Below are 288,358 nucleotides of genomic sequence, written 5' to 3'. Positions count from 1 at the left end.
AGACAGCACCACTCAAAAAGATAGCCTAGCCTTCTGGAGAATAGTCAAAACCCCATTTTTATCTGGGAAAAATGAGGGTCCCTCCCTGGACATTGCAATAAACGCGAAGGATTGGGTGCACCATTTTTCAGGGGTCTTTGGAGAAAAAAAAACTGGAGACTTAGCCCCTCTACCTGTCCTTCCATTGGTGAAATACCCGCTAGAAATACATTTCACCATCAACGAGGTACAGAAAGCCATCAAGTCAGCAAAAAACGGCAAAGCGCCAGGTCCAGACTCCGTTCCAATAGATCTTTATAAACTTCTTCCCGATCTCTGGTCCCCCCTTCTAACAAAGGTATTGAACGCAGCCAACGAAATCAACCTACCTAACTCCTGGTCAACATCAATCCTAGTCCCTATTTTCAAAAAAGGAAATAGGGACAGTCCCTCCTGCTATCGACCCATCTCACTTTTGGACTCAGTGGGAAAGATGGCAGGGAGGATACTCCTTGATCGTCTCCAGGAGTGGTCCAAAGAACACGGGCTCCTGTCAGATCTTCAATACGGGTTCAGGGCGGGCCTGAGCACCGAGGATCAAGTTCTGAACTTAACCTTATTGGCCGCAAAATACACAACCGTAAAAAAAGCTAGTCTACACATGGTCTACGTTGACCTCACGGCAGCGTTTGACTGTGTAGATCACTCAAAACTTTGGCTAATAATGTTGGACATGGGGATCGATCCCGCAATAGTGGATTTTTTGCGCGAGCTGTACTCCGGCGCCACGGGCAAGGTAAGATACGGTCTGGAAGGACAACTCACAGACAGCTTTCCAATACAGAAGGGGGTCAGGCAGGGGTGTGTGCTGGCCCCCTTCCTATTCACGCTCTACACGAACGGACTTGAGGCAGCATTGCTACAGGGAACAAAAGATTTTCCAACAGCAGGTCGGCGACCAATTCCAGCATTGTTATACGCCGATGATGCGGTGATTCTCGCCCGAACTCCGATTCAGTTACAGAGAGCCTTAAACAACTACTGTACCTTTATGACTAACCTTAACCTGAAAGTCAACATAAAGAAAACCTTTGTGATGCACACCGGCTTCAAGGGGAAAAAGGCGAAGACAATCCTTGTGGACAATCTACCCCTTGAAAGGACAAAAACTTATCCATATCTTGGCATCAACATTGATGAGGAGTTCAAATGGAAAGAAGTAATAACCTCCCGTAAGCTATCACTCATAAGAACAGTAGGCGCCCTAAAAGCTTTCTCTCTTCGCCTAGGAAAAAAGCCCTTGGTAGAGATGATAAAGATCTACAATGCAAAATGCATCAGCACGGCCTTCTTCGGAGCAGGAGTTTGGGGAATAGCAAATGTAGAAAAAATTCAAAGAATTGAAAACTCTTTCCTCAAATTCTTATTAGCTGTCCCAAAGAGCACGACCACCTTCGGATGCCACTTAGAACTTGGAGTGGACCACATCTCAGATCTCATTAAGATCCAACCCATAATGTTATGGCGTAGAATATGGGCCACGGACGAATGCAAACTTACCAGAGCAATTATTGAGGACTCCATGAATCTAGAGCATATGGAAAAGATAAAGTGGCTAAACTACGTAAAATCCTTCCTTGCAGATATAGGCCTCTCGAGGTTTTTTGAAGACCCGCAGTCAGTAACGGACATGGCAAAAAAAGAACTAAAAAAGACATGCCTGTCGCATCTAAACCAATTACGGATGATGACAGAAATAAGCAAACCATCAGTACAACACTGTCTCATGATACAATCTGTTCCATCTATACAATCATATCTGCAGCAAGACCTGACTCATTTTGAAAAACTACTTCTTACCCGCTTCAGGTTTAATCTTTTCCATATCATGGTTTCATTTCCTACTCAGAATAACTGGACACATAATACTACAGCGTGTCCCTGCGATTCTAAATCCCACCAGTCCACAATTCATGTCCTCTTTTTTTGCACCTTTTATACCCCATTCCGTAAGAGGTGGATTTTACCAATTCTAAAAACAATGAAGGTTAGAAGATGCCGTCCAGCATACTTGGCATTACAGTTCCTGGAGAACACCTTAGTGTCAAAATCCGTGGCACACTACCTTAGAATGTGCCTCAAACATCGCATGAACTTATAAGAAATACAGAATCTGCCTTATTATGAACTCGAGTAAACGTTTAGTTTAGCATTAAGAGACTTTAATTTTAATATATCATGAATTTTTTAACGTTTTTAAATGGTCTTTTCATTGTATAAATTTGTACTTTTGTGGCTTTCATACTGAAAACCGAATAGATTTGATTGATTGAGATAGGCACATGAAAAGGGATTATTGTTTCTAAATTGGTCATTTCTCTGGAAATGTGTTTCTTGTGTACTGAGTTATGTGTCATTAGCTCGTGAGAGTAGATTATCCCCTAAGCGCAGTGTGAGTTTTCTGGATTCTCCAGTAAGGGTGGGATCTATTGGAGGCAGCGAAAATGTGTCCAGTGCATGTGTTCCCCGTCCCATTCCCAGAGTGTGGTACCTGGTGCTCAGTAAGAGGGGTGCAGGTTAAGATTCAGGGACAGTAGATGCTGTCTCACCGGTCTGAGGGGTGGATGTGTGTGGATGAATGGTGTGTTGCACTGGACGATTTGGTGTGAGTTTTCTGAAATAAGGAGCTTGCTGAATACTTTGGGGTGAGTTCTCTGAAATAGGGAGCCTGCTGAATACTTTGGTGTAAGTTCTATGAAATAAGGAGCTCGCTTAATACTTTGGTGTGAGTTCTCTGAAATGAGGAGCTTGCTGGTTGATTGGGTGTGTGTTCTCTGAAATAAGGAGCTTGCATGGGGGAGTGACCCTAGGGGAATGGTGCAGGAGTCTTCCAACCCAGGGTGGTGGAAAATGTTCAGAGTTAGGTGCCGATATAGTACGGAGGTTGCAAGGCCTCACATCATGTCCTGCGAGGAAGGTGTGAGACTGGGCCGTATTCAGAGCCCCAATCTGTCTCCAGTACTGCATGGTTCTTAGAGGGAACATCAGGAAAGGAACCTAGTCTGTCCTGTTTGACTGTTCTGTGTGGGGGATCTCCCCGTGTTAGAACATCTGAAGGAGCATTGAGGAGTAATTACAAAAGGAGTGGCTGAGGTGTCTTCCAGCCCAGAGTGGTGGAAGAGGTTCAGAGTAGCCCAGCTAGGTCCCGGTATAGGGGCCCACGTCCTGTCTCTGAGGAGAAGGAGTGGGTGGGACTTTGTATCTCCATGTGCCTGAAACCCTGTCTCAGGACCTGGATGGTTTCTTTAGGGAACACCAAGTTGGGTTCCTAGGCTGTACTTATAGACTATTTGAGGAGGATCTCCCAGTGTTTAGAGAACGTGGAACATCTGTAAGCAGTGTCCTTGACATTAGTTTTATGTCACACCTGTGAAGTCCTGTTGTGCCAGGCATCTAACCAAAGGGTAGCGTCTCTAGGTTGGGGAGCCAGATTCAGGCGTTTGCCTGTCCTGGACGTCTGGGCGACTGTAACCAGCGTCCTGCCTTCTAGGGGTACCCCTGTGAACACAGGTGGGGCTCATCTTAAGTGAAGAGATCCTGTGTTTCCCAGAAGGGGTGGTACAGGCCTAGCATGGATCTTTAGGGTTCTTGGCTGATTGTTGTGGCACTACCCTGACAGCAGGTGGGGCCTACTGTTGAAAATGGCAATGTATATGTACATAAGCGGCGTTCATTTGTGTTCACTGTACCCCTTGTTGTAAGCAGAATGGATATCACTAAACACTGACTATGTTATCCCGCCAGCATAGACCCATGCACACACGTACACGACTGCCATTTTAGGCACCATGGCCTCTCTGCCCGTTTGTTAAACCCCCGGCACCCCTCCCCGCGCGCACTGCTCATGCATGGGCCATAAGAACCTCTCCCTCTGCATGACCCTGCGCTAGAAGTAGCACTCCTGCTTGACCCACACCCCCCCATTTCCTCCCAAGAACACACTTCCCCTCAGCTGACAACCCCCCCCCCCGGCTGCACTTGGCCTCTCGACCCGGTCCCAGGTCCTAAGACCAAGCCTCGTGGATGTACATCCCCCTTTTCCCTGCCCAGCATAACAAAACCGTGATACACCAACCAACGTGCCCGATCGTATCGCCTGCCCAACCTTTGATCTGATCATCCCCTCCTGCCCTCGTGTCCGATAGGAATGTCCGGCTGAGAGATCACAATCTCTTGTTACATTCAGGAGGGGAGGATGACATTTGAGCGACTGGAATGGGAATAGGCCTGAAGCTGGGATTCCAAGCATGCCTTTTCCTACTTCAAAGCGTCTTTATTGTAATAAGGAATGTTTGTGCATCATAAACATGTGTATAAAAGACGAAGCCTCAGAGAAACTGGTGTGTGTGTGGTGGGTAGGGAGGAGAGAGCACACACTGTAGACACCATGCGGGTGTCAGAAATGACAGGCTCTCCTCGTGAGAAATAAAACTCTATTCTTGTTTTCCTGCTTCCAGCGCCCATCTCTTTTTGTTTTGTAATTGTTCGAAGATGGGAACTAAGAGGCGTCCTGCGCCAGCAGCCTGGGCATCAGGTGCATTATGGGCTGACTTTTCCACAATTGGCGTCCCAACGCGGGGTCCATCAGCGACATAAGGTCCGGTAAGAGAGGTCCAGACGATGGGGTGAACATCTAAACGATTGGAGTATACCTGCCTTGAGAGGGCCCTCGTCCGGCTGCCGATTGAATGAACTTCACCGATTCCGAACGGACCTCTCTCAAGTGACCTACTGTCCTGACTGGAATCCCACAGGAATGCTGCGGTAAAAACATGGAAGAAAGAGAACGATTGGGCGCTGGAAAAAGGAAGGCGAAGAATTGCCCACACGGTCCGGTCCGGGTAAGATTAAGTAGGACGTCTTTACGTCCGATTGGTAGGATGGCTTTATCCATCTGATTGATTGATTGATTGTACTTGAAGTATTGGTTCTCTTTGAGACATTTTCTATTTGCAAACAGCGATGAATAGGAACGTTTCTCTCTCTTTGCAAATAGTAAAGGATAGGTAATGCAGACGTTTGTCCCCTATTGTAATCCGTCATGCCTATTTTTCTCCCCACTGATTGTTTGTTATCGATTTTTATCGATTATTGCTCCTTGAGATATTCTCTGTCTACAAACAGGGAAGAATAGAAATATTCTGCCCCCCTTTGCAGATAGTGAAGGATAGGTAATGCAGATTTTTGTCTCCGTTGTAATCCGTCATGCCTGTTTTTCTCCCCATTGATTGATTGATTGTCTGGACATTTATTGTTCAAGGAATAGTTCTTTTAAGGTATCCTCTGTTTGCAAATAACGTAGAAAAGAAATATTCTGTCTAAATCTTTACAAGTAGTGAAGGGTAGGTAATGCGGACCTTTGTCCCCCGTTGTAATCTCTCGGGTCTATCTACTCCCCACTGATTGGTAAACTAGTTCCACCCGGACCATTTATTAGAGGTAGGTCATCTGGCTTGATCAGAGGGCACCCCTAATAAAAAGGACATATGTAATAATAATGAAGTAATCATCGTATCCTGTTAACAGAAACTTTAGCATGAAACACGCTAGGAAGAAAAAGGGAAGAAAGAAATAAGAAAGCAAAATCAGTAGGCCACTGACGAGTTTTTTGATTTCGCTACAAATAAGAAAACGTTAGAAATAGCTCACGACGAAACACATGATTTCGCTACAAATAAGAAACGTTAAGAAATAAGTCCGTAATAAGAAACATGAAAATGGTGAGAGAAGCCAAGCTTGACATCACGGCAGCCACGAGGCAACCAGGCTTCGCCACCCCTCACTGCTCCAAACATGTCTGTCCCACCGCCTGCCACGCCCCAATAACGGTAACATGAGACAGATACAAGTCAACAGATACCTACCCCCATTCTGGAAACTCCCGAAGTGCAACAGGTTCGCGGCTACGCCCATCCGGAAGACGAGATCTTCGGCACGTGTAGGGCGGGTCCTGCTGCCAGCCATCGGCCGGAGGTCGTCGAGTAAGGTGGGCCAAAAGAGGAGCCGAGGCCGACGGGATCCAGGCGTCCCCTCTTCTTTCTTCAATAATGGCTGCGACAACACGGGGGGGATGTCTTGCTCATGCCACCGACCCCCCCCCCTCGCATCTCCTGGTCCAGCCACGGCCTGGTAGAAGCTCCCCGTCCGGCCCTGAAGCGGCGCCTTGCAGGCCACCGGGGGGGGATGTCTTGCCTATGCCTCCGACCACCCCCCCCTCTCATCGCCTGGTCCGGCCATCATGAATATTAGCGCCGAGAAAAACGGCGTGGGGTGCGCTGGGAGGGAGAGGCGGCGCGAACGAGCCTCTCCCACCTCCCCAGGTGGAGGCCCCCAGTGGCACCCCCAACGCTCCACTCACTCGACGAGGGTTCGCCCACTCGTAAAATGGCGGTCGATCCTGCTGGAGCGGGCCCGGCGTGAAGAGATGGCCCGGTTGCCTGTTGATTAAGAAATGAGTCCCACCATCATAAGTGTTCTCCTCAACTTTGAAGATTCTATAAGAGCCACCGGGGCCCCCGACCCCCGCGGACACCCCCGATGGGGAATGACTGCCATGATTTTCCGTGGAACGATGAAAATGTGGCCGCGAGACGTCGGCGCTCCCATGCTGACGCCAGCCTTAGTTTGAATGACTAAAATCCTGCAGATTACAGTTCGGATCAGTTCCGGTGAAAACCCAGTATGACCCGGTAGAAAAAATTGTTGCCTCCCTCCCCCTTTGACTGATGGTTCATACTGCCGATCCTTTCTGTTACCCTTTAACGGAACTTTTGGACTGCCGATAGGGGCTCTGGGCCAACCACGAGTTGGTGGAGATTTTGACTATGCCTGGATCTGCCTGGCTGCTCCCAAAATGGCGCTGGTACAAATGAAACTTTCAACTCCTTGTTGTACCCCGATTGCTCAGCCTTGGTGTCATGAAATATGTATGCAGTTTTTAACCACAATGAATTGATATGGGAGGGGTACTGATTATGTGTTCGGACAATGAATGAAGTGAGATGGGTACTGATTGAACATTCGGACAATGAATTGTTGTTAAGTTTTGGCACATCATGATTATTGAAGGGTCGAATTTCAACACTTATGATACTCGCTCACACTGAAGTTTCGATATGATTTTATGTACAATTCCAGCCTGCTCCGTGGCCGGCCCACGGGGTTGTAGGCCCGTATTTATGCACTGACATTTGTATTAAAGATTTTTGGAAAAAGCAAACGTAGTTGTCACGCATAAATTGGTAAGTTTCGAATAAATGACCACTATTTCCGATATAACTAAATTACTGGTGAAATGGCTCAGCTCGATTGGTTAAGGGTTGAAAAGCATGGTACGCAGAAATATTGCAAGTTTGAACGGTCCAGGTTTTTGTTGTATGTATTTTGCATATTTTTGTACGGCCTAAAGCAACCGCTAAAGATCCTGGTATTTAGCCAATACTTTATATGCTACCTGTGTCAGGAGAGTTGTTTTAGGAATGCCCCTAAGTCGCCCCGAAGGAGTGCCACCTGACCCCCCCGTACGAACGACAACGACACCGTACGGCTGTACGTTATCACTTTTCCTCAAAGGAGAGCACAAGCTCGCCCCCCACGTTGCACCGACTGCCCTTTTGTTCTGACCCACCCCCCTGCGCACGATCCGTAATACCACGCTTGGGCGACCTATGCTATCCACAGGCTTCCGATAATCATCTCTCCCACACCCACACTAAACGGTCCACCTGGGCTCAAACGCCAAGTTGGCGGGGATCGCGTCCAGTGGAGATAGCCCGAGTAAGTAGTAAGTAAAAGCCTTTTCGAATTTATGCGCGCTGAAGTGTTTTTAAAATGCTGCCCCCGCCCCCCTTCTTTTTCCCTCTTTCTGCAGGTCACATCGGAACGTCGACTAAAGTACGAAAAGGAAAATGGTGATCTAGCGGACAAAGATGGGAAAAAGGGGTTCGATTATGGTGCTTACACACGACGAGCGAACAATGGCTATTTCTCTCCCTGAACTTAGCGCTTGGGAGGACAGCCTGAAGCGGAAACTACAAAATATGACTTCGCTTGGCACCCCGAATAATACAACCAAAAATGATGTCCACTAATGAATAAGCATCCTACAATTAACTAAATAGGGAAAGTTTAAAGAATATTCTGAGGTGAGGTTTACCCAAGTACCCTCCGCTTGGAGGACTAGGAATGTTGCCAGTGTTTAAAATTTACTACCTCCTTTCGCACCCTCATAGACATAAAAGTCAAAGCTGCCCCATTGTTCTCACAACTGACACCCACTGTTGCCTCAGCCTGGAAACACATTAGCCTGACCAGGTTAGTTCTTGACCAATTGCCAAAGGCATAAGTGTGTACAACCAAAACCACCAGTAAAGGCAGCCGACGATAAATGAGAAGAAAAAGGTAAAAAGAGCTTAGGATGCGCAGCATACAGGAAGAGATCATTATGGCCAATAACTGTTATATGTCTTGTCTTGGATTTTTGTACATAATACATGTACTGTCTCCCCCGCCTGAGTTTGTGTGTACGTAATGTCTGGATCTACGTCATCCCTCTGCCTGTGTTTCCATATTACACGACCCCTGCTGTCCTGTGTGCGCACTGAATGACCCATTATTGTACCCGTTTTTCTCTCTCTCTCTCTCTCTCTCTCTCTCTCTCTCTCTCTCTCTCTTTTTTTTTGAGGATCCCACTGTTCCCTCCTCCTTTGATGGTAACGTTGTGCCCCCCCGGCACATACCTAATTGGGTCTCTTCGAACACAAAGGTGTTCGGCAAAATTGACAGAAACTAAAACGATTGTAACTTGCCATATTACTACCTCTCCTTTCTGCAAAACGATTGAACCCGAGTTGGTAATGAAGGAAAGGACAGGTAAGACGACTGATGTCCCCTAATCTGGCCCTTTTATAGGGGGACTATAACGTCAATGGTCTTCTGTTTGTCAGTTCGTCAGAAATGCAATTCCCAATGCCCAGACTACCTCACCCCTCTGCACTTAAGTGCGGATGTCCAAAGCGTCCTCGCTTCTCCCGATTGACCCCAGCTCCCTGTCCAAAGCGTCCTCGCTTCTCCCGATTAACACCAGCTCCATATCAGCTACCCCCGAAGCGTAATTGATGACATTGATTAACGGTCGCTCCCCAAGAAAAGCATGTGTAACCTCTGCCCCCCTCTCATGATGATAACCCCCTGCTTGCAAGAGTTAGCCGACCCCGAAGGGAAATGTAAGATTGTCAGTACTTGGGTTATAAAGAAAAAGGGCGAGTCTCTACCTAAGGGCTCGATTCCGAGTTTGATATAATACACTGTCGATAGGAGTCCGATTTCTCTCCACGTACGTCACGAATGAACGCCAAATAGGCTTACGAATTCAATGGAAATGCCCTCCTACATACTCCGTAAGTGATGACTTCTGACTGTGACCGATGAACCTATCCCCCACCTACTTAGGATTGGGGACGGAAGTGAGATGTATAAATGTCTTCTCCTGCCAGTTTTTCTAAAACTTGTTTTGTACCCATTCAAAGATACAATCACCGGAGGAGAGGAGCTGGATGTGACGCACAGCCTGGCCACAGATCATGAAGCACGTGTGACCTCAGCCAAAGGTGGAGCCACAGAGCAACGAGACGCGGGACGAGGCACCACTCTCAAACTCGGCAGATGAAGGAATGAGGGGCTGCCTTGAAGCCCTCGATTTGCTGACCCACTCGTGCCTGAAGTCCCCGTCCCTTTTGAGCCCGACTGATGGGCCTGCCTGCTCGTCGTCCTTTGCTCCTTTGGTCCCTTGGTGTGTTCAAAGATCTGATCCCACTCCGCCCTCTCTTCCCTTGATTATTCAACAACATCACCCTTTTCGCATAACTTTTGACTATAGAATAAGGTTTTGCCACGGAAGAAGAAAGACACACAGGTGCCCAGCATGAGGCACCCCTAAGAAGATCAGTTAGGAAACAGGACTGTGATCTAACAGCAGAGGACTGATCGCACCCTGCAACGCGTAAGGATGAATCCGAGCTGGACCTATAGCTCCACCGCCGGTGCTCAACAGCGCCAACGAAAGAAGATGGACTCTGTTAAAAAGACATTGTGACGAAGACCCCCCCTTCCTGAACTTTCTACTCACCCCTTTGACTAATTGCTTGTATCGAACTGAATTCCTCCCTCAACCATTTTGTATCGCTTTCAAAAATGTTTCATCGGTCACTCATGTATTTAGTTTTCCAAAAGTCTCTTATAGCACTGACAAGACCCGAAGGTATCAGAGCACTTTTTACTGTATGTTGATGTCACCGGAGAGAAAGTCAGAACCTGATTCTATAATGTGTCGGAACCTTTTTCTTGATTGACCCCAACTAAGTATTATGCCGATCTCTAGACTTGTATGAATAACCCAACAAATGTAAATTCATATGTACCGCATTCCGCCTATCGTATCGACTGTATAGAACTGAACTAGCTTATGTAAAAAAGCGGCGACTGTTGAAAATGGCAATGTATATGTACATAAGCGGCGTTCATTTGTGTTCACTGTACCCCTTGTTGTAAGCAGAATGGATATCACTAAACACTGACTATGTTATCCCGCCAGCATAGACCCATGCACACACGTACACGACTGCCATTTTAGGCACCATGGCCTCTCTGCCCGTTTGTTAAACCCCCGGCACCCCTCCCCGCGCGCACAGCTCATGCATCGGCCATAAGACCCTCTCCCTCTGCGTGACCCTGCGCTAGAAGTAGCACTCCTGCTTGACCCACACCCCCCCCCCATTTCCTCCCAGGAACACCCTTCCCCTCAGCTGACAACCCCCCCCCCCGGCTGCACTTGGCCTCTCGACCCGGTCCCAGGTCCTAAGACCAAGCCTCGTGGATGTACATCCCCCTTTTCCCTGCCCAGCATAACAAAACCGTGATACACCAACCAACGTGCCCAATCTTATCGCCTGCCCAACCTTTGATCTGATCATCCCCTCCTGCCCTCGTGTCCGGTAGGAATGTCCGGCTGAGAGATCACAATCTCTTGTTACATTCAGGAGGGGAGGATGACATTTGAGCGACTGGTATGGGAATAGGCCTGAAGCTGGGATTCCAAGCATGCCTTTTCCTACTTCAAAGCGTCTTTATTGTAATAAGGAATGTTTGTGCATCATAAACATGTGTATAAAAGACGAAGCCTCAGAGAAACTGGTGTGTGTGTGGTGGGTAGGGAGGAGAGAGCACACCCTGTAGACACCATGCGGGTGTCAGAAATGACAGGCTCTCCTCGTGAGAAATAAAACTCTATTCTTGTTTTCCTGCTTCCAGCGCCCGTCTCTTTTTGTTTTGTAATTGTTCAAAGATGGGAACTAAGAGGCGTCCTGCGCCAGCAGCCTGGGCATCAGGTGCGTTATGGGCTGACTTTTCCACACTACCTTAAGTGGAGGGACCCTGTTCTATAGTGGGAGGCAATGTTCCCTCTAATTTTTTTCCTCTGTGTGCGGCAGTATAAGGTCTCTGTGCGCTGCAACCAAGGCTATGTGCGCCGGGAACCAGACCGCGTATATGGTGCAGCGCCAAATATCACTCCAAACCTTTGCTTAAAAAAGTGAAAAGAGAGTGCATTTCCACACATGTAGCGCCACATGAAGTGTCTTAAGGCAGCCAGAAAACACACTTGTCAAACCATAATGGAAACTGCATTTGTACTGCACTACTTTTGAAATGTTATGCCGCCAATTTATATCTCTATTTTATTTCATCATTTGTATTATTGTGTGGCAAAGAAGTGAAGTCCATCTGCTCAGAAAGCATTTATCAGAATGCCCGGTCACAGTTGTGTTCATTAAGTTTCATATGCGGAACTTGACTGTGTGCGAGCTCCATACGTGTCTATGAGCGGCATCTAGAGACAAGGTAGGTGGCCGCGCACGTGGGCAAGCGAGAGGGAGCTGTGGTCGTCGGGAGACACCATCACTGAATGTTGTCTAGTGGCTGTGTTTTAGCCATGACACCAGGAGACTTCACATCTAAAACTGGGTTTACCATGTTAATGCTGGTTCTAAATATTGTATTAGAAATATCTCGCCATGCACTGGTGTTTCCATATGATGGATATTTTCTTGGCATTGCCATCAAAATTCTCCCACCCCAGGGCTGGCCTAGATGGAAATTGTGGCTTCAGGAGATAGTTTTTATTTTTGACTTCTTCATTTGGCTAAATACTGTGTACTTAGGCATTCTTATTATGTTTACCTTATTTTTCTTCTCCCATTTTTTGCCAAATTTAGGAGCACTTCGAATCAGACTTAAAAGTTCTAGTAAGTGATAGATTAAAAAACTGGACTGGAACCAAACACACTCTAGCCATACTCACAGGGAAACAGTCCTGTCTCACAGTCTCCAACAAAATGTCCTACAGTGGAAGTTGTAAAGCCTTTGGGGCAAACAGCACATCATTTCAGTCTCGGATCTCCTACTTTACAAAATGTTTTGACCTTGGTCAAATTATACTCGTCCTAATTATACTCGTCCTGCGCTTCCGGCCCCTTGTCTGTCAATATGCAAGATCTTCAGAGCAAGCCTAGTAACAAGATCTATTCTTAACACTTACATTACAATAAAGATGTGAAGATTTGAAATTTTTAACACTTCCCAGTGTTAGAAATGTATCCCAATGACTACTGAAGTCACGAAGTTGTTGCACACTGTAGAATCCACCACATACCTTAGCACTGTCTTGTCTGGCTAGTGTCTACAGAGGCTGGTTAGTAAGTCATTCAGGTTAATTCACGGTCTTCTTGACTGCATTTAAACCTCGCAGGAGGCGCCCCCACCCCAGTCAGAAGTTTAGGGCTACTTAATTATAGTAACTCGCATTCCTCTTCATGCAGACATATTATTGCTGGCTGCTGAGAGGCAATTATTCACAGCCAACAGCAAATGGGGCTGAAAGACAACACAGGGACACGCAGCGATGTGACCCGTTGGGACCAGCCTGGTCGCACATGACTCCATATCCTCCTGCTCGCTACCTCTTCTTTGCTGTGCCATTCGTGACTGACACGCAGCAGCTGGCGTAGCTAGAGCTTCTGGCGCTTGGGGCTATCCCCCAGATTGCCGCCCATGGCAGGTAGCGGTAAGGGGGGGGATCTGGGGAAAAATGACAGCGAGCAGCAGGGGTGGATTGGCAGGGTTTAAGTTACGACGCCACTCTCTACTCCACTGCATAAGAAAGGGTGTGAAACTGTGGCGTAAGCATAGAGCAAACCTCGAAGGACAAGTCTCAGTTGATGAAGGCCCACCGGCACTAAAATGGTAGCTAATTGCATTAAGTAAATGTATCCCTTCCTCCTCGTTACACCACTCCATACTTAACTGCTGCTACAAGACCACAGCTGTAAAACCACCCGCTAGACATCAAGCACAACACCAAAACAACTCCCCCATAGGTCACACTCTACACCCACACTCTACCAAACAACAACCGTATTTAGAAACATAAGCAAAGCTATAGCTATCTCCTTTTTGATCCACTCCATACATGTCATTTAAGAAACACCCCTCAGGTCCTTATGCATGCAACCAATGTCACATAGGCCACACTATACACATTCATTCTCGAGAACGCCACTGAAGTTGCACTGCGAGATAGTGCTCAGGAGAAGGCCGCTGAAGTTGCACCGCTAGATAGCAGTGCTTGAAGTGCAGGGCTCCCAGGCCGCCATGATCCGTGGGTAGTTTCAATTTGGAAAGTTCTATTCTACACCAGTGATTATTTAAAATTAGGTTCCTAGCATGCCATCCTGCATGTGGAAGAGGCTCTTGGATCTGGAAATGTGTAGTTTGAGAAACAGTACAGTGATCTTGACAGCATCACCATTTTAGTCAGGTATGCAACAGACCTATTATGTTTGCTAGGGGTTTTCACCCTGAAAATTGTTTTAAAAAGGGGGTTAAATAGTCCATTTTAATGCAACAAAAAAACATAGGTTCTATAGGGGAGATGATGAAATATTCCAGTACTTTCAGGGGCTGCCTCAGCCCCCTCAGTCACCCTTCTGTCAGCTTCAGTGGAAGATGGTGATCTGAAGCAGACACTGGTGGCCTGATATGTGCACTGCAGTGTTTCTTCAAAAAATCATAGTATCACGAACACTGATAATGAAAATGTAGAGAAAATATGAGCAGTGGCCAGGGACAAAATGTGGCGACTTATATGTGGCAGGCATTGACATTCATTGGTCCTAACAATTGCTTCTGCAGAAAATTAAAGTAGCTTCTACTTTGAATTAAAGTGCTGATGCCTCCAAGCAAGCAAAGCAAGTGAGCCGAACCCTCAATAGAACAGCTTCCTTGTCTCTTCCATCCATGCATCTATCTATTCATTCTTTCACCCTTCCATCCACCTACTGGCATCCACTATTTCACCTTTAGATTCTGTCAGCCTTTCATTCTTTCATCCATTAATCAATATTTCCCCATTCTATCCATTTGTCCATCCATCCAATTTGCCATCCATCTATTATGCCATCCATCTGCCCATCCACGCAGTCTAAAAACCAACCATCCACTTTGCCACCCATCGATCCATTCACTCTGCCATCCATGCTCTTTGCCATCCATCCTCCACTCTGTTATCTTACCATCATGTCTGCCATTCATCGATCAATTGTTATCCTTTCATCAATTCATTAACTCTTCCATTCATCCTCTCGGCCATCCATCAGCCTACTCTGCCATCCATCCATCCTTCTATCCTCTCTTCCATCCATCCCTCCATCCCCTCTGTCATTCACCCTCTCTGCCATCCACTCTGCCACCCATTCACCATCCATCCACTCTGCCACCCATCCATTCATCAACTATTCTATCTATCCATTCAACCACCCATACACTCTGGCATTCATTCATCCATCAATCCATCCACTCTGCTATCCAACCACCCATTCATCCCCTCTGCCATGTATCAATCCCCTCTGCCATCCATCCGCTCATCCATCCATCCATTCATCCACTCTGACATCCATCCTGCCATTCATTCATCAATCCATCCACTCTGCTATCCAATCATGCATTCAGTCACTTTGCCTTTAATCCATTCACGCTGCCACGCATCCATCCATTTACTTTGCCATCCATCCAATCTGCCATCCACCCATACATTCATTCACTTTGCCACCCATCTATTCACCCTGCCATCTATTCATCATCCATCCACTATGACTTCCATTCACAGATCTTTTCGCCCATTCATCCATCCCTTTACTCTATCCTCCTTTCAGCTGTCCCTCCACCTATTCATTCACTGAACGATTTGCTCTGCCATCCTTTCACTTGTCCATCCACCTATCCATTCACTTACTCGCCCATCCCTTTACTTTACTATACTTTCATGTGTCCATCCATCATCATTCACTTCTTCTTCCACCCACATATCCATTCATCCTCCTACTCATTCATCCCTAATTCCTTTTTTTCACCCTTTTCTTCCAACATTCCTTCTTTCTTTCCCTTTCCATTTACTCAGCTGTCGGTTTTCGTCACCCCTGCTTGCTCTTCTATTCAGGTGGTATCCTGCATTAAGGATGAGCTTTTGACTGCCGAGTGATAGACAGAAGTTGGCCATAAAGAACGCCCCTCCCCCACCCAACGCTGTAGCTGCTAAAGAGGGAGTTCACGACGTCCCTGGCAGCAAGCAGTTATAACAAAAATGTTCTACTGCATGGAAAACCAACTGATTCGCCTCTCCAACAAATAAAGCAGTACGTGCTGACTATTGAAAAGAGAAGTAGCACTCACTTTAAATTAAAAAGAAAATCTGGGTACTTTTGCCGTGATACATTCTGCCCTTAGTGCAAAGCGCCACAAAGGTTTCGTCCCAGAATATCGTTGCAAATATATAGTTTGATACATAGATTGTATCCTATATACTGTCTATAAAATATTGCAAAATGTGAAATTAATATTAGAAAATGTATAACCAGTGGCACAATAGTGTTGGAAACAATATTTAGGACACTATATTTATGCCAGGCAATTTTTTTGTATATGATATTATTGCATACAAACACCACAGTCTCTTCAGTTCTCTTACGATGCACAGGTTTAAAATACTAACCGGATCTGTTTTGGGATTACAATCCAACCCTAGGATGTACTTCTTACTTTATTTCAAGATTTGATGGTATGTTACATATTGTATATAGCGCACCTGTGCCATTGGTATGGCTTTGCAGCACTTTGCTGGTGTGTACTTTCCTATATGCACTTCCCGCCGATATTTTGCCTCTCGACATTAGAATGCCACAATAGTGTTAGTCTCCATATTCAGAAGTACAATCTCGAATCACGTGCTTAGAAGCAGCCGTTTCTAACTTAAGGAGCATGTTACAAATGGGCCACAGAGAGCTATATCCTAAACATTTCAACTCAGACCCTGGCATGACACACATAACATTTCTCCGGCCTGCACTCACCCATCGGAGATACAACCATGTCACGCTTGAGCCGTCTCCATACTCGAGGCGCTAGATTCTGAGCCTGCAGTGGGCAGTTTCTCGCTTTATGACGCATGTTACTTGTTAGTATCCCTGCTGGGGTTCACATACATCTTCACTTCTCACAGCTGAGGCAGAAGGCACATTTTCTGCCTCGTCTGCGCCTAATATCTTCCGAGCCACGACGTGCAACCTTTGCCCGTTCTCCACCCTGAACAAAGTAATGCACCACTACACGGGCAGAGTGCAGGGAACGTGTGATGCAGCTAGCGCTGCCTAATGGGAGCAGTCTTGCCAGACAGGCCAGCAGCGCTATTGATGGAGTCCAGCCTAGTGTGCTTGCACTAACATACACGTCACGACGTGTGCAGTGCTGCTCGACTATGTGCCCAAATAAATCATGGGCTGGCCACCAGAGCCACACAGCTGCCGCCGACCGCCTCCAAAATAGTGCCGCCTGGGGGGGACCGCCCCCCCTCGCCCCCGGCCCCCCTCGCCCCCGCCCCCTAGCTACGCAGTCACAGATAGGATGGCTGAAAGACCGAGTAGTTACTCTGCCTCTCAAGACCAACCTACAACACATAATAGCTTTTCACTGCAAAAAAAAACCACAATTAGGCAGCAGATGTGCCCTCGGAGAGACCCGTACTGTAGGGGGCAGCATTTGTGCCCCATACCCAGTCGCACAGCTTTAAGGCGAACGTTTCCACATTACTCCATGTAATCCATTTAACTCATTTTTAATCCATGTACTCCATCGTATTATCCAACTCTTAACTTTAATTCCAATGACTCCACACGTTGGGGTGTCATGCTATTTTTCCAGTTTCTCATGCTCGAGATGTGCCCATCCGGACCTCTTGTCAAGAACACGAACAGACGCATGATTCATCCAAAACCAGTGTTTATTTAAAAACCCAATGCATTTCGGGCTTTGACAAGCCCTTCTTCGGGGGTCACTACAAATGACAAAAAGCATTCACCATTACACCATTATTCACTAATAATCATATAGAGATCAATACAGTCAATCACTGTTTGTATGAAACAAAATCAAGAAAGGTATTATATTTATCCATTTGCACGTCAATAAAAAAGACACACGAAAAAACACATATCATTGTGCTATCCCACATAATCACCTCAATAACCTGATTTCAATCCACATCCTTCCTTTGGTTTACTGTGACGGATCATCTCATCTATCACACGACATCAATCACCTCCATTTACCTAACCAAAAGACGCTATTAACTAGCTGTCCACACTGTCATCACTCATGACATCCATTGACATCAATTCATTCATTCATACTTTAATCACTCATTCTATTTCACTCCTGTCACCCTCTAAAACTACCCCCTGTTCTTCTTTCACTTCACCTATCCACATCTCGCCACTCATCTTCGTAAACATAATCCCAGTCTCACACAGTCCTGTAACTACCCTGTTGTTCATGCGCCCTCCCAATCGCTCTGCAAACGTGCGCTGCAAAACATCCCCTTTCATTCCAAACATGAATCACATAACCGGCATTCATTCCCCGCATTTACACCACTTTCATACTTAATCACTCTCGTCATTCCCAACTGCTAACACCACAACATTTACATGTACCTGCCAAAGAATTTCTTACAACCTCCATCTCAGTGCTTCATTTCAAAAAGAGATTGCCTCTATAATGCAAATCACCCGGTTTTTAAACCAATCTTTCCCACAAAAATCCCTCCCTTGCTCGTGTTGCCTAATTAGTCACATGATCTCTCCTGTCAGTTAAAACCAACCTCTATTACAACATGGCATTTGTAATTGGCACCCAGAGTTCATAGGATTACAGAAGTTGTCTGCATTACTCGAGCAAACAGAACCTGCCAGTCGCTTGAGGGTGTTTCATTTCTTTCAGCAGTAGGAAGTGTGAAGATGCAGGGGCGAAAGAACACAAAGCTCATTAACATTCAAATGGTCTTTTAAAGACCCGTGAAGTACTCGGCGCGGCTATTGTGTGCCTGGGAAGCTGTCTCGGCTGTGCTGACACTCTGACAGGGGTGTGGGGGGTGAAGCACTTTAAGCACAATGGACTTCGCGCGCCTGCAAGTCTCTGCGTCTTGCCTGGATTTCGCGCCACTCGCGTTTAAAAAGCGGCGGCGCGAACGGTCTTGTAGGGATGTCTTTGTCACAGTGTGCGCGCTAAATCAAGGACACTGCGCGCTCCAGGTGACAATCGTGAGCGCGCGCCCACCCGCGCACGTTCGTGGGAACAGTGGTGGGAGGGTGCAGAACTCTGGAAGGGGGTGCAGAGGGAGGGAGACCTTGCCTCTGACCCCTGTGCACCCGGTGAATGTGGATCCCAGATGGTAGAACAGTTTATGGAGAGAGGTTCTAAACTGGTAGGAGAGTTGTGTTCTGGAGGATGCTTCTCCTGGGAGAGTGCGCAACCCCAGAAGTAGAAGTAGGGTGGGGCATTCCTGCCCATGACCTCTGGTCAGCCTGAGGGTGCGGTCCCTAGGTTGAAGGATCAGTGGTAGTTTGGAACTACACTGAGAAAGGGAGTGGAAAATGGCTATTGTATGCCAGGGGTTACTACCCCCCACTTTGTGGATTGGCAAGGACCAGTGGTATCTGGGTGGCCTAGGGCCTGGTCCTAGCCGTGGACAACTGAGGAGTACTGGTGGGGTAGCCTATTTGGGCCTGAGTTTTTTTTAGGTGTTTGTTTTGTGGAACAACGTGGCTTAGAACCAGAGGGTGTCCCTGCAGTGCGGGCCCACGTCCATGTTCTATCACCCTAAGCAGGGAAGCCCATCACAGTGGTGATTGGTCTGCCCTGCATTTTGGCTGGAAGGGGGTTGTGTTGGACTTGGCACTTTTGGTAGGTTCACCCCTGAACTTTTTGCCTTTTAATATTACATAATTATAGTGATTTCACGTCTCTGCGCACTTTAACACTGTGTCCCAGTGTAAAGTGCGTGCGCTCTCTGAGTGCGTGTGGTGAGATTGGCCTGCCCTCCTATAGGAATGCATGGGGAATGTGTGTGTCCTTGGTAGTTCCTGATGTGTGGGGAGTGCAGGGTCGAGTTTGGTATGTGCGAACTCGTGAGATTAAATGCTGCGCGATGATGTGTGCGGATTTATTCTATCTAGTGTAGAAGTGCCACTTCTAGAAGTTGGCATATCTGTGCAGTAGATGTGAATTGACTGTCTGGCTTGTGATTGGCTGGAGCTGGCTGGTGTGCCTGGCTCCAGGAGTCAGGATCGGTCTGCCCCGGTGGTGAATGGAGAGATCTGCATGTTGATGGCAGGGAAGAGTGCACCTGGGACCTGAATAGGGCTGGGCCTTCCCTCCACAATGCTGGTTCCACCCCCTGTGGTGTGTCTGATGTCCCTGACCCATCCTGTGAATAGGGAGAGGGGCTGGGCAAAACAAAGTGCTCAAGAACCAGTTGCATCTTGTTCACCCCTTGCCTGCACCTTTGACAACAAAGGAAATGTGTGTATAAAAAGAGGCTGTGACCTCGTGTAAAATGTTCTTGTTTCCAACTCGAATCTACCAGGGGCGTGCTGCTGCTGGGGCCCAGGGGAAGGCTTGCCTCCCTGGGCCCTGCCCAGCCCCTGGATTGCTGGAGGATTTCTTTCTGGGGCCCTTCTGCCTGGCCTGAGGATGGCTGGGAGACTTTTTCCTTGCCCTGGAAACCTTTCCCTGTGTTGACCTGCTTGTTGCTGGGACCCTTTGCTTTAGGGGTCCTTCCTTGGGGGCTTGGCAGTTGCTGTGCCCCCAGCGCCTCGTGAGCGCTTTATTCTGCTTTAATTTGCCTTCCCTTGAAAAGGGAGAGCCTGGGGGCTGAGCAGCGCGGCGCTACAGCCCTCACCGAGGGAATCCCCCTCGTAGGGATTTCCCTTCCTTGTGGGCCTTGCGGGTGCCCACCCCGCTCATTCGATTCCATATGGTGAGCAGGTGCCCACCCTGCGTTATGCCCCTTTTATGTAAAGCTGCAGGTGCCCACCCTGCATTGACGCCAATTGCCTTGTTTTAAAGTACGGGTGCCAACCCATTTCTAACACCATCGAGATCGCCGCAGCCGCGGCAAAGCCGGAAGTCAGGCACCGTGGTGCCCGACGGCGGGTGGGACTTCCGGTTTTCAAGAGGAAGTCCCGTGCCCGCTGCCGCGAGAAGACGAGAAGCCAGCCGAGAGATGGCCTCCCGCGGCCCAGGGCTCCCGTGAGTTGTGGAGAGCCCCCGGGCCACCAGCCGGGAGAGAAAAGCGCTGACGCCGGTCGGCGGGGCTCCCGAGTGGAAGGGAGAGCCCTGCGCATGCCGCGCTGACCGGGATCAGAGTCCTGCCGACCACCCCCCCTCCCCCGGTGAGTTTCACGAGGGAATCCGGGGGGAGAGGCAGTATCCGAGCGGCCCCGTTTGGCAGCGGGCCGCTCCACTGTGGGCCCCTTATTGTTAAGAAGGGCCCAGGCTTTTTTTGAACCGAGCTAGAGGGGCCGTGGTCCCATGTTCCATGCCCCAGTGTAGGGGAAAAGTTATTTCTAGAGCCCGAGTGGCTCCTAGGGGCCCATTCCTTAAACGCTCCAGCATTTTGGGGGCCATCTGCATCTTTGTTGGGCGCACACGCATTTCGGGAGCCAGAGTGCTCCAAGGCCCATATTTATCTTCAGAGCCTAGATGGCTCCCACGTGTGGTGCAGTTTGTCCTGAGGACCATTGAGAGCCCATGTCACATTTTTTATTTACAGCTGCCCAGCAAGTAGTGGGCAGCTGCACCGTTTAGGCTTTTCTTTTCAGGGGACTTGTTCTTTGTGAACCCAGGAGTGAGTCGCACTCCCTTTGCCCTACCTTGGCCTCCACAGCTGCGCAGCACTTGGTGCCAGCTGCAGCGTTTAGGCCCCATGTTGTTGTTCTCAGCTGCCCAGCAAATAGTGGGCAGCTGCAACGTTTAGGCTTTTGCGCAGTGGCACAACCTTGACCTTCGCTGCTTAGGCAGCAGTCCTGACTTTATGGACAGAGGGCGTTTGAGCCCCCCTATTTGAGATGGCCAGTTGGCCGGGGGGGATTGTTACATTTATAGGGCGCAGGCCCTATGTGCTAATGCTTTTTGGGTGCTAGGAAAAGTATTGTGTATTTTATGTTTTGCGCACCCTGTTTGATACCTCTAGATATGGTTTATGCATAGGAGGCTGTTTTACCTGCTTAGGTTGTGTTAGGGAGATTATACTTCCCTGTGTGATTTACGCCCCTAGTGTAATGTTTACTTAGGTGGTGAGGGTCTAATGTAGTTAGACTTGTGGGATACTGTGCATGATGGATTTCATGTCACAGACTGTTGCAAAGTACAGTGATTACCAGTGTTTACTGGTTGTACGTTTCATGGCCTATTTTACTTTTACCAAGTTATCTATTTTACTATTTCTTTACCAAGTGCTAAGTCTGACAGTGGCCCACGTGGCCCTGTCATGTGTAAATAATCCCTTATGAATATTGCCCGTGCCAGATGGCACAATGTATATTGTGTGATTACTATCTGATGTGTTTTGAGAATACAGAGGCTATTTTTGATATAACCTTGTGTGGAGTTCCTTTTGTGGGGGGCCTGGGTTGTTGTTGCTGGTGGGTGTGATAGAGCGCGCAGGTCACCCGGCCAATACTTTCACCACACGTGTACCGGGCCCATCTACTTCTCAATTTATCATATACATTAATCGGGTGACCTTACACTCTACTACCAGTAACCCTGGTTCCTTCCTATTTATTTCTGCCTGTACCCGACTTACCAATCCACCGTTATGGGTACCTATGACCACTAACGGATCAGGGAGCTAGCTGTGAAAGAAAGGCAGACAACCAAAAACCAACATTTATCTTTCGTTGTATTTGTAAATGACCACAAACTCAGGAAGTTTTAAAGGTTTTATCTAGAATTCAGATTCAGAAAGCATACAGTTTATTACTAATAAGCAATCAATAATCAAGATAACAAAGAGCACATATCCATATAGAAAATATATCAGGGCAACAATTTATGAGTCTAATGAAAGATATGAACAAGAAACATGCTAATCAACCTTGCAGAGATGAAATGTAAGATTAAGTAACTCTAGATGGGGCAATCTTAGACACAACTAGAATTTCACTACTGAAAGATACTTCAAAGTTGAATACGAGTTTGGGGAAAAATCCTATACATCTATAGGAAGAGTAGAGAAAAGGAACACGCTATAGTTCTAGGAACCTTACTTCAATCCACTCAAAAAAAGGGAGATTATAAACCACATCTATATTTCATAAACAGTATGAAGAGTTGTACTTAAAGGAAGGGTAACATAGGAACATGCTAGAAAACAGCAATAACGTACGAGTTTTCATTCAGTAGCTTTGCGAAAGCATGGAAAATCAACATATGCAAAGGTATGTCTTTATTAAAGCAAAAGACAGAAAAATAGAAGGTGCAGTATAGAGTTTCAGCACTATATATTTACCTAGAATGGTGTGAAGACCAACCCTGGCCACGGATCAGTCAAGGACAGGAAAAACCCCAAGGAAGGACAGTCATCAATGGGACAGCAGGTGCAGAATGGACACCCCAGGACAGGACAGGAAACCCAGATTAGGATCAGGACAGGACCACCAAGGCACGACCAGCACCCGCAGTTTGGAAGCAACGCCTGCGCTCCACCCTCTCTGCAGCTATCGGCCAGAACCCCGATTGGGTTATCGAACTCCCCAGAAAAGTGCTCCGCCAGCACTTAAGGTTTAGTAAAACCTCTTGAGTCTATGGATATTTCGGACAGAGTGCTCCGCAGCCCTCTGTATCAGTCACCTATTGAGTGCGTTGGGTCAGTGACAGGTCAGCTATTCGGACAAGTCGGACAAATTCTCTAGCTAAACCTAGGCTAGTTATACCGTTTTCGGGTCAGTGTACCACCCCCAAATGTTGCAAGTGTCAGAATCCCCAATTTCGATTGGTCCCCAAGTAGGATAGGTCAACACACCAATCACATTAACTCTCTACAAGCCTGCATTTGCATTTTCTGGTACCGTATAGCAAATTTGGGGTTCCCATGAGATACTCTACAGAATACAATGGATAAATTACATTTGTAACAATTGCAGTACAGTTCAGCTCCATCCTGCTAGGTCGCAAGTCACGTTCTCAGGAGCATCTTGACTGTGGCTGCCAGCTGGCTGTGTTCCACTGTTCAAGGTTGTCTTCCCTCTGCCAGGGTGACATGCGCAGTAGGGATTTTCAAGATGGGGGTTTCTTCCCTCCCAGGCCCATAAGTTGCGACACATCGAAAGTAAGCGAAAACAAATTAAAATATAAAAATAAATGAATTCACTGTATACCATGAATAGCTACTCTATACCCCTTTACTTATAATATACTAATGCGTGAGTGTTTTAGTGCAGACAGACAACAACATAAAACATTTGCGCAAGCTTTACCATGTGAGAACACAGACAGCCATCTTAAAAGCAAGTGCGCAAGCGCAAAGTTTCCCACCAGAACTGCAAGTGCGTCACATCACGTGAGTGTGACTAATGCATGCGCAGAAAGAAACCCGCCAAGCAGCGGCCATTTTTAGGAACGAGAGTTATTGAATTAGTAAACACATACGCAAGCGTCACTAGGACACCCCAAATGTCAGAATAAAGGGAAATTAGTAAGACAAACAGGTTGAATTATATTGTTATAAGTTATTTGAGGTTCATGAGTACGAGCAAGCCGCGTAACGTGCGAATTCTTGCTCCATTAGGTGCGTGCGCAAATGCTTTACACATTGCCTCCGGGATCAGCCTTACTGCTCGTGTCACGTTGCCAAGGGGGTGAGCAGGGTTTATCTTTGGAGTGTAACTCCCTTGCCCTAACTAGAGTCCATGGCTTTGGCGCAAGCCTCCGCCAACCAGAAATCCCATTTCTAACATCACCATACAACCTTTTATAGTCCCCATTATCTGGACCCATGAAAGGGCCATGCTACCTTGAGCCAGGGTGCTCTTTACCACGCAGAATTGAGCGACCACCAAGGACCTCATGACCATCTCGCACCGCCAGGTGTTCCATTCTTGTTATTTTATTGCCCACCCAAAGGTCGATTAGAACCACTTGTGGCGGTTGGTACTGAATTACCTACACCAGAGGCTGCATTGTTAGGAGTAGGATACTACCTTTGTAAAGGAGTTGGAATCTGTGTTATCTAACAACTCGCATAGATTTCTTTTAAATATTTCCTCCTCTTTTTCCTTAATATTCTCTGTGTAGTCCATGAGGCTGTTATTGTCCATAATGACCTGTTGGTCAACATCCTGGGGGAACTGGACCCCCACAAAATATGTATATTATTGTTTCCAAATGTATTGCTAGAAATGACCCCCTTTAAATGAGGAAACATTGAGGGGTACACATGAATAACTGTAAATTCAAATCAAAAGAGCAACCATTTATCCGTTCATTGTCAAACAAAGAAACATCTGTCGTATTCTTTCAACTTTTTGAAGTTAGTGCCAGTCAACAGCTTCCTTGAGCATGAAGTAAAATTTACAGCGCAGTTGTGAAGTCTGCGTTAAACAAAAACAACCAGAAAGGATACTTTGTATGTAACGCGCTTTAAGCAAAAGGCCTGTGGGACCGCCTTGTTCTTGGCATGCATCCTGCAAACCAGCCACAACCTATCGAATAAAGACGCGCGCTTGGTCGCACCACTCTTTTGTAACAAAATAACTTCTCTAGCAGATCCTTTCTATTTATTGTATTTCAATTCTTTATCACATTTTTAACAATAGTAAGCAAACAATGATAAAAAATCAGCTATCTGCAGGGAAACATAAAATGCCAAAAAGACAATATGAAATATAAACAGGAATAATACAAGAAAAATAAATCAAATATGAAAAAACTGTACAAGTACCGCATTAACGTACAAAGATGATAAATTGATACATCAATATTTAAATATATTACTACAAGAAAAAAAGTGCTTTGCAAATAATATATATCCAATTTATTGAAACCTATCTGCGCGGAAGAATGTTGAAGAGCCAAAATCACCATAAATAAGCCTTAGAGGGCGCCCCATTTACTGTCAAACGATGCAAGTTATCATTTCATTTAGAAATCATTTTCTCAAAGTGAGCCACATCAAACATATCTGCAAGCCAGCAATGAAGTGTTGATATAACATTAGTCAGCAGTGTCGCCCAACAGAAAAAATAAAATGATAATGACACCATGTTGTTATTTCATTTTTCGTTACTGGCTCTGTTTAAGTGCCAGGCGGGGCTAGGCTGCCCACAGAGCAGGGGAGAAGTGGTTGGCACTTTCTAAGTGTGCATGATGGTTTGGCCAGCCAAACAGTCATACGCACTTAGCATTTCTCCATCCGGCTATATTACACAGCCTGGTGGAGAATATGCAGAGCCTCCCACTCCCTGTCTGAACGCCGAACCAGGTAGACCAATCACGACACTGCTGTCAGGCTGGTGGAGGGGAGTCTGGGAGCCTATGTGCTTCTAGTTTCCTGCATCGACCGAAGAGGACACAGTAGAGACAGCAGCTGACAGGTAAGTGGATTTTTCCCTTACTTTCATTTTTCTCTTTTTTTACCCCCCATCCTCACCACTACTGCCTCGTAGCAGCCACTCTTTAGTGAGGGCAGTATCTCTCATTATTAGACCCCCTCAAAACTACTTTCCTGGCATCCCATAGTGTATCTGCGTTAGAGACTGAATGTTCTTTTAAAAATTGTTCCACTTACGAACAAACTACTTGTGTTTTTTTTTCAGGGGAATTATATGACGAGAGATGAAGTCTCCATGGATGCTTCGGAGACCGTGAAAGCCACAAGTCTTTGCTGATATCAATGAGATCATGCGCATATATCCTGCAGGGAACTATATTTCGGTGGATCACTAATTGTAGAACAGGGGACAATGCAGAAAATAATCAATTCTAGTGTGTATAGAATAAATGTAAATGTCGGAATTTGTAAAGCGCACAGCTACCTCCACCGGAGGTGTCCCGGCGCTGTCCGTATACCGCTTAGGAACCCTTCCTGGCTTTCCTGGGAAATGTCCACTCCTGGTCACCCCCCAGGTGCAGCCAGGCATCCCAGCACTTTTGGGGCCGTTGTGGAGACTAAGCAAGCTATTGCCCAGAGTTGCAGCGTGGGACCCATGATCAGAACAGGTACTGAGGTGAGAATATCCAGTCAGGGGAATTAATGAGTCGGAGACCCGCCGACGCGGGAATTGAACCCTGGTCCCTGGCCAGAGCTCTGCATCAAGGTCTGCCTGCTCTAACCATTGAGCCACACTTCTACAGGAGGTGAAAGTGTAGTCTCTCTCATTAGGATGTAACAGTCGACAAAGTTTCTGTAATGAAAAGTCCTTAATGAGATCTTTAAGCATATTCCTATCTTTGGTAAGATGAATGTCAGGTTTGGCAGATCCATCTATGAATGGATCAATAGTGACGTTCCAATCTCCCTGAATTAACACAGTTGTGGACCAAAATGCTGCTATTAATCTATTAAGGTGAGATCTGACAGTGAGTTTGGAGTCTGTGGGGGCATAATCTGACCCCACTATTAGAAAAGTATTGCGGATTTGAAGTTTGACATATCGTCTCTCAACATCATCCCATATCTGCAATATTTTTTAGGGGAGATATTTATTAACCCCTTCCATGCTGATGACGGCCCCCGACCGTCATGCAACATGGTGGGCATGTGCTGATGACGGCTGGGGGCCGTCATTAACCCGCCCACTCTTCAGAAGTGCCGCACAGGTGCAGAATCGCGGCTGTGCCCAACGGGTTAAAGAGAATGGTTACACCACATTTCGTGGATGGCACTGAGGTGGTATCCGGTGTCTTAGTGGGGGCAATAGCATTTATGACTTGGCTTACCCTATCTCGTTTTAATGTATCACTTTCTTGTGGAGTAAGGTGGGTTTCTTGCAATTATGCAATATTGAGTTTATTATGACCAAAATAGGTAAGTATCTTTTTCCTTTTGATTAAATGTGTCAAACCATATACATTAACAGAGACAATAATGAAATAATTACCAAAGACATAGGGTTGCAAATGAAAATACACAGAATACAAATGCAATACAAAACATGCTATTGATGTAAAACAACAAAATCAAAAGTCAGGCTAGTTCGTTAGAAGGTACTTGTGAACAATATAATATGACACTAAAAAAAAGAAAGAAGAAAAAAGAGAAGAAACAAAAGGAAAAAATAAATTTGCAAAAAGGGATTATACATATGTAAACCTTATAAACTTTCAGACTTCAACTTGTAACTTTTAACTGGGGTGGAGTGTATGTAGAGGTATGGAATGGAGGGTGCAAAACCATTGGCCTTGTATAGATTAAAGACAAGTACCCCGTATACAAAAAAACAGGTGCATTGATCAGGTATGGTGAAGAGAGGTGTCTGGCAAGTGATTCATAGTATAACAGAAAGGGGGGGATTGCATTTAGGAAATTAATTACAAAGTTTATCGCAGTATCGTTCAAAGGAAGGAAAATAAGAAGCAGAAAGAGAAAGAAAAAGAGAGAGAAGGCAACCTAAATTACATTACAACAAAAAATTTATAATACTCTAAGAGAAAGATAAAAGGACATCGGACAGGATCATTATCAGTGTTTCAGCTGTGACCTTGATTTGTCTCTTGGCTGTGAGTTCTTCCAAGATTTGAATCTACCACCATGGGACCATTTACATGCTGCAAGTTCCCATTTGCCATGATCATACGAGTCTGGAGAAGTATGACTGATTGGGTCCTGTGTAGCTGAAGAGGCAGATTTGTGTTCCATCCCAGAATCAAATTCTTCCAGCTCATTCAGAAAAGATTCCAAGTCACAGGTGTAAAAAAACTCCATATTTTGTCCTTAACACGTGATGATCATGGTCTCCAGTTCCAAAAGGCCATATTTGATATCTTTCTTCTTTAACCTAGGACAAAGAGCTAGAAATTGTTTCCTTTTAAGGTTAGCATGAGTGGAAAAGTTGGCGGCAATAATAATCTGTGCGGCGTTGCAGGTTATGGACCAGGTTTCTTTTCCTTCAGTTATGATTTGATGAGCATGTTGATGATGAAGGCAGCAAGCTAGGTTATGTCGAGATTGGGAGGTAAGAGTACATATTTTAGAATGTATGTGGTTGGCACACTGAAATTCAAGTAAGGGGGAAGGTGAGCTTCATCAGATCAGGGATCATAGTAGTAAGACATTGCATGACATCATCGGTCTCCAATTATTCTGGTAGACCAATGGTTCTAATATTATCACTTCTGCTACGATCTTCCAAGTCAATTGTCTTTTGTTGGAGATACCAAATATCGTGACCATGTTTAGGAATTTTATCCAGTCATGATTCAGCCCCAGTGAGGTGACAGTCTACCAATTGCATACGTGAATGAAACTGGGCTACCTCTCCCCCTAGTGACTGTACTTCTTGAGTATTTCCAATCAACTAATTATTTACTGAAGCAATTGAGGTTTTAATGTCCAAATGCTCTTTAAGTAAAGCAGCCATAGCTGGGATGTCTTGTGAGGGTGCCATATTGAAAGATGGGGCACTATTGGGTGGAACAGACAATAAAGCTTCAATGTATGATAGATGCTTAATATTCTTAAATACGGACAAAGGAATGTAGCTGGCTATGAATGAAGAGAAAACCTACTCCTTATGCAGCATTCAGGTCAAAGGAGATTAGTTTCATAAAAAATAAAGCAGGTATTGAGCAATAATAAGACCTGGGAAAGTAACACTATTGTAGCAGGAATTTCCTAGTTACAAAACGTTTTCCAGTCAATAATTGAAGAACTGCGGAAGTCTTCATTCATCTCATGAACTTATATAGGTGCTCCTTCACCATTTCTCTACGCCATACCAAGAATCATTAATAGAAAAAACAGCGTTGCTGTAAAAAGCAACAAAATGGAGAAAAGAGAAAAAAACAGGGGGGAAGATTCTCAATGAACTGGCAGCTGGACAGTCGTGAATCGAGGTCCGGTGATACAGTATATTTATTACTAGTCTCCTTATGTCAGGACAGCCCACCCCTGAGATCCGACTAATGACCAGAAATGTCAACTGCCTATAGGACAAGATGAAACAAGGAATAGTACTCCAATTTATTAAAAGGCACTCCCCTGACGTTGTCTTATTGCAGGAAACCCATCTTATGGATGTTCGATCAGTAGAGGCCCCCCCCTTCTCTTCCCCAGCGCCTTGAGACTCTCACGGGTGCGTAGCACGCTCTACAAATGGTTGATTGATTGATTGATGGGCAGTGCATGCAAAGTCCTAGATCGGTGGGATTATGAAATGAGAGTGCATACAGGCTACATGTCTGGGTCAAGGCGAATGGGGATTCTCCTCAGGAAACAATACCTCCTTATAATTGATGATTTGGTCTGATAAGTTGGGAAGATATGCAGTACTCACTTTCAGGGACATGGCAGGGGGAACAATCAATATCTTATGTAGCCGCGACTCTGAGGGCTTTGACTGTGTCCAACTTGGGGGCCCTTATGATCAAACTCCCGATGGGACAGCTCTTGCTTGGAGGTGATTTCAATGTGGCAAGATGTGATTGTTTAGACCACCTGCCACCAAGGATGTCACACCCTCCCAAACTCGTCTGGTCGAGTTTCTCTCCACATTGGGATTGACTGGCGTTTGGAGAACCCTAAATCCCACCATAAGGGAATACACCTTTCACTCGGGCGCACATGTGAGTCATTCGAGAATCGACTTCCTAATATTAGCACCACATCTCTCACACTTAAAAGACGTGAGACACTTGGCGAGAGGCATCTCCCGTCATTCCCCATTGTGGATGAGATACTGTGTGGGTAATCCACGCCCACCGGGCCTTCCGCCATTAATCCCTGGTATATCAAAGTGCCGAAAATCAGAAAAGGGCTTGCTAAGGCCACAGAAAACTATTTGTGAGAGAATGAACACTCAGTTACTTTGTTAGTAACACTTTGGGAGGTCTATAAAATGGTGGTTAGGGGACAGGACCTTTCATTAACAGCAGAGCACAAACAAGACAAGAGAGCAAGGGTGACGCAAGCGGTATTAGAGTTTGAAGCCCAACTAGTGGGAAATGGTAATGAGGACACAAGACACACACTAAGCCTCAAACACCAGAAATATAGATATTATGTGATGGAAAGAGCCAGTGCCACAGCTAGGGAGACACAGCATTGGGTATATGAGCTAGGAGACAAAGCATGAAAACTGCTTGCATGGCTCAATTAACGCGAGAGGGCAAAGTGGTGCGTCACAACCGTATGTTTGCATGATGGGGAGTTCCTCAAGCGTTTGACGATGCTTTCACAGACTACTACTCTCAGATTTACTCCTCAGGGTCTACATCTTTGGAGCAAAACTCTCAGACGTTCCTGGCGGACATCCCGCCCCTTGATCCTGAAGATGCACGGATTTTAGATAGTGAACTTATAGAGCATGAAGTGACACAAGCAAATAGGGCCATTAATACGGGCAAGGCAATGGGACCTAACGGTATCCCAATAGAAGGATACAAACTCGCAGCTTCCTCCACTGCGCTGCATTTGTTAAATATGTTTGAAGAGAGTAGGCACCAGGGAAGGCTTCCCACTGATCAGAGACTCACTGCTATAGTTGCTATTCACAAGAAGGGGAAGCCAGCAGAGCAGTGCGCCTCTTAACTACCTATTTCATTGCTCAATGCAGAAGCGAAAATTCAAGCTAAACTTCTGGCCCTATGTCTTCTCCTGCTTCTCTCTGGGTTGGTCCACCTGGTCCAGTCTGGTTTTATGCCAGGACGCAACACCACTCTTAATTTGAGGCGTCTCCACAGAGTTTTAGGATGCACACTCAGAATCCGAGAGGATCCAGTGTTTCTGTCCCTTGATGCGCGCATGACTTTTGACACTATTGAGTGGCCATACCTCTTTGCTGTGCTTAAAGGCGTGGGCTGTGGGCTGCGTTTCTTGTCCTGGCTTCACCTCTTGTATGCTGATCCCCTAGCACAAGTAGTGGTTAATGGTGGGGTTCCCCGATTCTTTCCCACACAGTGAGGGATGAGACAGGGCTGTCCCCTATCACCGCTCATATTTGCTCTAATGCTTGAACCTTTGGTGGCCTGGGTTGAGGAGATCCGCTAATTAGAGTCCTCCGTTGGACAGAGGACGAGGACGACCATCCCAGGCACATTCCCCAATAAACATAGAACTTGCCGAAGGAGGAATTCTACTTCATTATGTAGTTAGATGCGTAGAGGAACGCGTAGAATCAGCTCAGGTCTCGCGTCACTCCACGGAGCCCGAGAGAAGAGTCCCCATGGCTGTCGACGCCAAGCTTCGCAGATACTTTCTGAAAGAAAGGCCTTTCCTCCTCACCCCACTCAACGGGACCCTGCATAAGACAGCAAACCCGTATTTCCCAAACAACACCTCGCCACACTACGGGGTAAAGCTCATCTCAGCACCAAGAAAATGGAGCCCCGTGGGAGTTGGTGCCATTTATACTGTTTGACTGGCTATGTTGTTGCGTCACTTCCGGCTGGGCCTGCAGGATTGCGAGTATTGTTGTGCGTGTAAGTGCTGTCCAAAATAAACAGTAAGAAAAGAGACTGCATATTATGACCCTCCAGTCTAGTAATATAGTTGTGTATACACAGCCATGATAATCTTTTCAACATTTGTTTTCTGTAGGCTTTTACAGACAAACAAGAATCAGAGCAAATTAATATTTTATATCCGAGAATCTCTGCTGGACCTAAATCCATTAGCAGCTGAGCTCCGCAGTGAGACGCAGCCAGGTCCACGCTTTGCATGACCACATTTGCATGTCGCAGTTTGTGTATTCACTGCACGAGCTGCCACGGTTTCGAATGCATTTTCCATTTGTTTTCACCCACATCCAACTCCTAATGACCTCATCAGGCCAGTGAGTGTATTGATGAACAGCTGACGTCACTAGCCTGCGCCACGGATTCTGCAGGAGTTGGAGCGGCAGTGAATAGTGAATGCTGATTTTTCACCCTTTTTCAAGCCCTCTGCGCTGGCTAATGACAGATGACTTTGAAACCAACAACATAAAAGTCTAAAACAGCATATTCGAATATTAACATTACTAAGGAAAATAGGATATTCCTGCAGCGACGAAACCAACTTTTAATGCAATCCGCGGATCCGTTGCCCTCAGTGTCTCTGGACAGTCAGTCTCCACTGCTTGAGTGAAGTCTTTTCCTGCCCCACAGAGTGAGGAAGAAATATAGCAATGACCAGAAATCAGGGTCTTTGCACTCTTGTCACATCAGTGGGTGAACAAACGGTAAATCTGCTGTGAAAACTGAGATGAACAAAGATTTCTCAAAAGAGGATGAAAAGCACGACAATAACTCTGGTCATAGATATCTGGGGAAAGAGCAGCTTTCCCCAAAATAGCCCAGGAGGCTTATTTACTACTCTGACTTCAGCCTAGGAATATTTTGGGGACAGTTAAAAGCCCCAAATATTTTGAACAAGCGATGACGAGCAAAACCAAAGGTCTTGCCTTTCATTGCATTTTGGAAGTGCTGTTCAACTCCAACAAAATTAAAAAAAAACATTTAAAAACCAGGTGCAATCGTGGTTGTCTCGGTTCACATCAGAATGCATGCTAGTCAAATTATGTTGGAGCCATTTGCTTTAATTTATTATTTACTGAACCAAAGATGGCAGACACCACTTCGACTGGTTTATAAAAAAGAAACTTTCTTTGTGCAAAAGTGCCTATTGTGTTTAAAAAAAAAAAGAAAGCATTGCGGCAATTGGGTGGGGTGGAATAGGGAGTAACAAAGGAGTCATTGGGGTAGGAAAGAAGCAGCACATAGAGGGCTTGGTGCACACAAGAGGACGAGAATATCACAGAGGCACATGGTGAGAGCAATACAGAGAGCGGAGTGGTAGGAGAGATGCACACCGATGAAAGAAAGCAAGTGGTACAGTTGGAAAACAAACTTGGGTTGCGCTTAAGCGTAAAGAAAACAAAGAGCAGCATGAGGCAGAAAAGCAGCACTGAGTGGAAAGAGATGCACACAAGGGAACTAGCCGTAAAACACTTGCACGCTCGTTGAATGCTTAAGCACAAAGAAGAAAGTAGTTCTCTAAAAGTAAGCAGTGGAAGGATGTGAGCAGGAAGGGGCGGGACAAACAAGATGGCCAAGCAAGCTATCAAATAAGAACCAAGCAAATGATTGACAATAGAGCCTGCCAATGGTAAGCAATGAGTGGGCTATAAGCCCATTGGTAAGATCTTGGTGAGCTGAAAATAGGCCATTTGAAACCGGTAACACAATGATTGGCGTGGTGTCCTTATAAGAGCGTCTGGTGGAAATTCCTGTTGCTACTCTAGTGATCCAGTTTGAATAATGCTGGTGTGTCCCCTACTAAACCTGGCAATTCCAAGAATTGGACAAAGTGAGCTCACTCAGCTAATGTGACATGCTTAATCATAGGTCACCTCGTCTCGCCCTGGTAAGATTCTTCTACCAGGGTGGACTCCACCTCGGGCTGGGCTATCCCAAGGGACTTCTTGGATATTAATAATTTTTTCTGGATAACTTGGGTTAAGTTATTTTGCTAAAAATACCTCAGGGTATACCGCAAAACTACCCTTTCATTATGGTGGTACCCTGGGTATAATTAAAAAGTAACGTAAGATATTGACAGTGTAAATTGGTGGATGTCATGATCCTTGCATAGCCTTGGTAAATCAAGGTCAGGGCTCCAGACAATAACCCTGATGAATGTCTGGAACCATTTAGGCTTTTAAAAGGGCAGAAACATGTCGGTCTAATCCAAGAGTCTGCAAGGATCATATCATTCATCAATATACCCTGTCAATACCAAACTGTACTTTTTAATTACAGGCATCTCCACCATTTGGAGCTACCTAAATCAGCAGGACACAAGGTGTAAACCTTTGAGACTACTGCCAAGTGCTGCTGTTCCTACAAGGGGGAGGTGTGAAGCACCTACACCCAGAGGAGGCTTTATTTCTCACCACTAAGAGAAGAAAAGCTGTCACCCCATGAAGTCAGACACCGGTCTGGCGCTGGCTGGCAGGGACCAGTCAGCCAATGCACTAGAATGTGGTCGTTTTTTAGGGGGTATCTCTAGGATTCCCTCTGAGTGCATGCTAAAATAAATCTAACACTGGCATCAGTGTGGGTTTATTGTGCTGAGAGGTTTGATACCAAGCTTCTCAGTCTTCAGTAAAGCCATCATGGAGCTGTGGAGGTTGTGTTGACAAGCTCCCAGCCCATGTACTCAAAATGGCTTCACTGCACTTAGTGTCCAAGAATAGCACAGACACCATAGAGGCATATTGCTCATGCAGCTATGCCCTCACATGAGGTATGGTGCACCCTGCCTTATGGCTGTAAGGCCTGCTAGAAGGGTGACTTACCTATGCCACAGGCAGTGGTGGGTAGGCATGGCAACTAGGTAGGCTTGATCACTTTGCCACTGGATTCAAGCTAGCCTGGCTGATTATCACTAAACCGGTCCCAGGATGCTGGTTTCCGGTCCAGGGAAGACATGGCTTGGCAGTTCGGGCTGGACTGTTCCCATGAGGCACAGGGTCAGACTGATTTGCATATAGCCATGTCTGAACTGGGGTGGCGGAGTGAGCTAAAGAATGATGATGGATTAAACCCAGATCAGTTGACTGGGGTGAGGGTTTGCAATGTTCAACACTCCGTCTAGTTTACCTAGGTAGGTGTGCCATGTCGACACCTTTAGTTTAACCACTCCACAACATATAACCTGCAATGGCAGTGTGTATGTGTTTGGTGAGGGGTCCTTTAGAGTGACACAATACATGCTGCAGCACTTAGAGCCCCCTTTGGGCACAAGTCCCTTGGTACCACCGGTTCCTTTTACAAGGGACTTATATGTGAGCCAGAAGTGTGTCAATTGTTGAGACAAATGTACCATTTTGGCAAAGGACACAGGCATTGAGAACCTGATTGGCAGGGACCCGGTGCGCACACAGTCAAAGTGCATCAGAAATCTGGCAAAAAGTAACGGGGGATTACTGCAACAGAAACCCACTTCCCTACACCTGGGCACCCCCAATGACAACCTTTCAGGACGAGGGAGCGCCTGGACCAGGCTCACAGGACCCTCTCCCACCCCCCATCAACCGCAGGGGAGGCCAGGCCCTATAGTGTCCCTTGTTGGTTGCTTTCAATTCTAGGGCCATAGTTTCCTCAAAGCTTATCTTTTCTCATTGGCCTTTTGGGCCGTTGATGCTGTGTGTTGTCCAGGTGGTGGTGCCACCGTGCCCCGCTTGCTGTTCTGGGGTATGTCATTTGTTCGGATCAACAAAGATTAGTTTTTGCCTCAAATGTTGTACCTCTTCTCCTCCTTGGATGGAGTTCAATCTTTATTTTGAGATGACTCGGTCATCGTTGGATCATGGACACTGGGTGACCCTGAAAACCTCGATGACCGCTCAATGTTGTTCTCAGGGTCGATCACTGACCAGCATGGTGCGGCTGGGGTTGCTTATGAGGTAGGGTTTCCTCAAGGGATTCAGGGTGCCGCCCTCCCCTCCCCCTTCAGATGGAGAGGTATACATCGGAGGCCGGTCTTGCAGTTAGAGTCAACCCCTGGTTTAGGAATCAACGCTCCTAAGGAAGCCGATCGTCTTTGAAAGGTACATCTCCTTTCTAGGTCTCCTTGTTGGAGTGTTCGTGTACCAAGGGTCAAGGGGAAGTCTCTGTACTCTGACTTGAGGGCTCAGGTGGAGGCTTTCACATAGTTAGGGTCAAGAGGAAGACTTCTTTCACAAAGTGAGGGTAAAGACAAAGTCTTTGTACTTTGCCTTGAGTGCCCAGGTGGAGGCTTCTTCCACCTATTGAAAATCAAGGCTTGAGTGGTCAGGTGAACACTTCTTTCAAATAGTGAGGGCCATGAGAAAGTCTCTACTTCCACATCAGTGGTCAGGAGAAGGCTTTCACATAGTTAGGGTCAAGACAAAGCCGCAGTACTTCCACTTCATCGCTCAGGTGGATGCAGAATTAAGAAAGCACAACTAAACCAGATGCTGATCAGAAAGTACCAAACTGATGTGGAAATTGGGAGAGAAGTAAAAGGTGCATTTTTAATAACATTCCCCATCAACTCTTTCACATGTGATCAATCTTTAGTGCAGGGATTGTTCAATGCAGCTTTGATCTGTGCTTGTTCCACTACCAGGATCAGCAGCTCCATCATAGCCCAACCGGCACCAACATTCTTTCTTCCCTGGTCATGTTATGATGCAATTTTCACATGATTCAGAAGCAAAGACTTTGAAGAATAAAAATAATGGTATTCTGAACCCATCACCTAATGGTGGTTGTTTGCACAGCATTTGATCTACAACACTTGCTGCAAAGGTTAAACTCCTCAGTTGAGATTACAAATGTTGGACGAGGACTGCCTTTCATCCGACTTGCTATTCTGGAAGGACAATTCTCCTTGGAGTTTAGACCTTTTGTGAAAAAGGTAAGCCCGACAGCACCAGCAACCTTCCCGGGGTAGAACATGTCATGGTAGATGGACAAGTCCTCAATCATCTTTGGCGACCAGCTCTCTGATTTCAAGGGGCATTTGCATCAGAGGTGTCTTCACCCAGGAGAAGCCAGGACATGGAGCTCTAATTACAGAAACACTGTATTGGCCAGTGATGCCTCTGTTCAGAGACAACAGCGTTTGTGTCAAGCACGAGGGTGTTCAAGGTGAGCTATGGAGTCTTTTTTATCCATGACCAGGGTATTGTCCAGTTATTGGTGTTGAGAGGGGGGGGGGGAGGAGAAGGGGAGAGAGAGATATGGTTAGTATGGAACCAAAATATGGGAGGAAGACACTTAAGCACCAGAGATGTGTCTGAACCAGGAGGAACACTAAAGATGGTGTTCCAAATGGGATTCAGGGTTAATCACCGTTAATGGCCTGAAGACAAAAGTGAAGGATGCCTGGTGTGAAGCAGCGAGCCGCAATTCCATCAAAGGAGGGACTGGTACCCAGTTTCATCACACCAGTATAAACCATTCCCAAATTAATAGCTTCATCCGATCCAATAATCCAGTCTGCATCTCTAAAAAAACCACAAAAAAAAAACCACTCCCTACGACATGGCAAGGTCTACGGCAACTTGAAAACATGGTCATATTAAGTACCAATAGATCATGAGAATAGACAATTCAGATAAATCTGTTATTTACAGAGAATAAGTTCCCCTCTCTGAGAAGAAGGCAAGTAAATGGATTTTAGAAGCTGCTAGATTTGATAGTGATTAATTTACTAACATCTTCCATTCTACTTTAATCTTCAAATAAGAACACTGAAATTACTCCAAACTTGCTAATCTATTCCAAGGACTTTGATACGCTCTTGATCTTGCTATGCTCCTTTGTGAATATATCTCCTCTAAATAATTTTTAACTGAAATGTGAGAATTTGTTTCAAAGTAAACACAGTTTGTGTCGGTGTCCCTACGTTCCTGTAGTATTTGCTGGTATTCAGTGCCCTATCCCTTGTGGTTGTCCACTATGACATACCACATTACTTATACCCAACGTGCTTATTTCACTTGTGGTGTGGAAGTTAAATGGGATAAGTTAGTTGTAGTGAATATCTGCCTCATCTACATGCATGACTAAAATGTATGGCTACAAGACCACAGTTGAGTCCTGGCTAGACTGCAGTCTTTAAACCACTGCAGTAACACATGACAAGGAAAAGTGCTTTGCCATGTAGGAAACCCCATATCTATTCATTACATTAGTTATCCCTAAAATGCCCAGCAAGTCCACCTGGCTTGGTGCTTAATCTATGAATGTGGGTGGGTTGCCAAATTGTGAAGGAATGCATGTCTTCAGAGTGACAAGTTGCCAAAAACGATTTGTCACTGCACATGCCAACTTACATTTCCTATGATTAGGCGTACATGTGAAGAAAGCTTTTTCCAATTCAGCCTGGGAAATCTTGCTCAAAAGTTATTTTCCAATTGTGATTGAAAATATAATTCAATGGTGAAAGTTTATTGTTGGTATCTGATGCGAAAAAGGAAGTTACTTACCTGTAACAATACTTTTGCAGCTTGTGGCTTCCTAGGTTCACAAGCTGTGCATTATTTCACCAACTAAAAGAGGAGTCAAGAACATTCCCTATTTTTCCTTTCTTTGGGGTGTCGACCAAAGGCGCCCAGTGCCAGCCCCCTATAATGTTGAACGAATGCCCATAATGCCCCAATATGTGGTCACCATCTAGATTAGCTTTCTTTTTGCAACATGAATCTTTACTAGACTCACATGCAATGCATATACTACATAGTGGTATTTACCGTTTATGGGACAATGATGCGAAGAGTATGTGTGGTTAAAAAAAAAAGGTGTTTAAAACCGTGTGGCCTACTTGTGCCTTCTGGTTTGCACGGATATCCACACAATAGTCTTTTGAAAAAGCGTAAACCAATCACCATTTGGCAGCCATGCAGATGTCATTAATGAACAAGTTACTTACCTTCGGTAACGATATATTTGTAAGAGACATATATTAGTTATGGACTCCTCACCTTAGAATTACCCCCTAGCGTCAGACTGGATCCGGAGAATTTTTTCTTCCGCAGTACCCTGAGCGTTGGTCGACTCCAAGTTTGTCGTTCGCGTCGTGATAGCCAGAATGACATCGCAGTATCTACTTAGACACCGCCCCTGCATGCGGACTTCAATACTTTACACAACATTCCACACCAGAAGGGCAGAGCCATGCAAGATACTGACCATTGGTGCACAAAACTAGGGCCCTAAAAGGGAGTCCCTTACTCTAAATGTCAGTTTGAAGAACGTGGGGTGAGGAATCCATAACTAATATACATCTCTTACAGATATATCGTTACCGAAGGTAATTGTCATTTGTAGAGTGCGTTATCACCTTCTGATCGCTAAGCGCTGTGAGAGAGCCCACCCTATGCATGTGGGGAGGTGTCACTTGCTTTAGCTAGTGCCCCAGGCTTCTGAAAAAAGAACTGTTTCATACTTTGCCTGAACGGGAGGAGGGCATGTTCCTTACGTACACTCTCCGGCAAGTTGTTCCAGATGTGGGGAATGGAGGTTTAGAACGCCCTTCCTCCTTTAGAGGAGAGGTTGAAACGGGGGCAGGCCAGAAGACTGGCCCTTGAGGAACATAGCACCCTGCTAGGGGAGTAGTTGGTAAGCCGATCTTTGATGTAGCTATGGGCTTGGTCGTAGATGGGTTTGTGTGCGATAGAGGCCTTCGAACTCTGTTCTTTGTCTAATCGGAAGCCAATGCAGTTGACGTAGCAGGGGGGTGGAGTGGGTATGCCTCGGCGCTCTATAAATTAGTCTGGTGGCATCATTATGGTGACCTGTAGTCGCATTGTAAGTTTACCCGGAAGGCTGAGAGTTTCCATAGTCCAGCCGCTACAGTATCAAGGCTGAAACTGCAATTCTGAGTGTCGCAAAAGCAAGGAGGGGGGCAAGTTTCCTCAGTTGTCTTAACATGCCGACACATGTACCTACTACTGCCGACACCTACTGGGACATGGAGAGCTTAGCATCAATTTTGATACCCAGACTCTTTACGGCCAGGGCCGGCTTCGGATAATTGCCAACTTCTTGTGGCCAGAAGAGATCTCTCCAGGGGTTGGCATTTGTGGAGATGGCCAGTACCTCGGTCTTGTTGGGATTAATTTATTTTGAGGGAGTTGGCTGTCATCCAGTTGATAGTGAATTTTAGGATGTTTTGGGTTTGTAAGTGGGAGGACAGGGAGCTGTCAATCTGGATGATGATCTCTGAGTATCATCTGCATAGTTATAGATATGGCATTCCATCTGGTTCATCTGAAAGAGACTATTAGTTACGGATTCCTTGACTTAGAATAGATACCCCAGCAATACCAACCCCAGAGGTGGGTCTGAGAACTAAGTTCACACCAGAAAGTCCTGGAGAACTGAATGGCCAAAGAAGCCGCATCTCCGGACTTGGCTATCCAGGCAGTAATGTTTGGTGAACCTGTGCAATGAAGCCCACGTGGCTGCCTCGCAGATGTCATGAAGAGGGACACCATTCCCAAAGCAGTAGTGGCTGCTGTTGCCCTGGTGGAAAGGGCACACAGCCCCTCTGGAGGTTCCTTCTTCGCTAAAGAAAAGGAGGTTTTGATGCAAAGAACGCCCCATGGAGAGATGGTCCACCTTTGCAAGGCCTGGCCTTTCTTGACGCCCACATAGCTAACAAAGAGCTAGTCATCCACCCAGAATTGTTTTGTGCGATCCAGATAGATTGAAAGTGCAGGTTTGGATCCAGATGGTGGAGCCTCTGCTTCTCTTTAGAAGGATGCAGGGGGGAAGAAGGTGGGCACAGTAATGGTCTGTCCCATGGGGATAGAAGTAACCACTTTGGGAAGAACAAAAGGCCTAGTGGGAAGGACAACCTTGTCCGGATGAACAGCCAGGAAAGGTGGTTTGAAAGAAAGAGCTTGAAGCACACTCACCCTGCGAGCAGAGGTGATGGCAACCAGAAAGGCAGTTTTGAGTGTCAAAATTCTGAGAGGACAGTTATGTAGCGGCTCGAAAGGAGCGTGCAAAAAATAGGTCAGAACCAGGTTCAAGTCCCACTGGGCCATTACGAAAGGGATAGGAGGAAAGTAGTGAGTAATGCCCTTAAGGAAACGATTTCCAATAGGGAACTTGAAAAGAGAAGGTTGATCTGGAAGGCAAAGTAAGGCCAAAATGGCCAAGAGATAGCCCTTGAGAGTGCCCAGAGCAGAGCCCTGCTCGACCTCAGAAAGAATGAAGAGGAGAACCTCTGAAAGGGGGAGGGAAAGGGGATCCATAGCCTTTGCTGCACACCATGCCACAAATAAATGTGTTCCATCTACAGGCGTATACCGTTTTGGTGGAGGGATGACTGACTGCCAAGATAACGTTACAGACTTCGGGAGGAAGATCAAAAGCTGTCAACTGCTGCCACTCAATCTCCAAGCAAGTAGGTGGAGGCTGGACAGGTTCGGGTGGAGGGCCGTCCCCTGCTGCTGTGACAGAAGATCCTCTCGAAGAGGTAGTCGGATCAGAGGATCGATGGCATGAGTAGGATACCAGGTGCCCAATCACGAGCCACAAGAATAACTTGGGCCCGGTCGCACTTCTTCAGCACTCTGGTTAGAAGTGGTATAGGCGGAAAGGCGTAGAGAAGACCACAATTCTACTTGCAACGAAAAGCATTGCCAAGCGAGTGCCGCCTTGGAAATTCCAATGCACAGAACTGCTGACATTGCTTGTTCTCTTCAGTGGCAAATAGATCTGACTAAGGCTCTCCCCACTTCTGAAAGAGACCTTTCACCACTTCAGAGTGAAGACGCCATTCGAGATCCATCATGCACCAGTGGCTGAGTTAGTCCGCCCTGGCGGTCAGTGAACCTGCCAGGTGTTGAACCACCAGAGACCAGCCCTGATGCTCCAGCCATGTCCAAAGACGAAGAGCCTCTTGACAAAGTCCATGACCCCGCCCTGTTTGTTGCAGTACCACATGGTAGTGGTGTTGTCCGTGAACACCTGCACTACTCTATTTTGACAGAAGGAAGGAATGCCTTCGCCCGGAGCTCCAGAAGGTTGATATGGAGCACGGACTCTGCCGGAGACCAGAGGCCTCTGATCTCCGCCTCCCCCATGTGGCACCTCCCCCCAGAAGTGATGCATCTGTCACCACTGTGAACTCTGGTTGGGGAAGGGAGAGGCATCGGCCGTTGACCCAATCCTGGTTCGTAAGCCACCACTGCAGTTGGTGTGCAGTGCCTTCTGAGATCTTGACCCAATAGGAAAGATTTCCCTGATGCTGTGCCCACTGGAACTTCAAATCCCACTGCAGAGCCTGCATATGCCACCTGGCATAGTCCACCAGAAGGATGCAGGAGGTCATGAGGCCCAGTAGCCTCAGGGTCATTCTGACTGAAATCCGGGATAGAGACTGAAAGATCAGCATCATAGCCCGAATATCCCGGACTCACTGCTTGGGAGGATAAGCCCGAAACTGTGCTGTGTCCAGAATCACTTCGATTAAAAGGAGCTTCTGAGAGGGAATCAAGTATGACTTTGGCACGTTGATGGTGAACCCCAGCGAATACAGGAGGTCGGCCGTAGTCTGGAGGTGGGAGATGACTGCCTGGGGCAAGCCCACCTTCAACAGCCAGTCGTTGAGATAGTGGAAGACTGGAACCCCTGATCTGCGCAGATAAGCAGCGACCACCGCCATCACTTTCATGAACACCAGAGGGGCACTGGTAAGGGCAGAGGGGAGCACAGTAAACTGAAAGTGCTTGTGTCCTACCATGAACCATAGTTAACACCTGTGGGCCAGCAGGATGGGGACGTGAAAATAAGCGTCCTGCAAGTCTAACGCTACCATCCAGTCTCCAGGGTCAAGGGCAGACAGGACCTTAGCCAATATCAACATTTTGAACTTCTCCTTCCGGATGAAGCAGTTGACATTCCTGAGATCCAAGATAGGACGCAGGCCCTTGTCCTTCTTGGGCACCAGAAAGTAGTGGGAATAACAGCCAGACCTACATCTGGGGCAAGAACTTGCTCAAAGGCTCTCTTGGCCAAGAGAGCAGTCAATTCCTGGCGATGAAGGGCCAAGTGAACATTCGACATGTGATGGAATTGAGGTGGCATGGATGGAGGGGTAGTCTTGAAGAGGAGGGAGTAGCCACTTCGGACTATCTGCAAAAGCCATGTGAGGTTGAGCCAGTGGGGGAGGTGATGGCGGATCCTGCTGCCCACTGGCGAATGGTGAGCCTGTGCGCAGGCCTGTGGCTCCGGGCAGAACATGGCAGGCACCCCTTCCGCAGCCCCGAAAGGGGCAAAAAGAAGACTGCGCGGGCGAGAGGTAAAAGCAAGGCCCAAGGACCTGGCCCTAGCCCTGAAGTCCTTAAAGCACTAGAGCACATTGTCTGCTTTGTTGCCAAACAAGCGACAGCCATCAAAGGGCATGTCCAAAAGTAGCTTGGAGATCACCCAAAAAGCCAGTGCACCTCAGCCAGGCGTATCGTCTCAGAGCTACCAGCATTGAAATTGTCCTGCCCAGCGAGTCAGCGATGTCCAGTTCACATCGTATGGCGAACTTGGCTGAGTCTCTGCCTTCAGCAACTGCGCAAGAGAGCATGGCCTGGGCCTCCTCCTGGCACTATGGCAGCACTTGCACAACTGTGCCCCACACAGAGTGGGAGTAAGGGCCCAAGAGACATGCGGTGTTCACCGACCGCAGTCCTAAGCTGGAGGAAGAAAACATTTTCTTTCCAAGAAGGTCCAACTTTTTGGATTCTGTATCAGGTAGAGTGGAGGGGAATGCACCCTTGGAAGTTGAGGCTTGATCACCAAGCTCTCGGGGGTAGGGTGTTAGGAGAGGAAAATGGGGTCAGCCGGGGCCAGGCGGTGGTGTTGGGCAATCATCCTATCCACCGGGGCGCCTGTGTTGGGCTTGGACCTAGTGCCCAAGAGGATGTCCGTGAGGGACTCATTGAACGGCAGCAGGGGCTCCAAAGAGGGCGCCGCCGGTTGAAGCACCTCGGTCAGGAGGTTAGGCCTGACCACCACTGTCAAGTGGGAGGCTGGGGTGAATGTTTGGGACACAACCTGCATCGGAAAGGGTGGAGATGTTGCCAATGGATTCAGCACCAGAGGAGGTGTCGTAAGGCCCAGATCCCGGGGGGTCCTGCGGCACCGAAGCCGCCACCATCGAAGGCCAAGAACCCCCCAGTCGAGTCCGCGGGGGCCCGAAGGCGCGCCGGCGAAGTCAGGCTTCCCAAAGATGGAGTACACGCCTTGTAAAAGCTACAAAGTTGAGCATGGGTCGCTCCGGCTCCTGTGAAGGGAGGGAAGGCTGGAATTGACCCAACAGGCTCCGTGGGCAGAGACGGACGACTACCTTCCTCATCCTGCATCGTGTCAGATGATGAACGGGGAGAAGGCGAAGAGCGATAATGCTTCTTCGCCTTCTTTTTGAGCTTTGACTTACACAAAGACTTTGACGAGGAGTGGTGGTGATGGCTCTGTGACCGGTCCTGCGACCTCACTCTCGACGAGACGTCGAGCTGCGCGGAGCAGACTGCCAGGCCTTCAGAAGCTTTCGGGACTGCTCCCGCGAAAACCTTGGGGCCATGGCCTGGCAATCTGAGCAAGACTTCGGGTCGTGGTCGCGCTCTAGACACCAGAGGCACACAAGATGGGGGTCCATCACCGACATCCGCTTGTGGCAGGAGTGACAAGGCTTGAAGCCAGTCTGTTGAGAGGACATCCCTGTGCATCAGGAGTCGGACGACTTGTAAAGAGGTCGCCAAAAATTTGATAAGAGTCAAAAAGTGACTTGAGGTACCACTCTCTCTGGATCTGCGCAGACTTGCGCGGAAGAAAGAACTGACATCAGCGTGCAGGGGTGGTGTCTAAGTAGATACCACAACGTCATTCCAGCGATCATGACGCCAACCACGAAAGTGGAGTCGACCGACACTACCTACCAACACGCAGGGGTACTGCTGAAGAAGAAATACTCCGGTTCCAGTCTGATGTCTGGGGTAATTCTAAGGTGAGGAATCCATAACCAATAGTCTCTTTCAGATGGAAACATTTACAAGAAAAGCTAGAGGGGCCCCTACCTTCCTAGTTTAATGCACCCTGGGTTTATCAAGGGTTTACACATAGGAGTCTAACAAGCTTGAATAGTTTGCACTGTCCATCTTGCAATAGCTTTTTTGACACAGGGAAATCCCTATTCCGCTGTTGTGGGAACCACAAAAAAAATAACTGGATTTTAGATGTATCCTTGTGGAATCTATAGATGGATCTTTTGGATAGTTATTTCTAAGTGTCAGGGACTTGAACCCTAGTTTGTGCATCGGTTTGAAAAGATGTTACATGAAGTGTGCAAGTACCTGTGTGAAATAGAAATTAGTGCCTATCTTGGTGGTGAAATTCTCTTCACTCCCCCTGAGAACCATTTAATTACTGTTGTGGAGAAAAGGTTCCTTTCCAAGGAACCTTGGGTATATGCAATTATCGCAGCCAGGTGCACTCACATAGCAGCATGACTGTTTTGAGTCAAGTATTTGGATGTGTTCCCCTGTCAGGTTGTGTAGCAGGATACCTTTTGTGCATCAGAGCACCAATCTGGTCCATTTAACTGCACAGTATTGTTATTGTTATCCAAATTTGTAAAGCACACTGTAACCCTATGGGCATCCTGCAGCTAAGATACATGTACACTGCCACCAAAGTGCCACATTGACCATGTTACTACAGAAACATGCTCTGGGAAATAGATGCAGGCAGGATCTGTTGAAGTTCCGTAGTTGTCTCAGATCAGTTGGAAAGCCGCTCCAGAGCCGCGCTGCTGCAACACTAAAGGCTCTTCCCCCTCCCCCTGATTTTACTCTTTTAAACCAGGGCATTTTCACCAGGTTAGCCGGGGAGGAACGAAGGCTACGTGTGGGAATATAACAGTCAAACTTGTTCTGTAACGGTATAGGCCCAGTCCCATGCGGTGCCCTGAAGACGATGTAGAGTGATTTAAATTGTATCCTCTGTAAAACTGGGAGCCAGTGCAGCTCCGCCAACACCAGAGACGTAGATGATCGTCGTGGTCTCATGAGGGTGAGCTTTGCCACCACAGTCTGGATTCTCTGAAGTCTCTCAATCAGATACTTTGGGGACTCCAGCATCAACGCATTGCATTAGTCCAAACGGCTCAGGAGAACGCTTCTTACTACTTATGCCTGGATTGGTAGCATCGGTAGATCGTCCAGTGTGTTCTAATCAGAGCGAAACTGCGCCTCACAGTCTTATTGACTTGGGTTTCTACATTCAGCTACTCATTGAAGCTAATTCCTAGGTTACGTACTGTTTCAGCGGGTACCAAAGATAAATCCGTGGGGATTGGCCAAAAGCCCATCGGAAGAAGAAATGGTACTTTGACTGCAGCACAACACAAAATTTCCATTTTATCGCCATTGAATTGCAGTGAGTTGTTTCTCAACCAATGCACTGTGTCTTGTATGTAGGCGTGAAAGTGGTCTACGGAGACCATATGGTCTCCCTCCAGTGACAAAATAAGCTGTGTATCGTCAGCATAGTTCACAGGGTTGACATTATGTGACTTGATAACAGCAATCAAGGGACTCATATAGGCGTTAAATAATCATGGGCGGATCGCAGAGCCCTGGGGTACCCAGTGCCTATGTAGTGTATTTTGTAAAGCGCACAGCTGCCCCAACGGGGCGTCCCGGCGCTGTATAACGCTGTGGAACCCTTCCTGGCACTCCCTGTGAGATGCCTCTCCTGGGCACCCCCAAGGTGAAGCCAGGCATCTTAGTGTTGTAGGGGCCGTTGTGGAGATTAAGCAAGCTATTGCCCAGAGTTGCAGCGTGGGACCAATGATTAGAGTAGGCGCTGATGCAAGAATTATCGAGTCCGCGGACATTGAGCCCAAGACCCTGCCGCGTCGGGACTTGAACCCTGGTCCCGGGCCTGATCTCTGCTTCAGAGTCTGCCGCTCTAACCAGTGAGCCACACTTCTCCACTCTTCTGTGTGACAATCACTAGGCCTTCCCAATCGCCCGTCGACTGCGGCCACTGACTTCGCAATCATTCTTGGATGACCTGGCAAACGTAATTAAGGGAACGCACAAAGCCATCATGGCTAGCATTTCCATCACAGTTCTCACCATCCAAGATCATGGCTTCTATTAAAAGGGCACTTGCTCTATCTGTGCCACAATACCTTTTTGATTGGAAAGGCGATGGCCTTGTTTGAGTCTAGCTCTGCTCCCAAGGTCTTTCTCTTGATTGGGCAGGGCACAGATTTCTCCATGTTCACTGAGAACCTGAACATGTACATCGTCTTCATTACCTGTTCTATGCTGCTCCGGCGTTATTGGTGCGAGCTTGCCTCTACCAGCTAGTCTATGCAGGGGTACACATGTATCCTTTGCATTCACAAGGATGCAACTACCACCACACGACATTTCAGGAACATTGTGTGCTGACTTTATCCCAAATGGTAAAACTTTAAACTAGTGATTAGAAGCTCCCACCAAAGAGCCGAGATACTTCTTGTGTTTGCTGTCCACTGGGATGGGGAAATGGTCTCCATTAAAGTGGCAGGGTGATTTCCTGTAGGGAGGTTATTTTTAATTTTCTGGGTGTTTTGTCTTGAAGTTTGGGGTATTTTCTCTGGTTTGATACTATATCATTTATAATGTTTAAAACCCATTTGCTGGAGGTGATTTTTCCCAGACTTGAAGGAATCCTTCCAGTCTGTCCCACAATGGTGTTAGGTGCAGGGGTGCCCTGGTTACTTAGGGTGCCAGATCCTCTTGTGGACTGGCTCGAACGGAGTGTCGCCCATGTGCAGCAGGTTGCCACTGTCTGCTTGCTCCTTGGGCACCTGCTCCCCGACCGGCTCCTACATTTGTGGGACCCAGGCCTCATCAACAGTCCATGTTTGGTTGGTGTGCCACTTTTGAAAGAGCTTCTGGCTTGTAGTGCGCCCATCACCCCATCATTGTTGTTACCCTTATTCATCTGTTGGAAAGACTTATCAACTGGTGGCCCAAAAAGGGTCTCCCCTATTAGGGAATGTTGATTGATGCCTAGACTTCTGGCTTGAAATACGAGACCCTAAGCCAAGTGTGCCTTCTTAATGAGGTGCCAGTGCGCAGCCGTCTGCTGGCCGTATCTGCAGCACCCAGGAAGGATTTCAGGCAGGTATCTCGGGTGGTTTTATTCTCGTGTATAATAGCGTTTGCCCTCTTTTTATAATTTCTCGCTAATGCTGCAGGAGATCTTCCATCTCATCCCATTGCTAGTGGCCTGATTTTGAGGGTATCTGTGTACATTTTTAAAGAGTAGTCAAAAGTTTTTTTCTCCTGTGTTAAAGCTCCTATTTCCGCTTTGAGTCAGTGTTTCCCTCCTGATGTCAAGCGCTTGTTCAGTGTCGATCTTGAGCCGCTCAGTACACCCTCCTCTTCCGTTTTTCTTTCCTGTGATCTTGATCACCTTTCAGAATTGACAAGGAGAGCAAAAGGTAGCCCCCACTGGTGTCTTTTGGTTTGATATGGGTTCTGCTTTGTTGTCCTGTCGAATGTTGAGTTTTGACGTTGCAGGCTGTATAGGTCTTTCGAATGGCATTGTATTTGCTCTGACCATGTGGCATTGTGAGAATGCGCTTCTTGGGAAAGGTCACAGGCTCTACCTCTGTGCCTTTCCAGTAAATCTCTAGGTTCAAGTCCATGGCATTTTATCCATGTCCTGCTTGGACCTTCTCTGCCTCTTCTATGACATACTCATCTGACAAATCAAGGTCCTTCGGGGACACTTGCCTTACCTTGGACATGGCCTACTGTGCCAACATAGTTATTCCATGAGTTTCAAAGATCTGATCAGAAACGCCTTCTGTGCCTTGCAACCTCCAGACTTATGGTACATAGTGTTTTCCACCACTCCCACAAGTAAGAGGAGTCCTAAGAATAGCTAACACCGCACCGACCACACATGCTCGAAGCCCAGCATCAAAAAAAACTATCCTTGCATTTTTTGGCCTCATTCAACATCTGGTGAATTCACCAATGTCTTGTCTCCATCCTGCACCACAGATCTCAGTACCATGTCTATTATCTTCCTTGATGACCATCAACCTGTAGCTCTCAACACGGATTCTGAACGGCAGCAAAAAAAAATGAATCTGCAGATGACAACTCTGTCCTGGGCCACTGTGTGCTTACGTTGGACGTCACAGGGGTCGACATCCAAACTTAAGAACACAAACAGTGAAAGTTCTGAACCCAAACACTAGATGAAGGAACAATCTTAGCATGTGAATCCAGAAAAGATACACACTGTAAAAGTAACACATATAAAGTGTAATTTGTGTTGTTTAAAAGCCAAAAGAAACTAGACCACTTCTGCCTTTCATGCAATGACAGATTGCCTCCCAGCTAGAGGTAAAATGTTGGGCTTTTAGAGCAGTCACCTCTAAAATAGCAAGGCTATTGTAGTACAAACACCTATCATGCAGATGGGGAGAAACATCTGGGAGGAGCAAGAACATTGCTTCACAACATCCGACCTTCACAGCCTCCTCTTCCACATAAAAATCCCAAATGGAGACCCAAGTGATGAAAACAATTTCAACCAGAGAAGCCTCAGACTTGTCTCCAGCCAGAGGATAAACTCATTTCCACAGGGGATGCCTAGGAGGGGCACAGTATTGGAAACGATAGCCTGGCTACTGCCACCTTGAAGGGACTCTGATGGTCTACAGTGAACTAAGACCGCGCAGCAAAGTTGGGTTGGTTTTGGCGGTAACTTTGCCAGGATTGGGTTCAAGGAATTCTCCAATCACTGGCCAGAGCACAGGATAAACAAGCTGTCTGTCCTCCAGCTCTTCAGAGGATTACTGGACTCCCCCCAAATAATACCAGGTGGAAGAAATCTACCAAACTCACCAGCTTCTGTATGCTGCCTTGGCCTACTGAAGGATTTTGTGCATCAGAAAGTACATTTAGAAGGTGAAAACTTTGAAATTGCACCTAGGTCTCCGTCTACACCAAACAATGACTTTCATTGGAACCTAGACATTGTAAAGCAAAATGCACGAAGACCTGCAACATTCTATATTCTTACTTCCCCCTGATCCATTTTTAAGACTTTTTGTGGCATTTGTATATTATTTTCTTGCATTTTCTAATCTAGTTTTGGAAATTTATTACATTGTGTTCTGAATTTAATTGTTGGCCCTGCTTAAACTTAACATGTATGCACCTAAGGGATTTGCTATTGCAGAGTTTCTCATTTAACTGTATAATGTTCTAACTAGATGGTGTTTATTAAGTTTGAAGAGGTAGTACTTCCAAATTAATAACCCAATTTCAACTAGTTGGGAACACAATTTTACTTGCAGGTCTGGTATCTGAGTGTTTAACAATACACTAGACAGTGAACACTTCAAGAAGAGGACTTTCTAACCTTGCTACTGAAAAGGATAATGTTACTTACCCAGTAAACATCTGTTCTTGGCATGCAGAGCTGTAGATTCACATGCTTTGCATACTCCTGCCATCTAGTGTAGGTCCGGATGTTGGCAAGTTATTTTTCTTCGAAGTCATCTTTCCAGTCATGAGGTAGGTGACTCCTCCTTTCAGTGATAGTGAGCATAGGCATCAACTCCATTAGATTGTTTTCCCGCAGAGGGTGAGAACCTAGTTAGTAAGTAGAGAATCGAGATGTCCATGCATATGTATATAGAGCAAGAGATAGAACTGCAACAGGTTTAGGTACCCAGGGAGGCAGTTGGGCGCATGTGAATCTACAGCTCTACATGCAAAGAATAGATGCTTACTGGGTAAGTAACATTATCCGTTCTAGCCATGTGAACTGTAGATCCCATGCTTTGCATAGACCATACAGCAGTATTCTCCCAAAGGGGTGGCTAGCCTGTAGCTGTTGCAGTTGTCTGAAAAAGTGTTCCAAGTACTGCTTGGCCCACATTAGCTTGTTGTCTCGCCAACACATCTACTCAACAGTGCTTTGTGAATGTGTGTGGTGTAGACCATGTTGCAGCCTTACAAATGTCAAGTATGAGGATGTTTTCTAAGAATGCCATAGTAACCCCTATTTTGCGAGTGGAATGCGCTCTAGGGGGTAGTGTCGAAGCTCTTTGCTTTTGCATAGCATGTCTGAATGCATTTGACAATCCTTCTGGCAGTACCAGACTTGAATATGGGATTGCCCTTTTGAGGTTGAGCAAAATGCAACTAAAAGTTTAGTTTTACGAAATGACTTTGTTCTTTCTATGTAATATAAGAGGGTCTACTCACAACTAAGGTGTGTAGAGCTTCTTCTGTCACTGAATCCGGTTGAGAAAAGAAAACCGGTAACTCAACCGATTGATTAATGTGAAAGGCAGAAACTACCTTAGGTAGAAACTTAGGGTTAGCACGAATAACTACAGTCTCTGTGAAGCTGGAAACAAGGTTTTTCTATGGTTAGTACCTGTAGTTCACCCACTCTCCTCAGTGAAATATTTGCAATGAGGAAAGCAATTTTCCAGGAGAGAAAGGAAAATGCTACTTACCAGTATGCATCTGTTCTTGGCATGTAGAGCTGCAGAGTTGTACACTTTGCATAGATCGCCATCTGGTGTTGGGCTCGGATGATTGCATGTTGTTTTTGTCTTCGAAGAAGTCTTGTAGTCATGAGACCGGTGACTCCTCCTTCGGTGTAGAGTGTGCATGGGCTTCGGCTCCATCGTTGGATTGTTTTGCCAGTAGGGTTAGATTGAGTAGTAAGAAATAGAGAAGTACCCATGCGTGCTGTATCTAATCAAGATAATACTGGATCAGATAGAGGTATCCGGGGAGGAGGGTGGGCGTGTACAACTCTGCAGCTCTACATGCCAAGAACAGATGCATACTGGTAAGTAGCATTTTCCGTTTGAGGCATATGAGCTGCAGATTGTACACTTTGCATAGACTATACAGCAGTATCCACCTCAGCGGTGGCTACCTGTATCTGTTGCAGTAGTTTGAAAAAGTGTTTTTAATACAGCCTGGCCCACACTAGCTTGTTGCTTTGCTTGCACATCTACACAATAGTGTGTTGTGAAGGTGTGTGGCGTGGCCCAAGTTGCTGCTTTGCATATGTCATCTAAAGGAATATTTCCTAAGAATGCCATAGATTCCCCTAGTTTGCATGTGGAATGAGCTCTAGGGGGAATGGTTAATGTGCGTTTAGCTTTAAGATAGGATATTTGTATAAATTTTACAATCCACCTTGCAATTCCTGTTTTAGATATAGGATTGCCTTTATGTGGTGGAGAGAACGCTACGAAGAGTTGTTTAGGTTTCCTAAATGGTTTTGTTCTTTCCATGTAATAGAGCAGTGCTCTTTTGACATCAAGAGTGTGTGGCGCTCTTTCTGCCACGGAGTCTGGTTGAGGAAAGAATACTGGTAGTTCAACTGACTGTTTTAGATGGAAGGCAGAAACTACTTTGGGTAGAAAAGTAGGATTTGTTCTAAGAGCCACTTTGTTGTGATGAATTTGCAAGAATGGTTCTTCTATGGTTAATGACTGGAGTTCGCTCACTCTTCCAAGAGATGTGATGGTGACTACAAATGCCACTTTCCAAGTAAGGTATTGTAATTCACACTTGTGTAGCGGCTCAAATGGAGGGCCCATTAATCTAGTAAGGACTATATTGCGATTCCACACTGGTGAGGGTGAATCTCTTGGAGGAATTATTCTTTTAAGCCCTTCCCTAAAAGCTTTTTTTGGTGGAACTTTAAAAAGCGTCAGATGTTTTCTGTTTTGTAGGTAAGCTGCTATGGCAGCTAGATGTAATCTTATGAATGTATACACTAGATTGCAACGTTGAAGATGCAAAATTTAACAAATTATATTTTGAATGGACTCATCTAATGGATTCATTTTATTGTTAGAGCAATAAATGACAAACCTTTTCCACTTAGCAGCATAGCACGCTCTTGTTGTAGGATGTCTAGCTTCTTTGATAACGTCCATACATTCTTGTGGAAGGTTGAGATATTCAAACTCTAGGATTTTAGGAGCCAGATTGCCGGGTTGAGCTGATTGGGATCTGGATGTCTGATCTCTCCATGGTTCTGAGTGAGAAACCTGGGAGAGAGGTGCAGCTTTTGATGTGGCAATACTGATAGCTGCAACAGAGTTGTGAACCATGGTTGTCTTGCCCATGTTGGAGCAACTAGGATCATTGTAAGGGAATGCTGTTGGGAGTTTTTTCACCATTAATGGAATGAGTGGGAGAGGCAGAAAAGCGTAAGCAAATTTTCCTGACCAGTTCATCCATATCGCATTGCCTTTGGACAATGGGTGTGGATACCTGGATGCGAAGTTTTGGCATTTTGTGTTTTTGTGTGTGGCGAACAGATCTATGTCTGGCTGTCCCCACATGTGAGAGAATGGAAGAAGAACTTGAGGATGAAGTTCCCATTCGTGGATCTGTTGTGTTTGACGACTGAGCAGATCCGCTATTTGATTGTGTACTCCTGGTAGGTGTTCTGCTAGGAGGTAAATGTTTCGTGGAATGGCCCACCTCCAGATGCTTTGTGCTAGACGGGATAACTGGAGAGTGTGTTCCCCCTGCTTTTGTATGTAATACATTGCCGTCATGTTGTCTGTTCGGACTAAGACAACTTTGTTGAGGAGCTGCGGTTGAAATTACTCCAGCGCTAGTGAGATTGCTAACAATTCCAGATAGTTGATGTGGAACTGGTTTTGTTGAGAGGTCCATAACCCCTGAGTGGTATGGTTTTTGAGGTGTGCTCCCCATCCGGAGAGCGACGCATCTGTTAGTACTAACTGTGGAAGTGGCTCGAGGAACGACCGTCCTTTGGCAAGGTTTTTTGTGCTCCACCACTGTAGAGAGCGATGTGTGCGGTCGTCTCCCAACACCAGATCTGTTAGTTGCCTTTGAGCCTGGTTCCACAGTTGTGATAGATATTTTTGTAATGGGCGCATTTGTAGTTTTACATGAGGGACAAGAAAAATGCATGACGCCATCATTCCTATTAGTTGCATAACACTCTTGCTGGTAGTGTGTGTTGTGGTTGAAATTTTTGAACTAGTGTTTGTATAGCATTTATCCTGACTGGATTGGGATAAGCTTTGGCTGTGAGAGTGTTTACTGTTGCCCCCAGATATTGTTGCATTGTAGACGGTTGGAGGTGGGATTTGGTTGGATTTACTGTAAATCCTAGATTGCGAATCAACTGTATTGTCTGAAGCGTGCATTGTACACAGCTGTTGTGGGAGTTTGCTTTTATAAGCCAATCGTCTAGGTAGGGGAAGACATGAATTTGTTGTCTTCTGAGATGGGCTGCAACTACTGCAAGGCATTTTGTAAAGACCCTGGGTGCTGTGGTGACTCCGAATGGAAGCACCTTGAACTGGTAGTGTTGACATCTACCACGAATCTGAGATATTTCCTGTGAGAGGGATGTATTGGAATGTGGAAATCAGCGTCTTTTAGATCTATAGTGGGGAGAAAGTCGCCTTGCTGTAGTAGTGGAAGCACATGTTGCAGAGTGACCATGTGGAAGTGGTCTGAATGAATTTAACAGTTTAACGGGTCTGAGGTCCAGTATTGGTCTTAGAGAGCAGCCCTTTTTTGGTATAAGGAGGGAGTAAACTCCTGTCCCTTGATGAATTAGAGGTACTGGCTCTATTGCATCCTTTTGTAACATTGCCAAGACTTCTTGTTTGAGTAGCGTTAGATGGTCTAATGACATTGGACGCTGTCTTGGAGGAATGTTGGGGAGTGAAGAAGTGAGTTCCTGGCAATAACCATACTGGATAATTTGTCTGTTGTGATCGAATTCCAGACAGGTAGGAACTACGAGATGTGTCCCCCGACAGTAGTGGGATGATCGGGGGGAAGCGTAGTGAAGTCACTGTTCATTGTTAGGGGAGTTGCGGGTGTTATCTCTGCCTCTACCCTTGTTGTTGTTACATCTGTAACCTCCTATTGTACCCCCAAGAAAAGGAGCCTTGGTTTGGACTTTTATAGGAGGATGTAGGGTGTTCTGATTCGGTATTTTTGGAACCTGCTCTGTAAAAAAAGAGCGCCGAAAGGAACCTCTAGCAGATGGTGACTGCAGGGCCCCCATAGATTTTGCTGTTTCTGTATCTTTTTTATTTTTTCTAAAGATGTATCAACAGCTGGTCCAAAAAGGTGCTTTTGATCAAATGGTTGGTTTAGAATTGTATTTTGCACCTCTTGCTTAAAACCAGACACCCTAAGCCATGCGTGTCCACGTAGTAGCACACTAGTATTTATGGCATGTGACACGGTGTCTGCTGCATATAGTGCACATTTTATTGACATATTGGTAATTAGTTTGCCTTCTTGTACAAGGTCATTAGCTTTGTCCTTATACTCTGGTGGAAGGTGTGGAATGAGCTTTTCCAGCTCGTCATAGTGCGCCCTGTCGTATCTTGCTAGCAGGGCTTGTGTGTTTGCAATTTTTCACGAATTAGCAGCCTGAGACGCCACTTGTTTTCCTGATGCGTCTAATAACTTCGATTTCACTGACTTGCTAAACATTCTTGGAGGGGACGCATGTGAAGCCTGGCATGGGGAACAATCATGATGCAAGAAGCCATCATTCCGAGCAGCTGAATGTACACTCGAGCTGGAAGCAAGTGAGAGGGCTAAAACTGGAAAATTAGAGCCTGGATAGTGCGAATTCTGGCTGCATTGAGGAATGCTAGAGCCCTTTGAGTATCTAAAGTGGCTCCTAGATAGTTTTGAGTATTGGAAGGTTGAAGAAGTGATATTACCACCTTAACTGTGAACCCCAGTTGGTGCATTAATTGCAGTGTCCTGTGAGTGTATTGAAGTACTTTTGGGGGCGTACTGGCTTTGATGAGCAAGTCATTCAGGTAGGGGGGAGACATGAATGTGTTGCCTTCTCGGGTGAGCAGCGACTACTGCCAGGCACTTTGTAAAGACTCTGGGAGCAGTGGTGACTCCGAATGGGAGTACCTTGAACAGGTAATGTTGTCCCGCTACCACGAATCCGAGATATTCGTGATGGGAGGATGTATTGGAATAGGGAAGTATGCGTCCTTTAAGTCTAGAGTAGACAGACAGTCGCCTTGTTGTAGGAGTGGGAGCACTTGAAGTGTTATCACGTGAAAATGGTCTGATTGTATGTAAAGATTCAATTCTCTGAGGTCCAAGATAGGTCTGAGATAACTGCCCTTTTTGGGAATTAGAAAATAGAAGGAGTATACGCCCGACATGTGGTATTGTAGTGGTACGGGCTCTATAGCTCCCTTCAAAAGGAGACTGAACCTCTTGCATGAGTCGTTGTAAGTGGTCTGGTGACAGTTTGTGTGAACGTGGAGAAATGTTTGGAGGATTGTTGGTAAACTCTAGGCAATAACCAGTACGGATAATTTCCAGTACCCATTTGTCTGTAGTTATTAACTGCCAGACGGGTAGGAATTGTGAAAGACATCCTGCGACAGTTGTTAAATGGTCAGAGGGGAGTGTAGTGAAGTTACTGGCGCGTGTGTTGGAACCTCTACCTCTACCCTTGACTTTGTTGCCTCTCTAATGCCCTCTGAAGAAACCCTTAGAAGCAGAGGATTGATTGTTGCCTTTGTAGGCTGTAGAGGCAGTGTCTGATGAGGTGTTCTTGAACCCGCCCCGGGAGCGCCGAAAGAAACCACAGCCCAAAGGTGACTGGAGGGCTCCCATGGATTTTGCCACCTCGGTGTCCTTTTTCATCTTCTAATAATGACTCTACTACAGGGCCAAAGAGGTGTTGCTTCTCAAATGGAGTGTGAAGGATAGAAGCCTGAACCTCTGGTTTAAAACCTGAAATGTGTAACCAGGCATGCCTTCTTAAGAGGATGCTGGTGTTGACGGCTTTAGCCGCAGAGTCGGCTGCATCTAAAGCGCACCTGATGCAATTGTTGGAGATGAGCTGTTCCTCCCGCACTAGGTCTTGGGCTTTGGACTTGTGCTCATAAGGTAGAAATTGGAGCAATTGCTCTATTTCATCCCAATGCGCCCTATTGACCTGGCTAAAAGTGCTTGGGTATTGGAAATTCACCAAACGTTTGCTACCTGGAAGCTACCTCTTTTCCCAGAGGCGTCTATCAACTTAGACTCCCTGTCTGGGGGTGGAGCATCCCCTGACATTTGGGAATTGGCCCTTTTCATGCATTAGAAACGACTAACAAATCTAATGGTAACTGCCCCCTGATGTAAACTGGATCTGATGGTGCAGATTTATATTTTTTGTCTACGCTAGGGGTGAGGATACGAGCTCGGACAGGATCATTAAAAAGGTCATCCACATGTCTAAGCATATCCTCGAGCATGGGAAGTGTGTACGAGGATTTCTGTGAACTACGGAGTCTCGAAAAGGAAGGAAAATGCTACTTACCAGTATGCATCTGTTCTTGGCATGTAGAGCTGCAGAGTCGTATACTTTTGCAATAGATCGCCCCCTGGTGATGGGCTCGGATGATTGCAGGTTGTGGTCTTCTTGGAAGAAGTCTTTGTAGTCACGAGATAGGTGACTCCTCCCTTGGACAATACTGCGCATGGTCATCGATTCCATCCTCAGATTGTTTTTCGCCATGATGGGAAATGATGGAGTTAGTAGAAGTAAAGAGAAAGGATGTCCATGCGTGTGCATCTAGGTAAGATGAGTACTGGAACGGATACAAGTCCAGGGGAGGCGGGAGGGAGTGTACGACTCTGCAGCTCTACATGCCAAGAACAGATGCATACTGGTAAGTAGCATTTTCCGTTCGAGGCATATGAGCTGCAGATCGTACACTTTTGCATCGATTGTGCAGCAGTGTCTCCCCTAGCCGTGGTCGCTTGTATCCGTTGCAGTATTTTGAAACTGTTCTAAGGACAGCTTGGCCTACTGCTTGGCTTGCACATCAACACAATAGTGTTTAGTGAAGGTGTGTATTGTAGACCATGTTGCTGCCTTGCATATGTCCTTTAGTGGTATATTTCCTAAGAAAGCCATAGAGGCTCCTAGTTTGTGAGTGGAGTGTACTCTAGGAGGAACCGTTAGTGTACGTTTAGCTTTCTGATAGCATATCTGTATACACTTCACAATCCACCTGGCAATTCCCCCCCTTAGAGATGGGGCTGCCTTTGTATGGGGGAGAGAAAGATACGAATAATTGTTTTGTCTTTCTGAAGGACTTAGTCCTATCTGTATAGTATAACAGGGCTCTTCGAACATCTAAGGTGTGTAAAGCCCTTTCTGCAACAAAGTCTGGGTTTTGGTAAAACACAGGTAGCTCTACTGATTGGTTAAGATGAAAAGGAGTGATAACTTTTGGAAGGAATTTTGGATTAGGCCTAAGAACCACTTTGTTAGGATGTATTTGAAAAAATGGTTCTTGTATTGTGAATGCTTGTATTTCACTAACTCTTCTGAGAGAGGTGATTGCAACCAGTTTTCCATGTTAGGAATTGCAATTCACATCTGTGTAAAGGCTCGAAAGGGGGTCCCATAAGTCTTGTAAGGACAACGTTCAGGTTCCATACCGGAGCAGGTGGTAACCTAGGTGGGATTATTCTTTTTAATCCTTCCATAAATGCTTTGATTGCAGGTACTCTGAAGAGAGATAGATGTTGTCTATTCTGTAAATAGGCTGTAATTGCTGCCAGATGCAGGCGTATGGAAGAATAAGCTAGATTGGACCTTTGTAGGTGTAGAAGGTAACAAATGATATTTTGGATGGAAGCATCCAGTGGATCAATGTGATTATTGTTACAATATATTACAAATCTTTTCCACTTAGCGGCATAACATGCTCTGGTAGTGGGTTTTCTAGCTTCTTTAATTATGTTCATACAGTCTGGTGGCAGGTTTAGTAACCAAACTAAGACTGCAGGAGTGAGATCGCCAAATTCAGTTGGCTTGGATCTGTGTGTCTTATTTCTCCATGGTTCTGTGATAACAGGGAGGGCGTGAGCCGTAATTTTTGGTGTGGAGCCAGTGAGAGATCTAGTAGTGTGGTGAACCACGGCTGACGTGCCCAAGTGGGAGCTACTAGTATTAGTTTGAGAGACTGTGGTCTGAGTTTGTGCACTACTAGTGGAATGAGTGGGAGTACGCAAATCTGCCTGACCAGTTCCTCCATATCGCATTCCCCTCCGACCATGGGTGTGGAAACCTGGCGGCGAAGGTTGGGCATTTTGCATTTTCGTGGGTGGCAAACAGATCTATCTGTGGATGTCCCCACATTTGGAAGATTGGTTGAAGAACTTGTGGATGTATTTCCCATTCGTGAATCTGTTGTGACTGTCGACTTAACAGATCTGCTATCGGATTGCGAATTCCTGGAAGGTGTTCTACAGTCGGGTGTATGTTTTGAGGAATGGCCCATCTCCAAATGTTCTGCGCAAGCTGGGACAGTTGTAGAGAGTGTGTCCCCCCCTGTTTTTGCATATAGTACATGGCTGTCATATTGTCCGTCCGGATTAAGACAGCTTTGTTTTGTACTTGCAATTGAAACGTCTTGAGTGCTAGGAAAATTGCTAGCAGCTCTAGATGGTTGATATGGAACATTTTTTGTTGGTTGTTCCATTGGCCTTGTGTCGTATAGTGTAAGAGATGGGCTCCCCATCCCATGACGGATGCGTCTGTTGTGAGCACCACCTGTGGAACAGGCTCTAGGAACGGCCGTCCTCTTGTCAAGTTTTTGGTGTTCTACCATTGCAGAGAGCGATATGTATAGCTGTCAACCAACACCAGGTCTGTGAGCTGACCTTGAGCCTGATTCTACTGTTGTGCTAGACTTTCTTGTAGTGGGCGCATTTGCAGTCTTGCATGTGGAACTATGAAGATGCAAGACGCCATCATGCCTATTAGTCTCATGAACACTCTGGCTTGGAGAGACTGCTGGTGTTGAAAAACGGAGACTAAGGTCTGAATGCTCTGTATTCTGGCTGGAGTGGGATACGCTAGAGCTGTAGATGTGTTTATGGTAGCTCCTAGATACTGATGAACGTGCAAAGGTTCTAGGTGCGACTTGGTCTAGTTTATGGTAAACCCTAAGTCATGCAGTGTTTGAATTGTTTGCTTTGTGTGTTGGGCACATTGACTGAATGATTTTGCTTTTATGAGCCAGTCGTCGAGATAAGGGAAGACGTGTATCTGTTGTCTTCTGAGATGTGCCGCTGCTACTGCTAAGCACTTTGTGTACACTCGTGGTGCTGTTGTGACCCCGAATGGAAGGACTTTGAACTGATAGTGCTGTCCTTGTATGACAAACCTTAAATACTTCCTGTGAGCAGGATGTATAGGAATGTGAAAGTAGGCGTCCTTTAGGTCTAGTGTTGAAAGAAAATCGCCTTGTTGTAGTAGTGGGAGTACTTGTTGCAGAGTGATCATGTGAAAATGATCTGATTGTATGTAATGGTTGAGGGGCCTGAGGTCGAGAATTGGTCGCAGTGTCCCGTCCTTCTCGGGGATTAGAAAGTACAGGGAGTAATGAATATGCTACTTACCAGTATGCATCTGTTCTTGGCATGTAGGGCTGCTAACATTCATATCTAGTGCATAGATCGCCGCCTAGTGTTGGGTCCGGATGATTGCACATTGTTGTCCTGGAAGAGTCTTCGAAGTATCACGAGATAGGTGGCTCCTCCCCTGGACCTCAGTGCGCATGGGCATCGACTCCATCCCCAGATTGTTTTTAGCCATTGTGGCAGAGATGGAGTGAAACAGTGTACAGGATGTCCATGCTAATGATGAATGCAAGAGAGTGTCTGCAGCCGCTACGGGCACCGGGGAGGAGGCCGGGCGATATGAATGTTAGCAGCCCTACATGCCAAGAACAGATGCATACTGGTAAGTAGCATATTCAGTTCGAGGCATGTGGGCTGCTAAATTCATATCTAGTGCATAGAATACACAGCAGTCCCTCCATTAAGGGCGGTTGCCCGTGCCAGCTGCAGAAGCTTGAAAAAGTGTCTTGAGAACAGCCTGTCCTACAGCTGCTTGCTGTTTGGAATGCACATCTACGCAATAATGCTTGGTAAATGTGTGTGGTGTAGACCATGTGGCTGCTCTACAAATGTCTTCTAAAGGAATGTTCCCCAGGAAAGCCATGGAGGCCCCCAACTTGCGTGTGGAGTGCGCCCTTGGGGGTATTGTTAAATTGCGCTTAGCCTTTTGATAACAGATTTGAATGCATTTAACAATCCATCTGGCTATTCCTGCTTTGGAAATAGGGTTGCCTTTGTGTTGTGCTGAGAAGGCAACAAAAAGTTGTTGTGTCTTCCTAAAGGGTTGTGTCCTGTCAATGTAGTACATTAGCGCCCTCCTAACGTCTAATGTATGAAGCATTCTTTCTGCTACCGTTTGCGGGTTTTGGAAAAATGCAGGCAGGTCAATAGTTTGGTTGATATGAAACTGTGACACCACCTTTGGAAGGAATTTGGGGTTAGTGCGGAGCACTACCCTGTTAGAGTGTATTTGGATGAATGGCTCTTGTATTGTGAGCGCTTGCAGCTCACTAACACGCCTGAGCGACGTGATAGCAATGAGAAAAGCCACTTTCCATGTTAGAAATTGAAGTTCGCATGAGTGCAGTGGCTCGAAAGGTGGGCCCATCAGCCTAGTGAGGACCACATTGAGGTTCCACACAGGAGCTGGTGGAGTTCTAGGAGGAATGACTCGTTTCAGTCCTTCTAGGAAGGCTTTAATGGCAGGCACTCTGAAAACAGAGAGGTGCTGCCGATTTTGGAGGTAAGCCGCTATGGCGGATAAATGTATCCGAATGGAAGCGTACGCCAGATTGCATTTGTAAAGATGTAACAAATAGCAGATGATGTTAGGAATGGATGCATCTAGCGGGTTGATATTGTTGTCTGTACAGTAAATGACAAACCGCTTCCATTTTGCAGCATAGCAAGCTCTGGTCGTGGGCTTCCTTGCCTCACGGATGATGTCCATGCATTCAGGAGGCAGGTTGAGGTAGCCAAATTCTAAGACCTCAGGAGCCAGATCGCCAGATTGAGCTGTTGCGGATCTGGATGCTGAATGTCGCCATGGCTCTGCGTCAAGAGGCTGGGTGTGAGATGCAGCCTTTGATGCGGTACCACGGAAAGTTCTAGAAACGTGGTGTCCCACGGTTGGCGTGCCCATGTTGGAGCAACTAGGATGAGAGTCATCGAGTGTTGCTTTAGCTTTCTTGCCACCAGCGGAATGAGAGGCGCTGGGGGAAAAGCGTACGCAAATTTGCCTGACCAGTTCATCCATATCGCATTCCCCTGCGATTGCGGATGAGGGAACCTGGCGGCAAAGCTTTGGCATTTTGCGTTTTCCCTTGTGGCAAACAGGTCTATCTGTGGATGACCCCACTGCTGGAAGTACGGGTGGAGCACTGATGGATGAATCTCCCACTCGTGCATTTGATGGCTGTACATGCTGAGCAGATCCGCCATCTGATTGTCCTTGCCGGGGAGGTGTTCTGCCATGAGGAAAATGTTCCTCTGAATGGCCCACTTCCACATGCTCTGAGCCAGATGAGACAGCTGTGGTGAGTGAGTACCTCCTTGCTTTTGGATGTAGTACATGGCTGTCATATTGTCCGTCCGGATCAACACGACTTTGTTGCACAAATGTACCTTGAAGGACTTTAGCGCCATGAAGATTGCCATCAATTCCAGGTAGTTGATGTGCAACTTCTGTTGTTGAGTGGACCACAGTCCCTGCACAGTGTAGTGGAGCACATGAGCTCCCCATCCTTGGAGAGATGCGCCAGTCGTCAGGATAATCTGTGGCACCGGCTCTTGGAACGGTCGTCCCTTGCAAAGGTTGTGTGGATTCCACCAATGCAGAGAGTTGTATGCCCAACCGGTCACCAACACTAGGTCCGTCAGTTGTCCCCGAGCCTGTGTCCACTGATTTGCCAAGCATTCTTGGAGGACGCATGTGCAACCTCACGTGCGGGACTATGAAAATGCAGGAGGCCATCATGCCTATCAACTGCATGAACACTCTCACTGGTAGGGAGTGTTGCGGTCTGAACCGTTGGATTAGTGACTGGATACTGTTTATCCTGGCTGGGTTTGGCTGAGCCATAGCAGTCAGGGTGTTTATTGTCGCGCCTAGATACTGCCGCACATGGGCTGGTTGAAGGTGCGACTTTGGGTAGTTGAGCGAGAATCCCAGACTGTGAAGGAGTTGAATAGTGTGGGACATGTCCGCGGCGCATTGTAGTTCCGACTTCGCTTGAACAAGCCAGTCGTCTAGGTACGGGTAGACATGTATGTTCTGCCGTCTGAGGTGCGCCGCTACTGTCGCCAGACACTTTGTAAACACTCTGGGGGCAGTAGTCACCCCGAAGGGTAGGACTTTGAACTGATAGTGTTTGTTTTGAATGGTGAACCTGAGGTATGTGGAAGTAAGCATCCTTGAGGTCTAAGGTTGCCAGGAAGTCCCCTTGGTTTAGCAGGGGAAGAATTTGTTGCAGTGTCAGCATGTGAAAGTGTTCTGACAGTATATACATGTTGAGGGGGCGTAGATCCAGAATAGGTCTGAGGGATCCGTCCTTTTTTGGGATGAGGAAGTACAGGGAATAGACCCCTGTGCCTTCCTCCTCCATTGGTACGAGCTCTATTGCGCCTTTTTGCAGCATTACCAAGACCTCCTGCTGCAATAAGTGCAAGTGCTCTGCCGACATAGGACGGTGTCTTGGGGGAATGTTGGGAGGAGTGGATGTTAACTCCAAACAATAACCGTATTGGATTAGTTTTCTCACCCACCTGTCTGTGGTGATGGATGTCCAGACTGGCAGGAACTGCTGGAGTCTCCCCCCGACAGGTGTTGGATGGTCGGGGGGCAGTGACAGAGAGTCACTGTTTGTTGGCGGCAGAGGTACGGGAGTTGTTGTTCCCTCTGCCCCTGCCCTTGGCACTGTTACCTCTGTAACCCCCTCTACCTTGCTTGGGGTAGGAGGATTGTGCACCACCCTTTGTAAATTGTGATTGTTGACCCAAGTGTCCTCTGGTAACACCACGCGCTCCTGAGCGACGAAAAGTGTTTCCCCTGAATTGTTGGTACTGAAGTGCCCCCATGGACTTAGCAGTCTGTCCTTTTTAATCTTTTCAAGTGTGGTGTCTACATCTGGGCCAAACAGTCTGTCATGATTGACGGGCTGGTTGAGGATTGTAGTTTGGATGTCAGGCTTAAATCCAGATATACGAAGCCAAGCTTGTCGTCTTAGCATGACGCTAGTGTTAATCCCCCTAGCCGCCGTGTCTGCCACATCAAGTGCACACTTTATTGCAGCGTTTGATATAAGCTTCCCCTCTTGTATGAGCATTTCGGCTGCTTCTTTATACTCATCAGGTAGATGTTGAAGGAGCTGTTCTAGGGTGTCGTAATGCGCCCTATCGTAACGCGCCAATAGTGCCTGTGTGTTTGCTATACGCCATACATTGGCAGCCTGCGCAGCCACCCTCTTGCCGGATGCCTCAAGCACTTTCGACTCCTTGTCAGGGGGAGGCGCTTCACCCGTAGTTTGGGAGTTTGCCCTCTTGCGGGCATTGGCGACCACCAACGAGTCCAGAGGCAACTGTCCTCGAATATATGCAGGATCTCCAGGTGCTGGCCTGTATTTTTTCTCGATACGTGGGTTCACCACTCTTGCCCTGGAAGGTTCCTTAAAGATCTCTGGGGCATGTCCAAGGACACCTTTGAGTATAGGAAGTATTTTAACAGTTCTTTCTGAGACAGAGAAAGTGTTAAACAAAAAGTCTTCCTCCACCGGGTCAGCATGCATGTCTACATCATGATTTGCCGCTGCCCGTTCGATTAAAGCATTAAATGCTGCAGAGTCCTCAGTTGGAGATGTACGTGCCCCAAAACCTTGTGGATCTTGTACCACCTGCTGGCCACCTTGGTCCCCAGTGTCGTCATATGTGTCCTGCTGAACATCAGGGTCATTGTCCACTGGGAAATTGTATTGGTCGTCTTCCTCATCATCCTCTCCCTCTGATTGGTTTGGGGAAGGTGATGGACTCCTTCTTGGTGGTGGTAGAACGGGCTCAATAAGGGCAGGCCTGTCCAGTGCTGTCCTCTTTTTCTTCAACGGAATAACATATGATTCCAGTGGTTGGGAAGTGATCTTCCTTTTGTAAATGGTCAGTTTCCCTGTGTGGGCATCGATGTAGTGCTCTGATTGGTCATCTGAGGCTTGAAGCGCCGAAGGAGCCGAAGGAGACGAAGCCTGTGGCACCGATCTAGGTGCAAACGCCTTTGGTGGCACCTTTGGTGGAAGAGTGTAAAGAAGCTTGGCTGATGACTTCGGAGGAGCGTCCACCTCCTTTGGAGCCGACGGCGTGGGAGCCGTCGTCGACAAAGTTTTTTCCCGAATCCGTTTCAGGGAGTCGGTGACTTGCGCGGTGAAGGAGGCGGAGGGTGTGGTAGCCGACGGCCGGTGTCCGGTGGCGTCGGAGTCCCTCGGTGTCGACGGTATTTGCGTCGACGAATCTTCAGCCGCATTGTGGCGTGGGTCCTTTGTAGACTTTGGCGCCGACGCCGATGTTGCAGATTCGACATCTTTGTGCCGATGCGTAGTGCCTGCGGCCTTCGGGTCGTGGCTTGTAGTCGACTTTTGTTCGACTGGGCGTTTAGTTGGCTGTGCCGTAGGAGCGTCTGAAGGCGTGTGAACCGACTTCGACGACCGTGCCGGAGCAACAGAGGCCGACTCTTGACGGACGGCCTTTTTGGAGGACGAGTCTTTGTGCACCTTGTGTGGCGCTGCTGTCTCGACAGCCTTCGACTTCTGTGGGCCGGAGGTGGACGGAGCCGATGAAGGAGTCGGTTTCGATATTGTTTGCTGGACGTCGGCCTTTTTTGGTGTTGTCGCGTCCGCTAGTTTCGTTTTCGATTTTGCCTGGACGTCGGCCATTTTGTCTTTTGTCGAATCCGTGGGTTTCGTTTTCGATTTCGGCTGGACGTCGGCCATCTTAGGTGCCGTAGAGACCGAAGGTTTCGTTTTCGGTTTCGATACGGTTGATGGCGGCTCCGCTTGAGTGTCCGTGGCCGGGCGAGAAGGCGGGGCCGGGGACAGCGGTGCGGGGTCGTGGGTAAGGCCGAGTGGCGATCCCGTGACCCGAGCCTGAATTATATAGACTTCGGGGCATAGCTCTTCCTCCGAGCTATCTTCCGCGGCCCCATAAACTTCTTGGTCGTCCCCTACCTCCTCGACGTATTCAGTGTCCTGGCCGTGCCCTTCGACGTGTTCTTCGGCATCGGACTGGACCTCCGTCGCCGGAGGCGAAATTTGGAGATGATGGCTACTGCCTTCCATCGCGGGGTCGTCGAATATGTTGTCGGGTGCCAGTGCCGCTCGCTGGGCCTCGAGGCGCGCCGATGCTTGATCGTCTTCTTTGACCTGAATTGAGAGCAGGCCATGCAGTTGTCTTCGTTGTGGTCCGGTGCCAGGCATTTGTTACACACCGGATGCACATCGATGTGTGGATATTTGGATCCACAGATGGGGCAGTATTTAAATGGGCTCCGCTCCATGGTAAAGGTTGTCGGGTCTTGCTGCGACGAGAGGGCCTCGATGTTTGAAGAGTAACTTGACTCCGTTGATTTCCGGCTCCGAGAGTCGGACGACGCTCGAGACCGTGCGCAAACAATACAGACGCTGGTAACTAAGGCCTTTTGGCCTTAAGAACAAAGTTTATCGGTTCCGACACGGAGACGTCGAGAACCACATCCGAACCCAATGGCGGAAAAAAACAATCTGGGGATGGAGTCGATGCCCATGCGCACTGTAGTCCAGGGGAGGAGCCACCTATCTCGTGATACTTCGAAGACTCTTCCAGGACAACAATGTGCAATCATCCGGACCCAACACTAGGCGGCGATCTATGCACTAGATATGAATTTAGCAGCCCACATGCCTCGAACACTTCTGTTCCCTGTTCCTCTAAAGGAACTACTTTAATAGCATCCTTTTGTAGAAGTGCTAGAACTTCCTGTTGAAGCAGAGTCATATGGTCGGTGGACATTGGAGGCTGCCTGGGTGGTATGTTTGGGGGGGTTGCTGCGAGTTCTAGGCAGTAGCCATGTTGGATAATCTGTCTCACCCACCTGTCTGTTGTGATGGAATTCCAGACAGGTAGGAACTGTGATAATCTGCCCCACACAGGAGTGGAATGCTGTAGGGGAGGCAGAGGGAAGTCACTGTTTGGGAGTGGAAGAGGAGCAGTTGTTACCTCTACCTCTTCCCTTATTATTATTGCCTCTGTATCCCCTCTAAAGTAGCCTTTGTTAGAGGAGGTCTGTGTGTGCGTCTTGAAAGATGATGTTGTATCTGCACCGGTTTGCTTAGAGCCTCCTCTATAAAAGGAGCGGCGAAAAGAACTTCTAGTCTGAGTGGATTGTAATGCACCCATAGACTTAGCTGTGTCTGTCTTTTTTCATTTTTTCTAGTGTATTATCTACTTCCGGCCCAAATAATTGGTTCTGATTGAAGGGCTGGTTCAAGATGGTAGTCTGTACCTCTGTTTTAAACCCTGAAATACGTAACCACGCATGTCGTATGAGTATAATACTAGTATTGACTGCTCTGGATGCAGTGTCAGCTACATCTAGTGCACATTTAATTGAGGCATTAGATATTAATTTGTCTTCTTGTATGAGCTCTGTTGCCTGATCTTTGTATTGATCTGGGAGGTGCTCCATGAGTTTTTCTAATTGGTCGTAGTGAGCCCTGTCATATCGTGAGAGCAGGGCTTGTGTATTTGCTATGCGTCATATTTGTAGCCTGCGCAGCAATCCGTTTCCCTGACGCATCAATGACTTTGGATTCTTTGTCAGGTGGGGGCGTATCACCAGAAGTATGGGAATTAGCTCTTTTCCGTGCATTAGACACTACTAAAGAGTCTAGTGGCAGATGTCCCTTAATATAGACTGGATCAGATGGTGCTGACCTATATTTCTTTTCTATTCTTGGATTTAACACCCTACAGCGTACCGGGTCTTTAAATATTTCTGGAGCATGTTTAATGACTCCTTTGATCATGGGTAGTATTTGTGTAGACCTTTGTGACTGCTCAAATGTAGCGAGTAAAACATCTTCATCAATGGCATCAGAGTGCATTGAAACCCCGTGGTAAAGGGCAGCTCTATTTAAGAGATGATTAAACCCAATACTGTCTTCTGGAGGGGAAGGTTTTGCTGGGTAAGACTGAGGATCAGGAATGCCGGGCACATTGGGTGGAATGCCGGGCACATTGGGTGGTGGCAAACCATATATATCGTCCTCTCTAGGGTATTCTGGATTGACATCTTCATCTAAAGGGTATGCCTGTGGCTCTGGTATGTCATTTCCACCACCTATATCATACTCCTCATCAGTGTGGTGTGATGATGCAGGAGATTGAACAGGAGAAACTGTAGGTTCAATGTAAGGAAGGATAAGAGAGGAAGAAGGTGAAGGAGAGGAAGGGTGCATTGGAGAAGTTCTTTTTGGCAGGGACCCCAGGTAGAAGTGGTGTGTCTGCTGGTCTCTTCTTGTAAGGAATAGCTTCCACATGTCCAGTTTTTGGATTGATATGGACTTTCCTTTGCTTAGGAACTGGTCTAAACAGTTCCTCTTCTTATACAACATTCTTTGGCGTCGATTTTTTCGGTGCAGATAGGGGTTGTTTCGTGTTTTTTGCTGTAGGAGACGTTATCGAGTCCCGTGGCAAATTTGTCAGTGCCGAAGATGGTTTCGGCTTGGTAGGCTTGTTAGAGGGCTTAGGTGTCTCTGAATCAGGCCTGGAAGTCTTTGGTGCCGAGGTTGGAGATTTTGGAGTGGAGACAAGTCTTGTTGGCCTTGAGGCGTCGGACTCTAGCTTTCCATATTTATTTTTGGAACCGGAAGGTTTTGGAGGCGGAGCTTTTTGCGGATCCGGTACAGTTTTCGGCTTCAGCACAGCTGCATCTTTTGGTTTGGGTGCCCAAGGGTCTTTGTCTTTGGGCACTGAAGTGCGTTTTGGCTTCGGTGTCGAAGAATCCTTCGGTGTCAAAGGATGAGTGTGCTTCGGTGCCAATGGAAGAGGTGGAATTGGCACATGTGGTTTTGTCGGTGCAGAGGCACCGGAAGGCGTAGTTGTTTTCCTCAGAGCCGAGCCCGAAGGCGGGGTGTAGGAGAGTAGGGTCTGCAATCCTATGATCACCCAGATTTTTGCTTTTTGCTGCACTGGTTTACGACTTTCCCTGGCTGTGGGCCTGCTAATCAGACCCACAGCCTAGCTGTTCTCTCTATCCAAATTGTACTCAGGTACTGAATTGGCACTGGGCCCTCTCCAAGTCCCTGTACCCAGGGCTGAGGTGCACCCAGAAGTCTCCCAGGGGCTGAAGCATGTATTGTGCCACCCCTGGACTGACTAACTAAACTGACACAACTGGCTGCACGACAGCTGGGGCACGGTGGTGTACTCACCCTTTGCTTTAGATATAGTATACCTATATCTAACCCTAAAATGGACACACAGATCTCCTATCAGTCACTCCTATGGCAGGCCTTAACAATCCTGAAGGCAGAGTGCTTGGAATCGTGTGAGATGGTGCTCTGGCATGAGCTGAGCCTGTCTGCGGCTTTCGGGATCTATCCCTTAGCCGTTTCCATGATATCGCATACCATATACTCTTAAGTGCATTATAATCCTCGCGGTTATATGCCAACTCTGGTATCGCTTTATCAAAACATGTCGAGTAAGGTGTCATACGAATTGGAATACTAACCCCTCGCCAATTCTGGCGACGGGGTTAGCATTCCACCCTTCTAGAGGGACACGGCATGTATGTAACCCCTAACCCCGGTTAAAGTCAAACAGAGCCTCAGCTCCACAAAATGGATGCTGCCACCGAGACACAAGTCTGCCCTCCTGCTGCTGGGAGTCCTCCCAGAGCAGGAGATAAGGACAAAGGGTTTCCTGCCAGGGGCGGTGCCAGCACCGTCCCAGACAGGATTTTGTGTATCCTAGGTAGGCAGGGCTTCAGAGGAAGGTGACTGCAAGTGGCACACCGGTGCTCACTATGCATAGGCCGGCTTGAACCAGTTCCAGGGACACTCCAGACCCTGAGCTGGGGAAAAGCCCGCCAAGGAAGTGGGTGTAACCACCCCCCTCCTGGTCCCACCCATAGGGCAGGACTTAGTCGCGTGCCAGCCCCCTTTTCCCAGATAAAGGTAGGAGCAGGCCCCCTTCCAAATTAGATCATCTTTGGAATCAAGACACGACTTTCTACGAAAGGACTTCAAGATTTCCTTCTTCAAGATTCTCCCTTGTGGCTAAGGAGTAGTCACCCTGCATCCGCAGGCACCATCGCAAGAACACTGCGGTCTGCTGTAAGTCCTTCCTCCGGAATCCGACTGCCCAGCTCGACAAGACCCGGCTTCCCTGGCACCTCCGACCTCTACTCACCTCTACAGCCAAGCTGAGACCCGTGAGTGCGACGAGACCTCAAGGGACCGACTATTGCCAAGACTGCACGACTTCTGCACAGCAAGCCCGCCGAGTAATTTCCTGGTGAGTGCTTTGGGGTCCGAGAAGCCCCGACCCTGAGCAGCTCCAGCACTGAAGATCAGCCCCCCAGCATCTCCACGATCGGCGTGGGGCCCTTCTGCTTTTTGCTGCTCACCGCGTTGTTTGGCTACTAGCCCGCTGGCTTGTGGCCTTCTGAACGACGCCCGACGACATCACTGCTGCTGGTCTGGTTGCTCCAGACTGGCCCTTGCTCCCTTCCAGAAGAGGAGCACCCCGGACCCTCCTGGTCCACTCAAGACGCCATTTTGAGTCCACCGCGTGGGCTTGAATTAGCCAAGGCTTTGTTGCCCAATCCTGGGTTCTTCGACGCCGACAGCTTCATCCATCGTGGGACAGCTCGCCTCTCCATCCTGGTCGCCGACAACGCCTCCTGGTCCGTGAGATCTGCAGAGCCAGCGTCGCCCACTCACCTAGTCGAGGTGACTACCATCCGGTGCCCTCCTGGTGCCCACTGACTACTGGCTAGTAGTCACGAACTTGGTCCCCTCTGCTTTCAGGTGTCATCCATCTTCCAGATCCAGGCTTGGATCAACCCGAACTATCTTCACTGGTCGCCTGCCAGCATCTTTCTTCCAGGCTCCTGGTCCGGCAACGAGGATTCCCGACGTCTTTTGAGACCTATGCAGCTGCAGCCCCTGGGCTAGGTAACTTCGGCATTTCGGTGCCCCAGCATAGCCTCACTATCCAAGGGTCAGGATCCACTGTCGTTTTCTCCCTACCAGGTCGGGTTCGCCCGTGAACACTAACTTTAGCGTTACTAGTTTCCATAGACTTTGTCCCGCATCCCGCGTGAGAGTGCACACACTGCACCCGAGTCCCCTAGGCCTCCTAGAAGTAATCTAACGATTCCCTAGTCAAGTCCTAGCGATTCCAAAGCCTATTAGTACTGTACTTACCTGCTAGTAATTTCGCATTCCACTTTCAGAGTATATGGTTTTTCGTGCCCCTCGGGCATTTGTGTATACCGTGCTAACTTAAGTATTTTCGTGAGAGTTTTGTTGTGTGCCTAGCACCCTGTCCTCATAAAGAGTACAGGGTTGTTGTGATTCTAATAAATACACTGTTTATTTTCATAACACTTGTGTGGTGTCCTCTCACTGGGTGTTCAAGGGGTAATGTGATGGTAAAACAGCTGGCTTAACACGCCGTCTAGAGTCTTAGCCTTAGACTGCTCGTATCCATGCTACTAGGATAGCTGGTCTATAAGGTTGACTTACAACCAATCATCAATAAGGGTTGTTTGGACTGATATATAGTGATCACTAGAATAGTGAGCACTGCACATCAGGCCAACTTCTCACACGGGGCGTTTGAGGGTATTTTTCGGTCTCGACTGGGCCCCATGGGCGGCGTGCTGACCGTTGCCTTTGGCTTGGGTAGTGTCTGTTGTGCAGGGGCAAGAGTACTCACGGGTTGACGAGATGGAATAGGGTCATCTGAGTCCTCTGCCTCCGATACGATCTGGAGATCGGGCGAGTATTCCTCGGCGACGAGTGGAGCCTCGTCCTCGGAGATGTCTTCGAGTGGATCTTCGCCTTCGGAGATGTCTTCTTCGACGATCTCCTCCTCGAAGATGGCCTCTGGTGCTGGTGCGGATCTCCTCATCTCGTGTCGAAGGGCCCTCCGATCCCGAATGGTCTTTTTCGATCGGAAGGATGCACAAGCTGTGCAGGTCAACTCGTTGTGTTCCGGCGACAGACAGAGGTTGCAGACCTTGTGATGGTCGCTATGAGGGAATTTTGCTTGACATACCGGGCATCTCTTGAATGGAGTTCTGTCCATGAGGCGTAGGCCGTACGGGGCCCAACGGCCCACGTCGACGCACCGGAATGTGGCTGATGGTGTCGGAAGTATTCTATTCGATGTCGATAAAGTTTTACAAAGTTTTTTCGCTTCGAAGTTGCTGGAAAAGTCTTTTCTAGCCGGAGCGGAAAACTTACATCCCAACCCAGTGGCAGAAAAAAAACAATCTGAGGATGGAGTCGATGACCATGCGCAGTATTGTCAAAGGGAGGAGTCACCTATCTTGTGACTACAAAGACTTCTTCCAAGAAGACAACAACCTGCAATCATCCGAGCCCAACAACAGGTGGCGATCTATTGCAAAAGTGTACGATCGGCAGCTCATATGTTATGTTATGTTAAAATGGGACTTTTATAGCGCAACGGCTACTCCAAAGGAGTGTCCCGGCGCTTTGAGCTCCAGACCATGGAAAAGAGCAAGAAACATAACAGTAACAGAACGGGGCCCAAAGAAGGGGAAGAATTATCCAGCAAACAACCAGGTTTTCAAGTCTTTCCTGAAGACAAGCAGATTTGAGGTGTTTCGCAGGGACAACGGTAACGAGTTCCATAGCTGAGGAGCAAGGAAGCTAAAAGACCGGCCGCCTAGCCGAGCCTTTTTAATGCGTGGTACCCGAGCCAAAGCCAAGGCTTCTGACCTGAGGGAACGTGCAGGTCGATAGAAGTCCAGCCTCCTCTGGAGATACTTGGCGCCATTGCCATGCAAGGCCTTATGGGCAAGAGTCATGGCCTTAAACAGTATCCTCTTCCGCACCGGAAGCCAGTGGAGGGATACAAGGAGATTAGAGGCGCTAGTGCGGCGATGAAGGCCAAAAATGGCACGCGCAGCAGCGTTCTGGGTGACCTGCAGACGTTGGAGGAGATATTCAGGCAAGCCCAGATATAGGACATTGGCATAGTCCAATCTGGACCCTATAAGGGCCTGAACAGTGATCCTCCGATGTTGCTCCGAAAGAAGGGGAAAAAACTTGCGCAACATTCTGAGAATCCCAAAGCATGTTCCCGTAAGAGTGGAAACCTGGGATTTGAGCGAAAGCTCGTTGTCAATTTTAACTCCCAGGTTCTTAGCCCACTTAGAGGACTGTGTGGGAGGGAACATGTCGGCAGGCCACCATCCTTGCCTCGAACATAATCTTCAAGGGATTATGTATGTAACTCAACCCCATGGTAATTAGCAGTTCAACCTAATAATTCTGTATATCCTACACTACCGTCTGGTGGAAAAGGCTTAGTAGGATATAGATCAGGATCGTTACCTGTGGGAAAATTAGTGTTTTAATCTCTCCAGGAGTATGTAGGTGTTGGATAATTGTCTCCAGCCCTATCCCCATCATCCTGATCATCAGGTGTATATGGTTGTGGTGAGTCAGGTGAAATAAGCAATGGTTGTAGCTCAGGGGAAGGAGGTTCTGGATGAGGAGGAGAAGGATTAGTACCCACATTTTTCTTTTTTAAAGGAATGTGGTAGGCTTCTTCAGCCTCAGGTTTTCATTTGAGAGTGACTTTGGTGGTAATATGTCCTGTTATTGGATTAATGCTCAGGTCTTTGTTTCGTTTTTGATGGCGGAACATCAAAACGTTGCTCTTTTGCTTAAATCGGGACATCAGTTGGTTTCGGCGGCGATGGATTCGGTGCTGGTGTTTTGGATGCAGATGATTTTGGATCCAACAAAGTTTTCGGCATCGATGGGGTAGGGCTGAGCCGGACTGACTTCAATTCCAAAGATTTTGGCTTGGTGCTCCATTTCATACAACTGTTCGGAGCCAGAAGGTTTTTGGGTGTGTCGGTGCTGTGCCGGAAGGCAGGCATCGGGAACATGTTCTCTGTGCAGACCGCAGACCGGAGGTGGGGGTTGGACATGAGCCTTCTTCTTGGGCGGAGGTTAACCTTGGGGCAAGGGAGGATCAGTACTCACGGTACGCTGCCCTTGGGGGATGTCTTCGTCCCCATCAGAGCCGGATTCGGAGATATGTTCTTGTTCTTCCTCGGCTCCTATAGAATTTGCAGTCGCTGGTTCAGAATCCTCTCCGAAGAGGTTTGGAATGGAACCAGTGTATTGGCTCTGCATGTCGCGAAGTCGTGCCAGACTGTCACAAAGCGTTTTCTTCGATTGGAAATCCTTATACGCATCGCAGTCCTGTTCTTTGTTCTCCGGAGATAAGCTCAGGTTGCACACTTCGATTGAGTCTGTGCGCATGTATTTCAAGTGGCACTGAGGGCAGAATTTAAATGGAGTCATTTCCATCGACAGCGAAGAGGACCGGCGCAGGTAGGCCCAACGGCCTTCCACGAATTACCCGATCGAAAGATTTTCTGAAATACGATACGCGGCGAATGGGAACATGCGATCGAAAACAATACCGTTGTGGGTGAGTGTATTGTGCACCGAGGGGAACCCGAGAAACGGTGTTGAACCGGAGTGCAGCAATTCACGTCTAACCCAGACGGTGGAAAAAACCAATCTGACAAAGAAGTCGATGCCCATGCGCACTATCACCGAAAGGAGGAATCACCTGCCTCATGACTGGAAAGACTTCTTTGAAGAAAAACTACTTGCAAACATCCGGACCAAACACTAGAGTGCAGGAGTATGCTAAGCATGTGATCTACAGCTCACATGACTCGAACATGGGAATTCTGCATAAACCTCTGGCCAAATACTACAGACTCTAGGTATCCGGGCGGCAAGGGCATACAGCTAGCGCACCAATAACTGGCTGAGTCGTAATTGTGTATGGGTGATGGCGGTGAGTCTTACCATACAAATGTGAAGCTTCTTACCACAGACAGCTGACCAGCAACATAAACCACTCTTTCCTTCAGCCTTGCAACATACTATTGCATTGGTTCATTATAAAACATTAATTCCAAGCAGAGATTTCCCATAAGCGCACTGCTGTATCAGTCAGAAAAACGAGCCAGTGATGGTTATCGTCATGTAAGTTTAATTTCAGCGATACATACATACATTGGTAGCCTTCCGACGCAGGCACTGTGACAAAACAAAAAAATTAACATCCTTAAGTTACTCAAGCGTTCCCCTGGAATCTTTGGGCTGGGAGCAGGGACAGACCCTACAAACTCTACTCAGTGCAATGTCAGACCAGGTGGGAGAGACCTGCTTGGGCAGGGTCCTGGGAATTCTTATCCTATCTCAGGCCACCCCCTTCCCCCTGCAGCCCACTCATTGGGGAGACTTGTTACAGGCAAGTGCCTTCACACGAGGTGGTCCCAACTCTACTAACATTAACCCCCCCACCCCCCAACACAAAAACAATGCATCCAGATGGTCTGCTACTCTAACCAGATCTACAGCCCAAGAATCTTTGGAAGCAAAGCAGACAGGAAGCCTGCTGGTTATCCGTTCATTAACAAATGACCCAGGCAAAAAAAACAGCAGAGGAAAAATAGCTACTCTAACCGTAACCATTGGGCAGAACAGCCAACAAATCAACGTAGTCAGGAAAGAGGCTGCCTCAACTCTAGAGGCCTTTAGAAAACCTGTGCCGAGGGGGTATTTGCGAAATGACAGGGTAGAGACAGCGGTGAAGCACACACATTTCTTCTCATTGCCCTTCACAGTCCCACATACCTCTTCCTTGCTACAGAAAGGGACGGTTTGATCTCTTGGGCAAGGTCTACGGCTCTCTCCCAGGATCCTTGCTAGAGGCAACAAGGTGACAAAAAAACGAATTCTGGGTTTTTGCAGAAGCTTTTCACGATGCAGATTACTGGACCACTGAGTGCAAGTTCAGCAGCTCAGCCGGAGTGCACACCACCTCCCCCACATCACTTCCCTCAAGCAGAGTATCTTCAGCATTGGAGAAGTGGTCACTAGAGCTACGGCCCACAGCTTTGATGGGTCAGCTCACCAGAAGGCGTCACTTCCTGTCCATCGCACAAATCTTCTTTACCCCGGCTACTGAGAGGTATCAAAATACTCTCAAGCATCCTCGTGACAATCCCGGAGCGGGGTTCGCCTTAAAGGGAGTCTGGCTGATACTTCCGACTTTGAGCAATGTCAATTCTGAAGGCTTCCAAAAATCCTGGAGCTGCTAATGGCTACCCATGGAAGGCCAGGGCACCACAGCCATCCGTGGACAAGACCAGGCTAAAGGAAGAACCACTAGCAAATGAGAATCCGTTTCAAGGATGGCCACTTAACCCTAAAGCACCCACCAAAATAACTACCTCATGGCAATCTTCTTAGAATGGGTCTGCGGGGGACGGATAAAGGAGGAAGGCACAGGATGCATACTGCAAATGAAAGACGCGTGCCGAAAAGAAGTAAGTCATAGAAAGGCACAAGGTGTGGGATAGGGAAAAGGACGTAAGGCAGATGAGCCTGGAAGGCACACAGCAGGGAGGTTGCAAAGGCACTACAGAGATCTCAGAGTGTGGAATGGTCTGTAGGGAACCGGTGAGCTATCCCTGCCGCAAAGACAGCAAAGCTGTGGAAGGAGTAACTGCATATGGCAACACTCGATATGCGAGAGAGACAGCCAACTGCTTGTTGGTAAACCTCACCAATTCATTACAGGGTAGAACATCTCTGGACTCAGGAAGGCACCGGGGAAACAAACTCAGAATCCACCACAGCCAGCTACAACCTTAATCTGCATTAAGCATCACTGGCGACACAACCATTCATTTATTAGGAAATATATAGTCATAAATTAATCAAGGTTACTTCAGACACATTTTCAGGTATTTCAAGCGCTTCGTCCTCCTCAGCAGTCTACTCCCAGCTGGACTATGAAATCAATGACAGGCCCTGCTTTCAAAAACCCTGGCCCCCAACTCAACCAGTCACAGTCCTCCTTTCAGAAACAATGGACCAATCACAGCGCTTCTTTCAGAAAAGTAGTACCCTTTTAAACCAATCACAGAACAAAAGACCGTACCCTCTTCAGTCCACCAATCAATGACCAACTCTCAGAAACCATGAACTCAACTCAACCATTCTTTGTCGTCCTAAAACAAAATAGGGCTCGATTCTACCAATCACAGCCCTATTTCCAGAGGTTTTGGTCCTTATTGAATTTCTTGGGCTATCCACTGCTTCACAGTACAGGGAGGATGTAGAGATGGTGTGGGAGGGGCGGAGATTTGGAATGTTCTAATTACATAGGTCAGTAGGGTCAATGTCACAAACATCAGAAGATGCCCCAGAACAAACATGAATTAACATGAACCACTACTGAAACCGTAGCAGTTTGTCAAATGTCCAATAGGTGCGGCATCTGTGCACGACTATTTTGAGCTTTCCGCCTTTATAAACTGTACATCTACATCGCACACAGAGGGTTAAACTAAATTAGAACACTCAGCTCAATGCTGCATATGAGCACATTATCTGCAACACTGGCCTTCAGCAAGGGAATCTTTCATAGATTCAACCATGTGAATCTATGAAAGATCCTATGCTAGAGAATTCTTTATTAACACTTGCCCGACAAATTCTGATTTCAAGTGCTGTGCATATCACCACACATGAAGACTTAATCAGATGGGTTACCATCCTCAGATCGGTCTGCAAAGAAAATCTTAACACCTAGGCACAAAAACATCACCCTGCCCCCAAGCAGCAGTCCGGATGCATGAACAGCTGTGACCGGGAGGATCTGATGTGCTGAGTGGAGAGAATCTAACAGATTTATGGATGACCTAGGGAAACAGAGCGGAACTAGAACCTGCTCTTCAAAACTAGGTTAAGAGCCGGTGATGGGCCGTGCAAGGCAGCTAAGAGCCTGGGCCAGGTCGGGCTGCACTGGGATTGGCTCTCTAACATAAGAACCGGTGTTAACGAACAGAAAGGACAGGCGTTGGCACTGCTGGATAGTTGACACACAACAGTCTGAGGCACTTCAGTTGGCTGGTGATGGTCCCAGTAGCGGTCGGTGGCTGGTATGACAGTTTAGACCGAATGTCTCGCACCTGGGTTTTTGCATTTTTAGAATTTTGGGTAAAGGCTGCATCCTTCGTCTTGTATCTGGCGGAGAAATGCCCCAGACTTCAGTTCGCTTTGACTTTTCCATTTTGAGCCACACCGTTTTCATGTACACTGCCGTTCCTGGCTCCTTCACCCTTCTGACGTGGAGCTGCCAGGCTGGATGGTTGTGCCCCCTTGGGTAGCCGCCTGCCCTTGGTGTATGCCTGGTACCAGAAGTTGGAGAACAGAACGAAGAAGAAGGTGCCATAGATCCAGATGAGGTGGATGAAGATTGGGAACTGGTACCCGCAGCTGTCCATGAAGTAATACTGGGTAATATGGATGGAAACCAGAACGAATTGGATCTGGAAACAAAGCAGAAACAATTGTCAGAAGAGCAAAAACAAGAAACACTGCAAGAGGTGACCAGAACTGGATGCACGAGGAAGACAGCACCAGGAATGATTGGAGGAAACGGCCGGGAGGTAAGGGCAACTCACAGCCGGGAGGTAAGGGCAACTCACAGCCGGGAGGTAAGGGCAACTCACAGCCGGGAGGTAAGGGCAACTCACAGCCGGGCAACTCACAGGGGGGAGGTAAGGGCAACTCAGAGGCGGGAGGTAAGGGCAACAGACAGCCGGGAGTAAGGGCAACAGACAGCCGGGAGTAAGGGCAACAGACAGCCGGGAGTAAGGGCAACAGACAGCCGGGAGTAAGGGCAACAGACAGCCGGGAGTAAGGGCAACAGACAGCCGGGAGTAAGGGCAACAGACAGCCGGAAGTAAGGGCAACAGACAGCCAAGAACAGGTGCAAGAAGCTCTAAGGTGGTTTGGAGATTTTCAATTTCATATCCCTTTTTGTGGGAAATGGAGTTCCATTCTTCTATAGACCAGGGGATCTGGGTTGGGAACAGTTTTTTTTTTTTTTTACAATGTCATTTTAAATGCATGGGTTAATGTGTCAGTCACCCGCAACTCCCTCCTCCTACTTCAGCGGTCTTGTGCCTTACTCACATGGGAGATTTTAGTATAAAGTACCAGTTTGCTTTCAAGAAATGTTAATTTCTTAAAGGATACAAAGCTATCAAATTTTAGGTGTAGGTTTTGCTATTCCTCTTGTTTGCTAAATAGATAGTAGAGGATGTATAGATTTGAGTATGTCACCGCAATGAAGATTATAGAAACATAAATGCAAGCCCGACAGCGCTTACAGGGAGGGGTACAATTCAAGCACAACCTTGCCTCGTTTCATTAAAAATGGCATCAACCCTGTGCATCGCAAATTCAGCTCACGGAATCTGTGGGCATGCAACGGTGCAACCTTCCCAAATAAATAAATAAACCTTTATGAAGTGCTTTTGAATCCAATTTGTTCATAGTTTCAATAATTGAGTTAACCATTGAGAGCACAACTCCAAGCTCCTCCAGTGACACAAAATGGCAAGGATTGGACACGCCACTGTGGTTTTGAACCAAGCCATGGGACCGGACGTCTTCTTGTAACTCTGATAGTTTGGAATAGCCTGTGTGTTCCAGATGAAGCAACCTCAGGGGGTGAGGGAGATGAGGGGGGAGGGGAGTGTGAAGGATCACTATTTAAAAGGAACTGTAAAATGTTTTGACCTGTGGAGAACTAATCTTTCAAGTAACCCTGGGCAAAGTACTACGCTACGCTCGCATAATTTGTGAAGTTTGCGCTACTTCGCCCTACGCGAACTGCACGTAGCACAGTGAAAACACACGTAGCATAGCATAGTGCAGCGGTCATTTTTTGCTAACTTGCGGTCCTCAATGTCAAGTTGGCGACTGAGAGCAAGCAAAATGACATCCCGGCGAGACTTTTTCCTCGTTCACGATCAGCAACATTAAGTTGCCGATCGCGAGCGTGGAAAATAAACCTCCCGGCAAGATTCTCAACGCGAGGTCAGGCTTCCCATTGCGAGTGGTGGCGTATGCTCGCGACCGCTTGCGGTGAGAAACTACCAGTCCGCGTTGAGAAAGCTGCCGCTCGAGTAAAAATCTACAACAGCGGCAGAAAACTACAGCTCGCACTGTGCAAGATGCCGTTTTCAATGATTGCACAGTGCCGGATGCTTGTCCGCACTGTGCAATCATTGAAAACGGCATCTTGCACAGTGCGAACAGGGTACTACGCAGTACGGGTACTGCTACGCGTAGCACAAAGTGCACTACTCGTAGTGCTACTTTGCGAACTACGCCCACCTACTTTCAAGAACATATTTCAGAGATACTTCTGAACGATCCAGGTTTTCAGCTTTTTCCTGTATTCAAACTTGTAGGGAGTAATCAGAGATGGAAAGAGATCTCTACTATGTAGATGCTTGGAGCAAATAGACCAGTCCCCACTTTCTCACCAGTACCATGTTTGTGTCCACTGGTTGCAAGACATTCCTTCAGGGGGCAGGGCATATATTTAGGCTGACCAACAGAACACCACGTGTCCCGGGGACCCTTGTGGCCAATAAGAAGTCAGCACCCTGATGGGCAGAGGCACCAATGTCTGGGAGTGAGTTTAAGAACTCTCAGGAAGCCATCGGCTGGCAATTAAATTATGTAGGACTTCTTCTGACTGTTGAGAAAGCGGCATCAGTTACTGCCTAAGTGACCTTTCCAAAGCACAAACTCCTAGAAGCGTGTCGTCTATGTTGGGGTAGATTTGCATGGCAGGCCAACCATCAATAGGAACTTCTTGAAACCATAGGGTAGATACGGATGTCAGAGGGAAGCAGTTTTGTGGTATTTCTGCTCAACAATGGTAAAGTGGAGGTATTTCTTCTGTGTTGTGCTAATTTAAATATTTAAAAAGGCATCTACCAGGAAAATGTTCATCGTAACTATTTTGTGTTTGTAGTTTGGCTAAGAATAAAGAAGTTGTACCAAGAAGGCGGTGAATCCTGTTTCTACGCTGGCATTTTCTAGAGCCACATACCTTTACTAGAGGAGAGGGACATGATTCGAAGAGGGAGCTCTTACTCACCAGCTGGATGGCGGTCATGTGCTTCTTCCACCACAAGAATTTCTGGAAGGAGGGCCCGGCGGCGGACAGACCATAGTAGAAGTACATGATGACGTGGACCAGAGAGTTAATCATGGCGTGGAAGGAGCCCATGCCACCTGCAAGGGAAAAAAAAAAAGAAGAGATCAGAGGAACTTGAACGGTATGAACAATGAAGCCTCAACCAAATTAAAATCCTGTCCACGCCCCAACATCACTCAAGACCTGCCAGAGTGACCCAATACTATTGAAGACCACCATGGTACTGCAATCATGCCGGAACAGAAGGTACAAGTGTGCCCCAGGATAGTGAGGGACTACAATAGGAATACAATGCAGGGAACAGGCTAACAGATACAGTAATAACCTGATAAGGCTACAGGGGTCACCCACTGCTAAAGTCACAGCCGTTTGCAGACACTTCCTCTGAAACTGCACAGTGCCAACAGTACCTTAAGCCCAAACTGTCACTGACATTTCGCGTGAAAATATGGCCACTAAAAACTCCAGGTGTTTACACCGTCTACTTAACATTAAAGGGCAAGATGGCACACCGCACATGGTTTCGCAGTGAGGCAGACTCCTTAAATGGCAGAAGATAAAACCTGGGCGGATTCAAAGATGCTTCAGACTTCAGTGCACAGGAGCACAAGCAAACTGAGAAGGTGAACTGAGTGGGGCAACTGCAGTTAAATACGAGATCTGGTTTGATCACTGAAATGTAATAACTGATCAATGCTGGTTGCACAGTGGGTGAAGAAGAAAAGTATCTTTCTAAAGGCCATGTGGTGTGTGTTCACAATTACAGAAACAACAACGGAAAATCCAGGGTATAGGGCAATAGTGACTGCACTTATCTGTTGTATGGTCTTTCGTACTTTTAAAGTCTGGGTGCCAAGGACCTGAAGCTCAATACACCCAAGATTCTAAGGGTATATACCCACAATTTAAATCGTAGCCACAATGATCCAGCACTCCCCACAAAAGGTAAATGGCAAACAAATATAACGAAATGTGAAATCCGTTAAGCAGGACTTTTAAAAGTTCTTTATTCTTTAGACAAATCTTAGCCAATGCGTTTCGTCCAAGAGGACTTCTTCAGGGCAACAAAGTGGTGATTCTGAATATACCGATTATTCCTCCAATCATTTCTCCCAATAATAAAGTATTCACTGGGGGGCAGTAACTTGTGATTGGTCTTCCTATATTGATTATCAGGTCAGTTTTTAACGGTTTTAGGTCGTTCCTAAGATGTGTTGTCCAATCATCCAATAGTCGCGAGGGGATGGCCACCTCACTATGTGTTAGTGATTCTTCTCCATATATTTCAATGAATTCAGTATATTGATATGTACTTTGCGTCAAGCTTCTGTGGCATTGGAAATCCCCCTTAGTTATAAATGAGCGCAGTCATCTCGCACCGCATAGTCTTCCTCGATACCGTACAATTACAAACGTACCAAAAATTCTAGGTTGTAAAAACCTTTGAAGAAAAGCCTCATACGACACTACTAAGGCTTGCCACTGTCATTCTCCATTGCACTCAAACTTATTCCATGTATTATATATTTTTTTTTAGAACTTCATCATCCCAGGAGTGACCTCCAAACTCAAAAACAGGGGGTTTATCACTTTTGTGACCTTAGATGAAAAGCCTACCTCTTGCCACCACTAGAGGTCCAGGGTTGTCTCCTCTGAGAAGCAGGTAGTGTCAGAGAGATGGCCCTGGTGCTGCACCAAACTGAAAAGGAGGTACCACTGCAGGGTCCACATATGCCATCTGGCACACAGGACGAAGAGGATGCACGGGCTAGGAGCCTAAGCAGTAAAGGCACCATTCTCACTAAATTGCTAGATTGAGCCCGAAACATCAGGATCATATCCTGAATGTCCCAGGCTTACTATGGAGGTAGAAAGGTTTTGACCGCCAGAGTGTCCAGGACAGCACCTATAAAGGGGACCCTCTGCACAGGTGGGGGGGGACTGTGGTTCGCGGATGGAAAACCTCGGGGATAACAAAAGGGCAACCATCTTTCGATGGTTGTTCTTGACTGAGTCAACCCCACCTTGAGATGCCAGTCATTGAGGTACATGAATACCTGTATCCTCAACCTGCGAAGATGGGCCGCAACCCCTACCATCACTTCCGTTAACATCCGAAGGGCCAAGGTGATGCCAAAAGGCCTGTAAATTTTAAGTGTTCCCACCCCACCATGAAGCACAGGTAGAGCGTGTGGATCTGCAGGACAGGTGCATGAATAGAAGCGCCCTACAAGGTCAAGGATACCATCCATCCTTCTGGGTCTGAGCAGAAGGAACATGAGCCAGAGCAAGCATTTGGATTGGTTTCTTCCACAAGAATGGATTAGAGGTCAGAAATCTAGAAAGGGTCTGAGCTCTCAGTCCTTAGGCACTAGAAAGTAGCAGAGGTATCAGACTGAGCTACCCCTTCAATGGCTCCTTTGGCCAAAAGTCAGTTTACCTCCTGCATAAAGAGGACTGATGGATTTGATGAAACTTTTGTGTTGGTCCAGGGGGGATGTGGGTAGGTTATGGCATGGAAAGTAGGGCACAGCCCTTTGGATGATCTTTAATATGTGACAATCTGATGTGATAGAAAAAATATCAGACCCTGCCAGATACTCGCGGAGTGTGATCCTGGAGGGGGAAAATCTGAGCATCCGCTGCAGAAGGGGAGGTGAAGGTAGAGGATGGCTGTCCTTGGTGGTGTGCACGGCTCCTGCTGCCACAACACTGCCTTGAGCCATAAGTGGCTTGAGTCAGCTGACGAGCTAGCTGAGGGGTTGTGTGTCTGCTAGGGTCTGCGAATAGTTCGTGAGCTTCCAATATAGTTGGAGGAATTGGCGGACGGTGAAGGCAACCCTAGTGAGCCGGCTGTAACTCAGCTGTTCTTAAAACTTTCTAGCAGTGAGTTGGCCTTCTTTCAAAAGAGTCTGTCCCAGGGAGCATGCCAGTAACAGCCCAAGAAAAAGACCGTATTCCGCAAAGGGGTAGATGAGTCAATAAGAATACCTTTTTTCCAAGTGTATCAATGCATTTTGATTTCCTCTCGGTTAAGCAGAGGGGAAAGCATTCGCTTCCTGAGTCGGGCATTGGGTTAACAAGGGTTAATCACCAGGCGCTTGCTTTTGCTGCCTAGCCACGGTGGACTAACTGGGGGAAGCGGAGCATGGCTTCGTCTGCGTGTTGGTCAACAGTCACTGTAGGAGCCTCACTGAAGGGAATAGGAATTCTGATGAGGCGGCCCAAGTTGAAGATTTTCAATCAGAAGGCTAGATTTGGTCGCCACAATCTAGGACTTCTGCTGCTCTGTGGACCACCACTGTGGAAGACTCCCTATCCTCGGCAGGTGGGCGTGGCGAGGACTCCAGCTCACTTTCTGAAGAGGTATCCAGCCCACTTGTTGGTCTAGGCACAGTCTAGCATCAGTGCAATGAAAGAGCAATAAACTGTCCACCTCCTTATAGTCATTCTGAGGGATATGTCGAAGCCCCTGAATTGCATTTAAATCCGGGTCAAATATAGTGTCACAGCCCCTACAATATTGGTGGGTTGGGAGAGAATTAAGATCACATTCTAAAAATTGTAGGCTGTGCCTTGGTGATTTCGTAGTGTGATATTGGGTCAGAGCTGGAGATTTGCATCGGAATCAGATATGGCACAGGCACCGCTGGAGTCTGTATCTGCGTCTGCATAGTCAGCACCAGAGTGGGCCGTTGGGTCAAGGAGAAGCTATGGTCCAGCAAAAATGGAGAGCCAGGAGGAGGCCCAGTGGGATCAGTCAGCGCCAGGGAAGGACCCAGCGGCAGAAGTATGACTGACGCACCTGCGGATCCATGGGACTGAGAAGGTGCTCAGGAGGGAGCCGGCATCACCCTAACCATTTGCAGCATGGCCTCCTTATAGGTCTCAATCTGTTGCAAGGCCAAGAAAGCACCTGGAATCTCAGGGCTGCCTCAAGATGGGTTCAAGTCAGAGAACGTAGAGGAAATGGGCACTTGATGGGCAAAGTGCACAGCTTCACCCCTTATTTCAAGCAGTGATAGGGAGAGGATTCCCTAGATTACCTGTGGACTTTGAGCGGGACCATGAATTGGCACAAGAATGACACTGCTGCTTCCAGTGTGACCTCTTCTTGTGTTCTCCGACATATTACTTTGCTTCCCTCTCTCTGATCACTTTCAGATGCTTCAGGTCACATTCATAGCAAGACTGAGTAATGCTTGGAGCTGAGAAACCAGAGACACGCATGGTGTGGATCTGTGACTGACAACCATTTTTGCAGTTGAGGCGCAGCTTAAAACCTGTCATCTTGGAAGGAGACATTCCTTCCATGGTACACTGCTGTTCATTCTGAATTACACTGGTAGACTGATAACCAAAGTTGGTAGCAGAGGTCTGGATCCACGTTGAGGGACACCGAAAGAAAGGAACGGACATCAGCATGCCAGGGTGGTGCCTGTATGTGCCTTCATTCTGTCACTTCCAGGGAAGTGCAAGGTCATCGCAGAGTGAGGTGATGCCACCTGGCAATGTAAACGAGCAATTGCTTTAAAGAATTTCAGACCCGGTCTGGTGCATTTAAAGGGTGAGGAACATGGTTAGAAATATTCTCAGAAGTCTCCAATCTAAACTCTTTCTGCAGGAATCAGACATCACTACCAAAATCTTGCAGATATTTAGATGCGCGAAACGTCACTCACCCAAAAACTCTTATTGCAAGAATCTACCACCACATCCAAAGTCCTGCAGACCTCTTACCTGGGCCAAACTTAACCCCCCACCACCAACTCCACGGCAGGACAGAGTGATGGATGAGGTGAAGGAAGGTGATCTGACTGTTCTTCTTTCGAAGGACGAAGAAGACCTGAGAAGGAAAAGATACAAGCGGGATCAAGACAAGATGAACATAGTAAAAGTTGTCCAAGTCACACACAATGAACTTTCTTCCAAGGAGGGACACTTCTAAACACCCTCTGAAATCTACATGTGTTTGAAACATGCATGTCTCCTAATCCTTCCAGAAGCTCTGCATGCATCCGGTAACTCTGTGCGCACAGCACCACGCAGGCCAACTTGCTCTACTAAACCCAGGTGAACTATTCATGACCATAAGTGTTTGCATAAACTTCACCATGAAGACTACCTGAGCCAACCAACATATGCATGTAACCTCCACATCCAAGAGGTGCACCATCCACATAGCAATAACCTCTAGAAAAAGAGGACACATTCTTACTGTCCTTGCAAGGTCCAAGGCACGTGTGGGTTCCATTAGAAGACAGCAGAGTGCACACGTGAGGACCTGCTGGAGGCTTCTTCGGTGTTCTTTCTCCACTAGGGAGGGCCAAAGGTGCACTTTAACTTCCAGTTGGGCCCTTGAGTACACCTACAATTCTTATAATGCAACACATAGGCATCACCTCTTTAAATGGGGACCACGCGTACATCTTTTCTTCCGCTGTGAGCATCACCTCTTGAAAGAGACTCCACCCACATGTGCCACCCTCTCCTAGAGAGGCTCACCTTCCATAGGGATTACAAACAGACCCCTTACCTCCCCCTCCACCCTCTCCGCGCCCCCCACCAGTCCTGTGAAAAGCAGCCACTACCTCTCCTTAGGCAGAGGCTCTACCCTCTCCACGCCCCCCACCAGTCCTACCAAGGGCAGCATCTACCTCTCGTTGAAGCACAGGCTGGAGGAAAGCGACACTTACCGTGTCCATGAGCTCAATAAACTTGGAGAAGAGGAAGAGCCAGGAGACTCGGACCATCTGCGGAGACACAAGAAGAGAGATACATGAGGCCACCATGCAAAAACAACCAGGATCACGACCAGAGATACAGCCAGGAAGAACTGCTGAAGGACTTCATGGGTCAACAACTCCTCCTCTGAGAAGCAGTCACCTACCTACAGAGCCCTCCAGCATCACAGACAATCCCTCAAGCACCAACTTACCAACCCAGCTGAGCAGGCAGACCACTCTACCATGAGTAGAGGAGGCACCCCACAAGTAAGTGCCTATTCAGGATTTCAGGCAGACCCCTCTGGCTCCAGCACAGCTCTATAAGAGCAGCCAGAGCATTGGCACCACCTCTCCTCTCAGGAGGCTAGAAGCAGCCTCCTGGCACCTGCCCATCCTCCCAGTATAGGAAAAAGAACCTAATGACGCTTTACTAACTCAAGAAAAGAGGCAGAGGCCTACGTCATCTACGCAGTCCCAGAGAAACTACCCTCTTGCAAAGAGAGAAGAGAGCCATTAGCAGCCCACCCAAGATCCCAGCAGACAAGGCTGAGCCCTGAGGTATCACCTGTCTCAGGAGTGGGCAGAGCCCTGTGGTACCGCCCCACCCTCACAGGAGAGCAGGCAGAGCCCCGTGGTACCTCCACATCCTCTCAGGAGGGGGCAGAGCCCCGTGGTACCTCCCCGCCCTCACAGGAGGGGGCAGAGCCCCGTGGTACCTCCCCGCCCTCACAGGAGGGGGCAGAGCCCCGTGGTACCTCCCCGCCCTCACAGGAGGGGGCAGAGCCCCGTGGTACCTCCCCGCCCTCACAGGAGGGGGCAGAGCCCCGTGGTACCTCCCCGCCCTCACAGGAACAGGCAGAGCCCCGTGGTACCTCCCCGCCCTCACAGGAGCCGGCAGAGCCCCGTGGTACCTCCCCGCCCTCTCAGGAGGGTGCAGAGCCCCGTGGTACCTCCCCGCCCTCTCAGGAGGGGGCAGAGCCCCATGGCACCTCCCCGCCCTCACAGGAGGGGGCAGAGCCCCGTGGTACCTCACCGCCCTCACAGGAGGGGGCAGAGCCCCGTGGTACCTCCCCGCCCTCACAGGAGGGGGCAGAGCCCCGTGGTACCTCCCCGCCCTCACAGGAGCCGGCAGAGCCCCGTGGTACCTCCCCGCCCTCTCAGGAGGGTGCAGAGCCCCGTGGTACCTCCCCGCCCTCTCAGGAGGGGGCGAGGCCCCATGGCACCTCCCCGCCCTTTCAGGAGGGGGCAGAGCCCCGTGGTACCTCCCCGCCCCTCAAAGGGGCGGGCGGCGGAGTTCAGTGGTACCTCCCCGCCCTCTCAGGAGTCGGCAGAGCACCGTGGTATCTCCCCTCCCTCTCAGGAGCGGGCAGTGCCCCGTGGTACCTCCCCGCCCTCTCAGGAGGGTGCAGAGCCCTGTGGTACCTCCCCGTTCTCCCAGGAGCCGGCAGAGCCACGTGGTACCGCCCCGCCCTCTCAGGAGCCGGCAGAGCCCCGTGGTACCTCCCCGCCCTCTCAGGAGCCGGCAGAGCCCCGTGGTACCTACCCACCCTCACAGGAACGGGCAGAGCCCTGTGGTACCTCCCCATATCAGCGAGGGGGAGGGTGTGGTGCTAGCACGGAAGTGAAGCGGGCCTCGGGGGTTGGCTGAGGAACGAGATGCCAAGACAGAGGCAAGGTAGAAGGAAAGAGTGAGTGTGACTAAGACCTAACGCATGGTGGCTATGCCAGATGGGAAGAGCTACTGCTGACCTCATCCATAGCAATGGTGGATATATTAATTAAGGACGCACAAATGAAAAGAAACAAACTGATACCCAATATTGTAACAGAGAATGAAATGAGATCTGAATTTACCGGAAGCCACGGATAAAGATGATTATATTCTTAAGGAGGTAATAAATAAACATCAACTCTATATTAGGGACAAAAATATGCAGAAAATCAGAAGGGATGAAAGACTGTATGAATGGTAAAGTTTATTTGCCAGAAAGTTTGGAAACATTAAAACACACAAACCCACAGTGGCACCAGAAGGTATAATACACACGACGCATCAACAATAGAATCCGACATCTCAAGAGTCAGCAGTGTAACAAGTGAGGAGCACACTACATCAGAGGTACCGACAACTTCCACATCTCCTGACCCCCTTTAAATTTGTAGGTCGAGCCTAGAGCTAGCGCGCATGCCCAGCGAGACTTGTTGTGGTAGAGTAGCAAATAGACGCCCCACCTACTCTTCGCCCATATTTGCCATTGGCTTGTGTCATTGTCTGTCTAGATGCTGGCTTCTGATTCGTAAACGAGCTTGTTAGTCCCTGCTTAGTACCATCTCCTCTTCATTTGTCACCTCCCATGGCGACTGGCCCCTTAACTTCGGTTGTCACACGTGTTATTTAGACTGTAAGCACTATTTTCTTTAATGAGGTTCTCCTACTACAGGCACGACAAGCTTTGGTGCCTTCTTTACCCCCCCGCTCTCTCTCCCCTGTTGTCCGTGCCTTTTGCCCCCGCCCGACATCCCTCCCGCTGTCCGTACCTTCTTCCCCCACACTCTCCACCCACCCATTGTCCGTGCCTTTTCCCCGCCCTCCCTCCCGTTGTCTGTGCCTTCTCCCCCTCCACTTGCCCTCCCTCCCTTTCTGTGTGCCTTCTACCCACCCCCGCTCGCCCTTCCTCCCGTTGTCCGTGATGCCAACCATTTCCAATGCAATAGGTCTTGCGTAAATGCGAGACCTATTGCGTTGCAAATGCTTGTTTTTATAACTGCAGAGGTTCTGCAACTGGAAAAAGCAGCAATACAGAAGAGAAACTGCCCCCCCCCCCCCCAAAAAAAAAAAATTGGAGGGGAAAATCAGGAAATAGATACAAGAATAAGGGAAAGGGAGCGTGTCGCTGCTAGGAATGAAAAGTAATGAAAATCGGCTTAACAGTAATAAGAAGGCGGATAATATCAATATTGTAAACCTACCAAAAGTGGATGATGCAGAAATAGTTATTTAGCAAAGACCTGGGTTTCCGTCCAAGTTCTTTACCAAATTTCACTTCATTACACGTAAATGGTTTTAAAATGAAGAAATCTAAAATTGTATTTAAAAAAAATTCAGTGCAAACAACCACACAGAGCAACTTCTGATGGGTCATAACAGCACCACCATTGGGGATATCAGGGGTCTACAACTGTTGCTATCCCTGGAGGACCAAGACGAGTCCCCCTCCTCCCACACAGACACACTTGGCAAATCTCGATATAGACACATACCTCGAAGGTGAAAGTGGACTGAAAATTGGATCTAAATGTACTCCCTGCATACCCGGACACAATTAAATAGATACATTCTCACTGATGGTTAATCAAGAACTATACAAATTGGAGGACAAATACTTACTAAAAACCAAGGTTGTTAGACACAACTTCACGATGGAGGAAAGAGAAGTACTTGATACCCTAAGAAATGACAAGTCTTTAGTCCTCAGAGATGCCGACAAAGGGGGGGGGGACGTGCTGCTCATGTACAAGTATGAATATTTGGGTGAAATTGACCAACAACTTTCTGAGAAGACAGCATACTCCAAAATGGAAGGCAATCCATTGAGGGAAGCCAACAGAAAAGTGGAAGACAAACTTAAATGCTGGAGAGACCTTTGTCTCAATTCAGACTTGGAATTTAGTTATCTGCTTAATAGCAAACCTACATGTCCTTGCATTTACACCTTGCCCACAATTCACAAGGGACAAGGCTTCCTGCCGGGCAGACCAATCATTTCGGGAATAGGATTCCCCCCCACGGAGAGAGACTATCGGCGTGCATTGATCTGTACCAACAACCACTGGTAAAAACTTACCTGCATACTTCAAAGATACTCGTGATTTACGGAGTACGTTTGTTAATGTTGTCGTGTATTTCTATAGGTTCTGAATCAGTCCCCCTATTCCTGACCCTATTCTGGTTAAACTAACTATCAAGTTAACTAACAGTCAGCCCATGAGGCAAGAAAACCCCAATGATGCAGATACCGTTATCTGACGCAGTCACACTACGGCACAGGAACGTGTTATCTGATTAGGTCATAACGCTTGAGATCTAATTAGACAAGCGACATTCCTCCAGCCCCTGATAAGGCATACGACGTTCTCATAACAAATCAAACCTATGACAACCTGGAAAATCCGTGCGGCCGTTGTTTTGATTTCACAGAGAACTTTAGTAAAGAATGTGCTAACGAGCAAGTCGTATGACATCTTTATTGACGTATCTATGTCCATCCTTACGTCAATCTCGGCACCTTTAAGGTATAAATATTGCCGACCTTGCCCTATGCAAACACACGCGTGGTGACAAGACGGAGCAGCCATACTTGCCGAAGCCGAGAGCAGAAGCAGACCCCGCTGGCAGCAGCCCCGCCTTCCTGACGCGCTGCTATCTCAAGCCGAGAGACCCAGCACCGGCGCTTTCGGGCAGCCCTCGCAGGCAGCCTGGAATATCGAGAGCAGAGAAAGAGATACCATTCCTCATTCATCCTAACTTCCAGGTACAGAACTGAATAACCCCTCACAGAGAATTCTTTAGTTATTCACTTGGCAAAAACAAACTTAACTTAAACTGTAACTTTCTATTCCCGCCCACGCATTAGACTTAGGTCAGGTACACGGGGTAGGCGTATTTAGAAACACCAGTTGAGTACGTTTAGTCAAATGTATATGTGTATGTAAATATATTTTAATCATTTTAAACATCATATGGCTCAGAAACCATATCAATGTTTTTACAGTATTATTTTATACTATTGCTTTTAATGTATGCACTTTACTTAACTATAAGTATTGCAATAATATCGATCCATTTCTCATGTATGAGAAAAGAGACTGATCAATAAATAACATCTTTTATTGAACACGCCCGTCTCTTCCTTTTCTCTACATTCTGATGAGACTAAGAATGCACGTACTGACTGAGTAAAATAATTGCCTTGTGCTCACACGACTCTCCAGATTGACTCTTGATTAGGGGAGAGCAAAGTTGTCATGTTCTATGGTTGTCAGAAACTAAATCCCTTCTTGTCTAATCAGGGGAGTTAATTCCTTCCTTGAACATTCGAGAAAGTTTCTAGCGAACTCTGAGCTTAGCTGGCAAACCCAAAAATTAAGTCTAGTATCGACAGTAGTAGACCTAGTTAACGTCTGGCCTAGGCCTTTACTGCTGTAGGTACTATTCCAATGCGCAGAGCCTATTGGGAAAATAGGAGCTACACTACATGGCGCCCAACGTGTTTGGAAAGGGCGATAAAACTAACGTAAGACATTTAGAGTAACTCAGTCGTGCTTTCTCACTCAGACCCCTTTTCCCAAAAACTCCAAAGACGTCTGGAGTGGGTGAAAGGTTATATCCTCCAAAACCTCGCAGGAGGGAACTCCTATGTATGGTTCTTGGTCAAGTCAACGTTGAAGGATAAACAGTTCCAAAATATTGTGCATCTAATCTTTGTTCCATAAAGAAACCTGATCTGCAAATAGACATAATACCATCCTGTCTGTAAAATGGGAGACAGTGATGAAGAAAGAGAGGCAGTTAGATTAGCAACTGAACTCGCAGATGCTGATGCTACCATGCAAGCAGCAAACACTCATTCCGGTCATTAAAAGGAGATCTATAACCTTAAAACTTATAGAAAATGGACTGACACCTAGAGGTGGCACAGTCATATTCGTAATTGAGGCACACGAATATCGGCAGACAGAGGTATACTATTCATGGATACATTTTCCGGCAGCAAATGCTGTAACAAAGTACTTCCACTATTACAAAATAGAGGAACCTCCTGAAACGTACACTCCTTTCGAGGAGGTGGAAGTACCACTCAAATTCCAAGAGCATTTGCTCTTATTTGATGGCGCCCTAACACATAACAATCACATTACAAGGCTCGGTCCTTTAGGAAGACCAGGAGCAACGTGGCCGGTCTTAGCCAGATACACACCACATCCAGACATCGAAAGAATGCCTGCAGCAGAGCTGTTAATACAGCTAAAACAACTACTAAAAATTCATAGACAATTAGTTCAGTATGTAATGCGGACTTCAACAATTCAGCCAGCGATTAAACTTCCACAGCTGACCCCTCACCAGGGGAACACAAATAAAATTACACCACAGAACATCCAATCCTGCCTAGGTAAAGTTCCAGCTAAACGGGAACAGATACCATTCTGGTTGGCACAGAAAATTACCCAAATAGAGGCGGTGTTTCCTGACACCACCCCATTAGAAAAACACAGGATTCTGACTATATGTCTCCCTATGGGAATCGCACCACACATTGAGGACTGTGACACTTGGGGTACAGTCTTTGCTTCCATCTACACAAAAACGCACGGTGTTCCATCCATTTCGGTAATACCAGATGTGCTAAAACAAATTCAAGATGAATACGGTCCAGAACCTGCTTTAACTCTTGGTATGAAATTACTGAAAGACTTCAAGCAGGTCTCGGCTATATTATTAGCCAACATAAAAGGTGAAGCAGCAAATGTGGCGATCCGCCAGAGGTTAAAAGAGACAGATATAGCAGACCAACCAGCTGAAATTGCCAGAATCATAGAAAAATCCTATGAAGAACTAGGCAGAGATAGTCTAGGTGGAATACCAGTAAAACCGCAACTGACAAGTCCAGAAAAAATATTTTTTAATAATAATAATTCACCAAAAAAGAACTGGGATGGAAACAAACAATCCAATCCTAAAGAAAAGAAATTCCAGTCCCGAGGAAGGTCTCCTAGGCGAAGAGAGAAATCTCCAAACCAAAGACGAAGGTCACCGCAGAGTGACCCCTCTGGGAATAGATATAACCTTAGAAATAGGGATAATATTAAAAAACCTGATAGATATCAAGACATTGATACACGTCCCTCTCAATCTTTTCAGACTTCCTCGCAGAAATCGGAAAGAAGAGGACGATCAGAAGAGCACGCCAAGTCCAAAGACAAGGAACCTGCTCAACAAAAAAAGAAATTACAATTTCCAAAAAAGAAGGTAGCCAGTATCAAGGTAGTTAAAAATGCCGAGAATACTGAGGACACAACTGAAAAACGGAGAATGGGCTCAGACAATGCTAGACAGCGCAGCAGAGGTGAGCATAGCTCGCAAAGTCCTTATGAATCATCTGGAGACAGTGGACACGAATGAATACCTTCAAGTGGAAACTGCAGACACCAGAGTTAGAAAGCCCCACAAGATATACGAGATAACATTACGTATAGAGGGAGATAAGACTAGGAAAATTAGGGGACTATTTTGGGATAATCTCTCCAAGGGTTATGACATCCTTCTAGCTGAAAAAGACTGGCCACCAGAGTTTGTCAGGGAGTGCCCTCATGGCGAAGAAGTAATTATGCCTGCCTTCTCGAATCAAATACCGATTCATAAAAAATACACACTTGCTAGAAAGTGGGCAGTGGCCTTAGCACCTGCTTTATATAAAAATCATGTAGGATGGGATGAGGACTCCCCTCCTCACAAAATCCAGTTAAAATCACAACCTACTGCACAAAGGCAGTACCCAATTAAGCAAGAAGCTAAAAAACAGGTAAATGAAATACTAGATCAGCTAGAATACCAGGGGGTGATTGAAACTTGCACCTCACAAATGAACAATCCTTTGTTTCCGGTCTCCAAACCAGACAATTCATATCGTCTAGTTTTGGATTACCGACACCTTAACACATGTTGCAAAACCTTTGCAGTGCAAAACTCACAGTGCTGCACTAATGAATAACAGTGCGCAAAAAATACAAAACAACCTTGGACATCTCCAATGGATTCTTTTGTCAAAACATAGCACCAGAGAGCAGATATTTAACTGCATTCTCAGTAAATGGCACTCAAAAGCAATTCTGTCGGTTAGCCCAGGGGTACAAGAACAGCCCGGGGGTATTCTCAGCGAGAGTAACAGAATTACTACAACTATATGATGATGAAGCATTATCTTATGTCGATGACATTTACTTAACAGATGATGACTTGGAGACTCACTTGAAAAGGGTGAACACCATAATACTTGGGTTCGCTGCAGAGGGTTACAAATTCAACTTCAAAAAATCCAGAATTGCCCATCTGACGGTCCTATTCTTAGGATATGAGTTATCAAGTGAAGGCAAAAGCCTGGCAGACAATTTCCTAGAGAAATGTGCCGTAATCCAAGCTCCTAAAACACTAAAAAACCTACAGTCAATTCTAGGCTTCCTAAATTTCGGAAGAACATACATTGCAAATTACGCAGAAAGGGTCAAACCCCTTTATGATCTAATTAAACCAGACTTTAAAAGATCCAGTTGGACTCAAACACACACAGAAATTTTGAGATCCTTACAAACAGACATGCTAATTAAAACAAAATTAGAAACACGTGATAACACACGCAATCTTGTGATTCGAGTCATCCCAGGGAGATGCGGATTCACATACCTGACTTCTAATGAAGGAGAAAAGGTACCAATTGCATTCAAATCACACTTGTACACTAAGGCTGAAATGAAATTTAGCCCAACGGAAAAAATTCTTACAGCAACACAGACAGCTATAGCAAAAGAACGAGCCCTGGCACAAGGTAAACGAATAATAATCGTGACACCAATACCAGCCTTAGAGGCGGTAACAAAGGCAAGCATTCCAAATGCTAAAGCACTCCATCCAAGATGGATACAATGGGCTAACTCTCTTGCTGCAACAGACGTGGTGTACGAATTTGATCCTTATTTAAAAACACAAGAATTTCTCCAATATGAATTTGAATGTCCTCCGCCAACCGAAATTCTGCCTCTAGATCACTACGGCTGTATAATATATACAGACGGATCAGCACAACCCGCAGTAGGGGGTAAACAAGCTTACAGTGCTGCGTGCGCGATTGTTAAAGGTCGTTGGCACGAAGGGAAATTTAAACCAACCCTCACTAAAACACAATCCCTAGGAGATTGTACAGCTCAGCGAGCTGAACTAATAGCATTCAAGATGGCGCTTGAAAATACCGATCGAGAATTCCCCACACTCATAGTGTGTGATTCGTATTATTGCGTTCAGTCTTACAATGAATACTTGCAGATCTGGCTTCAGAACGGTTTCAAGGATGCGAAAGGTGGCACAATCAAGCATAAAATGCTCTGGGAACAAGTAGCTCTTTTACAAAAAGAACTACCAAAGACTCACGTGATACATACACTGAGTCATCAACGTGATGGCGTTCACGTTGCAGGGAATTCATTGGCTGATGAGGCCGCGAAGGCAGCTGTGCAAACGGCTTCCGTAGCTGCCGTCACCAGGTCAAAAACAAAAATAGACAGCGAAATATTACAAGCTGTCAGCGCTTCAGAAAAGGATTCGATAGAACCACTCCCTAAAGGCTTTCCAGTAAAATACTCATACATAACTGATGCAAACAATGTTCCTTTTGCTCAAATCCCTGGAGTGGGGGATAGGGCAATTCCAAACATGGAACATAGGTTAGGACTAATAATAGCGGCACACGAAGGGCTTGCTTCTATCCATGCTGGCGTCTCAGCCACAGTATCAATATTAAAACAGAGATACTGGTGGCCACAAATGAGAAGACAAACGAGGAACTATGTTCTAGCATGTGAAATATGTCAAAAAATGAAAGTATCAACGGTGAGACGTCCAGCGCAGACGCCCCTTCTAATCTCGGATAAACCATTAGCCTGTGTTTACCTAGACCACTGCGGTCCCTTACAAAGGGATGGTAACTATAAATATATCTTGGTCGCAGTGGACTCATGCACGAGATTCATATGGATGTGGCCCCAGCGAACGGCTGACGCCAGAACTGTTATAAAAGATTTGCGAGTCTTTATCGGCACATATGCAATTGGCATGCTGCATTCGGACAATGGTCCTGCTTTTAGCTCTCGGGCTTATAAGGAGGCCATGGTCAGCATGGGCGTGCAATTGCGGTACTCTTGTCCATTTCACCCTGAGGGGAACGGAATTGTTGAAAGAAAAAACCGTGACATAAAGCAATCTATAACGGCAAAGGTATTAGGTTCGGGAGCTGGGTGGGTCAAACATCTAATAAGTGTCCAACGTAGTCTAAATAACTTGCCAAGAAATTCTCTGAAGGGATTCAGTCCGTACGAATTATTATTCGGAACTAGGATGTTGATCTCTGACCTTGATAGTCAGACTTCAGTGGTAATAGAAAAAACCTTTGATGTCAAAGACCGTTTGGCTATTTTGCAGGACTTAAACAAAACAAGAAAAGACCTGAACAACATACAGTTGAAACAACAGCCAACGACCACTGAAGAATCACCACCTGTCCCAGCAAGACCTGTCTGGATTCCAAAAGTCGGGGATCTAGTCAGGGAAAAGATCGCGGTAAAGAAGGAATTTGGGCCTTCTTACAGAAAAGCAGATCCTGTCTTGTCTGTCAACGGGACAAGATCAGTTGTACTACCGCCACTTGCTGGTAAAAAGGAGAACCGAGTTGTATCCATCGACCTGGTAAAACCACAACATGTGGCCGATAACAAACAGTAGGCCGAGTGGACTCCCAATAAGTAGCAGAACACCAAGGTTTGCTACCAGCACAGAGGTCCTAACAAAAAGGCTCATCACATTCGAAACGCCTAAAGAAGAACAAGAAGGACTATGCAACAATGCAATAGAACTCAGACCTCTTAAAACCCAAATAAAGACATTTAGCAGAGACACACCAATCTACAATGAAGTGCCGAGTGACAATGCAAAAAACAGAAATCCTGAACCAATTGGAACAATTGACAGAACTGCATCCGGTTACTTCATCAACTTCGATGATTCCTCTGACGGCTTCAGTGAATCAAAGACACAGCCATCATCAAAATCCTTTAAAGACAAAGCGAAGGAACTTTTGAAACATCTGAAAGAAACATATCTGGTTTCTCCATGGATTGAATTTTGGGTGGGTTTTGGCGCATTTATCCTCATACTTTGGCTCATCATGGTATTTACTTTAGGACGCTTCATTGAGGGAAATTATGCTAAAATGGACACAGCAAGTCAGAACATCAACTTGATCCTCAAACCACACACATCTTCACACGTCGAGAAAAGAGAACTTTCTTCAGAACTTTCTTCAGCCAACTTCACAGCCAATCCTATACCTGGTGGGGTAGCCTGGGACAACACTGACTATGAAATTTATGGTCCGGTCGAGATCCTGAAATATCCACACCAAATCAAGATCTCCTTGAGTGACTTTGCAAAACCAAACTCATTTGCTGATGATTGGGACTTCGAAAGTATTAACAACATGATGTCTGACTTAGTAATGTCTGCTAAATTTACAAAACATGATTATTTGCAAGGTTCTACAAATTATGATAGTATGTATTGCTATAACCATTATGGTAACCATTTTTTGCATAAATCTGCACAACCTAGAAATGTTTTAAATTATAATCAATGGGAACATTGTGCTACACCTCCAAAAGGGAGCTCTAGAACCGTGTATGACAAATATTCATATTTTTCAGGTTTTAACACAAGTAATGCTGAAACATTTTATTTTAAATTGTCAAACAAGACAGGGATGAAAACCATGATAACCAACACAAAATTGATATATTCAGATTCATTCTTTGAAAAAATGAATACTTTTGGATTTGATTATTGGGACAAAAATGTTGATTTGAAAAGTGTTTGGGGTACAAAAGAATGGCAAGTACAGGGTATAGAAGCTTTGTTTAGAGCCTGCATGATACCAGAACAAATGATATTTTTAAATGACACTGTTCAACAAACCACCTGTCTTGGCTTAGCCAAAATCAAAGATTTAAATAAACCGTCTATTCCAAAGCCAACAATGTTTAGCAATAGCTCTGATACAGATGAAGAGATAGACGTAAACCATATACTAAACCAAAACAGAACACATCCTGATTGGAAACAATGGTTGATCTGGCCCACAGATACAAATTACTGTCAAGATAGATTCCTGAATAAAACACAGGGTTTCAAAATGACCAGGCCAGACCCTAGATATCCCCAAAGACATCACCCAGGGATAATAACAACCTACAGTGTGGGCAAATTATGCCTTCAGTGGCTACAAACTTCCACACTGCCTGAAATTAAGCAACACCTAACTTTACTTACTGATGGTGCTGACTTGCGTGATTTCATAATGGGACCACGCAAACAGCGTCAAAAGCGTTTCATAGCAGCCTCTGTATATGCAGCATACAATGAGGCCTGGAAGGTTACTCAAATTGAAACAGCAGAGAGAATACGGGAAATTGACCGTATTAATTTGGAAAAATCACTATCTGTAGTGGACAATGGGTTAATGACTCTGTCCTCCAGAATTTTTTCATTGGACAGCATTGTGTCTTCAGCAATCGATATATTATCGCAAGACTTACTGTTATTACAACATGGTCAGTCACAATTGCGTTCCATTGTACAGCTTGGCTGGACGTTACAAAATCTGCATTCAGGCTATGTGCCTTGGCGTTTAATCAACACAACGTCACTATTCCAAATCTTTAACCTTACTGATAGACAAATCGGTACGGCGCAAAAGGGTGCTGATTATACAATCTTGAGCATTGAAAAACTAGAAAGATTACCAATGACAATGTCAGAACGACCTGTCAGTGAATGGATAATCCACGGAATCATAAATATTCCAATCTCAACCTTCAGGTTTCAATACTGCCAAAAATATATACAGGCTGGCATGTACGAGAAATTGGGAAAGGGGTACCTTAAAACAACTTGGAACCTGCCCTATTCACATGCATGTGTCAGTAATAAAGGACAGAAAGTGTTTCTTAGTGGCAACAATTGTGCTATGTCACTAAGCGGCACGCTTCTGTGTAACGGAATTAGTTTGCATGGAGCCTGTGAAGGGAATTCATACAACCTTTCATGTCACCAGCAAGGCGCACCTGCAACTGAAATAGAACCATTCTTTCAAAGACTCTATAATGGGAGTTACATTCTTATTGTAGACCGCAGATGTTGCAGTCTTATGCCCGGGACTCCTTATCTAGTAACTACAACGGCGAAGGTCAAGTGCTGTGGACGTTCTTTATTCCCCAGCTCCTTTCCAGACAGGGAGGCAAGGGCATGGCCCAGTTTGAAAATTACTTCTATTCGAATAGATACTTTAAGCAGAATGAAAACAGTGCTTCTTCAGACGCCTACAAGGCTCACGTCATCAAAAGAAACGTATGATCTACAAGTCGCAAGAACGACTGCAGAGATACATACATTATTATCAACTAATTCCCCCGTACATTTCGCGGAAATGCTGAGCGAAATCTTAAATATTTCTGATACCAATGGGATCTCAGGGGTATTTAAGAAAGTATTTTCGATGGCATTAACACCATTCAAAGCCATACTGGGTATTTTTCCAGATTTCGTCCATTCGATTTTTGGCGGACTTCCCCTGATCCTGGGACTAATTGCAGGAATCCTATTCCTAGTCCTTATTTTTCGTTATTGCAACCCATGTCACAGATCAAACTCTCGCGACAATGGAAGATACGATCCTAGCCATTGGATACCGGGACCGGATATCAAAAATCCTGGGACTCTCCCGGCTTAGAGACCTAAACATGACTTGGTTTCTATCATTTCGACCAATGTGGCAAAGGTGTGTTTTACCTGTACTAAGGTGTCTGCTATGCGGAGAAGAATGCGTGTTAGACACCTGTCTGACGCTACAATCGGATGCGCCAGTGGATGCAGATACACTGTTGGTTCCTACCAAGGTTCACGCTTTGTGCTGCCCTCAAAGGCTGCCAATCCTGATGACGGCATTCCTGGAATCTTCACCACTGCGATTGAAGAGTAGTGAAGTTCAAGATGAAAGCAGCATCGAACAGGTACGACCTTCTGTCAGCAATGCGAATCAGAATGTCAATGGAGACAATCATGCGCACGAATGCATGGTTACCCCTATTTCCGACTTAGTGGAACTTTCCCATGAAGCTGTTGACAGTTTTTTCGAAAGCCTGAATGATATGATGTTCTCTCCTGAACAGAAATAGAGACTTTTGAGTAAACTCGCACACGGCGTTCCCTGAATTCGGCCTTCAACTTTAAAAATAAAGTCACATGAACAATTTCACTCCAGCTCACGGACAGCAATATTTTTCAGCAAGCCCCTTAAAATATTTTTCTACATATTTTTCCCCGGGACACTGATCTTCTGCTTAAAGTAAAAAACTATTCCTAGAGAACTAAAATTTCTATTTTTAGATACTTTATAGACTTTAGCTGCTCGCTGGGATGTTCACAAATATTTTATTATGTGATGAAATGGTCTCGAACTTCCTTTCTGTATAGCCATATTAAGAGCCATTTCATGTGTATTTCTTATATACCAATAAGCAATAATGCATACAAATGCGTGTTTACTTTTGCATTTAATTCATAGCTTAAGTGCATACAACATATATGTCTGCAATTTTTCAGTATATTTGAAAATTTCGAAATGCATTTATGTATTTTGGGGTGGTAAGGTATACACTATACTCTATAGTATGTTGTACTATGTTATACTATGCATAGATTAGTAGATATGACCATAGTTAGCGTGGAGTGGGTGTCGTGTATTTCTATAGGTTCTGAATCATTCCCCCTATTCCTGACCCTATTCTGGTTAAACTAACTATCAAGTTAACTAACAGTCAGCCCATGAGGCAAGAAAACCCCAATGATGCAGATACCGTTATCTGACGCAGTCACACTACGGCACAGGAACGTGTTATCTGATTAGGTCATAACGCTTGAGATCTAATTAGACAAGCGACATTCCTCCAGCCCCTGATAAGGCATACGACGTTCTCATAACAAATCAAACCTATGACAACCTGGAAAATCCGTGCGGCCATTGTTTTGATTTCACAGAGAACTTTAGTAAAGAATGTGCTAACGAGCAAGTCGTATGACATCTTTATTGACGTATCTATGTCCATCCTTACGTCAATCTCGGCACCTTTAAGGTATAAATATTGCCGACCTTGCCCTATGCAAACACACGCGTGGTGACAAGACGGAGCAGCCATACTTGCCGAAGCCGAGAGCAGAAGCAGACCCCGCTGGCAGCAGCCCCGCCTTCCTGACGCGCTGAGAGACGCGCTGCTATCTCAAGCCGAGAGACCCAGCACCGGCGCTTTCGGGCAGCCCTCGCAGGCAGCCTGGAATATCGAGAGCAGAGAAAGAGATACCATTCCTCATTCATCCTAACTTCCAGGTACAGAACTGAATAACCCCTCACAGAGAATTCTTTAGTTATTCACTTGGCAAAAACAAACTTAACTTAAACTAACTTTCTATTCCCGCCCACGCATTAGACTTAGGTCAGGTACACGGGGTAGGCGTATTTAGAAACACCAGTTGAGTACGTTTAGTCAAATGTATATGTGTATGTAAATATATTTTAATCATTTTAAACATCATATGGCTCAGAAACCATATCAATGTTTTTACAGTATTATTTTATACTATTGCTTTTAATGTATGCACTTTACTTAACTATAAGTATTGCAATAATATCGATCCATTTCTCATGTATGAGAAAAGAGACTGATCAATAAATAACATCTTTTATTGAACACGCCCGTCTCTTCCTTTTCTCTACATTCTGATGAGACTAAGAATGCACGTACTGACTGAGTAAAATAATTGCCTTGTGCTCACACGACTCTCGAGATTGACTCTTGATTAGGGGAGAGCAAAGTTGTCATGTTCTATGGTTGTCAGAAACTAAATCCCTTCTTGTCTAATCAGGGGAGTTAATTCCTTCCTTGAACATTCGAGAAAGTTTCTAGCGAACTCTGAGCTTAGCTGGCAAACCCAAAAATTAAGTCTAGTATCGACAGTAGTAGACCTAGTTAACGTCTGGCCTAGGCCTTTACTGCTGTAGGTACTATTCCAATGCGCAGAGCCTATTGGGAAAATAGGAGCTACACTACAATGTGGAATGGGTAGAGGGACACCAACTAATCACACCAGATATATGCTCATTATAAACATACCAATGGACCAAGGCATGAAGGCTGTACAGCACTTTCTAGACCCACGACTTGCCGCACTTTAAGAGCACACAAACATGCTACTAGATTTGATCCAGCTAGTCCTTAACAACGTCTTTACCCACAACCGCGAATGGTTTCGCCAAATCTGAGGTGTGGCTATGTGGGCAAATTTTTCGCCCTCATTTGCAAACCTGTATATGGGTCTTTTCGAATCCACACAAATATGGAGAATTGGTCCCTGAGAATTGCTGTAAAATATACTAGATTTACAGAAAGAGGATACACCAATGATACACTGACAGCAGTAGGACACAAAGTTCGTAATGTAAAGCGGGAGAGCTTATAGCAAAAAAAAAAAAAAGGCAAATAAGAGAAAGATCGCATTTATACTTTACTCAGCACGGAGTACAGAAGTATACAGAATTCTTAGAAAACATTGGTATCTACTAAGCCAGGATGAGACACTAAAAGAGGTTATTGAGGCCAAACTGATGAAACACGGAAGAGGGAAGACATTGAGACAACATCGGAGTCCAAGCTATTTACCACCGCAAAAAGGGATACACGGTTACCCTCTCCCACGAATGGTTTTTACAAATGTGGCTCTTCTACTTGTTGCTTCGCTTTTGACAAAACCGTGACATTCATGGATAACACACGCAAAATGTATGCCATTCACAGTTTTATCAACTGTAATACAAAATGTGGTTTACTGCATTAAATGCATTTGTGACCAGATATATATATATGTAGCTTAATAAGGCCACTGAAAGAAAGAATGCAAGAGCATGTGAGAGGACTTAGAAACAACACTGCGCACCATCCAATTGCCACACATTTCAAAACGGTGCATAAAACAAATGAATTGATGAACATTTGTTTCCATGGTATTGATGTGGCGAGTCCTCGGGAGGGAGGGGTGAGGTGGGGGGGCAACAGAACGCTCAGATTGAGAGACAGAAAGCAATTGGATTATCAAACTGCAGGCGGTGGGACAGGGTTTGAATGTTGATATGGAACTGCATGTGCTCACTAGACTTGCAGCTGCTTTGGAGTAGAAGGCTACAGAACATGCTACAATATACATAACTACGTATATACACAAGGTGTAACGGTATATATGTTATATCGACTGCAATGCAACTCCCTACGCATGCAATCCATGCCTTCATGTCAAAAGGTTACGTGGGACTAACATAAACACATCTATGCACAGCACATCGGTGCCCCGGCTCTATACCACTAGATGCATAATTGAATGATATACCTAGCTGCCTACTAACGGTCCTTTGGAACTATAATATAGAGATGGTCGCACACACATTTTGCCATTACTCATACAACTGAGTCAATGACAAATGATCTGTTGGCATTAGTGTATCTAGAGGTAGTACACAAGAACATAGCATGTGTCTGACTCCTGTCGCCCCCGCAATGTCATTGAAACTCCTGGCTGCCCATATAACGGTGCCACAACTCATTTTGGGGATTCTGGAATAATAGCCCCGACGCCTTGGACTGTATTCACCCACTTGACTGACTTAACTGCACAGGACAATATCTTTAACCAACCAAGTCAATATGGCAGCCACAATCCAACGGGGGATTGTGGATTGGTCCGCTGTCTTGCTAGTGTACTTTTAACATTAGGTGCACACATTAGAAAGAGGTCGGGACTTCCTTATTTATTTATTTGAAAGTTTTATATAGCGCGGACAAGATCTTTGCAGATATCAGAGCGCTTTACACAGATGGGTACATGAGGGAGCATAGTCAGACAGATATATCAATAGATCAAACAGTATAAGTAGGTGGCTACAATGCCAATCAAGTGGGTAAAAAGATAACAATACAAATAATCACAGGGATCAAACATGTAGTACAGATCGGTGCATATAGTCTTACCAGAGTTCGAGATAATAGTTCAAGTGTATTTAGCCATGAGGATAGCTTTTACTTCATTTTTAAAGAGTGTAGTGAAAGAGATAAGCCTGGTTTCGGGAGGGAGTGAGTTCCAGATCCTAGGCGCCTTTCCTGAGAAGGAGCGCTTATATGTTTTTTCCTTCCGGAATCTTCGAGGTTTCAGCAGAAGATTGTTTGTGCCTCTAGTGTTTCTAGCTCCGCCAGAGATTGTCAGTTTCTGAGCGAGGTAGCCGGGTGAGTTTAGGTGTACCGCCTTGTGTGTCATGCAGGCGATTTTCAAATGAATTCTGGCTTCAAAAGGCAGCCAATTCAGGGATTTCAAGTCAGGGGTGATATGGGAATGCTTTTTTGATCCAGTGAGGAGTCTCGCTGCAGCGTTTAGAGAAGCTCTTAGGGGTGCAGTTGAAGTTAGGGGGAGTCCGCAGAGGGCGATGCTGCCGTATTCAATTCGGGGGATGACTAGTGCTTGTACTGCGGTTTGGAAGTCTTTGGTTGGGAGGAAAGGTTTGAGTTTCCTCAGAGTATTGATCTGGAAGTTTGCACCCTTTGTTGCCTTGCTGATATGTTGCTGCATGTTGAGATTGGTGTCAAGTGTTATGCCTAGAGATTTTGCTGAGTCCACGATGGTGGGTTGGACATTGAGTGCGGTTAGGTGTTTAAGCCAGATTTGGGTGGTGGAGATCTTCGCTGGAGGTGAGATCAGAAGGAACTCTGTTTTTAGGGCATTGAGTTTAAGATGATTATTGGCAAGCCAGGATTGGGTGCTTCTGATCGTTGAGTTCAAGAGCAAAATATCTTTGGGGGACTGTAGTTTGAGATAAAGTTGGGTGTCATCAGCGTACATGTGAAAGTGTACATTGGATGCTTGTAGCAGGGTAGTGAGAGGTTCCATGACTAGGTTGAACAGAGTTGGGGATAGCGAGGATCCTTGGGGGACGCCTAGCGTTACAGGTATTGGCGAGGACATCAGGTTGTTGCTCTTGAATTTCTGCGACCTGTTGTGAAGAAAGGAAGTGAACCACTTGAGAACAGTTCCAGATAAACCCATTCTTGTGTTTAGTAGTTCTAGTAGATTCTCATGTTTAACGGTGTCGAATGCTGAAGAGAGATCAAGAAGGATGAGGAGGCAGGTGTCGTTTTGGTCTAGCATTTGAAATGCGTCGTCAATTATGTGAGTCATAGCAGTTTCTGTACTGTGCCCTGCTCGGAAGCCTGACTGGTGAGGGTTAAGGAGATCAAATTGTTCAATGTGTTTAGTCAGTTGTAGTTGTGCGCATTTTTCCAGCAGTTTGGCGAGAGTGGGGATATTGGTAATGGGACGGTAATTGTTGAGGTCAGAGGGGTCTATTCCTTGTGTGCACGGTGCTCTTGGTCCCGCTTTACAAAGAACAGGTAAGAGGATCACATTGTTTCTGCATCAATAAGAGTTACTTTTGCCTTAGTTTATCCGCGACAGTGAGGGGGCGGGGGGGAAGGAGAGAGAAGAAATGTACATTTTCTCCCTTTACTCTTCTTTTATTAGCAGGCTTTCCAAGGTCCTGCTAATCCATGTATCAGTGGATTTTAACTACACTAGGGCGGGATTTAGAATAATGAATATGCTACTTACCAGTATGCATCTGTTCTTGGCATGTAGGGCTGCTAACATTCATATCTTTTGCATTAGATCGCCGCCTAGTGTTGGGTCCGGATGATCGCACATTGTTGTCCTGGAAGAGTCTTCGAAGTATCCTGAGATAGGTGGCTCCTCCCCTGGACTACAGTGCGCATGGGCATCGGCTCCATCCCCAGATTGTTTTTAGCCATTGTGGCAGAGATGGAGTGTAAAGTGTAAAGGATGTCCATGCTAATGATTGTATACAAGAGTATGTCTGCAGCTGCGACAGGCACCGGGGAGGAGGGCGGGCGATATGAATGTTAGCAGCCCTACATGCCAAGAACAGATGCATACTGGTAAGTAGCATATTCAGTTCGAGGCATGTGGGCTGCTAAATTCATATCTTTTGCATAGAATGTATAGCAGTCCCTCCATTAGCGGCGGTTGCCCGTGCCAGCTGCAGAAGCCTGAAAAAGTGTTTTGAGAACAGCCTGTCCTACAGCTGCTTGCTGCTTGGAATGTACGTGGTGTAACCCACGTGGCTGCTCTGCAAATGTCCTCTAAAGGAATGTTCCCCAGGAAAGCCATAGATGCCCCCAATTTGCGAGTGGAGTGCGCTCTTGGGGGTATTGTCAAGGTACGTTTCGCCTTTTGATAACATATTTGGATGCATTTAACAATCCACCTGGCTATTCCTGCTTTGGAAATTGGGTTGCCCTTGTGCTGTGGTGAGAAGGCAACAAAAAGCTGTTTTGTTTTCCTAAAGTGTTGTGTCCTGTCAATGTAGTACATCAACGCCCTCCTGACATCTAAAGTATGAAGCATTCTTTCCGCCACCGTTTGTGGGTTTTGGAAGAATGCTGGCAAGTCAATTGTTTGGTTGAGATGAAACTGTGACACCACCTTCGGAAGGAATTTGGGGTTAGTACCTAGTACTACCCTATTTGGATGAATCTGAATGAATGGCTCTTGGATTGTGAGCGCTTGTAGCTCACTAACACGCCTCAGTGACGTAATAGCAATTAGGAAAGCTACTTTCCGAGTTAGGGACTGGAGTTCACACGAGTGCAGTGGCTCAAAAGGTGGTCCCATCAGTCTGGTGAGGACCACATTGAGGTTCCACACCGGAGCTGGCGGTGTTCTTGGGGGAATGACTCGTTTCAGACCTTCAAGGAAAGCCTTAATGGCAGGCACCCTGAAGACAGAGAGATGCTGCCTATTCTGAAGATAAGCTGCGATGGCGGATAGATGTATCCGAATAGAAGTGTACGCTAGATTGCACTTGTAAAGATGTAGCAGATAGCAAATGATGTTAGGGATAGATGCATCTAGCGGGTTGATGTCATTGGCTGTACAGTAAATGACAAAACGCTTCCATTTTGCAGCATAGCATGCTCTGGTAGTCGGCTTCCTTGCCTCCTTGATGATGTCCATGCATTCTGGAGGTAGGTGAAGGTATCCAAACTCTAGGACTTCAGGAGCCAGATCGCCAGGTTGAGCTGTTGCGGATCTGGATGCTGAATGTCTCCATGGTTCTGCGTCAAAAGTCTGGGCGTAAGGCGCAGTCTTTGATGCGGCACCACCGAGAGTTCGAGGAACGTGGTGTACCATGCTTGGCGCGCCCACGTTGGAGCAACCAGGATGAGAGTCATCGAGTGCTGCCTTAGCTTTCTTGCCACCAGCGGTATGAGAGAGCCTGGCGGAAAAGCGTACGCAAATTTGCCTGACCAGTTCATCCATATCGCATTCCCTTGCGACTGTGGGTGAGGGAACCTGGCGGCAAAGTGTTGGCATTTTGCGTTTTCTTTTGTTGCAAACAGGTCCATCTCCGGATGACCCCACTGCTGGAAGTACGGGTGGAGTACAGATGGGTGTAACTCCCACTCGTGCATTTGATGGCTGTATCTGCTGAGCAGATCCGCCATCTGATTGTCCTTGCCCGGGAGGTGTTCTGCCATGAGGAAGATGTTCCTCTGAATGGCCCACGCCACATGCCCTGAGCCAGATGAGACAGCTGTGGCGAGTGGGTGCCCCCCTGCTTTTGAATGTAGTACATCGCGGTCATGTTGTCCGTCCGGACTAACACTACCTTGTTGCACAGATGTACGATGAAGGACTTGAGCGCCATGAAGATTGCCATCAGTTCCAGATAGTTGATGTGCATCTTCTGTTGCTGCGTCGTCCATAGTCCCTGCACTGTGTAAGTGAGCAGATGAGCTCCCCATCCCTGGAGAGATGCGTCCGTTGTCACGATAATCTGGGGCACTGGCTCCTGGAACAGACGGCCCTTGCAAAGGTTTTGTGGAGTCCACCAATGCAGAGAGTCGTATGCCCGACTGGTAACCAACACTAGGTCTGTTAATTGTCCCTGAGCCGGTGTCCACTGATTTGCTAAGCACTCTTGGAGCGGGCGCATATGTAACCGTGCGTGAGGGACTATGAAGATGCAGGAGGCCATCATGCCTATCAACTGCATGAACACTCTCGCTGGAAGTGAGTGTTGTCGCCTGAACTTCTGGATTAGAGACTGCATGCTGTCTATCCTGACTTGGTTTGGCTGAGCCATGGCCGTCAGGGTATTGATCGTCGCACCGAGAAACTGCCGGACATGTGCCGGCTGAAGATGCGACTTTGGGTAGTTCAACGAGAAGCCCAGATCGTGAAGGAGGTGAATGGTAGTCGACATGTCCGCGGCGCACTGTTGTTCCGACTTGGCTTGAACGAGCCAGTCGTCCAGGTAGGGGTAGACATGGATGTTCTGTCTCCTGAGGTGCGCTGCTACTGTCGCCAGACACTTGGTAAACACTCTTGGGGCTGTGGTCACTCCGAAGGGTAGGACCTTGAACTGATAATGCCTGCCTTGGATAGTGAACCTGAGGTATTTCCTGTGGGACGGGTGTAGTGGTATGTGGAAATAAGCATCCTTGAGGTCTAAGGTTGCTAAGAAGTCCCCTTGGTTTAACAAGGGAAGAATCTGTTGCAGTGTAAGCATATGGAAATGTTCTGACAGTATGTACAGGTTGAGGGGACGCAGATCCAGAATGGGTCTGAGAGATTTGTCCTTCTTTGGAATAAGGAAGTACAGGGAATATACCCCGTGCCTTCCTCCTCCACTGGCACGAGCTCGATTGCGCCTTTTTGCAGCATCACCACCACTTCCTGCTGCAATAAGTGCAAGTGCTCTGCGGACATAGGCCGTTGCCTTGGTGGAATGTTGGGAGGAGTGGATTTTAACTCTAGACAATAACCGTACTGGACAAGTTGTCGCACCCACCTGTCTGTGGTGATGTTTCTCCAGACGGGCAGGAACTGCTGTAGTCTCCCCCCCGACAGGTGTTAAGTGGTCGGGGGGCAGTGACAGGGAGTCACTGTTTGCCTGGGGCAGAGGAGCGGGAGTTGTTGTTCCCTCTGCCACGTCCTCTGGTGCTGTTTCCTCGGTAACCCCCCTTGTTCTGTTTGGGGTACGAGGATTGTGCTCCACCTCTAGAGAATTGTGCTTGTTGACCCATCTGTCCTCTGGTGACTCCACGTGCACCTGAGCGACGAAAATTGTTGCCACGAAACTGTTGTGATTGTAGGGCCCCCATAGACTTAGCAGTTTCGGTGTCTTTCTTAATTTTTTCTAGGGTGGTGTCAACATCTGGACCAAACAGTCTATCAGGATTGACTGGCTGATTAAGTATGGTTGTTTGAATGTCAGGTTTAAACCCCGATATGCGGAGCCACGCCTGTCGTCTCAGCATGACGCTAGTGTTAATGGCCCTAGCTGCTGTGTCTGCAGCATCAAGTGCACACTTTATGGCTGCGTTGGAGATCAGTTTTCCCTCTTCTATAAGCAGTTTGGTGCCCTCTTGAAACTGCGAAGGTAGGTGTTCTAGAACCCGCTCTAGGGTGTCGTAATGCGCCCTATCATAACGTGCCAAGAGTGCCTGTGTATTTGCAATATGCCAAAAATTGGCAGCCTGTGCAGCTACTCTTTTGCCTCCTGCCTCAAGCACTTTGGACTCCTTATCCGGGGGAGGAGCTTCACCCGTTGTTTGGGAGTTGGCCCTTTTGCGGGCATTTGCGACCACCAGGGAGTCAAGCGGCAACTGTCCCCGAATGTATGTAGGGTCTGCAGGTGCTGGTCTGTACTTCTTTTCGATACGTGGATTGACCACTCTCGCCCTGGTAGGTTCTTTAAAGATGTCCGCAGCATGCTTGAGGACCCCTTTGAGCATAGGCAGTGTCTTTACTGTCCTTTCAGAGACTGAAAAAGTGTCAAATAGAAAGTCTTCTTCTACTGGGTCAGCATGCATGTCCACATCATGATTAGCAGCTGCCCTCTCAATGAGTGCATGAAAACCTGCAGAATCTTCTGTTGGGGATGCAAGTGCACTGAAACGCTGTGGGTCTTGCCCCACATTTTGGGTGCCTTGGTCCCCCATGTCATCATATGAATCTGGCTGTGCATCGGGTTCATTGATGGGGAAAGTGTATTGGTCATCATCATGATATCCCTCACCCTCAGAGTGTTCTGGGGAAGGAGTTGGGCTCCTTCTTGGAGGAGGCTGGATAGGTTCCATGAGGCCTGAAGCGTCCTGAGGAAGCCTTTTCTTCTTCAGGGGGATGACATAGGAGTCCACTGGCTGTGAAGTGATCCTCCTCTTGTAAAGGGTCAATTTGCCCGTGTCTGCGTCGATAAAACGCTCAGAATCCTCTTCTGAGTCGAGTACCCGACTTGAAAGTGCTCCTGCCGTTGAAGAATCCGACTTCTTTGGCGTCGATTTTGTTGAAAAGGCCTTCGGCGCCTCTTTTGGCGGCAGAAGGAAGAGAAGTTTACTCGCAGGCTTTGCCGGAATGTCCATCGGCTTCTGTGGCGATGGCATCGGAGCCGACGTAGCAGAGGCCTTCTCCCTGATTCTCTGTAGTGAAGAGGCGATGAGGGACGCGTCACTTACAGTGGCCTTTGGCGCCGACGAGGAGGTCTTGACCTTGCCCTCGGATCCGACGTCCTGTTGGCCCTTCTGAGTCTTGGACGATGATGCCGCAGCTGCCGACCCAGAGTCCTTGGACCGATGCGTAGATGTGCCAGCCTTCGATCCGTGTGATTTTGCTGGCTCCGTCTCCACCACGCGTCCGACTAACGAAGTCCCAGTCGGAACCGGAGCCGTGTCGCTGGCTTTGGCGGGCTTTGACGGCGTCGCAGCGGTTGACCCGTGCCGACCACCCTTCTTAGAGGAAACCTCCTCTGGCACCGATTTCGACACTGTGGAATCGACAGATTTCTTCGACTTCTGTGGACCGGGGGCCGACGGAGTCGATGAAGCAGCGGGTTTAGGTGTTTTTGGTGGGACGGCCGCCATCTTAGGGACGCTCGAATCCATAAATTTCGGTTTCGATTTCGGGTCGGCCATTTTAGGTGTAGTCGATACCGTAGGTTTCAGTTTCGATACGGGCTGCGCAGCAAGTATGTCCGTGGCCGGGCCTGCAGGCGGGGCCGTGGCTTGCGGTACGGGGTCTTGGGTAAGGCCGACAGGCGATCCCGTGACCCGATCTTGATCTTCGTAACCTTCGGGGCATAGCTCGTCCCCTGAGCTATCTTCCGCGGCCCCATAAACCTCTTCGACGTCCCCTACCTCGTCGACGTATTCAAGGCCTTGACCCACGACTCCGTTGTAGTCTTCCGGATCCGCCTCGACCTCAGTCTCGGGCGGGGAGATTTGAAGATGATGGCCTTGTTCTTCCTCATCTTGGTCGCCGAAGATGTTTTCTGGATCCGGGGCCGCTTGTCTGGCCTCAAGGCGCACCGCGCGCCGAAGCTTGAGTGTCTTCTTTGACCTGAATCTTGCGCAGGCCATGCAGTTGTCTTCGTTATGGTCTGGTGAAAGGCATTTGTTACAGACCGGGTGCACGTCGATATGTGGGTATTTGGACCCACAGAGCGGACAGTACTTAAACGGACTCCGCTCCATGCTGAAAAGTTGCGGTCGCGTCGCGATGAGAAGGCCTCGATGTCCGAAGAGTGAACGTACTCCGCTGATTCCGACTCCAAGAGACGGAAGAACTCGAGACCGTGCGCAAACAATACCGACGTAAAGAATATAAGGCCTTTTGGCCGTAAAAAAGCTAGTTTTTCTTGGTTCCGACAGAGACGTCGAGACCGCATCCGAACCCAATGGCGGAAAAAAACAATCTGGGGATGGAGCCGATGCCCATGCGCACTGTAGTCCAGGGGAGGAGCCACCTATCTCAGGATACTTCGAAGACTCTTCCAGGACAACAATGTGCGATCATCCGGACCCAACACTAGGCGGCGATCTAATGCAAAAGATATGAATTTAGCAGCCCACATGCCTCGAACCCCTAGTTACCTCATGACTAAATTACAAATCACAATGAGCTTGAAGTGGGGGGGGGGGGGGAAGTGCACAGACTTTTACTTGTTGAACTTGTACATATCTCTAACATGTATTGGAATAATGTATCCCTGAGAATGCAGAGACTTAAAAACGATTGGGTCTTTTTTTCAGGTGTGCTTAGATACTATTCCCAAATGGGGGCATTGCGTTTCGACGATGTTCATTGACTGGCATAACAAAACCAATATATCCATTACTGGGATTTAAATGAGGTTATAACACTTTGACGTCTGTAAATCCACACAGGTACGACATCTCTTTACATTATTTTCTATTGGGTTTCTTGGAACTAACTGGGATAACACCAGATTCGCAGATTACTCTATATCTGTCACAGACTATATACGCATGTAATGACCAAGCCTCATTGAGTGCAGACTTTTAAAGTCATGCCATTCCACATGTGGCTTTAAGCGTGCACATTAGTTATTCACAAGTGGTGACCAGGTGACGGTACACCCACGAGGAGATGGCACTATGTAATAGTGTCAACAAAATAAGTACAAATAACTGTTATACATGATCTTGCAGCCTTGAAAAAGTACAGGCGGACGAAACACGTGTCGGCTGCTGTGTTTCTCAACAATGATGTACTGGGATGTGTTCCTGAATTAAATAAGAACCGTGTACCGTTCATGTTTGGACTGGAATGAATTACTGAGAAGTAAGAACTTAATAAGGAAAAGACTAAGAAATGGAAACTGGACTGTGTGTGGTTCGGTGCCATGTTTGTGTTTTGTAAGAGTGAACGTGCGCGGAATGGTAGGGAGTCCTCTGCACTCCACATGCACCCAAGGGCACAGACCAACAAGTGGAAGGTAACGCCATGAGGCGGACGGATGAGAGAACAGACTGTCTGGGCGCCTGGAGGAGGCTAGGGCCCCATTACACATTAACCACCCACCACTCCAGGTGGGCGAGTAGATATTGATGGAACGGGCTGTACCATCACCGGCTCTGCGGTCAAAGTCCATGAGGCACCAGAGGCGAGGTGGAGGGGAGGGGGCACCTGCCACTGGGAGAGGCTGTGATGGAGCGGACGTCTCAGCCAGTAATGTCTGCCCTTGTGATAAAGGCGCCTGATACAGAGGGTGAAATCAGACTTATCTCCAGGGCTTCTGTAACAGTCATTGGCTTATCAGCAGGAAGCAGATACGGCATTTACCACTGGTGAGATGGCGGCTTCGAGGCGTACAGACATTCAGCAGATGCTGTTCAGGCACGAGGACTATTACAGAGGAGGTGAATGGATACTAGGGTAAATGTCAGGGGAGAAGTACAACTGTACAGGCAAGGGTAGCAGCACCAGGGTAAATATCAGGGGAGGAGTACTACTGTGCAGTTAGGAGTAGCAGTACTAGGATAAATATTTAGGGTACGCGTACTGCTATGCAGGCAAGAGTAGCAGTACTAGGATAAATATTAGGGTAAGCGTACTACTATGCAGGCAAGAGTAGCAGTACTAGGATAAATATTAGGGTAAGCGTACTACTATGCAGGCAAGAGTAGCAGTACTAGGATAAATATTAAGGGTACGCGTACTGCTATGCAGGCAAGAGTAGCAGTACTAGGATAAATATTAGGGTACGCGTACTACTGAGCAGGCAAGAGTAGCACCACTCTGGTAAATATCAGGGGAGGAGTACTACTGTGCAGGCAAGAGTAGCAGTACTAGGATAAATATTAGGGTAAGCGTACTACTGTGCAGGCAAGAGTAGTAGTACTAGGATACATATTAGGGTAAGCGTACTACTGTGCAGGCAAGAGTAGCAGCACTAGGATAAATATTAGGGTACGCGTACTGCTGTGCAGGCAAGAGTAGCATCACTAGGGTAAATATTAGGGTAAGCGTACTGCTGTGCAGGCAAGAGTAGCAGTACTAGGATAAATATTAGAGTAAGCGTACTGCTGTGCAGGCAAGAGTAGCAGTACTAGGATAAATATTAGGGTAAGCGTACTGCTGTGCAGGCAATAGTAGCAGTACTAGGGTAGGAATACTAAAGTATACGTCATTTATGAGGCCGGGTATGGGCAGGGTAGAAGCTAGGATATGGAAGAATAAAGGTTAAGGTTGGTAATGAGTACTAAGGTACAGGCAGCAGAAGAGGCACTAAGGCATAGGAAGTAGCACCAGGAAATAGTCCAGAGTCGAGGCACTAAGGTATATGCAAGAGAAGAGTATTAGAGTAGCAGTACCAAGGTAGAGTTCAATGGTATATGCAGATTAGCGACACTAGGATACAGAAAGGTAAAGGAATTAGGGTAAATATCAAGGGAGAAGTACTCTGGTATAGGTAAGATTAGAGCTACTAAGGGACATGCATTAAAGCTGTAGGCAGGAGCAGAGGTACTAGTATAGAGGTACTGCCAATCGAAGCAGGGAAGATTCACTAGGATACAGGAAGGATAAAGGAATTAGGGTAAATATCAAGGGAGAAGTACTCTGGTATAGGTAAGATTAGAGCTACTAAGGGACATGCATTAAAGCTGTAGGCAGGAGCAGAGGTACTAGTATAGCGGTACTGCCAATCGAAGCAGGGAAGATTCACTAGGATACAGGAAGGATAAAGGTACTAGGGTATATATCAGGGTAGAAGTACTAGGCAAGAACAGTAGTACTAAAGTATATGGTGATGGACTAGGGTAGAGGATAGGATACAGGGGGGGCTAAGGTACTAAACTAAAGATCAGGGTAACAGTACTAAGGTATAGACAGCTATATATGTACTAGGGAAGAGGTACTAACGCATAAGTAGAGGTACTAGGGTACAGAAACAGTAGCAGTACTAGCATAGAGGTACTAAGGTATAGGCTAGGGTACTAGTACAGAAGTACTAAGATATAGGAAAGAGGAGTATTAATATAGTGTTAGTAAGGTATAGGTACTATAGTATATGCAGATCACTGATACAGGAGGAGTAGAGGTACTAGGGTAAATATCTGGAAAGAACTACTGTATAAGAAAGTAGTAGTAGGAAGGTAGAAGAATTAACGTGTAGGGTGACTACAGTAGATGAGAGTGAGAGATACTAGGGGAAGGTACTAAGGCTTAGCTAGACTTAACAGGGTATAGAAAGCAGCAGTTCAAGCACTGAGGTACTAGGGTAAGGCAGGAGAAGACATACTAGCACCGCTTTACTAAAGCTCTTCTCTTTCCTATAGCTTGGTTCGTCTGTACCGAGATATAAGAAAGAAGAATAGTAATATAGCGGTACTAAGGTACAGGTACTGAGCCACCTGCAGATTAGTGATACAGGAGGATTAGAGGTACTAGGGTAAAGATCTAGGCAGACGTTGTAGGGGTAGAGACACAAGCCTACAGAGAGGTAAGTTAACGGGTCAAAAAATGGAAAACAGGGAAGAACAACTATTCCATAGTAAGAGGGATGAGGAGGTGAAAACAGGTAGAGGTAGGCCGCCCCACAAACAGAGTGTAACCACGAGGAGGTAGAGGGCGGCCACGAGGGAGGAAGAGGGCGGCCACGAGGGAGGAAGAGGGCGGCCACGAGGGAGGAAGAGGGCGGCCACGAGGGAGGAAGAGGGCGGCCACGAGGGAGGAAGAGGGCGGCCACGAGGGAGGAAGAGGGCGGCCACGAGGGAGGAAGAGGGCGGCCACGAGGGAGGAAGAGGGCGGCCACGAGGGAGGAAGAGGGCGGCCACGAGGGAGGAAGAGGGCGGCCAAGAGGGAGGAAGAGGGCGGCCAAGAGGGAGGAAGAGGGCGGCCAAGAGGGAGGAAGAGGGCGGCCACGGGGAGGAAGAGGGCGGCCACGGGGAGGAAGAGGGCGGCCAAGAGGAGGAAGATAAGATATGTTTGTAAAGCGCTCAAATGCTGCGGCGTCTGGGCGCTATAAAGTGTGAAGAGGGACTGCACCGTTGAATCCGGTGACTTATTAGGGGGGGTGAACAACCAGGATTTTAGCAATTTCCTAAAATGCTGTCTGTTGGATTGTAGCCTCCTAGCGATAGGCCTCGGATTCCACAGTTTGGCTGCACAGTGTGTTAGACTCCTACCTCCCCATCTTGCTCTGTGAATTTTGGAAATATAAATGAGACCAGCATTTGTGGATCTAAGACTTCTCGTGGGAGTGTACCACGAAAGCATTTCTGAATATCAACCGAAGCGCCTCCATATAGTGCCTTATGAACCAAACAGAGGACCTTAAATTCTACTTGTTGCTGGATAGGAAGCCAATGAAGTGACCTTGTACCAGCAGAGGTGGGATGGCCTTTAGGAATGTTTAATAACAATCGTGCAGCAGCCTTTTGTAACGATTGTAATTTAGCCCTCTGCGCCTCGTCAATGCCCATAAAAAGTGCATTGCAGTAGTCCATTTGAGAGAATTCTACCACGTTTTCCCGAGTTCCTGAGGAGTGAAGGGGAAAATCTTCCGCAAGATCTTCAGTAAAAAGAAGCAGGAAGAAGTTAGTTAATCTGGGTTGCGAAATTAAGCTGATCAAAGATCACTCCTAGATTCTAGGCCTTAGCTGTTGGACGGGGACATTCACCAGCCTCAACCGGCCATCTAATTTTATTCCACAGGGATTGGCCCTTGCCAAACTCCACTACCTATGTTTGATCGGTGTTGATCTTAAAAAAAACAATTACGACTCATCCAGCTCATGATTTCTGTCAGGCAGGATTGAAAGCTAATGGTGGTGGTCTCTGGCTGTTTAGATACGGATATGACAAGCTGCAAATCGTCCACATACGAGTCCAAAGTAAAGCCATGCTCTCTGATGAGTCTGGCCAGTGGAGTGACCGATATTAAATCTGGTCGGTGACCAGGCTGATCCCTGCAGCACTCTGCACAGAAGATTAAATGTGTCGGATTGTAGATTTTTCCAGTGTATATCTTCTCCCTTGAAGCTAGAAAGGAGGAGAGAAGGACCAGAGCCGTATCCCCACAGCCTTCAGCCGCCGCACTAAATTCACGGTGTCAAAAGCTGCTGATGGGTCTAAGAGGATAAGGACAGCTCTGCCCCCAACCCCAGCTACCTGTCTGCGAATCTCCTCAGTCGCCATAATCAGAGCAATCTCTGTAGAATGACATGACCGAAAACCATGCTGACTTGAGTCAAGCAGATTATTGGAGTCTAGCTATTGAGTTAACTCCCTGTCGACTGATTTTTCATGGATTTTGGCTGCTATTGGCAGACATGAAATAGGACGATCATTTTTTACCTTGGTAGGATCCATGGCAGGCTTTTCAGGATCGGCCTGATGCACGCATTTGTCAAGGCACAAGGATAGATCCTTGACTCTACAACTTTGTTTAAAGGGGAGTTTAGATGTAAACTAATCATCCCAGAGACCAGGTGCATAATGGTCAGTGGACAGGGAGCATTAGGTGATCCTGATTTAGTTGATAGGAGGATATTATTCCCTTCCTCGTGAGTAAGAGACAGGAAACGCGTTAGTTGGCACTGAGATGTCTTCTCCTCCAGTGGCGGCCTATTACAATTGTCAGCGATATGAGCTGTGTTAAGGAGGTCGCTGTAGATCAATTGCACCTTAGTCTGAAATAAATTAGCCATCTTATTGCAGTAGGCTTGATCCGGCCTAAACGGATTGACCAGCTGCGGTTTAGATTACACTAGGATGGAATGAAAAGTTCCTTAGAGGAGTTAGCCGCCTCAATTTTGCTGTAAAATAGGCTGTTTTGGCTTTTATAATGGCCTCCTTGTATTGTTCTAAGGCTAAATTATCTGCCAATTTGTGCTCCTTGCTATAGTCAGATTTCCATATTCATTTCGATTCTCCTACATTCGGCCTTCACGCTTTTAAGATCTGGTCCATACCATGGCGATGTCCTCTGGGATCTTCTTGCTCTGATAAGTTTTGTCAGGCGCTACATGGTTGACTGCTGTTCCGATCCATTTCTCAAACTGGTAAGTTGCATCCTTGTCCTCAGTGACCAATGAGGGAGGGAAAATGTTTACGGCCTGTTCTAATTTGTTACCTTTTATTTCATAATCGAATTTTTACAATGGATGGTTTGTTTGCGCTGGAATGATTAGGCTGGATAATCTTAATATTGAAATATACAGCCTTATGGTCGGTCCAGGGTAGTGAGGAGGTTTTGGTCAGAGGGATGTCAGGGTTATTAGTAAATATGCCATCAAGTGTGCGGCCGGCAGAGTGAGTAGCTAGGTTCAGACACTATTTGAGTTAAGCCATAGGCTGCTAGATTATCAAGTAGCCCAATAGTGTCTGAGTTTTTATTTAGTTCCAAGTGGAAGTTAAAATCACACAGGATAGTGAGCGAAGGGGATTCTAGGAAGAGGGCGTAACCATGAGGAGGAAGAGGGGGCGACCACGAGGAGGAAGAGGGGGCGACCACGAGGAGGAAGAGGGGGCGACCACGAGGAGGAAGAGGGGGTAAGCACGAGGAGGAAGAGGGGGCAAGCACGAGGAGGAAGAGGGGGTAAGCACGAGGAGGAAGAGGCGGTAAGCACGAGGAGGAAGAGGGGGTAAGCACGAGGAGGAAGAGGGGGTAAGCACGAGGAGGAAGAGGGGGTAAGCACGAGGAGGAAGAGGGGGTAAGCACGAGGAGGAAGAGGGGGTAAGCACGAGGAGGAAAAGGGTAACCTTTAGGAAGGTGGTGGGTTCCGGGGGCATCTCCCCTACCAAAAGATAATAACTGATCTATAGGATTCTGGAAAACAAATATGGCATGAAGTACACTCACCCCTGGATGGACTCCACACCCGTGGACCGGTCCCGCCCTTTAGGACATGCAACACCTACGGGTCTGGCAGCGGCAGGCTGGTGAATGGTTATTTATCAAGGTTTTGTAACTGCGCATGTGCCTCAGTCCAGTTCTCGTGTATTGCGTCTTCGTTAGGAGCATACATTATGTTTAGATTCCTTTACAATGAATCCTAAAATAATCTCTGGAAAAGGACTTATAGATGGCAACTGATCCTGAAAGGGGTCGAGTGGGTGGAGTCCACCATGGAGCACACCCGCGTGAGGGATACTGAGAGATTTAAATTCTTCTCTCTAGAAGAAAGGCTCTTACAGGATTATAAACACTCGGAAGCTTGTACAAAGAGGGGATTAAGGAAAACACCTCATACTGTCTACCGAGCACGCCTATTAACTTGACCCAGCAGCCTACTGTCAACAGCGCTTACACTGCAGGCGCGACCCGATTTACCGGTGGCTGCTTTGTAAATTAATATCATGTAGGCGTGCCCCTGTTCACGCATTTTAATATGATTTGAATGCATCATTTGATTCAGAGGATAAGTAGCCTGACCAACAGCTATTGAGTGCAGACAGGGACCAGGAGAATGAGGGGGCGGGGGTGAGACTTCACCCGAACGCAGGAGGCTGGGTGGGCAGTCCAGAAGCAGCCAGCCATCAGGGCCACATCAAACAAGCACAAACTCTTGTAAAAAGAACCCTATGGGTACTTGGAGAGGACGCCGGTGTTCTACCAACAGACTGAGGTGAAAAGCCGCCCTCGGAGACCTCGGCTAGGTTCCGAGAGGTCTATTTCACTTCAGCAACTTGGGCATTAATAATGTACACACCTTTCAGCCTCCTGGGTAACTCTGAAGCAGTAAGAGCGCCAACTAGACTCCGATATTAAATCTAATTTGTGCAAAGCCTGAAACTCAAGTAGATATATTTAGCTTCACTCTCAAGCTGCTAAAGTGGGCGTGCACATGGACTGACTTCACTTTCGCTCCTCGAGGAAGGCACAAGTGAGTGGTGCTTTGCACCTCCTGACCCTTCACTGCTTGACTTCCTTGAACACTTCCCGAAGAACAAGACAAATTCACCCCAAGGTCAAGCCAATCTTTCCCTTTTCCAAGGGCCTAATTCGACATCCATTCATTTCCATAACACCTGTTATTTGCAGCGCTTTGGCATGGCATAATCTTCACCAGAAAGCACTATATAAAAAAGTCCTTAAAGCCCCATGTGCAAAACTGAGTGACACTAAAGAGATGCGTGACCCTACAGCGAGATGCGGGACCCTTAAAGCGAGATGCGGGACAGGTAGCCATGAGGATAGCTGTGTACTCTTGATGGAATAAAACGGCATCGGCAATGCTAGATTTCACACCCGGACTCACTTTGAGGTTTAAGAACTGTAAATTGTGTTTATGATTGGGGTAAATGCTATACAGATTATCACATTGTCAAGTTGAGGATTACCCACGAAAGACGGTCGAAAAATGGAAAACGTGTTTCATCACATGGCCCTTCCCACATCAGACACGCTCAAAGGTTCGACACACGTGTGTTACATGTAGGAAGGAGCATGTAAAAGACCCCCTCCCACATGTGATCATAGGGCATGGCGAAGGCGGCCGTCCATCTGAAGGGCCCCCCCTGCGCCCTCGCCGGCCCCCACCGGTGCCAGCCGGACGGCGCGCGCCCTGCCCCCTCCGGCCCACCCTGGCCAGAAGTACAAAGGCCTCTGTGTCCGAGCTGCATTTTTTCCTTTTAATTCTGCTGAGCTCGAAGGAAGAAAAGCAGCCAAGAATGGACCCGGCGACCTGAGCTGCAGCCAGAAATCACGGAAACTCCCCGGGAAGATTAACAGAGTGTGGGGGAGGGGGTGGGGGCGCCGAGCAATATTTAATTTACTAGGGTTTGTCTGTTCCAAGCTCCAGGAGGAATCTACTGGGAGGATATTTAGATTAAACATCACCCAGTGTGGGCAGTGATCAGGTTGGGCAGCGAGAGGGCCGTTACAGCTCCTTCCACAACACGTCACCAGGGGGGGGCCTGTTCACCTGGTAGTCCCCAATAGGTACTTTCTAGTTTGCTCAGCTGTTTCACAGGAAAAGCGTTTTGTGTTGCTAATTACTTTGTCCCCCTTTGAGGAATCTACATGACGCTTTCCAAAAAGTGCTACTTTTTTGACTAGTTTGTGAATGGAAAGTTTCAGGGTGATCCAGTCAAGCAGGAGCCAAGAAAACAAGCATTGGAATAGGCAATAGGTCTCGCCTTTGAGACTATATAAGTGGTTAGCCATGCAGCACACAAGCTGCGAGTTTACAAACATCAGAAAAGACAGAGCTGGCTTTTTTCCCCTACAGAATGTGTAGACCATTCCTATCCATTACTTGAACAAACCACACACTCCGCCTGCAAGTCGTTGAAAGAAGGAACCAAAGGCGGAGATATCTACATGGGATATTTTATCCTTTGTCTGTAAGGTCTGTACCCATAAAGTATAAAATAAGATTAATAGCCATCAGACTTTTAAATCGTGCTTTTTGGACGACAAATATGGTGGTATTTGGTGACAAATATTCAGATTTTCCAGTTCAGAGTACGAATACTTAAACTATATGATATATCATACGCAGCTATGCCAACAATGGTGCAGTGTGCCGCCCAGACCAGTACGGTCAGTTAAAGGTTCCATCCTACCACATGCCCATCGCATCCTAGAATTTTAGATGTGATCTCCTACAGACACCACACGCTATGCTGCTCATTGTACAGTACCTGGCAGTCTACTGTAGCCTGTTATAACTTGCTCGGCGCTATTTAGAATGGCAAACAATAATTGCAATGTTCTGGTATGTCCTGAACACGCTAATCTCTGTAACCCAGCGTCTGCGGGCACAGAACACTAGACACCCACATCACTTCTGCTAAAGAGACCACCGGTTTTAACGCAGTGTAAGAAACGACCTTAAAATGGCATGCAAGGCAGTGCACTTCATAGACACAGTGCACAGAAACCCAGATACAGCAGCGTGCACGGTGCTTACAGAAACAAGGAAGCGGCCATACTGCATCTTTCTGAACATGCAACAGACAGGGGGAAAAAAAAAAGATTTACCCAGGACACGAAGAAACCACAAAAGCACATCATACAGAATCTCAACCCCCACGGCGATCGCTCACTGCCATAAAAGTCTGTACATTTGTGTACACACAGTCCCATAATTTATGGAGTTTGTGCTACAAAATCAATACACCGAGCTGTTCAAATAGTCAAGTCGCGTGTTCGATTCCCGAACATAAACACGCATTTGATCTTGGAGTTTCACAAGGGAGAGGGGGCCGGGGGTGGTTGCCCCTTCGCATCATCGAAGCCTCGACTTATTGGTGTGCAGCAGAATCAAGGGTGATATTGCGCTACCAAAGGCACTTCCAATTCCAGGGACTGTACTGATAACCAGAGGTCCCCGCTTCTCCCTGCAAAAGGTATTATAGCATGTTTTCCAATGAACACATTGGGAGGACTCTAGCCTTCTATATTCCAGCCACCCACTGCTTTACGCCAAATCCGCCGGGGGTTAGAAACAGACGTCGTAACGAACAGCAAGTATTTAACCCCTTCCAGGCTGATGACGAGCTCAGCTCGTCATGAGCGTAACCTGCCGTGCGCTCATGACGAGCTGAGCTCGTCGTCGTAACGAACAGCAAGTATTTAACCCCTTCCAGGCTGATGACTAGCTCAGCTCGTCATGAGCGTAACCTGCCATGCGCTCATGACGAGCTGAGCTCGTCGTCGTAACAAACAGCAAGTATTTAACCCCTTCCAGGCTGATGACTAGCTCAGCTCGTCATGAGCGTAACCTGCCGTGCGCTCATGACGAGCTGAGCTCGTCGTCGTAACGAACAGCAAGTATTTAACCCCTTCCAGGCTGATGACTAGCTCAGCTCGTCATGAGCGTAACCTGCCGTGCGCTCATGAGTCGTCATGAACTGCGGGGTTTTTAAAATCGCCGCGCACAGCTGGAAAAGCCGCTGCATCGATGCGGTTAAAGCATTTTAAGCGTGGGAAGGCTTTGATCTAAATTCACGATGCAACCCCTCAGCACCACGAGGAGCGGCATAGATGAGTGGGGCACATTCTGCCGAATGACTGACAGTCGGAACGGAGTCACTGATACTAACTGCTGTAAAGTCATGACCACCGAGGCGTGGTGGCTGTTCAATAGCCTTACCCCTTCGCAGCACTTGAATGTCTGTTTTCAGGACGGTTGCTCCCTGAATGAAAAGCGAGGTGCATGCCATTACAAGGCCCTGCAAACACACAGTGAATGGCAGGTGTTTAATTATGGTAGTGATGGAACTAAAATTCAAACACAGAACATGGACTTAAAGCAGTAAAAACAAGTGCGCGGCTCGCGTTGCCGAGGAGATGAGGCAGCACCATGGGGAAAGGAGAGGAGGGGGCCTGCGCCTGTTTTCCTTGCAGGTGCGAGCAGGAAAAAGAAATCGCCAAAGTACACGTGTTGCCATTGGAAGCAATGCAATGTGTGCACATTAGTGGGTCCAAAACGGAATCTATTACAAGAGGTCTTTTTCCTATGCACCGCATGCGCTGTGTAGGCAAGACCTAAAAAGGGGGTGTTCCATAACACAAAATCCCCATGCATTTTCTATAGACTGGATTAGATAAGGCTACATCAAAAACTACTGGACAGAATTACACCAATTTTGGCAAGAAGCTAGATCTTTGTCCGCAGATTGTGTTTTTTTGATGTAGTGTAAATCTGTTGTCGTTTTTGATATATTAAGGGTCAAAAATGTGTGTTTTTTGGCAGTTGGGCTTGCGAGAGTCCTGCTGACATACAACAACCACGTAAAATAAAAAACGGAGCCCTGCGATTGGTCAAGAGGCCAATTTTTCCAGTAATCCTTCACACTCTTGCGGGAACAAGAGGCTCCTGCGAGTTCTACAAGTGCTCGGATTGGCTGGCTGTTGGAACGTTAGAAATTAAAAGCCCGCCATTACGGTTTACTGTGAACAACTGGAGGAGTTGTTGAAATGAAAGAAAAAAGTAGCAGAAAGGTATGCTGTCCCCCTAAGTCTAGAAAGGAGGTGTCTAAGGGAATACTACTGTAAAGAAAATAAATGTATATTGCTTTTAACTACAATTTTACTATCGTGTGGGATTGCAAATAGTAAAAAGAAGTAGATGAGTTCTCTATACACTACTAGTAGGAATGCATATTGTGGTGGTTATTTTGTTAAAGAAAGTGTGTAAGAGAGAAGTGCTATGATGAGTAGATGGTGTATTATTATATTAAAAAAAGTTACAATCTCGTGAGATCTTGAAAAGTAAAAAGCAGTAGGTTATCTTCCAATACACTCTGCATGCACATTTGATGCTGTGGTGAGCAGCCTTACTGGAGATGGTGTTTATCAGAATGTACTATTTACGCCCTTCTGCTTTGTAAGAGTTGTGAGTAGAGCATAGTCTTTCAGCACCCTACTATGCACACCCATTATCAGAGAGAGGGGTGTTAGTCGGGAGGACGGTCCCTTGACAGAGCATACAATGCACAATTATAATCCAAGAGAGAGGTCTCAGGGGAGAGGGCAGTCTCTCTTCACACAGCCTAGTACGCACACCTGTCATCTGAAACAGAGGTCGGACAAAAGAGGCCAGTCCATGTACACAACCTAATACGCACAGATGTCATCTGAGAGAGAGCTCAGACAGGAGAGGGTAGTCCCTCGCCACTCACACACCCGTCATCTGAAAGATGTCTCAGCATAGAGGCCAGTATCTCTCCACACACCCTACTAGGCACACCCATCATCTGAGAGAGGGGTGAGGAAGGAAAGGGTAGTCCCTGTACACATCTTACTACGCGCACCTGCCATCTGCAAAACAGGTCTGACCGGAGAGGCCAGCGCATGTACACATTCTAGTACGCACACCCATCATCTCAGGGATGTTTTAGCAGAAGCTTTAAAAAAGAATCTAAGCGATTTATTTTCCCCCACAATTATAGAATGGATTGCATTTTATTAAACTAAATACTGTTAGTATTCCGGTGTACACAATTTTATATTCATCAGGATATACTCAGTGTAAATATAAATTCCATCGTAAAATGTACTAGAGGCTCACAAGAGCAAACCAGAAAGCACAGAGCTACCGGTTATGATGGGCTTCTCTGGCACTCGCAAGAGTCTCGCAAGTGATTTTAAGAACACAAAAAGGGGTAACAGTACAAAATAAAATACACAATACAAGTAGGTGTTCACTTTCAATAGACCTGTTTAGTGAATAGCTTAGAGGCTCTTGTGAGAGTAATAACACCTTAAAAATAAACTGTTGGTATCGTGAGTCCATATGAGTGTTACAAGAACTCAGCAAATACACACACACACTACTGAAATATTAAATATTTATCTTTTTAATACTCAAACATTTTACATTTTGTAAACTATAAACCATATTGTTATATTACAAGAAAAGTATTCTTTTTTCCAAAATGTGTAAGCACTATATATTTTACAATACAATTCTACCATACATACACACAAACTCAATTGAAAGAAAAAAACTACAAATTCACTGAAAAAAACAAAGGTAAAAGTAATGTTATAGTTAAGTGTAATAAAAATAAGAGTTTGATTTAAATTAACTTAGAAATTCACTGGAAAAACCAAAGGTTAAAGTATTGCTCAATGACATTAATGATTTGCAGTAAAAACACAAACATTCACCATAGCAACACTAACTAAAACTTGCACACACGCCATGCACTGCTTATAATCTCACAGATTACATCATTCGACATGTTCTAGGACATCACTGGTTAAATAATGCAAGCTTCATTTTCCCATATATTGCTGCATAAATTATTAGACTTTACATGTAGCATAGTTCACATTAACAATCAACCACAGATATATGGGAAACCCTCACCGACTACGGTGTTTAATCTACATACAGCTGTTCAGAGAAAGCCAAAATAGTGAATGCCAATTCCAAAACAAATACCCCATTACGGATAGCTTTAATCTGCATCAAACCTTTGATACACACTTAACCTACATTAATTAAATTCGTATCAGTAGAGAACTGTGTCCTGTAAACCATGTTTAATCTATGGAGAGAGTTCATTCTATACAACAATGTTTGCAAACACAAACCCTCAAACTCATCAGAAATACACCTCGGTATATTCAAAAGAATCTACTAAGAACAGTGTACACTCTACGCAACACTTGACAAAAGATGCTATTTGCTGAAAATAGCCAAGATCCGAAGGTGCTAAACATACTACCTGCACTCTTCACACTGTGGTGAAAACTTTACCGATAGCCCTTCTTGTGCAGCAAAAGAAGCAAGCAAACATAGGTTAGTACCTGGTGTACACATACTAGCCAGCAACACAAATTATACCGACAATTTGCCCTAATAACTAAAGGCTGCTTACAAAAGTTAGTATCTACTGCGTAGAATCTTTCTCCTGTTGTAAATTTTTCTGCAGAAACTAATTTCTGGGGAGCATAATGAACACAAGCCAATGGTCACCTTCACAGAGAGTTCCTTCTTGAATGCAAACATTTATAAGGTGTTCAATACCTCTACACAGCAATGGTGCATTAGGAGCACAGACGTTTTGAAAACACTTACACCCATTAGCTGCACCGAAGCTGTACAAAATTATGTAGAATATGACTATGTAAACTGTAAAAGAAACTTGAACACTCACTGGATGAGGTCATCAGTGACATCAGCTGACAGGTCACCACTGATGTCATGTGAGATCATAAGCAGTGCATGTCAGAGCCACAAGCTTTAGTTAGTGCTGCTAACTAGAACTAGTGAATGTTTTTTTTTTTACTTCAAACCGTTAACTGTGTCACTGAGAAATAACTATGTTACTTTAACCCTTGTTTTTTTCAGTAAAAAAAAAAAAATCTCTCTCTATGTTATATATATCCCTGTGTAGCTTCCTACATTTCTCCAGACTGCTTCCACCTCACTGGGTCGGTGCCGGGCAAGACTGACAAAGGACCCGTACATAAACAAAAGCACTTGCGCTGCTGCGCAAGAAGATGCTTACACACCTCGATGTTCTTCAGCAATAAAGTTTATTTAGGGTGACTCGTTTCAACCTCCTCGGTTGTGGCTTTGACAAAGACCCAGGAGGTCGAAACGCATCAGCCAAAATAAACTTTATTGCGGAAGAACAGAGAGGAGTGTGGGTGTCTTCTTGCGCGGCATCGCAAATACTTTGGATTGAGATATATATAGATATATATTAAATGCACACATACCTATACATATCTCCGGACAGCAAAAACGAGACTGCCAGCCCATGCAGTCAGTCTAAAGCAGTCCAATGGGACAGGACCGGACCACTGTAAAAGGCTGCTCAAGAAGCACTCCGAAAAACAATGTGTATCCCACGCTGCCTGGTGAGTTTTGCACCTTGTTCAGTCTTGGTTTTAACAGCACAGTTGTCACACAGACCTATTCCTAACAATGTATAGAGACATGGCTTTGGGCCCACTCTGATCCGTTATCGGCTTTCTTCACAAAGCCTCTTTCAGTCATTGGCTTGTGACTTTGTCAATCAGGTCTTGGCTCAGCCCAGTGGAGTATTCATTTCATCTAAAGCTATTATTGGCCGTTTAGGTGGAACCTACCCACTCCAATTGAATGCTTGCACTGAACTGCACAAGGAACTACTTCACAGCTATACCCCCCTCTGCCCCCCCCATCTGCTCCCTTCCTGGTCTATCAATCATATTAATCCTAGATCACTGGAATTTGCCAATGCTTATTTTCTAGCCTACCCACAGATCAGATGTTGGTGTTATTTTTTTTTTTTAAAACAACTCTACTAAGCAGGCAAATATTAATCGCCAATACACTAAGCAAAAACAAGACGTCGCAATCCATCAAAGTGGTTCCAACAGATTAAAAAACATACAGTAAAAAGTTTTTTTCTACATATCAACAAACTAAAGTGTTTATCATTGTTTTGCATCACGAACCCCGGTTGGGTCTCATCCATGAGACAGGGCGAAGAGATTACTCCCCATTCATGTATAAGGGGATCCTATCAGGAGGCAGCAGGGGTCCCCCCTCATCCAGAGAGCAGGAATAACACGTGGCCGTCCATGTACCAGGGATAAGGGAATATGACCAGTCCGCACCAGCTATGAGGCAAACAGGGACTCTACGGAAGGGTTCTATTCAGAGACTACTCTGGCAGCTTCAGCCAAGGTTTTCACGCCCAGGACAGACCAGATCTTAGAGAGGCAGCGGTGGTGGGCACAGAGACTGTTATAGAACTGTAGTGCATTCACTGTCCCACTGTCCCAGCTGCTCACTGTACGTGAACTGAAAAAATAGCTCAAAAGAAGCTAAACTCATCCGGACAATGCGTCGCATGGACTACATGGGCAGTTCTGTTAACTAACCTTTCTGACTCCAGTCACGTAGGGGCGCCAGAGAGCTGCTTGTTTGTTGAGACTATGGTCTTGGGAGAGGGGCAGAGGTGGGCCTCTTCTGCCCTTTAATGATCTCGGGTAGATACAGGCCACGATGGAGCTCTCTTCTGAGCAAACTTCCACTTTGTATCAAGACTTTGTTTTAATTGTCCCAGCATCAAATGTGCACTGCCCAAAGGGTAGGAGCCCACAGCCCATGAATACTGGCTGTGCCCCCTCCGGAAAGAAGTACAGTGACCCAGCTATGAAGGAAGCTCTGTGGCACAGAGAGGCAAAAGTCCCTTATAAAACCATTGCAGACTGAACACAAGACTGACCGCACAATGGTGCTAGTGGCACATATGGCGATAGAGAGCACAAGCGCCCTGTAGCGAATAGAACAGAAACACCCCACCCTGGCCCTTAGGCGAGGCACCCTGAAGACAAGCACAGGAGGTTTCAGCGGCAGATAGGATGTCCTGAACATCTACTCTGGGGACGTGACCCCTTTGATGTCTGAGCCAGCATACTGCTGTCACGGTCAACCACCAATGGAGTAGGGTGGTGATGAGGTGAAAACAGAGACCCTACCATGGTGACAAGACACAGGAGTCCATACCCTCACACCAGGTCCTGCAACAGCAGTCGACCCACGGGCTGGTGACCCAGAGCACTCAGAATCCATGTGTTGAATCAGGGACCTACTGCCAGCTGCCCACATCATGCAACGTCTCCCTCCTCAACTAGTCTCACAAAAAAAAAAAAGATTAAACTATTGCCAATATTTATGTGAGGGTCACTAGAGCCAGACACTACTACTCAGAGGTAGCCCAATGCCCTACACCCTGCAAGATTGGGCCAACACCCCAAAGCAGCTAGAATATATCTAGTGTTTCATGTACTGAGACTGAAGAACTTTGAAGAGTGTACGATGTCTCAGAACGACAAAATGATAGTCCCCCATTCCAGGTCCCAATTTTGTGGGAAGATGAACTTGGGTCAGAAGAGTCTAGGGAAAAGAGCAATGAGATGGAGTGAACGAAGGGCTTCAAGAAAGAGCGGCCCTAAGCCCTGTCCAGATGTCTCGATAGTGAAGACGTTGGTCAGGGTGGCCACACTAGGAACTGACCTACTGGAGTGGAAAAGTTGTAAAAACAATCCTAGTCTTCCGGCACAACTGTGACAAAACCACTTAACCACAAACTACTCTGCTGGAACCGGAATGTCCCCCGCAAGGTTGAGAAGGAGGAAGACAGGACTCCTTTGAAATTCAGTGAGGACTTTTTTAAGCAAAGGACTGTTGATTAGGCCTTCGTGAGGTGGTAGGAGGGAGACTAGACTTTGTTCCTCAAGGTAAGGCAGCTTCTAGGAAGGGCCATTTTGCCTGTCCCTGATTACTGCTTCAGAAACGTTGCGGTCAGGTTCAGAGATCTCACACTTCATTATGACCTTGTTTTGGGTACTCCCGCATGGAACCACCAACATTCCTGCCAAAGGTTGTGTTTGAGGAACAGCCAGAGAATAAAAGGGCGATCCAAACCACCCCACTTTTTTCCAGTTTCAAGTTCTTCGTGACCAAGGAATGGAGTATTCTAGGGAGTTCTGTATGACCAGGGCAGGTTTGCATGACATATTTGGAAAATATTTTGCACCGGGCACAGTGCTGGATAATACTAGCAAGGCAAATAGACCCACAAACCAAGATATGCAACAATACAACTGATCTAGAAAAATATATTTTGTTTTTATTTTTCTTCTTTTTTTCAAATTATTTAAAGATAGAAAAACATTTATAGATACACTTATTACATAATATATTAATCTCATATACAAATATTCATTCTAGGTATTACTGTACACCTTTGAACCACAGATTATTGCATTGTATAACCTGAAAAGCATATGTATCTCCAGTTGGTATAAACAGAGCAACCAAAACCAATCTACAAAGAGCTGCCTGATCTCTGTTAGGCTAGACACAAGATTTATGCCAATTTTTGGAAACACTGGTTATAGTTGTTGACTACCAACGCGTTTCGGCAAAGCCTTCTTCAGGGTTTTCATACCAGTGGTTACTCCTTGCAATTTGTTTGTTGTACTTTGATTGAAACCGGTCCTCATCTTTTGATGACAGGGACTTTGATTAACCGCATAAAAGATCTCTCCATCTACAGGGTGGTAGTTCAGATCATCCTCTTAAAAACTTGCAGATGGATCCGGGGCTTGAATTACCTGAAAACTCATCTATTAGAACAATTTCCTTTGTTCAATATGAATTCAATTGCTGGCTTAATAATTCCAACCGGAGACTTCAAAAGTTAAAGTAGGCTCGTATTACACGCGGATTTTCGGGTGCCCATCTTCACTATGTACTTGTTTAAACAATGGTGTAGAGTCCTCGAGAGCTGCGTTCAAAGCCCATCTGACTCCGACCGATTGCCAGCACGACTTGTGGTCTCTTGGACGCAGCTCTTTAGGTCTGTACACCATTGTTTAAACAAGTACATAGTGAAGATGGGCACCCGAAAATCTGCGTGTAATATGAGCCTACTTTAACTTTTGAGTGATATCACAGATTTATCAAGTCTCCGATTGCATTTTTTGCTGCAAACTGCACCAAGGATTTAAACTGACGAGGATTGTTGTGTTCTGCCGGGTCTCCCAAGTGACTGGTGCACCCACTATCGTAGATCCAGGCTGCCACCAACCAAGAAGCCCATATCACCTACAGGGTGCAACTGCAGAAAACACTCGCCCACCGTCGACCGGCCCAGAGGTTGATCCTGCTCATCCAAGCGCCCCATCTGCACCCCGCCTGGGAAGCTGCTTTAGCTGAAGCAGAGTGCTGCAGTGTGAGACTGCCCTGCTGATCCTGCCCGGCAGTGAAGGTCCACTCCATGGTCCCACACTACAAGAGCCACCGCTGTAGGAGCCGGACCCCTGAACTTGCCGGTCCCCCGCTGCGATAGAAGTCCAACTGTGAGAGGGACGAGAGGATGAGGCACCAGGATAATTCTGCAGCACGAACAGGACATTCTTACCTGGTGAACTTGAAGTGGTGTAAGTGAACAGAACTGTTGCGTGCATCTGGACAACAGTGTAGGTTTGAGGGAACTGCCCTTGTCCCTAATCCTAATTTCGATACTCGCAGTGTACTGCCTAGCGCGCTGCGCTTGGAGGAGCATCATTGCTTTCAGCGGCGCGTTTTAGCGGCGTATTTTAAAAATACCTGTTTATTTTGTCTTATGTTATTTTTGCTCCCTGCTTTACCCCTGATTTTAAAAGCCCCTGACTTGCACTGTAAAACTGTTTGCTCACCGCTTCTTTGGCAGGCCCTGTCCCTTCGCCTCCATTTTCGGCGGACATCTTGGGGGAACCAGTAGGACGCCTGGCGGCGCCATCTTTGTTGTCGGGCTAGTTGCTCAAAGGACGCTTGACCTGCACTTAAGGCGGTCATGTTGACGCGCAGCGAGGTCGCCGGATTTCCGCCGGAGTTACGCCTGAGTTCAGCCCGTCTGCGCCCGTCAGCGTCCCGGAGGAGGACGGAGTGGTGGGAGGGGCTGGCTCACGGATTAGGTACTCGGCGGCAGAGCTACTTTCTTATAAGAAAGGTAAGGGCGCGTGTTGTGTAGTCTTTCCTGGCCGATACAGAGGCAAAAGACGGTGTCAGGGATGTGGTTGGTTACCAGGCAATCGTTCGGTGGGGGGGCTGCCAGCCCTAAGGCTACCATCAAGCATTTGTGCCTTTTACTTAACACTCGCTCTCTGAGTAAACATGCTCAGGACATCTACGAGCTTTTGTGCGCAGAAAAACTTGTTTGTTTAATGCTTACTGAAACCTGGCTGGGGGAGAGCTCTAATACGGATATCGCGACTGCTATCCCACCTGACTATGTGATCTTTAGGCAGGACAGATTGATTGGGAGGGGTGGCGATTGTGGTTAGGAGCTCTGTCTCCTGTGTGGTCATCCCTATGGATGCCATTTCAGGTTGTGAATCCCTGGCTTTTTCAATAGCCTTATCCCCCCATCAATCCTTTACTGGGTTGCTGGTTTATAGACCACCTGGACAATTGGGGTCCTTTCACGATGAGTTGCAGACACTTGCATCGGCACTCTGCATGAAGGCTGAACATTGTATAGTGCTTGGGGATTTTAACATTCATATGGACGTGGGGGTGGATGGAGACACGATTAAAATCAATGATGTCACCTCCCCCCTGGGCCTTATTCCCTACGTGGCAGTGCCGACTCATTAAGGGCCACATTCTCGATCAGGTGTTTTCCACCATCCCACTGGATATGGCCACTCCTGTCCCGGGTCTTTGGGCGGACCACCTCTTGATTAGGTTTCATATTTTTGGTGCTAATAAATCCTCGTGTCTATCGGCTAGTCATCCTAGGCAATCCTATTGAGCATACCATCGGGTGACCCCGGAAAGTCTGGCGCAGGCCCTCTTGGCTCATCCCTGCCCTCTGTCAGGGGATCTTGAGATGGATCTTGATTTGTTGCAAGGGTGGCTAGTGGAGCGACTGGATGAATTAGCTCCTGAGAGTGCTCCCCGGAAAACTTCTAGACGGACCTCGGCCCCTTGGTTTACGGAGGCTCTGGCTTTGTCACGACGCAACTGTAAGGTGGCAGAACGGCTCTGGCGACAGCAGTATGATGTTGAGGCCAAGGCAACCTATAGGTCGGCCATTAAGGCCTATCATGCTGACATTCTATCTGAGAAGAAGAAGTTCTTCTCTGCGAAAATTGAGACTGCCTCGAGTTCTAGCAGGGAGATCTTCACTATTGTTAAGGAGTTTATGACTCCTAAGGCAATTGCATCGCATCATGAGATGTCTGAGTGATGGGTGATTTCATTAGCTGTTTTTTTTTACCACGAAGATCAAGCACATCCAAGACTCTCTCGCCATTGGATCCGAGTGTTATTACCAGCTCGGGGGGTCAGTCAAATGTGTCAGCTGGATCTGGTCCCACTCTTTCGGAGTTTCCATCTCTTTCTTGCTCTACATCGGAGGATCTTCTGATCAAGCTCAAATCGGGTTCACCTTTAGACCCGTGCCCTGCCAAATTTTTGGCTGGGGTGGCGAGGTGATGAATCCGCTGATTAATCCCATTCTTAATCTATCCTTGATCAGGGGGGTGGTGCCCGCAGTTTGGAAGCAGGCGATGGTTGTTCCATTGCTCAAAAAGCCGGGCCTGGATCCAGAGCTGCATGCTAACTACAGGCCGATCTCCCTCCTGCCCGCTCTGGCAAAGGTGGTGGAGAAACACGTGCACAAGGTGCTCTCCACTTTTCTTGAAACTCATAGTTTACTGCATTCCACCCAGTCGGGCTTTAGGACGAACTTAAGCACCGAGACGGCACTCTTGGAGGTCAATGAGGTTATCAAGGAAGTGCTGGATGCAGGAGGAAGGGCCATGTTGGTAATGCTAGACCTGTCAGCGGCCTTCGACACCGTCCCTCATGAGGGTCTCCTTAGTAGACTCTATGAGATCGGTCTGAGGGGGACGGTGTTGAGCTGGTTTCGATCCTATTTAGCTGATCGCCGGCAGGTGGTCTGGGCTCCGCCGTACTCGGTTGAAGTGCCGCCTTTGGAGGTCGGAGTTCTGCAGGGGTCGGTATTGAGTCCGACTCTTTTTAATATCTTTCTGGCCCCTTTAGCGGCGCTGGCTGAGTCTTTTGGGGCTCAGATCCTGTCATACGCCGATGACACTCAGCTCCTTTTCACTTGTGGAAAGGGGGCTGAGTTTGACGGAGAGGGCATTCGGGGCTGTCTTGGGGCCGTCTTTGAATGGTTTCAGCGAAACAGCCTAAAATGCAACCCAGATAAATCTGAGGTGCTATTCTTCGGGTGTCAGTCTGATCCAAGCTGGCAGGAGTGGTGGCCGGTGAATATGTTTCCTCCCGTGTCATCTTCTCTGATTGCCAAGAACCTGGGGGTCAAGATTGACAACGGCTTGACACTTAAGTCCCAGGTCCTTGGATTGGCTGGCACCTGTTATGGCCTCCTCAAGATGCTGCGCAAGTTCCTTCCTCTCCTCCCGCTGGCGCATAGGAAGGTCACGGTCCAGGCCCTTATCGGTTCGAGATTGAACTATTCCAATGTCCTATATCTGGGTTTGCCTGAATATCTTCTTCAAAGGTTACAGGTAGTCCAGAACTCTGCGGCCCGTGCCGTTTTTGGCTAGCATCGTCGAGCGAGAGCTTCGGACCTTTTGATCTCCTTGCACTGGCTGCCTATTCGGAAGCGGATTGCTTTCAAAGCACTCACGTTGGCACATAAGGCACTCCATGGTGTTGGAGCAGAGTATATCCAGAAACGGCTTGCTCTTTATAAACCGGCTAGAGCTCGGAGATCGGAATCTCTTTTCCTTGCCGTTGTCCCTGCCATTAAAAAAGTAAGGGTAGGGGGGGCGTTCCTTTAAACGTTTGGCGACTCAGCTTTGGAACACTCTTCCTTTGTCACTTCGTAGTACTTCTAATCTGTTGACCTTCCGGAAGGATTTGAAGACGTGGCTTTTTAGCCAGTGATCTACTAGCACTTTCTTCTCTGAGCCTGCCCTTTGCAGTTTGTTGTGGGTAAGAAAGCGCCGGGACACTCTTCGGGGTAGCCGAGCGCTATAAAAGACACCCATAACATAATCAGGGCAGGATGGGTGGTCCATTTTAAAGGTTAGTATTGCTCCAGATGAGAGCCATCAAGCGACCTGTATAAAAGGATAGTGTCTGGTGCAGTGCTACTTTGAGACTGACCCAATATGAGGCGTGCGACTGAAGGAGGAACCAATTACAAAGGAAGGCCAACTTGATGAAAGGGGCCGTCCAGTTTCGACACAGTAAAGCTGAAAATCCTCATCCAATTCCAAGTGCACAACAGCGGAAGAAAGCACAGCAGGTCCCACAGGATCAGACGCATCGATCGAGACGGGAACCTGCCCAGTCAGTTCCACCCAGAAAGTCTGCTTGGAGGCAGGAAACTTTGTGACAGCTAAAGATTACTCCTCACTCTGAAAAAATGCCAACAAGGAGGGTGAAGTGTCTTTAGGACTCGCCTAGCAGAGCGCAAGCTGCCTGTGGGAAGAAAGACCTTTTGTCAGCTTACAATGGGCTTAGACCCCGCCCACCGCTTACCATTTGGTGGCTCAATTGTTACTAATTTATTTGCTTTAAATTTGTCAGCTTGTGTGGAAATTACTTTCTCTTCCTGTTTGTCCCTCCCCTGGAGCATGAACGAATTACTATTAGTCCTCCACTGCCCACTTTTGAATAACTACTTTTTATACGTTTTTGTCACGCACTCCACAAGAGTGCATGGATTTTCCAGCAGTTTCTCTGGTCTGCTCTTTCGTCCTGTGCAGCGCTCACTTTTTGCACTCACTCTCTCGCATGCGTGCTTTTCCCCAGTGCCTACATTGCGTGCTTCTCTACGCATTGCTTTCTCTCCTGTGTGCTCCCCCTGAAGAGCTTCGCATTCTTCTCCCCAGACGATGTGCTTCTTTCCCCATGCTCCACATCACTCATGTGCGCTGCTTCCCTCTGACCCCGTATAGCTTCCCCCACCCACGCCCTCCGTGTTCCTTTCACCTCCCAGGCCTCCATGTTGTGCCTCTGCTCGTGTCGCTTTCTTCCCCACCAGCACTGTTGCTTCCCCACACCTGTGCCCTCCGTGTTCTCAACTCCCACCTCAAAAAACAGTGTTGCAGTATTTAAAAAAAAAAAAAGAATTTACTGATCCAACTTCGATCAAAAACACAAATGAAAAAAAGCACCTGCATTATTTTGTAGGAATGTGGAAAAGTAAATTTTGCCATGTTCTGTGTCCCTACGTGTCCTCCATCTTATGTTATGTGTGCATGATTAATATGCATATGTATTCCCCCTGTTCGATTTAAGATGCAATTATAGTTGTGTCCATCTCTAGTATGCCAGTTTCCAGTTCTCGTGAAAGCTACGAGTATTAGGCCTATGTAAAGTTACGTTGCCACGTTTCTCAGTGTGCACGTTATTTCATTGTAAAGTCCCCGTTTCTAGGCCTCAAAAGGGCCCGGACACCAGATTCAGCTTCTGTCTCCTGAACCCTCGCTGAGGAGCGATACAGCCCCCACCTGTATCCTCGACCCTTCACTTACTTCCTGCCTCGCAGTGCCCGGCTCGGCCTGGCTCTGCCTCTGAGTCTGCCAAGAGTATGTTATGATTCTAGTTATCAGTCCAGCCCTCCTCCTCTGCATTCCTAAGCTACTGAATCGCATCAATAGTTTCCGTCATTGTCTAGCCTTTACGTCTCCATGTAAGAGAAATACTGTATTAATGGTCATATAATATTCTTCATCACGCACTACATGTAGAATAATGCATGCTCCAGTCTTAGAGTCTGTTAGCCTCTCCCCTCCTGACTCTTAGTTTATATCAACATGTCCTCTAAACATTAGATACTAGATAGGGTTTAGGTACACGTCGCCCTGACTCTCCAGACTTCAGTCTCTACTCCTAGCACAGAGTTCATAGCCCCCAGCTTCTCCTAGTAACACGTCATTGTCAGTTTGCACGCACCATTAGGTCAGAGGTCCCGGCTCCTTAGGTAGCCCCCTCCATGTTTCCGCCCCATTTATGACATATTCTGTTACGTTTACATCACATGTCTATGTACACGCCTCTTGTTACACCCACTTTCACTCTTATCTTTCGCGACTGCTATTGACCACACCCACTGCTCCGCCTATTGTATTCGCTGTAATGCAACTGTTTTAGTATATATGCTTGTGTACTGTTATTAAAGTTAGCGCGCTCATCCCATATCCAGCCCCGGCAGCTGCCGGGCCCTGTCATCCTATTCCTGTGCAGGTTGTCCTGTTCCTGTCCTTTATGCTGTATTAAACCTGCAAACTCCTACTACCTCGAATCTTGACTCTTATTTATTGAGCTATCTGTTATTCATTTATCCATTCAAAAATAGAGGTATTTATTTATTTATTTACCACATAATGGCGCCCGAACAGGGACTTGCCCTTTCCCCACGCGCCGGCGAAGCCACGCCGGCCCCCTGACCCTCTGCAGCCGTGACGGAACTCTTCTGCGCACCGGCAGATATTTCTGCTTCAAGTATCCCTCAGGCCCACGGAGGAGACGGAGGTGGCGGTCCAGCATCCAGACGAGGCGGTGGAGGAACGCGGCGAGTCCCGACCAGAGCCCAAGCCGAGAGTCCAAGGTCCGAGGTATCCGGAGGCCCACCCGTAACTGAAGTCCGAAGTTCGTCCGTCCGGCGTCGAAGCAGTCCAGTCCAGTCCGAGGCCTTCCGTTCTTGCTGCCCGGTGAGTACCATTGCTGGGGTAGTATCTAGACAGGGTCAATCTAAATTGACTCTGGTCCGTGGGTTGGTGGTACACAGACCCAAAACGAAGTGTCCACTTTGGTGGATGCGGGTCCTAACGTGTCTCTTTATGAGACCGGTGAGTTTCGTACTGTTTTAGCAGTACATCTAGTTTCTGTTCTAGTCAGTTCTGTTTCTCGGGAAAATTCATGTATTCTGTTTCCAGTATTCCAGGTAGTATTCTGTTCGAACTGTTATTTTAAATGTTTTTCATGTATTGTAATGTCGTGGTATGAATGTGGAGTATTTATCGTGTTCATTGTGTATTGTAATTGCGTATTGTGTCTAGGTTACAGTTCAGTCATGCCCTTATTTTCTAAACTACGTCAGTTAAAAACCAGAAAAGGTCTGCTAGAAGCAGCAGTTCCTGTCCCGCCTAGGGACAGTCCAGGTCATTTTATGTATCAAAAGCATGGCATAAGTGCCATATTATATCTAGATTTATGGGTAGAGTATACCAAACAGTTAGAGGAAAAGTATAGATGGCCTGTATCAGGCACATGGGATGCCGAGTGCATCATGCGAGTAGAAGAAGCATTATGGAAAAAGAAAGCCAGACAGTCACAGAAAGATGCCATCGAGTTATGGCGCAAAGAATCTCATAAGAGAACCGAAAAAGAAATCAGAAAGTCAGAATTAAGTAGAGAATCTTTAGAACGAGCCCAAGAAAGGGAATTAATCGAGATAGGTGAACGAGTCAAAACCGAACAGTCAGACAGACAGAGGCATGCCCTTATTAAGGGTATGTATCCTCTTCTTGCCGAGGGCTTGCCAAAAGCGACCCCGGAGGCATCCAGTAATTTTCCGCCACCATTAGTTCCGACTAAGCTACGTCACAAACCGACCGCAGCTGATATTTTCATCTCGTCCTATTTGGACGACACAGTCCCGGAATATGCAAATCCTGTTCCGCCAGTCCCTGTAAATCAGGCAATTCCTGCTCCCCCAGACACCGGGGCACCTTTTGCAGTACCCGCTACGGTACCCCCGGTCCAGCCTACATTACAATTTCCCACCGCACCGGTACGACGAGTATCAGTCGACGATTCCAGTTTAGGGGCCGCAGGAGGAGGTCCTCCTGGTACCCCGCCACCACACCAACGTAGAACGTTGGCCGAGTTACATGAATGTGCGTTACAACGTACGCCCAAATTTAAGTCCGTTGCAGATATCCGACGAGCTCTTACTGAATGCCGCTATGATCCGGTTGCAGGTGATGATAGTACAGTAATATATTCCATCCGTGTAAGACGGGTGACCGGGTATTTAGACACCCTACCAGATATGAAAGGAGATCTAAACAGAATATATCGTTTCATCCGTACAGGGGATGATCCAGAAAGTATTGGCGAAGCCATGTCTCAAAGGAAAGCTGAGATCCAGCTCATGATATTAAAGTTTCTGATTAATTGTCTAATAAGAGAACAAGACTACCCGACTAAAGATCCGGCCGAAATGAGAATCCTGACAAGGTGGAGTGATAATATAGCCGAGGGTAAGCACAAGACTATCAGTAGTATAGAGAGTATGTACAAGAAAATTCGTAAAGAAATACTAAAGTTACACGAACAACGTAAAGCAGCACAAGTAAGCGAGAAAGAAAATGACTCTACCGAAGAGGTAGACGACGAGAATCCCACTAGAATAGCGTATGTAGGAAAATCTAGATTTCCAGATCGCCATTTATGCCTAGAACACAAGACAGTTTTTCATCATCCAGCACCAGAACAAGGTTCTCTAGAACAAGTATTTCAAGCTACCGATCACATTTTGAAGTCACGAAACGGTTATAGTGAGTTAAGTACTATGCATGAACAAGAACTAGTCCGATCAGCAGTCCGATGGATTACTGATTCTACCACTTTCCCAGACGAAATAGTGGCACAAATGTTTCTGAAATTGCCCCCAGCCGAGCAACGACTGGTGGGTATGTATATGATCCAGCACCTCATTACTCTGTATGAGGGTCAACACTCTGATCCAGGTCCGTTACACGATGTCCTGAACGAGTTACTCCAGTATAGATGAAAAAGTCTAGGTACCGATTTAATTAGCGTCATTCTAGAACAGCGCCACAAATATAGAACGTTTTTGAACCCGCATTTTGTTCATGTCTCACCCCCAGAAAGTAAACCCTTTTACATAGATAGACAGAACCCGTTACGAGAAGTACACCCAGTCAGGACAACAGATGGTGAAATGCAACGAGTGTTTGTTTACACCCCGATTACAAAGATGGAACTCTTAGAGATGAAGAAATTAATTCCTTGTCACGACAAAGATCCAGCAGGGTTCCACCGAGAATTAAAAGACATGCTCCGTATGGGAGAATACACGTATCCAGATATAATTAAAATGTTAAAGGTCCTGTTGCCCGCAGGGGTATACGAGAAACTCAAGGAAAAAGAATGGGAGGTGGGAGAGAAAAAGATCGATTGGGCAGTTCTCGAAGCTGAAGATAAGATACGAGTACCAGGTACCGGTCTAGGAGAGAAATGTAAAGAATTACCAGAACTGTTAATACAAGTTTTGCCTAGATTATTAGCCACTAAAAAGGAAGACTGGGATGCAATCTCAGCCTGTAAACAGAAACAAGACGAAGACACTAGTGATTTTTATTCTAGATTTGAAAAGTGTTTTATTATAAACAGTGGATTGAAAACGAGTAGCGAGTCATACCCTCATCTTTTTGTTACTAAATTAGTCGAGAATTCAAGTCTCCAAGTGAAGAATCGAGTTTTGAAAGTCGAAAGTACCTGGCAAGCTAATACTCTGTCCCAGATGTTACAGATGCTCCAGTACCACCAGAATAGAATCAGAGAAGAGCAAGATCATGAAAGAAAACGTATGAAAGACACGAAAATGAAAGTACTAGTTGCACAATCTGTTCCTCAAGACAGTCAGAAGAGGGGTCCGAATCAAGCAAGTCATCCTGCAGTTCCCGTTAAAGGGACATGCAATTATTGTAAACAGCCAGGTCATTATATAAACGAGTGTGCAGTTCTGAAACACAATATAGCTACTGATAAGACTAAAGAAAGACCACGTCCGCCTAGACAAGAACAAGTTTCACAGACTTCTCAGCCACAGAATGCACAACAGACAGTTCCAGCACCGCAGCCTATCGCTGCAACACAGCATGTTACACAGCAGATGTACCAGTATGCACAGTCCGAGTATCCAGAGTATCAGCCATATTCATGAAACAGCCTAGAGAGGGAGGTAGGCTTGCCTCATCGAGATACCTGTAGATCAAGAGGGTCCCTATGTTCATAGTCAAGTATTAGGGAAAGACAGAAAGTTTCTGATTGATACAGGGGCAAGTAGGACCACCATCAGCCACGCCGAAGTTCCAGGGGCTCCGCTCTCAGGCTCTAGAAATGTTTCCCTTGGATTTTCAGGAAAGCCTATTGTAAACGAGATATCTAAGCCAGTTACTCTAGAAGTAGGTCCATTGTCCCGCACTACTGATCTGTTACTTACGAAGTCATGTCCAGAAAATCTGTTAGGTATTAAAACACTGAAAGAATTAGGTGCAGTTATTTGCTGTTCCCCCGAGGGAATACGACTGTTTCTACGTGACTTCAAGGGTCACTATGTGTTACGAGATTTTGATCCGAGATTGTCTAATGTCCCGCAGCATCTATGGGCCCAAGGTCCAACTGATGTAGGTTATATGCAAATCACACCCCATCGTGTGACTCTCAAGCCAGGTGTAGTGTTACCACGAATCAGACAGTACAGATTGCCACCTGAGGCTGTAACAGCCTTATCCAAAATTATTGACGAGCTCATGGCTCAAGGAGTAGTTGTAGAAACTGACTCCAATGTATGTAATTCTCCGATCATTCCAGTCATGAAACGTACTGATCCAAATGCACCCCCAGTATATCGATTAGTGATTGACCTTCGAGAACTTAATAAATGTATTATTCCCCAGTACCCAGTTGTCCCAGATATCTCTTCCCTATTGACAGCCATTGATTCCGAAGCCTCATTTTTCACAGTCATAGACCTCAAGAACGCGTTTTTCAGTGTCCCCATTCATCCAGACAGCCAGTTTCTTTTCGGATTTTGTTTAAATGGAAGGAGCTATATGTTCACACGAGCTCCTCAAGGTTTCACAGAAAGTCCTAGTATTTACAGTCAAGCACTTAAGAGACAACTAGACAACATTCACATGCCAACTGACACTGCCCTGCTCCAGTATGTCGATGATCTACTAATCACAGCCCGTTCTGAACGTGCTTGCGAGCGAGCATCCCTTACAGTCTTGTATTTCCTTGCCGAGATGGGGCACAAGGTGTCCCCTTCGAAGCTTCAATTCTGTGTCCAGCAAGTGGTCTACTTAGGCCACTTGCTGTCCAAGAGGGGTAGGCAGTTGACACCTGGCCGTATCCAGTTAATAGCGAGTCTTCCTCAGCCCAAGACCCAGAAGGAGGTACGTGCTTTTATCGGCCTTACTTCTTACTGCAGACAATGGATTCCTCAGTATGCATTCCTAGCCAAGCCACTGATACAGTTAACGACACAGGAGGCAGCCGTATCGACTGTCCTCCCTTGGACATCTGAACATACACTTAGTTTCAATGAGTTAAAGAAAGCTTTATGCCAAGCTCCTGTTCTAGCTACACCGAACTACAGTAAGCCTTTTACACTTTGTCACTGAACGTGAAGGTACAGCATTATCTGTTCTCACACAAGATCAAGCAGGACAATACAAGCCATGTGCTTATTTTTCGAGCACACTAGATCCTGTAGCCCAGGCTCTGCCTGCGTGCCTCAAGTCAGTTGCAGCCACAGCACTAGCTATCAGACAAAGTGATTCCATAGTGTTAGGACACTCCTTGACAGTACAAGTTCCACACTCTGTGGAAGTTCTTTTGAACCGAACACAGACTCAGCACTTGACAATTGCACGTTTAACAGGTTATGAATTGACACTGTTCCAGCCACACATAGAAATCAGACGCTGCAACGTTCTAAATCCTGCAACACTGTTACCATCAGTTAATTCAAATCCTGCCACACACGACTGTGTGGAAGTAGTCAACATTATGACTAAGCCAAGACAAGATCTGACAGATATTCCATTACCAGATCCCGACCTGACACTTTATGTGGATGGTTCATGTATGAGAACAAGTACAGGAGAACTAGTAGCCGCGTATGCAGTGACTACAGACACTGAAGTTATAGAAACACACCGTATTGACACCCTGTCTGCTCAAGCAGCAGAGCTAGTTGCTCTGACTCAAGCCTGCATATACGCTAAGAACCTGAAAGTTAATGTTTACACAGATTCACGTTACGCATTTGGAGTCGTACACGACTTTGGAGTGCTCTGGCAGGAGAGAGGTTTCATGACTTCTCATGGAACCAAGATTCAGCATGGTCTCCTTATTCAGGCTCTGTTAGATGCCATACATTTACCGACATCTATTGCTATCATGAAGTGCAAAGCACATACGAAAGTTACTGACACTATTTCTCAAGGTAATGATCTAGCAGATCGCACAGCCAAGCTTACAGCACAGACTCCAGACATTTCAGTTAACCCGACACAGACACATACTCCAGATCAGACTACATGTATGACAGTTAAGGACCCCACTCAAGATGTCATAGATATTCAGTTACATGCTACTCCCGATGAAATCAAGAAATGGTCCGAACAAGGAGGGGTCCAGACAGATCAGGGATGGGTAACGAAGGGTAAAGCCACATGGTTTCTCCCCGACTCTATGGTTCAAGTCATTATCAATACCGCACATAGTCCAGCACATTTAGGAGAAAAAGCTATGTTAGACAGTATCCAGAACATTTGGTTCAACAAGCATTTACGGGCTGCAGCCAAACAGAAAGTCCGTACCTGTATGATATGTTGTCAGTTTAATCCAGGTAAAAGTGTCCATGTGGAACAAGGTGGATTCCAGCCCCCTGACCACCCTTTTGAAGTCCTCCAGATGGATTATATTCAGATGGAGCGATGTCGAGGTTTCAAGTATGTCCTTGTAGTTGTATGCGCTTTGTCCAGGTGGACAGAAGCATATCCAGTCCCAGATTACACAGCCGCGACCACTGCCAAGCAGTTGGTTCGTGAATTCTTCCCCCGTTATGGACTCCCTAGAGTCGTATATTCTGATAACGGCCAGCCATTCTCATCCGAGCTTATGAAACACATTTCCCTGTTGTTAGGGTACCAGTGGAAGTTCCATTGTGTACGCCATCCTGAAGCAGCTGGTCTAGTAGAGAGACATAATCAGACCCTGAAAATCCGTATTGCCAAGATTTGTAAAGAGAAAGGTGTGGACTGGCTAGTGGCTCTGCCAGTCGCTTTATTTTATATGCGCATGGTCGCACATTCCAGATCAGGTCTGTCCCCGTATGAGGTCGTATTCGGCCGCCCCCCTAACATGTGGGGTACACCTAGACCTCGAAGTATTACAGATGTTTCAAGTAATATGCTGACAGATTACCTAGCTTCCTTGATGTCTGCCCTACACTCTTGTCGTTCACAGGTTGCTGCCGCATTTCCAGACAATACCGAGGTGGCACCGCATGACATCGTTCCCGGATGCATGGTTCTTGTCCGGAATTTTGATCGTTCAAGTCCGCTGGAGCCTCGCTGGAAGGAACCCCGACAGGTCCTCCTGGCCACCCGTACTGCCGTCAAGCTGGAAGGCAGGAAGGGCTGGGTCCACCTGTCACATGTGAAAAGATTTTTTGGACTAAAGCCTGTTTCAAAGAACATTTCCGAGGATCTTAAAGACTGCCAAAGTACTATTCTTAAGGACTGTCCCGCAAAAGACAATGATACTGAACCCTCCCTGTTAGAGAAAACTCCGCAACAGGAGTATAAGCTCAAATTAAGGTCTAGTAAAATAAGTCAGCCAGTTTGATTGTCTAAGTCCTCCCCTAGGTGAAACGGTTAGACCGGTTTCTGACATGTATAAAATAGACCCCCATAGTGAGAGAGTTAGTCAAAACTCAATCCGATGTATCGTTTTTCTAAGTTTCATATTGTTTTTCAGCCTTATGATTACCTGCACATGTTATGCATTTTATTTGTATTTTCCAGTTTCTCATGTAAATAAGTCTGCTAATGCTACAGTAGAACACACGTTTAGTGATCTGCCTCCTCATGAACTCTCATATCGTCTCGCTATGCGAAATAATTCTTTTATCCGCATGTTACATTATTCACACCAGACCAGCAATGCCACTAATTGTTGGGTGTGTGGTCGACTCCCCCCTTTCCAGACACCGAAGGGAGTTCTGCCACTCTTTCCTTATCCATTTTCACATAATGGTTCGTGTGGAGCATGGTCCACGTTAACGTCATCCTCAACAGATATGTCTTTTCTTAACAGTACATGTTTTCCAGACAAGCAAGGTCTTCCCCACAGAACAGGGTTAGATCTAGAAAATGAAGTTTATAATTTAGGTAATTATTCTTCGAATTTCATGGTCCTGAATGTTCAGTCTGATTCTACTCCAGACCTACCTACTATATCAGTATTACCAGTTAAAGGCGAATTATGTGTCCGAAATAATGGTTCCATACATGTAGGCCATAGTGATTGTACTACTATTGTCAAGTATAGTGACAGTAGGAAATCTATTTTCAAAGCTTCGTCATTCTTATTTTGTTTGTGGTCAGACCGCATATGTTAGTTTGCCCCTCGATTGGGAGGGAACCTGTTACATTGCCTTCCTACTGCCACCAGTTTTTCTAGCCCCACCTGACTACCATAGGAATTCCCACCTAGTACATACTAGACACAAGAGAGACCTCCCGATTGTCGATTATACTGAAACTGCTCTAGAGCAATACATAGATATCAATAAAGGTGTCTTCCCCTATTTAGGTACTGTCGTGAATAGTAAACTGATACGTAGATTAACCAGAACACTTGAAGCAGTAGTGATTGAGACTACTTCTGCTCTAGGTAACTTAACCGAAGAGCAATCCTTTATGAGAATTGTCGTGCTCCAGAATCGTCTCGTCCTTGACGTCATACTGGCCGATAGGGGCGGGGCATGTAGAGTCATCGGATCTAGTTGCTGCATTTTCATTCCTAATAACGCGCCGTCTGTTTATTCAGCCATAACCAGACTCCATAAAATTGCCCATATGTTACACCAAGATCCAGGCACCTGGACATGGTCCGGTTGGTTCTGGAATATAATTTCCGCCTGGGGATGGAAAGTATTGTCATTTCTGGGTATTGCAGTAGCGATCATATTCAGTTGCTGCCTCTGTATACAATGTGGCCCTGCGATTTGCGGCATTTGTGCTACCTCTTGTATTCCTAGTCCCAAGTCCCGTTCTAAATCCCGTTCCAAGAAAATCCGAGACGAGCAAATGATACTGTATGAAATGATAGATGGTATCATGAATATTGATGTTTTCCTGATGGAAACGTAGTGACAAGGAGGGAATGTGGAAAAGTAAATTTTGCCATGTTCTGTGTCCCTACGTGTCCTCCATCTTATGTTATGTGTGCATGATTAATATGCATATGTATTCCCCCTGTTCGATTTAAGATGCAATTATAGTTGTGTCCATCTCTAGTATGCCAGTTTCCAGTTCTCGTGAAAGCTACGAGTATTAGGCCTATGTAAAGTTACGTTGCCACGTTTCTCAGTGTGCACGTTATTTCATTGTAAAGTCCCCGTTTCTAGGCCTCAAAAGGGCCCGGACACCAGATTCAGCTTCTGTCTCCTGAACCCTCGCTGAGGAGCGATACAGCCCCCACCTGTATCCTCGACCCTTCACTTACTTCCTGCCTCGCAGTGCCCGGCTCGGCCTGGCTCTGCCTCTGAGTCTGCCAAGAGTATGTTATGATTCTAGTTATCAGTCCAGCCCTCCTTCTCTGCATTCCTAAGCTACTGAATCGCATCAATAGTTTCCGTCATTGTCTAGCCTTTACGTCTCCATGTAAGAGAAATACTGTATTAATGGTCATATAATATTCTTCATCACGCACTACATGTAGAATAATGCATGCTCCAGTCTTAGAGTCTGTTAGCCTCTCCCCTCCTGACTCTTAGTTTATATCAACATGTCCTCTAAACATTAGATACTAGATAGGGTTTAGGTACACGTCGCCCTGACTCTCCAGACTTCAGTCTCTACTCCTAGCACAGAGTTCATAGCCCCCAGCTTCTCCTAGTAACACGTCATTGTCAGTTTGCACGCACCATTAGGTCAGAGGTCCCGGCTCCTTAGGTAGCCCCCTCCATGTTTCCGCCCCATTTATGACATATTCTGTTACGTTTACATCACATGTCTATGTACACGCCTCTTGTTACACCCACTTTCACTCTTATCTTTCGCGACTGCTATTGACCACACCCACTGCTCCGCCTATTGTATTTGCTGTAATGCAACTGTTTTAGTATATATGCTTGTGTACTGTTATTAAAGTTAGCGCGCTCATCCCATATCCAGCCCCGGCAAACTCCTACTACCTCGAATCTTGACTCTTATTTATTGAGCTATCTGTTATTCATTTATCCATTCAAAAATAGAGGTATTATTTATTTATTTACCACAGGAACGCGCCTACAAAATGTTGGTTGACAAATTCTTTTTTTGTTTACTCTTTAACCATGCTGTGCAGCATCGCTAAAACTCATTGTCAGAGCCAATAGGTCCCAAAGGCGCAATCTATTGACTCTGCCAAAGCGTGTTTTCAACAGACTTTTGCATGAGGCACTAGTGCTACGAAAACTAGAAATCCCCAGAATTAGAAATGCAACAGACGTGTAAGACCCATTGCCCTGTTACAGTATGACAGTTTAACCAGACAACTGACGCAGGAGCCCCATGCAGCGCCAACGGCGAGACATATGTAAAGCGCAGAGTGCCAGAGGCGCTTGTATGGAACACAACTCAGGCAGCGCTTGCATGGCACAAGATGCAGGCAACATTTTGATGGAGCGACACAAATTCAGTGCGCTGAAGTCACAATGAACAGCACTGATCTGACTCAGACAAACAGTACCCTGACAGACACTAGCAGCGCTCTGACTGCAAGACACTAGCAGGTCTCAGAGGGTGAAAAACATGCAGTGCTCTGATGGCGCGCGACACATGCAGCGTGCGCACGACACATGCAGCGTGCGCACACCACACATGCAGCGTGCGCACACCACACATGCAGCGTGCGCACACCACACATGCAGCGTGCGCACACCACACATGCAGCGTGCGCACACCACACATGCAGCGTGCGCACACCACACATGCAGCGTGCGCACACCACACATGCAGCGTGCGCACACCACACATGCAGCGTGCGCACACCACACATGCAGCGTGCGCACACCACACATGCAGCGTGCGCACACCACACATGCAGCGTGCACACCACACATGCAGCGTGCACACCACACATGCAGCGTGCACACCACACATGCAGCGTGCGCACACCACACATGCAGCGTGCGCACACCACACATGCAGCGTGCGCACACCACACATGCAGCGTGCGCACACCACACATGCAGCGTGCACACCACACATGCAGCGTGCGCACACCACACATGCAGCGTGCACACCACACATGCAGCGTGCACACCACACATGCAGCGTGCACACCACACATGCAGCGTGCACACCACACATGCAGCGTGCACACCACACATGCAGCGGTTTAGTGAGAGACTCATGCACAGCTCTGATGCAGAGAGAAACATGCAGGGCTCTGACAGCAAGAGACTCAGGTAGGCCTCTGAAGGCGCAAGACATGCAGCGCTGTGATGGAGAGACGTGCAGTGTTCAGACACGGTTGACATGCAGCGCTCCGATTTCACCAGACATACTGGATTCAGATGTCACAAGACCTATGCAGCAGCCTGGCTGTGAAATAAACATGCAGTGCTTCGATTTTGCAAGATACATTTGTCCGGCACTACCATCTCTACAGAGAGGACCTCTTCGGCCAACACTGAAAAGAGAACAAATAAGCACTTACAGATCCGCCGTAATGAAATGCTCAGGAGGCTCGACAGTACAACTGGCATGCAATGTAATAACGTTTCTGAGCTTAGCGGCAAATGAACTAGAAAAGAGCGACCGACAACTCGAACCGGTTGGGCCCGCACGGTGATGAAGCGCAATGGAACACTCCGCAGTCCACTTGCTTACAGTACCATGCACTTTACCGCGGAGAAATAACAAGAAATCATCAGTGGCATCGGCGCCTTACCTTAGATCACCAAGTTGAACTTAGAAGACTTCATCAAGGAAATATAAACACCAAGACCATGTCTTTTAGAACCATATATTCTTTAACAAAATGAACACCGTCAACTAGATTTGGTAATAGCCCTAGGGCCATTCTGAGCGATCACGGACCTAGCCTGCCCGCCATAGCTTAAGCAGAACCCCTCAAGAAGCACTCTTTTATAGCAAGGCTGGCTACCAACAAGACTGCAGGAATCAATTGTATATTGTTTTAACTCGTTTTTATTATACATTTTAATGAGAGTCAAACCAGCCAACAATTTGGTATATTTGCTTGTGAATTTTATGTGCATTTGCGGTCGAGCCGCTCTTTTATGATTTAAACTAAATCAAATAAAAGTAATTTAATTCATTAAAAAAAATTACGCAAGATACTTGCAACACTCCCATGCAGAGCTCTGACTGGGAGAGACGGACGTACAACAAACACTGCAGCACTCGCTCGCTCGCTCCTTCTGGTGCACACTTACCCGCAGAGCCATGGGGGAGTCGGACGTGTCCACGGGGTCGCACTTCCAGGTGTAGCCGGTGAGCCACCCCGACATCAGAAACTGGGGAGAAAAACCCAGAGTGAGAGAAGGAACAAATTAAGCAATGAACAGCGAAAGCCCTGTGTGATCAGGTGGGTTGGGGTCTGTGGATACGAGGGGGTGGGGTTAGGGGCAGAGACCCCCTGCGGCACTAGCTGGGCACACTGGAGAGGAGAGCCTTGAGTGGTGATGCATAGGTCTGCCCTCTGCCCTGGCTGGGAGTTAACGAGAGGGCGGAGCTTTCTGGATGGAAAAGGGTCCAGTGCAGCACAGGACCCCCCCCCACCCCCCCAACTCTGGGGTAGGCGAGTCCTGGATATTGTATTGTATTGCAATTGAATTTATATAGCACTTACTACCCCTGATGAGGCGTCAAATCGCTTTTTCGGCGAGAAGCACGCTACTCCGAGACCCATAGAGGATTAGTGTTGAATTAGTATAGTGAAACATGCAAGTACATTTTAAGTGGAGAATAGGTTAGGCAGTGATTTGGAGTGATAGCATAATATGCAGAAGCCCCCCCTTGCGGCACATTAAGCCTCTCAGAGACGGGGTGAATTCGTCATCATGGCACCAGAGACGTTGGCGCGCCTCCCTCGCTTTCTTTAAATGCCACTTTTTCAGTTTCAGTGATTTACTTTTAACAATGCGCTCCATGCCTCGGGGACACGCACGAGGGCTGTCAGGCGGACACCGGCTCACTCTGTCTCCACTCGGCCTCAAACAGCTGTGATCTGAGGCAGGTCCGTCCCAGAGAGCAGCGGACAGACCGGAGGAACCGGTCCACCCTTCCTCGGGTGAGGCGCGGCCCCGGGGCAGGGAGAGGGGCGCGCAGACACAGCCAGGGGTTCACCAAGGCTGGCCCAGCAAGGCATCATGGGACTCGGGGGGTGCAACCCCCCCTAAGAAGAACTGGTACAGCAGCTTTATTGGTCCCTGTGAGAACTCTAGCAGGGCCAACCCTAGACCTACCCAGGGGTCAGAGGGTTCACGCACAAGACTGTAAATCTACCCAGGGGTTCACGCACCAGACTGTAAACCTAACGTCAGGGGGTTCACGCACCAGACGGTAAACCTACCCAGGGGGTTCACGCACCAGACTGTAAACCTACCCAGGGGGTTCACGCACCAGACTGTAAACCTAACGTCAGGGGGTTCACGCACCAGACTGTAAACCTACCCAGGGGGTTCACGCACCAGACTGTAAACCTAACGTCAGGGGGTTCACGCACCAGACTGTAAACCTAACCTGGGGTCAGAGGATTCACGCACCAGACTGTAAACCTACCCAGGGGGTTCACGCACCAGACTGTAAACCTAACCTGGGGTCAGGGGGTTCACGCACCAGACTGTAAACCTACCCAGGGGGTTCACGCACCAGACTGTAAACCTAACATGGGGTCAGGGGGTTCACGCACCAGACTGTAAACCTACCCAGGGGGTTCACGCACCAGACTGTAAACCTAACCTGGGGTCAGAGGATTCACGCACCAGACTGTAAACCTAACCTGGGGTCAGAGGATTCACGCACCAGACTGTAAACCTAACCTGGGGTCAGGGGGTTCACGCACCAGACTGTAAACCTAACCTGGGGTCAGAGGATTCACGCACCAGACTGTAAACCTAACCTGGGGTCAGGGGGTTCACGCACCAGACTGTAAACCTAACCTGGGGTCAGGGGGTTCACGCACCAGACTGTAAACCTAACAGAGGGTCAGGGGGTTCACGCACCAGACTGTAAACCTAACAGAGGGTCAGGAGGTTCACGCACCAGACGGTAAACCTAACCTAGGGTCAGGGGGTTCACGCACCAGACGGTAAACCTAACCTAGGGTCAGGGGGTTCACGCACCAGACGGTAAACCTAACCTAGGGTCAGGGGGTTCACGCACCAGACTGTAAACCTACCCAGGGGGTTCACGCACCAGACTCTAAACCTACCCAGGGGGTTCACGCACCAGACTGTAAACCTACCCAGGGGGTTCACGCACCAGACTGTAAACCTACCCAGGGGGTTCACGCACCAGACTGTAAACCTTCCCAGGGGGTTCACACACCAGACTGTAAACCTACCCAGGGGGTTCACGCACCAGACGGTAAACCTACCCAGGGGGTTCACGCACCAGACGGTAAACCTACCCAGGGGTCAAAGGGTTCACGCACCAGACTGTAAACCTAACCTGGGGTCAAAGGGTTCACGCACCAGACTGTAAACCTAACCTGAGGTCAGGGGGTTCACGCACCAGACTGTAGACCTAACCTGGGGTCAGGGGGTTCACGCACCAGACTGTAGACCTAACCTGGGGTCAGGGGGTTCACGCACCAGACTGTAAACCTAACCTGGGGTCAGGGGGTTCAAGCACAAGACTGTAAGCCTAACCTGGGGTCAGGGGGTTCAAGTGCCAGACTGTAAACCTAACCTGGGGTCATGGGGTTCACGCACCAGACTGTAAACCTAACCTGGGGTCAGGGGGTTCACGCACCGGACTGTAAACCTAACCTGGGGTCAGGGGGCGCACTCACCAGAATGTAAATCTAACCTGGGGTCAGGGGGTTCACGCACTAGGGGTCAGGGGCAAGCACCAGACGGTAAACCTAACCTGGGGTCATAGGGTTCACGCACAAGACTGTAAACCTAACCTAGGGTCAGGAGGTTCACGCACCAGACTGTAAACCTAACCTGGGGTCAGGGGGTTCACGCACCAGACTGAATATGCTACTTACCAGTATGCATCTGTTCTTGGCATGTAGGGCTGCTAACATTCATATCTAGTGCATAGATCGCCGCCTAGTGTTGGGTCCGGATGATTGCACATTGTTGTCCTGGAAGAGTCTTCGAAGTATCACGAGATAGGTGGCTCCTCCCCTGGACTACAGTGCGCATGGGCATCGGCTCCATCCCCAGATTGTTTTTAGCCATTGTGGCAGAGATGGAGTGAAACAGTGTACAGGATGTCCATGCTAATGATGAATGCAAGAGAGTGTCTGCAGCCGCTACGGGCACCGGGGAGGAGGGCGGGCGATATGAATGTTAGCAGCCCTACATGCCAAGAACAGATGCATACTGGTAAGTAGCATATTCAGTTCGAGGCATGTGGGCTGCTAAATTCATATCTAGTGCATAGAATACACAGCAGTCCCTCCATTAAGGGCGGTTGCCCGTGCCAGCTGCAGAAGCTTGAAAAAGTGTCTTAACAGCCTGTCCCACAGCTGCTTGCTGTTTGGAATGCACATCTACGCAGTAATGCTTGGTAAATGTGTGTGGTGTAGACCATGTGGCTGCATTGCAAATGTCCTCTAAAGGAATGTTCCCCAGGAAAGCCATGGACGCCCCCAACTTGCGTGTGGAGTGCGCCCTTGGGGGTATTGTTAAATTGCGCTTAGCCTTTTGATAACAGATTTGAATGCATTTAACAATCCATCTGGCTATTCCTGCTTTGGAAATGGGGTTGCCTTTGTGTTGTGCGGAGAAGGCAACAAAAAGTTGTTGTGTCTTCCTAAAGGGTTGTGTTCTGTCAATGTAGTACATTAGCGCCCTCCTAACGTCTAATGTATGAAGCATTCTTTCTGCTACCGTTTGTGGGTTTTGGAAAAATGCAGGCAGGTCAATAGTTTGGTTGATATGAAACTGTGACACCACCTTTGGAAGGAATTTGGGGTTAGTGCGGAGCACCACCCTGTTAGAATGTATTTGGATGAATGGCTCTTGGATAGTGAGCGCTTGCAGCTCACTAACACGTCTGAGCGACGTGATAGCAACGAGAAAAGCCACTTTCCACGTTAGAAACTGAAGTTCGCATGAGTGCAGTGGCTCGAAAGGTGGGCCCATCAGCCTAGTGAGGACCACATTGAGGTTCCACACAGGAGCTGGTTGAGTTCTAGGAGGAATGACTCGTTTCAGCCCCTCTAGGAAGGCTTTAATGGCAGGCACCCTGAAAACAGAGAGGTGCTGTCTATTCTGGAGATAAGCCGCTATGGCGGATAAATGTATCCGAATGGAAGCGTACGCTAGATTGCATTTGTAAAGATGTAACAAATAGCAGATGATGTTAGGAATGGATGCATCTAGCGGGTTGATATTGTTGTCAGTACAGTAAATGGCAAACCGCTTCCACTTTGCTGCATAGCAAGCTCTGGTAGTGGGCTTCCTTGCCTCTCTGATTATGTCCATGCATTCAGGAGGCAGGTTGAGGTAGCCAAACTCTAGGACCTCAGGAGCCAGATCGCCAGATTGAGTTGTTGCGGATCTGGATGCTGAATGTCGCCATGGTTCTGCGTCAAGAGGCTGGGTGTGAGATGCAGCCTTTGATGCGGTACCACGGAAAGTTCTAGAAACGTGGTGTACCATGGTTGGCGTGCCCATGTTGGAGCAACCAGGATGAGAGGCATCGAGTGTTGCTTTAGTTTTCTTGCCACTAGCGGAATGAGAGGCGCTGGGGGAAAAGCGTACTCAAATTTGCCTGACCAGTTCATCCATATCGCATTCCCCTGCGATTCCGGGTGAGGGAACCTGGCGGCAAAGCTTTGGCATTTTGCGTTTTCCCTTGTGGCAAACAGGTCTATCTGTGGATGACCCCACTGCTGGAAGTACGGGTGGAGTACTGATGGATGTATCTCCCACTCGTGCATTTGATGGCTGTACCTGCTGAGCAGATCCGCCATCTGATTGTCCTTGCCCGGGAGGTGTTCTGCCATGAGGAAGATGTTCCTCTGAATGGCCCACTTCCACATGCTCTGAGCCAGATGAGACAGCTGTGGCGAGTGAGTACCTCCCTGCTTCTGGATGTAGTACATGGCTGTCATGTTGTCCGTCCGGATCAACACGACCTTGTTGCACAGATGTACTTTGAAGGACTTGAGCGCCATGAAGATTGCCATCAATTCCAGGTAGTTGATATGCAATCGTTGTTGCTGGGTTGACCACAGTCCCTGCACCGTGTAGTGGAGCACATGCGCTCCCCACCCTTGGAGAGATGCGTCCGTCGTTAGGACAATCTGTGGCACAGGCTCTTGGAACGGTCGTCCCTTGCAAAGGTTGTGTGGATTCCACCAATGGAGAGAGTTGTATGCCCGACCGGTCACCAACACTAGGTCGGTCAGTTGTCCTCGAGCCTGTGTCCATTGATTTGCCAAGCATTCCTGGAGGGGGCGCATGTGCAACCTTGCGTGCGGGACTATGAAGATGCAGGAGGCCATCATGCCTATCAACTGCATGAACACTCTTGCTGGCAGGGAGAGTTGCGGTCTGAATCGTTGGATCAGCGACTGAATGCTGTTGATTCTGACTGTGTTTGGCTGAGCCATAGCAGTCAGGGTGTTTATTGTCGCGCCCAGATACTGCCGTACATGGGCTGGTTGAAGGTGCGACTTTGGGTAGTTTAGCGAGAACCCCAGGCTGTGAAGGAGTTGAATAGTGTGGGACATGTGTGAGGCGCACTGTCTTTCCGACTTTGCTTGAACGAGCCAGTCGTCGAGGTACGGGTAGACATGTATGTTTTGTCTCCTGAGGTGCGCCGCCACTGCTGCCAGACACTTTGTAAACACTCGGGGGGCAGTAGTCACTCCGAAGGGTAGCACTTTGAACTGATAGTGCTTGTTGTGAATGGTGAACCTGAGGTATTTCCTGTGGGACGGGTGGAGTGGGATGTGGAAGTAAGCATCCTTGAGGTCTAAGGTTGCCAGGAAGTCCCCTTGGTTTAGAAGGGGAAGTATCTGTTGCAGTGTCAGCATGTGGAAATGTTCTGACAGTATATACATGTTGAGAGGGCGGAGATCCAGAATGGGTCTGAGGGATCCGTCCTTTTTTGGGATGAGGAAGTACAGGGAATAGACCCCTGTTCCTTCCTCCTCCACTGGCACGAGTTCGATTGCTCCTTTTTGCAGCATTACTAGCACTTCCTGCTGCAATAAGTGCAAGTGCTCTGCCGACATAGGACGGTGTCTTGGGGGAATGTTTGGAGGAGTGGATGTTAACTCCAAACAATAACCGTACTGGATTAGTTTTCTCACCCACCTGTCCGTGGTGATGGACGACCAGACTGGCAGGAACTGCTGGAGTCTTCCCCCGACAGGTGTTGGATGGTCAGGGGGCAGTGACAGGGAGTCACTGTTTGTTTGCGGCAGAGGAACGGGAGTTGGTGTTCCCTCTGCCCCTGCCTTTGGCACTGTTACCTCGGTAACCCCCTCTACCTTGCTTGGGATACGAGGACTGCGCACCACCTTTGGTGAATTGTGATTGTTGTCCTATGTGTCCTCTGGTAACACTACGCGCTCCTGAGCGACGAAAAGTGTTGCCCCTGAACTGCTGTGATTGAAGTGCCCCCATGGACTTAGCAGTTTCGTTGTCCTTTTTAATTTTTTCAAGTGTAGTGTCTACATCTGGGCCACACAGTCTGTCAGGATTGACGGGCTGGTTGAGGATTGTAGTTTGGATGTCAGGCTTAAATCCAGATATACGAAGCCAGGCTTGGCGCCTTAGCATGACGCTAGTGTTAATTCCTCTAGCCGCTGTGTCCGCTACATCAAGTGTGCATTTTATTGCAGCGTTTGATATAAGCTTTCCCTCTTGTATGAGCATTTCGCCAGCTTCTTTATACTCATCAGGCAGATGTTGAAGGAGCTGTTCTAGGGTGTCGTAATGCGCCCTATCGTAACGCGCTAACAATGCCTGTGTGTTTGCGATACGCCATACATTAGGAGCCTGCGCAGCGACCCTCTTGCCAGATGCCTCAAGCACTTTCGACTCCTTGTCTGGGGGAGGAGCTTCACCAGTTGTTTGGGAGTTTGCCCTCTTGCGGGCATTCGCGACCACCAACGAATCCAGAGGCAACTGTCCTCGAATATAGGCAGGGTCCCCAGGTGCAGGTCTGTATTTTTTCTCTATTCGTGGGTTTACCACTCTCGCCCTTGTAGGTTCTTTAAAGATCTCTGGCGCATGTTTAAGGACACCTTTCAACATAGGAAGTGTTTTGACTGTTCTTTCGGAGACAGAGAAAGTGTCAAACAGGAAATCCTCTTCCACTGGGTCAGCATGCATATCTACATTATGATTTGCAGCTGCCCTCTCAATTAAAGCATTGAAAGCTGCTGAATCCTCAGTTGGTGAAGTACGCGCCCCAAAACCTTGTGGGTCCTGCACCACCTGATGACTTCCCTGGTCCCCAGCGTCGTCATATGAGTCCTGATGCACATCAGGGTCATTGCCAGTAGGGAAGTTGTATTGTTCATCTTGGTCTTCATCCTCACCCCCTGATTGGGTGGGGGAAGGGGTTGGACTCCTCCTTGGGGGAGGTTGCAGAGGTTCAACAAGGGCAGGTATGTCCTGTGTTTGCCTTTTCTTTTTCAGTAGAATTACAAAAGACTCCAGTGGCTGGGAACTGATCTTTCTCTTATAAAGCGTCATCTTCCCTGTGTGGGCATCGATGTAATGCTCACAGTCGTCCTCAGATGCTGTGTGTCGAGGCAAAATAGCACTGGACGTGGAATCCGAAGTCCCCGAGGTCTTCGGCACCGTTTGGGGTGCAAACGCCTTTGGTGGCACCTTTGGTGGTAGTGTGTAGATAAGTTTCGTCGACTTCTTGGCAGGTGGCTCCATCGGTTTCGGATCCGATGGCGCAGACTTTGTCGACGGCGAATCCTCTTGAGCGACTCGGTGACCTGTTTTGTAAATGAAGCCGAGGGTTTGACGACCGATGCTTCATGTTCGTCCGCTTTGGAGGCTTTCGGCGTGGCAGAAGAAAGCACCGACGAATCCTCGACTCCAACGGTTCGCTGCCCTGCAGCTGTCTTAGACGCCGACGGCGTCACCGCAGATCCGGTGTCTTTGTGCCGAGGAGTAGCGGCTCCGGCTATCAGATCTGGGCCTTTAGTGGCCTTTGCTTCGACCGTCTTTTTGGAGGTTGACGCCCCAGACGTCGAGACGTGATGGACCACCTTCTTTGTGGACGTGTCCTTGGCCACCGCGTGACGGCCTTCTTCGCCGGCTTCGTAAGTTTGGACGGGACGTCGGCCGTCTTAGATGTCGAAGCCGTTTGTTTCGGTTTCGTTTTCGACGTGTCTTCGGCCATCTGAGATGTTGTCGAGGCCGTAGGTTTCGGTTTAGGCGTGACGTTGGCCATCTTAGATGTCGTCGACTGTACTGGTTGCGGTTTCAGTTTCGATACGCGCAACGGCTCCTCCGGTGTATCCGTGGCCGGGCCCGAAGGCGGGGCTGGGGATATCGGTGCAGGGTCGTGGGTAAGGCCGAGTGGCGATCCCGTGACCTGAGCCTGAGTCGAGTAACTTTCGGGGCATAGCTCTTCCTCTGAGCTATCTTCCGCGGCCCCATAGACTTCTTCGTCGTACCCTACCTCAGACGTATTCAAGGTCTTGGCTCTGTCCTTCGATGTATTCTTCAGGATCGGCCTCGACCTCCGTTGATGGTGGTGAAATCTGAAGATGATGGCTTTGGCAGTCTTCTGCGGGGTCGTCGAATATGTCGTCGGGTGCCGGTGCTGCGTGCAAGGCCTCGAGGCGCGCCGCGCGCCGATGCTGGAGTGTCTTCTTCGACCTGAATTTGGCGCAGGCCATGCAGTTGCCCTCGTCGTGATCCGGCGAGAGACATTTGTTACAAACTGGATGTACGTCGATGTGTGGGTACTTGGACCCACACACGGGGCAGCGCTTGAACGGACTCCGTTCCATGATGATTTCGTCGGTGTCTCGCTGCGAGTACAGGGCCTCGATGTCCGAAGAGTAGCAACTCCCCAAAATTCCGACACGAAGTCGGACGATGCTCGGGACCGTTCGCAACAATACCGACGCGAGTATCGAAGGCCTTTTGGCCTTAAAGAAGTAATTTTTTCGATTCCGACAAGGAGGCGTCGAAATCACATCCGAACCCAATGGCGGAAAAAAACAATCTGGGGATGGAGCCGATGCCCATGCGCACTGTAGTCCAGGGGAGGAGCCACCTATCTCCTGATACTTCGAAGACTCTTCCAGGACAACAATGTGCAATCATCCGGACCCAACACTAGGCGGCGATCTATGCACTTGATATGAATTTAGCAGCCCACATGCCTCGAACTGTAAACCTAACCTAGGGTCAGGGGGTTCACACCAGACTAAACCTAACCTAGGGTCAGGGGGTTCACGCACCAGACTGTAAACCTACCTGGGGTCAGGGGGTTCACGCACCAGACTGTAAACCTAACCTGGGGTCAGGGGGTTCACGCACCAGACTGTAAACCTAACCAGGGGGTTCAAGCACCAGACTGTAAAACTAACCTGGGATCAGGGTGTTCACGCACCAGACTGTAAACCTACCCAGTGGGTTCACGCTCCAGACGGTAAACCTAACCTGGGGTCAGGGGGTTCACAAACCAGACTGTAAACCTAACCTGGGGTCAGGGGGTTCACGCACCAGACTGTAAACCTAACCTGGGGTCAGGGGGTTCACACACTAGACTGTAAACCTAACCAGCAGCTTTATTGGTCCCTGTGAGAACTCTAGCAGGGCCAACCCTAGACCTACCCAGGTGTCAGAGGGTTCACGCACAAGACTGTAAATCTACCCAGGGGTTCACGCACCAGACTAAACCGAACGTCAGGCACCAGGCGGTAAACCAAGGGGTTCACGCACCAGACTGTAAACCTAACCTGGGGTCAGGGGGTTCACGCACCAGACTGTAAACCTAACCTGGGGTCAAAGGGTTCACGCACCAGACTGTAAACCTAACCTGGGGTCAGGGGGTTCACGCACCAGACTGTAAACCTAACAGAGGGTCAGGGGGTTCACGCACCAGACGGTAAACCTACCAAGGGGGTTCACGCACCAGATGGTAAACCTACCCAGGGGGTTCACGCACCAGATGGTAAACCTACCCAGGGGGTTCACGCACCAGATGGTAAACCTACCCAGGGGGTTCACCTACCCATGGGGTTCATGCACGAGACGGTAAACCTACCCAGGGGGTTCACGCACCAGACTGTAAACCTAACAGAGGGTCAGGGGGTTCACGCACCAGACGGTAAACCTAACCTAGGGTCAGGGGGTTCACGCACCAGACGGTAAACCTACCCAGGGGGTTCACGCACCAGACGGTAAACCTACCCAGGGGGTTCACGCACCAGACGGTAAACCTACCCAGGGGGTTCACGCACCAGACGGTAAACCTACCCAGGGGGTTCACGCACCAGACGGTAAACCTACCCAGAGGGTTCACGCACCAGACTGTAAACCTAACCTGGGGTCAGGGGGTTCACGCACCAGACTGTAAACCTAACGTCAGGGGGTTCACGCACCAGACTGTAAACCTAACAGAGGGTCAGGGGGTTCACGCACCAGACTGTAAACCTAACAGAGGGTCAGGGGGTTCACGCACCAGACGGTAAATCTACCCAGGGGGTTCACGCACCAGACTGTAAAACTAACCTGGGATCAGGGGGTTCATGCACCAGACTGTAAACCTACCCAGTGGGTTCACGCTCCAGACGGTAAACCTAACCTGGGGTCAGGGGGGGTTCACGCACCAGACTGTAAACCTAACCTGGGGTCAGGGGGGGTTCACGCACCAGACTGTAAACCTACCCAGGGGGTTCACGCACCAGACTGTAAACCTAACAGAGGGTCAGGGGGTTCACGCACCAGACGGTAAACCCAACCTAGGGTCAGGGGGTTTGTGGAAAAGTAAATTTTGCCATGTTCTGTGTCCCTACGTGTCATCCATCATATGTTATGTGTGCATGATTAAATATGCATATGTATTCCCCATGTTCGATTCAAGACACAATTATAGTTGTGTCCACCTCTAATATGCCAGTTTCCAGTCCTCGTGAATACTACGAATATCAGGCCTATGTAAAGCTACGTTGCCACGTTTCTCAGTGTGCACGTTATTCCATTGTAAAGTCCCCGTTTCTAGGCCTCAAAAGGGCCTGGACACCAGATTCAGCTCCTGTCTCCTAAAGCCTCGCTGAGGAGCGATACAGCCCCCACCTGTATCCTCGACCCTTCACTTACTTCCTGCCTCACAGTGCCCGGTTCAGCCTGGCTCTGCCTCTGAGTCTGCCAAAAGTATGTTATAGTTCCAGTTATCAGTTCAGTCCTCCTTCTCTGCATTCCTAAGCTACTGAATCGCATCAATAGTTTCAGTCATTGTCTAGCCTTCACGTCTCCACGTTAGAGAAATACTGCATTTAATGGTCATTTAATATTCTTCATCACGTACTACATGTAGAATAATGCATGGTCCAGTCTTAGAATCAAGTCAGCCTTTCCCCTCCTAACTTCTAGTTTATATCAACATGTTCTCTAAACATCAGATACTAGATACTGCTTAGGTACATGTCGCCCTGACTCTCCAGACTTCAGTCTCTGCTCCTAGCACAGAGTTCATAGCCCCCAGCTTCTCCTAGTGATACGTCATTGCTAGTTTGCGCGCACCATCAGGTTAGAGGTCCCGGCTCCTTAGGTAGCCCCCTCCATGGTTTCCGCCCCATTCATGACATATTCTGTTACGTTTGCATCACATGTCTATGTATACGCCCTGTTACACCTCTTTTCACCCTTATCTTTCGCGACTGCTACGCGTCACACCTTCTGCTCCACCCACTGCTACGCCTACTGCAATGTAATGCTATGTGTTTGCGTTATGTATATATGCTAATGCACTGTTATTAAAAGAAGTCATCCGTTCCCCTTGTCCCGATCCTGACACCAGCAGCGCTGCTGGGCCCTGCCATCCTATTCCTATGCAGGTTGTCCTGTTCCTGTCCTTTATGCTGTAATAAACCTGCGAAACTCCTACTACCTCGAATCTTGACTCTTATTTATTGAGCTATCTGTTATTCATTTATACATTCAAAAATAGGGTATTATTTATTTATTTACCACATAATGGCGCCCGAATAGGGACTTGCCCTTTCCCCACGCGTCGGTGAAGCCACGCCGACCCCCTGACCCTCTGCAGTCGTGACGGAACTCTTCTGCGCACCGGCAGATATTTCTGCTCCAAGTATCCCTCAGGCCCACGGAGGAGACGGAGGAGGCGGTCCAGCATCCAAACGAGACGGTGGAGGAACGCGGCGAGTCCCGACCAGAGCCCAAGCCGAGAGTCCAAGGTCCGAGGTATCCGGAGGCCCACCCGTAACTGAAGTCCGAAGTTCGTCGTCCGTCGTCGTAGCAGTCCAGTCCAGTCCGAGGCCTTCCGTTCTTGCTGCCCGGTGAGTACCGTTACTGGGGTGGTATCTAGACAGGGTCAATTTAATTGACTCTGGTCCGTGGGTTGGTGGTACACAGACCCACAAACGAAGTATCCACTTCGGTGGATGCGGGTCCTGACGTGTCTCTTTATGAGACCGGTAAGTTTCGTACTGTTTCAGCAGTGCATCTAGTTCCTGTTCTAGTCAGTTCTGTTCTCGAGAAAATTCATGTATTCTGTGTTCCGTATTCCAGGTAGTACTCTGTTCGAACTGTTATTTCTAAATGTTCTTCATGTATTTTAATGTCGTGGTATGAATGGGGAATAAGTATCGTGTTTATTGTGTATTGTATTGTGTCTAGATTATAGTTCAGTCATGCCGCTCTTTTCGAAATTACGTCAGTTAAAAACCAGAAAGGGTCTGCTGGAAGCAGCAGTTCCAGTTCCGCCTAGGGACAGTCCAGGTCATTTTATGTATCAGAAGCATGGCATAAGCGCCATATTGTATCTAGATTTATGGGTAGAGTATACCAAACGGTTAGAAGAAAAGTATAGATGGCCCGTATCGGGTACATGGGATGCCGAATGCATCATGCGAGTAGAAGAAGCATTATGGAAAAAGAAAGCCAGACAGTCACAGAAAGATGCCATCGAGTTATGGCGCAAAGAAGCTCATAAAAGAACTGAAAAGGAAATCAGAAAGTCAGAATTAAGTAGAGAATCCTTAGAACGAGCACAAGAAAAAGAACTAATCGAGATAGGTGAACAAGTCAAAGCCGAACAGTCAGACAGACAGAGGCATGCCCTTAATAGGGGTATGTATCCTCTCTTTGCCGAGGGCTTGCCAAAAGCGACCCCAGAGGCATCCAGTAATTTCCCGCCACCATTAGTTCCGACCAAGCTACGTCACAAACAGACCGCAGCTGATATTTTTATTTCGTCCTATTTGGACGACACAGTCCCAGAATATGCAAATCCTGTTCGCGCTCCGCCAGTCCCTGTAAATCAGGCACTTCCCGCTCCTCCAGACACCGGAGTACCTGTTACGGTACCCCCGGTCCAGCCCGCCATACAAGTCCAGCCTGCATTTCTATTTCCCACTCTGCCAGGACGAAGAGCCTCAGTAGACGACTCTAGTTTAGGGGCCGCAGGGGGAGGTACTCCTCAAACCCCGCCGCCACACAAGCGTTTAACGACAGCCGAATTACATGCACAAGCGTCACAGCGTACGCCCAGACATCAGACTGTAGCAGAAATAAGAAAATCCCTTGCCGAATGCGGCTATGATCCAGTCCCAGGCGAGGATAATATGGTTTTATATTCATTCCGCGTAAGAAAGGTGGCCGAGTATCTAGTCACCTTACCGAATATGAAAGAAGATCTAGACAGAATATATTGTTTCATCCGTACAGGGGATGATCCAGAAAGCATTAGCGAGGCCATGTCTCAAAGGAAAGCCGAGATCCAGCTCATGATATTAACGTTTCTGATCAATTGTCTAATAAGAGAACAAGATTACCCGTCTAAAGATCCGGCCGAAATGAAAATCCTGACAAGGTGGAGTGATAATATAGCCGAGGGTAAGCACAAGACCGTCGGTGCTATGGAGAGTATGTACAAGAAAATGTGTAGAGAAATAATAAAGATACACGAACAACGTAAAGCAGCACAAGTAAGCGAGAAAGAAAGTAATTCTGATACTGAAGAGTTAGACGACGAGAATCCCGCCAGAATAGCGTATGTAGGAAAATCTAGATTTCCAGATCGCCATTTACGCCTAGAACACAAGTCTATTTTTCATTCTCCAGCACCAGAACAAGGTTCACTAGAACAAGTGTTTCAAGCTACCGATCACATTCTGAAATCACGAATCGGTTACAGTGAGTTAAGTACCATGCATGAACAAGAACTAGCCCGATCAGCAGTCCGATGGTTTACTGATTCTATCACTTTTCCAGACGAAATAGTGGCACAAATGTTTCTGAAAATGCCCCCAGCCGAACAACGACTGGTGGGTATGTATATGATTCAGCACCTCATTACTTTGTATGAGGGTCAACACTCTGATCCAGGTCCGTTACATGATGTCCTGAACGAGTTACTCCAGTATAGATGGAAAGGTTTAGGTACCGACTTAATTAGTGTCATTCTAGAACAGCGTCACAAATATAGAACGTTTCTGAACCCGCATTTTGTTCATGTCTCACCCCCAGAAAGTAAACCATTTTACATGGAGAGACAGAATCCGTTACGAGAAGTCCACCCAGTCAGAGGAACGGGTGGCGAACTAGAACGAGTGTTTGTTTACACTCCGATTACAAAGATGGAACTCCTCGAGATGAAGAAATTAATTCCCTGTCATGACAAAGATCCAGCAGGGTTCCATAGAGAATTAAAAGACATGCTCCGTATGGGAGAATACACGTATCCAGATATAATTAAAATGTTAAAAGTTCTGCTGCCCGCAGGGGTGTATGAAAAGCTCAAGGAAAAAGAATGGGAGGTGGGAGAGAAAAAGATCGATTGGGCAGTTCTAGAAGCTGAAGACAAGGCACGAGTACCAGGTACCGGTCTTGGAGATAAATGTAAAGAATTACCGGAATTATTAATACAAGTTTTACCCAGATTATTGACAACTAGAAAAGAAGACTGGGATGCAATCTCAGCCTGTAAACAGAAACAAGACGAAGATATTAGTGATTTTTATTCTAGATTTGAAAAATGTTTTAGCATCAACAGTGGCCTCAAGACAAGTAGTGAGTCATACCCTCACCTTTTTGTTACTAAATTAGTCGAGAATTCAAGCCCACAAATTAAAAATCGAGTTTTGAAAGTCGAAAGTACCTGGCAAGCTAATACCCCGTCCCAGATGTTGCAGATGCTTCAATACCACCAGAATAGAATCAGAGAAGAACAAGAACACGAAAGAAAACGTATGAAAGACACGAAGATGAAAGTACTAGTTGCACAATCTGTTCCTCAAGACAGTCAGAAGAGGGGTCCGAATCAAGCCAGTCATCCTGCAGCTCCCGTTAAAGGGAACTGCAATTATTGTAAACAGCCAGGTCATTTTATAAATGAGTGTGCAGTTCTGAAACACAACATAGCTACTGGTAAGACTAAAGAAAGACCACGTCCGCCTAGACAAGAACAAGTTTCACAGATTCCTCAGCCACAGAATGCACAACAGACAGTTACAACACCGCAGCCTATTGCTGCAACACAGCACGTTACACAGCAGATGTACCAGTATGCACAGTCTGAGTATCCAGAGTACCAGCAGTATTCATGAAACAGCCTAGAGAGGGAGGTAGGCTTGCCTCTCATCGAGATACCTGTAGATCAAGAAGGTCCCTATGTTCACAGTCAAGTATTAGGGAAAGACAGAAAGTTTTTGATTGATACAGGGGCGAGTAGGACCACAATTAGTCACGCCGAAGTTCCAGGGGCTCCGCTCTCAGGCTCAAGAAATGTTTCCCTTGGATTTTCAGGAAAACCTATCGTAAATGAGATTTCAAAACCAGTTTCTCTAGAAGTAGGTCCATTGTCCCGCACTACTGATCTGTTACTTACTAAGTCATGTCCAGAAAATCTATTAGGCATTAAAACACTGAAAGAGTTGGGTGCAGTTATATGCTGTTCCCCAGAGGGAATACGATTGTTCCTACGTGACTTTAAGGGTGACTATGTATTACGAGATTTTGATTCAAGACTGTCTAATGTTCCGCAGCACTTATGGGCGCAAGGTCCAACTGATGTAGGTTACATGCAAATCACACCCTATCGTGTGACTCTCAAGCCAGGTGTAGTGTTACCACGACTCAGACAGTACAGATTGCCACCTGAGGCTGTAGCAGCCTTATCCAAAATTATTGACGAGCTCATGGCTCAAGGAGTGGTTGTAGAAACTGACTCCAATGTATGTAATTCCCCGATCATTCCAGTCATGAAACGTACTGATCCAAATGCACCCCCAGTATATCGATTAGTGATTGACCTACGAGAGCTTAATAAATGTATTATTCCGCAGTACCCAGTTGTCCCAGACATCTCTTCCCTATTAACGGCCATTGATTCCGAAGCCACGTTCTTCACTGTCATAGACCTCAAGAACGCATTTTTCAGTGTTCCTATTCATCCAGACAGCCAGTTCCTTTTCGGATTTTGTTTAAATGGAAGGAGCTATATGTTCACACGAGCTCCTCAAGGTTTCACAGAAAGTCCTAGTATTTACAGTCAAGCACTCAAGAGACAACTAGACAACATTCACATGCCAACTGACACTGCCCTGCTCCAGTATGTCGATGATCTACTGATCACAGCCCGTTCTGAACGTGCTTGCGAGCGAGCATCACTGACAGTTCTGTATTTCCTAGCCGAGATGGGGCACAAGGTGTCCCCTTCTAAGCTTCAATTCTGTGTCCAGCAAGTGGTCTACTTAGGACACTTACTGTCCAAGAGGGGTAGACAGTTGACACCAGACCGTATCCAGTTAATAGCGGGTCTTCCTCAGCCCAAGACCCAGAAGGAGGTACGTGCTTTTATTGGCCTTACTTCTTATTGCAGACAATGGATTCCTCAGTATGCATTTCTAGCCAAGCCACTGATACAGTTAACGACACAGGAGGCAGCCGTATCGACTGTCCTCCCTTGGACATCTGAACATACACTTAGTTTCAATGAGTTAAAGAAAGCCCTATGCCAAGCTCCAGTTCTAGCTACACCGAACTACAGTAAGCCTTTTACACTTTTCGTTACTGAACGCGAAGGTACAGCATTATCTGTTCTCACACAAGATCAGGCAGGACAATACAAGCCCTGTGCTTATTTTTCGAGCACATTAGATCCTGTAGCCCAGGCTCTGCCTGCGTGCCTCAAGTCAGTTGCAGCCACAGCACTAGCTATCAGACAAAGTGATTCCATAGTCTTAGGACACTCCTTGACAGTACAAGTTCCACATTCCGTGGAAGTTCTTTTAAACCGAACACAAACTCAGCACTTGACAATTGCACGTTTAACAGGTTATGAATTGACACTGTTCCAGCCACACATAGAAATCAGACGCTGCAACGTTTTAAATCCTGCTACACTGTTACCATCAGTTACTTCGAATTCTGCCACACATGACTGTGTGGAAGTAGTTAACATTACGACAAAGCCAAGACAAGATCTGACAGATACTCCGTTACCAGATCCCGACCTGACACTTTATGTGGATGGTTCATGCCTGAGAACTAGTACAGGAGAACTAGTCGCCGCGTATGCAGTGACTACTGACACTGAAGTTATTGAAACACACCGTATTGATACCCTGTCCGCTCAAGCAGCAGAGCTAGTTGCTCTGACACAAGCCTGCATACACGCCAAGAACTTGAAAGTTAATGTTTACACAGATTCACGTTACGCATTTGGAGTTGTACACGACTTCGGAGTGCTCTGGCAGGAGAGAGGTTTCATGACTTCTCATGGAACCAAGATTCAGCATGGTCTCCTTATTCAAGCTCTGTTAGATGCCATACATTTACCGACATCTATCGCTATCATGAAGTGCAAAGCACATACGAAAGTTACTGACACCATTTCTCAAGGTAACGATTTAGCAGATCGCACAGCCAAGCTTACAGCACAGACTCCAGACTTTCCAGTTAATCCGACACAGACACACACTCCAGATCCGATTACATGTATGACAGTTAAGGACCCTACACAAGATGTCATAGATATCCAGTTACATGCTACTCCCGATGAAATCAAGAAATGGTCCGAACAAGGAGGGGTCCAGACAGATCAAGGATGGTTAACAAAGGGTAGAGCCACATGGTTTCTCCCCGACTCTATGGTTCAAGTCATTATTAATACCGCACATAGTCCAGCACATTTAGGAGAAAAAGCTATGTTAGACAGTATCCAGAACATTTGGTTCAACAAGCATTTACGAGCTGCAGCCAAGCAGAAAGTCCGTACCTGTATGATATGTTGTCAGTTTAATCCAGGTAAAAGTGTCCCGGTGGAACAAGGTGGATTCCAGCCCCCTGACCACCCTTTTGAAGTCCTCCAGATGGATTATATTCAGATGGAGCGATGTCGAGGTTTCAAGTATGTTCTTGTAGTTGTATGCGCTTTGTCCAGGTGGACAGAAGCATATCCAGTCCCAGATTACACAGCCGCGACCACTGCCAAGCAGTTGGTTCGTGAGTTCTTCCCCCGTTATGGACTCCCTAGAGTCGTATATTCTGATAACGGTCAGCCATTCTCATCTGAGTTGATGAAACATGTTTCCCTGTTGTTAGGGTACCAGTGGAAGTTTCATTGTGTACGCCATCCTGAAGCAGCCGGTCTCGTAGAGAGACATAACCAGACTCTGAAAATCCGAATTGCAAAAGTATGTAAAGAGAAAGGTGTGGACTGGCTGATAGCTCTACCAGTCGCTTTATTTTATATGCGCATGGTCGCACATTCCAGATCAGGTCTGTCCCCGTACGAGGTCGTATTCGGCCGCCCCCCTAACATGTGGGGTACTCCTAGACCCCGAAGTATTACCGATGTTTCAAGTAATATGCTGACAGATTACCTAGCTTCCTTGATGTCTGCCCTCAACTCATGTCGTTCACAGGTTGCCGCCGCATTTCCAGACAATACCGAGGTGGCACCGCATGAAATCGTTCCAGGATCCATGGTATTGGTGAGGAATTTCGACAGATCAAGTCCGCTGGAGCCTCGCTGGAAAGAGCCCCGACAGGTCCTCCTCACCACCCGTACAGCCGTGAAGTTGGAAGGTCGCAAAGGCTGGGTGCACCTTTCTCATGTAAAACAATTTAATGGACTGAAACCCGTCTTAAAGAACATTTCCCAGGATTTGAAGGATTGCCAAAATATTATGCTCAAGGACTGTCCCGCAAAAGACATTGCTACAAACCCTCCCCTGATAGAGAAAACTCCGCAACAGGAGTATAAACTCAAGTTAAGGTCTAGTAAAATAAGTCAGTCAGTTTGATTGTCTAAGTCCTCCCCTAGGTGAAACGGTTAGACTGTTTCTGACATGTATAAAATAGACCCCCATAGTGAGAGAGTTAGTCAAAACTCAATTCGATGTATCGTTTTTCTATGTTTCATATTGTTTCTCAGCATTATGATTTCCTGCACCAGTTATGCATTTTTCTTGTATTTCCCAGTTCTTCATGTAAATAAGTCTGCTAATGCTACAGTAGAGCACACGTTTAGTGATCTGCCTCTTCATGAACTCTCTTACTGCCTCGCTATGCGAAATAACTCATTCATCCGCATGTTACATTACTCACATCAGACCAGCAATGCCACTAATTGTTGGGTGTGTGGTCGACTCCCCCCTTTCCAGACACCGAAGGGAGTTCTGCCACTTTTTCCTTATCCATTCTCACATAATGGTTCGTGTGGAGCATGGTCCACGTTAACGTCATCCTCAACAGATATGTCTTTTCTTAACAGTACATGTTTTCCAGACAAGCAAGGTCTTCCCCACAGAACAGGGTTAGATCTAGAAAATGAAGTGTATAATTTAGGTAATTATTCTTCGAATTTCATGGTCTTGAATGTTCAGTCTGATACTACTCCGGACTTACCTGCTATTTCAGTACTACCAGTCAAAGGCGAATTATGTGTCCGAAATTATGGTTCTGTACATGTAGGACATAGTGATTGTACTACTATTGTCAAGTATAGTGACAGTGGGAAATCTATTTTCAAAGCTTCACGTCATTCTTATTTTATTTGTGGTCAAACTGCATATGTTCGTCTGCCCCTCGGTTGGGAGGGAACCTGTTACATTGCCTTCCTACTGCCACCTGTTTTCCTAGCCCCACCTGATTATCATAGAAACACACATCTAGTACACATTAGACATAGAAGGGAGTCCCCCATTGTCGACTATACTGAAACTGCTCTAGAACAGTATACAGATTTCAATAGAGGTTTCTTCTTCTTTATAGGACCTATCCAGAATAGTAAGCTAATCCGTAGGTTAACCAGAACCCTCGAAGCTGTAGTAAATGAGACTGCCTCTGCTCTAGGTAACTTAACCGAAGAGCAATCTGCTATCAGATTTGTCGTTTTACAGAATCGTCTCGTCCTTGACGTCATACTGGCCGATAGGGGCGGGGCTTGTAGAGTCATCGGATCAAGTTGCTGCATTTTCATTCCAAATAACGCGCCGTCTGTTTATTCAGCTATAACCAGACTCCATAAAATTGCCCATCTGATACACCAAGATCCAGGCACCTGGACATGGTCCGGTTGGTTCTGGAATATAATTTCCGCATGGGGATGGAAAATATTGTCCTTCCTAGGTATTGCAGTAGCGATCATATTCAGCTGCTGCCTCTGTATACAATGTGGCCCTGCGATTTGCGGCATTTGTGCTACCTCTTGTATTCCTAGTCCCAAGCCCCGTTCTAAATCCCGTTCCAAGAAAATTCGAGACGAGCAAATGATACTGTATGAAATGATAGACGGTATCATGAATATTGATGTTTCCTGATGGAAACGTAGTGACAAGGAGGGAATGTGGAAAAGTAAATTTTGCCATGTTCTGTGTCCCTACGTGTCATCCATCATATGTTATGTGTGCATGATTAAATATGCATATGTATTCCCCATGTTCGATTCAAGACACAATTATAGTTGTGTCCACCTCTAATATGCCAGTTTCCAGTCCTCGTGAATACTACGAATATCAGGCCTATGTAAAGCTACGTTGCCACGTTTCTCAGTGTGCACGTTATTCCATTGTAAAGTCCCCGTTTCTAGGCCTCAAAAGGGCCTGGACACCAGATTCAGCTCCTGTCTCCTAAAGCCTCGCTGAGGAGCGATACAGCCCCCACCTGTATCCTCGACCCTTCACTTACTTCCTGCCTCACAGTGCCCGGTTCAGCCTGGCTCTGCCTCTGAGTCTGCCAAAAGTATGTTATAGTTCCAGTTATCAGTTCAGTCCTCCTTCTCTGCATTCCTAAGCTACTGAATCGCATCAATAGTTTCCGTCATTGTCTAGCCTTCACGTCTCCACGTTAGAGAAATACTGCATTTAATGGTCATTTAATATTCTTCATCACGTACTACATGTAGAATAATGCATGGTCCAGTCTTAGAATCAAGTCAGCCTTTCCCCTCCTAACTTCTAGTTTATATCAACATGTTCTCTAAACATCAGATACTAGATACTGCTTAGGTACATGTCGCCCTGACTCTCCAGACTTCAGTCTCTGCTCCTAGCACAGAGTTCATAGCCCCCAGCTTCTCCTAGTGATACGTCATTGCTAGTTTGCGCGCACCATCAGGTTAGAGGTCCCGGCTCCTTAGGTAGCCCCCTCCATGGTTTCCGCCCCATTCATGACATATTCTGTTACGTTTGCATCACATGTCTATGTATACGCCCTGTTACACCTCTTTTCACCCTTATCTTTCGCGACTGCTACGCGTCACACCTTCTGCTCCACCCACTGCTACGCCTACTGCAATGTAATGCTATGTGTTTGCGTTATGTATATATGCTAATGCACTGTTATTAAAAGAAGTCATCCGTTCCCCTTGTCCCGATCCTGACACCAGCAGCGCTGCTGGGCCCTGCCATCCTATTCCTATGCAGGTTGTCCTGTTCCTGTCCTTTATGCTGTAATAAACCTGCGAAACTCCTACTACCTCGAATCTTGACTCTTATTTATTGAGCTATCTGTTATTCATTTATACATTCAAAAATAGGGTATTATTTATTTATTTACCACAGGTTCACGCACCAGACGGTAAACCTAACCTAGGGTCAGGGGGTTCACGCACCAGACGGTAAACCTAGGGTCAGGGGGTTCACGCACCAGACGGTAAACCTAACCTAGGGTCAGGGGGTTCACGCACCAGACGGTAAACCTAACCTAGGGTCAGGGGGTTCACGCACCAGACGGTAAACCTAACCTAGGGTCAGGGGGTTCACGCACCAGACGGTAAACCTAACCTAGGGTCAGGGGGTTCACGCACCAGACGGTAAACCTAACCTAGGGTCAGGGGGTTCACGCACCAGACGGTAAACCTACCCAGGGGTTTCACGCACCAGACTGTAAACCTAACAGAGGGTCAGGGGGTTCACGCACCAGACGGTAAACCTAACCTAGGGTCAGGGGGATCACGCACCAGACTGTAAACCTACCCAGGGGGTTCACGCACCAGATGGTAAACCTACCCAGGGGGTTCACCTACCCAGGGGGTTCATGCACCAGACGGTAAACCTACCCGGGGGTTCACGCACCAGACTGTAAACCTACCCAGGGGGTTCACGCACCAGACGGTAAACCTAACCTAGGGTCAGGGGGTTCACGCACCAGACGGTAAACCTAACCTAGGGTCAGGGGGTTCACGCACCAGACGGTAAACCTAACATAGGGTCAGGGGGTTCACGCACCAGACGGTAAACCTAACATAGGGTCAGGGGGTTCACGCACCAGACTGTAAACCTACCCAGGGGGTTCACGCACCAGACTGTAAACCTAACAGAGGGTCAGGGGGTTCACGCACCAGACGGTAAACCTAACCTAGGGTCAGGGGGTTCACGCACCAGATGGTAAACCTAACCTAGGGTCAGGGGGTTCACGCACCAGACTGTAAACCTACCCAGGGGCTTCACGCACCAGACGGTAAACCTACCCAGGGGGTTCACGCACCAGACGGTAAACCTACCCAGGGGGTTCACGCACCAGACGGTAAACCTACCCAGAGGGTTCACGCACCTGACTGTAAACCTAACCTGGGGTCAGGGGGTTCAAGCACCAGACTGTAAACCTAACGTCAGGGGGTTCACGCACCAGACTGTAAACCTACCCAGGGGGTTCACGCACCAGACTGTAAACCTAATCTGTGGTCAGGGGGTTCACGCACCAGACTGTAAACCTAACAGAGGGTCAGGGGGTTCACGCACCAGACTGTAAACCTAACAGAGGGTCAGGGGGTTCACGCACCAGACGGTAAACCTAACATAGGGTCAGGGGGTTCACGCACCAGACTGTAAAACTAACCTGGGATCAGGGGGTTCACGCACCAGACTGTAAACCTACCCAGTGGGTTCACGCTCCAGACGGTAAACCTAACCTGGGGTCAGGGGGGGGGTTCACGCACCAGACTGTAAACCTACCCAGGGGGTTCACGCACCAGACTGTAAACTTAACAGAGGGTCAGGGCGTTCACGCACCAGACGGTAAACCTAACAGAGGGTCAGGGGGTTCACGCACCAGACGGTAAACCCAACCTAGGGTCAGGGGGTTCACGCACCAGACGGTAAACCTAACCTAGGGTCAGGGGGTTCACGCACCAGACGGTAAACCTAGGGTCAGGGGGTTCACGCACCAGACGGTAAACCTAACCTAGGGTCAGGGGGTTCACGCACCAGACGGTAAACCTAACCTAGGGTCAGGGGGTTCACGCACCAGACGGTAAACCTAACCTAGGGTCAGGGGGTTCACGCACCAGACGGTAAACCTAACCTAGGGTCAGGGGGTTCACGCACCAGACGGTAAACCTACCCAGGGGTTTCACGCACCAGACTGTAAACCTAACAGAGGGTCAGGGGGTTCACGCACCAGACGGTAAACCTACCCAGGGGGTTCACGCACCAGATGGTAAACCTACCCAGGGGGTTCACCTACCCAGGGGGTTCATGCACCAGACGGTAAACCTACCCGGGGGTTCACGCACCAGACTGTAAACCTACCCAGGGGGTTCACGCACCAGACTGTAAACCTAACCTAGGGTCAGGGGGTTCACGCACCAGACGGTAAACCTAACATAGGGTCAGGGGGTTCACGCACCAGACGGTAAACCTAACATAGGGTCAGGGGGTTCACGCACCAGACGGTAAACCTAACATAGGGTCAGGGGGTTCACGCACCAAACTGTAAACCTACCCAGGGGGTTCACGCACCAGACTGTAAACCTAACAGAGGGTCAGGGGGTTCACGCACCAGACGGTAAACCTAACCTAGGGTCAGGGGGTTCACGCACCAGACGGTAAACCTAACCTAGGGTCAGGGGGTTCACGCACCAGACGGTAAACCTAACCTAGGGTCAGGGGGTTCACGCACCAGACTGTAAACCTACCCAGGGGGTTCACGCACCAGACGGTAATCCTACCCAGGGGGTTCACCTACCCAGGGGGTTCATGCACCAGACGGTAAACCTACCCAGGGGGTTCACGCACCAGACGGTAAACCTACCCAGGGGGTTCACGCACCAGACTGTAAACCTACCCAGGGGGTTCACGCACCAGACGGTAAACCTACCCAGGGGGTTCACGCACCAGACGGTAAACCTACCCAGGGGGTTCACCTACCCAGGGGGTTCATGCACCAGACGGTAAACCTACCCAGGGGGTTCACGCACCAGACGGTAAACCTACCCAGGGGGTTCACGCACCAGACGGTAAACCTACCCAGGGGGTTCACGCACCAGACTGTAAACCTAACCTGGGGTCAGGGGGTTCACGCACCAGGCTGTAAACCTAACCTGGGGTCGGGGGGTTCACGCACCAGGCTGTAAACCTAACCTGGGGTCGGGGGGTTCACGCACCAGGCTGTAAACCTAACCTGGGGTCAGGGGGGTTCACGCACCAGGCTGTAAACCTAACCTGGGGTCAGGGGGGTTCACGCACCAGGCTGTAAACCTAACCTGGGGTCAGGGGGGTTCACGCACCAGACTGTAAACCTAACCTGGGATCAGGGGGTTCACAAACCAGACGGTAAACCTAACCTGGGGTCAGGGGGTTCACAAACCAGACGGTAAACCTAACCTGGGGTCAGGGGGTTCACAAACCAGACTGTAAACCTAACCTGGGGTCAGGGGGTTCACAAACCAGACTGTAAACCTGGGGTCAGGGGGTTCACAAACCAGACTGTAAACCTAACCTGGGGTCAGGGGGTTCACAAACCAGACTATAAACCTAACCTGGGGTCAGGGGGTTCACGCACCAGACTGTAAACCTAACCTGGGGTCAGGGGGTTCACGCACCAGACTGTAAACCTAACCTGGGGTCAGGGGGTTCACGCACCAGACTGTAAACCTAACCTGGGGTCAGGGGGTTCACGCACCAGACTGTAAACCTAACCTGGGGTCAGGGGGTTCACGCACCAGACTGTAAACCTAACCTGGGGTCAGGGGGTTCACGCACCAGACTGTAAACCTAACCTGGGGTCAGGGGGTTCACGCACCAGACTGTAAACCTAACCTGGGGTCAGGGGGTTCACGCACCAGACAGTAAACCTAACCTGGGGTCAGGGGGTTCTCGCACTAGGGGTCAGGGGGTTCAAGCACCAGACTGTAAACCTAACCTGGGGTCAGGGGGGTTCACGCACCAGACTGTAAACCTAACCTGGGGTCATGGGGTTCACGCACCAGACTGTAAACCTAACCTGGGGTCAGGGGGTTCACGCACCTGACTGTAAACCTAACCTGGGGTCAGGGGGTTCACGCACCAGACTGTAAACCTAACCTGGGGTCAGGGGGTTCACGCACCAGACTGTAAACCTAACCTGGGGTCAGGGGGTTCACACACCAGACTGTAACCCTAACTTGGGGTCAGGGGGCGCACTCACCAGAATGTAAACCTAACCTGGGGTCAGAGGATTCACGCACCAGACTGTAAACCTACCCAGGGGGTTCACGCACCAGACTGTCAACCTAACCAGGGGTCAGAGGGTTCACGCACCAGACTGTAAACCTAACCTGGGGTCAGAGGGTTCACGCACCAGACTGTAAACCTAACCTGGGGTCTGGGGGTTCACGCACCAGACTGTAAACCTAACCTGGGGGTTCACGCCCCAGACTGTAAACCTACCCAGGGGGTTCACGCCCCAGACTGTAAACCTACCCAGGGGGTTCACGCCCCAGACGGTAAACCTAACCTGGGGTCAGGGGGTTCACGCACCAGACTGTAAACCTAACCTGGGGTCTGGGGGTTCACGCCCCAGACTGTAAACCTACCCAGGGGGTTCACGCCCCAGACTGTACACCTACCCAGGGGGTTCACGCCCTAGACGGTAAACCTTACCTGGGGTCAGGGGGTTCACGCACCAGATTGTAAACCTAAACTGGGATCAGGGGGTTCACGCACAAGGGGTCAGGGGGTTCAGGTACCAGATTGTAAACCTAACCTGGGGTCAGGAGGATAACACCAGATTGTAAACCTTCCCCGGGGTCAGGGGGTTCACGCACCAGACAGTAAACCTAACCTGGGGTCAGGGGGTTCACGCACCAGACAGTAAACCTAACCTGGGGTCAGGGGGTTCATGTACCAGACAGTAAACCTAACCTGGGGTCAGGGGGTTCATGTACCAGACAGTAAACCTAATCTGGGGTCAGGGGGTTCACGCACCAGACAGTAAACCTAACCTGGGGTCAGGGGGTTCATGTACCAGACTGTAAGCCTAATCTGGGGTCAGGGGGTTCACGCACCAGACTGGAAAACTAACCTGGGGTCGGGGGAAGGGGGAGTGGGAGGGGGGCAGGTGAGCCTAAGCCACAAACGTTGGCCCCGCTTTCACAGTCCATGCATCACCAACACGCTGGGCATGTCATTCTCAGCAGGAAAAACTAGCAGTGTAATCCAACTTGACGCATACCCACTGCCCTGGCACCACTCTTCCAGAATGTGATCGGGGCAATTCAGGATTACTGACCCTCAAGAAGGTGGTACTACAACCCCCACATCCCAACACTGCATCGCTCACCTGGCACACTGGCATGGGTGGGGATATAAACACTGAACTGAAGGGGTCTCCCCGCTCCCAGCAGCCAGGATGAGAGGTAAGTGGGGACCCCCTCGGAGCACGCCCGTCCACCCTCACACAGCTCACCTCATACACGATGAAGGCCGACAGCGCCACGAGGCTGAAGTTGTAGATGACCAGCAGAGGCTTCAGGTCGAAGGGTTTCTTGTTGGCCATGAGGCGCGGACCCAACCACAGCACGAAGAAGGTGTACCCCAGGAGGATGCTGAGGGGCAGCAACGCACCCTGCATGAGAGGGTAGTGGTACACGCGGGGGTCTGCAGGGAGAAGAACAACAGTGTGAGAGAGTGGTGGTACACTCGAGACAGAACACAGTATTGGAGAGCAGTGGTACACCCAAGCAGACAGAACAGTGTGAGAGAGCAGTGGTACACTCAAGGAAACCATAGAACACAGCAAGAGCGCGGCGGTACACTCAAGGAGACCATAGAACACAGTATGGGAGAGCGGTGGTACACTCAAGGAGACCATAGAACACAGTAAGAGAGCGGTGGTGCACTGAAGGAGACCAGAGAACACAGTAAGAGAGCGGTGGTGCACTGAAGGAGTCCAGAGAACACAGTATGGGAGAGCGGTGGTACACTCAAGGAGACCATAGAACACAGTATGGGAGAGCGGTGGTACACTCAAGGAGACCATAGAACACAGTATGGGAGAGCAGTGGTACACTCAAGGAGACCATAGAACACAGTATGGGAGAGCGGTGGTGCACTGAAGGAGACCAGAGAACACTGTAAGAGAGCGGTGGTGCACTGAAGGAGACCAGAGAACACAGTAAGAGAGCGGTGGTGCACTGAAGGAGACCAGAGAACACAGCAAGAGCGCGGCGGTACACTCAAGGAGACCATAGAACACAGTATGGGAGAGCGGTGGTACACTCAAGGAGACCAGAGAACACAGTAAGAGAGCGGTGGTGCACTGAAGGAGACCAGAGAACACAGTAAGAGAGCGGTGGTGCACTCAAGGAGACCACAGAACACAGTAAGAGAGCGGCGGTACACTCAAGGAGACCAGAGAACACAGTAAGAGAGCGGTGGTACACTCAAGGAGACCAGAGAACACAGTAAGAGAGCGGTGGTGCACTCAAGGAGACCACAGTAAGAGAGCGGTGGTGCACTCAAGGAGTCCAGAGAACACAGTATGGGAGAGCGGTGGAGCACTCAAGGAGACCAGAGAACACAGCAAGAGCGCGGCGTTACACTCAAGGAGACCATAGAACACAGTATGGGAGAGCGGTGGAGCACTCAAGGAGACCATAGAACACAGTATGGGAGAGCGGTGGTACACTCAAGGAGACCATAGAACACAGTATGGGAGAGCGGTGGTACACTCAAGGAGACCATAGAACAGTATGGGAGAGCGGCGGTACACTCAAGGAGACCATAGAACACAGTATGGGAGAGCGGTGGTACACTCAAGGAGACCATAGAACACAGTATGGGAGAGCGGTGGTACACTCAAGGAGTCCAGAGAACACAGTAAGAGAGCGGTGGTACACTCAAGGAGACCATAGAACACAGTAAGAGAGCGGCAGTACACTCAAGGAGTCCAGAGAACACAGTATGGGAGAGCGGCGGTACACTCAAGGAGACCAGAGAACACAGTAAGAGAGCGGCAGTACACTCAAGGAGACCATAGAACACAGTATGGGAGAGCGGCGGTACACTCAAGGAGACCAGAGAACACAGTAAGAGAGCGGTGGTACACTCAAGGAGACCATAGAACACAGTATGGGAGAGCGGTGGTGCACTCAAGGAGACCACAGAACACAGTAAGAGAGCGGTGGTACACTCAAGGAGACCATAGAACACAGTATGGGAGAGCGGTGGTACACTCAAGGAGACCAGAGAACACAGTAAGAGAGCGGCGGTACACTCAAGGAGACCATAGAACACAGTATGGGAGAGCGGTGGTACACTCAAGGAGTCCAGAGAACACAGTAAGAGAGCGGTGGTACACTCAAGGAGACCATAGAACACAGTAAGAGAGCGGCAGTACACTCAAGGAGTCCAGAGAACACAGTATGGGAGAGCGGCGGTACACTCAAGGAGACCAGAGAACACAGTAAGAGAGCGGCAGTACACTCAAGGAGACCATAGAACACAGTATGGGAGAGCGGCGGTACACTCAAGGAGACCAGAGAACACAGTAAGAGAGCGGTGGTACACTCAAGGAGACCATAGAACACAGTATGGGAGAGCGGTGGTGCACTCAAGGAGACCACAGAACACAGTAAGAGAGCGGTGGTACACTCAAGGAGACCATAGAACACAGTATGGGAGAGCGGTGGTACACTCAAGGAGACCAGAGAACACAGTAAGAGAGCGGCGGTACACTCAAGGAGACCATAGAACACAGTAAGAGAGCGGTGGTGCACTGAAGGAGACCAGAGAACACAGTATGGGAGAGCGGTGGTGCACTCAAGGAGACCACAGAACACAGTAAGAGAGCGGTGGTACACTCAAGGAGACCATAAAACAGTATGGGAGAGCGGCGGTACACTCAAGGAGACCATAGAACACAGTATGGGAGAGCGGTGGTACACTCAAGGAGACCATAGAACACAGTATGGGAGAGCAGTGGTACACTCAAGGAGACCATAGAACACAGTATGGGAGAGCGGTGGTACACTCAAGGAGACCATAGAACACAGTATGGGAGAGCGGTGGTACACTCAAGGAGACCATAGAACACAGTATGGGAGAGCAGTGGTACACTCAAGGAGACCATAGAACACAGTATGGGAGAGCGGTGGTACACTCAAGGAGACCATAGAACACAGTAAGAGAGTGGTGGTACACTCAAGGAGACCATAGAACACAGTATGGGAGAGCGGTGGTGCACTGAAGGAGACCAGAGAACACAGTAAGAGAGCGGCAGTACACTCAAGGAGACCATAGAACACAGTATGGGAGAGCGGCGGTACACTCAAGGAGACCAGAGAACACAGTATGGGAGAGCGGTGGTGCACTCAAGGAGACCACAGAACACAGTAAGAGAGCGGTGGTACACTCAAGGAGACCATAGAACACAGTATGGGAGAGCGGTGGTACACTCAAGGAGACCAGAGAACACAGTAAGAGAGCGGCGGTACACTCAAGGAGACCATAGAACACAGTAAGAGAGCGGTGGTGCACTGAAGGAGACCAGAGAACACAGTATGGGAGAGCGGTGGTGCACTCAAGGAGACCACAGAACACAGTAAGAGAGCGGTGGTACACTCAAGGAGACCATAGAACAGTATGGGAGAGCGGCGGTACACTCAAGGAGACCATAGAACACAGTATGGGAGAGCGGTGGTACACTCAAGGAGACCATAGAACACAGTATGGGAGAGCGGTGGTGCACTCAAGGAGACCATAGAACACAGTATGGGAGACCGGCGGTACACTCAAGGAGACCAGAGAACACAGTAAGAGAGCGGCGGTACACTCAAGGAGACCATAGAACACAGTAAGAGAGTGGTGGTACACTCAAGGAGACCATAGAACACAGTATGGGAGAGCGGTGGTGCACTGAAGGAGACCAGAGAACACAGTAAGAGCGGTAGTACACTCAAGGAGACCAGAGAACACAGTATTGGAGAGCGGTGGTACACTCAAGGAGACCATAGAACACAGTATGGGAGAGCGGTGGTACACTCAAGGAGACCATAGAACAGTATGTGAGAGCTGTGGTAAACTCAAGGAGACAGAACCACAGTAAGGGAGAGCGGTGGTACACTCAAGGAGACCAGAGAACACAGTAAGAGAGCGGTGGTGCACTCAAGGAGACCACAGAACACAGTAAGAGCGGTGGTACACTCAAGGAGACCATAGAACACAGTAAGAGAGCGGTGGTGCACTCAAGGAGACCATAGAACACAGTATGGGAGAGCAGTGGTGCACTCAAGGAGACCACAGAACACAGTATGGGAGAGCGGCGGTACACTCAAGGAGACCATAGAACACAGTAAGAGAGCGGTGGTACACTCAAGGAGACCATAGAACACAGTATGGGAGAGCGGTGGTGCACTCAAGGAGACCACAGAACACAGTATGGGAGAGCAGTGGTACACCCAAGGAGACCATAGAACAGTATGGGAGAGCGGTGGTACACTCAAGGAGACCAGAGAACACAGTAAGAGAGCGGCGGTACACTCAAGGAGACCATAGAACACAGTAAGAGAGCGGTGGTACACTCAAGGAGACCAGAGAACACAGTATGGGAGAGCGGTGGTACACTCAAGGAGACCATAGAACACAGTATGGGAGAGCGGTGGTGCACTGAAGGAGACCAGAGAACACAGTAAGAGAGCGGTGGTACACACAAGGAGAGAACAGTATGTGAGAGCTGTGGTAAACTCAAGGAGACAGAACCACAGTATGGGAGAGCGGTGGTACACTGAAGGAGACCACAGAAAACAGTATGGGAGAGCGCTGGTACACTAAAGGGACAGAACACATTATGGGAGAGCGGTGATACATTCAAGGAGAAAGAACACAGTATGGGAGAACGGTGGTTCACACAAGGAGAGAACACAGTATGGGAGAGATGTGGTAAACTCAAGGAGATCACAGAACACAGTCTGGGAGAGCGGTGGTACACTCAAGGAGACCACAGAACACAGTATGGGAGAGCGGCGGTACACTCAAGGAGACCACAGAACACAGTATGGGAGAGCGGTGGTAGACCCAAGCAGACAGAACACAGTGGTACACTGACCGAGACAGAACTGTGTCAGAGCGGTGGTACAAAAGGAGACAGAACAGAGAGAGAGCGGTGGTACACTGAAGGAGACCACAAAACACAGTATGGGAGAGCGGTGGTAGACCCAAGCAGACAGAGCGCAGTGGTACACTGACCGAGACAGAACTGTGTCAGAGAGCGGTGGTACAAAAGGAGACAGAACAGAGAGAGCGGCGGTACACTCAAGGAGACCATAGAACACGGTATGGGAGAGCGGTGGTACACTCAAGGAGACCATAGAACACTGTAAGAGCGCGGTGGTACACTCAAGGAGACAGAACTGAGAGAGAGAGCGGTGGTACACCCAAGGAGACCACAGAACACAGTATGGGAGAGCTGTGGCATACCCAAGCAGACAGAACACAGTGTGAGAGGTGCTATCAATGTAGGGGTTTTAGTAAGGACAGGAAGATTGGCGCTCAAGCTGGTTCACGGTGTGTCTATAATGCTGAAGTATGTACAGTGCTACCGGGTCAGGGGAAATACCCTGTAACCCCCGTAAATGTGCGAGTCAAAGAACCCACACCAATAATGAGAACACGGTCCCGGGCGCACGTAATGTAGGATAAAAAAATGCAGAGCTATCGTTCCCAGAGCTGACTAATTAAGCACCTCAATCTTAAAGTCCCATATGTATCAAGTCCTGTGCAAAACACCTTCGAGACCCGCTGCGGTTGGGTCCCACTGGATATCCAGAAAGGAGTAGTTTCTGTCCTGTAACTCCAGTTCTGTAGTAGGGGTATCTCTGAGTTTGGCTGCATGGCTCCTGAGATAGTGCAATATGGCCATTTGAATCTGCCCGAAGATTGTATGGACATACTGAAGGAGTCTAAACGACCTTCCACTCGGACTTCCTATGCTTACAAGTGGAAGAGGTTCTGTATCTGGTGCAAGTCCAAGAACTATGACCCGACGACGTGCAAGGAGGATGTCCTTCTTCCTTACCTTCTACATTTGGCGCAGTCTGGCCTTAATGTTCATTCCATTAAGGTTCATCTGGCTGCATTGACTGCCTACAGGAAATGCCCTTCACAGACTTCCTTCTTCCAGATCCCTGTGATCAAAGATTTTCTGGAAGGCTTGAAGAAAGTATTCCCTCCTGTCAGGCTTCCTTCGCCTTCATGGGAATTGAATGTGGTGCTGTCCAGATTGATGAAGGAGCCTTTTGAACCTATTCATAAGGCTTTGTTGCAGCACCTGTCCTGGAAGGTGGCTTTCCTCGCGGCCACTACATCGGCCCGCAGAGTGAGTGAAATTCAGGCGTTGTGTTGCCAAGAACCTTATACTGTATTTCATGCTGCTAAGGTTGTTGTGTACTCACCCTAAATTTCTTCCCAAGGTTATTTCTGATTTTCATGTCAACCAGACGATAACTTTGCCTACGTTTTTTCAGAATCCTTCATCTCCAGCGGAAAGGTCCTTACATTCCCTGGATGTTAGGAGGGTGTTGAAATTTTATCTGGAAAAACCAAGGATATTCGTAGGTCAGACGAATTGTTTATCAATTATGGATCGGTCAGGACGGGTCTTGCGACCTTGAAGCAGTCCATCTCTAGGTGGATTGTGTCCTGCATACAGCTGTTACCAAAAAGCTAATAAGACCTTAGGGGGTAAACCTAAGGCTCATTCCACCAGGGGCAAAGCTGCCACGACTGCTTTGCTCCGTAATGTTCCAATTGCAGAAATCTGCAAGGCAGCCACTTGGGAAGTCGGTTCATACCTTTGCTAAGCATTACTGCCTGGACACTGATGCCAGGGCAGACGCTCAGGTTGGGCAGGCTTCGCTGCGAAATCTGTTCGCACAATAGTGGTGTTATTTCTCTTTTCTCCACCGCCGCTTTGGTGTGGGGATGGGCTTGCCATTCTATTCACTAGATTATGACTATACACAGATCTCCTACTACAGAAGGAGTAGTTACCTGTAACTCCAGTTCTGTAGTAGGGGTATCTCTGTTATAGTCATAAGCGCCCACCCTCCTCCCCGGTGGAGAGAGATATTCATGTAAGGAATGATACAGGTCTGGCGTTTTACGCCTTCAAAAAGAACTGAAAGTAAATGGGACCTGCTATGCATTCTGGGATACTGGGAGAAGTTCTGGAAAGTTCTCTTAAAGGCACAGAATCCTATTTAACCCACATAATGGCAGCCTATGGGGCTTGTCTGTCCATGCTTTCCTCTCTATCATTCCAGAGGCTTTTACTGGTAAAGGTAAGTTTTTCTGTAGAAGAAACTGGGCAGACTGTGCTGTTTGTGTGGTTGTTTTTGGTGGAATTTCTAGTTGAAGTACTGAACAGTGTAGCCTGTGGATATAGGCTGCATTATTTGTCTTTACATTCTCTCTTAAGTGTCTTTGCAGTTCTGCATTTTTTGACAACTTTAGAGATTATTTTTGATTGCCGGGGTCCACACACATGAGCGGGACTATTCACTAGATTATGACTATACACAGAGATCCCCTACTACAGAACAAAACTTCAAAAAGCATGGAGGTAGCACCAGGGAAGAAGTCACAAAACAGCTAAATGTAACCTTTATCAAAATTCTTTATTATTCTTCGTATTATGAAATAGGACAACAGCCAACGCGTTTCGTTCCAGTTAAGGAACTTAATCAGGACAAATAGCATAATGAATGGACCGCATAGGATTTGGTGATTCCAGATGATAATCAGTCAAACCAGATAAGGACAAGTAAAGTTCAATTTCAAAACAGCTTCTTAGCAAAGTTGCAGAAAATCTATTTCATAGGCTGCAAGTAAGTTACTCTATTGATCGACTCAAGATTAATATGTGGATATGGGAAAGATTTACCCACATCAAAAAATCCAAACCAGTTCCAAAAAGTCCATGTAGTGAAACCAATTGAGGGCCAAATTTCAACAACAGCGGCGGACCACTTCGGTTTTATACAGAGCAACTCAATTCAATAGTCCAAACCACGTTTGTCCAAAGATAAGAATAATAACATGGGTGTGTATCCAGAAAATTCAATGCATTTGTAGATATCCGTATGTGTCCAATAAGAGGGTCCAGTAGTATTGGTTATTATATTAGTATAAAAGGCCCATCTTCCAACCAGTGGGGAGTGGTAAAATTGAGGGGGCAATGGTGAGCCACCACTATTCACATCAAGTCAGCCAATGTAGTAAACCTGGAGGAATTGAGCCCGTACCCGTAATAAGGAAAAAAAATGGTCGAAAAGTCTCGTACTATACCAATATCTATGGTTGACCCCAGAGTTATTCAAATTAATTTAATGATGTAAAAACCAAAAACAATCAGCAAACACGTGTTTCGTCACACGAGGGAACTATCCAGTGACTTCTTCAGGGCTGTATGGCGATGCAGTGTGAATGACGTGTCAGAAGGCCGGCGAATGATCCAAAGATCCAGTGTCTTCCCACACGCAGCACAATCACTAGAGATCCGCTCCTTTAGGTCGGCGGACTCACTCCTCCCACTTTCCTCGTGTGAGACACTGGACAGATTCTCAATTTACTCTTCACGGCGACCTACACATCGCCTCTTTTTACTCCGGCGTACCCACACATCAAACTCCAGACATGTCACACTTTACCCAGAGGTCCGCGTCTTTCTGGTTGCCTACACCGCCCGGGTTTAGCCCTGTCCCACAGGGGTCTCTCTACCCTGGGATCCCCTCACAGCTAATCCTGCTATGTCGACCCACTAGTCCTCGCTGACCCCCTGGCCGGGTTGGATTAATTTGCCGGCCTTACGACACCGTCATTCGCGCTGCATCGAGATACAGTCCTGAAGAAGTCCCAGGATAGTTCCCTCATGTGACGAAACACGCGTTGGCTGGTTGTTTTTACAACATAAAATTCATTTGAATAACACTCTGGTGTCGACCATAGATACTGGTACAGTACGAGACTTTTCAACCATTGTTTTATCCTACATTACGTGTGCCCGGGACAGTGTTCTTACAGTGTGAGAGGTATGGTACACTCAAGGAGACAGAACACAGTGTGAGAGTGCAGTGGTACACTCAAGGAGACCACAGTATGAGAGAGTGGTGGTACACTCAAGGAGGCCATAGAACACAGTATGGGAGAATGGTGGTACACTCAAGGAGACCACAGAACACAGTATGGGAGAGTGGTGGTACAATCAAGGAGACCACAGAACACAGTATGAGAGCGGTGGTACACTCAAGGAGACAGGAGACAGTGTGAGAGGGGGGTGGTACACTCAAGGAGACAGAACACAGTATGGGAGAGTGGTGGTACACTTCAGGAAACTACAGAACACAGTCATCGCCTTTTGTGTGCTGTATATGACATCACAAATTGAGACAGAACACCCAGGGGCAGCAGAGACCAAGAAGTCCTACACAACAGACAGGTATGTCCAAGCCGCTGCAGGGAGTCCTGAAGTGCTAGGCCATGGATGGGGCATTAGACCCAGGGCCTGTAGTGATAAGGAAGAGCCACACCATTGATGGGCAGTGAGCGCAGGAGGGTCTGAAGAGACAAGGAAGCTCTACAACACAATAGTCAGTCGCCCCAGAGGTCTAGCCAGACAAGGATGCAGCATTCCTTACATGAGTGGTTCAGTTGGAGTGAGGGCTGTTCCAGAGATAGGGGACTTTGATTTGTATATTTTATCCAAATACATGGGCGGGCCACAAAGGGTTAGGTAACTATCTCCGGCTAAACAGACCCTCATTCTCCTGGACCTCTCTGCAGCTTTGGACACAGTCTCCCACCCTATTCTCATTCAACACCTACACAACATCAGGATCCAAGGATCCGCGCTCCGCTGGATGATCTCCTTCCTGAGCAGAGGTACACAGTCAATTAGTTTGATTCCCTACAACTCTGGCACCCATGACCTTCATCTGCGGAGTTCCACAAGGATCCTCCCAAAGTTGATCCTCTTCAGCATTAACATAATCCCTCTGGCCAGCATCACCCGCTCTCACATCATCAATGTTCTCTACTCTGCAGACAATACACAACTCATTCTCTCCCTCAGGGACAAGCCAGCCAAAATCTGGAAAACGTTCACAGCATGCACGACAAATCACCGACAGAATGAAACTGAAAACGAACAAGACCAAAGTTGTAATCTTCAGGAGGGCACCTCACCATGGGACGCCACCTGGTGGCCCACAGAGCCAGGACCCACGCTATAAACATTGGCATTGCCACAGACCCCAAACTCTGCATAGCTGCCCAAGTAAACGCCGGCAATGTCTCATGCTTTCACACCGAAGATGCTGAGGCAGATGCTCAAATGATTGCCAAACAGCACCCGGAAAACCATCATGTACACCCTCAATAGTAGCAAACTGGACTACGGAAACACCCGCTATGCCGGGACCAACAAGCAACTCATTAGAAGGCTGCAAACCATTCAGAACTCTGCGGCCATAATCACTCTCAACCTAAACCGCAGCACTAACCTCACACCATACCTCAAGAAGCGCCATTGGCTTCCCACACACAAACGAGCAAAAGTCAAAGTCCTCACCCAACTGTCAAGACACTACATAATGGCCCAGCATACCCCAACAACCGCACCCGCTTACACAAACCATCCAGACACCACTGCTTGGCCAGACTCCTACTGGAACACAACCCACACAGGCAGAGATCCGGCAGTCGAGCCACCTGACATCGCTTCTACGGCATGGAATGATCTGCTGGTTCACGTTGAGCGTTACAGCAAACAAATGATGGACGGAATGCTGACAATGCAAACATTCTCCCCCAGTCAAAAGATCTGGGTTAAATCTATTGTTCTTTGCCCACTACGCCACCCCAGTTTGGACCCAGCCATATGCAAATCAGTCTTGACCCTGTGCCCCATGGGTACAGTCCAGACCGAACTGCCAGGCCAGGCCCTCCCTGGACATAAACAAGCATCCTGGAATCAGTTTCAGGGTATGTCACCCTTCTTCAGCCAGGCTAGCTTTAATATATGTCGAGTAACCTTGTAGCTTCCTGAATTCCACAAGAAGCTAAAGAGAACTGTTCGTGTAGTCCCACTAGGCCCCAGGCATGGCTAGATCCACAGCTGCTGAGCGCCTGGATAACCTCTCAGGTGATACTTACAAAATCAACACAAGCACAGCTCTGTCCCTAGCTCAGCTTTGGTGGAAGTCGAGGCAAAATCCTGCTGGCTAATACGAGCCAGAGCTTACAAGAAAGGATAAAAGCACTAAATCCTGTTATTTCACTGCAAGAATATTCCTCAGAAAATGTTCAAAGCTGAGTCATTCGCCTACAGTTTGGGAAGCCCCTACAGCCGGTCACCCATTTTATAGCGTCACACGGTGCTTCCATGATGGGTCATTGACAGTACTGGTGGTCTAACCAACAACCCTACATCAAGCCACCAAGCCTGTGTCCACCCAACCCACCTCCCGTTAGTAACTAGCTAACCCACAATGCACCACAACTTACTTTGTGAACTTGAAAATTGAACCCAACAAGCTCGCTCACCAAAACACAAACAAACCACCAACTATACAAGCAACACAACTGACATGGCAATGGCAAGTGTTCACCTCCCTAAATTGAGATCAACTGTTCGAGTTAATACCTACACAAGCAAACACCTCCAGGACTCCAAATGGAAGAGATGCTCCCTGTGAACCAAGAGCGATCCTCACACAAAAGAGAAAAGGAGACACTACACAAGCCAGACCCAGGGATCCCTTGCCTCAGGGACAACGGTGAAAGAGAAACTGATACTTCATGGGCAAACACCGGGAGCACTTCAAGGCCACACTAAAGGTAGAGAGGTTCAGTACAAGTGACCCTGCATCCTCCCGCAGCCCTTTAAGGAAGTAGCAGACAACAGCTTCCCTACACAACCAACCTCAGGGAACGGGGTCACATACTCCCCGAATCCAAACATTTATTGAGGTAAACTACTTATGCTTGTGGGGGCGGAGTCACCGGTGACCTATGCATTGGAGGACTGACAAATGAAACTGAGCGACAGCAAAGCAGAGGCTCGGCACCCCAACTCGGGCAACCAACAGAGCTCAAACCTCCATGATTGGTGAGCCGCTGGCTTTCCACCGCCAGGCTCTTTCAGCCAGTGGCTTGAAACTTTGTTAATCACATCTTGATCCTGCTCAGTACAGTATTCATCTGTCACCTAATGCTATTGGCTGTTTCGAGTGCACCCATCTGCCTCCACTCAACCATGCAAGTGCTTGCACTGAAGTGAATGAGGAACTACTTCACACCGTATCCCTCTGACAACTCCTGCTGGCCCCCCTTAAAGTGCACTGCTCTAATGTACTAATGCTGCATGTGTTAGCAAATGAACCCAGACCTACTGGCTACACCAATGCTGGTCTTTCTACTGTCCAGGGCAAAACCAAAGGGGATGATGGACGGAGTGTTGAACATTGGAAGCACTCACCCCCAGTCAACTGATCTGGGTTTAATCCATCACCATTTTTTAGCTCACTCTACCACCCAAGTTCAGACCCAGCGATATGCAAATCAGTCTGACCCCGTGCCTCATGGGAACTGCCCAGCCCGAACTGCCAAGCCATGTCTTCCCTGGACCGGACACAAGCATCCTGGGACCGGTTTCTGGCTATCAGCAGTCAGCCAGGCTTGCTTGAATCCAGTGGCAAAGTGAGCAAGGAACCCACGTCTGGGCACACCCTACCAACTTAGGCCGTACATGTCTACATGCCCCAACAAAAGCCCCAATCCCCCTCACTTGGCCACACAGCACTCTCGTCCAAGCTGCCCTCCTTTGGTACTCCTTCCTGAATCCTTTCATACCACTTTGAAAGGTTGTGAACACACTCTTATCCCAGCAGCAAAAGGCCAAGAGGAGACGCAACAAGTCACTCATTCACTTTGCCACATCATTATATACACACTAACAGTGCAGCGACTTTCACAATTAACAGTGCAACAATTTGCCACTCCATGTCAGAGCCTCCTCTTCACTTCTTGAATTCCGCAAGAAACTGAAGGCCTAGCTTTTCGAGTCGTCCCACTGGGCCCTGGGTTTGGCCAAGCTCTCACCTGCTCAGCGCCAGGATACCCTCCCGGGTGGCAGTGTGCGCTAAAAATCCTTATAGCGGGTCATACATTAGATCTACTGCTCTCCAAATGTTGAGATCATCAAATTTATGGAGGGTATTTATTCCCCTTACATGGACTGATCACTACCTGATCACCTTTCGGTTACGTTCCCTAGCGACAACTTACATGTAGCAGACGGTCCCTTAAGGCCAAAGAGATCACGGAGGACTTTAGCAGAGCAAACCTTTGCTTATTTTCTTTTTTCTTTTAAAGATACTGCCTTGCCCTCTCTAATGGGATTGAATCATGTAACACTGCTGTGGTCACTTATTTGGATATTTGTGCCCTGTTGACAATTAATACATCAATAAGAGCTCTCCTTCAGAAAAATGGCATTAGAGGGAGTTGATAGAAATAAAAAGAAAGTGCAAAAACCTTGAACCAAACTGGAGGTTCTCAAAAGATAAAACTAACCACATAAAATTTAAAGTAGAGCAAAAATTGTATTAGAAGGCCTTGAAAAGAGCCAAGAAGGACTACTTCATTCACCGAATCAAGGAGAATAGTAGTTCCTCTAAAGAATTATTTGAAATTGTAAAGGAACTTGCTCAGCACACGTGCCGGTCTCAGTCAATTTCCCACAGAGGCCTACTGTGAGGAAATTGGGATCTTTTTTATAGACAAAAATGCAAAAATATATACCTCGTTTGAGAACCCAGCTCTTCTCTATGATTTGGTACAGGCCCTCTTTGCTCCATTCCCGGATCAGAAATGAGGGTAGGACAGTTGATGAGATAATTTAAATCTGGTTCGCCATTTGACCCTTGCCCTCACTTCATTTGCTCCAAATTAGCTATGACTTAAGGTCGCCATTTTCCTCAAATCTTTGATTAATCCTTGGGAGAAGGGACATGTCCAGAGATCTAAAAGGAAGCTGTACTAGTATCTCCAGTAAACAAAACCTGCATTGATGTGTCAATTCTTTCGAAATACCAATCTCTCTCCTTCCTTTTAGGTCGAAATTTCTTCAAAAATTAGTGACCAGACAGACTAATTTACCGGAAACCAACAATTTGCTGGATCCTTTCCAGACGGGTTTCCGAGCTAATAACAGCACCGATCCACGCTTATAGCAGTGCTGGAGGACATCAGGCCAGTAGGTGTCCAGGGCGGCCGCAGCCATGATCCCAATTGATCTGTCTGCAGCTTTTGACACCGTCTCTCAGACTGCTGATTGGCAGGCTTCACAAGATTGGCTCACATTCTCACGTCCTCGGGTGATGAGCTACTTTTTATCGAGTAGAACACAAAAAAGTGCAGCCGGGTGCGTACAGGTCCCGTTCTTTTATTTCTAATTGTGGAGTCCCCCAAGGCTCCCTGTTGAGTCCCACTCTTTTTAACATTCATGTAGCTCCATTGCAAAACTCTTTAGGAACTGTGGCTTTGTGGTTGCATCCTACGCAGAGGATACCCAGTTAATGATATCACCGGGGAGGATCACGAGAGCCGTTGCAACCTACGGGCTTGCCTCGCCGAAGACGCAGGATGGTTTGACGAAGCACTGCTTAAAACTCAACGCTGAGGAAACAGACCCTACTGCTCGGAGGAACACATCTGGCTTGGGATGCCTCTTGGTGGCCTGAGACATAGGGGAGACGCCCTTGCCCAAGAAATCAGCAAAAAACCTCCGGGTCATTACTGATGACCAACCTTCCATGCAAGAGTGTCAGGGCTACATGTGGTACATGCTTCGGCACTCTTAAGCTGCTGAGAGAAGAACGTTCAAATGGATTCCAACAGCCGGGCGAAAAAACATAGCCTAGGCTCACAACAAGTAGGCTGAACTATGGCAATGCATTATTTGTAGGCATGACGACTATCTTTTTACAAGATTGCAGGTTATGCAAAATGCGGAGAGAAGACTTGTATGCAAGACGGAGAGGTTGGGCTCTGCTCCAGCGTGCTTCGCCTCTTTGCATTGGATGCCTGTGCATACGCGAGTTAATTCCAAATTTTTAAGCTACTCTCCCAAAGCTCTTCACAAAGAAGGCCCTGAGATCCTACAGGCCAGGGTGGAATTTGAAAAACCCTCGCGTGACTTGAGATCTTGCGGTATGGTCCTAGCGAAAACCAAGCGTATAAGGATACTGCAATCGAGTCATCGATCTTCCCCGGGCTTAGCCGCTGCTCAGAAGTATTCCTTACATTTGGAGATTTCTCATTGAGAACCATACCGGATTTAGGAAGGAGTTGAAAACCTGGCATTTTCACGGCTAACGGGCGATCTAGGGGCCTTCTTCAGTGTATTCTTTCAGTAGTTTAGTTGAGGCAACTACCTGGCGCCGAGACATCCTGGCGCCGAGACATCCTGGCGCCGAGACATCCTGGCGCCGAGACATCCCCTTGGGGATAAGAGTTGTGCTTTAGAAATAAATAAATCAACATAAACAAAACATAAAAGATCATAAGCAAACGTAGCAGAAACCTAACAAAGCCAACATAAACACAACGAAGTCTCTTCTCCCACCAGATTCACGAACTATTGAGCAAACAAATTGCGCAAACAACCTGCAAAAAATGGACTGGACAATAAAACTGGTCCTACAAGGGGAGAGCGGGTCAGGTGACGCAGGTGTTGCAGCAATGTGCAGAAGGTACTAGGAACAGAATTCCTAAGAAATATTCCGCGGTATTGATTAAATATGCTATTTATAAAGCCAGCCTCATTTGCCCCTCTCCATTCATAGCTCTACGTGTGTCCCCGAGAGGCCAGGCCGAGAGGAAAGAGGCGCGCGCGCGCGCAGCAGGTAACAGGTGTGGGATCCATCTTACGTCATCCCAAGAGGCCAATCAGAGCGGAGCGCGCGAGCCTGCGCTCCCTCGAGGACCACCAGCAGCGGGAAGAGCAGCATGGCGGGCAAAAGGAGAAGCGGTCCCCGGGCACAGTGTTACCACATCCCACTGGTGACGTGTGAGTGTGTGAAGGGGGGGGGGGGGGCAGATGGCACGGCACAAGACACACGGGCCTGGGGGTGCAGTGTGCAAAGTCAAATGGTTCCTGTGCACCAGAGGATCTGAATGTTACGACACCCCTAATAGTGGCATGTGCTGGGGATGCAATATGGAACAGAAAAAGACAAAGGAGGGGGCACAGTGTGCAAAGTCAAATGGTTCATGTGCACTAGAGGCAATAAATACTACCACACTCCACAAGTGACGTGTGCTGGGAGTGCCAGGTGGCATAGCAAAAGACACTGGGGCCTGGGGATACAGTGCGCAAAGGCAACTGGTTCCTGTGCACCAGTCAAATATTACCGCACCAGAGGCCCTAAATATTACCACACCTCACACGTGACGTGCACTGAGGGTGCAAGACGGCATAGCACAAGACACCGGGGTCTGAGGAGTGGTGTAGAGTGTGCAACGTCAACTGGTTCCTGTGCATGAGGCACTAAATATTACCACACTCCACAAGTGACGTGTGCAAGACAGCATAGCACAAGGTACTGGGCGCTGGGGGAAGCACAGTGTGCAAAGTCAAATTGTTCCTGTGCACCAAAGGTAGTAAATATAAAAAAGCGCCTACTCAGCAACCCAAATCGCCTACTCCTCAGCAACGCAAAGCGCCTATCAGCAATACAAACTCCTATTCCTCAGCAACCAAATTCCTCAGCAACAAAAACACCTATTTCTCAGCAACCGCAATACATATTGATCAGCAATCATAGTAGTTGTTCATAAGGCATCGCAGGATTCGTCCCGTCTCTTTACATGTATGTCCATCAACAAAGGTTGTTTAATAATTCAGTATATTAAGTATTCTTTATATGTAACTATTTTGACAGCCTTGATAAAGTCCAAGTCAAATAGTAACAAGCATTGGCATAGCCAATTGGTCTCGCTTTTGGGACCTTATAAGTGTTTAGTTATCCAGAACAATATCCTTGGTGCAACAACATCAACAGTTGCATGGCTAAACACTTATAAGGTCCAAAGGCGAGACCTATAGGCTATGCCAACGCTGGTTTTCCTTCGATTGTGATCCGTAAAATCTGGAGACGTTACAGTATTTTGCGTCAGAAAATCTTTAAGTACAACACAACATATTGAATCCCCTCTAACTGTTTGCTGACCGACGAGGTAATGGAACAAACTAGGACTGCACTTTAGTTTCTTCCTCTGGGCTATGTGGTTTTATTTGGATCAGATATCAGGAAAAACCTGTTTTTAAACTCTGGATTCTCTAAACTGTGATGCATTGTTTAAAGTTTGAGATGTGTATTTTAGAATTTGAAGTCGAGTTTGAGAGAAAGAAAGGCCATCTTCCCATCAGAGGCACAGGGAGCTTCTCTAAAGTTCTAGGATTACCGATCTCCATAAGATGAAAATAGTTGCCTTTTCTACATCAATAGATGTGCATTTATGCAGGACCAGGAAATCTGCTGTATGTAGGAAGGGTGTGTCTTGATCCTTCAGCCAGTTATTTGGCCTGAACTCTCCTCCACACATATTCAAGGTTTTTGCAGTGATGACAGCCCACCTTCAGGTGATGTGCTTACCTTTCAAACTGGCTCAGTTGGCGGGTGGAACTTTGCGCCTGGCAAATAAATCACGCCATCGACCATTTACCCCAATTATTCATATATACAAAACACAAGCCCGGGCGGGGGTCACATATGGGGGTGAGTTGTGGGGCCACATCCAACATTCAAAGCTACAGTCCACTGAAAACAAATTTTTGAGACAAGTAGCCGCACTCCCCCAGAGCACTCCATTACTACCCCTTAGATTAGATCTAGGAATTAAACCCATAACAGAGGAGCTAGGACTCAAACCCTTAACATTCTGGAGGCGTCTGTGGAGTAGCCCAGATCTCGTACACTATAGAGAGGAATTACAGGAATTCCTGGAACTACGGAACATAAAGAAGATTCCGTGGTTAACATACGTAAAGGGGAGGTTCGAGGAACTGGGCTACCCGGAACTATGGACGGACCCTTCGAACTCATGTACCAGGATTCCAAAAAAGGTAATTGCGAGTGCATACTATGCTTTGATGCTCACAAGAGCCATTAATGACACTCGTGAGGGGTCCTTGACAAACTTATTTCTGAAAGTGAAAGACTCCTATTCCCTCGAAAAAACTCTAGATGAGATCGCTCCTCCACTAACGAGAAAATTGTTCCTACAGTGGCGATATGGATGCCTTCCACTAGCTTCATTTACAGCGTCTTGGAAATCCTGCTCCACCGTATCATCTTGCCCAATGTGTGCGCACCCGAAGGAGGATGACGTGCACGCGGTCTTCTTTTGCAAGGGCTACGAGCGGAGCAGGAAATACTGGTTAGTCCCGCTACTGAGGAACCTGGGATTCAGATCTCACCAATCTGCTTACAGAGTTTTAAAATCAGACCTTTCTCCCACCGTGGTTTTTGCACTTTCAAAATTTTTAACGTCTTTGTGGTTCATCCGCAGCCGAGCTATGAAAAGACTGGTATAAGGGGCCCCACCAAATCGATTTGTATCTATTGTTTTTATGTACTCAAACACAATTATCTTAACTATTGGATCACACTGGTTTAATAAGTTTTTAATTGTATATATTGTTATGTATCTTTTATGATCAGTGATCGAAATAAAGATTTTTGAAAATGGAAATGGCTTACCTTTCTATTTGGATGACTGTCTGATCAAAGTGTGATCTCAAACTGACTCTCGTGAGTGACTGTCTAGTTTGCAACACTTATTTCGATTTTTTTTTTGTTTAGTTGAAACTATTACTTCAGTTTATAGCAGTGATAAATCTTTCATTTCAAACTCCAAGAGGTTTGTTTATATAATTGAGCATTGCTGCAATTGTTTATCCAATAATCCTGTGACTTTGATCTTTCTTTAGGCAACAATGCAAATGAAGCCAACATTTTTTTGGAAGATCGTCTCAATTTCATGGCGTTCGAGCATTTGAACCTACACCGAGGGTGGCATGCTCATTCCGTCAGAGAAAATGCAGCATTGGTGCTGATACCTACCCCAATGGCAGACATCTATAGAGCAGCAACATGTCTGCTCTGAATGCTTTTTGCAAGCGCATAATTTGTAATAAATTAACTCCTTGCAACTTCTTTGCTTATAGCCTCTTAATGCAGATGCTGTCTTCATCCCCCAGGGCCCTTACTTATTTGGTGTGCTACTCCATTGTGTTTCTGAAGAATTGAAGTGAATGTAGAGGTTGGTAATGCAAGGGTAAGGAGTAGTGGCTAAAGAGATGCTCTCACAAGAAGGCATCCAAAATTCTTTAAAGTGACAGTACTTTCTGCAGAACATTTATCAAGCCCTGTCCGCCAGCCAGACAATTCTACACCTATTCTGAAGATAGGGAGAAGAACTGCCAAGTGCACCAGTATCGTCCAGAATGATTGGACTGTTTCTTGGATAAATGTCTTTGTGTAAAAGTTACTAAAATACAGTCTACTTTTCTTATGTGCCTGCCTGCAAAGAGCAGGCATCTTGGAATAAGTTAGAACTAGAAACACATCTCAAACTTTGGTAGATTTGTTAATTAAGAAGACCTGGCAGGGGTGGGGTCTGCAGGGCAAGACCCCTGACCCCTCAAAGCGCACCCACCAGGGCAGGAAGGAGAAATGTGTTAAGAAGCAGAAACTGGTGGGACGAAGAGCCTCAAATTAGATCAATAATGCGCTTTTTATCGATTTACATTAGGAGTAAAGATGAGAATAGGAAAGATGGGGGAGGGACTGAGAGAAAGTGGACTCAGAGAAGGGAGAGGGGGCAATGGGACAGGAGAGGGGCAAGAGGGGAGCAGCCAGGGGATGAGAGATGGGAATAAGGGGAGCAAGGAACGAGTGTGTGGGAGAGAGGGACACACAGTGGAACCGAGGGGAGCAGAAACACAGAGCGGCAGGAAAGACCCAGAAACAAAGAGTAGAAGGAGAGACACGAAGAAACAATTGGAAAACTGGAAAAGAGTGAATGATAGAGAGCAAGAAACTGAAGGAAAGGAAGAGGAAGAAAGAGTGAAGAATGTTAGAGAGGACCACTAGGCCGGGGGTGGGTCTGGGTGGAGGGGGTTGTCGAGAGAGGCAGACAGAATTAAGAAATCGAGTGCCAGGTATATCCCGCCTAAAGCGCCTAGAAATGCCTGCAGGGGGTACATCAAGTACAAGCCCTGATGCTCACACTCTATTTTCAAGGTGCAATTGGTAGCATTCCCTTTGGTTCGGTCACTAAAATGGGAACAAGGAGTCCAACCTAAACATATTATTTCTGAGACGTGTCAACGATTGTGTGCTAAATGTCACAATGTGGTATTTTATTGCAGAGTACTTTGTGTGAAGCGCAAAGTGCAGCACAGCAGAGTGTTCCTGAAAACAAACTTAACAGACTAGTTTGGATTTTACTGACACAGACGCCGTACCGAGGACTACCTATAAAGATGTTTATCAAATTAACAGAGGTGCGTGTTTAAAGTACACTCTGGAGTTTAGCAAAAGGCCAAAGGTTAAACCAGACAACTGAGTAGAATGTGCACATGGAACATTTGTTGTTAGGAGTTATGTTATTGGAGCAATATGGAATGTGTAATAGAATCTAAACTTCTGATTTATGTTGGGAAATCTATAAATAAAGGTTTAAAAAATGAGGGGCTGTGACTGGCACCATCTAAGAGGCGGGTGACTCCCCATTAACAGCGTCTCGAGAGCTGCACTTAACATGGGTGCATAAGAGGAGGCAGCAGGGCTTGATCTGGAGTCTGCATGTATGTGAAGTCATGGAAAGGAATGCCTATCAACCCCCACCATGGCACCGCCCCACATGCATGCTGCCACCACAGGACTATAAGTGTGAGACAAGAGGGGCTGCCAGCTACAGCTGCACCCCGGAAGCACACTTGAGGTCAGGGAAGGAATACTGGGTTCAAAACGTTGCTGTTTTTTAACGACGGCAGAATTAAGCGGCTTGCCCAGAATCATAAGATGGCAAGTCGGGCCGGGATTCAAACCAGAGTCCCCACTTCCAAACTTAGCAATTCAAGCCATAAGGCCACACCAAGGTACCTTTGTATTTAACAAAAAGGGTGAAAAACATGGATGCAGGGCTCTAAAGTGAAATATGAAATACTTTTATATCCCAATGAAACAAAAAAAAGTTGCGCCGCCTTGACACGTTGCGATGGCTGTCCTGGAGGAACCGTGCGGCATTGGCTTTCCAAGGATCTCTATAAAAAACAAGCATTGGCTTGTGTGGAAATGAGATCGCGCGCAGCAGAAGTGAAAGTTATAAACTCCAGATTGCCCCTTGGGCGCTGTAAGGGTGCCGTGAGGAAAGTCAAATGGCTCCTGCGCGCGTGCTCGCAAGCTTGAGGCCACACAGAAAGCGTGTGGTGACATTTTAAAATGCCCACTCAGTAAAAGTCTCGCCACAGCAGCGCATGCACTGACTCAGGCGAGACCTAAAAACGGGCAAAACATGCGTCTTGTCTTTAAAGGTAAAACATTTTTTTTTAGAATAAACAAAAGTTTGAATAAACTACAATGTATTAACAATAAAACCTGGTTAGGGCGCAGGAGTCGCATCTTATATTTATACCTCGAATTCTGCAAGACCTTATATAACTACCACAGTTGTGGATGAAGAGGTATTTTGGTCCTCAAACGATCTATTCAGAATTACATGATCATTTGTGTTAAGGGACATCAGATTAGACCAGGTGTCAACTACCAGTCAATCACCAGCTACCAGCACCTCACAGACACAGTCAGAGTAGCTCACAGCCTGGAGTTCATGTGTTTTAAATAAGGACAGTCACCATTCCTGTTCAAAGTTAAGGGAAGGCTGTGTTTATTTCAGATTCTTATCTTCAGGCTGCAGATAGCAGGGCCTGATAATGAGCAGGGCTGGAGTCAGAGTTATGACCCAGGGCACAGAGTTAAAGCACTTAAATAAAAGTCCTTGTCAACTCAATACTGGAGCATGAGAAAGACGTTTCTGAATGCTTTTAAATGGGAGGAAATTAAAATAAAGAGTTAAGTTAATACTTAAATTAATATGACACTGTCTGCTTGCCACTGGGTGCAAGATGCCTGCTGTTTGTAAATGCGACACTTAGAAATGGGAGAAAATGTACATGATGACGTTTATGGAAACCACATCAACATAAAGTTAACTCCTCGGTTTAATTTCTCCTATTTCAAGTGTCACATTGACGCACACTTCAGGCATCTTGCTCTCAGTGGCTAGTAGACACGTGTCATTTATACCATTTTTTAAGTGGGAGAAATTTAAGGGGCAAAAAAATGTTCCATATTTTGAACAATTTTTGCAGAACATTTTTCTGCACTTTAAATATCTCCCATTAAAAAAAATGGTTGCATATTTGTGTTATACGTGTAACAGTGCCACATGTACATACAACACAGACTTGCATTCACCCATACACATCCCTTTCATAGGCACACATGTTCATACATCCCAAAGACCACGCTCTCACTGACACATGGCAGCCCGTCAGAGTGCCTTAAGTCAAAGTATTTTGTTTAAACCCTTGTCTTTGTCTCTAAGGATATTAAGCTTGGATTCGATTAAACTGGGCGTGGGGGTGTCTGGTGACATTGCACGAGTGGCTTGGCCTTCCGTGGCTCAATGGTTAGAGCGGCAGACCCTGATGCGGACGTGTGGCCCGGGACCAGGGTTCAATTCCCGCATCGGCGGCTCTTGGACTCAATCTCCCCGGACCTGATAATTCTCGTCTCGGTGCCTCTTCTAATCATGGGTCCCACTCTGTGACTCTGGGCAATAGCTTGCTTAATCTCCACAACGGCCCCAACAGCGCTGGGATGCCTGGCTTCACCTTGGGGGTGCCAAGGAGTGGACATTTCACATGGAAAAGCCAGGAAGGGTTCCACAGCGGTATGAGTGCAGCGCCGGGACGCCCTGTCGCGTGGGCAGCCGTGCGCTTTACAAATACAACACATTTACAATGATTTTTACTGATCAGAAGTACTCAATACAGAATAGGTACCCCTGAATAAGACCAATAACGCCCCAGGAACCGACAAGGTGGCACCTTAACAAACCCTTTAAACATGCATACTAAACCACGTAATACCAGCCAGGAGGTCCTTGGCATCAGAAGGCCTCGACATACCACCAGTATGGGGGCTAGTCCCAACAAAAAGTAATGCCTCACAACAAAACATGGAATCCATTCAACTTCCGGGTCCCAGCTGGATTGAAAAGGTGATAAAGAGCTGATTGGTGACACTAAAAGCCCCACAGGACACCATCCAATGGCTGCAGGTGAACCATCTCTGCGCTCTGATACCTACGGGTAAAGCTAGCGCTATATAAAACTTTAAAAAGAAATAAATAAAATCTCTAGACAGCTATAGCAATTTACACACCATCTACAGGTGACCTTTCACTAGTTCAACCTCCTTTTTAAAGGTCTTCGCAATTTTATGTGAGGTCTGCTTTGTTACATTTGTTTACCACTCCCACAATCAAGGTGAGGCTTCAGGGAGCTTTAAAAAAAACACAGCACAAGATCCCGAGTGGAGCACTCACCCGGCCTTCGTGGCTCACTCTTTCATGTGTCACAGGGGCGGGCAATTCAAGCCCGTTTATCACGGATATCAATGTGATAAGACCGTGAAATCCCGGCCAGAGGTGAACGTATCACTACTGCCCTCTCTGGATAACTTACTGTCCGTTTTATTACATGGCAGGTGCGATCAAAGAGCTGTAGTGCATGCACTGCTAGCTGGATTAACAAGCACTGGCGTTGCCAATAGGTCTCGCAGTAGGAAAGTTGGAGCTATTACAATTGCAAATAACAATGCCTTTTATTTTTGTTTTCATTTTAAAAACATAAAGGGCTTTGTCATTGACAAAAACAAATGGCTCCAACTTTCCTACTGCGAGACCAATTGTGCACTGCACAGTGTGGGTGAATGGCGTTGCGCGGGTGAATGGCGTTGCGCGGGTGAATGGCGTTGCGCGGGTGAATGGCGTTGCGCGGGTGAATGGCGTTGCGCGGGTGAATGGCGTTGCGCGGGTGAATGGCGTTGCGCGGGTGAATGGCGTTGCGCGGGTGAATGGCGTTGCGCGGGTGAATGGCGTTGCGCGGGTGAATGGCGTTGCGCGGGTGAATGGCGTTGCGCGGGTGAGTGGCGTGGCGCGGGTGAGTGGCGTGGGTGTGTGGTGTTGCCTGTGTGTGGTGTTGCGTGTGTGTGGTGTTGCGTGTGTGTGGTGTTGCGTGTGTGTGGTGTTGCGTGTGTGCGCATCAGCTAAGCCAACCAAACGTAAATATTCTGCGTGCAGTGGAGCGCGAAGGGCAGCACGAGTCTCTAATGTAAAATAAATACGCTGTGAGTAGTGAAGCGTGAAGGAGACCTCGAGCCTTCAAACTGAAAGGGAAAAGGCGCGAGGATCAAAAAGCGACGAATATCTCATGCTGGAAACACATTATATGAAATGCTACTGCTGCTAATTAAATATAAATAACAAGGAACTGCAGATGGCTGGGCTTTTCCAACTGTATAAAAGGAATGGATCTCACGGCCGTGAAGTGTGAAGCAGTGGGCGGGGAAGCTTTGAAGCTCTCGGAGCGCGGGAAGCAAGGAATGGATCTCACGGCCTGCCGGCCGTGAAGTATGAAGCAGTGGGCGGGGAAGCTTTGAAGCTATCGGAGGCCGGAGCGCGGGAGAGCCTGGCGGGGAGGCGGGAATACGAGCGACGGGAGGAGAAGTTCATGCAGGCGGAATAGGGAGATGCGCGTGCTTGTGTGGTCATGTGACCCGCTTTTGTGGCCACGTGACCTCACATGCACTGTGAAGAAACCGCAGTGGTTTCACTAGTCGATCGAGCACTTGAATTCCCGATCCCAAATGCGCTTGCGCGCATTGTAGGTCACGAGACCTAAAAAGGTACACAACGTTAAATAGAATGTATGCAGATGTGCAGGACAGAATACACTTTTTTTTACCAGTGTTCCGTGTGAGGAGGAACCATGACTCACAAGAGAGGCCCCTCCCCTGCCCCAGCAATGCTAATAAGACAACATATTACACTCTGCACTTTTTCATATACCGGGTACACTATGGCGTGGTTTTGTGTTTACCGAGTAAATCTATTTATTTAATAGCAGGACGCAAGGGGTTAAACTTGCGCCGCGAGGTAAAAACACACTGAGGCCTCGTGACTATGAGCAGAGTCGTTCCTGTGTGTAAAGTCTTTGCGACAGCCAATCCCTGAAGCAGTGGGCAGTGTATCCTTTTTTCACTGTACCATGGTGACGTGGGCAAGCGGGTCTTATGGTAAAGCTGCTCTAAGTAACAGGTTATTGGCAGTGCTTTAAATGGGCCGAAACTGTCTGGTACGGAGTACCGGCACTTCTTTATTTTGAGCGGGAGAGTACCAGCACTTCTCAGAAACCAGGACTCCTAATTTTCCATTTAAAGCACTGGTTATTGGGGCATTTTTATTTCCACCTCCATGGCATAAGCAGACTATACACACACGCAGGTGTGCTGTAATCTAGCAAAGTTTGTAACTCTGCTGATGCAACAGACCCTTCAAGCGACTGGAGTGACGTCAGTGTGACAAAGCGGGTTCACTACACGTCGTGTTTCATGGCAGTCCACCAACTTTTAGGGGGCTTGGTCCCCTCTAGCTGAGGTAAAGGGGGGCTGGAGAGGTGCACATGGGTCCCAAATGCGGATTGGTGCGAATACTGCAGAAAAGTAGAGTTCCAGAGGAGAATTGTCATTTTGTGACCTTTTCCACCCACAAGTGCTGGAAGTAGGGGTGAGGCCGTGAGGGGTTGTTGCAGCGCCCCCAAAACAGCCCTGCCGGAGCCCAGAAGCTGAATGAGCAATAGATGCCATGAAATTGGGTTTGTGTCGGATGTATGACGATTGAACGCAAACCAGCACAACGCACACCATTACATCGCATTCCTAACATCGCACACCATTACATCGCACGCATTCACCGCGCAAACCATTACATCGGACTGCGCATTCACACGCATGCAAAAGACTTTGATCGCACACTACGACCACGCATTCAATCACACCGCAAAAATCTCCCTTACGGCCCGCCAAACAGTACAATGCCCTGACACTTCCCCTCAACCCCAAGGTGTAAACAGTAAACGCAAAACAGTACCATACATTAACAATCCTAAAGTGTAAATGGTAAAGGCAAAACAGTCCATATACTAACATTAATCCTAAGCCCTACCCCTAAAGCCTAAAACAGCACCATATACTACTCCTAACCCTAAAACACCCCCATATTCGACTTTTAACCCGAAGGCCTAAAACCCTCCCCTCCACTACAGTTCACCGTACCGGTCACTCGCCGTGTTCCGCCGCCTCTGCATTGTAAAAGCCCCCACGAAGTGATGGTGCCCGCGATGTAACGTCGTGCGCAGTGAATGCATGCGTCATAACGTCGCGGGCATAGTGACAGCACGCGACGTATACGCATGCGCGTGTTCCCCGTTTGTGTCTTGTCACGTGTGGTGCGTACAAAGGAGAAAAGTAAAATGTCAGCCTTGTCTTCTGACAAATTGCTACTTTTTCTTTTGAAAGGGAGTTCGGTGCTTACTTTTTTTTCTGACTGCAAATTTAGATGATTTAGTGAAGTGCAGTCTGCTACAATCGTGCTGGGATAGAAGGGCGTGTGAAAGGATAGGCTGGAAGAAATTTTTCCTTAACAAAATGTAAATACCTGTAAATGAACTGTACAAATATTTTAGAACACGCCAGGAGCTAGGAAAGCACAAATGCAGTACTTTCTTAAAAATCCCAACATGTGATTAAAACAAAGATTTTTTAAGAACAAAACAGATCAATACCCTTGGTGATACACAAAGGAAATATTTGATTATAGCAGATGGAGACATGGTTTGTGCAAGGTACAATTTTTATCTGTGGAACTGTTTGTCTGTGCAAAGTTCGTGGTCGTTTCAACGGGAAAAGCGTTGTCGGTAAATGAGGGCCTACCATGCCGCGCTTTAGTAATATGCTTGCAGCAGCGTGCTCTACATTGCACCACCAGCGGTATACTACACCCGTACCACTCTCCTGCTGAACACATTTGCGGTGATGCTTTTTTACAATCTCAGGGACTTTAGTGATGCAAGTGATGCTCACCCACGCTCACAAGGCCCTCCACGACACCGGACCAGCATACCTGAACAGCGACTCGAATTCCACGCACCCCAAAGGATCCTACGATCATCCCAGCTCTCCTACGCCGTGGCCCCACACACCAGAAAGACCAGATCGGAGGCCGCTCCTTCTCCTTCCTTGCGGCCAGAGCCCGGATCTCTTCAAGTGCCCCCACACCTGTCAAAACACCCACCCACACGCCCCCTATCACCCCCAGAGGCCTCCACTCACCTGCGCCTTTCATGAACTCCTCGTAGGCGTGCACCGTCCGCTCCACAAACGCCTCCATCCTGACAGCCTGGAAGAAGAGAGAGGAAAGGGTTAAAGATGGGGCAGAGAGAGCAACAGGTTTCATCAGTGAGCTTAGCGCCTCTCAGTGACCACCCAGAGCACTGCTGAGTGAGAACAGACGTGACACACCGCCCCATGAGCCCAGCACATCACGAGAACCCCTCAGCCAGCTCCGAGCAGCCTCAAAGGCGCCTAGCAGCCCCCCTCGAGGAGCTCCGTCACACAGCATCCCTCAGTGACGTCCCACAGCACCACTGAGTGAGCCCAGAACTGCCGCATGACCAGTCCCCAGCACATCACGAGAACCACTCAGCCAGCTCAGAGCAGCCTCAACACTTTGTGGCCTCAGCAGCGCCTAGCAGCCTCCCTCAGTGAGCTCGGCAGTCACACCTCCCTCCCACGGTCAGGAGCACACCCTCAGCCAGAGCAGCTCCACGCCTTGGGATGTGCTGTATTATACTGCAACCTTTCTATAGTGCTTCCTACCCCCAGGCGAGGCGCTGAGGCGCTGGGCAGCGCCGCGAAGGGTGTGGGTGGGAGGGCGTGTGCGTGTTGTGATCCGCCGGGTCAAGGGTTTCCATGTCGTAAGTAATGACAACGGAGGTGCGGTCCTCGTGCTCCGCAGTGTGAGAGGCAGGCGCACTGCTCGCGGGCCTCAGTGAGCTGCGGGTCCCTGTGCCCTATCCCTTCTCATGACGCCCTCCGTGAGCCCCATTAATATAAATGGAGTGACCCAGAAAAAGTCAGAGGACCTGGGTATCAATTGGTACAGAAAACAAGGCGGTCCTAGACACTGATACTTAATGCTACAATAAATGACACAAGTACATCCATTTTCCTTATGCGAAAAATCAATGCAATAAAGAAACAAATAAATAGCCCAATACTTTTTATAATTACAGAAAAAAGGGAAATAATTATTTGTAGGAAAACAGTACCCACTGATATGGTATTTGTCAAAGATGCATTTAATAACTTTTCATAAACTATCCACATTATCATAGGAACATGTATTAAGGGGGTTACTACCAAGTGGTGTGGAGAGAAGTGAATAGATTGCTGCTCATGTGAGAAAAGACCAAGAAGGTTTGAGAAGAAATGAAAAAAATATGCAATAATTCATCCGTAAATTGTCAATCTAAAGTCTAGGGGGCACATGCATCATTTCAAATTGCATTTGCAAATGGTGCGATACGCAAAAATCGGCCGTTTGCGAATGCAATTTGAATATTTGGGATGCATTATAATTTTTGTTCTCGCAATTTAAGAAATCGCAAAATTGAGATTTCTTAAATTGCAATTGCATTTAAGGAATCTCAAATTGAGATTCCTTAAATGCAATGCATGAAACTTTAAAAAATAGCGATTTCGCACTTAGGGGGAGCAAATTACCATGAGGTTGAACCTCATGGTAATTTGCGAAAACTTTGAAAAATGCACTTTTGTGCATTTTTCAAAGTTTCATGTTGCGCACACACATGCCCTAAGGGCATGTGTGTGCACAACATATGTGCACAGATTGATTTCAGGGGTTCAACAGGGTGTCCTTTGGACACCCTGCACCCTTGAAATCACATTCTCAATTTGCGATTGGCTAATTGCGAATCGCAAATTTAGAATGCCTTCCCATTCATTAGGAATGAATGGGGAGCTATTCCTTAATTGCGATTCGCAATTTGCGAGTCACAATTAAGGAATTTTAAGAAATCGCAATTTATTTAGCAATTTCTTCATGCATTGCCATTTGCTATTCCTTATTAGCGATTCCTTATTTTTCGCAAATAAGGAATCGCAGATGGAAATGTTGATGCATGTAGGCCGAAGTCCTTAGTTCATAAAGAACCTGCCCCAGGCTGTCATTCCGAACATAAACACTTATTCGTTTTTCGTGGTACAACCAAATTTCATCTGTGACCACAGTAAGGGGGGGGGGGGCGAGGGGAGGAGGACATAGGGTACAGGTCCCAAGATGTGGGGTTTTGTAGACGTTTCGACCGAGGCACGAAAAGGGTGGGTAAACTCAGCCCCACAGCCCCACGGCTCCCCTCAGTGCTATGAGCACAGCCCCACGGCTCCCCTCAGTGAGGTGAGCACAGCCCCACGGATCCCCTCAGTGAGGTGAGCACAGCCCCACGGCTCCCCTCAGTGAGGTGAGCACAGCCCCACGGCTCCCCTCAGTGAGGTGAGCACAGCCCCACGGATCCCCTCAGTGAGGTGAGCACAGCCCCACGGCTCCCCTCAGTGAGGTGAGCACAGCCCCACGGCTCCCCTCAGTGAGGTGAGCACAGCCCCACGGCTCCCCTCAGTGAGGTGAGCACAGCCCCACAGCTCCATTCAGTGAGGTGAGCACAGCCCCACAGCTCCATTCAGTGAGGTGAGCACAGCCCCACAGCTCCATTCAGTGAGGTGAGCACAGCCCCACGGCTCCCCTCAGTGAGGTGAGCACAGCCCCACGGCTCCCCTCAGTGAGGTGAGCACAGCCCCACGGCTCCCCTCAGAGCCGTGAGCACAGCCCCACGGCTCCCCTCAGAGCCGTGAGCACAGCCCCACGGCTCCCCTCAGAGCCGTGAGCACAGCCCCACGGCTCCCCTCAGAGCCGTGAGCACAGCCCCACGGCTCCCCTCAGAGCCGTGAGCACAGCCCCACGGCTCCCCTCAGAGCCGTGAGCACAGCCCCACAGCTCCCCTCAGAGCCGTGAGCACAGCCCCACAGCTCCCCTCAGAGCCGTGAGCACAGCCCCCCTCAGAGCAGTGAGCACAGCCCCACAGCTCCCCTCAGAGCCGTGAGCACAGCCCCACAGCTCCCCTCAGAGCCGTGAGCACAGCCCCACAGCTCCCCTCAGCCGTGAGCACAGCCCCACAGCTCCCCTCAGCCGTGAGCACAGCCCCACAGCTCCCCTCAGAGCCGTGAGCACAGCCCCACAGCTCCCCTCAGAGCCGTGAGCACAGCCCCACAGCTCCCCTCAGAGCCGTGAGCACAGCCCCACAGCTCCCCTCAGAGCCGTGAGCACAGCCCCACAGCTCCCCTCAGAGCCGTGAGCACAGCCCCACAGCTCCCCTCAGAGCCGTGAGCACAGCCCCACAGCTCCCCTCAGAGCCGTGAGCACAGCCCCACAGCTCCCCTCAGAGCCGTGAGCACAGCCCCACAGCTCCCCTCAGAGCCGTGAGCACAGCCCCACAGCTCCCCTCAGAGCCGTGAGCACAGCCCCACAGCTCCCTTCAATGAGGTGAGCACAGCCCCACAGCTCCCTTCAGTGAGGTGAGCACAGCCCCACAGCTCTCAGAGCCGTGAGCACAGCCCCACAGCTCTCAGAGCCGTGGGCACAGCCCCACAGCTCCCCTCAGTGAGGTGAGCACAGCCCCACAGCTCCCCTCAGTGAGGTGAGCACAGCCCCACAGCTCCCCTCAGTGAGGTGAGCACAGCCCCACAGCTCCCCTCAGTGAGGTGAGCACAGCCCCACGGCTCCCCTCAGTGAGGTGAGCACAGCCCCACGGCTCTCCTCAGTGAGGTGAGCACAGCCCCACGGCTCCCCTCAGTGAGGTGAGCACAGCCCCACGGCTCCCCTCAGTGAGGTGAGCACAGCCCCACGGCTCCCCTCAGTGAGGTGAGCACAGCCCCACGGCTCCCCTCAGTGAGGTGAGCACAGCCCCACGGCTCCCCTCAGTGAGGTGAGCACAGCCCCACGGCTCCCCTCAGTGAGGTGAGCACAGCCCCACGGCTCCCCTCAGTGAGGTGAGCACAGCCCCACGGCTCCCCTCAGTGAGGTGAGCACAGCCCCACGGCTCCCCTCAGTGAGGTGAGCACAGCCCCACGGCTCCCCTCAGTGAGGTGAGCACAGCCCCACGGCTCCCCTCAGTGAGGTGAGCACAGCCCCACGGCTCCCCTCAGTGAGGTGAGCACAGCCCCACGGCTCCCCTCAGTGAGGTGAGCACAGCCCCACGGCTCCCCTCTGTGAGGTGAGCACAGCCCCACGGCTCCCCTCTGTGAGGTGAGCACAGCCCCACGGCTCCCCTCAGTGAGGTGAGCACAGCCCCACAGCTCCCCTCAGAGCCGTGAGCACAGCCCCACAGCTCCCCTCAGAGCCGTGAGCACAGCCCCACAGCTCCCCTCAGAGCCGTGAGCACAGCCCCACGGCTCCCTTCAGTGAGGTGAGCACAGCCCCACGGCTCCCTTCAGTGAGGTGAGCACAGCCCCACGGCTCCCTTCAGTGAGGTGAGCACAGCCCCACGGCTCCCCTCAGTGAGGTGAGCACAGCCCCACGGCTCCCCTCAGTGAGGTGAGCACAGCCCCACGGCTCCCCTCAGTGAGGTGAGCACAGCCCCACGGCTCCCCTCAGTGAGGTGAGCACAGCCCCACGGCTCCCCTCAGTGAGGTGAGCACAGCCCCACGGCTCCCCTCAGTGAGGTGAGCACAGCCCCACGGCTCCCCTCAGTGAGGTGAGCACAGCCCCACGGCTCCCCTCAGTGAGGTGAGCACAGCCCCACGGCTCCCCTCAGTGAGGTGAGCACAGCCCCACGGCTCCCCTCAGTGAGGTGAGCACAGCCCCACGGCTCCCCTCAGTGAGGTGAGCACAGCCCCACGGCTCCCCTCAGTGAGGTGAGCACAGCCCCACGGCTCCCCTCAGTGAGGTGAGCACAGCCCCACAGCTCCCCTCAGTGAGGTGAGCACAGCCCCACAGCTCCCCTCAGAGCCGTGGGCACAGCCCCACAGCTCCCCTCAGAGCCGTGAGCACAGCCCCACAGCTCCCCTCAGTGAGGTGAGCACAGCCAGCTCCCCTCAGTGAGGTGAGCACAGCCAGCTCCCCTCAGTGAGGTGAGCACAGCCCCACGGCTCCCCTCAGTGAGGTGAGCACAGCCCCACGGCTCCCCTCAGTGAGGTGAGCACAGCCCCACGGCTCTCCTCAGAGCCGTGGGCACAGCCCCACGGCTCCCCTCTGTGAGGTGAGCACAGCCCCACGGCTCCCCTCAGTGAGGTGAGCACAGCCCCACGGCTCCCCTCAGTGAGGTGAGCACAGCCCCACGGCTCCCCTCAGTGAGGTGAGCACAGCCCCACGGCTCCCCTCAGTGAGGTGAGCACAGCCCAACGGCTCCCCTCAGTGAGGTGAGCACAGCCCAACGGCTCCCCTCAGTGAGGTGAGCACAGCCCCACGGCTCCCCTCAGTGAGGTGAGCACAGCCCCACGGCTCCCCTCAGTGAGGTGAGCACAGCCCCACGGCTCCCCTCAGTGAGGTGAGCACAGCCCCACGGCTCCCCTCAGTGAGGTGAGCACAGCCCCACGGCTCCCCTCAGTGAGGTGAGCACAGCCCCACGGCTCCCCTCAGTGAGGTGAGCACAGCCCCACGGCTCCCCTCAGTGAGGTGAGCACAGCCCCACGGCTCCCCTCAGTGAGGTGAGCACAGCCCCACGGCTCCCCTCAGTGAGGTGAGCACAGCCCCACAGCTCCCTTCAGTGAGGTGAGCACAGCCCCACAGCTCCCCTCAGAGCCGTGAGCACAGCCCCACAGCTCCCCTCAGAGCCGTGAGCACAGCCCCACAGCTCCCCTCAGAGCCGTGAGCACAGCCCCACAGCTCCCTTCAGTGAGGTGAGCACAGCCCCACAGCTCCCTTCAGTGAGGTGAGCACAGCCCCACGGCTCCCCTCAGTGAGGTGAGCACAGCCCCACGGCTCCCCTCAGTGAGGTGAGCACAGCCCCCCTCAGTGAGGTGAGCACAGCCCCACGGCTCCCCACAGTGAGGTGAGCACAGCCCCACGGCTCCCCTCAGTGAGGTGAGCACAGCCCCACGGCTCCCCTCAGTGAGGTGAGCACAGCCCCACGGCTCCCCTCAGTGAGGTGAGCACAGCCCCACGGCTCCCCTCAGTGAGGTGAGCACAGCCCCACGGCTCCCCTCAGAGCCGTGGGCACAGCCCCACGGCTCCCCTCAGTGAGGTGAGCACAGCCCCACGGCTCCCCTCAGTGAGGTGAGCACAGCCCCACGGCTCCCCTCAGTGAGGTGAGCACAGCCCCACGGCTCCCCTCAGTGAGGTGAGCACAGCCCCACGGCTCCCCTCAGTGAGGTGAGCACAGCCCCACGGCTCCCCTCAGTGAGGTGAGCACAGCCCCACGGCTCCCCTCAGTGAGGTGAGCACAGCCCCACGGCTCCCCTCTGTGAGGTGAGCACAGCCCCACGGCTCCCCTCAGTGCGGAGAGCACAGCCCCACAGCTCCCCCACTCCCCTCAGTGCAGTGAACAGAGCTCCACAGCTCCACCTCCCCTCTCAGGCACACGGCTCCCTCGCCGGCTCACCACCGCTCCCCAGTGCCGCGCCCGCCCTTCACCTCTCACCTACTTGGCACAGCTCCCGCAGCACCGCAGGCGGCGGGGCCGAGGGTGGGGCCTGGAGAGGAAACCGAGTCCGAGCGGCGGGGAGGGCGGCCTACAGGGCACAGCATTGGTGAAAGACCCAGAAGTGGCCACCGTGCTCCTGATACAGGGCACAGCACTGGTGAAACCCCCAAAAGCGGGCACCGTGCTCCTGATACGGGGCAGGGCACTGGTGACACTCCCAGAAGCGGGCACCGTGCTCCTGATACAGGGCAGGGCACTGGTGACACTCCCAGAAGCGGGCACCGTGCTCTTGATACAGGGCACGGCACTGGTGACACCCCCAGAAGTGGCCACCGTGCTCCTTATACAGGGCACAGCACTGGTGAAACCCCCAAAAGCGGGCACCGTGCTGATACAGGGCACGGCACTGGTGACACCCCCAGAAGTGGCCACCGTGCTCCTGATACAGGGCACAGCACTGGTGAAACCCTCAGAAGCAGGCACCGTGCTCCTGATACAGGGCACAGCATTGGTGAAAGACCCAGAAGTGGCCACCGTGCTCCTGATACAGGGCACAGCACTGGTGAAACCCCCAAAAGCGGGCACCGTGCTCCTGATACGGGGCAGGGCACTGGTGACACTCCCAGAAGCGGGCACCGTGCTCCTGATACAGGGCAGGGCACTGGTGACACTCCCAGAAGCGGGCACCGTGCTCCTGATACAGGGCAGGGCACTGGTGACACTCCCAGAAGCGGGCACCGTGCTGATACAGGGCACGGCACTGGTGACACTCCCAGAAGCGGGCACCGTGCTCCTGATACGGGGCAGGGCACTGGTGACACTCCCAGAAGCGGGCACCGTGCTCCTGATACAGGGCAGGGCACTGGTGACACTCCCAGAAGCGGGCACCGTGCTCCTGATACAGGGCAGGGCACTGGTGACACTCCCAGAAGCGGGCACCGTGCTTCTGATACAGGGCAGGGCACTGGTGACACCCCCAGAAGCAGGCACCGTGCTCCTGATACAGGGCACGGCACTGGTGAAAGACCCAGAAGTGGCCACCGTGCTCCTGATACAGGGCACAGCACTGGTGAAACCCCCAAAAGCGGGCACCGTGCTGATACAGGGCACGGCACTGGTGACACCCCCAGAAGTGGCCACCGTGCTCCTGATACAGGGCACAGCACTGGTGAAACCCTCAGAAGCAGGCACCGTGCTCCTGATACAGGGCACGGCACTGGTGAAAGACCCAGAAGTGGCCACCGTGCTCCTGATACAGGGCACGGCATTGGTGAAACCCTCAGAAGCAGGCACCGTGCTCCTGATACAGGGCACGGCACTGGTGAAAGACCCAGAAGTGGCTACCGTGCTCCTGATTCAGGGCACGGCACTGGTGAAAGACCCAGAAGTGGCCACCGTGCTCCTGATACAGGGCTCAGCACTGGTGACACTCCCAGAAGCGGGCACCGTGCTCCAGATACAGGGCACAGCATTGGTGAAACCCCCAAAAGCAGGCACCGTGCTCCTGATTCAGGGCACGGCACTGGTGACACCCCCAGAAGCGGGCACCGTGCTGATACAGGGCACGGCACTGGTGAAAGACCCATGAGTGGCCACCGTGCTCCTGATACAGGGCACGGCACTGGTGACACTCCCAGAAGCGGGCACCGTGCTCCTGATACAGGGCACGGCACTGGTGACACCCCCAGAAGCGGGCACTGTGCTCCTGATACAGGGCACAGCACTGGTGACACTCCCAGAAGCAGGCACCGTGCTCTTGATACAGGGCACGGCACTGGTGACACCCCCAGAAGTGGCCACCGTGCTCCTGATAAAGGGCACAGCATTGGTGAAACCCCCAGAAGCAGGTACCGTGCTCCTGATACAGGGCACGGCACTGGTGACAGAAGTGGACACCGTGCTTCTGATACAGCGCACCATGCTCCTGATACAGGGCACGGCACTGGTGAAACCCCCAGAAGCGGACACTGCTACTGACAGGAGGTCAGAATTTATTCATTTCTTTTATTTAATGAAGGTGTCAGAGCACTCTACAATAGAACCAGTTACGTTACATGAGAGAACGGTTACAAAAATGGAACAAACGAAAATAGCAGGCCGTAGAATCAAAGTGACGCAGACATAAGGCACACAATATCAAACGCAGCAAGCAAAGGATGGACAAACAAAATAGAAATATATGTGACAAATTTACAATGACTAAAGAACTTCCTGGCGGGGTCTGAGGAGGAGGGAATTAGTTCTGAAAGTGTCTTTGGAATAAAAGATTTGATGTCCGCTTTGAAGATCTGGATGGAGGGGATGGCACGGAGAGAAGGAGGAAGAGAGTTCCAGATTCTCACCGCATTACCTGAGAACGATTGTGCCATCAATTTTTCCCTTTTGAAGGAGGGGGGCTCAAGAAGGAACTTCTCCGCATTCCGAGAAGGTCTTGAGCCTCCAGACAATTTCAGTTTATTCGCCAGATAGCGAGGGGAGGAAGAGTGCAAAGCTTTGTGGATAATGCACGCCGTTTAGTAGATAGCTCTAGCCTCGATGGGAAGCCATCGGAGAAAAGACAGGATAGGAGTGATGTGGTCACTTTGTTTGGACCCTGAAATGAAGCGAGCTGCTGAATGGAGGACGGATTTGAGGGGGGGGGGGAAGAGGTGAGATTTGGGAAGGCCAGTCAGAAGAGAATTACAATAACCCAGTCTAGAGAGAACTAGCGATTGGACCAAGGTTTTTAGGTCATTCTCCGGGAAGAACCGACGAATCCCCCATAAAACACGCAACTGATAACGTGCGCTCTTGGCCATGGAGTTGATGTGTGAGATGAGGTGGAGTCTTTTGTCAAGTATGACACCTAAGGATTTAGCGCAGTCCACAATGATGGGTTTACTGAGGAGTAGATTCAACTGATCCATCCAGGATTGAACAGGAGGCGGGGAGAGGAATTCTGTTTGAGGGCTTGAGAATGAGTTGGTGAACTAACATCCAGTTGTGAATAGCGTTGAGAGTAGAACCGAGTAGTGAGAGATCATGAGGGGAAGACACCTTGAGGTATATTTGGGTGTCATCCGCATAGAGATGGTAGAGGGTTCCCTAATGGTTCCAGATAAAGATTAAACAGAGTGGGAGCAAGGATAGACCTTAAAGGACGCCTTTACCAACCACCAGTGGAGACGAGAGACTGTTCGCAATCTTAATCATTTGGGATCTGTCCGAGAGGAAAGAGGCAAACCATTTGAGTACTGTGCCTTCCACGCCCATTCTCTGTTGAAGAATGTTAAGGAGAGTGTTGTGATTAACAGTGTCAAAAGCTGCAGAGAGTTCAGGAATAATCAGAAGGCACAATTCCCCTGAATCGAGAATATGCAGCGCATAAATCGATCACTTGCAGCAGGGATGTTTAAGTGCTGCAATTTTGAATAAAGCCAGACTGGAACATGTCGAGGAGATTATTGTCCATAATGTGTTGGGACAGTTTTGCAACACATTTTTCTGGAATCTTTGAAAGAAAAGTGAGATTGGTGATGGGGCGGAAGTTATCGAGGTTATTTGCATCTGCAGAGGGTTTTTTTTTTAGTTTTTTTTTTTAGAAGGGGGGTAACCTGTCCTGTTTTCAGGACAACTGGGAGGGATCCTTGACTGAGGAAGAGATTGGCTAGCCTGGTCCAGTAGGAGAGAGTGTTAGTATAGAAATCAATGGCGATGCCACTGGGTATGGGGTCAGAAGAATGGTTGGAGGGTTTGGTTTCGCGGAGATCATCCTCCGAGATGGGGCAAAGTTCTGCCAGGTGACTACGGATTTTCGCTCCTCGATGGGGGTGGGGTGGGTGACCTGTTCCTCCAGAGATTTTACCTTTTGATCGAAGAATATAGCGAACTCAGTTGCTTTCTTTGAAGCATCCTCAGGCTTGATGGTTTGGGGAGAGTAATTTAGGTTTTTGATGAAGTCGAAAAGTTTTTTGGGTCTGTTTTTAGCTGAATCGAGGAGGGATCTGAAATTAGATGTTTTTTCCTGGAAGATGTGCTTGTGGCATTTGGATCTTGCTGAACGTAAAAGAGAGGTTGAGGGTGGATGGAGATTGTCTCCAGTGCTTCACCAAGATTCTAAGGTTTTTCCTTTCGTCATAGAGAGCTTTGTTGAACCAAGGAGCTGATGGGGTCGGTCTTTTCCTTTGGAGTGGAGCAACCATGTCGATTTCGACTGCAAGGATTAAGAGGCAAAGGGGAGTGAGATCGTTGACATCCGTATTGGGGTCTAGACTAGGAAGTGAACGGATCGCACCAGCGGAATCGGAGGAGGAATAGCCATCGTCCACAAGTCCACACTCAAGGTCGCCACCCACGCAGACGAGACCCTTAAAAGCGCCGAACACCTGCACTTCCGGATCCACACCGAACCCCAACACCACCCTCAGAGGAACACTCGTCTGCAGACCCCCCCGGACCCCGGGCTCAGTTCAGCGACTCCATTGCCGTCCTCGCCAGCACCCACGCACTCGCCTCCAAGGACTACATCCTCCTCGGGGACCTGAACTTCCACCTCGAGAACAATGACGACGCCAACTCCGCCACGCTGACCGCCAACCTCGGACTCAAAAAACTCGTCACCGCACCCACCCACGCCGCAGACCACACGCTGGACCCCATCTTCTCCACAAGCACCCACGTCGCCTTCGACCACACCACTGAACTCCACTGGACCGACCACCACTGCATCCATTTCACCTTCAAGAACCAAACCACGCACCACCGCACCCAACAGCTGCCTCGCCACTGCTTGAGCAAAGTCACCGAAGACCAGCTGATCACCACCCTCGCCCAGAACCCACCCACTGATCCCACCAACCCAGATGCCGCAGCCCGCACCCTCACAGTGGATCGACGACTGTGCCAACACCCTCGCCCCACTCAAGAAACCCTCCAACAGCCCCGCCAGCAAGAGAGCCACCTGGTTCACCGACGAGCTCCAGACTACCAAACACGCATGCTGGAAACTGGAGAAGAATTGGCTCCACGAACGCACACCGGACAACCACGCCACCCGCAGACATCACCACCTCATCAGATTAGCCAAGAGATCCTCCTTCAAAGACCGCCTGGATAACAACGCACACGACAGCAAAGAGCTCTTCAGCATCGTAAAAGAACTCTCCAACCCCAACCCCAGCGCCAACGCCAACAACATCCTGCCCTCACAAGAACTGTGCGACTCGCTGGCCATCTTCTTCTACCGCAAGATCGCTGACATCCACGACAGCTTCAACACCACGACCGCCCTGACTATGCCAGACTCCACCTCCCCTGCGAACACCACCAGCACCAACCACCTGACCTCCTGGTCCAACGTAAACGACGACCAGACACGCAAGGTCATGAACTCCATCCACTCAGGATCTCCATCAGACCCGTGCCCACACCAAGTATTCAACAAAGCAGACGCAGCCATCGCACCCCAACTACGGAAGGTCATCAACATCTCCTTCGAAACAACGACATTCCCGGAAAGCTGGAAGCACGCCGAAATCAACACCCTCCTTAAGAAGCCCAAGGCGGACCGCAAGGACCTCAAGAACTTCCGGCCAGTCTCCCTGCTCCCGTTCCCGGCGAAGGTCATCGAGAAAATAGTCAACATGCAATTGGCCCGCTACCTCGAAGACAACAACATCTTGGACCCGTCCCAGTGCGGATTCAGACAAAACCACAGCACGGAGACAGCCCTCATTGCCGCCACAGACGACATTAGGCGCCAATTAGACAACGGCGAAACTTCAGCCCTCATCCTCCTGGACCCGTCAGCCGCCTTAGACACGGTCTTCCATCGCACTCTAAAGACACGCCTCCAAGAAGCCGGAATCCAAGAGAAGGCCCTTGACTGGACCACGTCCTTCCTCTCCGGCAGAACCCAGAGCGTCCGCCTCCCACCCTTCCAATCCAAAGACACCGACATCATCTGCGGCGTCCCCCAGGGCTCATCCCTCAGCCAGACGCTGTTCAACGTCTACATGGCCCCTCTCGCACAAGTGGCCCGCCATCACAACCTCAACATCATCTTCTATGCAGACGACACCCAGCTCATCCTCTCCCTCACCAAGGACCCACACACCGCCAAAACAAACCTCCACGAAGGAACGAAGGCCGTCACCGATTGGATGAGGAGCAGCCGTCTGAAACTGAAATCTGACAAGACGGAGGTCCTCATCCTCGGACCCACCCCCTCAGCCTAGGACAACTCCTGGTGGCCGACCACACTGGGAACAGCACCGACTCTCACAGACCATGTACGCAACCTAGGATTCATCCTCGACACCTCCCTCTCCATGTCTAAGCAGGTCAACGCCATCTCCTCCTCCTGCTACAACACCCTCCGCATGCTCCACAGGATCTACAAGTGGATCCCGACCGAAACAAGAAGAACGGGGACACAGGCCCTCGTCAGCAGCAGAGTGGACTACGGCAACGCACTCTACGCAGGAATCCCAGCCAAACACCTACGATGACTGTGAGAAGTTGGCCTGATATGCAGTGCTCACTATTCTAGTGATCACTATGTATCAGTCCAAACAACCCTTATTGATGATTGGTTGTAAGTCAACCTTATAGACCAGCTATCCTAGTAGCATGGATACGAGCAGTCTAAGGCTAAGACTCTAGAGGGCGTGTTAAGCCAGCTGTTTTACCATCACATTACCCCTTGAACACCAAGTGAAAGGACACCACACAAGTTATGAAAATAAACGTATATTTATAACAAGTCTACCCTGAACTCTTTATGAGTCAGGGAGCTAAGCACACAACAAAACTCTTACGAAAATACTTTAAGTCGCACAATTTACACAAATGCCCAAGGGGCACGAAAAACCATATATTACAAAAGTGGAATGCGAACTTGCTAGCAGGTAAGTAATACTTTTCTAGACTCAGGAATCGCTAGGCCTACAATTCTAAACACTGGGATTAGATGCAGGAGGCCTGTGGACGTCGTGTGCAGAGTGGGAACTCTCACGCGTAAGGAGGGAAAAAGTCTATGGAGGCTAGCAGTTGCAAAGTTACTGTTCTCGGGCGAACCCGACTAGGTGGGTCGAAAACGGGGGTGGATCCGAACACTTAGGGTGTTGGACTATGCTGAAGCACCGGAGTACTTGGTTTACCTAGCCCAGGGGCTGCGGCTGCATAGGGTTGAAGTTGCGTGGGAAACCCACGTTGAAGAACCAGGAGCCTGAAGAAAGAGTTGCTGGCAGGCGGCCAGTGAAGAGAGTTCGTGGAGATCCAAGCCTGGATCAGGGAAGAAGAAACCTGTAAGCAGAGGGGGCCAAGTTCTGAATCACTAGCCAGTGATTTGAGTGGGCACCAGGATGGCACCGGACGAAGTCACCTCAGCCAGGTGAGTGGGCGCTGCTGGGCTCTGCAGTCTCTCGGACCAGGAAGCGTTGTCGGCGACCAGGGTGGAGGTGCGAGCTGTCCCACGAAGGTTCTTGCTGTCGACGTCGCTGGACCCAGGATTGGGCAACAAGTCTTGGCAAATGCAAGGCCCAAGCGGTGGACCTAAAATGGCGTCTTGAGTGGACCAGGAGGGTCCAGGGTGCTCCTCTTTTGGAGGGGAGCAAGGGCTAGTCTGGAGCAACCAGACCAGCAGTAGTTGTCGTCGTGGAGCGTCGTGAGAGGGCCACTAGCCAACGGGCAAGTTACCTGGACGACGCGGTGAGCAGCAAAAAGCAGAAGGGCCCCACGCAGATCTCGTGGATGCAGGGGGGCTGAACTTCGGTGCTGGAGCTGCTCAGGGTCGGGGCTTCTCTTACCCCAAAGCACTCAGTCGAGGGTCACTCGGGAGTCGTGCTGGACAAGCGTCGTGCAGTTCTGAAGATGGCCGGTCCCTCAAGGTCTCGTCACACCCACGGATCACAGCTGGGCTGATGATGTAGGTTGAGGTCAGAGGTGCCAGGGAAGCCGGTTCTCGTCGTGCTGGAGCAGTCTTGATCCGAAGGAGAGACTGGCAACAAACCGCGATGCTTGGTTGGTGCCTGCTGCTGCAGGGTGACTACTCCTTAGTCACAAGGGAGAAATCTTGAGAAGAGTCTTGAGTTCCTTCTTGCAGAAAGTAGTTTCAGGATTCAAAGATGATCTGATTTGGAAGGGGGCCAGTTCCTACCTTTATCCTGCAAAAGGGGGCTGGCACGCGACTAAGTCCTGCCCTATGGGTGGGACTAGGAGGGGGGTGGTTACACCCCTCTCCTTTGGCGGGCTTTCCCCAGGCCAGGGGCTGGAGTGCCCCTGGAACTGGTTTCAGCCGGCCTATGCACAGTGAGCACCGGGGGGCCACTTGCAGTCACCTTCCTCTAAAGCCCTGCCTACCTAGGATACACAAAATCCTGTCTGGGACGGTGCTGGCACCGCCCCTGGCAGGAAACCCTTTGTCCTTGCCTCCTGGGCTGGGAGGACTCCCAGCAGCAGGAGGGCAGACTTGTGTCTCAGTGGCAGCATCCATTTTGTGGAGCTAAGGCTCTGTCTGACTTTAACCGGGGTTACAGGTTACATACATGTCGTGTCCCTCTAGAAGGGTGGAATGCTAACCCCGTCGCCAGAATTGGCGAGGGGTTAGTATTCCAATTCGTATGACACCTTACTCGACATGTTTTGATAAAGCGATACCAGAGTTGGCACATAACCGCGAGGATTATAATGCACTTAAGAGTATATGGTATGCGATATCATGGAAACGGCTAAGGGATGGTTCCCGAAAGCCGCAGACAGGCTCAGCTCATGCCAGAGCGCCATCTCACACGATTCCAAGCACTCTGCCTTCAGGATTGTTAAGGCCTGCCATAGGAGTGACTGATAGGAGATCTGTGTGTCCATATAGGTTTAGATATAGGGATACTATATCTATAGCAGAGGGTGAGTACACCACTCTGCCCCAGCTGTCAAGCAGCCAGTTGTGTCTGATTTAGTTAGTCAGTCCAGGGGTGGCATAATACATGCTGCAGCCCCTGGGAGACTTCTGGGTGCACCTCAGCCCTGGGTACAGGGACTTGAGAGGGCCCAGTGCCAATTCAGTACCTGAGTACAATTTGGAGTAGAGAGAACAGCTAGGCTGTGGGTCTGATTAGCAGGCCCACAGCCAGGGAAAGTCGTAAACCAGTGAAGCAAAAAGCAAAAATCTGGGTGATCATAGGATTGCAGACCCTACTCTCCTACAATGACTACATCCAAAACACCTCCGCCCGACACGTCACCCCCTACCTGAGACACCTACACTGGCTCCCCATCGACAAGAGGATCACCTTCAGGCTCCTTACCCACGCACACAAAGCACTCCACAACGCCGGACCAGCCTACCTGAACAACAGACTCAGCTTCTACACCCCCACCCGCCAGCTCCACTCCACCAGCCTCGCCCTCGCTGCTGTCTCCCGCATCCAACGAACGACCTACGGGGGCAGATCCTTCTCCTACCTCACCGCCAAGACCTGGAACACCCTCCCTACCCACCTACGGCAGACCCAAGACCTACTCGCCTTCAGTAGACTCCTCAAGACCTGGCTCTTCGAGCAGTAGCGGCACCCCCCTCCCCTCAGCGCCTTGAGACCCTCACGGGTGAGTAGCGCGCTTTACAAGTACTCTGACTGATTGATTGATAGCAGAATCACATAGAGTCTCAAGATCAATGTTTTTTGTGTTGCGGAACCACATAGCAGCTCTTTTAGGTTGGCCGAGAGTTAAAATGTGAGAGAGGTGAAAACAGAAGGGAATGAGGAAATGGTCAGACCAGTCAACACGGATGGGTGAAGCAGTGGTAATCTGGTCTGATTTGGATATCACAAGGTCCAGAATTGAGCCCTTGGCGTATGTAATTTCAGAGCAGTGTTGGGGAAGATCGTTAGCTGAGAGAAAGGTTGCAAGCTTGTTGGCAGCCGAGTCTTCCACTGACCTCCAGTGGAGATTGAAATCACCTAGGAAGATCTGCTTGTCGCTTTGTGAATATTGGTCACTAATGAAGTTGATAAACTCCTCCATGAAGGAAGAGCAATTACCAGGCGGGTGGTAGATGGTATGGAACCTGAAGGATGAGCCATGATGAACTTGGAGTTCTAGGGAAAGGCATTCAAAGGTACGAAAGAGGGTAGTGGGAGAGGCTTTAATTTGGAGGGGGTTTCTGAAGATAATCGCAAAACCTCCCCCGATCTGGCCTGTTCTGTCATTACTGAGGATAGAGTAGTCAGTAGGTAACAAAAGATCAAGTGAAGTGTGAGAGGAGTCATTAAACCAGGTCTCAGTGAGAAAGAGCACTTTGAGATTGTGGTGAGTGATGGTGTCTGAGATTTCCAGTTTCTGTTTGGTTGCAGATCTGCAGTTATGGAGCATACAGTGTAGCTCTGACGCAACTGTTTTGGAGAGGCGAGTGGAGGGGAATTGACATTGATGGTCTTGTAGGTAGCCAATACGTTGGTGATGTCTGTGGAGGATAGATTGTGGTTGGTTCTATTGGGGCGGGAGAGCAAGGAACTCCTCGGGAGGTTATTCTGGGGGGGGGTATATCTTAGCACATAAGAGTGGAATGGACGCTTCAAGCTGGGAAATGGACGAGATGAGAGAATCAAGTTTCGTTTCCAGAGAGGTGTGCTGAGCACGGAGTGAAGGGTGGCTCAATGGTTAAGGGAGAGAGTGGCCTAGGCGAAGGAGGACAGGAGGAAGTGGGGTACCGGGGAGAGTGTTGGGGTGCGAGGGTCGAAGGTGTCGGAGGAAGTGAAGTATGCGAAGAAAGGCAGTGGGCTGTGGGGGACTGGGGAGAGAGATGTGATGTACGGGTCTGGGGGGGGGGAAGAAGGTGGTAGAAAGGGGTGAATGGAGTTACTGTGATATTTTTACTGGTGTTGAGCAGAGGTGAAGAATAGAGATCATACCTAGGAGGAGAAAGTTGGGAAGTAGAAATGGATAGCTGGAGGGGGTGGGTGGGGGGGGGGGGGGGGCTGGGAAGGAGTGGGGTTATGGGAAGGCCATGAATACGGTGAGATGAGAGGAGAAGGGCTGAACAGGTAGAGGAGGGAGGGAGGTCAAAGGGAGGCCACACGAGTGGGGAGAAGAGAGAGGGTGCAGGCCAGGTGCCATGGGTAACGAAAGGGGAATGTAGGGGTAAAGGCACCAGGCAGAGTGGGGGGGGGGGGGGGGGGGTCGAGCAAGATGAATGTTGTGGGAGGAGTGAAGGACTGAGCAGTCAAAGGGAGGGAAGAGGGAGGAATTAGCAAGAGGGGACACAGGGTTGTGAAGCATAGGGGGGAATGTAAGATGTGGAGAGATCAGTGGGAGGGAAGATGATGGGATTACCAAAAGGGAAGGAAGGGATGGGATGGAGGAGAGAAGGTTAAAGAGAGATGGGCGAAGGAAGAACAGAATTGAGGGTACGAGGAAAGGGGGAGAGGGGTGAGGAGAAGAGGGGAGGGAGTGGGGAGGGTAAGGCGAGTTGATCAGTAGTTCAGATTGTAAGAAAGGTGGATTAAATAGGGGGGAAATGGGAAGGTATTGGGTAGTTAGGGGGTGGGAGAAGGCAGTGGAATAATGAGGAGATGTAGAGGTGAAGTGGGGTGTAAAGCTGATGAAAGGGGGAGGTCCCGTTGGGAAGGTGGCGGGAGGGGAGGGAACGAGAGAAGGAGGGGATAAAGGGTTGACCTGTTCCAGCTCTGCCAGTACCTGCCTGGAATCAGTGCAAACAAAGTAAGAAGCAGGGCCTAGAAACTGCAGTGCCCGGACGACCGAGGCCACCGTCTGTATTCACTTCTAGCTCGTGTGCACCACACCCCAGCTTATTATTTATCGGAAACAAGTAATGTGCTTTGGGGTTGGGCCTCCAGAGGAGGTGGTTTTAGGACTGGGCCCTCATCAGCTCCGGACACTACTACTAGTGAACCACTAGTGAACACGGGCGCGGACGCCTGTCCGGCCAGGCGATGGAGGTGAAATGCAGTCTTTACAGGGCGGCTCGTGCATATTGTGCCCACTCACCCTAGGACACTACCCCCGCGTCAGCCCCATCCACCGCCGGCCTTAGTTGGGATGGCGACCTGGGTGGTGAGAAATGTTGCCCCTCCCTGTTGCCGGTGACTAAAAAGACTGCAAAAAGGCACTTGTGTGTTCACAAGCCAGTCATTGGTATCTGAGCACCCCCTCCATGCCCCCCACACCCCCAACTCACCCGAATCTCACAGTGTAGACCCCCTTCCCTGGTGCCAACCTGGTGAGGGAGGGGGTAGTGGGTGCGTGAAACAGAAGGTAATTAGAAGGCAGGGAAGGAAAGTGCCTGGTGGGGTGTAGGAAAAATGAGCAGCCCAGCATGTTTAAAATAAAAAAGAGTGATTCAAAACCGTTTAATGGAACCACTGCGGTATCTGCATGACCTTAACGCAGACCGCTGTGTGCGCCCCTCCGAAGGCTGGCACCCTGGGCGAAGGCCCGCCTCGCCCATGCTAGAGGCGGCTTTGACCCCATCCCACCCAACACCGCGGTCCAATGTATAAAGTTTGCTTGGGTACGATACACATTACATTCCAGAGCTGCACGTGTCGCACCAACGTGGTGCCGCGGGGAAGAGGGCATGGGCACACAGCGCATGCACCTGCTGCCTCGTGCAACAAACCTTCACAATTTTTTTTTTTATTTGAATTTAATCTTTATTGTTTAGTTAATTAAAACCATAACAATTTGATTTACATCACACAACCGTTATTAAAATATTTAAGATTCTCTTTAAAAAGGAGAAAGAACATTTAGTAAGAACAAGAGTTAAAACTAGATTATTTTCCTTCAGATCAAGATAAAAACAGTCAGGCAAAGAGTGATTCATTAACAGTTAAAATCTTCCTATTATTTTAGACGTTTCTCGAATGCCTGCAAGAACTTAACCAGCTTGCAATGTATTTGAGGGGCAGTCGCATTCAAGCCTCCAATAATGGTGGATCTGCATGTTCGTAGCCTCTCAATCCTAAAGATATGCTTTAAAAAATATGTCCGTTCTTTGGTCATCATCTTACAGTGACAAATTATATGTATTAGATCTTCTTTGGGGCTACCACATAGTCGACATGTGACGGCAGAGTGCTGTTTCCAAGTTGGTTCCTCAGCCAGGGTTGGAAATTTACCAAATCTCAATACCATCAGCTTTTTCTTAATAAAAATGGAATATGTTGTTTCCAAATAAAATGCTGGCGTTAGTGATTTATAACAATTGATCACAGCCCAAGAATGAGAACGATGGGAAAAAGTTTCTTTGTCCGTAACTAATGAGTGAAATTTGGCCATTTTATTTAAAGCCTGTTTAAATGCTGGGAATGGCAGATGTTTATCCCAAAGATTTGTTAAACATGTGACCTCCAAAGCATATGTAAGGAATTGATTTGCTTTTGATTTTTTGTGTGAATTCAACTCTTGCCATAGGTAGGTATTAAGATTATTGTCGGTTGCTTTTTGCTTAATCTGGTACCACACCTTAATGTATGAATATAGTCTGCCCAGTCTTTCATTTTAAGCCAAATTCAAGTCGCATTTGCGCTGGTGAGGACATGATGGGTAATCGAAGAAATTTTTTATACATTTTAGTTAGCAAACTATTTAATAGGTCGGCGTCCTTTCCATGCATTGCCACACTTGCAAATGTCAGGGTGGGAAGAACCTTGTTCGCCATCACGATTAAAAGAGGTTTTAATGATGGACCTTCCAATTTCTTCGCCAGAGTACTTAGACCAAATATCAATGCTCCTGCTCTTTGCATCAGATATTTCTTCTAGTCTATTAAATCAAGCTTGTCATCTATAAAAAAGCCCAGATATTTATAGTTTGAGACTTTCTCTAACGGTTTTCCGTCTAACCAAATTTCATGTTTTGAAACACAGCGATTGGTAATCAACATGGTTTTACTTTTTGTAAAACTTAAGGCCAACTTGTTTGCCGACAGGAAGACAGAGTTCTTTTACTTATCTGGTTAGGCCCACCTTCGTTTGGCTCATGAGGACAATGTCATCAGCATAAGCCAGGTGTGTGAGCTGTAGATCACCTAGTTTCGGAGGATGTGCATTACAAGCAATTAAATTGCCAGAAAGATCTGAAATAAAAATATTAAATAAATGAGGCGCAAGGACACACCCTTGTTTAAGGCCAATCGATGTAAAGACTTTTCTCGACAGCTGTGAACCATCCCCTATTTTGACTTGGGACCAGGTATCTGAATAAAATAACAACAAACCCCTCAAAATACTCTCCGGTATGTCCCATGGTCTCAGTTTCGACCATAATAGGTTACAATCTACACTGTCGAAGGCGGCTTGAAGATCAATAAAACACAAGTTCAAGTCCTGTTTGCTACTCATGCACTTTTCCGCTATCATATTTATGGATAGGATATTTGATGTTGAGCCAATCCCCTTTCTGAACCCTGTTTGGTTAATGGGGATCAGCTCTCTTTCACCTGTCCAAGTAACCAGGTTGTTTAAGAGAAGCGATGCAAAATATTTTGCCTCAACGTCCTGCAACGCTATTAAACGATAGTTAGTCTGGTTTGATCTTTCACCACCTTTATAGATTGGCATGAAAATGGATCCTTGCCAGCTTTCAGGTACTCTGTTGCAGGTTTGCACATCAGCAAACAGTTCGGCCAGACGTGGATCTCAGAATTCTGGTGCATATTTGTACGCCGCTTGAGGGATGCCGTTCGGGCCTGGCGCCCCATTAGATTTTGCTTTTTTTATTATTTTAATTCTCTTCTGCCGCATATGGATTATTCTGGAGCACAGAACTTGATGCATTGCGAAGATTACTAGTTGATGGCTGACTCCCTTGTTCTTTAACAGTGCATATTTTATTGTAATATTTTGGAAAAGGATCACTGCCTGGAGTTTGTCGAGATATCAGTAAACTTTGTCGTGAGAAACGCAGCCCACTCGGATTCCTGCACGTTAGATGTAAGTGCGTTACAGGGTCGTTAGATGATTTATTGTTTGCCAAAATGTATTTGTGTTCTGAAGTTTTGAGCTGAAGATTAGTTTGGACCAAAAGCTCTCATTGGTTATTCTTTTTTGTTCCCAGACCGTATTTTTATATATTTTTCTTTGCGCACGAAAGGTGACCCACTGACATGCACCGTGGGCAACAGACTGCAACTTCTTGCGAGATAGTCTAACCGTCACAATTTAGGGCTCACAATCAGATCCACCCAGATGCACGCGTGATACGCATAGACTGATCTCCTCCTGGTTCTGGACTCATGGCGTGGAGAGGGATCACTATACACTACTAACCTCATCTCCTTGTATTACAAGATCTCGTGTAACAAACCTTCACAAAGTAGGGCTCAGTGAGATCCAGCTTGTGCCCGCGAGTGCAGGGGTGACCCATAGACTGATGTCCTCCTGGCTCTGGACTCATGGCGTGGAGAGGAATCACTATACACTACTAACCATCTCCTTGTATTACAAGATCGAGTGTAACAAACCTTCACAACGCATGCAGGCCACACAATGAGATCTACCCATGTATGTGCCCGTGCAGGGGTGACGCATAGACTTGTCTCCCGCATGGCATAAAGGATCGCACAACAAACTACTGACCTCACCTTCGTGCATTACAAGATCTCGTGTAAGAAACCTTCACAACACATGTAGGCCAACACGATGAGAACAACCTTCAGTGGCGACCCACAATCGGATTTCCCTCTGGCTCTATGTTTGTTGTGACAGAGGGAGGGACCACGGACCTCCCCTCCTTGCACCCATGACATGCATCAAGAAGGGTTCTGCAGGTACCAGGCCGCTGCAGCTACCAACAGAGAAGAGATGCACAGCTCCCCCAGATCTGCTCTGTCCCCGGCTTGCTTTCACCATCGAGGCACTGGCAAGGGTTGGCATCGCCCACATCAAGAGCGGGCAAGGGCTCAAAGGTGGCCGAGCGTCAAACACCCACCATGGTGGTCTCTTGGAGGGAACAGGTTCTTCAGAGGCCCTGGGCTGAGCTGAACCTCGAGCTCCTCTCAGGGGTGTCTGAGCAGAACACACCCTCTTCTGCAGTACCCCAGAAGACACTCACCCCATCACAGCTGCTGGATGCTTTCACTACTCTGACCCTCCTCACAACATCCAGGAGTTGCTCGTTGCCACAATCACACACGCAGCCAGCGCTACACAACTATCTAGAAACCCTGGCCAGGCTGTGACCCCTCCTAGTCTGACACAGGACTGAACGCTAGAGAGGAAGAACGCGGACACCTCCGAGACCTTCATTGAAATGCCAAGACTGCACACACTGCTAAGAAGAACCCAAACCTACAAGCCCAGAACCCAAACCTACAAGCCCAGATCCCAAGCCTACAAGCCCAGATCCCAAGCCTACAAGCCCAGATCCCAAGCCTACAAGCCCAGATCCCAAGCCTACAAGCCCAGATCAATGCACTCAGTAGCCCAGATCTCAAACCTACAAGCCCAGAACCCAAACCTGCATCTGCTAGCCCAGATCCCAAACCTGCAAGCAAAGCCCCCACTCCCTCGATAGAACAAAGTCTCCTGGACAAGACACCCAATCAGTGCCAAGTGCCAGACCAATGGTCCCATGCATGCCAACACTCCGCCACCTGGAGTACACCCAGGTTACTTTACTTCTTTAACCCCCTGTGGTGAGGCGACGAGGCAGAGCATAGAATCAACATGTTTCCGAGCAATCTGCTCTAACCGGATGTAGCAGAATTAGTAATATTTGGCAGAAGGTGTTGCCTCGCCCACAAGGCAGGCTGCAGCACGCGTTTTTAATCAGAACAGTTTTGCGAGACACCAGCCAGTACTACCCCAGTACCACACCGGCAAGAAAATAGATACTGAGAAGAAGAGACATGCCCAGAAGAAAAGTCACAGGCCCAACCCAGCCTCTTACTGCATACCAACCAGTGCTAGCTGGGTTCCCTAATCATGGGCAGTTAAGGTATATCCATGCTCCCCCCCCCATATAAAAACAATACCCCAGTTCTTGGGGCTGGGGAGTTCTACCTGAAGAGGCGGCCACAGCAACCTCAGGTGACAACATTAAAGGCAAGTCCTACTTTCAGCAGCGTTCAATGAGGACAGGCATCCTGCCCCAGGCAACAAACCTACACTGAACACCTCAGAACACACTTTTATTTTTGCAATTTTTTATAGCACGTATGTGGCCCAAAGGCTTCAAAGCGCTTTACAGCGGTTGCAGGATACCAGGGTTATGGCGAGTTATAGTTACAGTAATTAAAATCAGAAATTTGTTTCATTAGATGCGACCAGGGCAATAGCAGCAATTGGGCAAAGGTCGTACGCAGTTCAAGTATCGATTATGATGGTGGCGTCACATAGCGAAGGTAGTTTCGATCCCGGTGGAGAGTACTTAAGTATGCTTGAGGGTGATTAACCAAGCTGCTCGTCAGATAGGAGCAGCGTGGTGACCTTTAGAATGTGCCTAGGCAGGTGGTTAATGCAAATAGAACAGTTGATGGTCAGAATGCAGAACAATGTCATACATTAACCCCGGTGCAGAGATCTGGGCCTAAATCCATCGTTTTTTTGCTCACCATGCCTATCCAGTTTTGGACCCAGCCATATGCAAATCAGTCTTGACCCTGCGCCCCATGGGAACAATCCGTCCCGAACTGCCAGGCCACGTCCTCTCTGGACAGGAAACAAGCATCCTAGGACCGGTTTCAGGCTTTTAGCCCTCATCAGCCAGGATAGCTTGACCCCGCGTGTGGATTGAAGAAAATGTTGAATATTCAGAAGGATACACCGAGAATGGTTTACGTTGATAAACAGTGGTTGAAATGAGAAGGAAATGAACTGTTTGCCAGAGTGGCACCATACAGCTGTGCGGCCGGTCTGGAGCAAAATACTGCCCCTTTTATTCAGGTTGTTGGTTAAATTGGTGCCATTTGGGTATGGCACAGCACCGACGAGCACGCAAACCAGGAGTATGATGGATAAAGAATGAAATGGGAAGAAACAGGTGTGCACCGCACAACCACTATTTGAAGAGAGTAGTTCACCATGTTGTCCATATGGGGAGTAGGTATGTGGCTGGAGATTTACTAATAGAACCTGGAATAGCGTCCTGAATTTGGTTCGAGGGTTTTACTTTGGAGATTGTTCGCTGTAGGTCCTGTTCGGAAATCTGGGCGAAAGATGAAAATGAATGCAGCGCCTTGCATGGTAGAATCTCCGTTTCTGTAGAGTCGTTGGTGGGTAGCAAAATATTGATGTTGCTAACCTTTTTACCAAAGAAATACACAAAGAAGTTGTAGCGGGCCACTGATAACTTAGCAGCTGATGTGGTGGAGGGGTTTGTAGTCTGCACGACAACCTCGAACTGGAGCTCGACAACCTCGAACTTCGTCAGCCCGCACGCCCTCACCTCCGAGAACTACATTCTTCTAGGAGACCTCAACTACCACCTTGACAACATTCACGACAACAACACCACCACCCTTCTGGACAACCTGTCCAATCTCGGACTCAAACAACTTGTTGACACCCCCACTCACATAGCCGGACACACGCTCGACCCTATCTTCACCTCCAGCAAGCACATCTCCTTCGATCATACTACAGCCCTCCACTGGACGGATCATAGCTGTGTTCACTTCAGCTACAAAACAACCCTGACCCACAACCATCTACAACCCATTCCCCGAAGAAAATGGAACAAAATCTCCACCGAACAACTCCTCACATCACTCAGCCAAAACATTCCCACCCTATCAACGGACCCAGACCTAGCGGCCACCAACCTCAGGCAATGGATTACCCACAGTGCGGACAAACTAGCACCCCTGAAAAAACACCAGTCGAAATCATCCAGCAAAAAAGCTCCCTGGTTCAATGATGACCTTAAAAAATCCAAGAAGACATGCCGCACCCTGGAGAAGAATTGGAGAAAAGAACCAACTTCAGACAACATGGACTCCCTCAAGACAGCCACCCGCAAACACCACCAACTGATCCGATCCGCCAAGAAATCAGAACTTAAGAACCGTCTCGACAACAATTCTCATAACAGCAAGGAACTCTTCAATATCGTCAAAGAATTCACCAACCCTCCCGCAGCATCCAACGACATCACTAACTCCCAAGACCTTTGCGATGCGCTATCCTCCTTTTTCTACAACAATATTGCCGACATCCACAACAGCTTCAAGAATACTCCCAATGACCAACTCACCCCACCCACTTCAGATCCCACCCCTCCAACTAACTACCTCAACTCCTGGAACCCAATCACCATTGAAGACACCATTCGCCTCATGAACTCAATCCACTCTGGCTCACCTTCTGACCCCTGCCCCCACTTCATCTTCAACAAAGCTGACTCCATCATCGCTCCCCAACTCCGCGATGTCATCAACTGTTCCTTCGACTCCGCCACCTTTCCAGAAATATGGAAACACGCCGAACTCCGCGCCCTTCTGAAAAAACCAACAGCAGACCCCTCAGATCTGAAAAACTACTGACCCATTTCCCTACTCCCTTTCCCGGCCAAAGTCATCGAGAAAGCCGTCAATAGCCAACTAGCAGCCTTCCTTGAATCCAACAACTCCCTGGATCCCTCACAGAACGGCTTTCGAGCCAAACACAGCACCGAAACCGCCCTCATTGCGGCGACCGACGACATCCGAGCACTCCTGGACAACGGTGAAACAGTGGCCCTCATTCTACTCGACCTCTCCGCCGCCTTCGACACTGTCTGTCACAACACCCTCATACAACGCCTCAACAACATCGGCATACAAGGAAAAGCCTTGGACTGGATCATCTCATTCCTAGCCGGGAGAACACAGAGAGTCCGACTCCCCCCATTCTACTCAGAGCCCACCGAAGTCATCTGCGGCGTACCTCAAGGCTCCTCACTCAGTCCCACCCTCTTCAACGTCTACATGAGTCCCCTCGCCTCCATCGCACGTAAACACAACCTCAACATCATCTCCTACGCCGACGACACCCAGCTAATCCTTTCCCTCACCAAAGACCCCAACACCGCCAAAAACAACCTTCACGAAGGTATGAAAGAAGTAGCCGAATGGATGAAACAGAGCCGCTTAAAACTCAACTCAGACAAGACGGAGGTGCTCATCCTAGGATCCTCCCCCTCAGCTTGGGACGACTCCTGGTGGCCTTCCGCTTTGGGATCTGCGCCCACACCCACAGACCATGCACGTAACCTTGGCTTCATTCTAGACTCCTCCCTCTCAATGTCCAGACAAGTCAACGCCGTATCGTCCTCCTGCTTCAACGTCCTTCGCATTCTCAAAAAGATCTTCCGCTGGATCCCCCTAGACTGTCACCCATGCACTGGTCACGAGTTGACTGGACTATGGCAACACACTCTACGCCGGAATTACAACAAAATTGCAGAAAAAACTCCAGCGCATCCAAAACGCATCAGCGAGACTCATATTAGACATCCCGCGCCAAGAGCACATCACCGGTCACTTAAAAAACCTCCACTGGCTTCCCGTCAACAAAAGAATTACTTTCCGCCTTCTTACCCACGCACACAAGTCCCTTTATAATCTAGGACCCGAATGCCTCAACACCCGACTGTCCTTCTACTATCCCACCCGCCAACTAAGATCATCCAATCAAGCCCTCGCCGCAGTCCCGCGCATCCGAAAAACCACCATGGGTGGCAGATCCTTCTCCTTCCTGGCTGCCAAGACCTGGAACTCACTCCCCACCCACCTCCGCCTTACTCAGAATCACATCTCCTTCAGAAAAGAACTGAAAACATGGCTATTCGATAAAAAGTAAACCCCTCCCCCCAGCGCCTTGAGACCCTCTGGGTGAGTAGTGCGCTTTATAAATACCGGAACTTGAACTTGAACTTGAGCTACGATCTGTTCTTTGCAGAATTCACAAGGGCTTTGCTATGGGAGAATTTGGCTCTGAGGATTCTCTCTTTTTATTGCTTACACGCTTTGCGAAGCTTATGCGTACTTCGGTGAAAGGACGATAAGTCTCCATTCTCTCACATATTTGTGATAAGCTTTTTCTTCGTAAAGTTCTTTTGGGAACCAAGGACTAGAGGGTATTGGTCTGGATAATTTGTCCTTCAGGGGTGAACATTTGTCAATAAGGGATTCTATGCAGGAGTTGTACTTGCCGGGGGCCTCGTTGATATCAAGATGAGGTGTAATAAATATTAGGGTGGGAAGAGTCATGCTGGCCATGGCGTCTGTGTCAAGGTTGGTTGTGTCCCTGAACCATATTTTCCTTTTCTTGGGTTGCCCGGTGTCAAAAAGGTTTATATTGAATCCCTGGAACCGGATTTCCCACAAGAGAGGCATTGGGGCAATCACACATGGTGCAAAGCACAGTTTGGATCACATGAAGCAACAATCCACAGGTGTTCACCTGCAAACACTGGCTTCCGGTAGCCACAGCCCGCCTTAACTCACAGTCCTCACACCTTTCTGAGGTGAACAGTCTGTGTTTGGGAGTGCCCAGAACAAGAGTGAGTGTTTTCAGCTTTTACACATCATTAGCAGGGAGGGCAGTGGATGATCTCTGGGTGGCAGGGTGATTGCCGGGCTCTAATATTGAATGTGGGGGCGGGCTGTGGTGCAGCCCTTGCTCTGACGTCAATAATCCCGATTCACCCATTAAAGGGGCGGGGCTGGAGGGGAGCTGTGGTGAGCCGGCTGAGGGAGCCTGTGTGTCTGGGAGGGGGAACTGTGCATTACAACCCATTTGCATTACATGTCAGGAATTAAGGTTTTTTTTTGGGGGGGGGGGGGGGGGGGGTACATGTAACAACATAACCTGTATTTGTAAAGCGCACAGTCACCCAAGGATATCTTGGCACAGAACTGATATTTATTGTTACCCAAATCAACGGTACTCATTTTATCGAACTCAGAAGGATGAAAGGCTGAGTGGACCTGATGGGATTTGAACCTGCGACCATGAGGTCGAACAAAAGCCTCTACACCCCACTAAGCCACCCCGGCTTATGCAGCGTCATTTTACACCCCAACCAACTCGGCTGGGGGCTCTTCAACAAAAGTGGACACAACATTGTGGTGTAGTCCAGAGGTGGCTCCAGGCTATTCACACTATGATTGATTGCCCTACAGATGGTTTGGGCCCCAAAAGAACCACCTTCCTGCCCCGCCAGCAGCCTTCACCCCTTAAAAAACCCCTACCTGCCCCGCCAGCGGCGTTCACCGCTTAACGAACCACCTTCCTGCCCCACCAGCAGCGTTCACCCCTTGAACCACACCAGCAGCGTTCACCCCTTAAACCACCTTCCTGTCCCGCCAGCTGCGTTCACCCCTTAAAGAACCCCCTTCCTGCCCCACCAGCAGCATTCACCCCTTAAAGAACTCCCTTCCTGCCCCACCAGCAGCGTTCACCCCTTAAACCACCTTCCTGCCCCGCCAGCAGCGTTCACCCCTTAAAAAACCACCTTCCTGCCCCACCAGCAGAGTTCACCCCTTAAAGAACCCCCTTCCTGCCCCACCAGCAGCGTTCACCCCTAAAAGAACCACCTTCCTGCCCCACCAGCAGAGTTCACCCCTTAAAGAACCCACTTCCTGCCCCGCCAGCAGCATTCACCCCTTAAACTCCCTTCCTGCCCCGCCAGCAGAGTTCACCCCTTAATGATAACCCACTTCCTGCCCCACCAGCAGCGTTCACCCCTTAAAGAACCCACTTCCTGCCCCGCCAGCAGCGTTCACCCCTTAAAGAACTCCCTTCCTGCCCCACCAACAGCATTCACCCCATAAAGAACCACCTTCCTGTCCCACCAGTAGCGTTCTCCCCTTAAAGAACACCCTTCCTGCCCCACCAACAGCATTCACCCCTTAAAGAAATCCCTTCCTGCCCCGCCAGCAGCGTTCACCCCTTAAAGAACCCCCTTTCTTCCCTGCAGAGGGGTTTTTCTGCACATGACAGCGGTGACTGTGGGGTGTAAAAGCCTTACACCCGTTGGGTCACCTCAGCAGGGATGGCTCACACTACACCTGCGCTGCTGTGAATGTGCAAAATACATTCTTTGAGCGAACACTGGAAGGGACATTTTCCTTTTTTTTTCTTTTCTTTTATTATGTGGTGGGTGGGGGGAGTGGAGGGGTATGTCACATTTGCTCATCCCAATGACCAACGGGCACCAAACCTGCTTACCGACATTTTCCCAACTAAATCTTTTTGCCAAACGGAGGGCAGATAAGCAGGCAAGGAAGAGGGCGGTTATGCCGCGGAGTATTGTATTTGGGATTTATATAGCGCGCAACTCACCCTGAGGCATCATGGCGCTGGCTAGAGACTGGACAAACTGCTGTTGGAAGATTATTTAAAACAGAATTTTTAAAACAGGGATGTCTTCAGGTGTTTCTTGAAAGTGCCATAATGCGGGATGGATCGAAGAACCAGGGGTAGCCCGTTCCAATACCTGGGAGACAGATAGGAGACGGCTCTCACTCCAGTCAGAGTCCTCTGGATTCGGGGAACTTGTAACAAGTTCAGAGAAGTCAATCTAAGTGTCCTACTGAGACTATATTTAACCAGTTTATGTTGTAGATAGCGAGGACCTTTGTCATTGAGGGCATTATGGGTTAGGCAACAGACCTTAAAGAAGTAACTCTTTAACACTAAGCCAGTGCCACTCTCGGAGCAGCGGAACTGATGGCGAGCCAGCCGGGCGGTTTAAAATCATTCTAGCGGCTGTATTCTGGACAATTTGCAGTATCGCCAGAAGAGTCTCCCCCACTTCTGCTAGCAGGGCGTTTCCGTAGTACAGCTGGCTAGTTATCATACCTTGTACTAGCGTCTTGCAATGGGAGATGGGTATAAACTGAAGTATTTTCCGACGAAGGCGGAGACCATAAAAGCATGTGCTGGTCGTTGTCGCGATGTGATCTTTCATTGACAAGGAGCGGTCAATTTGTATTCCTAAATTCTTTATGGAGAGTTTAGGAGGGGGGGGGGGGCCGAGCCCAGTTGGTCAGGTCCAGATGTCTGGGGCTTTCCCCATCAGCATAATTTCAGTCTTCCCAGGGTTCAGTTGCAGATGATTCGTCGTGAACCAGTTTGAAATCAACCTCATGCTATTGGCAAAGCGTCGTTTTTCTTGCTCTGGGCATTTCCCGATCGTGAACAACAGCTGATTGTCATCGGCGTATGAAACGATTTCAAAACCCAACTGTTCCACAACCTGGGCCAGAGGGGCCATATATATGTTAAAACGGGTGGGGCTCAGACAAGAGCCCTGAGGAACCCCCCTTTCTAAAGGCATTTTTGCCGTAGAGTAAGGTCCTAACGTAACCGTTTGTGTTCTTTGACAGGAAGTGTAGCAACCATTTTAATGCAGTTCCTGTGATTCCGCAATTTGCTAGTCTATCCGCTAGCTTAATGTGAGAGATCATATTGAAAGTTGCGGCGAGATCTAAGAGAATCAGTATAGCGGAACTGCCCGAATCCATGGTTAATCGTAGTGAATCGGTGACTGCCAGAACGGCAGTCTCCGTACTAAACCCGGGGCGAAAGCCCGATTGGGAAGGGTTCAGGATTTCATTTTGTTCTAGATAGGCACTCAGTTGTTGATTTTTGATTTTTTCCAGCAGCTTCCCCAGCAGAGGGAGAAGGGAGATAGGCCGGTAGTTACTAAGGATAGCAGGATCTGCAGTATGTTATTTGAGAATAGGACGTACCACTGCTTCCTTCCAAGAGGGGGGAATTATGCATGTGGAGATGGAACAATTAAAAATATCACAGACAGCTGGTGTACAGCTTTCTGCTAAGAGAGCCATAATTTTAGGGGGGCATGGATGATATGGAGATCCTGATTTAGCCAAGGCTAAGTAAGCCTTTTTGTACCTTCTCGTTGGTGACTAGCTTCAAACTCTCAAGGGAACAGGTATTTTTCCCCGCTTCTCTTCCAGTTCTACTAGAGATACCATAGCGGCTGGAGCTATCTGAAGGAAGTTGCCGTAGATGGTGGCAATTTAATCTTTAAAACAAGCATTGGAAATGCAATAGGGCTCGCATTAGGAAAGTTTGAGCTATTGGTCTTATAAATTAATTTTTTTTTTATTTATGTGTTATTTTTTAAAATAGCAAAATTAATAGCTTTGTCATTTACAATGCCAATAGTTATAACTTTAACAAATGTGACACATATAGCATTTGTAATGCAACATGGTTTGTATTTACGTGACTTAGATGTATTGATATTACAAATAACAATGGCTTTTAATTTTTTTAAATAATTAATACTTAAATAATGTATTTAATTTGTAATGGGAATAGCTTAAACTTTTGTAAATAACTTTTGTGAAGATTATGTTCAGTGTTTTTATTGTGATGAAAATCCAAGAACAGAAGTGAAATATTAACATCTTTTTGTGATTTGTAATAAAGCGTGAAAGCTTGAAAACAGCTTGAAACATTGAAAGAACATATTTGAACGAGTGATGCGGGGGTGGCGCCGAGTGATGCGGGGGTGGCGCCGAGTGATGCGGGGGTGGCGCCGAGTGATGCGGGGGTGGCGCCGAGTGATGCGGGGGTGGCGCCGAGTGATGCGGGGGTGGCGCCGAGTGATGCGGGGGTGGCGCCGAGTGATGCGGGGGTGGCGCCGAGTGATGCGGGGGTGGCGCCGAGTGATGCGGGGGTGGCGCCGAGTGATGCGGGGGTGGCGCCGAGTGATGCGGGGGTGGCGCCGAGTGATGCGGGGGTGGCGCCGAGTGATGCGGGGGTGGCGCCGAGTGATGCGGGGGTGGCGCCGAGTGATGCGGGGGTGGCGCCGAGTGATGCGGGGGTGGCGCCGAGTGATGCGGGGGTGGCGCCGAGTGATGCGGGGGTGGCGCCGAGTGATGCGGGGGTGGCGCCGAGTGATGCGGGGGTGGCGCCGAGTGATGCGGGGGTGGCGCCGAGTGATGCGGGGGTGGCGCCGAGTGATGCGGGGGTGGCGCCGAGTGATGCGGGGGTGGCGCCGAGTGATGCGGGGGTGGCGCCGAGTGATGCGGGGGTGGCGCCGAGTGATGCGGGGGTGGCGCCGAGTGATGCGGGGGTGGCGCCGAGTGATGCGGGGGTGGCGCCGAGTGATGCGGGGGTGGCGCCGAGTGATGCGGGGGTGGCGCCGAGTGATGCGGGGGTGGCGCCGAGTGATGCGGGGGTGGCGCCGAGTGATGCGGGGGTGGCGCCGAGTGATGCGGGGGTGGCGCCGAGTGATGCGGGGGTGGCGCCGAGTGATGCGGGGGTGGCGCCGAGTGATGCGGGGGTGGCGCCGAGTGATGCGGGGGTGGCGCCGAGTGATGCGGGGGTGGCGCCGAGTGATGCGGGGGTGGCGCCGAGTGATGCGGGGGTGGCGCCGAGTGATGCGGGGGTGGCGCCGAGTGATGCGGGGGTGGCGCCGAGTGATGCGGGGGTGGCGCCGAGTGATGCGGGGGTGGCGCCGAGTGATGCGGGGGTGGCGCCGAGTGATGCGGGGGTGGCGCCGAGTGATGCGGGGGTGGCGCCGAGTGATGCGGGGGTGGCGCCGAGTGATGCGGGGGTGGCGCCGAGTGATGCGGGGGTGGCGCCGAGTGATGCGGGGGTGGCGCCGAGTGATGCGGGGGTGGCGCCGAGTGATGCGGGGGTGGCGCCGAGTGATGCGGGGGTGGCGCCGAGTGATGCGGGGGTGGCGCCGAGTGATGCGGGGGTGGCGCCGAGTGATGCGGGGGTGGCGCCGAGTGATGCGGGGGTGGCGCCGAGTGATGCGGGGGTGGCGCCGAGTGATGCGGGGGTGGCGCCGAGTGAGGATGTGGTGATGATGAGTGGTGCTGTGGTGGTGCTGAGTGATGCTGGGGTGATGCTGAGTGATGATGTGGTGATGGTGAGTAGTGCTGAGTGATGCTGGGGTGGCGATGAGTAATGCTGTGGCGTTCAGTGATGCTGTAGTGGCGCATAGTGATGTTGTGGTGCCCCTGAGTGATGCTGTGGTGGTGCTGAGGGGAGCGGGACGAGAGGAGGGAGGTAAGAGGGTAGAGAGTAGATAGGAGAAGAGAGGTGAGAGAGAATAAGAGAGGGGAGAGAGGAGAGTAAGGAGAGGGGAGAGTGATACTTTGTAACTCTGCAAGAGTTTGAGGTGGGGTAAAGAAACGGCAGCTGAATAGAAGTGAGCACACTGACTAAACTCGCAATTGATTGCGTATATTGTATAAGTCACCAAAAAAATCAAAAAAAAAAATCACTGGAATGATTTCTTCTTGGAAGAACTCGGACTCACACGCAGTACAGTCTAAAACTGAAACACGCTGGTAAAATGAACTCTGTGAGAGGAAACACAGCTAATACCAAAATGAACACATGCACAGAGCCACTGCCAGGAAACTTGAACATGGTCAATCATTTCTAAAGTCACGATTTCTGACTAAGTGCGATATCATCGCAACAAAATGCAGTTTAAAATAAACACAGAAAGCATAGACCTGCCCATACAAAGATCTGAACATGACACGGAGACTCCAATAAAATAAACACTTGGACAAAGCAACTGGCATAAAGTACATTAGAAATCAAATTTTAAAAAATAAAAACTTGCAGAGGCAGTGGCGCAGAATGCATTAGTAAACTTAAAGCCCGAAACTAAAGCGACGACAAAACTCGAACATGGTTCACTATTTCCTAAATCAGAATTTCTGACCGTAATGAGATGATATCCTTGCAACAAAAGTCCAAACAACAAATAGAAAATGGAAACAAGCCCTCTGCATTGCTGTGGTGGGGAGGGGGGCAGGGAGAGGCAAGAAGGGAACAATAGGGGAGAGTAAGGGTGACGAGACGCACGGGGAGCTGCAGCCTTTGATGTGCTGGCCGGCCGTGGGCAGTGAACAATTAGGGGAGGAGAAATGCCAGAGCGCACGCTGGGGGAAGCTAGTGGGAGGGAGGCTGGTGGCTTTGATGCGTGCACACGCTTTTTTCACGGGCACAGCATCAAATCGCCCGTTTGGTTAAGCTCTGGATAAGCCCCAATATGTCGCGACATCTGCAATGCGCAGGTGCATTGGCAGAGGTCGAGCCCTAAAAAGTGGCAATGGTGTTGCATAGCTCCTGCGACTCACTTGGGGATTGGCTGCAGGACTTTGGAGAGTTTAAGTCCTTAACTATCTTGAACAGAGCCTTCACAGAGTTGCTGGACTGCTCAATTTGTTTGATGATGAAATTTTGTTTTGCTATTTTTAAATTTAGATGATACCCGGCCAGAGCAAGTCTGTAAGCCAGTTTATTGTGGGGAGCCTTATTGTTCCGCCAGGGTCTTTTAGGAGTCTGAAACCAGCGCCATCCCACGTGAGTAAGTTCAGTCTGCAGAAAACTTTAAAAAATAATTAACCAAAGTCCACCAAGTTTGTGGGGGGAGGGGGATCACATGCCAGCCCGTGCCTTTCGCAGAAGATATTTTGAATAAAACTGACAAAATAGTACAGGCTAGAGTGCAGGCTGAACAAAGCTATTGAATATAAAGATTGCAGCAGATTAAATTGTGACTTTCGAAAACGGTTTTTGAAGGTTGTTTTTCAAAGTCGAAGCTCCATTCTCAATCCTCGCATAAGTATGAGAGCACATGTGACGTCAGGAAGCCCCGCCCCGCCCCCTCCCAGGGAGACACGAGGCTGTGCAAGGCCCACACCACGGGTGCACGAGCGCCCGGGGGGCTTCCACCCAAGGCCCCTGGGGAGCCCCACGGGTGCGCTTTTACGCATAGGTAAGGCCACCCTCCCTACAGGAGATGTGTGTGCGCAAGCTGCCCCCACCGGACACTGGCACGGGGCTGGCGTCATCATCAATGGATGCGGGTGGGGAGGGGGGGGGGGTCGAGCGGCCTCTTGGGGGAGGGAGGGGGGGTCCTCTTATCCGAGGTTGAGCCGTCAACCTTCACTTCAACTAAAGCGTTTTTTAAAGGCTAGACCCACAGGTAAAGACCCCTTTGGAGACCCTGACAAACCAGAAAAGTGTGTGTAATGGGGGGGGGGGGGGACTCCAAGGCTGAATAGTGTGACATAACGAGAGATTAATACCCAGGCCTCGGAGGGAGGTCACGTGACACCGCCCTATAAATATTTAAGGGGTGAAATATTATATAACAGCAGACACCTTCCCAAGGAACACCGTGCTCTGGGGGATAATGACCAGGGCTCCTGTTACCCCAGGGGACTCGTTTTACCGACCTGAATGAAAGGCTGACTCAGCCCTGCTGGGATTTCAACCCATCACGAGTAGGGTAAAGAGAGATAGAAGTCTGCAGCAAACCTTTACTAAAAGCGTCATCCTAACCCGGTGTGATCAAGCAATAGGCTGGCAATCACTACAAACAGCCTCTGTCGGATGCCAACACACTGCATGGGCAGACCGTGCCTGGCAGGCTGGGGCGAGTAGCAACTACAGGGCCATTACTGCTAGGAGGGAGGAGAGAAGAGAAGGCCCCCGACACCGTGGAGTCTGCATTAAAGAGCTGTGTGACACTGGGACAACAGTGAAGCCCCCCCCCCCCCCACCCATCCCCCTTGCAGGACAGGGCTCACGTGGAGCCCGCTCAAATACTGGCAGCAGATAGGGGGGATGAGAGGCGCGACCCCCTTCCAAGAAGCAGGCCTTTGGTCGCCACTGGCCTCAATTTAATCTGTTTTTTACCCCCTCACAGGTGACGGAACAACCCGGGCTTTGAGGGGGCCCAGAAACGGAGGGCGGGGCACGAGGCATCCCACATGCAGGGCTCTGGACCGGTCCAGCCCGGGCAGCCTCCCCCTCCGAGGTGGATGTGGCAGAGTGTACAGAGCACCGGTGGTCGGACCCGAGGGATCTTTCTGCAAAGCAGGCACGGGGGTCCTGGGTAAGAGGGTGGGGCGGGGAGCAGCTCTCTCCCGCCGCAGGGCACCCCGAGGGCGCTGCTATTGTAGGTTGACAACACTTGCAATGACGTCACATTCGATCCTTCCAGAAGGGCCGCTGGGATCAACTGGGCAAACAAGAGCAGTGCCCAGAGAGGGGCATCGGCTGCGGCGACCGAGTCCGCAAGATGGAACGAATAGAGGGGACAGGAGGCGCCCGGGGCCCCGTCCCACCTCTGACCTTCCTCCAGGGGCCACTGGAGCGGCCTCTCTGCAGAGGTCCGAGCACCTCACTGTGGTAAACAAACCTGGCCGAGGCCGGCAGGGGGAGCTTCGGACCCCCCAGGGTGGGCGCCACTGTGTGTGCATGACATGTGCTGGTGAACCCAGGTGCATGCCAGGAGAGCACCGGGCAGCCCTGCTGGGGGCGCCTCTCTGAGGGCACTCCAGATGCGCGCAGTGTCCGTCTGGGATCAGGGTTTCTGGTGCCTCAGAGCTCGACAGACCCAGTGAGTTACCTCCGTTTAGAGGCCGAGCCCTCACCGGAACTGACTGCAACAGAGGAGCCCTCGAGGTCTGCTCAAAGAGGGTTATGAGAAGGACACAGGAGATCAAGTTTGTGCTGCACCTCAATGCCATGCAGATCAAAGCCTTGCGTCCCAGATGATGCTGTCAACGCCCAGCATTGTTCAAGCTTCAGGAAAGACTTTCAGGAAAAACCCTGTGGATTAAAACAGCCGAGTAGAGCGAATTAACACGCACGCCCAAGCAGTGAACAGCACTGCGCCTCTCTGGCAGGGGACACTTGCCAAACAAAGCCACAAACCAGAATCAAAATTGTAATTCTGGCAGAAATTCAACAAAGAGCGCACAGCGAGACTCAAATACAAGCCCAACCTCATGTTTCTTCTACTTTCTAACAAAATACCAATCTGATGCCCCAACACCAGGCCTCTACCGAAGAAGTCTGGGGCGGACCCCAAGGACCTTAAGAACTATCGCCCTGTATCCCTGGTGCCATGCCCGGTTCAGATTCTGGAGCGGCATGCCACCAAGACCCTTACAAAATTTGTGGAGGGCCAGCCACTGCTCCACCCTCCACAATCTGGGTTTCGGGCCCATCACAGCACAGAGTTAGTAATGTTTTCTGTGCAGGATGTACTCTGGAGCAGACAAGAATAGATCTTCGGCGCTGATCTTGTTCGATCTCTCGCAGCGTTCGAGACAATCGATCGACAGCTCGCGTATCAGTTGCTGGCTTGTGGGGACTTTCGTCTCTTTTGAATGACCGCTCCCAGAGGTAGGAACAGATGGGTGGTCACGTCTCCGGGCCAAGGGCTTTATCCCGTGGGGTCCCTCAAGAATATGCGATATCACCCCTGCTGTTTAACATCTATATATAGCATTTGTTTGCAGCTCTGGCACAGCTGGATATCCAACTGTTAAATTATGCGGATGACTCCGCTGCTCGTGCGGATCAAGGGCACGACGCAGTCACAGTAGAGCGTGCAGAAAATCATGCAATTCACTATGAACTGGATGACAGCGAACTCTCTGAAGATCAATCCAGAAAAGACCGAAGTGCTGACCATTGCCACGAAGGGGAATCCCTGGTTGGGCAGTTTTTGGCCACTAGAGTTTGCCCCGTTCCGTACCAGTAGTAAGAAATATTGGCATTAAGCTGGACAGTAGCCTGTCAATGTCCAAACATGTGGCCCCAGTATGTGGGAGTTGCACAACTCTTCTCGGATAACCACAGACACTGATCTCAGTTCTTTCATTTTCAACTCAGTGGACAGTGGTCGCAGTAATGATATTGTCACGTCTGGACTATGGAAATGCCTTGTATATCGACCTCCCTAATAATCTGGTGGACAAGCTCCACGTGAGAATGAATGATGCAGCAAGAAGGCTGCTTAAACGGCAGAGACGGGCGCTTGCCACCGCGCTGTTACTACTACTTCATTGGTTGCGGATTACACAGAGGACCATGTTTAAAGACTTGTGCATCGCACATAAGACACTGTATGGTACTAGACCGGCCTACATCAAGAAACGCATGAGAAACTACCTGCCCGGTCGCCATCTACAATCCTCTGAAGCAAATTGTTTGACCTGTCCGCGATTTACTAAAGCTACCTTGGGTGGTCGGGCAATCTCGATTGCGGCTCATCGTGAGAGCACTCTCTGCGACCTAGATATTGGATAACTCTTTGGTGATCATCCATGTCCGTATTATGGGACATTTTGAGACAGAGGTTTGATTATTGACCTTTATGATATTTGACAAATATGAAGAATTTTGAAATTTGGATTGAGAATTAACTGTCGGCCCTGATGAAGTCAGAGATTCTTTGGAATCAAGACTGACGAAACACGTGTTGGCTACGGCAATTTGTGATTTGAAGAAGATTCTGTAAATCAAGAATAAAGATTACCAGGAATTGGACTATTGAGTGGATTTGGAACTTGTTTTACACGAAAATTTGTGCTCAGAACATTCTTTTCCTGCACTGAGTGCAGATGGGTGTAGACGGGCAGGCATTTGACGCGCCCACTGCGCCTGGCCATGCTGCAGCCGCCATTAAGTAGTGGTGGAGTAAAGTTAAGATCATTAAATGCCTTTTACAATTGAAATGAAAACATTTGTCCCCAAAAGCATTGCTCCGCCTCCCCCCTCCCCAAAATCTCAGGGGCGTCCGTACCTTTTCAAATGAACAATTTGCATTCTAAATGCAAAAAGCTCCCAATTCATGGTGCATGCCTCATTGCAGAGGCGTGGTGAGGGGTAAATAACTGGGCACGGGGAGGGGTGGCAGAGATATGCCATCTCTGCTGCCCTGCCAAGGAGCTGGGCCCTGGCTGCAGGCCACACATCACAGCAGGCAGGCTTTGTACACTCATCTTTGCAATCAACACAATCAGTCGTTTCAGATTTGTACAATATTCGCAGTGCTGCTGCACGTGCCCTCGGGCGCTGGTGCTCCCTGGGCCTCTGGAGCCAGGAGGGACGGGTATGGACCGAGAGAGGGGCCCCACACTGGGGACCAGAGCAGCAAACCTCAGCGCCAACTGAGGGCCACACCAGAGTGATGTCTCCGGGGGAGGAGTGCTCTGCATTGGTGAAGGGGACCTTTACCCCCTCTGCTCCCCCGGGACCCCGACCTCCGCCAAGGGGCTGCCAGCGGTACCCACGCCCCAAAGAGCCAACCCGGGGTGGTGCTCGCATTCGGAGGTGTCAGAGGAAGGAGGCGGAGAGGCCAGGCCTCAGACTAGCCAAGCAGGTCCTTCCGGCTGAACCTCACGGGGCGCACCCCGGCTCCTGCCTCCGGGGGGCCTCTCACACAGGGATCACCGGCCCCACCCGGAGTGAAACCGGACCCTCCTCCTGGGCACACCCCGTGCCCCACTTTCACTCAACACCCGCGCCTCCTGTGGCAGGGCTGGTCCGGGAGTTTAATCCGATCCATTCCTCCTCATGTACGAGCGACACCCGGCGCATCCTGTCCTCAGTTGACCCCAGCGCCCTTCACTGCCCGACCTACAGCACAGCTTTAAGTGGAATACAAAACTGGGGGTCTCTCAAAGGGGCGTGGCCAGTGTAATTAAGGGCGTGGCTTAAAACACACGCTAAAAATCTGTGCTTAGCAGAGTGTGCCCCCCGACTTGTATTTGGCTGCTTCCGTCATTGCATCCAGATATATGATACAAGTAACCTCATACCTAAAAGTCGGGTCTATTGGCTTTGTCAATGGTTGTTAGTTGCATAAGATAAATAAGCAGCAACTATGGCTTGTATACAATATTGAAAACGTTTCCACTTAAAGCCCTAGTGACACCACAACAATGCTGCTGCTCCGGAGTTTCAAAAAGAGAAGGGAAAGAGAAGGGAAATCCAGAGAGGAAATGACTCTTTCCCTTCCTCCACAACGCTCACATGGCATGACGCGCACATCGCGCACATCCATGCGCCTGCTGTCACTGCAGTGCGGGAAAAATGGACCGTCTGTGCCAATCAATCATAGCATTTGTAAAGCGCACTACTTACCCGTGAGGGTCTCAAGCGCTGGGAGGGGGGGGGGGGGGGCTGCTACTGTTCGCGAAGCCAGGTCTTGAGGAGTCTTCTGAAGGACAGTAGGACTTGGGTCTGCCGTAGGTGGATGGGGAGGGTGTTCCAGGTCTTAGCGGCAAGGTGGGACACCGATCTGCCGCCAGAGGTCGCTCTGCGGGTGCGGGGGACTGTGGCCAGGGTGAGGTCTGCGGAGCTGGCGGGTGGAGGTGTAGAAGCCGAGTCGTCTGTTGAGGTACGTTGGTCCGGTGTTGTGGAGTGCCTTGTGAACGTGGGTGAGGAGCTTGAAGGTTATACTCTTGTTGACGGGGAGCCAGTGCAGGTCTCTCAGGTGAAGTGTGATGTGGCTGCAGCGAGGGATGTCAAGGATCAGGCGTGCAGAGGCGTTCTGGATGCGTTGAAGCAGTTTTAGGGTTTGGCCGAGGCTCCTGCATAGAGGGCTTTCATTAGTCCAACCTGCTGCTGACGAGGGCCTGGGTTACCGTTCTTGTTTCAGTGGGGATCCACCTGTAGATCTAGTGGAGGATGCGTAGGGTGTTGAAGCAGGAGGAAGACACGGCGTTGACTTGCTTGGTCATGGAGAGTATTGAGTCTAGGATGACCCCCAGGTTGCGTGCGTGGTCGGTGGGTGTTGGGAGCTGTTCCCAGTGCAGTCGGCCACCAGGAGTCGTTCCAGGCCGAAGGGGTGGATCTGAGGATGAGGACCTCCGTCTTGTCAGAGTTCAGCTTCAGTCAGCTGTTCCTCAACCATTTGGCGATGGCCTTCATTCCTTCGGGGAGGTTGGTTTTGGCGGTGAGGGAGAGAATCAGCTGGGTGTAGTCGGCGTAGGAGATGTTGAACAGCGTAGGGATGAGCCCTAGGGTACGTCGCAGATGATCTCGGTGGCTTCGGAGTGGAAGGGGTGGGTGGGGAGGGGGGGGAAGTGGGGAGGCAGACGCTCTGTGTTCTGCCGGTGAGGAAGGAGGTGGTCCAGTCCAGGGCCTTTTCTTGTATCCCGGCGTCGTAGAGGCGTGTTTGTAGTGTTTGGTGGCAGACCATGTCGAAAGCGGCTGACAGGTCCAGGGGGATGTGGGCCACGCTTTCTCCGTTGTCTAGCAGGGTCCCGATAGCATCGGTGGCGGCGATGAGGGCAGTTTTGGTGCTGTGATTGCTGCGGAACCCGACTGTGATAGGTCCAGGATGCTGTTTTCCTCGAGGTAGCGGGTCAGTTGTTTGTTGACTGTCTTCTCGATGACCTTCGCCGGGAATGGGAGCCGGGCCGGAAGTTCTTGAGGTCCTTGCCGCCTGCCTTGGGTTTCTTGAGTAAGGCGTTCATCTCGGCGTGCTTCCAGCTCTCCAGTAAGGTTGCTGTCTCGAAGGAGATGTTGATGACTTTCCGGAGATGGGGTGTGATGGCGGTGCTGGCTTTGTTGAAGATGTAGTGTGGGCAGGGGTCTGACAGAGATCCGGAGTGGATGGTGTTCATAACCTTGATGGTGTCGTCATCGTTTATGTTGGTCCAGGAGAGTAGGTGGTTGGTGCGGATGGTGGTCGTGGGGGCTGAGGGTTTCAGTGGATGTCATGGCAGCCGTGTTGTTGAAGGTGTCGTGGATGTCTGCGATCTTGCGATGGAAGAGGGCACAAAACAGAGCCCAATGGAGATACTTTGAGGTCCCCTTTAAAAGACTTCCAGTGCTCAGCTACGCTAAGACCCGACCCACTTAAAGCCCTGAGCACGACACTACGGTGGCTGCAGAGACGGGCCTTGTCAACAGAGATGAGCGCAGGGGTCGGGCTGGGCCCCTGGTGCCAAATTCAAATTGAATTACGATGGTGAAAAGTGCCACAAGTTAACAAATTGGGGCAGTTTGAAACTTGTAAAGATGCTGCATTAGTGTTTTGCAAAGTAAGGAAGACTGCAGGGAGTTGTCCTTGCTGCAGTCAAAGTTTGTTTTAATTCCAGGTAAATCAACAGTAAAACCCGGCCCAGCAGATCGTAAAACAGGCCCATAAACATGGCCAAAACTGAGCTAACCAACTAGCCCTTCGGGCACTGCCCGATTGCCCTATTGGCAGGGCCACTGCAATTATGCAGCAGGGGAGGGTAAAACCATAGGGCAGGGTTGAGTAAATTATTTAACAAGAAAAGGCAAATTATGCGGAATTTAGCTGTACATTAGATAATATTACTTGATTATTTTGATACTCTTCATTATTTTGTAATTTTTACACTTGTTAACACTGCCTAGGCATTGGTTGCCCCTCATTACCATATAATAATAATAACACTATTCAATTTTATACACAAACCATAAAAGCATATCAATAGCAGTCAATATATACATTTGACTTAGATGGCAGAAATACAATATCATTACTAAGAAACCATGATCTACTATGTGTCACCAGGGAATTAAAACTCATTAATGGACTTAATCCCCCCTTGTTGTAGTAACTTCAAAGCAGCTCTTAACTTCTTCCGTGCGGGGCATATTCCCCTGCTGTGCTGGGGGGCGCGCACAGCGCTCATGACGAGCTAGTCATGAGGCACAGTGCTCGTGTGCTCATGACGAGCTGAGCTCGTCATGACCACACCCGTTCAACAGTCAGCACAGCAGGGGAATTATCCCCACGTGTGAGCGATCCACGGCTCACGACGAGCTCAGCTCGTCATGAGCACCGTGCCTCATGACGAGCTGAGCTCATCATGAGCACGGAAAGTGTTAAAAAAATGTGCCACACAATAAAGAGTAAAAACATCAGTGGGCGGTTTTAAAAATAACAAGGATACCCGTGCCTGCCTAAATCTAGCTTTTCTTAGCAGACCTTTTAAAAACAAATTTCCTGGGGAAGGCATAGTACGGGCAGAGTAAAATGAAGTGAAAGGTGCCCTGCGGAGACTTACTGTCGCAGCCGCAGGACCCCCTCTCTTCGGGATTTATAATAAAACCTGCAGGTACTGCCAATAAGTGATGGATATAATTTAATCTAAAGCGGGAGACCAAAAAGCGATCATGGGCACTTGTCATTAATGTCAAGTAAGGTTCTATGCCCTGTGATGTTGTAACTAAGATATGGTCTCTCACTGAGTGTTTCCCCAGTTCAATGATTTCACGCTGCGCCATAGCAAACGCTCTACACTGTGTTTTTTTTAACAGATGTCACAGCATAGCTCCGCAACCCGGAGGCTGCTGCACACAATGGATCAACAATAATGCGGTTTACTTTTTATAGCAAAACAAATACCCTCCCGCCCTCCCCCCGATTGCGTTTATGCCACTACACACAAAGGATTGTATTTCCGAAACAGCACACTGAGTCCACCCAACACCCTGCAAATCCCGGATTCCATCCCCCTATAAGACTGGCACGAGAGCGACCCCCTCCGTCGGCGGGTCAAGCTCCAGCAATCCACCCATCTTTTCCAAATCTTAAAATGTTTACGGGGCATCCCCTGGCAATAAAGAGCTGCAGCTCGAGCCCCATACAAAAGTCCATCCCATTCCTCCATGCAGCCAATGGCGGAGCCCGGTGCGCCCTCCATGCCCTAGCTATGTCCCTCTTTGCCAGCATGAGACCTAGCAACAACAGATGACGTTTATATCTATTGCGCCCAATACCCCCCATCACATGCAGCAAGGCCAATCGCGGCATGCATGGAAGCTCCCATGCCAACACCTCTGACAGACAGGAGAACACCCCCCTGCAAAGTCTATGCAGCGCAAGGCAACCCCACACTGTATGTATAAGCTCCACAGTGTTTTAATGTCACTTATGTCTTTTGACTTTGTCTCTGGTTTGTCAAATAGGTCTGTTCGACCTAAGTTAACAAAAGAATCCCTGACATATGGAATTATACAATTTTAAAATCAAACCTGGGGTCCAGCACCCCAGCCTCTGGGCATAGTTTGCAATTGAACCCGTGTATCTAATGAAGGTCAGACACTTTTCCTCTATTAGGTGTTTGAAATTAAAATGGTTATCAAAAAAAGACACCCAGATTACCAGTTTAACACACAAATATAGCAATAAGTTACAGAAAGGTGACCAGTCAACTATTGCAAAGGAACTTCCACTGCGCAGCAACGTGTCGCTGCGTTTTTACTAACTTTTGAACCGTTTGAGCTAGAAATATATTTTTTTAAATTAAAATCTGCAAATGATGCAGTAGATGATAGATTATGTGTCACATACGTTAAATCTTCAATTCTGCCAAGATCACAACTGCACAATCACATAATTCCAGTGCTTATGTCTATAGGAGAGTCTGACCAGGAGCACATTCTTGTAGCAGCAAATGGTGTGTGGAGTGATTGGCACCAAAAGACAAATCACATTTTTGGACACAATTGGCACACGGGCATCAGCCCCTGCCGCTTAAAGTTCTCTCCCAACACCCTCATCCTTTCACACTCCTTCCTACCAACTTGTAAAAAAATCAGTTCCCAACAACACTATTTACAGGACCATCCCACGACGCACATGCATCTTAACATGTAGGTGTCACACGACATGCATCACTCAGACGCCAGAAGACGCATGTTTACACATCACTGACATCACAAGACGCACAACCACATCACATGGATGTCACAAGCGGCATGCCTACACATCACCCATGAGCCCCTTGTTTCTGTTCTTTTTTTAGCAGTCAATGTATCACATTCTCTTGTTTTGTTGTATGTAAGCAGGGCGGGTGAGTCCAAGATTAGGAAGGACACTTCGGGCCCTTTACGGCATTCTTTTTTATACCAAACTTAACATCTACGTCCCTGGACCCTGTAAGGGGTGCTGCCACCAGTTCAGAAGGAGGTGGCAGGTGCGCGCGGGATCTGAACGGTCGCTGACACGTGGTCTCTACCTTTCATCCACCCATTGAATGAATGAATTTATTAATTGTTCAATTAATTAAAATCATTACAGTAAGAAAGAATAAAACTGGTGAGTAAAAAAAGGATCACATTAAAACTATAAAGACTGCTGGTTAAAAAGTTTCTTGCTCAAGTATTATATCCCCCCTCCGCTGCACCCACTCGGACCGCCAGCACAGAGTCTTTATCAATCCAGACAAGGGAAAACATCTGCTCCCTGGTTTACTAGTGGATTAAAAGACACATTACAAAAAGTGCGAAGACTAGAACGGAGATGGCGTAGATACTATAATAATGACGATCAGGAGGTCTTTAAGACGGCTAGGAGAAAATATCACGCATCAATAAAACGCACTAAAGCGACCTACTTTACAAATTTGATTGAAGCAGCACAAAATAACCAAAAGGAAATTTTCCAAATTGTAAATAGTTTTAGAAACCCAAAATTTCTGTCCCAGGAAATCCCGCCTTCTCAGACCTTTTGTAACTAAATAGCAACATATTTCGAACAAAAAGTAATAAATCTCACTAAGGATTTTCCTCAAATCTCTCAAGAAGATGAAGAGAATACTCAAGACAATGGGTCCGGGCCAGCCAACTGGGACACCTTTGCTATGATTAGTCTTGAAGAATCCTCCCAAGCCATTTCCAAAATCAAGTCCGGCTCACCGTTTGATCCATGTCCCCCTTTACTGCTTCAATCAAAGAGGAGGTAAACCCTGTAATCAATGGTATTCTTAACTCATCACTCCAAACTGGAGAGATTGCAGCTTCTTGGAAAATTGCAGCGGTGAAACCACTACAAAAAAAGGCCTTACACGACCCCTCAGTTCTATCTAACTTGCGGCCCCATTTCCCAACTCCCTGCCCTATGTAAATGTGCTGAAGCTTCTGTCAATAAGCAGCTCTCAACATTTCTGGATGAAAATAACATCCTCCACCCAAACCAAGCAGGTTTTAGAGCGAGTCACTCTACAGAATCTGCACTTCTGTCAACCACGGAAACCATAAGAGCTGCAACCACAGAAACCATAAGAGCTGCATTGGCTCTAGGGAGGAGGGCAGTTCTATCTGCAGCGTTTGACACGGTGTCCCATGCTATTCTACTACATCACCTGGTTAAGGCAGGCATAGGGGGCACCGTGTTAAAATGGTTTAAAAACTTCCTGATACACAGAAGACAGATCACCATGCTTGGACATTTCTGCTCTGAAGAGAAGATGGGAGAAGATGGAGAAGATGCCCCAGGACTCAAGTTTGCAGCACTATAGCTTACGCAGACGACACTCAATTAGTTCTTGTTTTGGATGAAGACTCAGACAAAGCCAAACTGGTTCTGAAAGAGTGTCTGACGGCGACTTTTAACTGGATGAATAACAACCATCTCAAATGTAACTCTGCTAAAACAGAAATTCTACCATTTGGCAAAAACAACCTCTTCACCCCACATACCTGTTGGCCAACAGAAGCAGAAGCCCCACCAAACACCATCATAGCAGCACGTAATCTGGGAATAAAATTCGACGAGACGCTCTTTTAAACAACAGGCTAGAGAAGTTGCTGGCCTTTGTTTTAATATCATAAAAGGCCTCAGGAAATTCTTTGATTTCCTACCTCTATCAGCCCGTCGTACGGTGGCAATCGCATTGATCACATCTAGGATAGACTACTGCAACAGCCCTTATGCAGGAGTGGCGAAATCTACCCTGCATAAACTACAGATGGTACAGAACTCTGCAGCGAGGCTGGTTCTCAGATGGCCTAGAAAATCTTCGGCCTCGGCCGCATAGGATATGCTGCACTGGCTCCCCATCCAAAAATTCATCTTGTTTAAAGTCCTTGTGATCACGGGGCCTTCCACAGGCGCGGCCCACGATCCCTGTATAACATTTTCAATAGATACCATCCCACAAGAGAACTTAGGTCAGCTACTGCCAATCTGATGATTGTCCCTAAATTCATACTGGCCACAAAAGGAGGAAAATCCCTGGCAGTCATAGGTGCCAAGGCATGGAACAAACTGCCTCACTATCTTCGAGCAATCACCTCCGAACAGACTTTTAAAAAATCCCTTAAAACCTGGATTTATGTTCTAGCTGACTCAGTCTGCAAAACACTTGTTTAACTCCCCCTCGATTAAAACACCGACAAACAGTAAAATCCTACCATCATATCGAATGGAGCCTAAGCGCCATGATGCTCCCTGGAGTGACCGCGCGCTATACAAGTACCGCTTCATATCATATCATATCATAAGTCCTTGCACAAAGCGCAGGTGCTTTTGGGCACAACCTAGCCCTGGCCCTTGGGAGACGAGGAACCTGGGTGCAGGGGGACCCAGAGTAGGTATCCTAAGGGCAGCCGGGCCCCACCACACAGGAACTTACAAGCTGGGAGACCTCATTATGGAAGAGAGAGGGAAGGTGGGCCACCCCCCCCCCCCCCCCACATATGAGGAGGGCCCCCATCCTTTGGGACAGGTAAAAAGGAGGGGCACAGAGCCAGCCTTGATGTCACTCGGACTGGTTATAGAATATTTTGTCGGTTGCACAGGAACAGCCTAGTTATGGTTAGGTGACTCCCATGTACTAGTCTCCGTTAAGGCTAGGTCTCACTTGTAAACAAGAAGTAAATAATGTTGGTACTGTGCAAAAATGATATGGAAAAGGTTTTTGTGTGGGAAAAAAATACAGCCAGGGGTCTTACCACCCCTAACCCTAAGAAATGGGCTCACTGCAATGTTGCAAAGTTGGGGTGTGTGGGTAATGGTAAGTAATCATGGGACATCGGCGACCGCCTGGCCATATTGTGTGGAGCACACATGTAGACTATTCTGTTGTAAATGAGTTATACGGCCCTACGCATCACATGCCATCAGGACGGCTAAGGAACGATCCAGCTACAGAAACCCTGGGGTGTATATCAATGGTTCGGCAAGTGCAGGTGCACCAGGGCTCAAAGTCAGTAAGTGTGTGCGCTTGGGAGAACCTGCGAGTACTGAATTAAAAGGGAATTTGTATAGTGCTCATTACCCTTTATGAGTAGCGCGCTACTCGGGAGCCCAAAGTTAGTAGTCAATCCACTGGTCATTGGAATTGAACGGTGCTCTCAAAGAAAATATTTCATGCATGGACTCCAGCTACTTTCTTGTACATTTATGGGGGACAGCTTGATGGAATGAAGAGATGCTGTTTGGTTGCAGAGATATGGTTTCAAGAAAAAGATTAAGATAGACCTACGATTTAGAGATTCAAGATGCAGGCCCCGGCATACTAGAAGCAATACTTCAAGATACAGGCCCTGGCATACTAGAAGCAATACTGCAAGATGCAGGCGCCGGTATACTAGAAGCAATACTGCAAGATGTACTGTTTGTAGTATCTGTAGTCGGGAGTTGTGAAATCCCCATTGCTGAAGGCTTCTAGCAGAGAAACAGGGCCGGCCTTGAGCACGGAGGGGCTGGGACCCTTGATGAGTAAGTTATGTTTCCCTTGCAGGTTGCAGCGACTGAAAACGCAGTTACCAGAAATGTTTATCAAAGATGTTGTTATATCCTTACCTTTTCTTATTCTTAACCACCATAGGGTTTGACTAGAAGGCATACCCCTGGACCTTCAGCCCTCATAAGCTTCCAGAAACCAGCTGAGTTGATGTGAAATGTGTATTTAGCTTTTTTTTTTTTTTTTTTTTAAGACCTTTATTGTACCATTCAAACTTACACTGCTTCTGGCCTACAACCCCTGGGGCCGGCCGCAACGTTTTCACATGTACGCAATAGTATCCGGGCTACACAGCCTATGAGCCGACATCCCGGGGGCACGGCGGCATTATAAATCAATTTGTGCATATGGTTCGCGTTCATAATACTGATCGATGTAGGTCTAATTTTATATTTTTATAACAATAGAACAATACTAACAAAGAAGTTACCACATTCGGTGATGAGTCATACAAGTAACAAGTGTCTATCCCCTATTCCAGTTACAGTTGTCGAGCGTCTGTTATATATGTGCGTAGAACCGAGACCACTTAGTCTGCCGTTACCTTATTCCCTCACCGTTAGTCGATTTTGGTTAGTGATCAGGTGTTTAGCTTAACCTCCCGTCCTCTCCACCTCCCCCTACTCCTGCATCTGGGTACGTCCTGGTTCCTTGCCCCTCCTCCCACTATCACTCCCCCTAATTTTCTTCCCCTTCCGATGTCAACGAGTCGTCCTCCTCCAAAGGTTCACAGATTTCCCCCCTGAAAACATTCCACCGGGTCCATATCTTATTCCATTTACGTGGACACGCCCTATTAGTATATACTGTCCCCTCTATTATAATGACCCTGTCCATATTTGTGCACCATTGTGTCAATGTGGGGGTGTCTACTGCTCCCCATTTCTGTGCTATGTCGCGTTTTGCTATTATCATACCTATCATGGACCACTGCTGTCCGTGTCTAGAAAGGTCGTTAGGGTCCCATATGTTTAATAAGCATTTCCGTGGTTCAGGACCAAGGACACTCAATGTTTGTGATATAGTACGCATTGTTTGTCTCCAAAATTCCTGAATGCGAGGACATTCCAAGATAGATTTAGCTCAAGTTTGCTTGTGTGCTTGTCAATGAGGTTTATGGCAGTAGATTAACTTGGGCACAAATAATCATAAAAGTGATATTGCATCACATGTCGTTTTGTACGATTTTGCATCCTGAACTCAGGAGGGCAAGCGGATGGATGCACACATTGCCGAGGCCCGCAATTGCATGTGTATACAACATGCCCACTGAGCAAACAGTCACGCGCATGGGAACAGCGCATGCCACAATTTGAGCAGCCACACACTGGCATATTATATTATAATGATACTTGAGGTACCATAGAAAATAAGAGATCCAAAACTTGAACCTGCACAAAATATTTTTTTGATTTTACCGTTCAGACCAGAAGTGGCAAGTATTTTTATTGCCCATGCATATGGTTGATTGCACTCCTTACACAACTTGACCAGCGCACACGGCTGCATATGGGGTAGGAGATACATGTTTAACACTTTCGCTGCGGGGTGTTTCTCCCCCCCCCCCCCCGCTGTGCGGGGGCAGGGGGACCGCGCGCAGTGCAGCTGCTGTGCTTAACAGTGGAGCTGCACTCGTGACGAGCTGAGCTTGTCACGACCACACCCGTTTTGGAACATTCAGTACAGCGGGGAAATTATCCCTGCGTGCGAACGTACCAGCGGCCGAGACGAGTTCAGCTCGTCATGAGTGGAGCTCAACCGTGACTCATGACAAGCTGAGCTCGTCATAAGCACACAACGGGTTAATATAATCACCCTGATGAAAGCCCCGGACCTATTCAGGCCTGTGAGAGGAGGGATGAAGCATGTTGGTTAAGGAAGAATCACAGGACCATTGAATCCTATATACCCCAAATTGTTATTTAGTTTTATTGTCCCCAACCATTCTGTGAATAAAGGAATACCATGGAGCGGATTGAGGAACTTTTAATCTTTAGTTATTACATCCCCTAGGTCCTTTCTTACGAGAGGTCCAGGGAACATGGTTGAGCCCACGGTGAGCTTTAGGAGTCGGGATGAACCCAGTGATGAAGCATGACACTACTAGAGTGTGACAAGGTTATTTAAAGAAGAGGAGTTTTTTTCCTTCCCCGCGCCGGGTGACGTGGAGTCTAGTTGGGGCAAGCACTCCCTTGTTGCGTCACGTGTCTTGACACTATGTGGGATACCCGTGAGTATTGCAGAGCTGGGCCCAGGCTGCCTAGATTTAGAGATCTGATGAGCTGGCAAAGTTAACTTTTATTTCATTATTTTTTTTATTTCAGGCCACCCCTGCCTGCTCATTTGCTCTATAGATCTTAATTCTCGGTCATTGTCCCTACATTTGCCTTTCTACCCCTCCCCGCCCACGCCCTCTCACTTCCAATTTAACACTCGAATAGATGATCCAGGGGAAGGGAGGGGGTAAATCTGTTCAAAGGTCAGTCACTGCTGAGGTAAATCAGCCAGGATCTGACCAGTAACACAAATGCCCCTAAGATCGGCCACCACCTAGAGAGCAAGAGTGCCCTTTTCTCGCCCTGACTCCCTCCACGACAACCTTGGCTTGGATTCTGTCCCAACCAGAGCAGTAGCTTTGAGTATTACACTAGCGTATAAACAATATTTATAAAGCACACAGTTACCCCCAGGAGGGTGTCCTGGCGCTAGGCTAACAATGTGTACACACACACAACAGAGCCAGCTTCTCTCATTCGGACAGACCCCATAGAACAGAAGCAGCGCTACGAGTTGCGTTTTAGTGGTGGCCATTATATATTGTACTTAGAAAAACATCACAAAACGCGCAAATACACAACACTCAGGAGGTGATGTCATTAGACGCACGCACGAGCACTGTTGTCGGGTGGAGCACACGGAAGTAGGCGGTAACATCACACGTGTCACAAGACAGGTCAGGCATGCATCAGAAACATTTGGAAGGCGCGCATACATACTCAGACTAGACAGAAGTCACAATACATGCACAAACACAAGGGCACATCAAAAATTGCAGAGATGCTAAACTGCACATACACTCAGGGTGCGTTGTGAATGCCGCACCTTCCTTTAGCAGCGACAGGGGGTTTGTGTTCTTGGTGGACCTTCATAATTATCGTGGGAGGGTGTGTGAGTGAAAGGGTGTATGGATAGATGCATTGACGAATATGTGAAAAGATGGATGAGTGAAAGGAAGGCAGGACGGATGAGTGAAATAATGGAAAAATGAGTGAAAAGGTGAGTGAGTGAGAGAAAGGATGGATGAGAGAGAGAGAAAGGATGGACGAGAGAGAGAGAAAGGATGGGCGAGAGAGGGTAAAAGGCTGGATGGGTGTACGGATGAATGAGTCAAGGAAAGAATGGATGAGTTAAAGGTGAAAGGTTGGATGAATGAAAGGGTGGATGGAAGAGTGAAAAGATAAATGGATGATGGCTCAAAGGGTGAATGGATGATGGCTCAACGGGTGGATGGATGAGTGAAAGGAAGAATGGCTGAGGAAAAGGGTGGATGGATGAGTGAAAGGAAGAATGGCTGAGTAAAAGGGTGGATGAGTGAAAGATCGAGAATGGATGTGTGAAACAGCGAATGGATGGAGAAGTGAAAGAATGGTTGATGGATTTATGGGTGGGCAGACGACTGAATTGTGACAATGATGGATGAAAGATTGAATGCTAAGAGCGTGCAATGGTGGATATCAATAGGTGGGTGGAACAATGAAAGAATGAATGGATAGATGCTTGGATGGAAGAGGCAAGCAAGTTTTTCTGGGGTGGGTTGTGATGACTTGGTGCCATAAGAGCTTTGGTTCAAAGAAAGAGGCATTTTACATTTCTAGCTAATCCGCTGCACACATATCCCAGCGGCCTACACACAACGAGCAGCACACATTAAAAGACACACAGACGGCTGGCACACACACCGGCAATAAAAGAAGAGTACATGTACACACATTTCCCCAAGCGGCACAAACATCACAAGACACACCCACACCACAGATGTCACAAGCAGAAGGCAGGGTCAGTCAGGGGGGCCCGGCCAGTGACGTCACCCGGCCCGCCTTGGCCTTGAGTGACATTGCTCAGACGCCCAGCCTAGAGGTCACGGGCGGGTCAGAGCCGGGTCACGCAAGGTCGGGCAGGGAGAAGATACTGCAAGTGACAGCGTGGGAGAGACGGCAGCACTACATGCATTGACACGTCTCCGAGTGGACACGTCACGCACATCCACGCCAATGACGTACCCTGCATGGGGGGGCTGGGGCACGGGTGCCAGCCGCTCGGAGGCCTTGGGTCAAGGGGTGGGCGCGCGCGCATACGTCGCCTAATGGCGGAGTCACCCGCATGGATGTCTGTGGGCGAAGTCTCCGATGGCTGCTGACGTCACAATGCCAAGGACGCCCTGCAAAATACGTCAGTCTCGCCAGCCTACCCGCTAACGTCACTATCATGGCGACCACTTGTGACGTCACTATCGTGGATGTCACCGCTGACGTCAACAGGCAGAGGACGCCTGACGATGACGTCACTGTCACGCACTACGGGTGCCAGAGAAGGATTCTCTATGCAGTATTTGCGGAAGCGGCAGAGGTAGATGTACCCCCAGAATCGCCCGGGCACACACCGGCGCCAGCAGGGCCCAGGGGGGGGGAGGGCCGAGGCCCCGCCCCCCTCCCCCCCCCCGTGAGGTCTCTGGGTGCCTCCGGGAGGCACGTGGGGGGCAGCTACCTCCCTCCCAGGAGAGCTGCCGCACCCCTCCCTCCATCCTCCCCTCCGAGTAGGCGGGCGCGGCGCCCTCCCTGGGCCTGTCTGATAGCTCTCCCCGCCCGGGCTCGGCCGCCTCTCCGGGCCCAGCTCCCCCCTCGGCTCTCTGGGTTCAAAGCTCGGCTCACTCTCCGTGGCCTGCCGGGAGGTCAGAGGCCTCACCCGGGCGGGACTGGACACCCCCACCCTAGAGTGTACTGAGGAGACTTTCACCCTCCGAGGCCGGGTGGCACATCCTACCCCCTCCTAGGCTGCCACCACCTTCCACCCCTCCCAGGCTGCCACCACCTTCCTTCCACCCCTCCTAGGCTGCCACCACCTTCCTTCCACCCCTCCTAGGCTGCCACCACCTTCCTTCCACCCCTCCTAGGCTGCCACCACCTTCCTTCCACCCCTCCTAGGCTGGCACCACCTTCCACCCCTCCTAGGCTGGCACCACCTTCCACCCCTCCTAGGCTGGCACCACCTTCCACCCCTCCTAGGCTGGCACCACCTTCCACCCCTCCTAGGCTGGCACCACCTTCCACCCCTCCTAGGCTGGCACCACCTTCCACCCCTCCTAGGCTGGCACCACCTTCCACCCCTCCTAGGCTGGCACCACCTTCCACCGCTCCTAGGCTGGCACCACCTTCCACCGCTCCTAGGCTGGCACCACCCTCCTTCCACCGCTCCTAGGCTGGCACCACCCTCCTTCCACCGCTCCTAGGCTGGCACCACCCTCCTTCCACCGCTCCTAGGCTGGCACCACCCTCCTTCCACCGCTCCTAGGCTGGCACCACCCTCCTTCCACCGCTCCTAGGCTGGCAGCATCTTCCACCCTCGAGGCCGGGTGGCACAACCCACTTCCTCCCTTTAGGCCCAGCTGTCAGCGCCCTCCCACCCATTTGAATGTCAAATTAACATTGTTGGCAAAAGCTCTACAAATGTTACGAAAGCTTCATCCCACCATGAAACAACCGAACGGGAAGCGGTACAAGGTGCCCGGACACACACAGAGCACAAACACACCCCCAGTGGCCTCAGCCACCCTCACAAGTGCTGCTGGGTGCAAGTGCGAAATAGGAAGTAGCGGCAGGGCCCTGCGGCAGCAGGTAGGCGTGGAGAGTGCAACCCATGGCGCGCAACACACTGAGTGCACACAGGCCCCTCACATGCTACACCTCAATAGATTGCACCACAGGTTGTGCAACGATTTCCAAATAAGACGCTGAACACAGATATTGAAATGCCTTATAGTGCCCTGTCCCCACACGGTGCAGAACCAGGCCTGGTGTGCAAACCACAAACAACCACCACACGTTGTGCACGAGAGACACCAGCAGACTGCACACACGCACAGTCTCCCCACGAACAGTGAACACCATGAGGTCTTTAAACGCAGAAATGGTGATATACGCAACGCCCCTTGACTCGCACACTAGGCTGGGGACACAACGTCCTGCTCTCATGCAAACAGCTTCCAAGCACACACATCAGACTGAGGGGCAAACGAGGACAGCCGAGGCCCACCCACACGCACACGTCTCAACCCCTGTCAGCCGGCAACGGGGGGCGCGTCCTCGCCGGAACATCCACTTTTACAATCTCACCCAACACACAAGTTAGAGACGGGTTTCACGTGGTGCCGATGGAGGAGCACGAACACACACAATTGTGAAAAACACCAATACTTTGTGCAAGCATTACAGCCACACGCGCACACACCAGAGCCTCCAAGCATTACAGCCACACGCGCACACACCAGAGCCTCCAAGCATTACAGCCACACGCGCACACACCAGAGCCTCCCCTCCAAGCATTACGCCACACCACACCCTCCAAGCATTACAGCCACACATACACCGTGCCTTGCAAACACAATCCGGCCACACTCGGCAAACACTTCCCACTGTTGAAGAGCAACAAGTCCTAGATACTGTACACAACTCTCTTACCTCGTGAAACATCCCTGGCTTGTGTGCACAAGTAGTCACACGCTGGGTAAGGACACCCTGCCAACGCTCGCCGCACAAACACGCCCAAAAGACATATTTGCAACTGCACAAACCCGCCAGAGTTTCCACCCGGGCCTGTAGAGTTGCACACACACAAGTCGTGGAACGGCAAACAAAAATGGAAACGTCACACACTACAAACCCAATGTGAAAAGAACATACCCCACCCATCACTACTACTACCAACACCACCTTAAAATCACCCGACACGGAAGAGCACAGTGACGGAGGCCGGCAGGCCCCCACGTCACACCCACCCGGAGTTCCAATCCCTAGCCCACCCAGGCACCCTCCCACGGCGGCCGGAAGTGAAGCCCCCCAGGGAGGCGCCGACAGGGGGCCAGAGGCCAGGCTCACCTGAGGGTCCCGGGGAGCAGCGTCTGGAGGCAGGAGGCACCGGCCGGAGGGAGAGCCCGAGAGAGGCAGGGAGGGAGGGCTGAGAGCAGGGGGAGGAGAGAGGGAAGTGAGGTCTGCGAGGGAAGTGAGCCCAGCCCCACCCGCCTGACTCACAGCCAACGCCGAGCTGACCCCACCCTGAAAAGTACAGCACCACACCCAGGAGGAGGAGGGGCGGGGAGGGCAGAGAGGGGGCGGAGGCAGGGGGCACCGACAGCGCGGAGAGGAAGAGGAGGGGAAAGAAGTGAAGAGAAGGGAGATGCATGAAAGGAAAAGTAGAGCAAGAAGACAGGGACAGGGCGGCGGAGGGGGCAGTAGAGGCGGGCAGAAGGAGGGTAAGAGTAAGGAAAGGAGCGTTGAGAGGGATGGGTGAAAGGAGAAGAGGAAGAAGAAGGGGGAAGGGGGAGAAAGGAAAAGGAGGGGATAGTGAACGGGGAGGGGATATTAAAGGGGAGAGGCGAGATAGGACGGTAAAGGGGAGATGAGGAGGTGGAAAGAAGCAGGGAGAAAGGGAAATAAAGGGGGAAGAGAAAGCAGAGGGGGAAGGTAAAGGAGGGGAGACAGAAAAGGAAGGGGATAGAGGGGAGGTAGGAAGGTGAAAGGAGGGGAGGGGCACAGGAGGGGAGGGGCAAAAGGAAGGTGGGGAGGAAAGAAAGGGGAGTAGAGAAGGAGGGAGATAGAGATAATGGTAAAAGGGAGGGGGAAAGACGGGGGAAGGAAAAGGAAGGGGAGGGAGGAAAAGGAACAGGAAGGGAAAAGGAGGCGGAGGGGATGGTAATAGGAGAGGGGATGGTAAATGGGACAGGAGAAGGGGTAAGGTAAAGAAGGGGAAGAGAAAGCAGAGGGGGAGGGAAGAAAAGGAAGGGGATGGAGGAAGAGAAAGGAGGGGAGAGGGGGAAAGGAAGAGGGTAGAGGAGGGAAGGGAATAGGAGAGGGGAAGGGGACAAGAGAGGGAGGGGAGAGGGGTAGGAGGGGGAAGGGAAGCAGGAAAGGGAGGGGGAAGGGAAAACGGAGGGAGAAAGGGAAAGAATGAGGGGAATAGAGGCGTGAAGGGAGAGAGTGAGGGGAATATAGGAGTGAAGGGAAAGAGTGAGGGGAATAGATGAGTGAAGGGAAAGTCCTCAGATCCTTCTGTCCATCTCTATATTTGGTCAAGTTACATGAGTGGTAACTGGATAGCATTACGGTTCATATATATGCAGCCTTAGTGCACCTTCATCAAATCAATTAAGACTATTTCTTGATTCTTCGTAGAATCTACCGTACCACACCAGTACGGGGCCCAAAAAATCTGCATCTTCTAGAAGTTAGAGCACCTACCACATCTGACGAGGTAAAACCTTACCCCTAGTTATGTATTTTTGTCACGTTATGCAGATTGACTAACCTGGTTTGTTCAGATACAGCGGGAGCGATGTTGAAGCTAGTTTCTCTCCTCTCTGGATGTGTACCCCAGGTGAGTCTTAGCGGAACTTCACCTGAGAGGACACCACCCAGGGAAGGGGAAAAAATGGAGAAATAAAATAGAAAAGGCTGGCAGCCATAAACCATCCACAGGGCTCGACAATAGGAGATACACCTCGCCTACGTCGGGGTACAGGTTCCTGTAAGGAGACACAAGCACACAGGAATCACTCTCTGTCTCATATACATGGCATCTCGGCTTGTTATATACTAGGGTACAGCATATGCTTACATGTCAAGGCTCCAGCAAGCATTCCACACATCAGGGCAAAAGTAGGAAAAATAAAGGAACCAACAAAAATAGTAGGGAACTGCCCATGAACCCTAAACGGAAAAAAGATTAACAAAGTCTCTGTGGAATACCCATAGTCAATGTAAACGCTACTTATCTGAAGCGTAGTGGATTCTTCTTGAACGCAACCAACCCCCAGTCAGCTGTAGAGTTATTGGTGGAGACAATCCGGTCCGAGCTACTCCATAGCTCAATGTAATAGCAGAATCCACAACCAGGAAGTAGCGGGTAAGTCAAAACAAAAAAGTACTTTCCACACGCTAGTCTACCACTAGCTTTTATGTCCGCAAGAAACAAGAAAACAAGCGAGGCAAAAAGGGGAGCTGGATTCACATCATCCACTCGCCCTAAAATCCTGATGTGCAACGCGCTCCCAGCAGGGTTTACAGAGCGAGACACAGCGCGGCTGTTAGCTCGGTTCCAGAGCGGGTCACAGCAGAGTTTGCAGTGCGGGATACAAGCGGCTCCCAGCAGGGTTCACAGAGCGAGACACAGCGCGGCTGTCAAGCGGCTCCCAGCAAGGTTCACAGAGCGAGACACAGCGCGGCTGTTAGCTCGGTTCCAGAGCGGGTCACAGCACGGCTGTCAACAGATCCTTTCAATAGCACAACACGAAGCAAAGTTCCAAAGGACAAGAAAGTAGCTAACACAGGTGACAAGCACCGAGGACTTCAACACAGGCATAGTTATAGATGTGGAAAAGAACAGAGCAGAGGAAAGAGAAAACAGACTAACCACCAGGCATTCTGGGACCTGTAGTTTCCCCATAGGCGCCTAAGTTGTGACAGAACCCCCTCTCAATGACCGATGTCCCAGCGGTCCTCCAGGCTTAGAAGGATATCTGGAATGGAAACGTCTCAGTAACCCAGGACAATACAAATTAGAGCGAGGTTCCCATGAGCGTTCCTCAGGACCGTAACCTTTCCAATCTATCAAGTATTGTAAGGCACCCCTCACCCTTCTGGAGTCAAGCACGGCTCTCACCTCATACTCGACATCCCCCTCTATATCCACGGGCCGAGGTCTGACCACCGGTCTCGTGCCCTGCACATAAGGTTTCATCAGAGATACATGGAACACGGGGTGTATATGCCAGGAGGAAGGCAATTTTAGTTTCATGGCAACTGGATTAACCACGGCCATGATGGGATAGGGACCTACAAACTTAGGTTGCAAGAGTGTATTCCCCTTCAGCCGCAAATGTTTGGTACTCAACCACACCTTATCGCCCACTGCATAGACCGGCTCTGGAGTTCTCTTCTTGTCAGCTTGTGCTTTATCGCGGTTTCTGGCTGCCGCCAACTGTTCTTTAGCGTCATGTAAAACAGAATGTAGATGCTTATGAAGTTGCTGCATTGTGGGATGTGAAGAAGGACATGGCTGGTCAAAAGGTAAAGAATTGGGATGATAACCCGTTAGACAAAAGAAGGGGGAACATCCCAAGGAAGAATGAGTGGTGTTATTGTAGGCAAATTCTGCCATCCACAACAACGTTCTCCATTCTTCTCCCTGTTGCAGTGTAAAGCATCTCAGATACTGTTCTAAAGTTTGATTTAGTCTTTCTGTTTTACCGTCTGTCTGAGGGTGGTAACTAGTTGATAGTCGCGCATCTATTTTCATAACCTCACACAGAGCCTTCCAGAATTTAGAGGTGAACTGTGAGCCTCTATCTGTGATAAGCACAGAAGGAATGCCGTGTAAACGTACCACATGTTGCATAAAGGTCAGAGCCAATTCTCCTGATGTGGGTAACTTAGTCAATGCAATGAAATGCCCCATCTTAGTGAGATGGTCAATCACCACTAGTATAGTGTTGTTGCCGAAACTGAGAGGCATTTCTACGATGAAATCCATCGAAACCGTGTGCCATGGAGCTGAAGGTACCGGTATAGAACGTAGTAACCCGCTGCTTCTTTGATGTTGAGCTTTGGCTTGAATGCATATAGGACATCTGGATACATACTCTTCTGTGTCTTTCCGAATGTTCTCCCACCAAAAGTACCTCATAGTATGTTGGAGGGTCTTGAGGATTCCTGGATGGCCGCTCAAGGAAGAATCATGTGTCCATTGCAGAACCTGAGCCTGTGATTCCTGATCAGGGAGATACAACTGAGTGTCTCTGAAGAGAAGCTTCCCTTTTTGTTTTCTTTGTCGGGGTTCTTTAGCTATCCAGGAAGGAGCGTCCACCGAATTACTTTTTTCTTCCACATGTCTCAGAAAATCAGCGGGACTTGTTATGGCTGACACATAAGGACTAAATGTTGCTCTGTTTAGAAGAAGAGGAGGTTCTTCGACTTCCAATGCCAACACCGGAGAGACTGATTCTGGTCTTGATAAAGCATCGGCCTTCCCGTTTTGAGGGCCCGGGCGATATTTTATGACGAAATCGAAATCCGAGAAAAACAAGGACCACCGTAACTGGCGAGGTGTTAACGCCTTTGCACTTTTCAAGAAAAGAAGATTACTGTGATCTGTAAAGATTTCCACGGTGTGTCTAGCCCCCCAACAGATGATGTCGCCACTCTTCACACGCCCGTTTGATGGCCAACAATTCCTTGTCTGTGATACTATAATCTATCTCACTGGAGGACAATTTCCTTGAGAAATAGGCGACAGGATGAAGTTGGCCTGTGTCCGGATGTCTTTGGGATAAAATGCCTCCGATAGCGTAATGTGACGCATCTGTTTCCATCACGAAAGGTTGAGTGGCATCCGGGTGACGGAGAATGGGTGCGGAAACAAAACGAGCCTTTAACGCCTGAAACGCCTGTTCAGCAGGTTCCGTCCATTTAAAGACTACACCTTTCTTTAGCAAATGCGTCAGAGGCTGGATGATGGTAGAAAACCCATAAATGAATCGGCGATAAAAGTTCGCAAAACCTAAAAAGCTTTGCAAGGCCTTCACACAAGAAGGGGATTCCCATTGTATTATTGCCTGGATTTTCTTATGATCCATCCGTAGCCCATCCGGACCAATGATGTACCCTAGAAATTCAACCTCCTTGGTATGGAAGAGACATTTCTCCAATTTGGCAAAGAGTTCGTGTCGATGCAGTCTTTCCAGAACTTCCATCACATGCTGAAGATGCTCTTCTTGCGTGGCCGAGTAGATGAGTATATCATCTATATAGACGATGCATGACACATCTAGCAAGCCCCTTAACACCTCATCCATAAAAAATTGAAATGCAGCAGGGGCATTGCACAAGCCAAACGGCATGACTTGGTACTCGTAGAGCCCGTATTTGGTGCGGAAAGCAGTCTTCCATTCATCCCCACGGCGGACCCTCACAAGATGATAGGCACCACGCAAGTCAAGCTTGGTAAAGATTTTGGCGTCTTTTAATTGGTCCAATAGGACAGGTATAAGAGGAAGAGGATATCGATTCTTTCTGGTGATTCGGTGGAGAGCTCTATAATCGATACAGGTGCGCAAGCCCCCTTCCTTTTTCGGTATGAAGAACAGAGGTGACGAGGCTGGAGAGGTAGAGGGGCGTATGAATCCGGATGCCAATAGTTTCGTCAGATACTGTTGCAGGTAGACGTTTTCAGCTTCTGTGAGGGCATATATTCTGCTGCATGGAATAGTGGCCCCCGGTTCCAAGTCTATCACACAGTCATATTCCCTGTGGGGGGGTAACTTGTTGGCCTCTTTTTCGTTAAAAGCGTCCTGGTACTTTCTGTAGACCTCAGGAAGGTTCGAGATGGCATTCACACTCAACGTCCTCCCTCCGCTTGCTAGGGTACTTGCAGGGGTTTCCATCCTGATTTCCTCAGGAAAGCAAGGCAGGGCACAATGTTCAGTACAGTAGACAGAACTGAGGGTGATGGTACGAGCAGACCATTTCACTACAGGGTCATGTAATGTTAACCACGGCATACCCAAAATCATATTGAACTGAGGGGCATCTATCAAGTCGAAGGAAATCAGTTCGTAATGGTTTTGTCCTATCTGCATCATTACTTGGCGTGTATGGTACAACACAGGACCCGATGTTAAATCAGACCCATCCACAGCCTTCACCGCTTCAGGCGTCTCTTTCAGGATGCATGGGACCCCCAATCTCTTGGCATATCGTCGATCGATGAAATTGCCAGTAGCTCCACTGTCCAACATGGCATGTACCATCACAGGAGTTTCTCCCGGCCATCTGAGGGTGACGCATACGTTCATATGAGGCACAGCAGGTTGCATAGTGTTTGCAACAGCGTGAGAGACCTCTTTTTCGATCTCATGGCTCAAACGACGGGTCTGGAACTCGTTTGAGCGTTCTCGTTTCCTTAAGTAGGTACAGGATATTCCAACGCAGAAAGATTTCTTGCCCCTTTTGTCTTGGCTCTGCAGTCTTTGATGAAGTGTCCGGGTTTTCCACAGTACATGCAGAGTTTCTGCACTCTTCTACGTGTACGCTCTTCTGCACTCAAAGGTCCCCGTATTCCTCCTATTTGCATGGGTTCTGTAGTATTGGAAGTAGAAGGGGTTTCTGACACTGCTCTGGTTTTGGTAGGAGGGAAGCGGTACTCATGTCTATATTTGTCGCCTTTCCGTTCTTGTAGTCGATGATCTAGTTGTACTGTGAGATCTATTAACTCTTCACACGTAGTAGGCAAAGACACCACCTGAGCAAGGACGTCCTTCAGTTCTCCTTTCAACCCTTGATAAAACAAGGACACTCTTTTTGCTGGTGGCCAATCAGTTTCAACAACAAGACGATTGAAATGTGTTATGTAAGACAGCAGATCTTGCGATCCTTGTTTAAGTGTTATCAGTTCTCTATGTAAGGATAGCATATGTGCCTTACGATCAAACAACTTCCTCATCTCTTCGCAGAATTCCTCGAAATCATTCAGAACAGGATCATTTCTTTCAATCAGAGGAAATGACCAACTAGCTGCATTACCCCCTAGATAAGATAACATGAAAGCCGTCTTGGAATGATCATCGGGAAAGACAGCAGGTTTACACATGAAATGTAACCTGCACTGTCCCAAAAACGTACTGAATTTTTTAGGATCCCCTAAAAACCTTTCGGGAGGTGCCAAAGGCAACTGCATTGGTTGTATAACATTAATGGTGGAAGGACCTTGCGCTCCTTGAGCAACAGAAGATTGGGACTGAAGAGGAGGGGGTAACGTGGCATCTCTAATGTAACGGGCTCCCCTACCACTAGTAGGTCCTGACCGGGCCATCCCCGCTACCTCTTGTCGTAGAGTCGTCATTTCAGTTCTCATATCGTGGTTCTCTACCCTCACCGCATCTACCTCTACTCGTAATGCGTTGAGAGTGTCTAGCATAGTAGCCAGGACAGTATTGGTGTCCATCGCTCAGGCCGTAATACAACGTGGGCTTGTCACTCTGTCACGTTATGCAGATTGACTAACCTGGTTTGTTCAGATACAGCGGGAGCGATGTTGAAGCTAGTTTCTCTCCTCTCTGGATGTGTACCCCAGGTGAGTCTTAGCGGAACTTCACCTGAGAGGACACCACCCAGGGAAGGGGAAAAAATGGAGAAATAAAATAGAAAAGGCTGGCAGCCATAAACCATCCACAGGGCTCGACAATAGGAGATACACCTCGCCTACGTCGGGGTACAGGTTCCTGTAAGGAGACACAAGCACACAGGAATCACTCTCTGTCTCATATACATGGCATCTCGGCTTGTTATATACTAGGGTACAGCATATGCTTACATGTCAAGGCTCCAGCAAGCATTCCACACATCAGGGCAAAAGTAGGAAAAATAAAGGAACCAACAAAAATAGTAGGGAACTGCCCATGAACCCTAAACGGAAAAAAAATTAACAAAGTCTCTGTGGAATACCCATAGTCAATGTAAACGCTACTTATCTGAAGCGTAGTGGATTCTTCTTGAACGCAACCAACCCCCAGTCAGCTGTAGAGTTATTGGTGGAGACAATCCGGTCCGAGCTACTCCATAGCTCAATGTAATAGCAGAATCCACAACCAGGAAGTAGCGGGTAAGTCAAAACAAAAAAGTACTTTCCACACGCTAGTCTACCACTAGCTTTTATGTCCGCAAGAAACAAGAAAACAAGCGAGGCAAAAAGGGGAGCTGGATTCACATCATCCACTCGCCCTAAAATCCTGATGTGCAACGCGCTCCCAGCAAGGTTCACAGAGCGAGACACAGCGCGGCTGTTAGCTCGGTTCCAGAGCGGGTCACAGCACGGCTGTCAACAGATCCTTTCAATAGCACAACACGAAGCAAAGTTCCAAAGGACAAGAAAGTAGCTAACACAGGTGACAAGCACCGAGGACTTCAACACAGGCATAGTTATAGATGTGGAAAAGAACAGAGCAGAGGAAAGAGAAAACAGACTAACCACCAGGCATTCTGGGACCTGTAGTTTCCCCATAGGCGCCTAAGTTGTGACAATTATACTAGCTCTTTTGGTGTGAGCATTATGGGAGCGGAGGCCCACATGGCTTCCTGAAGAAGGCGTACAGCCGAAACGCGTGTAGGATTTAGAATTTCCAGAGCCATGCCAGAAATGATTGTCCTCTACATAAAATGAAATAATAATTTGTAAATATTTTTTGATAAATATTTCATTATTTGAAATATTAATATTAATTCCATATACAAAGATATTCACTAAACTGTTCACAGGTGTCAAGGGGAGTGCCAGCAATCTATCCTTCTTGTATGCAGCGGAAGGGAGCAAACCACAGACCCAGCAATCTGTCACATTATACACAGCATGAGCATGATGTAGAGTTTTAATAAAAACATTATCACGATAGCCCTTCCTCATGCATTGTTCACCATAATCAACAGTAATCATATTATGCTCCGGCAACGTTGAAGGAGTGGGAACTAACTTATGAACAGGGTAAGCTTCATCCAGGAAAAGCAGTATCCCAAGAATTATTAGAAATATAATAATGAAGATCACAATAACCACTATTTTCCCTTTTCGGGGCAGGGCACGCCAGGGTGAATCTGGTTCTGGCCTACGGGGGGCTGCAAAAGGCTGTTCCTCCTCGGGAATAGGACGGCCAAAGGGATACATATTACCTAACTAAAAAAAGTCCAAAACTAGTCTAAAACAGTACTACAAAAATTGTCCCAGACACTCAAAAACCGGCCAGAGGGGTTCTTCACCCTTGAAAGGGATATTCTCCCTGTGTCCATGAAAGCCTCACAGGTAGACTTTTATTGTTCAATCCCTAATCCCTCGACGGAGTCGCACGACTGTTGCAACTCAGGAGCACTAAACCTGGGCCCAGACGCGGTCCTAGTGTTCCATGCAACAATGTCTCGAAGCGCACCAGGGCTATTACCAGAAGTCCATCCCTAACATTGAGCTAACCTGTTCAGCAGCGTTCACACCTGTTCCCTAACTCAGCCCTTCTTCCAGTGCTCACTTTTCCTTTCTCTCTTTTCTGGGCCGCAGATTATAGCGAGTGCTCCCTCGCACTTCAGGATCTGTGAACAGAATGGGGGGGGTCAACAGCAGAGGACGTAATTTCCGGTGTTTGCTCGCCACAATCAGGGGAGGCCTCACTACTCGCACTCAGAGCTGGCCTCCTTGGACTCTCATTTTGCGCGTCACCCTTCAATAAGGCATCCGAAAAGGGGACGTAACGAGGAACTGCCTCTGTCTCGTGATCAGCAACGCCGCCTCTCACCCATTCATCATAAGGTAGTGGAAGTGGAACTTTCTTGACATGCGAAGCATGGGTCTACGCCTTCCGGCCCTCAACTCGAAGTGCAGTGCGCGTGGTGAGGAGCACTTGCCTTGGCTCCGACCACCTGGGCTCCAAGCAGGACTTCCGTTGGTATCGTCGTATTACTACCCAATCACCGGGTTTGATGCTGTGTCCAGGCCCCTCTGGCTGCGGCTTCAGGGTGTCTGCTACCTGCTGATGAATAGAACGGAGATCTTTAGTCAAGGCATACAGGTAATCTATCAACAAAGGATATTCAATTTCCGAAAAACATTTAGGTCTAGGGACACCCCATACATTGGCGGGCCTGCCAAATATGACTTCGTGGGGGGAAACGCCTGTCTTGGAGTTAACTGTCACTCTGGTGGAAAGCAAAGCAAAAGGGAATGCGTCTGGCCAGCGCAGCCCTGTACTCCCCTGTATCTTGGCCATCTTGAGTTTTAAGGTACCATTGAATCGTTCCACCAACCCTGCTGCCTGGGGATGTTGGGCTGCGTGAAATTTCTGAGATATTTGTAACCCTTTACAGATCTGTTTCATCAGTTCAGCATTAAAGGATGTGCCATTGTCACTCCAGATCACCCGGGGCAAGACATACCTTGAAAAGTATTCTTTAATCAGCATTTTTGCTGTCGAGATGGCTGTACAATCTTTTGTTGGAAAAGCCTCCACCCACCTACTAAATGAACATACCACTACTAGAACATATTTCAGGTTGTTTACCCTCTCCATCTCAATATAATCCATTTGGATAACTTCGAAGGGGAAAGAAGGAGGGTCAAAATTTCCCACTGGGACAGGTGTTCCTTTGCCAGGATTGTGTCTTAAACAAACCATGCATTGCTGCACTAAATGTGTTGCCACTTTGGAAATGTTCTTATTGCTCCGTACTGGGTCTAACAATTTGCAGATCCCCTTTGCACTAATGTGTGCTGGCCCGTGGGCCATTGTCACCACTGGGAGGAAATATGCATCTGGGAGTAGCCATCGTCTTTTGTCTGACACATCCGCCCAACATTCATCCGAGTCCAACCTCCCCCCACCATCCTTCCATGTCCTCAACTCGTCGTCAGTTGCTTTTTCCTGTATGTTCCGCACACTCTGTACAGTGTTCGCGAACATATTAACATCCGGTACCCACCTAGCTGGTCCTGCCACAAACATTCGTGGGAATTTTGTCCGAGCCGTTTCTTTAGCTGTTTGGTCTGCAAATGCATTTCCCCGTCCTACGTCATCTACCACCGCTTTGTGTGCACTACACTTGATCACAGCCAGTCTTTTGGGAAGCGTCAAAGCTGTCAATAGTCGTAATATCAACGGACCATTCTGAATCTTCTGTCCGTGTGATGTCAAAAATCCCAGTTCTGCCCACAGTCGCCCATAGCTATGGGCCACGCCAAAGGCGTATTGGCTGTCGGTGTAAATATTCACATCAAATCCTTCACTCAGCTCACACGCACGCATCAATGCTATTATTTCTGCAGCCTGAGCTGAATGATATGGAATCCTAGAAGTCTCTACCACTGTTTTCAAAGTTGTGACTGCATATGCTGCGGTTGAGGTACCATCTGCAAGTTTGAAACAGGAACCATCAACATACAGTTCCCCATCGGGATCATCTAGGGGTTTGTCCATCAAATCTATCCTTCCCTTTGTCTCCTCCTCTGTTCTAAACAAACAGTCATGTATTCCATCGTCCTTTTCATCTGAAGGGATAGGTATCAATGTGGCCGGGTTCAGCGTAGCACATCGTTTAATCGTCACATGGGGTGCAAATAACGTCATCTCATAACCAGTAAGACGAGCACTAGTTAAATGCTGCGTCTGTGTTCTGTTCAATAAAATGTCCACAGCATGCGGTACCATTACTGTGAGAGCTGATCCCAGGACGAGCCCTGCCGATTGTCTAATTGAAACTGCAGCAGCCGCTGTAGCCCTCAAACAACTCGGTAATGCTCTCGCCACATTGTCAAGCATTGCAGAAAAATAGGCACAGAGTCTCTGTTTCCCACCAAAACATTGAGTTAGGACAGACATCGCGCAACCTTCCGCCTCGTGTACATAAAGCACAAAAGGCTTCTGGTAATCAGGTGTTACCAAAACAGGTGCAGAGCATAAAGCAGTTTTTAGTAACTCAAACGCTTCTTGACATGCTGGGGTCCAGGGTAAGGGTTCGCGCACTTCTTTAGTAGTCAGATACAGAAGGGGTTTTGTTAGTAGGGCGTAATTAGGTATCCACTGGCGATAATACGAAGTTATGCCCAAAACGCGCGCACCTCTCGCTGCATGTTAGGTACAGCCATGTTAGTTATCGCTTTAATGCGCTCCGGCGTCAGCTTCCTCCCCTCCTTCGATAGGAGATGACCTAAGTAGGTAACCTCCTGTCGGCAGTATTGGAATTTAGGAAGAGACACCTTGTGTCCCTTGTAAGCCAAATGGTGTAACAATTTAACAGTGGACTCTCAACACCCTTCCTCAGTGTCCGATGCAATGAGGAGATCATCCACATATTGCAATAAAACTTTACCGTGTGGGAGTTCCAAATCATCCAACTGTGCCTTCAAAGCTTGACTATAAATGCTGGGACTTTCGTATAACCTTGGGGAATTCTACAAAATCTAAAACTGCGGCCAGCCAATGAGAATCCGAATAGGTAACGGCTATCCGGGTGCACGGGGATACTGAAGAATGCATTCTTCAGATCCAGAACAGAAAAATATTTAGCAGAGGGAGGAATCATTGTTAAAATCGTGGTAATGTCAGAGAACACCGGATACTGGGGCTCAACCACCTTGTTAATGTGGCGTAAATCAATCACAAAGCGATAAACATCAAGTGTACCATCACTGGAATCTGCAGAGGGTCTCTTAAGAATCGGAAGAATAGGACTATTACAACTGTTGGAGTCCGTCTCCTCCACCACTCCTCAACGAATCAAGTCTTGTATTATGTGCAACAAAGCCTTCTCTCCATCCCTAGATATCTTATACTGAGGTATCCGAGGCAATTGGGCTCCCGTCTTAACCTTTATCGACACAGGGGCAATATCCATCTTACCCACATCAGTATCGCTGCTAGCCCACAAACTCTCGGGAATCCCCGCAAACTCAGCTAGAAGGGGCTCATCTTTTGAAAAACACTGCTGCGCATGCGCGACAGTAGGACCCAACGTGAGGTACACACCATCTGGGGAGCAGTAAATGGTAGCATTCAATGTTTTCAATAAATCCAAACCCAACAAGTTCTCGCCACACTGTGATGTTAGAAGGAAAGGGGAATCAATAGTAAAAGGACCAATCGTAAGAGCGAGTTGTTTAGAGATGGGGCTAATCACCGGAGTACCTGAGAACCCTACGGAGATAATATTCTTGCCAGACAGAGCCGCCCCTGGGACCTGAGAACGGGCCACTGATCTCTTTGTAGCGCCCGTATCCACTAAAAATTTCTGGGGTGACCCTAACAAATCTGCTGTCACGTAGGGTCCTCGTTGATCAACATCCACAGAAACCGGTCCCATGCCCTGTCCTACGCTGTCCTAGTTATGAGAAAATCCAGTCAAATCGTCCATAGCATAATCATCATTGTAGTACTGTCTGTCCCTACCACTGTCGCCCTGGCTCTGGAAGTGCTGTCGGTCCCTACCTCCATCAAAGTAATTTCCACCCGGTCTTCTTCCTTCATCAGACTGTCTATCATTCCTGTGAAATTCACCCCGACCACGTCCCCTGCCTTGTCCGGCAGTAGTCTGGAGTTCTGGGCAATCTCTCCACCAGTGCCCCTCCTTTTTGCAGTTGGCACATTGATTTTGCCCCAGACACTCTCTCTTCTTTCCCCCATTTCCGTAACCATTTCCCCCTCGACCAGCCACCATGGGCGGGGCTCCCCGTCCCCGACCCTTCGCTACTTGCTGCAGTAACACTCTTGTCTTCAAATCCTTCACCTTCTTTTCTTGTCTGTCTTTATTCTCATTCTCCCTATGTTCATAGTACTGAGCCATACTCAGAATGCCAGAGGGGGTGGACGTCGTCCACGTACTCTCCGACGCCTGCAATCGACCCGATATTTCCGGTAACAAATTTGTTACGAATCTATTAACGAAAAGGCGCAGGCCGCCATCTTGGGAAATATCTTGCCCGCTAAAATCCATGAAAGTCTCTTCAAAGCGAGTGAAAAAATCAGAAACCGCCTCATCCTTCTTCTGTCTGCATGCAGTCAGCTTATCCCAATCCACTTTCTTAGGAGGAATAAGGGAGTGCATATATTTTATTATGCGTCCCGGTAACGCTAGAATTTCAGCCTTCGGCTTCTCCCCTGGCTTTCGCTCCTTGTCCCAATCCTTAAGTTCCTCCCAGGTGCCACCCAGCTCATCCACATGATCCGTACCCTTCACCTGCCTCCACACATCCACTGGAACCAACAGTCCAAAAAACAACTCTATGTCGGCTAAGGTCATGACCGTGGAGGACACTGCCTCTGTCAGTTCTTTGTAATAGGCAGTCGGATTCTTTCCCGAGTCGGGCAACTGGGCCTTCAGTGCTAATACCTCACTCCTTTTCCAAGGCGTATACACCCATTGTTCTTGGAAATGAGCATCGACGCGAACTCGGGTGACAACATTAGTGTGTGGATCTACCACCTCGGGTATTTCAGGGTGGAAAATAGGGTGTACCTCCCGCATCGGATGTACCCCAGGGAAATGAGGCTCTCCCGCCGACGGCAGCTCATTTCGATACTCCAACAAGGACCTCAAGCTGCGTAATACATCCTTCATACAATATTAGCTCTGTAGGCATTATTCTTAATGTCATGAAGAATCGCCGGCGCTTCTCCGCCATATCCCTGTTCCCACAACGTTATCAATGTCGTCGACATATGCCATAAAGCATGCTGTTGCATCAGGGGTTCATAATCTTTCATCGTGGACCAAATATCCTCAATCGAATAAATATTATTCCTAGCCCACTGGCAAGCCTGATGAGCCACCACCGTTTTCTCATCCAACCCCACAGTCGAACGCGTGAGCAACTTCCGTACCTGATTAAGCAGCCCACTTCCCGCACCTCGAGCCGGGGTCACCAACCCACCTTGAGGGGTAGCGCTAGCAGAAACAGTAGGGAGCGCAGAGGGGGCCACCGAGAGGGCAGGGGAACTCGCCGTCAAGAAGGAGACCAAGGGCGCCGTCAATGAAGAAGTAACAGAAGACAAAGCCTGCTTAACATCACTCAACAATTTTGGAGCGGAAATGGAGGAGGTGGTGGGGGCGCCAGATAGAGGAGAAGCACCTGCCTGCGGAACCGAAACCGACGCGGAGGAAACAGGACCAGCAAGCACGGGGTACAAGGGCTGCGGGGCATATGAGGGAGGGGGGCGAGCGTTCAAAATATCCTCCATCTCATCTTGTTCTTCCTCTCTAGCCACATAGCTCTTACTATACTGTAACCTGAAAAGCCTGTCTGCGCATTCAATCTGCTGCTCATGCTCTCTCTTAGTGTGCTCTCTCGCCTTCTGCGCCATTGTCTGCGCCGCCCTCTTTTGAGCTACCTTCTCTTCCCTCAACTGTCGCTCCTTTACTTCCTTCTGCCACATCCTCAGAGAATCGAACATACTCTGGCGACTGCGCCTAGCAAACAATCGATCTTGTAAATAATCTAATTTTGCCACTTCAAAAGAACCAGTCAAAAGCCACTGCAAATCCACATTTTCTTTCGTATATCTGTGCCACAAAGTATTAAACAAAATCGGAGGCAGTCCATGTTTAACGTACATCTCAAAATTAGGGGAGCCCTCTACCGGTGCGGGTTGGCTCTCAGCCAATATAGTGTCCGAAGGGCCACAGCAGCACCCAAGGCACCGCAGTTTACTAAAACACGGCATCACAACTCACTCAACCTCACACCAACACAAAACTTTTGCTTCCCCGGGTCACACAATCACAACGAGAGATTCACACCCACACGCAGTGGCACTTCCTACTTCGCCAACACAATCCCTGCCAAACTCGTGTTATCAAAATGGGACGAGGCCCGTCGACCAAGTCCTGGGGAACCTGGACCCTTCCGCAGACCGAACAGTATACACACCGTTCCGAAATTGAGGAACACATCCGCCTCCCGGGTGGCACTACAGATCGCTGCGCACTATACCACGTGGGAACCTGGACCCGCACCCAGCGAACCACACACCCTAGGGGTTCGGGTACGTTCCAAAATTCATCCGCAGCAAGCCACGCCTCGACAGCAGTACCATCCGGTCGGATGACAAACAAATGTCCACCCAATCTCCACTAAGTCTGTCAGGACGCCACTCGCACCCTGAGTTCCCCGGAGCACACTAGCCCCAGGAGCACACCAGCTCCTCCAATCACCAGAGTCACACCGGTCTCAGAGACACACCGGCCTCATGGAGCATCCCCGCTCCCTCAATCAACAGTCGGACCACTCACCTTCTATGCGCGGTACCGACCTCTACCTTTCTCCACCGCCGGCTGCCGGGACCAACACGGTCAGCTCCAAAGTTCCGCCTTCTGGACTCCGGCGTAGGATCATGAACTGGGACCTCTCCCGATCAGCAGGGCGGGCCAGCGCTGCGAGAACCAAGCTCGGCATTAAAGTGGGTACCCAGACCCACCGTGCCGACCAGAGGGTCCCCGGTCTTCTGCTACCCACTTACGGGTGAGAAAGATCCTTATCACGGAGTACCTGTTCGGGCGCCATCTGATAAGCGTGGCTCAAATCCACCTGAGTGACTTACCGCACTCACCTATAGTTACCCAATAATAAGTCAGCCGGACAGTGGAGAAGAATGAATAAGGCAATTTTATTAGGCCACAAACTCCCATATGAGAGGGCCCTGTCCGACCTCACCCATAAGAGTGCGCCGAGAGGACTGACTCATCCCAACACAACAGTACATTATATCAGGATACAATGTAGAGCAGAACACGCCCAGTGTGGGAAAATACTGGACCCCTGGAAGAGCGAACAATGGCCTCACACAAGAGGCATTTGCACCTGCGATGGCAACATTTCCTTATCTCTGCCCAAGGCCGCGGAGCCGGGCCTCAGCGTCTCCAGCATATGAGAACACCACTGATAATGAATTTGTTATAGTTTCGGCCACAGTTAGCTGAGAAGGGAAAACTACTGCATTAGCATTTCTGTTCTCCATTCCTACGGGAGGGGTGAGCGAGTGCGACTCGCACGCGGAAAGAAACACTTCCAAAATGGTGGCACACAAGCAAAGCTAAGAAAACATGATAGTATAACACGCATAAATGAATATTAGATGAGGAATATGAGCAAGAATGCATGAATGAATATACCATGTTAGACACATCCTGCTAACTCATAAATGTAAATGTAAATGAAAATAAAAATGTAAATGGGCGGGGCATCGGGAAATGAAACCTATCAAACTTAAATAAAATAAGCTCTTTTATTATACGTATAAACGCTCTGCATCTTGCAAGCAACTGATTTCTCCAGCTGTAATTTCTCACATTCTAGCTTCAACATTCCAAGTCCTACTGAGGTCGGTACTTCCATTACATCACCTCTACATACACACAGTACAGACAGATCATCCAGGACGTGGGAGTACGGAGTACAATATAAGGACAGGTTGTCCAAGTACAGGGAGTTGGGAGCACAGTACCCAGACCTGCAAGGAGCAGGTAACACTTTCAGAAGTGTTGGCTCTGAAAGACTCCCACATGGTTCTAGGAAACCTTCTTTCTGCACTATCTAACTTTCTCTTTGTTCCGTCACAATTTTTTGTTTCCCTACAACAGCCATGGCAGTCTTGCATGCTCACTGTGTGTCCTCCCTAAAACGTGGACTGAGACCCCCAGCGTGGTGCTCTGAGGTGAAGGTTTGCTTCCGTAGTACCACTTCTTTGAGGTCATGGATGCTGTCCTCTCTACCTGAGCTCTGTCGGACTGATGGTGGTAGCAGTGGAATGTGTAGAGGAGAGAGAGGTATTTTTACCTAACTCCTTCGGGAGGAGATGCCTATCGGCCCCCCTGCTTCACGTCCACTCGTGTGGCCCATAAGTTAAAGGTATGTGTACACTGAGTGAGTGGCTGGGTGAGGGTTTAACTTGTGGACATGTTTGGCTTGGTGCAGAGGAATCTATTGTGGCTTTGCAGTGGTTGTATGATAAAAAGTGATGGAGGGTCTGCGGAAGGCTGCCCAGGTCTCTGCTGCCCTGCGAGCCTGTATCTCTGTATTCATTTGCACTGATTTCCTGCTATAGAAGGCTACAGTGTCCTGCTAAATGTTCTTTTCATCTGTTGTCCTTGCCTGAAGTTGCCATGTGTATATATATTTGTGTATGTAAAGTGTACATGTATAGCACATGTGTTACTGTTTATACTTACACTCAGAAATTGTCGCTCAAACTTTTTTAGGAGACAAAAACAAAACTGAACACACAAGTCTGATGAACCCACGGTGGTGAGACTCTATATCAGTGAATTCCCAAAAAGAGGAAAACCCTTTTCCTTCAAAAAAGTAAGGGAATTCCAAAAAATAACACTTGGTTATAGAAATGCTGCACCAAGAATTAGACACTAGAAAAAACGTACTTGGCCTAGGGTCAGAAGAAACCAAGTGGAGGAAGGGATATAGGCTGAAGTAGCGGTACTAAGGTATAGGAGGGTTTGAGGTATAGGCGGGAATACTAAGGTAAAGGTAAATGTTAATGAAATAATTGCCTTAGCGCATGGGTACTCACAAACATTTTCATAGGGGCCGCAAAGTTTGGTCTATGGTGTGACTGAGGGCCGCGCTGGGGTGTAAAGTGGGTGTAGGGGAAGCAAAGCATGTATATCTAGGGGCTGTCTTTAAAAATGAAGGTGTTCCTAAAGTTAAGGTCCTAACTACTTCCTTTCCCTAAATCCAATTAATCTTTAAATAAGTGATTGCTGTATATTTAAAAAAAAATTCCATGTCAGTGCTGAGTCGAGTAAACAGCAGCCCAGTGCTGCTGCTGCCCAGGGGGCGGCTTGTAAAGGTCAGGAGGGCTGCATCCGGCCCCAGGGCTGTACTTTGAGTATCCCTGCCTTAGCGTAACTATAACTGCAACAGCCGTGTCTTCTACCTCATGCTAACCATGCCTAAAGGATGTGCCAGTGGCGTAGGAAGGGGGGTGCGGTGGGTGCGGGCTGCCCCGGCTGTCATCACTGAGGGGGGTGACAGAATGGCAAAAATATGTGTTTTGAACATATATGTTTGCCATGTTGTCACGCCGTGGGTGAGAAGAAATTTTCCGCACCGGGTATCACCTGACCTTGCTACGCCACTGGGATGTGCGGATCTAGAAGGCACAACGCTTCTCTTTCAGATCTTGCCTCTCCAGAGAAGAATGTATCAACTAAAGGTAGTCTTTCTTCTTTCCCATGATCCCATAGTCTTTCTTCTTTTTCATGATCTCTCATCGTCTTTCTTCTTTCTCATGATCTCATAGTCTTTCTTCTTTCTCATGATCTCAGTCTCCGGCACCTGTGTACATCTTTTGTGTTCCGAAGCCACGTGATTCCCATTCAAAGCATGTTTGCAAAATATTGGATATTTGTGTCTTGCCTTTGCTTAGCAGTGCACACTTTTATACAGTTGCAGGGGGCTTCCTTGTTGGCCGGTTCTATGATTTACATATATATTTTTCTTTTGTTAATAAACATTTTAAGACCTCATTTGGCCTAATTGCAGTTTTTGATTGACTAAACCAGTGCACTGTTGCCAGAAAGCGCCTGTGCTTGACCCGAGGCAGAGACTGGAGCTAGACCCCTCTTCACAAGACAACCCCAGGCGCGGAAGCTAAGACAGAGGATTCTCTAGGGGAGACTTGGGTGGAGGCCAGCCAGGCGTTAGTCTCACCAAGCATGCCAGGCAGTGCGAACACGCTTTGAAATGTGTGGAATATGAAGCCTGAATGTGTTTTTGGACTTATAACATAGGTGATGATGAGATAAACCGGTCGTCATAGGTACCTGGTGGTGGGGGGTAGGGGGAGAACGTCTATGTTCTCAGGAGTTAGACATAACTGGTAACCAATTGTTTACAAAGGTAGCTCTTGAAGGCTGCTGGGAGGACAACACCCTCACACAGTCTTAAGCAGAGGAATGTGTGATTGAACGATATATTCACCCCAGAAGCCCTTTCAGTCCACTAGGCTGAGACTGGCTAAGGGGGCAGTGTATAGATGTGAAAGTAATTTCCACCCACCCTCCAAGGGAACAGACAGCAAGAGCTGTTAGCCCACCCATACCCGTTTAAACCTTCTACACCACTTTCTCCCTTGGATGAACTGTGCCCCAAGGCTGGCAGACACTTCATTAGGTACCTGGTTGTGAATGAAGTGTAAAGGGGAGATTAGGCTGGAATATCTTAAGTAAAAGAAAAAAAAGACCTTGCAAAAGGGACTCCTGCCCACCAGTATAGAAACAGCATATGCGGTATACTGAAGATTGGGGGAAGTGCCCAAGTGGTCAGGATACACAGTATTTCCTGGAAGAAGGTATCTTTAATAGTGCCTGGTCAGATAGCCGTGACAATTTCAATCCCAGTACAGTGGGCAGCATTATTAAAGTGGTAAGAAAAATCCATGAAAAGTAACCAGGAATCTCAGATGCGGGAGACACTGATGACAAACTGAGATACCAAATTGACCATTCGAGGGATAGCGTTAGGGCGTGTGCCGCCACCCTCCTTACAAGTTTTTCCAAACTACTTGTGAGAATGCAAAGACCAGAAAAAAGAAGGTTGCTAATTGTTCTGAATTCCAACATACCAGCAGGAGATGCTGAAGGTGCACAACCAACCTGGATCCAGGTGGGAGCTGAGCAGTTCCGGCTAATGGGCGGGCGGGCGGTCGGGGGCAGTGCACAAGTCAATCCAGCCTGAGTGCAGTAAACGTGGTCACTGTGGCTAGTGGCAGCATGGCTACCATGGGTTTAGAAGCGGGCACAGTCGCACCCCACTCATTGCCCATGATGCAGGCTCACTCTGGAGGGTTCAGTCACCATCCATGCTTCCAGGCTCACTTGGTAAACATCAAGCGGCGAATTCCCAGAATACAAGATAATCCTCAAAAGTTTCATTAAGAATTGCAAATCGTATTTGAATGTTCCAATTCTAATTGAGCTGATGTTAATCAACTTTTAATGGCTTTATTACTCCAAGTGAATTGAAAGATCCGTTATTAGACAAAAGTCAGTTATCGACGATAAGCGCCTGTTGATGCACCTGCTCTTATAGCCGCTAGAGCTGAATTGCGAATGCAGTTATCAACTTATCGAGGGACAAAAGAATTGGACAAAAATGTATAATGCCAAACAAAACAAAGCGCCTGCCGACTACCTTGATCATTGAATATGTATTTGATCGCTACTCTGGTTTTGCTAATCCAACCCAAAACGCTCAAGAAGCCGTTGGTGCTTCACTTGCTCGCGGATCGCTGCTGAATCAATCAATCAATATCAATCATTAGGTCTTGTAAAGCGCGACTTGCCACTCGGAGGGATCTCCAGGCGCTGGGGTTCTGCGAGCCTTGGTTGGATAGCCATGACGGTTGAAGAGCCGAGTTTTGAGCTTCTTCCTGAAGTCTTCCAGTGATGAGGAGGGGGAGGTCGTTCCAGGACTTGAAATATTGTCGTCATAATCTACCTATGCAAGAATAGCCGGGGAATCCACAAAGACGACATCGAGATGGAGCAGGACGGCTTCTCTTTCAGGGGACAAATACTATCTCCTGAAGATCAGCCTATGATAATCAACCTCTTGTAGACACACTCCTGCACCCCATGGATGAAGACACATTCCAACAACTCCTGGACACAATAGAAACATCTCCTCCGGTTTTGGTAAGGCAACAGACCACACTCTCTGTTGAATATCAGTTCCGGCTGAGGAGCTCACGAAACTAGACGTTGGATCTGTTTTATGAAGTTATTTATTGCCTTTCCTGGAATATGGTACATGTGCTATGCAACATAGTTGATGGATATTGAAATCGAGCGCTGAAGAAGTCAGAGATGCGGAGGCATCGCTAACTGACGAAACACGTGTTGGCTAGAAAGGATCAGAATAGAGTCACATGTATCTAAGCTGAAGATGTTATCATACTGCAAGAATAAAATCAACGTGTGAAAAGAAGGAAGACTGGACTTCTTTGAATTATATGAGGAGTTGTGCTCAGGACATTACCCCCCTTCTATGCAAGAATAGCCCCAGCATCCTCCATCCACCCAGAATCCGCAAAACCGGTACCCTGCCTTTTAGGACAGTCCGAGAAGAGCTGACTGCTCCATCAATACACTAATCACTGTAGATCAGCAATAGTCTTAAATACAGATGTTGCATCATTATTGAAAAGCCTGCCTCATGCCTTATGGATAGCGCTGTTGGAAGTTCTGCACTCAAAACCTCTGAATTCTCTTCACTACGTCTCTTTGACAAAACTGTTAATCAAAACCTGGCTCTTCAACAGACCCGAACCTTGAGGGACCGGAACCTGCATCCCCCCCACCCCTAGCGCTTTGAGACCCTTACGGGTGAGTTGTCGCACTCAACAAAACCCTGATTGATTGATTAATGCAGTTTGAATTTCTAGCACACATTTTCCTTATTATGGTACACATCTGATATCTGTTTCTAAAGTCCCCATTAATGATTAGTAGGTTTTTAAGCTTTCCTCAACTCTGACCCTTCTAGGGTGGTACTGCCCCCATGATACTGGCCGTTTGAAAGTGCCAATGGGAAATAAGAATGCTGTTCTAGCTCTTGTGAGTGAAAATAACGAATTTGAAATTGATGATGTTAGATGCTCACGTCAATCACGTCTGGTGTGCCTGACTGAGTCCCTGGCATCTGAAGGTCCATACATGCGAATGATGTAGGTTGTAGTTTCACCGCACAACCAGTAAAGCTAACCTCAACGAAAAAGCATCCTCGAATCGCTCCTTAGGCCTCGCATCCAGAAATGAAGGCTGGGATCCACACATTCTGCTGAAATAGGGAATTTTACTATCCACTCCCATTTCTTTCTATAAACACTCCAATTTTTACATTTAAAAAGTCCGGTAAATAAATGTATCCCTTTATGCAAGATTTATGTAAGATTAATGCCGCTGTGCTACCAAAGGCAAATGTTCCTATTGTAAGTAATCCTGCTGCTATCTTGTTGTGTACACCAATGGCCGTCACATGGTTCGCTGCTGCAGACTTCTGTTCTCCATTCTGTTACATCCAGACAGTCAGTATCTTTTCACCTTCACAATCTCTGGGGGCCAAATCCCATCTTCTTGACCTCTTTTAAGAGCATACCTGGGGTGGATCTCTTATCCAATGTCCTTGCCGGGCACCACGTGGCATCCGGGATCTGGGATAGAATCCGACGTGGTGGAATCAGAGGCCATGGATTCAACTGATGGTTGTGGTGGACGAGTTGCAACATAGCCAGACTTCCACAACATTATATCGTGGATTACTGATTTACTCTGCGGAGGAGACAATCACAATAGCAAATCGTGGTCTAGCTTCTCACAAGGTCTCAAGAAAAATTTGGAAACCCTCGTCTTCCTGGAAGGAACTGCACGAGTTGAACATATTAGGAATTTGCTTCTTGTTTATTAGACAAATGCAATATTGACTCCCTGTATCTACTCACAAAATTAGCTAAGATGGGGCAGAGAGCAATTTAAGGTAAATTACAGTTTACTCCATGTTCACAACATCTTGGCGGGGAAGTGGGATCTACCTGCAAACTGAACTGAAGCGATCTATACGCTCGAAAACCCTGTTACCCCCTCACAGGCACCCACTCCTTAAGGGGATGGTGGCCCAGGGCGGATATTGGGTTCTGGGTTGTGCCAGCATTGTCAAACCATTGTACGAATATGTACAAAACGACATCCTGAACCTTTGGTTTGGACTTAGAAGGAAGACCAAGACTTTATGGGGCAGATTTACAAGCCCCTTGTGACACTTTTACGCCGCCGTTGCGTCACCTTTGTGACACAGCAGCGCAAACAATGCGCCACTATGCAACATATTTACAACGTGACACATTTAGTGAGATACGTCACGTTGTAAAGCCATGTGCTACATAATATCTGCGTCAGGTATAATGTATGCAAGGTGGGCGTTCCGTCGCAAGGAATCCCCGTAAAAGTGACGCAGTGAAATCTACAAGATTTCACTTAGTCACTTTTACATCCCCGCTGCATTAAATCCTTATGCCTGCTTGAAGCAGGCGTAAGGAGTGACGCAGCATGTTAGGTATAGGGCGCCCCTGAGCAGTACTGGAGTTGAGTCACGCTGGCGGCATGACTCCAGCACTGCAACACCCTTATGCCGACAGATGCGTCACACATCTGTCTATCCTTGCACCATGGTGCGCCATATTGTAAATGCAGCGCATCTATGGTGCACAAGGGTTTTTTTGAGTCACGCAAAATGACTAACGCATCCCTGCTGATATGCAGTGATGCGCCAGTTATTGTAAATCTGCCCCTTTATGTCTGAAATAAAGGTTGTCTTCTGCGCCTCCAAGGCTCAAAATCAGGAAAAGAAAAGATACCAATTGCCTGGTTTTCCTTTGCTCTTGGTGGCATCACAGCTGGGTGCTTCCGTGTCCGCGTGCAGCGCGCGCTGCCCATCTAGTTTAATTTTCAGAAAACATTGCGTTTTAAGTTTACAGCTCACTGTTGCTTTAATTCTCGCTTGTGCATCATTGGTGTTAACCACTAAAACTCAGTAACTATCCATGGATTGTACATTATTTTCATCGTTTATGCCTCAGACGTGATTAAACTTTGCCAGCTATGCTATCGGTACTCTATATGGCTCTATTTTTATTTTTAGCAAAATGTTTGCTCTGCCCAAGTGGCCAAATTGATTGCTCTTACACATGCTGGTATATTAGAGGCTTGAAACATTGGCTTTACACTGGTTCAAAGTTTGCTTTTGGGTTGTTCGTGACTTTAACGGCGACTCCTCCCCTCTGAGGAGTTCCAACTAAAAATGGGGCCTATGTACAAGGTTTACATGAGGTTCTAAAAAAACTATTGTTAAATGTGGTGCTCATCAGTCCGGCCAAGATGAAGCGTCTAGAGGAAACGTCCTAGCTGACCAAGCTGCAAAAAAGCCACTTCCCAATTCTGAAGTTACTTTGCACGTATCCCATGTTGCGAATCGCAAATACCATCTTTGAAAGATCCTGTTGAACTAAAAGAGAGTGCCTCTGATGTAGAAAAGATAGCTTGGTTGAATATTTTACCAATATATATAACAGAGCCAAAGGAAAAAGATTGTAATTTCATTGCTATTTCTACAATTATTTACTATACGTTAGGGCTACAAACCAATGTTCGTAGGTTTGTGCTCTGTGCTCTAACAGCTAGACATGCGCGTGATTTAGGCAAAATACATGAACCCCAAAGAAATAAAAGCTGCTTGACTTTTACATACGATATAGGTATGATAGAATCCTATTGCAATCGATATTAGGTTTTAGGACCACAAAAATCGACTAGAATGAGTTCAGAGAGGTCAACGTTTCTACCTTTATGTGATAGGCACTTGGGTCTTCATCAGAGCAAAATGCTAGGCAACTTAGTCATTCCTTTAGCACCTATCCAACAATAGAAAAATACACTTGATTCAAAAATAAAATATATCAGAAGGGGTTTTATTTTCTGATATTAAAGCGGAGGCAGAAATTGTCAATGATATGTGAAAAAATTGGGTGTCCCCGATAAAAAGGTTTCATTTACAGTAGCAATCTATTGTAGCGGCAAAAAAACAATGCATGCCACCAGTGCATCTGAGGAAGAGTCTGCGAAATATAACAAAAGGATTACATTTTGTGGAAAACGAAAGGATGAACGAATGGCGAAAAATGTTGACTGAAAAAAACATCAGATTGATTGAAAATTGATGGTGAATGAGCGCACTCACAGCAGTTTTTTAATATTCATATTCCTTTTCTATGTCCAAGTCTACCATCTGAGCCCTAGAGGGCAGGATACCTACAACAAAACCTTTTAGATTAAGCAGGATGAATCTACATTAATGATACCCTTATGGGAGGACTATTGCTGGACCTCACAATTGTGGGTTTCACGGTCTTACAGGGATCTTCTTACAACCAGTAAAGTTCACACCTGTGAGAGTGATCCATGCACATCCCTGGTTATTAACAATCCAAGGAGTCATTTCCTATAATTATATTATTTATTGACGCTTCCTTTGAAGCAGGTTCTGTACCGCACATTGCTGGTCCTCGACTGTGCAGTATTTAGACACCCCTGTGAACCATTGTAATGTAATGTAATATAAGATGGATTTGTAGAGCGCTGCTTGTCACCCGTGAGGGTATCCATTCCTTTTAAGGCCCTGGAAGAGGCAGCCATTCAGAGTTGGACGCCTTTGTGCACATGCTTGAACAATGGCTGTTTACACTTTGTCCGCGCAGGAGCACGCGAGGCGCATGACTAGACGCCCAAACGCTGCCTTGCTACCTGCCTCTATTTAGCATGAACCTGCTATGCTCCTGTGGCATTCGATACCTCTAGTCGCCATGTGCTCTTAGACAGGACTGAGGAAGTGGCCTGGGTATCACTCAATGCTTAGGTAGGATTCAAAACATTCCTATAGAATTACGGCCAGCATTTGCACCCCTTTGTGTTCGCTCTCCCAGGGGTCGCGTCATCACTCCTCTTGTTTATTATGCATTTATGCCCCTTATAATTTATGCAATGCCATACATATACTAATGAATGTGTGTGGGGGCTCATTAAGGAAACTAAGACTTTTGATGCTAAAGGAGGTTCGGTTACGCAACAACTCAAGCAATTAGAATACCTAACAAGACGGGAATTGAATCAGCGCTTACACGCATCCACACTGATACAGTATCACCGAGTTAAGCGGATCCCGAGGGGACTCCGACTGGCAATACGACCTATGCTTTACAGACTAAACAGCAACCCCAAATTCATGGAAAAATGGTTTGAGATACTAAATAAATGCTCGTTGGACTTAATACTCTTGTTAATTGAAGAGCTGGCCAAAACCATACGTGAGTTGGAAGAGGAGATTTTCAATGTTAAAAGAGAGCTTTCAGCTAAAATAGAAGAGGAACCATGGTCAAAAATTTTAGAAGACATAGACATTAAACTTGATAAATATGGGAAGGAACTTCAGGAAACAAAATTGCGCAAGTTCAAGCGGGATACTATAGACTACAAGCTCAATGAAGCATATACATGGGCTGAGATTTACGCAAAAAGAAGATACACCGGTAAGAAACAACCAGGAGCTTCGTCAGATGAAAGTGCAATGTCAGATAATGACACGAACACGTCAAGGCAACCTATCTCTACACAACAGCGTCAAGCGTCGAGTTCATTAATACCAACCGTACCTTATCAAGCATCGGGATCTGATGCTTTTTTAGAAGTTGGCCAGTCACTAACCAAGCCACCGGATCCATCATCAGCACAAATGAAAGAAAAAAGACGCGAAGAGGAAAGGGAAAAGGACAAGGAGAAAGAATCATCGAAAAAGACAGGACTACGAAGCCAAACCAAAATCTCGTAATTAATATCTCAAAGTACCCTCTCTCTGAGTTTGAAGAAAAACTGTTGAATAAAGGCATGTCATTTGTCAGCACGTATCATACGAATGAACTTGAAACTGAAGTAGCACTTTTCAAATTTATGAGAATCTTGCGGCTTAAGCATTTCTTTACAATTCTAAATCCGATTGAAACTCCAGAAACCTTAGAAACTCAATTCAAACCTAAGAGTAACTTTTTGGCACCTGTCTCACATAAAACATTGGACACATTTGAGACTTTGGTTAAAGCTGATCTGAGCAAATTACAGTACAAGAGAAAATCCAACAATCTAACAAGAGCAGAGCGTAGCACGCTATATGCATTGGCCAAAAACAGTACCATAAAGATCCAAAAGGCAGACAAAGGAGGAGGTCTGGTAATAATGGACTCGGATTACTACATACAGAGGGGTAATGAACATGTATTAGATACAAATACATACGCGAAACTTGATAAAGACCCGACTGCAGAAATCGCGAAAACGCTGGATATGTTTTTGGAGAAAGCAGAAGAACTAAAATTGATTAACAACACGACTAAACGCTATTTAAAACAAATGTACCCAAGAAGACCCAGAATCTACTTTCTTCCGAAAGTGCACAAAGACTTGGAAAATCCCCCGTTCAGACCCATAGTGTCTGGATGCTCGTCAATTTTTGAGAATCCAGGTATATTCATTGACGCCCAGATGCAGCCCTTCATTCGAGAGTGGCCGACATATCTAGAAGACACTTCTGACTTCCTCAGAAGTCTTGCAACAATCTC

At 48.3% G+C, this 288,358-nt stretch overlaps 1 protein-coding gene across 2 annotated transcripts; it reads right to left on the bottom strand.

The window, feature by feature from the left end:
• Positions 1-75,444: 75,444 nt before the first annotated feature.
• Positions 75,445-261,141, bottom strand: ELOVL1 (ELOVL fatty acid elongase 1). Of its 2 annotated transcripts, XM_078672306.1 has the most exons (8): positions 260,487-261,141; positions 204,700-204,766; positions 177,582-177,772; positions 150,483-150,563; positions 87,209-87,265; positions 86,253-86,358; positions 81,453-81,589; positions 75,445-78,819 (listed from the first exon to the last, which is right to left on the bottom strand). In XM_078672306.1, the coding sequence occupies exons 2-8, from the start codon at positions 204,755-204,757 to the stop codon at positions 78,538-78,540; spliced, it is 912 nt and encodes a 303-aa protein (XP_078528432.1). In that variant the 5' UTR covers positions 204,758-204,766; positions 260,487-261,141; the 3' UTR covers positions 75,445-78,537. The 2 variants fall into 2 exon arrangements, with proteins under 2 accessions (XP_078528432.1, XP_078528439.1); XM_078672313.1 differs by lacking the exons at positions 204,700-204,766; positions 260,487-261,141 and adding an exon at positions 203,644-203,718.
• Positions 261,142-288,358: the final 27,217 nt, after the last annotated feature.

The sequence above is a fragment of the Lissotriton helveticus genome, chromosome 1_2, assembly GCF_964261635.1.
Source record: "Lissotriton helveticus chromosome 1_2, aLisHel1.1, whole genome shotgun sequence".
NCBI classification, from domain to species: Eukaryota; Metazoa; Chordata; class Amphibia; order Caudata; family Salamandridae; genus Lissotriton; species Lissotriton helveticus.
Note: the sequence above shows the minus strand (reverse complement) of the source record. Positions and strands in the feature narration are given on the sequence as shown.

Excerpts from the sequence above, each read along its gene's own strand:
- ELOVL1 (XM_078672306.1), bottom strand. The coding sequence starts at position 204,757 with ATGGAGGCGTTTGTGGAGCGGACGGTGCACGCCTACGAGGAGTTCATG. Across the intron at positions 177,773-204,699 it reads GGAGTTCATGAAAGGCGCAG|ACCCCCGCGTGTACCACTAC; the intron begins GTGAGTGGAGGC and ends TTCTCCCTGCAG. Across the intron at positions 81,590-86,252 it reads GGGGGTTAAGTTTGGCCCAG|GTGGCATGGGCTCCTTCCAC; the intron begins GTAAGAGGTCTG and ends TTTCCCTTGCAG.